This window comes from Trichosurus vulpecula, chromosome 4 (assembly GCF_011100635.1).
Source record: "Trichosurus vulpecula isolate mTriVul1 chromosome 4, mTriVul1.pri, whole genome shotgun sequence".
Classification (NCBI taxonomy): domain Eukaryota; kingdom Metazoa; phylum Chordata; class Mammalia; order Diprotodontia; family Phalangeridae; genus Trichosurus; species Trichosurus vulpecula.
The window spans coordinates 87083957-87346355 of record NC_050576.1 but is presented as its reverse complement, the minus strand read 5'-3'; the positions used below and the strand labels follow the sequence as shown (position 1 = coordinate 87346355).

The following is a 262399-nucleotide window of genomic DNA, read 5'->3' as shown; positions in this document are numbered from 1 at the left end:
TTAGGGATACAAAGGTAAAAATGAAACAATCTCTGCACTCAAGGAGTTTACATTTTTGGGGGGATAGGTGACATATTCATGGAAAATTAAATACCAAATATATATGTAAAGTAATAAAAGTCATCTTCTAAAAATTGCCAACATCTGGCATTAGACATTTTAGGCACAGTGATATATTCAGTTATATTTTATTCTTTGACGTGAAGAAGGAAAATGGGAATTTAATTTTGACAAGATTCCTTAAGTTATGTACTTTTGTTTTGATTAGAAATTATAATAAGTCCATGTGATTATTTGTGAAGAAATTTCTGTTAACTATTTGATAATTATATCATTACATGCCTTTCATATGTTAATATTATAACTAAGCATTAGCTGGGAGTCAACATGATTTGTTTTTCCACTAATGGGGATGTATTACCCTGATCTGTCATATTCTTGCCTAATTACCTTAATTTCCTTGTTTTCTGGGCAGCTGCTGAGGGTCTGAGGCACAGTCTATAACTAAAGAATAGAGTGAAGATAACTCGCCCAAGGCCTTGGCCTCATTAATGCTGAGTTTTAAACAGGTCTAGCAACTAAATCTCCCCACATTTTACCGTACTTTTTTCACTGCCCTTTATTTTCCCCTTTCTTTTTCTTATGTTCCTTTTTTTTATAAACATCATGCATTTAGCAACTATGGTTCTCCCAAAAAAAAACATTCCTTTCCCTACAGCCTTATCCCCCAGCCCCCAGTACCATGTACAATTCATACTGAGGAGCTTGTCTTGAAAAGAAGAATATTGCTAGCGTAGCTCTGGCAACTTCTTCCAAGTGTCAGAAATGATACTGTTTTTACTCTTTTCACTTCTTATCAACCTGCAAGGCAGCTTTAACTGCCTTAGCTCTAGGACAGTCATAAAGCAGTATCCTGCCTCCATTTTTTTTTTGGCCTAGAGTGCATATCTCCAGTGCCAGAAGTATATCCTACTGCCAATGTGTTTGGCTCCTCTTAAAAACTGATTATTTTTGTACTTCAACTTGTAAAATTTTATATATTTCTTTCAGAAAGGATAAGTATTTATCAAGAGCTTTCTTATGCATTTGAACTACAAACCTGCCAGTGGGATTTTTCTCTACAATTTCTAAGATATAATTCTGGCTTTTCCTCGAACTGGAAATTATGCAGCTGCTTCATGATTCTGGCCTGCTTGTCACGTTTGTCTTGCTTTCTCATGTAATCGCAGTGACAAGAGTTACATTATTCCAGCACATTGAACAGTTAAATAAGAATTCTTAGTGCAAATGAGCAAAAGGCTTATCCTTTTGTAAACCCTTCACGTCCTGTTAAACGTATTTCAGTAGCATATATACTTTCATTTTCTTTTAAAATACTGCTTTATTTCTTATTGTTGACTTTATTGGAGAAATGCTCACGAGATGGAGATGTCACCAGAATTTTGTTGTTGTTGTTTTTTCTTATTTTTCCAAAAGATGGTGACCTGTCACAAGGAGCAATTGTCCTTTTTCAACTGTAATGGAGTTTAATAAAAAAAACAAACAAACTTTAGTTACCTTATTTGAACACTAAGTTCACTTTTTAAAAACTATGGTTTCAAGTTTAAAGTACATTTAACTATATTTTTACCATATTTTCAAGTTTAAACTAAAATGCTTTGAAACGTTGGTTACTTGGATTTCATAAACATAATGCTCTATATTCAGAAACCAAGGAGATTAGAGAGAGAGAAATTTCCATTGTTTGAAATATGTGTTGTGATGAGAAGCTGCTTTTCTCTTCTCTTTTACCATGTGTCTCCTTAGCGCCCACTCTTACTTACTCCTCTGTATTCAGATGAATAGGCCATAGATGGGAAATGGAATATGTCTGTTCTAGTTGAAACCAACACTAGAGTGTAATTAGATAGTGATTAGTAGCTAGACTAATGGTCTAATAATCTAGAAATAAATTGAATTTTGAAAAAGATATTATTCATGTAGTCACAAAATTATTGGGCTAGAAGCCCTCGGACTTCTTGTCTCTCAGTCTTTCTCTCCTAACCCCAACAGAATTTTAGGAGAAACAATTAGGAAAATGCTTTCTAGTAAGCAGCTTGAAACAAGCAAATGAATAAGTCAGTGTTTGGACGAACATCCTGTTTTACTGTAGGAAAAAAGTGATGATTAAGTAGCTTTAATTTAATTGAATCATTTTAATAGGGAAAATGGGAGAAGTCTGAATTTTGTGTGGTGTCTGGAGCTAATCAAAAGTTAAAAGCTTGCCTCTTTATGAAATAATGTTGAACTCATCGCGTATTGTTTGGAGTTTTCATACTTTGAAAGGTAGAGCTGCTCAGTGTAATCTTAGCAATAGGAAAACAGTTAAGGGCAGTAAAGTTGAAAGTACTAGAATTGTCATATGTTTGTAGATAATTTAAATGATTTTTATGAGTATAATCAGGAAAATAATTTAAATAAAAAGATATGAAATTAAGTAGAAAGCCAATTTACTAGTTTAATATATAATTCTCTTACATATCTATTGGGACATCAGTGTCATAGATTAAAATCTTAAAAATAATATGTGTCATCATTGTTGCAAATAAACATTTGTTGGTATGTATCACACACTGTGTATACAGCTCTTTACATAAATTTTAAAATGTGAGGATGTTGTCCACCATCTACTCAAGATGAATTCATATTTCAGGTTTTTTTAACGTTCTTTTTTAATATGTCACAAGTATTTCTAAGTGTACATCCACCATTGCCTTTTGAACCCACTCTTGTAAGCAATTAAGCAAAAAGCAACTAATGTAGTATTAATATTCTATATTGTATGCCACATTCTACGCCTGTGGTGCCCCAACTTTTGACCGAAAGAGAGGAAATACTTCCTTGCACCTTTTCTCTGGAACCAAAAGTTTTCACTAAAATTTCTCCCTTTCAAGTTCTTGTTGCGATCATTCCTTAAAAAAAAAATAATTGATTTTTTAAAATCACCTACATTTTACGGAAGACAAAAATTCAGCTCAAAACTCTTTTCATTTGCCTTTCTTTATTAATGTATTAAAGTTTCTACTTAGTTCTCTTGGCATGACATGCTAGTTGAAACTAGTTTGGATAATTTTTGCTTTGTACTTGAGTTCAAAGTCTGAAAATACCATTCCCCTATTTGCAGTTCATTTTGAGTTGTCCTCCCCGGGGCTGGACTTAACTACTGGCATCACTTTAACCACCACTTCCTCTGAAACCCCCAGGAAGGTAGTTTAAGATCCTGGACCTACGGGACTTAGAACTAGTGGTGGTCCCCTCAAAACATTTTCCTTACTTCCTGACAACCTTTCTGTATCTGGTTGGAGACTTACCTGGCACATACTGCCTCTTATCTGTCTCTGAGTGTTTTACTACTTTATGGAGGCTAGCTTGCCTGTCCCATAGGTGGCACACTTAGAATACTCTGTCTTACTCTCCTCTGACTCTTGAAATCCCTAACTCCCTTCACATTCAAGCGTCTATGCCATCTCTTACACAAAAGCCTTTCCTTGTCCTCCAAAATTACTTTGTATGTGTGCTGAATTGACTTATCTGTGTGTACATTTTCTCTCTCCCAGGGCAGCGTAAGTCCTTTGAGAGTGGCAAATATTTGATTTTTGTGTTGGTGTCCCTGTTACATGATGTTAGTCGGCTAAATGGTAATTGCTTACTGCTGATGAATTGAACTGAATTGAATGGACATCTGTCTGGCTCAAGAATGAATTGGTTTTACATTTCAGAGCAGAAAATGAATTAGACTTCTCAATATACGTGCTATACTTTAAAACTGGAAAAGAACTTATAAGGTAGCCAGTAGAACGAAGACCACAGGTGTTGGAGAGCTTTTGACTCAAGCCAGCCATCATCTGGGAAGGTGGGTGGGAGAAGGAAGAATGTCCTCCTGTGTCACAGTTTCCCTAGCTTTGCCCCCACAACCTCCTGTACTAGAGTTTGCTTTTCTCCTCTGACTTCATATAGTGACATTACAGTTCCGCTCTTTCTCTTTTATCACCATACTGGAATTGGAGTAGAGACTTTGTTGCTAGATCCACCCAAGAATTAAAGTTTCGTATACCTCACCTCCTACCTCCATGTAGAACCTTAGGTCTAGGACTCGAATTCCAAACTCTTTAAAATTAAAATCTTAGGCATGAAATCTCTTATCTCTAGCATCAGATCCTCCTTAACCAGACCCACACTTTAAGAAATGAGCCTAGGACCAAATATTGAGATACTAAACCTCTTACTTTCAGAATCTTATCTAGAGGAAATGTCATTAAGACTAGGCCTGACTCCATTCTTCACTAGTGTTTGAAAGAAAACTACCCTTGACCTCTTCTTTTTACAGAATTCACAAGGAGCTAGAAAACCCAGTCCTATGTACAGTCCTATGGCTAACAGATTGCTCCTGTCCTTTCTTCTTCTAAGCCTGGAGGTGCAGAATTCCTGGCTAAATGAAAATCACCCCTTACTCTGCTCTCATTTTCCATACCCACCTCACTTTTATCCCTCTCAAGTCTGAATCTGTCTCTTCCCATCCCTTCCATTGTAGCTGCTAAAACCCCTGTTATATCCTTAACTAACTAATTCATCTTAGACTTTTCTCCTTTGTGGTCCTTCCAGACATCAGTAGCATGATCCTGGGCAAGTCATTTTACACTCAAGGACATAGTTTCCGTATGTATAAGTAAAGGAAATTGGATTGAGTGACTTTAGGTGGCTCCCAGCTACAAGTCTGTGATTCCATGAAACATAATTGTATAGAGGAAACATTTGATGAAAAGGAAACATATAAAAACATAGCTTGACTAAATTAATAAGATATAGATTCATTTAATTTTCTAATAATTTGTGTATATTTTTGACAGTTAAAAGACTTAAGGGAACAATAGGACTATAGCAAAGATAATCTTAAATATTGCATTATGTTAGACATTCCCTCATTCAGGAACTCAATTAAGGTCAAGTACATTGGCTTTCCATGTAGCCTGGCAAAGTAAGTTAGGAAATTATTCATCTATCACTATTATCTTTCATCTGTCTATAGTTATCATTTCCTTGGAAATATCACAAAGTTAAATTAGTTTTATTATTACCACTCCTCTCTAGCTTCAAAAACAACTTTTCTCCACCCAAGAATTTTTTAAATTATAATTATCTTTCTTTCTTCCTTTCTTTCTTTCTCTCTCTCTTTCTCTCTTCCTTCCTTCCTTCCTTCCTTCCTTCCTTCCTTCCTTCCTTCCTTTCTTTCTTTCTTTCTTCCTTTCTTTCTTCCTTTCTTCCTACCTTCCTTCCTTCCTTCCTTTCTTGCGGGGGGGGGGGGGCAGGGCAATTGGGGTTAAGTGATTTGCCCAAGGTCACACAGCTAGTACATGTGTCAAGTGTCCAAGGCTGAATTTGAACTCAGGTCCTCCTGACTCCAGGGCCAGTGTTCTAGTCACTGTGCCACCTAGCTGCCCCTACCCAAGATTTTTACAATAATCATTTTAATAAAATACAATGATCATAACATGAACAGATATGAAAAAAATGCAGAAAAAAGAAAGATCATATGCAATCAAATAAGCCCACCCTTTTATTTATTTTTTTCATTCTAACTCCTGAGGATAGTATGCACAATCAGTTGCATTCTTCAGAGGAAATATGATACGAAGGAACTGAAGTAGACTTTGTGAGTTTTAGAGAAATCCCAGAGCATTGTTTTTTATTTAGTTAATCTCAAATTCTCTTTTGGAGGCAGAAATCACAGTCTGGTTAGAAATAATAAGAATCAAGTTTGAAAAAGTCATTCTGCTATCCTGGTCTTTTACTACAATTGCCATTGATGTAACATGAATCTTTTCTCACCTTTTAAAAGTAAGTACACCAAGTTCAGTAGCACAATTATCAAATTGCTTAAAAAAATTCAGAGAAGTCAGGTGGGAAATGTTTAGTATTTATATCCTCTGTTTTAGGTTCATTGATCACTGTATACTGTGTATAAAAGCTTTTTACTTTAATATTGAACTCAATAAAAAGTGTGAAAGTGATAAGAAAATATGGAAGACACTAAACGTATGGTGGCCAGTGTCTCAACCTACCTCCTATATATTATATTCAAATAATTTAATGGCTGAGTTTATCAGATCACCTAATAACTGAAGATTTTAAGGGAGAGAGAGACCTTAGAGATATTTAGTAAACTCATACATATTCATTAGCCATCCACCTATATTGGTTGTGATCTCTAGCCCTGGAAGAAAAAGCTATGTTAATGATGAAAATTGCAAAGTTTCAGTAAGTTCTTATTTGGGAGCTTATTGGGATTAAAAATAATTTTTCCTAAGGTAAAGAAAAAGACATCTGATCTATCCCAGCTCAGATGATGTAGTTACAGAATGTAACCACAAATGATGAGATGTTGATGTATTAACAAAGGCATTAACACCCTGTTACTCCTAATGAAGTATGGACATGTCCTCTCTGAACCTGAACTCTGCGGAACTTGGATGTGCAATGACTAGCCAGACTTCCAGGTGACTTTAAAAGACACACAGACAATTTGAGTGAGTCTAGACTTGGACTGATTGAGGATTGTTATTTTGGCTGAATGAGGAGTTTTTTCTCCCCACCCACATTAGAAAGTCAGCTAATTGAGAACATGGATTGTCTTGCTTTTCTGTTTATATTTCCACCACTTAGCATAGTGTTTTGCACTTAATAAGTGCTTAACTAATGATCATTCATTATTCATTCATTCATTCATGAGGGAAAATCTGTGTAAAGATATGGAAGGGAAGATAGAATAGCATGGATTGTCAGCCCCAAGTAGGTTGGAATAATTGACTGGAATGTAGAATGAATGATAAGGAAATGAAAAGTCATTTTGGGAAGACAGGATTATATAATCATAGATCTAAAGCTGGAAGGGACCCTAGAAATCCAGATCTTTCTTTTTACAGATGAGGAAAGTGCAGTGCTGAGATTTTAAGTGACTCGTCCCCAGATCACACATACAAGTTTGAAGTGTCATGGGCTACACTTGAAATGTAGTCTTGGGACTCCAGAGGCAGTACTTTGTCCACTATTCCACATTGCTTCCTATGGATAGTTGGAGCCAAGTTGTGAAGGGGCTTTAAATCCTAAAGGCAAACATTGTATTTTATTGTAAAAGCAAGAGGGAGCCATTGAAGGCATTTAATGAAATAATATATCAAGAAACTAAGTAAAAGAGTTTCTTCATAAACCTGAGTTATACTCCTACAAATATACATTGCACCATCAAGAGGAGTAGGAATACATAGATAACCACATGTGCATAGATAAACACATAGGCAAGAGCTATGCCATACTGCACATGTGGAGAAGTACACATGGAGAGAGCATATGTGGCCATGACATGCTTGAAGAAGGGAAATCGTAAAGGGAACATCTATGGTCAGATAGCATGAAGGGAAGGCCCTTGCCTGTGATATAGCAGGATCATTGATGACAACTGCTGAGCCTGGGACATCTGCTGGACAATGTTCCCTGACATTTTCATGTGGCCACTGCTCAGCATTTTTAGGTTGGTTCTGTGTCTCTTCTCATCACACCAGGTTCTGAGATGGCGTGCCCTGGGGTTTTGGAGCTTCTCTTTGCTTCCAAGTCCTGCCTTCAGCAGGGACACTGTTATTATTATTATAATTATTATTATTATTATTCCTGCGTTTCTTTTATGTCCTTTAAGACAGGGTTGTCCAAAATGCGACCCACCGGCTGCATGCAGCCTGCCTACAAGCATATAAATTTACATAAATGCATTAGTAAATGTAGCCAAGCTACCGCAGAGCTCTCACTGACATGGCAAATCAAACTATTGTCTATTGTTTCAATAAAAACCTAAGGTTGGACAGTCCTGCTTTAAGACATATACATTTGTTTGTATGTATATTCCTAAAGTTCTGGACTGATGATTTTTGCCATGTTGCTATATGCATTTTTGCATCATGTTTTTTTTACAATACATTTTAATAATGTTTATTTTTTAATATAGGAAATTCTCAGTGTTAGAACTCCCTCCACTGATGCAGATCAGCACACTTCTTAGACCATATAGTATTATTGAATCACCCAAGATATGAGGATAAAATGACTTTCCCATGATCACATGGCCAATTTGGTTGTCAGAGATAGCAGTCAAAGGAATGTCTTCCTGACTCCTGGACTGACCTTTTATCCATTTCTCCCCAATGCCTGCTTTGCAGCAGTTGTTAGAATTGTGAATGAAGGTCCTTGTCCTATGCCAAATGGAGCAAATTCTAGGGTTTGCCTAATTTAGTTGAGGGTGAGTGAGTAAATTACCAAAGGGAATTAGTTTCATGACATTTTCACTCTTTTAGTGGGTTCCTCAGAATTAACCCTAGAAATTGTAATTCCCCTATGTCTCCTAAGAAGGGACAGAGAAGCCTATAAAATATTAGCACACAGTCATTTTCTAGTTTATCTATATATAATCTTGAGTCCTCTGAAAAGCATTCTTCATTCAGCTGTCATATACTAAAAGGGTACTATAATACTAGGTGAAAGGAAAAGATAATTAACACATGGTCTTTATACCAGTGAAGATTATAATCTATATAATGTAGATATAAAACTACCATGCAGAATAGAATGTAATGAATAGAATGTACAATATAGTATGTGAAGTTAGAAGGATCATCATATCTAACTTGAGAAATTAAGGAATGTTTCATTGCAGAGGTTATATTTGAATTAGATCTTGAAGGATGGGTAGGATTTCAGCAGGTAATTATGGGGTGGAGGGAAAGGACATTAGAAAGAGTGGAAACAGACCTTTTGGCTAGAAGGAAGAAGGAAAAAGTTACATTGAGTACTTGTATAAAGAAGGAAGTATTGTATAACCTTGAAGGTGTTACAGAGGATTAGAAGTTTGTAGCAAGGGAAGAAAGGAAATTAACACAAGCTTTGATAACTTCATGTTATGCTTTGTGTTACCCCTGGTTCCTGACATGTTTATGAAAAATAGGGTGCTTTTGATTTTACTGATCTTTCCAGAGAAGTTCAGCATGTATAAGTTAAAGAACAGGTGATTATTTTTATCCATTCTCAAAATCTGTTAAAATTGAAAACATCAGAAAAAAAAATATACCTCTTGGTTCCATTATGATGGTCATCTTCCAATTGCCATGATGGAAATTAATGTTATTTCTTAAAATACCCTTTTTGTTACACGCTGCAGTATTTTCTATAAACACTAATAAGATTTCTCAAAATTCTCCCTAGATAACAAAAAGGTCAGGTCTTCATTTATGAGGAAAGTAGGTCTCTCACATATGATGAGCTAGAAATGTTTTATTTCTCATATACAGGTCTGCTTCTCATTTTCTATTCCCTATTCCCAGTAGGGCTCAGGTTTTTACTGCTATTAAGCACTAGGACTTACTTCGTTTTAAATGGGCATATAGTTCATCCACTGAAAGAATTAATTGGCATATCTCATAAGAGTATTACTTTTTCTTTTTAGTGAGTGGCATATCCTTACTTATTGACTCATGTCTAGCTTTATTTTTATAATCTACCCTTATTTTTATAATATAACCTTTCCAGACATAATTTTATTTGTTTTGCTTTTGTTTAATAGGTGTTCCAAATAAAAGAAGACATTATGAAAAGAATATTATAAAATTAACTCACACATTAATGTTACAGCTAGGATATAAGACAATAGCCACTTAGGAGCAACAGATTGCAGAAAACCTGAAAAGTTAAAAAATGCATTTCACTTTAAACTTGTTTTTTTTATTCTTTGAAGGACTCAGTTCTTTATCCTGTTGTGTAATGTTGTATCTAGTGGTTCAATCTGGAGCAAACAGGATGTGAAACTTGTAAAAGTATTTATATTAGTTCCTACACTAATCATTTGTAGCTTCCTTGCAAAATAATTTTTGTTATAACTTTAGTAGTAAGATCAGCATTGCTTGAGAATTAAGTGTCTTGATCATAAATTTACTGATTCCTTCAGCACAAACTCTTCTTGAAAATGTCACTGTTAAGCAGCTTTTTCAAGATTTGTAGCTATCTTTTTTGTCTCTTTGCCAACATATAAGTCTAGAGATGCAAAAAAAAATTGGGGAAAGGGCATGATGAAAGTCATTTCTTAAATGCTGCAGTTCTCAGTGATAAAAGGTGCTTAATATTGTGAGAGGGGGAAAAATTCTGTACTCATATTGACACTTGCAATTTTGGCCATTAAACATAGCTATTAAAATTGGGACATTGAAATATCATGCATTTGTAATTCTTAAAATTTTAAAAAGACAGTGTTGTTTTTATGAATTATATGCATAAAGGTTACTCCTCATATATAAAATTATTAAATAGCCTGTTTAGTTCGGCAAAGTTTATTTATTCTGAACCCATTCCACCATATTTAACTGAAATAGGCATTTAATAAATGTTTATTGATTGGATGGATGATCAGGTATGCCTGTGTAGGCATATTTTTGTAAGTAATAGAATACTTCAGATAATAATCTTTGCCAGACTGCAGAGGAATATGAACTTTCTGTTAGTTGGGTGAAGATCATGGGCCCATACTGTAAAATAGTTTTTGAGTGTGACCTTGATTCAGCAGCAAGCACACCCTCCCCCTAAAACACAGAATTACTCTTATGTTGCATGTAATGAGCATGCATTCATTCCTCTCTTTCATCTTTACTATTCAGGTTGGAATTTTATTAACTTTCTGAAGTGAAATAGGCTGATCTCGTTTTTCTTTGATTTGTTAATTTTGTAAGATGATGATTCAGGTCCAAGAAGTGAAGAATAGAACTATCAGCTGGAAGTGATCTGTCCTGGACTATATTTAAGTAGCATTACTGAATAAAATACGCTTGGTTTATTTTGTATATATGTATGTATGGATTTCAGCAGCTAATGACTGATTTCTGAAGAGCTATTGGTTTCTAAGATATCTGAAAGCATCAAGTACAACATGATGTAATTACATGTCTTGTAGTTATTTAGAAAAAAAAAGTTTTCTTACTTTGTAAAGTTAGATTTTTAAAGTTAGGATAAATGTTAGATCTTAGAATTCATGTTATCCAATTTACAACCTCGCCCCCCTCCTGCCACACCCCCTTTGTAGATGAGAAAAACTGAATTGCCAGGAAGTTGTGACTTGTATGTATAAGATCAGATGACTAGTGAGTGACAAAATATGGCCTATTTTAATTTTATGGGAATAATAATGAGTGAGTTTTTATGTAGAATTTTAAAGTTTGCAAAGCGTATTACAAATACTATTTCATTTGACCCCTACAACAACCTTCACTTGGGGGAAGGCAGTTTGCTATTATTTTTCCTACTTTACAGGTGATGAAACTGAAGCAGGCAGAAATTAAGGGACTTGAACAGGGACCTATGGCTAGTAAGTATCTGAGGACTATTTTGAACCTCAGGTCTTCCTGACTCCAGGTCTACTGCTCCATCCATGGAGCCAGTTAGGTGTCATGAATAGATTATGAGGTTATGCTGATATGTAATAAAGAGATATTTGCTTCAGTTTTATCCACTGTGCCATCTTTTATCCCTTTGTCTACTGTGTCACCTTTTAGCCAGCTACTAGTACTAGTTACTATTGATTAAACATGCACTGCATTTTGCATAAATTAATGAACAAGTACTTATTTTTAATATATCTTCATTTCATTAAATATTTCTCAATTATATATAAAATTCTTTTTAATAAACTTTTGTTTTGAATTTTGAGTTTCAAATTATCTCTCTTCCACACTGACCTGTTCTTGAGTAGGGGAGAAATTTAATATTGATTATGCATGTGAAGTTATGCAAAACATATTGCCATATTAGCCATGTTTCAGAAGAAAACAGACAAAAAATAAAACAAGAAAAAGAAAGTTAACAAAAAGCATGCTTCAGTCTGCATTCAGAGTTCATCAGTTCTCTCTCTGGAGTTCACATGTCCTTTGGAATTATCTTGGATCATTGTTTTGATCAGAATATCTAAGTCTTTCATAGCTGATGATCTTTACAATATTGCTCTTACTCTGTACAATGTTTTCTTGGTTCTGGTCACTTCACTTTGCATGTATTCATGTAAATCTTCCTAGGTTTTTCTGAAACCATCATGTTTATTACTTCTTTTTTTTTTATAAATTTCTTTATTTATTTTTAGTTGACCACACACGGTTCTACATAGTTTTGAGTTCCAGTTTTTCTTCCCTCCCTCCCCCCTCCCTCCCCAAGACGGCATGAAGTCTCATATAACTGTCATGTATAACTTCGCATTGAATTAATTTATGCACTAGTGAAGTCATGGAGAAGAATTTTGACCAATGGAATGAATCATGAGAAAGAAGAAACATAACCAAAAAAAAAAAAACCCAAAAACAAAAACAAAAGAGAAGCAGAAAAGGCGAGCATGTAGTGTGCCTCAGTCTGTATTCAAACTTCGCAGTTCTTTGTCTCGATGAAGATAGCATTCTCCATCGTGAGTCCCCTGGAGTTGTCCTTGCCCCTTAGGTTGCTGAGAAAAGCGCAGTATGTCAGGGTTGGTCCTCACGGAATCCATATATCTGTGGCTGTGCACAACGTTCTCCTGGCTCTGCTCCGCTCACTCAGCATTATGTCGTGTAGGTTTTTCCAGGTTGTTATGAAGTCTGCATCATCCCCATTTCTTATGGCACAATAGTATTCCATCACCTTCATATACCACAGCTTGTTCAGCCATTCCCCCATTGATGGGCATCCCTTTGATTTCCAATTCTTGGCTACCACAAAGAGAGCTGCTATAAATATTCTTGTACATATGGGTCCTTTTCCCGCTTGCGTGATTTCTTTGGGATACAACCCTAGAAGTGGTATTGCTGGGTCAAAGGGTATGAACATTTCTATAGCCCTTTGGGCATAGTTCCAAACCGCCCTCCAAAATGGCTGGATCAGCTCACAACTCCACCAGCAATGTAACAATGTTCCAATTTCCCCACATCCTTTCCAGCATTTATCATTCTCCTGATTTGTTATTTTAGCCAATCTGACAGGAGAGATGTGGTATCTAAGAGTTGTTTTGATTTGCATTTCTCTAATCAGCAGCGATCCAGAGCATTTTTCCATATGCCTGTAGATAGCTTTAATTTCTTCCTCTGAAAACTGCCTGTTCATATCCTTTGACCATTTCTCAATTGGGGAATGGCTTGTATTCCTATATATTTGGCTCACCTCCCTGTATATTTTAGAGATGAGGCCTTTATCAGAGATACTAGTTGCAAAGATTTTCTCCCAATTTTCTGCTTCCCTCCTAATTCTTGTTGCATTGGCTTTTTTTGTACAAAAACATTTCAATTTGACATAATCAAAATTATCCATTTTGCATTTTGTAATGCTCTCTATCTCTTGTTGGGTCATGAATTCTTTACTTTTCCACAAATCTGATAAGTAAACTATTCCTTGCTTTCCCAAATTACTTAGAGTATCAACTTTTACTCCTAAATCATGAACCCATTTTGACTTTATTGTGGTATATGGTGTGAGATATTGGTCTATGCCCAGTTTTTGCCCTACCATTTTCCAATTTTCCCAACAGTTTTTGTGAAATAGTGAATTATTAGCCCAGAAACTGGCTTCTTTCGGTTTATCAAAGAGTAGATTGCTAAACTTGTTGATTTCACCTACTTGTGTACCTATCCTATTCCACTGATCCACACCCCTGTTTCTTAACCAGTACCAGGCAGTTTTGATGACTGCTGCTGTGTAATACAGTTTAATATCTGGTGTGGCTAAGCCACCATCTCTAGCATGTCTTTTTGTTAATATCCTAGATACTCTAGACCTCTTGTTTTTCCAAATGAATTTTGTTATTATTTTGTCCAGTTAAGTAAAAAAAAAAATTTGGTAGTTCGATTGGTATGGCACTGAATAGATAGATTAATTTAGGTAGAATTGTCATTTTTATTATATTAGCTCGGCCTAACCATGAGCAACTGATATTTCTCCATTTATTTAAATCTGATTTTATTCGCGTGAAAAGTGTTTCATAGTTATGTTCATATAGGCCCTGGGTTTGTCTTGGCAAATAGACTCCCAAATATTTTATAGTGCCTTCAGCAACTTTGAATGGAATTTCTCTTTCTATCTCTTGCTCTTGGGCTTTGTCAGTAATGTATAGGAATGCTGAGGATTTATGTGGGTTTATTTTATATCCTGCAACTTTGCTAAAGTTGTTTATTATTTCAAGTAGTTTTTTACTTGATTCTCTAGGATTCTCTAGATAAATCATCATATCATCTGCAAAAAGTGATAATTTAGTTTCTTCTTTTCCTGTTCTAATTCCTTCAATTTCTTTTTCTTCTCTTATTGCTACAGCTAATGTTTCTAGTACCAAATTGAATAATAGTGGTGATAATGGACATCCTTGTTTCACCCCTGATCTTATTGGGAATGCATCTAGTTTATCCCCATTACAAATAATGCTTGTTGATGGTTTTAGGTAGATGCTATTTATAATTTTGAGGAAGGTTCCACTTATTCCTATGCTTTCTAGTGTTTTTAATAGGAATGGGTGTTGTATTTTGTCAAAGGCTTTTTCTGCCTCTATTGAGATGATCATCTGGTTTCTGCTACTTTTGTTGTTGATATGGTCAATTATGCTAATAGTTTTCCTAATATTGAACCAGCCTTGCATTCCTGGAATAAATCCTACCTGGTCATAGTGTATTATTCTCGTAATGAGTTGCTGCAATCTTTTTGCTAATATTTTATTTAAAATTTTTGCATCAATATTCATTAGAAAAATTGGTCTATAATTTTCTTTCTCTGTTTTAACTCTACCTGGTTTGGGTATTAGTACCATATTTGTGTCATAGAAAGAATTTGGTAGGACTCCTTCTTCACCTATTTTCCCAAATAGTCTACAAAGTATTGGAATTAGTTGTTCTTTAAATGTTTGATAGAATTCACATGTAAAACCATCTGGCCCTGGAGATTTTTTCCTAGGGAGTTCGTTAATGGCCTGCTCAATTTCTTTTTCTGATATGGGGTTATTAAGAAATTTCACTTCCTTCTCTGTAGATATTCATCCATATCTCCAAGGTTGTCAAATTTATGGGCATACAGTTGGGCAAAATAATTCCTAATTATTGTTTTGATTTCTTCTTCATTAGAGGTGACCTCACCCTTTTCATTTTTTATACTGGTAATTTGATTTTCTTCTTTCTTTTTTTTAATCAAATTGCCAAAGGTTTGTCAATTTTATTGGTTTTTTCATGAAACCAGCTCTTTGTTTTATTTATTAATTCAATAGTTTTCTTGGTTTCAATTTTATTAATCTCTCCTTTGATTTTCAGTGTTTCTAATTTGGTATTTAATTGGGGGTTTTCAATTTGTTCTTTTTCTAGCTTTTTCAGCTGTATGCCCAGATCATTGATCTCCTCTTTCCCTATTTTATTCATGTAGGCATTTAGAGATATAAAACTTCCCCTAAGAACTGCTTTTGCTGCATCCCATAAGTTTTGGTATGTTGTTTCATTATTGTCATTCTCTTGAATGAAATTATTAATTGTTTCTCTGATTTGTTCTTTGGCCCACTCACTCTTTAGAATTAAATTATTTAGTTTCCAATTAGTTTTTAGCTTATTTTTCCATGGTACTTTATTAAAAATGATTCTTATTGCATCATGATCTGAAAAGGATGCATTGACTACTTCTGCTTTTCTGCACTGGATTATGAGGTTTTTATGCCCTAGTACATGGTCAATTTTTGAGTATGTGCCATGTACTTTTGAGAAGAAAGTATATTCCCTTTTATCCCCATTTAGTTTTCTCCAGAGGTCTATCATATGTACCTTTTCTAAAATTCTGTTTACCTCCTTAACTTTTTTCTTATTTATTTTGAGGTTAGATTTATCAAGTTCAGAAAGGGGGAGGTTGAGGTCTCACAATATTATAGTTTTGCTGTCTATTTCTTTGTGTAACTCCCTTAACCTCTCCTCTAAGAATTTGTATGCCTTACCACTTGGTGCATATATGTTAAGCAATGATATTGCTTCATTGTTTATGGTGCCTTTTAGCAGGGTATAATGTCCTTCCTTATCTCTTTTAATTAGATCTATCTTTACTTTTGCTTTGTCTGAGATTAGGATTGCTACACCTGCTTTTTTTTACTTTAGCTGAGGCACAATATATTTTACTCCAGCCTTTTACCTTAACCTTATGTGTATCCCCCTATTTCAGATGCGTTTCTTGTAAACAGCATATTGTAGGATTATGGTTTTTAATCCATTCTGCTATCTGCTTCTGTTTTGTGAGAATGTTCATCCCCTGCACGTTCAGGGTTATGATTTCTATCTGTGTCTTTTTCTCCATCCTAATTCCCCCTGTTTATGCTTTTATTTCTCCCTTTCCCCTTCTCCTCCTCAACAAAGTTTTGCTTTTGACCGCTGCTTTCCTCAGTTAACCCTCCCTCTTTATTCCCCTCCCTTATCTTACCGTTACCCACTTGCTACTTCTCCTCTTCCTTCTGCCCTCCCCCCTCCCTTTTTCCCCCCTTTCCCTCCCACTTCCCGTAGGACAAGTTAGATTTCTAAACTTATCAGAGTATGTTATTCCCTTCTTGAACTAGATCAGATGACAGTAAAGCTCAAATACTGCTCTTCTCCCTCCCTTCTTTCCCTCTACTATAATATGTTTTTTTGCCTCTTCCTTTGGTGTAATTTACCCTTTTCTACTACCTCCTTACCACTTCCCCCATAGCCCTCCCTTTATATCTCTTATTTATATTTTATATCTTTACATCAGTTAATTTATACAGGCATTCACAACCTATGTATATCCCTTTCATTTGTCATAATAGTTGTACCATTCACAAGAATGACTTATATATGTATATGTGTATATATACATATATATATATATATATATATATACATAAAAAACATACATAAGATGATATAATCCCACATAAAGATGTAAACAACCTAAGCTTATTGGTTAATGAGGTTTGTGGGGTTTTTCCCCCTGGTTACCTTTTTATGTCTCTCTTGAGTTTTGTATTTGGAGATCAAATTTTCCATTGAGTTCTGGCCTTTTCATCACGAAGGTCTGGAATTCCCTTATTTCATTGAATGTCCATTGCCTTGCCTGGAAAATTATGCTTAGTTTTGCTGGGTAGTTGATCCTTGGTTGTAGTCCCAGCTCCTTTGCCCTTCGGAATATCATATTCCAATTTCTCCTGTCTTTTAATGTAGAAGCTGAGAGATCCTGCGTGATCCTGACTGTAGTTCCACGATATTTGAATTGCTTCTTTTTGGCTGCTTGCAGTATTTTCTCCTTAAGTTTATATCTCTGAAATTTGGCTATAATATTTCTTGGTGTTTTCAGTTTGGGATCTCTTTCAGGGGGTGATCGGTGAATTCTTTCAATGACTATTTTGCCCTCTGGTTCTAGGACCTCTGGGCAGTTGTCTTTGATAATTTCTTCGAAGATACTGTCAAGGCTCTTTTTTTCATCGTGGATTTCTGGTAGACCAATAACTCTCAAATTGTCTCTCCTGGATCTATTTTCCAGGTCAGTTGTTTTGCCAATCAGATATTTCACATTTTTTTTCTATTTTTTCATTCTTTACGTTTTGTTTTATTACTTCTTGGTGCCTCATAGATTCATTAGCTTCCACTTGCTCAAGTCTAATTTTTAATGAGGTAGTGTTTACATTTTGTTTTTGAGTCTCCTTTTCCAATTGGTTAATTTTGCCTCTCAGGGTGTCATTTTCTCTCTCTAGATTCTGAGTCTCCGTAGCCATTTCGCCAATCTTATTCTTTAGGGACTTGATTTCATCAGTGGAATTTTTCTCCCTTTTTTCCATTTTTTCCATATTTTCTTTTAGCTCCCTAATTTGGTTTTAAAATCCTCCTTTAGCTGTTCCAGCAGTGCTTTTTGGGCTTGAGACCAGTTCATATTAGCTTTTGAGGTATCTGATGTATCTACCGTGTCATTGCTGTCTACCTCCATATCAATATTTTGATCCTGCCTGTCTCCATAAAAAGAATCTATTGTCCTCGGTTTTTTTGTATTCTTCTTCATATTTGTTGTTTTCCCTTTTGCTGGCTTTACAACGAATTTCTATCTTTGGGCTCTCTGTCCCAGCTTTCTTATTCTGGGGGTTGTGAGTCTAGAATTATAACCTTCAGTTTCCTGAGGTGTGGGGGAGGGGTCTGGCTCCCTGGAGTCTCACTCCCTGTGGGTGCTCTCCAGCACTTGCTTTTCAGCAATGGTCTCAGCTGTTTGTTGTTTGAGCTGATGTCTGGCACTTCCCCTGGGGGAGTAAGGTTACGCCCCTGCCGACTCTGCCCCTCTGGGGCTAATGAGCTTCTAGTATTTGCCCTGTGAAGCCCCTCTACTTTTCCCACTGTTTCAGTTCTCTTTTTTTTTTTCCCGAGGAATTATCTGGGTGAAGGGGGGAGGGATTAGAGCCTTTTACCTGGCCATTGAGTCTTCCGGAAGTTCAAGAAGCCGAGTTCCTGGGTTTGCAAGCGTCAGGAGTGGGTGTTTTCACGGCCGGTGGCATTGCGCTGCCTCTCGTGGCTCCCACAGACTGCCGTCCTGTGTTGGGAGTCCTGGGGATCTCCGCCGGTTTTGGGCGCCCAGCTTTCTCCCAGTCCGTCTCCCACGTGGATTTCCCGGCCAGCCGCTTCCCCCTTGGTCTGGAGCAGCTCCCCACCGAGCACTCTCCGAGCCTGCAGGTTCATTCCTCCGGCCTTTCAGACTCTCCCGGCTTGGAAATTTGCCCCACGCAGACTGCTCGCGGTTTCTGACTCTCTCAAATCTGCCCAAATTCGCTTTTTTATGGGAATCTGACAGACCTTGTGAGAGAGCTCCGGTAAGACGCTGCCTTCATGCGGCCATCTTTCCCACTGTATCATGTTTATTACCTCTAATAGCACTATAGTATTCTATCACAATTATATGCCACAACTTGTTCAGCCATTCCCTAATTGTTGTGCATCCCTTCCATTTCCAAAACTTTGCCACCACAAAAAGAGCTGACAAGTACATTTTCCATGGTCCCCTAATTTACTTATGATATCTCCCCTTGTGTCTAAGTCATTTATCTACTTTGACCTTATCTTGGTATATGGTGTGATTAACTGGTCTAGGCCTAGTTTCTGCTAAACTTCTTTCCAATTTTCTTAGCAATTTTTGTCAAATATTGAATTCTTTTTTTTAGTGTTGTATTATATTTTTATTTACTTTGTTAATCATTTCCTAATTACATCTTTTTTTAACAATTTTTTATTTTTTATTTATTTAATACATTTAGTTTTCAGCATTGATTTTCACAAGAGTTTCAATTATGAATTTTCTCCCCATTTCTCCCCCGACTCCAAGATGGCATATATTCTGGTTACCCCATTCCCTAGTCAGGCCTCCCTTCTGTCACCCCTCTCCCCTCCCATTCCCTTTTCCCTTCCTTTCAAGATAAATTTCTATGTCCCATTGTCTGTGTATCTTATTTCCTAGGTTGCATGCAAAATTTTTTTTTTTGTTTTTGAACATCTGTTTTTAAAAACTTTGAGTTCCAAATTCTCTCCCCTCTTCCCTTTCCACCCACACTCCCTAAGAAGTCAAGCAATTCAACATAGGCCACGTGCGTATCATTATGTAAAACCCTTCCACAATACTCGTGTTGTGAAAGACCAACTATATTTTGTTCCTTCCATACCTATCCCCCTTTATTGAATTTACTCCCTTGACCCTGTCCCTTTTTGAAAGTGTTTGTTTTTGATTACCTCCTCCCCCATCTGCCCTCCCTTCTATCATCCCCCCTTTTTTATCTTCTTCCTCCTTCTTTCCCGTGGGGTAAGATACCCATTGAGTGATTGAGTGTGTATGGTATTCCCTCCTCAGGTCAAATCTGATGAAAGCAAGATTCACTCATTCCCCCTCACCTGCCTCCTCTTCCCTTCCTACAGAACTGCTTTTACTTGCCACTTTTATGCGAGATAATTTACCCCATTTTTTATTTTTTTTAGATATCATCCCTTCATATTCAGCTCACCCTGTGCCCACCCTCCCTCTCTCTCTCTCTCTCTCTCTCTCTCTCTCTCTCTCTCTCTCTTTCTCTCTCTCTCTCTCTCTCTCTCTATATATATATATATATATATACACATATAGATATATACATATATATGCATACACACACACACACACACACACACACACACACACATATATATATATATATATATATATATATATATATGTATATATATGTATATATATGTATATATGCATATTCCCTTCAGCTACCCTAATACTGAGGTCTCCTGAATCATACATATCATTTTTCCATTTAGGAATGTAAACAAAACAGTTCAACTTTGGTAAGTCTCTTGCCACTTCTTTTTGTTGTTCTTTTTCTTGATTACCTTTTCATGCTTCTCTTGAATCGTGTGTTTGAAAGTGAAATTTTCTATTCAGCTCTGGTCTTTTCACTGAGAAAGTTTGAAAGTCCTGTATTTTATTGAAAGTCCATATTTTGCCTTGGAGCATGATACTCAGTTTTGCTGGTAGGTGATTCTTGGTTTTAATCCTAGCTCCACTGACCTCTGGAATATCGTATTCTAAGCCCTTCTATCTCTTAATGGAGAAGCTGCTACTCTTGTGTTATTCTGATTGTGTTTCCACACTACTCAAATTTTTTCTTTCAGGCTGCTTGCAGTATTTTCTCCTTCATCTGGGAGCTCTAGAATTTGGTGACAATATTCCTAGGAGTTTTCCTTTTGGGATCTATTTGAGGAGGCGATCAGTGGATTCTTTCAATTTCTATTTTACCCTCTGGCTCTAGAATGTCATGGTATTTCTCCTTGATGATTTCTTGAAAGATGATACCTAGGCTCTTTTTTTGATCATGGCTTTCAGGTAGTCCGATAATTTTTAAATTATCTCTCCTGGATCTATTTTCCAAGTCAATAGTTTTTCCAATAAGATATTTCACATTGTCTTCCACATTTTCATTCCTTTGGTTCTGTTTTATGATATCTTGCTTTCTTATAAAGTCACTAGCTTCCACTTGCTCCAATCTACCTTTTAAGGTGGTATTTTCTTCAGTGGTCTTTTGGACCTCCTTTTCCATTTGGCTAATTCTGCCTTTCAAGGTATTCTTCTCCTCATTGGCTTTTTGGAGCTCTTTTGCCATTTGAGTTAGTCTATTTTTTAAGGTGCTGTTTTCTTCAGTATATATTTCAGTATTTTTTTGGGTCTCCTTTAGCAAGTCATTGACTTGTTTTTCATGGTTTTCTCGCATCCTTCTCATTTCTCTTCCCAGTTTTTTTCTCTACTTCTCTAACTTGCTCTTCCACATCCTTTTTGAGCTCTTCCCTGGCCTGAGACCAGTTCATGTTTTTCTTGGAGGCTTTTGATGTAGGTTCTTTGACTTTGTTGACTTCTTTAGGCTGTATGTTTTGGTCTTCTTCATCCCCAAAGAAAGATTCCAAAGTCTGAGACTGAATCTGAGTCCATTTTCGCTGCCTGGCCAACTTACTTGACCCTTGAGTTTTTCACTGGGGTATGACTGCTTGTAGAGTAAAGAGTACTTTGTCCCAAGCTTGAGGGGATGTGCTGTTGTTTTCAGAGCTATTACAGCCAGCTCTGCCACACCAGCACTCCTCCTTCCCCAAGAACCCCCAACCAGGACTGGACTCAGATCTTCAGCAGGCTCTGCATTCCTGCTCTGGTCAGCCACTTCATTCCTCCCACCAGGTGGGCCTGGGGCCAGAAAAAAACTGCAGCTGTAGTTCTGTAGCTGCCCCACCTTGGCTTCCCCCGGGGCAGTGGCTGAACAGGAACTCTTTTCACTCTGTCCACAGCAGCTTTTCCCACTAACCTTCTCTGTTGTCTTTGTTGTTTCTGGGTTGAGACGTCTGGTAACTGCCACAGCTCACTGATTCAGGACGCTAGGGCCTGCTCCGCCCTGTTCCGGGTCTGGTTGGTCCACACAGCCCATGCTAGGCTCTGCTCCCCTCCTGCTCCCAGCTCCATGTGCGATAGACCTCACCCAGCGACCGTCCAGACTGTCCTGGGCTGGAGCCCTGCTTCCTTCTGCTATTTTGGGGTTTCTGCAGTTCTAGAATTAGTTCATAGCCATTTTTTATAGGTTTTTGGAGGGACTTGGCAGGGAGCTCATGCAAGTCCCTGCTTTCTAGCTACCATCTTGGCTCTGCCCTCCCAAGTATTGAATTCTTAACCCCAAAGTTTGTCCCTTTGGATTTATTAAACACTACATTACTATGGTCACTTATTACAGTGTGTTGTGTACCTAATATATTTCACTGATCCACCATTCTCTTTCTTAGCCAGTCCCTGATTGTTTTAATGATTAGTGCTTTGTAATATAGTTTGAAATTTGGAACTGCTAGACTGCCTTCCTTAACATTTTTTTTCTTTGGTTCCCCTTGATATTCTTAACCTTTTGTTTTTCCAGATAAGTTTTATTATTTTTTGTAGTTCTATAAAATAATTTTTGGTAGTTTGATTAGTATAGCACTGAATAAATAAATAAACTTAGAATTGTCATTTTTACTGTATTAGCTTGGCCTACCTATGAGCAATTAATATTTCTCCAGTTGTTTAAATCTGTCTAAATTTTCGTGAAAAGTGTTTTTTAATTGTGTTCATGTAGTTCTTGGATTTGTCTTGCCAAATAACAAGTACTTTTTTAAGCAATGACTTCATGCCAGGGACTGTGGTAATGCTAAGTGTACAAATACATTGAATGAAATAATACCTCCTCCCAAGCTTACATTTTAACAGGGGAGATAATAAAGACATATGAGAATATACATATGAAATATAAACAGATTAAATATAAATAAATATAAAATTGTTGCATATAAGGTATTTTGAATGAAAAAAAGCCAGAACTAGAGAGAACACGCATAAGTAAAAAATAAGAAAGGCTTCAAGTAGAAGTTGGTGTTTGAGTATATTTGAAATGTTCAGTAGGAAATTGGTGTTATGTGACTGCAGCTCAAGGGGGAGGCTAGAGCTAGATGTGTAGATTGGGAGTCATCAAAATGAAGATGATAATTAACCTTATGAAAGCCGATGAAGTCACCGACAGAGATAAAGCAAGAAAAATAGTCTAGAAGAAAGCTGTGGGAAATACCTATAGTTAGGAGGCATTATTTGGATAGTGAACCGAGAGGGAAAAGTCAAAGAGGTCAGTTGGAAGAAAGCAGTGTCATGAAAGCCCAAGCAAAGTCATTGGTACACAGTGTCAAATGTAGGGAGCAAGTAAGATAAGGACTGAAAGGATCAGAAGGATAAGGACTGAAAAGACCATCAGATTTGATAGTTACATGATCATCGATAATTTTAGGGAGAACTGTTTCATTTGAGTAACAAATCTGAAGCCATATCATAAAGGGTTAAATAGTGAGTGAAAGGAGCCAATTTGGAAGCAGCAAGTATATTCAGACTTATTTAGGAATTTGGCTAAGGGAAAAAAAAAGGTAGGATAATACCTTGAGGAGATGGTAGAGTATTTTGAAGGTTTTTAATGATTGTGGGGACTTGGAAATATTTGAAGGCAGTAGGGAAGGAACCAGTTGTTAAGGAAAGGTTGAAAATTGTAGAGATAATGGGTATGATTGAGTTGGCAATCTATTTGAGATTGAGGACATATGTTGAAGGGTTGGCCTTGGTAAATATAAGGACTACCTCTATCAGAAAGGAGGCACTTTATACATTTGCTTAGCCAAGAATGACTTAATTCTTTCCATTTCTGTCAAAGATATAGTTTAAATCATCATTCCTCCTTAGTAACATCCTTGAAATGCTTTCTTTGTAATCCTGTTAAACTTAGTTTACACTTCCGTTACACTTATATGACAGTTGTATCTGACACTATTATAGTCTTTTATTTTAATTAATGTTTCTAATCTCCCTTTCTAGATTGTTAGGTCATTGAGGGCAAGAATTCCTCCAGACTACATAATTTTATATGTGTCACATTGTTTAACACAATATATCAAATTATTTTTTAAGGGATAGGCAAGTACCATTTTCCACTTTCGTATTTGTATCCCCAATGTCTAACATAGTGCTTTATGTAGAGTAGAGACATAATAAATGCTTGTTGAATTCAACATTTACCTATCCTTTGATAAACAATTTCTTGTTGATATCAATAGAACAATCTTGATAATGTTAGGAATCTGTGAACTAAAAAGTGGCTTAGAGCCCCATAACTGTAATAATAATAATAGATGACACATTGCTATCTAATGTTTACAAAGTATTTTACATAAATTATTATATTTGAACCTCATTACATATTCTCCCTGTGGCCTACATACCATTTCTGCAGATATACATTATTAATTCAGTTGGCAGTATGCATCAGTAAGAAGCAAAGTCAGTGCTACTCCTCACTTGTCTGGCTTTTCTACCTGCTTACCAGATATTTTTCTGCCATAAATCTTATTCTCTGTATCTGCTCTTCTTTTCCACCTCACTTTTATTTCTTGTCTTCTCCCATAAGAATACAAGCTCCTTGATGGTTGAGATTCTCTCTCGTTCTCTCTCTCTCTCTCTGTCTCTGTGTGTGTGTGTCTCTCTCTCTCTCTCTCTCTCTCTCTCTCTCTCTCTCTCTCTCTTTTTTGCTGGTATTTATATCTCCATTGCTCAGCATTGGGCCTGACACATAGTAAGCTCTTAAATGCTTGCTCTATCTACATATCAGTGTACCTGTCTACTTATCTACAAAGAAGAAATCACTCATAAAAGTCCATGTTATTTAGGCAGTCAGGCAACAGGTTTTTTAAAGCTCTTACTATCTGCCAAGCATTGTTCCATGCACTAAGGGTACCTATAAAGGCAAATACATTGTCCCTAACCTTAAGAAACTTGTAGTCTGATGGAGAAAACACCATGGTAATAAATATTTACCTACATAGATATATGTGGTGCATGTGGAAGGTAATCTCAGAGAGAAGGCACTTCTGGGGACTGGGAAAGACCTCCTGCAAAAAGGTTGGGTTTGAGTTGAATCTTGAAGGAAGTCAGGGAAGCCAAAAACCAGAGGTGAAGAAGGAAAGAATTACAGGCATGGTAGAGTGTGGGGGACAGTCATAGAAGATGCATGGAGGCAGATGTAAAGCCAATCATTAAGTAAAAGATCTTGAATGGGTTTTCAGGTGGGGCTTCAAGTGGGGCCAACAAAGGGAGGTCTGATTAGAGATAGGCCTACACCCTTTCACTAATTAGGTGTGAGGTCCCAGGCTAGTTAGGAAACCAGTTTGCTAGTTTGAGAGAGGTGTGAAGCCCTCAAGGGCCCTAAGGGGGGATGCTAAGACCTGAGCCGATGGTATGTGCCTGAGTTTTAGTCAATCAGATGACAGCTAAAGACTGTATAAAAAGAGAGAGCAGAACTTGGAAACAGCAGAAAAACTGAGGCCTGAGGACTAGGAGAGGAGAAACTGAGGACTGAGAGTGGAACTGGACACAGTAGAGCCAGAAGCAATGGAGTGGAGAGCAGCAGCATTCAGAAGCTGAGGGCCAGCTTCCAGAGAGTGCAGAGAGGAGAGTGAAACACACAAGAGGGAGTTGAGGAACTTGGAGTCAGTGGAGCTGCAGGAGAGAGTGCTGAGCAGGGAGTTAGGATTCCTGAGTGATCTTCTTATAGGAGGGCCTAGCATTGAGGAGAAGTGCAAGTATGGTTTGGTTTCCTGCTATAATATTTTATCACAATCTCCTTGTTACTATAGTGAGGGGGAGCTTATTGGTTTTGGAATGTTATTGCCACAATATTGAATTGGGGCATTGGTCCTTGAATCTGATCCTTTGGAATCTATATACATGTTATGCTTCCTCTGCCTTCTACCTAGAGAATTCATTATACTTTGCGATTCTGAACCATTCAGGCATACCCTTGGTCCTCTCAGAGGTCATGAATTGGCCCTACTGACATAGCAGAAGACGGCTTTGAGCATGAGGAAAAGTAAGAGGGCCAGTGTCACTGGATTTTAGAGTGTATACAGGGGCATAAAGTGTAAGAAGATTGAAAAGGAGGAATATGATAGGTTGCAAAAAGCTTCAAATGCCATATGGAGGATGGATATTCTATTTGATTTTTGAAATAATTGGTAGCAACTGGAATTTATTGCATTAGGGAGTGACATGCTCACAGCTTCATTTTAGGGAATTTACTTTGGGGGTCGAGTAGAAGATAGACCGGAGTAAGAAAATGCTTGAGATAGGGAGAACAATCATAATGTTACTAGAAATAGGAAGAGATGATTAGGTGCTTGCTTTGTGAGTGGAGTGGGTAGAAATGACAAGAATTGGCAAAAGATTTGATATAGGAAAAGTGAGGGAGACTGAGGAGGAGTTTAGGGTGTCAGTGAGGTTTTGAGTCTGGAGGTCCTGGAGGGGAGAGAGAGAGAGAGAGAGAGAGAGAGAGAGAGAGAGAGAGAGAGAGAGAGAGAGAGAAGCAAAATTTAAGAGCAAATAAATTCTTAGTTCAAGTTACCATCTTTTACCTCTAGCTACATTCCTCCTAGAAAACTTCTTGAAAAATGTTGCCTAAGATCATTGTTTCTATTTTCTTCCTTCGCAATTTTCAACTTCTAATAATTTGTTTTTTTTAATAAACTGAATCTGCTTTCTCTAAGTTAACCAGTGATCTCTTAAACTGCCAAATCCAATGGCTTTTTCTCAGTCACTCTCCTTTATGACTTCCCTTATAGCATTTTTTAATGTTGAACATCCACTTGTCTTAGACAACCTTCCTGGATTTCTATAATACTACACTCCCTTGTGCAGTAGGCTGAGTTGTCCTGCCTCATTTGTCTTTGTGGGATGATCATCTTTATCTTCTCTTTTCTGCCCCCTCCCACCTTGCATAAGACTCTTTTCTCTTTTACTTTTCCTCTTGATAATTTCCTCAACTCCAGTGGATTCAACTATCATCTCTATTTACATACCTTCTCTACCTGGATGTTCATAGGCACCTCAAAGCAAATATATTTCCAAAACCAATCTCATTATTTTTTTCTTAAATCCATACTTCTTCATAGCTTCTTTACTTTTCTCAAGGCCACTGTTATTCATAATTCAGGTTTATAACTTAGGAGTCATCCTCATCTCTTCACTTTTATACTCCTCCCTGCACAAATCAGAATCAGTTGGCAAGTCTAGTCAGTTCCTCCTGGATAATATCCCCTTTTTTCCAGTGACATGACCATCAACTTATTTGAGGGCCTTATTACTTCTGATCTGGACTCTTGCAGTAGCTAGCCTCCTAACTGTTCTCCCTATTTCCAGTCTCTTCTGTATCCTGCCTATTAATTTGCCAAATCCAAAGGCCTTTTCTCAACATCCATCCTTTTTAATGTCCCTCCAACATTTGTTAATGTCCACGGGTCTTAGACAAGCTCTCTTCCCTGAATTTCTGTTACACTGTATTCCTTTACTTGTCTCTTTCCCCTGTCTGGCCACTCCTCAGTTGCCTTTGTAGAATCACTAACCATATTCATCTTTAACATAAGTATGAAACTGTTAGTCCTAAAACACATTTGTAATTATACTATTCCTCTGCTCAGGAACCTTCAGTGACTCCTTTTGGACGAAATAGAGGCTCTTTCTTTGGATTTTCAAACCCTTCACAAGCAAGTTCTGTCCTACCTTTCTGAACTTATTTTAAATTATTTTTCCACTCTGTAATGACTTCTTCCAGAAGCTTTTCCTGATTCCTCAATTAGGACCTTTTCCTCGCCCACAAAAATCACTTTATGTATTTCGTATATTCAATGTGTTTATTAGTGAACATGTTATATTCCCCCACCCTCAGTAGAATATAAGCTTCTTGAGGAAATCAGGGACCATTTTTCTTTTGCATTTATATCCCTAGTAGGTCTAGAACAAGAGCTTCTTGAATGCTTGTTCAGTGAGTGATATTTGCATAAATGGTTGTATGTTTCATTTTCACATTATGTGTGAAATGAGTATTAGATTATTTTCATTAATCAAAATGGAATGGAAGCCAAATAATCTAGAACTTTATTTTCCCAGGCTAGATTGATACTTAGCTGTTAGGCATTCCTTAGATAGATATACTTTTTATTCTTTTAAAAAATCATTTGACCAAGTTTCATAATATTCTCATGGATAACACAGAGATGTGTATTAGTAACATAGGTACATTTAGAACTGGTTTAATTTCTGGATCCAAAGAATAATTCTCAATAGATATATGGAAACTTCACTGGAGATATCTAGAGGAGTGCTCCAAGAACTTGTCCTTTTTAACTTGGTCTTATTTAATATTTAATTCAATGACTTAGATGAAGTGTAGAGAAGACACATTTGTCAAATCTGCAGATGACATGAAGCTAGGAAAAATATGTAACATGTTGGATAATAGAGTTAGGATGAAACTGATTTTGACAGGCTGGAATGATGGGCTGACTCTAAAAACGTAAAATTTACAAAGGACAAATGTAAAGTTATACACTTAGGTTGAAAAAATAAACTCTATGATAATATATAATTTATATAGTTATCTATTTATATGTGTATCATTCTCTCCCCCACCAAGAACCCTTCTTAAAGCAGAACTTAGAGCAGCAACTTTTCTTTTTCATTTTGCCCTTCTATCCCCACTATCTAGTAGAGTTATTTGCATATAGGAGGTTCTAAATAATTTTGGGTTTTTTTATTATATTGCTTTATATACTTCATGTTAATCAATTGTAGAAGACAGTAGCCAAAAAAATTTAAAAAGAATGCTGACATAGTGTGCCCTAAAAATGGCATAGTGTCTAGAATGAAGTTATTTTGTTTTATTCGCTCCATTCAGATCACTTCTGGAACACTGTGTCCAGTTGTGGGATCTACATTAAGGTAGGACAAAGAAAAAAAATTGTATTCCGAAGAGAGTGATCGAGATGATAAAAGAACTGACGTCTATGGCATTTGAGGTTTGGTTGAAAGGGTTGTTTAACAGCTAGAAGAAAAGACTTAGACAGAGGAAGTCATTGTGTTCAGACATGAATAAGGCTATCATATGAAAGAAGGTTTAGATGTACTGTGTATGCTGGAACCTAGAGATCAGAACTTAATAATCATCATGGCATTGTCGGGGAGAGAAAAGGACTACAATTGAAATTGTAAGTCCTGGGCTTGAATACCACCTCAGGTACTTACTGGCTTTGTGATCATGAAAAAGTCAGTTAATTTGTTGCAGTCCAAGTTTCCTTATTTGCAAAATGTGGAAAATATACTGATCATACTGAACTCACAGGATTATTGTGAGGAAAGGCCTTCGTAAACCTTAAAGTCCTATATTAGTGGGGGATGTTGACTCCTCTTAGATGCCCTCTCCTCCTCAGTTTTTGGTGACACTGTTCTCTTGTAGTTCTCCTTTCTGCTGTTGTAAGAGATAATAGGTAGCACTTTCAATAATATAAATATGCAAATGATGTCATTGAAATCTTACTAAGAATTAGAGCTACCCCCAAAGTGAGATGTATATGCCCAGGAAAATAATGGGCTTGGCCTTATTGGATGTCTTTAGGTAGATATTGGATGAGCACTTGTCAAGTATGTTGGAGTGGGAACTTTTGAGTAGGCTCAGGTTGTATTGTGTCTCCTGTGACATGCTTTCCGAGACTGAAACTCTGTGAGTCTGATGTGTTGAATCTGAAACATGGCACCAACCAATTTCATAATTTTATTGAATATAGATAATAAATATGGAAATAATATACCATGGTTGAGTAATATGATTTTAATGGTTTGATGTAGTTTATATTACCTGTATTAAAATCAGTTTAGATTGTTTTTATTCAACCCCTTTGAAATTGCTTTTGCTCTATCAATAAATTGACCAACAAGCATTTATTTAGTGGTAGGCACTGTGCTGTGCTGGGGATGCAGAGGAAACAGATAGCCTTTGTTTTCATACAGCTTTCATTGCATTGAGGAAAACAAGATATACTTTTTCAAGAATATAGAAAGTGAATACAATATAATTTCATGGGAGAGATGCTAGAGGCCGAGGAGGAGATAATTGAAAAGCTTTAAAAAGTATATAATGCCTCTGGATGTAGCAAGTAGAAGGCTGACCTTGTCATCCCTGTGACTCATACTAGCTGTGTGATCACAGCCATCTCCCTTAACTTTAGCACCCTAGGGAATGCTCTATAATTACAAATTATAGATGAGTTGTTTATTTGCATCAGTTAAAGGAATTTCCATACTGGGAGTCCTCCATGCTGATGAAACCATTGATCTGGGTGGCTGTGCTCTCCAATTTCCCTCCCTCCCCTTATTGGTTCAATATTAGTTAAATATTCTTAACAAATGAAGTTGAGGTAATTAGGTATCACACTGGATAGACTGCTAGATCTGGAGTCAGGAAAATGTGAGTTCCAATTCAGCCTCAGATACTTACTAGAACTCTGTGACCCTGGGCACATCAGTACCACTGCCTGCCTCAGTTTCCACAACTGTAAAATGGAGATGATAAAAGCTTGTACTCCCCGGGGTTGTTGTGAGAATAAAATGAGTTGTTAATTGTAAAGTGCTTAGTACAGTGTCTGCCAGAGGGGTGGGAAATCTGTGGCCTCAAGGCCACATGTGGTCCTCTAGGGCCTCAAGTGAGGCCCTTTGACTGAATCTAAACTTCACAGAACAAATCTCCTTAATTAAAGGATTTGTTCTGTAAAATTTGGACTCAGCCAAAAGGCCAGACCCAAGGACCTAGAAGACCACATGTGGCCTTGAGGTGACAGGTTCCCCACCCCTGGTCACTCTGGCACATAGTAGGTGCTTAACAAATGCTTGCTTCCTTCTATCTGTGAGCAGAAAAAGGTGACTTCCAAGTTAATGAAAAATCTAATTTGTAAACCCTTCTTTAATTATATTGTAGTTTTTTAGCTATAAGCAGACACATTTAACCTCATGAATATTGATGAATGTGATCCATAATCATTAAAGGTTACAATGTATGGCATGGACAGATCACCAGTAAGATGAAAATTAAAAATTCCACCATAATTTTTGGTTGTTAGTAAGTCTGGTTGTGGAATCCATTCCTTTATAAACATTTTAGAAATTGGAGTAAGTTCCTGCATCTTAGTGTGCAATTAGAAGAAATGAGTCATCTCCCATTGAAGGGGCACATTACCGGCAATTTTCCAATTTGCCAGATATTCACATATATCACATGAATAATTGAATAATGAGATTGAGCCAAAACTGGTGTAGTTAATTTTAGTTGGGTGAATTGAGTACCATCTGGACTGCTGGCTTTGCTAACTTTTAATTGACCCAGTTCTTTCACAAGAGTTCTAATACCTAATTTATAAAATAGTTATTCAAGCTTAAAGTAGAAAGACTAGGGCCACTTGTTAGAATGCTTAATTGGAATTTCATTGAATACCAATCCCGTTTAAATGGATTAAATGACTGATCTTTGGTTTTCAAAGTTCATTGCTTTTTGATATCAATTTTATAATTGCAGGAAATACAATTGGACTTCCTACTTCATTTTAAACTTGAATTTTAAATTTGTCCTAGTACATTTTTACTGAAATTTATCAGTAAAAAATAATCAATGCTTTCTATTTGGAATAGATTAGTTGTATGGAATTCACATTAAACTTTGCTTTGTCCCTCTCATCTACCCAATTATTTGCTGTTAAATATTGCAGTGAAAATGCAATCAAAGGAACTTAGGTGAGTTTTAACCTAAGTGAGTCTTTATATTTTATAGAATTTATAAAAGGGTTTAATTTTAATTACTCTTCTAGGGGCTTTTTTGCATGATCTTTCTAATAAAATGCAAAATGCTATGTCCAATTGTATGAATCCCATCTGTTTCTTTGTGCTCAGATCTGGAAAATTAAATGATATACTTTAGTTATTAAATTCACTCCAATATTTAAATTAATGCATCCAAATTTTCTTTTTATTTGAGAAGAAAGTTGACCAATCTCTTAAGTCCTTCTCTAGTGTTTCATTGTCATATGAAAGTGACCGTGACCTCTTGAAGGTTATGCCAGCAGTGCTCAGCCTCTGACAGTTTCTTTGAAACCGAAGAGGCCTCACATGCAAGCATGCTAATGGTCTACATGGCTTTTGTCTGAGCATCAACTTCAGTAAGTTGGAGGAAAAGGTTAGTGACAAGAAAAACAGTAAAGTTGTCAAGCCAGTGCAGACTTTTCTTGTAGAGCTTAAATTGTTGAAATCACAGATTCATTAAATATTGGAAAAAAATAAGTCTTCCTGGTTTTAGAGAATACTGGTTAGCACAAATTGGGAGAGGGAAAAGAACAGAACCAGGAGAGCAATTCATACAAGGACAACAACTTTGCAAACAAAAATTGCTTTTAAGAACTCTGTGAATTAAATGACCAAATATATCTCCAGAGGACCTATAATGAAGCATGTTAGTTACCTCCTAAGAGAAATGTGATAAACATAAGGTGCAGACAAAGATGATAGAAACATGGTGCTGATGCATGCATTTTTGGACATGTCTATTGTGTGGATTTGTTTTGCTTATCTACACTTACATTTTGTAAATTTTTTTCTCTTTATCTCAATTCATAAGTGGATAAGGATCACGGAGAAGTATTAGCACTAGTAATGAAAAAAGGACCATTTTAACATTTTTAATGTACATAATGGGAGGAAATTGAGAAAAAATCACAGGCAAGCAGGAAAGTTTTGGAAATAATGTGTAGAATTTATAGTTTAAAATAATCACTAAGGAGTAGAAACTCAAGGTTTCATAGAAAATTCTAAAATAGAATAACTTTGGCACCCCAAAAATCAAATACATGTATAAAGAAGGAAGTCTACCCCATTACCTTCAGAATAATAAATGGAAATTGTAGAACCTAGAAAAAAATCACATTTATCTGGGAATGTGGCTAAGTGTGTGTGTGCAGGAAGGTTCTCAGGGCAAGGGGAATATACCAAGGATTCTAAGCTATGATCAACCCTTCTCAATATTAATCTAGGCTAGAGAAAGTGACAACAAAAGTAAGGGGAGGTTGGGGAACTGGGCAGCTGAAATGTTAAAAGGGAACACAGGTTGTGGTGAGGACCATGATTAATGTTTTGGCCTCTTTGAGAAGGAAGGAGAGTAACCTGAAGGTCCAAAGATGACAACAGCAATCATCTTGACAATTTAAATTAAACTTTAAAGGAGAAGAGATCATTATCAGCAATAGCACTGGCAGAAAGGTCTGAGAGCAGTACGCAAGTATACTAACTCTTCTTCATAGCCCTGTGTAGAGGTGTGTGAAAGAGAAGAAATAATTTTTTTTTTGATGATTGTGCAAAGAGATGCAGTATCTTCAGGAGAAATGAAAGTTTCATCAATTATAAGTTAATAAAAAGCAATGTGAGAAGAAGATCTCAAGGATCAAGAAGACTTTAAAAATAAAGGAGGGTTCAAGGGGACACAGTGAAAAGGGAGGACAGAAGCACAGAGGGATGAGACTAGACATAGGGACCATGGTGACCCTGGTCATGGATGGAAAAAAGAAGAGTCTCGCAGGGTGGGGGAAAGAGGCATATCTTCTTGGATTTTTGCACCTGGGCAAAGTCCTAAATACCGTGTTTTGTCTTTACTGATGTTAAATACTGAGCTGCTCTCTTTGATCTGTTCCTGGGTAGGGCTGAGATTGGAGCTGGGGATGGGCATAGAATGTGTCTTGATGATATCCAGGCAGGGGAACTCTTTCTTCTCTTGGAATGAGAACTGAGAGGTGAAGGCCAAATTTCAGAACAGATGGGGGTTGTACATGGAACCCTGTGATCCAGCCAATTATCTGAGAGTGCCATCGATATTAAGGAGAGAAGCAAGGTCAAAACCAGAGATCACTACCATTACCACCACCATTAAACACCAAGAACAGTAGCTGACATTTTTATAGAGTTTTAAAATTTGCTAATCAAATTGAATATACTATTTCATTTGATCATGATAAGGTTCAAATTAAATGAGGTCTAGATTTTTAACCTTCAAAATTCAGTGGCAAGAGATAAATTTAAGATTCAGCTAAATGAGGTATATAAAAGTAATTCATTATACTCAACTACCATATTTGTGAATGTATGCTTATGAACAGGGAAAGGACAAAAAAATTGGCATGATGGAAAGGGCAGCTGTGCAAGAGAAGCCTTAAAGAAAAGGAGATGAAGTTAGCATGAGTATTCTATTTAAGTATTTGTAAATATCACCTGATATATCTTGCACAGCTATTGTAGATAGAAAATGAGCTACGTTTAAATTGAGTAGTAGGAGAAAAGCAGAGTGGATATCATTTGAGAAACTATGTTCTGCCAAAGCCCAGCTTTTTGGCATCCATATTCCCTCTGTTATGCTCTGTGGCTGTAAGTCATACCTCCAAAGAATAAATATTGGTAACCAATAGGGCAATGAAAAGACATATAGTAGATATAAGTAAACTTAAACATATTATAGATTACTCTTGCATGAAATAAGTGATATAAAATATATAATTATGGTCATGTGTGATTGAAAAAGGGGGATTGAGGGTGGAGCCAAGATGGCAGCTAGAAAGCAGGGACTTGCTTAAGCTCTCCCGCAAATCCCTCCAAACATCTGTAAAAAAATGGCTCTGAACAAATTCTAGAGCTGCAGAACCCACAAAATAGCAGAGGGTAGCAGGTCTCCAGCCCAGGATAGCCTGGATGGTTACTGAGAAGGGTCTTACGTGTGATGCTGGGAGTGGAGCGCAGGCCAGCATGGGCTGTGCCAGGACAGACCAGACTGGGAGTCCATAGGAGCAGGCCTGAGGGCCATGAATCATTGAGCTGTGGCAGTTACCAGGCTTCTCAACCTACAAACACCAAAGACCATGGAGCAGGTTAGTGGGTAAACTGCTAAGATTGGGTTAGAGAGCAGTCTGGCCACCAGCCCTGGGGGGAGATGGTGCCCAGTGGAGGCAACAGCAGCATGAAGCTCCTGTATCTGCTTCCAGAGCTCCAGTGTTAGCTGCTTCCGGAGTCCCTGGTCCACACAGTGGGAGGAATCAAGCGGCAGACCAGAGTGGGAGTGCAGGGTTTGCTTTGCCTTGCTTGCATCTTGGTTGCTATCCTGTTTGGTGGTTCTTGGGGGAGGAGGAGCACTGCTGTGGCAAAGTTGGCAGTGCCAGTGGACTAGACGTAGCTCTGAAAACAGCAGTGCAGCCCCTAAATCTTGGGACAAAGCAATCTCTACTCTACAAGCAGTCATACCCTGAGAAAAAGCTCAAAGGTCAGATAGATGGCTGGGAACATGGCCAGGCAGTGAAAAAGGACACAGACTCAGACTCAGACTCTAAAATATTTTTTTGGTAACAAAGAAGATCAAAACATACAGCCAGAAGAAATCAACAAGGTCAAAGAGCCTACATCAAAAGCCTCCAAGAAAAACATGAACTGGTCTCAAGCCATGGAACAGCTCAAAAAGGATTTGGAAAAGCAAGCTTGAGAAGTAGAGGAAAAATTGGGAAGAGACATGAGAATGATGGAAGAAAACCATGAAAAACAAGTCAACGATTTGCTAAAGGAGGCCCCCCCCCAAAAAAAAAAACTGAAGAAAATAACACCTTAAAAATAGAGTAACCCAAATGGCAAAAGAGCTCCAAAAAGCCAATGAGGAGAAGAATGCCTTGAAAAGCAGAATTAGCCAAATGGAAAAGGACATCCTAAAGACCACTGAAGAAAATACTACCTTAAAAATTAGATTGGAGCAAGGGGAAGCTAGTGACTTTATGAGAAATCAAGATATTACACAACAGAAGCAAAGGAATGAACAAATGGGAGACAATGTGGAATATCTCATTGGAAAAACCACTGACCTGGAAAACAGATCCAGGAGAGAGAATTTAAAAATTATTGGACTACCTGAAAGCCATGATCTAAAAAAGAGCCTAGATATCATCTTTCAAGAAATTATCAAGGAGAACTGCCATGATATTCTAGAGGCAGAGGGTAAAATAGAAATTGAAAGAATCCACCAATTGCCTCTTGAAAAAGATCCCCAAAATAAAACCCCTAGGAATATTGTTGCCAAATTCCAGAGTTCCCAGGTCAAGGAGAATATACTGCAAGCAGCCAGAAAGAAACAATTTGAGTGTTGTGGAAATACAATCAGAATAACAGAAGATCTAGCAGCTTCTACATTAAGGAATCAAAGGGCTTGGAATATGATATTCCGGAGGCCAATGGAGCTAGGATTAAAACCAAGAATCACCTACCCAGCAAAACTGAGTATCATGCTCCAAGGCAAAATATGAATTTTGAATAAAATAGAGGACTTTCAAGCTTTCTCAGTGAAAAGACCAGAGCAGAATAGAAAATTCAATTTTCAAACACAAAAATGAAGAGAAGCATAAAAAGGTAAACAAGAAAGAGAAATCATAAGGGACTGACTAAAGTTGAACTGTTTTGTTTACATTCCTAAATGTAAAGATCATGTGTGTAATTCATGAGACCTTTCTCAGTATTTGGGTAGATGAAGGGAATATACATATGTGTGTGTGTATATATATATATAGACAAAGGGCACAGGGTGAGTTGAATATGAAGGGATGATATTTAAAAAAAAATTAAATTAAATTAAGGGATGAGAGAGGAATATATTGAGAGAGAGAGAGAAAGGGAGAGATAGAATGGGGTAAATTATCTCGCATAAAAGTGCCAAGAAAAAGCAGTTCTGTAGGAAGGGAAGAGGGGACAGGTGAGAGGGAGTGAGTGAATCTTGCTCTCATCAGATTTGACCTGAGGAGGGAATAACATACACATTCAATCAGGTATCTTACCCCACAGGAAAGTAGGGGGAAGGAGATTAACAAAGTGGGGGGGGAGATGATAGAAGGGAGGGCAGATAGGGGGAGGAGGTAATCAAAGGCAAACAATTTTGAAAAGGGACAGGGTCAAGGGAGAAAACTGAATAAATGGGGATAGGATAGGATGGAGGTAAATATAGTTAGTCTTTCACAACATGAGTTTTGTGGAAGGGTTTTACATAATGATACATGTGTGCCTATGCTGAATTGCTTGCCTTCTTAGGGAGGGTGGGTGGGAAGGCAATAGGGGAGAGAGTTTGTAACTCAAAGTTTTAAAGGCAGATGCTCAAAAAAGGTTGTTTTTGCATTCAACTGAGAAATAATTATATAGGGAATGAGGCATAGAAATCTATCCTGCCTTACAAGAAAGTAAGGCGAAAGGGGATGTGGGGGAATGGAGTGACAGAAGGGAGGACTGACTGGGGAATGGAACAATCAGAATATATGCCATCTTGGAGTGGGGGGAGAGTACAAATGGGGAGAAAATTTGTAACTCAAAATCTTGTGGAAATCAGTGTTGAAAACTAAAATATTAAATAATAAAGTAATTGTTAAGAGGAAAAAAATGAAAAAAAGAAAAAGGGAGATTGATCATGAGATGAGAGGTAGAAGCAGCAGATGGAAAGATTGAAAGTTGCCTTGATAGCTACCATATATTAAAAAGAAACAGTGAAACCTATAGCTTATTGGATAGAACTTCTAGGTGAAATTGTTGAAAGGATATCACTCTGTGCTGCCCAAGATCAGAAATCATGGATGTGTTGTAATACAAAGTAAATTAAGCAGAACTAGAAAAACAATATACAATATGATTAAAACAATGTAAATGGAGAGAATGGCAAAACACTTGACACTGAAAATACCCATACACTGGTCAAGGTGGTGGTGATGGTCTGATTTGCCTGGTACTGTCTTATGTCGTACTCTGATGAAAATATTCTAAGACCCTGAACCCAAGAACCTTGGGAATGGACATGCTTTACCCAGGGATCCAAAGACATCATCAGGGAAGCAGCACCTATGGAGATACAGCCTCATAACTTCCCAGGAAGTTGGTACAGTCACAGCTACTGGAGACTGAGAAAGGAAAGTTCTCTCAATTAAAAAATTTGGGCATTGTTAAATGATTTAATATTATTTTACCAGTGAAAAGACATTAAAGAAGAATTATTTGTATCTGTTTTGCCTCTGTATTCTAAGGGCCATGGGACCTTTCCATTTGATTTACAGATGAAAATTTCCATCTATTTTGTCCTCCCTGGTTATAAGGTGATCTCCTCGAGAGCAACCATTTGTATCCCCAAATGATTAGCACTGTGTTTTGTACATAGTGAGTATTTAATACATGGATTTCTAATTCATAGATTCCTTAGATGTCATAGATATCATGGTCTGCCTTCTAGATCTCCAGCTGGCATGATAGGTACACCAAAACTCATCCACTGAAATATTATTGGTTGTGTATGAAGCAACATATTTGTAGCAGTTCTTTTTTGTTATAAAGGAGAAAAGCCCTGGAAAATAGATGACTATTGATTGGGGAAAGAGGAAGCTATGGAACGTGTGTAATGGGATATTATAAGATATGAGATTATTAATATGGTGAATATATATAAAAATGGAAAGATTTATATGAATCAACATAAAGTAAGAAGAACCAGACCAAAAAATATGCAAAATGCCTAAAACCAATGTAAATGGAAAGAACAACAAAACAATTGTGACTGAAAACTATAGAATTATAATGACCAAGCTTGGCTTTGAAGAAGAGCTTTAAAAATTTGATTCTCCCTTTATTTTTTTGGCTGTGATGGGAGACTGTCAATGTGGAATACTCCATATGCTGTAAGAATTGGCTGATTTGTTAGTTTTGTTGAAACCTCTCCCCCCGCCTCTTTTTTATTGTTGATTATGAGGCAGGCTCTCTGGGAAGGGGAAGAGGTGCATTTGGAAGTTGAGGACAATGTGAAGCCCAAAATATCCTTATTTTTAAAAGTATTATTGTCTTAAATATGGTAAAAATCTCTCTTTTTCCCAAACCACATTTGCAAATATCAGTATCATGGTTTAGTTGCTTCTAAGCTACCTAATGGAAAAAGGTCTCTCCCACTGTATTCTAAGGATCATAGATTTTGGATTAGAATTCTAATCCTTGGTATTTAAATTATCCAAAGAAATATTAGAGAATAAAACCTTCTCCTGTATGTGATATACTAACAGGATTAATATTCCTTTAAAGTTTAGTAGATGTTTGTGTCCATTGCAGACTGTCTCATGGGTCTTGTATCATTTCAGGTGGTGAAAAGGATAATTCCAAAGAAAGGATAAATTCCACCTGCTAATTCCAAGGCTGCTTTAATTACCAGCAATTTCCTTTTACTTTGTTGTATGCTTACTTTCCTGTGATTTTAGCTAGTAGTAGCTTTAGGCTATAAGACACAATGGCTGGTCAGTTGCACAGTTCCTGAGTTTAAGTCCTCTACAATTCCTTGTGTAAATATTGTCCAAAACAGTACCTCTGATACAGAAACAAACATATATTTGTTTTTATATTTATATTTTTATATTTGTTTTTATAATAAGAAAACCATCACAAATTACTTTTTCAAGGCATCAGAACCAGCAATAAGGAAGCAATGGAATAATCATTTATGAAATATTTACTATGTGTCAGATGCTATACTAAATGCTATAAGTAATAATAATAATAATAGTTGATATTTATATATCACTTGTTAGGTACTGTGCTAAGAACTTTAAAAATATTTTCTCTTTGATTTTCACAACAACCTTGTGAGAGAGGTACTGTTATTATTTCCATCTTACAGATGAAGAAACAGAGGGAGGCAGACGTTTTGTGACTTGCCAAGGGATCAGATACTAGTATCTGAGGCCAAATTTGAACTCAGGTCTTACTGACTCCAGGTCCAGTGCTCTATCCACAGGACCATCTGGCAGACTCATAAGACTTGAATTTGTGCCCTACTTCTGACACAAATGTTATGGCAATCAGACTTTTCCCAGTTCTTCCCTTCTGGGATGCTAAGACTATCAAGTATCCCCTTTGTTTGAATTGGTGGGAAACCTTTTGCTGTCATTATCTTGAGATATTTCTCAGATATTTCTCAGCATTGAGACAATTAGGAGTCATTGACTTGTGTATGATGTGATACTGGGGATGGGGAACTTTCACATTCCCAGCCTGGGTAAGCCAGAGCCCTCAGGGCTCTGAACGGTATATAATTGAGGGGAGCTTGGCATTTGACTTTTGGGGCACACTCATGGAAGGAATGTTGAGACTCTGGGCAAGCTGTAATTGCCCCCCACCTTTGTAACCCAGGTATTGGTGCTTCTCCGGTACCCATGAATTGTGATTTGAATCAGACAAGGTCTGTCTGTTGATGTTTGTTATTTCTGTTTGTATTTGCCTTGAAGTTCAGAGGGCTGATCTTTTCCCCCTGAACTAAGTGATTGATATATGTATGTTTGATTAAACTGACATTGTACACCCCTTAAAGTTGCTTTCCTTAGGATAGCAGATCAAAGAACCTGTGTTGACAGCTTTCTGTGTGCTGGTTGTTGGTGGGTCTTACACCTCTACAGCAGCTGCTAGTAGATTGTTGCTACAACATACTGGCTGTATGAACCTGGACAAGTCAGCGAACCTCTAAATACTCTGTGCAAATCTCTCAGACTATCAACTATAGAGAAGATACTGATTTGCATTTGTAGAGGAAATTTCTTCATCTCAAAATTTCCTTTTCTAATCAAATCATAGCTGACTTCCCTATGATATCAAATCATATTGAAATCATAGGTTATTTTCCTCTCCCTGTGAAATGGGCCAATTTGATTAATATCTTCTTCACATTGGTGATATGGTTCTGCTTATAGTGTACAAATATAATAATGTCATCCTGTTATGTGATAACAAACTGGTACAAAAAGCCAGTGAGATCATCACTGAATGTTGGCATGTTACCCGGGGCCTTGGCTATGTCAAAAGGCATTCATAACCTGGTATTCTCAATGACAAATCTAGTGTGAAAAACTGTCTTCTATTTATCTTCAGTTATAGTTTTCATGAGGGTATGATCCCTTTGAAAACCCAGTTTAATATAAATGCACACCTCCTGTATCCTTTCTAGGATATTTGAAAGAAGGGATAACAAAGACTGTAGACAGTTATGTCCTTGATCTTCTTATAGTTAGTAATGGGTCTTGCCCTTCAACCCTCCTCCTTTCCTAAGGACAAAGAACAAGGGGTCCCCTGCTGGCGATCATTTATTTCTTAAACAATCATGTATGAAGAACATACTTTATGCCCAGCTCTAGGGATAAAAACAGAGAAGTAAAGCAGACTCTGCTTTCAAAGGAGTTTATATCCTATTGAGGAGGAAACAATACAGAGAAAGAAGAATGTATGCTTCATACTCACCCGAACTCATCCCCCAAATATTTGCCTGTTTTGCTCATTTAAGGGCCTTGTCTGTGCATGGAGTAGATTTGTTCTATGCTATTTGTCAAGAACTCCTAAGATATTATCAATTGGGCCACGACAGTTCAGGTGAGAATATACCTGAATCACTCCCTGTTAACTAAGCAACTTTGCAACTGTATCTGTACTTCACTGACCTAATGACTAGAGTGTTAGCAGGAAGTTCTGAATTTCAATCTTGTCTTTGAAACTGAAAATCTGTGTGACCCTGGACAAGTTATTTAACTACTGTTAGATTCAGTTTCCTATCTGTAGAGTGGGGATAATAAAAGCACCCACTTCACAGAGTATCTGTGAAGTTCAAATGAGATCACACACACACACACACACACACACACACACTCACACACATATACACACAGATAGAGCTTTGTAAATCTTCAAGTGTTTTTAAATGTTAGTTGCTACTGTTGTTATCACTACTCTGGAATTAGATCTTGGGGTAACTCCATTACACTTGAGGTGGTTTCTGCTTGAAGAAACTACATAAAAAATATGTCTGATTCAACGTAGAGACTGTTGTCATCATCTTATCATTATCTAGTGAGATGAATAACTTCATGCTATTCTAGACACTGCCCCTCCCCCCAATTTCAGGCTATTTTCCGTGGTTACCAAGTGCTTATATACCTTCTTTAGGCAGAGGCACCCCTTATATTCTTACCAAGCTCTAGGTGATATAACTTCTCAATACCATAAAGTCTCTTAGTGCTTTATTTTGCCTGGTCATCCACTCCCCTTGGTGAAAAGGAAGTCATATGTGGCAGTTCCTCTGGGCTTCCAAGCCTTAGTTAGAATTTCCTATCTCATTCTGGCATGTGGTCATTTCCTTTTCCCTGTACTGGTTCCTTTTGCCTATGTGGCATTTTCTGATAGTGCCAAGATAGCGGATTAGCTTTACCATATCAGAAAGTAAATCTGGGGTACTCCCAAGGGACTAATTCACCTAGTGCCTGAGCCTGACTGGCTCCCAATGGTATTTTTACTAGCTGTCTGCTATTTCTAACAAAATTCTGACCATTTCTCTCTACCTCCATTCTATTTTTCAGCTAGACATTGGCTCTCTTAAATCCTGGGGTCTAATTAGCTGATACATATTAATACACTCTTCATAATCTCAACCAATAGTGCAACTTTCCAGTTTCAGAGAGCTCCCAGCCACTGAAATTTGTTAATATATTCAATTAATTATATAGGCCTGGGTACTGTGCTTTAACCCTAACATTAACTTTGTGGTGTCTTTCTTTCTCTACATGGATTAAAAAAGTCATTTAGGGTATAGCCTTGAAATGTGGCTGGTTTCTCTTCAAAGGATTTTCCCCCTCTATTAACAATGTCTCCCAATCAACAGGGTCCACTCCCCCTTTTTCCCTATATCAAAGTCAGTCAGGATTTAAAGGCTATTTCAATCTGAGAAAGCAAAATTAGTGCTTTCTGTCTTTCAAAAATATATAGGGGCAAAACATAGGGAACTTTGAGGGTACCTATTGATAATGGGAACAGAAGAAGCTACCCTCATTTGCTAAGACCACTCCTGAGCCAATGCTTTGCTTCTTACTTTCTCCAATTTCTGCCTTTACTTCCTCAACTTATTCAGCAGCTCTGCTATTCCTTTAAAGATAACAAGGCAGAAGAGAGTTCTGTTGAGATTGGTTTATTTCCATCATCATGACACCCACTACTGGATTTTTCTTTCAGGAAAGAGGGCACTGAGCTCTCATGGAGAATAAGGATCTACAGAACACATCATCATTAACATACCCTACTGAATGTTCTGTGCTCGAAGCAACAAACCCCACATGTCTCCACCTTGGGCAATCAGACACCACATGAGCTTCTGACTGCCTCTCCTGGATGATTAATAGCCAGGCTTATAGATAGAAGGGTTGCAGGGAGCAAGAAAGAAAATCAGACCACCCACCAGTACCAAACCACTGCCAGCTCTCCAGAGCATAACTACAGCTGTTTACTCCTAGATTCCTTAATATCACAGGCTTTGCTGTGAATCTTTCCAGGACTGCCATATACCAATACTCATTAGGGAAAAGACCTTTCTTGAATACAGGCAGAGAAATATTTGAGCCAGGAATGGGTCAAAATGAGGAGATGAGGCAGAGGCTAGTAGAAGCAAGGGATCACTAAGAAAGATTTATTCACTGAGCTGGACTTTTTATATACTCTATTTGCATATAATTGCCAACTGTATATGACTTCTGCCCTGACAGATCCTTACACTGATAATAAAGTGGTTTATTAAGATTACAGGTCACAGTTGCCCTGAGAGCATAGTACTCTTCATCCTGTAACGACAGGAAAATAATTGAGGAAGGTTCTCCCTAGAGAGGAGGAGCCTCTGGTTCCTGGGAAAGGGGCAAGGGTGAATATTATTAGAAGACAGAGAGAGGGCAGGAAACCTGGTATCCTCTGACACAAATAATAACAACAACAATAAAATCCTAGAACAAATAGTCAGTTGTTTGTATTTTTAAATAAACAAAACACACTAAAGTAAAACAAAATAAAACCTCCAAATCCTGGTTAACTGAATTTCCCTTTTATTTTTATAGCTAATAACAAGTAACACTTATAAAAGACTTTAATGTGAGCAAAGTACTTTATATAGTCTACATTATTACTGTTATTATTATAATAATCATTATTTCTTATTCTTATCCCAAAGTGTAACAGTGAAACTCTTTTAGTGGGTAAATGGAGCAATTAAGAATTGGTTATTTAAAACTAGAGAAGAGAAAACTTTTCCTTTTTTTTTCTTGAGCACTGCCTTTGTAAACTAGTGTAAGGGTTATGTGTGCTGTGTTTTGCTCATGTGAGTTATGTGTGTCCATATGAGTTTATCTAGATTTGGTGCATAGGACTGTAAAAATAGATATTGCTAGAATAAGGGGGACTTTTATTCCAGGAAGGAGTGAAAGTAGGAGGTTGGAGCCAGTCTGCTTTCCTTAAGAGAGGGAGTACCAGGTGAGATTTTTATCTGTCCACCCTATTAAATATTATTAGTCTAAGAGAAATAATTATTTATTTTCAAGCTGAGTTTCTGATCTCTATTTCTTAATGGGAAAAGGATATCTGATCTATATATTTGAGGCTTGAACCCCCTGCCTGTGTGACCCTAGATGCCAATTCCAAATGCCAATTCCACAATGAACATTTGTGCAATCCAGTCAACCTATGTATCCAAACTGATAGCAAACAGAAATCAAAGTATGCCTATAAGAATATATACCAGACTGGGACAGCTGAGTAGAGCACTGGCCCTGGGGTCAAGAGGACCTGAGTTCAAATCCAGCCTCAGACACTTGGCACATTTACTAGCTGTGTGACCTTGAGCAAGTCACTTAACCCCAATTGCCCTGCCTTCCCCCCTCCAAAAAAAAAAACCAATATATACCAGACAATACACAAAGTATATTACACTCTTAGTACTGAGAAATCTTAACTCAGCCATGAGAGTCCCAGTTCTTACCTATAGGGAAATTCCCTGAAGTCTCTTCTTGTGATATGATCAAGGTGCAGGCTCCTCCACATGTTGCCTCCTTCCTAGAGTCTTTCTCACCCTTCAAGACCTGAAGAGATTCTGGAACCAAGTATCTTCTCTCTCTCTTTTTTCCTTTACATTATTTATTTATCTATTTATTTATTTAATATTTTTAGTTTTGGGCATTAATTTTCACAAGACTTTAAATTACAAATTTTCTCCCCATTTCTATGCTCCTCCCCACTTCAAGATGGCAAATATTCTGTTTCCTCCATTCCCCAGTCAACCCTCTCTTCTGCACCCCACTCCACCCCATCCCCTTTTCCCTTACTTTCTTGTAGGGCATTTAGATTTTTATGCCCCATTGCCTATATATCTTATTTCCTAGTTGTATGCAAAAACTTGTTTTTGAACATCTGTTTTTAAAACTTTGAGTTCCAAATTCTCTCCCCTCTACCCTCCCCACACACCCTCCCTAAGAATGCAAGCAATTCAACATAGGCCACATGTGTATCATTATGCAAAACGCTTCCACAATACTCATGTTGTGAAAGACTAACTATATTTTGTTCCTTCCTATCCTATCCCCCTTTATCCAGTTTTCTCCCTTGACCCTGTCTCTTTTCAAAATTGTTTGCTTTTGATTACCTCCTCCCCTTATTTGCCCTCCCTTCTATTGCCCCCCCCTTTTTATCTCCTTCCTCCTTCTTTCCTGTGGGGGTAAGATACCCAATTGAGTGTGTATGTTATTCCCTCCTCAGTTCAAATCGAATGAGAGCAAGATTCACTCATTCCCCTCACCTGTCCCCTCTTCTTCCCAGCAGAACTGCATTTTCTTGCCACTTTTATGTGAGATAATTTGTCCCATTCTATCTCTCCCTTTCTCCCTCTATCAATATATTCCTCTCTCATCCCTTAATTTTATTTTTTTTTAGATATCATCCCTTCCCCTTCATATTCAACTCACCCTGTGTGTCCTCTGTCTATACATACACACACACACACACTTACACACACACACACACACACAAGTGTGTGTGTGTGTGTAAGTGTGTGTGTTCCCTTCAGCTACCCCAATACTGAGGTCTCACAAATTATACACATCATCTTTCCATGTAGGAATGTGAACAAAACAGTTCAACTTTAGTAAGTCCCTTATGATTTCTCTTTCTTGTTTACCTTTTCATGCTTCTCTTGATTCTTGTATTTGAAAGTCAAATTTTCTATTCAGCTCTGGTCTTTTCACTGTGAAAGCTTGAAAGTCCTCTATTTTATTAAAAATCCATATATTGTCTTGGAGCATGATACTCATTTTTGCTGGATAGGTGATTCTTGGTTTTAATCCTAGCTCCATTGACCTCTGGAATATTGTATTCCAAGCCCATCGATTCCTTAATGTTGAAACTGCTAGATTTTGTATTATTCTGATTGTGTTTCCACAATACTCAAATTGTTTCTTTCTGGCTGCTTGCAATATTTTCTCCTTGATCTGGGAGCTCTGGAATTTGGCAACAATATTCCTAGGAGTTTTCTTTTTGGGATCTTTTTGAGGAGGCGATCTGTGGATTCTTTCAATTTCTATTTTACCCTGTGGCTCTAGAATATCAGTGCAGTTCTCCTTGATAATTTCTTGAAAGATGATATCTAGGCTCTTTTTTGATCATGGCTTTCAGGTAGTCCAATAATTTTTAAATTCTCTCTCCTGGATCTATTTTCTAGGTCAGTGGTTTTTCCAATGAGATATTTGACATTGTCTTCCATTTTTCCATTCCTTTGATTCTGTTTTATAATATCCTGATTTCTCATAAAGTCACTAGCTTCCACTTGCTCCAATCTAGTTTTTAAGGTAGTGTTTTCTTCAGTGGTCTTTTGGATGTCCTTTTCCATTTGGCTAATTCTGCTTTTCAAGGCATTCTTCTCCTCATTGGCTTTTTGGAGCTCTTTTGCCATTTGAGTTAGTCTATTTTTTAAGGTGTCATTTTCTTCAGTATTTTTTGGGTCTCCTTTAGCAAGTCATTGACTTGTTTTTCATGGTTTTCTCGCATCCTTCTCATTTCTCTTTCCAATTTTTCCTCTACTTCTCAAGCTTGCTTTTCCAAATCCTTTTTGAGCTCTTCCATGGCCTGAGACCAATTCATATTTTTCTTGTAGGCTTTTGATGTAGCTCTTTGACTTTGTTGACTTCTTCTGGCTTTATGTTTTGGTCTTCTTTGTCACCAAAGAAAGATTCCAAAGTCTGGGTCTGTGTCCTTTTTCCCTGCCTGGCCATGCTCCCAGCCAACTACTTGAACCTTGAATTGTTCATCAGGGTATGACTGTTGGTAGAGTAGAGAGTACTTTGTCCCAAGCTTGAGGAGTTGCACTGTTGTTCTCAGAACTATTTCTACGCAGTAAGTTCTACCACACTAGTGCTAGTTCTCCCCCAAGAACCGCCAACCTGGATGGCAACTCAGATCTTAAGCAGGCTCTGCACTCCAGCTCTGATCTTCCACTTAATTCCTCCCACCAGGTGGACCTGGGGCCAGAAGCAACTGCAGCTGTAGTTTTGTCCCCAGAGCTGTACCACCTCTGCGGCCCCCAGGGCAGTGGCTGAACTGCGAACTCCTTTCACTCTTTCCCCCCCAGATTTTCCTACTAACCTCTGTTGTCTTTGTTGTTTCTGGGTTGAGACGTCTGGTAACTGCCACAGGTTACTGATTCAGGGTGCTAGGGCCTGTTCTGCTCAGCACCAGGTTTGGTTGGTCTGGGTGTGGCCCTCGGTGGGCTCTGCTCTGCTCCCACCTCTGTGTGAAACACCTTACCCAGTGACCACCCAGGCTGTCCTGGGCTGGAGCCCTGCTTCCCTCTGCTATTTCATGGGTTCTGCAGCTCTAGAATTTGTTCAGAGCCATTTTTAATAGGTTTTTTGGAGGGACCTGGGGGGGAGCTCATGTAAGTCCCTGTTTTCCAGCTGCCATCTTGGCTCTGCCCCCCTGGTGGATCAAGTATCTTCTCTCTTGAAGCTGGAACACTCAAAGGGGAGGATCTCTCTCCTCTTAAGGCCTCACCAACTTTTCCCCTCACATAACTGTGAAGCATTGAGTAATCAATTTCCACCAATAAAGAAATGCCATGCAAATAAGCTTTGGGTCATGGTTATACAGTTTTATGTAAAAGTGTGATAGAATTTATAATTTTACATTAAGAAAGTTATGATAAAATAAAATAACTACAAATACAGGCACCATGGTATAATAGATGAAGAACTGGCCTCAAAAGAAGACCTAGGTTTGTTTGCTTTTTCTGATACTCACTGTCTATATGAACCTGAATATATCACTCAACATATTGTAACACCTGCATTTGTAGAGGAAGTGCCCTCATCTAGAATTTTGTATATCAGCAAAATCACAGCTGCCTTTTCTGTTCCTATAATATAACATGATATACTCTCATCAATACAATGTAATATGATAGAACATAACAGAATAATAGAACACTGCTAAGAGGGAGAATGGCATAGTGGATAAGGTTGCTCAGATAAGAAACACCTGGGGTCATGCCTCTCCTCTTACACATGTGGGTTGCATGAACTTATAGGAAGGTGGTTAAATTTTGAAGAGTCTGAAGAAATTCTTTAACACTATATGCTTTGTAATAGTGGCAGATAATAATTGATAGAGCAAGTTCCCTTATCAAAAGCTTTTTGAACCAATTAAAACATGGATCTGGATCAAATAAATTAGATAGAATGGTGTATATGCATATATATTTAATAATGATAATAATATTATTAAGTCTTTTAAAAATCCTATTTAAGGTATCATGGTTGCTGTTGCTCCAAATTTAGCACTTTTACACACCCATTGCAAGCCCCTGGCACTCCAAATAGCTCTCTGGTAAAACTCATTTTTCACATAAAAAAGATCATGGATTTCTACACAAATATACACACATATATCCCCTTTATGCTATAGTGGGAATATATTTTTTCTTTTTCCTCAAGTGTTATATTCCTTTTTCAAAATGTTCTACATTAATACCTTATTGTAAATGTTCCTTTCTAGATGTAAAAATACTGTAATTTGGAACAGGCACTTGCTTTGATCATAAAACCTTTTATTGAAATTTTTCAAAGAAGATACTTGTATTTTTTTAATGTTATTGAGAAATAGTGTGATATAGGGAAAAGAGCACCAAACCTGGACATCAAATACATGAGTTCACATAAAATCCCCAACACTGACTAATTGTGTCACCTTGAGGAAATTCCTAAAACCTCTTTTGTCTCAGTTTCCTCATTTGTGAAATTTGTAAACCTTTAAGTGAACATAAATGTGAATTGGTTTATAATGAAGCTTTTAATAATTTTTTAAAATGGAAATTATTGTTTTAATATACTTTATATGATAGTAGAAAGTAGATATCATGGTGAAAAGAGGCCAAACACAGTTAGAAAACATGTGTTCAATCTTGATACCAATGCTGTAACTGTAGACAAATCACTGAGCCTAGATTTACATGCCTGAAATATGAGAATGATGATATTTCTATTTTGTATCTCGTAGAGTTATGGTAAGAAAAATACCATGTAATATGATGTGTTATTATTTTTGCTATTATATAAGTATATCCCCAGTACTTAGAAATCTATTTTAATCATAATCGTGAAAAATAAATGACATTTGACCTCTTATAAGAAGAAAACCAAAGAAGTTACTTGACATACCTTTACAAAATCCTACTTACTCCTGCTGTGAAGGTGACATTTGGTTCTTGATTTTGCATAATGACAGGTTTCACCAAGCTGGAGGGACTTCCATGGAAGTCCTGGCAAGAGATTATTCCTGCCATTTGAGGACCAGCTTAATTAAATACAGAGAGGCTTATCACCCAGAGGCTGGCCACTTGATGATAAAGTCTTTGGCTATGGAAAACTATGAATAAAAGAACAATAGCAATTAGCCTTGTCTACAGTATATACCCATTTCCCTTTCTGCTTCTTTAGTGGTACAGCAGAATAATATAGATCAGGGTGAAGGGTAATAAATGTCACCCTACTTTTTGATTATATACAGTCTTTAGTTAAGCTGTTGATGTTTTAAATGTAAGATTCTTGACCAATGAATAAGTAGGCATATAACCAAAGGATAAGAATCATATCGATCTTGACATTTCTGTGAATTGAACAGGAAGAAAAAAGGAAATTACGATTACATGGAAGCATAGCTCACAGCAGAGGCGTTAAATTCCATCTAGGTGAACCAGATTAAAATGTAATTGGGAAATGTTTAACAAAGTACATAAAAATACAGTACAAGTTGGATAATGTTAATTTGTCAATATATGACCAGCAAAGTTCTGTTTTTATGAGTTTGACTCAAATAATACTGGCTCACAGAATTCTCATAGGAGAGGCAGATAAAGGAGTTTGGTAGAATTTGTTGGCTGAAATAATGGACTGTTACTTCCCATCTATGCCTTTACCCTTCCTCTCTCCCATTCCTGGAATGTACTCCCTCTTCACCTCTGGTTTCTACAATTTCCTGTTTTTTATTAGGGGCAGCTTAAATGTTACTTCTGTATAGTCTTTCCTAATTTCCTTTAGTTATGAAGTTTAGTGGTGCCGTTTCTCCCTAAACTAATTTAGATTCATTGATCACAAAACTACAACTGGAAAGGAGTTAAAAGCTCGTGTGGTTCAACCTCTTCATTTTGCAGAGGAAGAAGCTGATGTTCAGAGAGTTTAAATGATATTTCACAGCTGAGATGTAGTATTTGTCAGGGGTTAGGTTTGAACATAGGTCCTGTGACACCAGAACAAGTACTTTACTCCTGAACCAGTGTACAGAATATGTTGTGTAAATACTTAAGTATGTACATGCTTTCTCTTCCATGAAGATGTAAGCTTCTTGAGGGTGGGAACTGTTTCACATTTTTCCGTGTTTCCAGCATTTAGCATGATGCCTTGCACATAATAAGTGTTTAGTCACTTATAAATTCATTTGTTGGAGAAAGGTCATTTTATGGGACAGTTGATCAGCTCTGTATTCATTGCCCATAGTAAGAATTCATTAAGATCACCATGAAAATAATTAAACAATTATTGTAGAGGAGGATGAGAAATTCTACAGAGAACTTAATAAGGCACTCAAAATTAAATCAACATATTTGTTGATGACTGTGATTTCAGTACAAAGGTAGGCATTAGTTGTAAGGCAGTGAAAAATGTAGCAAATGGGGTGGTACATTGGATAAAGCAAGAAGCCTGAAATCAAGACTTATTTTCAAACCTGATCTCAGACACAAGCTGAGTGTGTCAGTTTCCTAAATGTAAAATGAGGATAATAATAGCAAATACCTCTGGGTTGTCATGAGAATCAAATGATATATTTATAAAGCACTTAACACAGTGCTTGGCACATACAAATGTCTGTATAAAAGTTAAGTATATAAAAATACTAGATAAATATTAGCTATTGTTATTTTAAAAAATATGCATACACTCATATGTCCCTTTGATCTCATCTATTTTGGAATTCCCTTCAAATCATGAGGATCAGATCACTACCCATCCATGCTTATGTATCCAAGGGGAGTATTGTCCACATCCCTGTAAAAGTTTACTTCAGAGGTTGGAGGAAGGTAATTTGAAAGAGGAGGTGTTAGTATCCAGGTGGACTGAGAAAGGCCTTCTTGAGAAAACTTGGCCTTTGAGATGAGTCCTCAAGTAAGACAAGTAAATTAAAAGGTGGAGGTGAGGGGACAGAGAATTCTGAATATAGGGGACAGCCAGTGAAGAGACAGGGAGATGAAGTGTCATGTTTGCAGAACTATAAAAGGCCAGTTTAGCTAAACTATAGAAGCCTGGAGGAGAGAAAAGTGTAAGAAGACTGGGAAGATAGGAAGAGGTCAGGATATGAAGTGCTTGAAATACTAAACAGAAGAGTTTATTATTGGAGGTTATAGAGAGCCACTGAAGCTCACTGAAGGGTGGGGTATGGGGGCTAGTGACACACTCAGACAGAACATTTTGGCTGTTAAATAGAGGGTGGATTTAGTGGGGAGAGACTTGAAGTAGGGAGAAGAATATGAAGAGTCATAGAATAGTCCAAGCAAGAAGTAATGAAGGTCTGAACTAGAGATGTGGTTGTATTGGTGGAGAAAAGGCATCATATACAAGATGTAAAGGAAGAAACATAAAGGATTTGCAAAGGATGAAAATGTGGGATAAGTGAGAGTGAGGAGTCAAGGATCAAAACAAATAAAATGTTTATATTGAAGAGATGGACTTTTGCTAATATAGGAATCTTGGGATCAGTTATTCAATTTCCAGTGAAAAACATACTTGAAAATTTGGTTCAGATGCATACACACACACACACACACACACACACACACACACACACACACACAAGAGGGGAAGGAGAGAGAGGGAGAGGTGTTTGTATGTATATCTATATGGTATATATGCCAAAGGCTTGTATACAACTCTAAAACCTAATGTTAATTTCAAGAAAAGAGTAGTTTATATCAAATAACAGTACCAAAAAAGAAGTTGATTTTATTTTTAGGGATGGTAATAGAGGCTAGACATGTGTTAGATTATTATGGAGAACTCCCAGATAACAACTCCCTTCCTACCACCCTCCAATGCTGACTAGTATCTTATTTCATGGTCCAAGTTATTTCCACTGCCTGGGCCATCTTAGTAGATGCCTTACTGTAGCCTAGCAGCCCTCTTAGTATGTCATTCTTTATGCTGCTATTGGAAAAATCTTCTTTATGTGTAGTACCCATTGGAGCCACTTGAATATACCTTAAGCCCAAATCACTCTGGCTGTCACTGTTTGACCAATAATAGGTCCCAAACCAAGCCTCACTTGGTCATTGTTTGGGTTTTGTTAACTTAAAGTGAGTGTAACTAACAATTGTTTATGTTCTGGCCAGAAACCCTGAGGGTCTTCCTCCCAGATTGACATTTTTTTTTGAGTAGGTAAAAGAGGCCATCTTTTACCTCCTTTCTTGCCTACCTTTAATCGCTGAATGGATGTTGCCTCAGACAAACAGATGTGGGAATGACCCTGGCTTAAAAATGCCAAGGTCTCCCACTGCATCCAGGGCCATCTCCAGTTGTCCTAATCTCTGTCTTGCCACTGGACCAAGATGGCTCTGGAGGAGAGAGTGAGGCTGATGACTTTGCACAGCCCTGCCTCACTTAAATCCAATTCCCTTGTCATTGGTCCTTTTTGAAAATGAAGGACAAACAAGCATCTTATTTGAAACTTGTTCTTTTAAAATATTGCCTAGAAGTTAAACCTTGAATTGTTTTAATTTAATTTTTTTTCTGTTAGTGGTTTGGAGCATATTTTCATGTGGTCATTTATAGTTTTTAAATCTGCTTTCAAAAACTTTTTCCCGTGCCCTTTGACCATTTATCTATTTTGAGAAATGACTTTTGGTGTTAGATATTTCTGTTGAAAGGCTTCATGGTATAGTAGATAGAGAGCTGACTTTGAAGTCAGAATGACCTGGTTTCAAATCCTACCTCTGGCACATACTGCTTGAGTAAAACTAGACAAATTGCTTAAGCTTGCAGTGCTGTTAGTGATGCTCTGAAAGGGGTGAGGGGCTGAATTTTTTTTAATTTTTGCCATAGACCTTTGGCAGTCACATGAAGCCCACGAACTGCTTTTCAGAATAATGCTTTTAAACACATAAAATAAAATAATAGTATTACAAAGGAATCTAGTTATATTGAAATACAGTTATCAACATTTGTTTTAAAAGTTCATGAACCCAAGTTAAAAACCCTTGCTCTATGTATATAAATTGCCAAGAAAATACAGACCTATATTGGTAGAAGTTTCTCACCAGGAACTCCTTACATCAGTGAAACTGCAAGTCCTATCCTCATCCAACTACACACACACACACACATATATATATATATATATATATATATATATATATATATATATATATATATATATATATATATATATATATATATATATATAAAATATATATAATATATATGTATATATATGTATGTATGTATGTATGTATAAACATTTGTTTTGTTTTTAATTTATGGAATAAAGTAAACTGCCTATATTTTTATCAGTACTGTGCTTACTTCAGTTGTAAGCCTTTATCAGCATCACATGCATTTTCAGTAAATTCTTTTCAAATTACAATGCATGATGGTAGGCATATAACTCCTAGCCTTACATAAAATCCCCTGATTTTTTTTCCTGTTTACCAATCTTAGTTTCCCTAGATACCATTATATAAAAAAAAGAAAGAGAAAGAAATTTGAAGATTATGTAAAATAAAATCTGTCTTTGGTGTTACATCATATATAATAGTGCCGTTTGCTATTCCTCCCTCCTTCCCTCCCTTCCTTCCTTCCTTTCTTCCTTCCTTCCCCTCTCCTTCCCTCTTTCATTCCAACTTTCATTCTCCTTCTCTTTCTTCTTTCTTTTATCAGAACTTTCAATGTGACACAAAGCACTTGGGTACATGTGCAGTCTTACCTTTCTAACCCATTTCCCCATGTGATCTGTTATCTGGGAATTTCATTATAAGAAACTACTTCGTACTTTGTTACTTCTTCCCCTTGTAAGCACATTGTTCATAGCGCTTAAAGAAGAAAGGTTAATTTATAGGTCAAAGGAAACAATTAGTATTTACAGAAGAGGTCATGGTAAATTTAGGAGACCTGCCCATTAGCAGCCCCAGCAAGGGGAGCCCCTGTTTTCCCTCATTATCAATACCATCCTCAGTGCCTCTAGTCATCCATATAATGTAGCTATTTTTCTCTGCCTGTAGCTCTCTTCAGCTCCCATCATATAGATAGATACCACAGAGGAGAGTCTTATGATTCTTCAAAAGAAACCTTCCCTGAAAGGCCTGTCCTACTATTTTAGGGGATACATCTCTTGTTTTGGTTTATGATACTCCATCTCCGTACATTTAGCTCTGATACCCTATGAGGAAAAGGATAAATTTCTTGCTTTCTTGCTTATACTACCATTCCTGCTGGCATGTGGTTTTGGACTAGTCAGTAATCAGCAACATGCTGTGGCTTGAATCTTTCACTTGAGTCTTTGAACCAAATGCCAGCCTGGGTGAGAATGAATTTCATAGTCCAAGGTTTTCTCTGCCCTGGGCCTTGGGAAATGTTCGCGTTCATACCACTACAGGTTTTAGAGAGCTTCCAATTCCTGTCTTTCTGACAGTTACACTATGAGTCCCAGTGTCTTTCTGGAGTTAACTTTATGGAGTTATTCAAGATATTCAAGGCTGCTTCTATCTGTAGGCTGATAAGCAGTCTGGAATAACAGTGGGGTTGGGTGGGGAAGCCTGCATCCAGGATTGCTATGTGCCAGGGAGGATACAGTTTTACTTCCCTGTTGTATATTTTTCTGAGACTGTTTATATGATCAAAAAAAAAAAAACCTAACCAAAAATTTAACAGTTCCCTATCCCTCCTTCCCCATTGAGTCTGTATGTGCCTATATGTTTCTATTGCATGTTACATTTAAAGCAACATGAGGAAAATCAAGCTACATGAATAAGGATATATAATGTAAATCAATGTGTTGGTTCTATCCACTAAGAGTATGCAAATGATAAACTGATATTACAAAAATATTAGTCATACCAAGAACAAAATATATCTGCTACTTTATGGTTAAATTCATTATTGAGGTTTAAATTGGCTTCATTATAAAATAACCTATTGCTGTTAAATTTGAACATATTGATTGGAAAAGAGGAGACTTTCATAAATCTCTAAATTTAAGTACCATCTCCATAATTGATAAATATCTGTAAGAAATCTGTATTAATTTTATTAGGAGATTGGTTAGTAATAGTGACTTTTTATTAGAGTAAATGTGTAAGTAGAAAGATTAGATATTCCAATTTTACAGATGAAGAAACTGAGGCTCAGGTAAGGTAACTGGCATTTCCTATGTTTCACATCTAGTAGCAGCCAAAACTGAGTCTAGAACCTATTTAATATCAAATCAAAAAGTAATTTATTAAGTACCTTCTGTGAAATGTGTACTGTTCTGGAAATACAAAGACAAAAATCAAAATGGTCCCTTCTGGCAAGGAGCTTTCATTCTCTCATGGGAAGGGAAGGAGAAGGAAACAAGTATTTATTAAATGCATACTATTAGTCAAGAACTGTATTAAGTGCTTTAGAAATATTATCTTATTCTATCCTCACAACAAGCCTGTGAAGTGGGTGCTATCATTACCCCCATTCTACAAGTGAGAAAACTGAGGCAGACATAATTTAACTTCTCTAGAGTTACACGGCTAGTATCTGTGAATGGATTTGAAGTCAGGTCTTTCTCACTTTAGGTCTAATATTCTATCAACTGAGCCACCTAGATGTCTAGGGGAAGCAATGTGTGCAAATACGAGTGGACAGAAAGTTAAATACAGTTAATACTGCATACACACAGATTTCCAGGAAAAACCCTAGTAGCTAGATGGATCAAGAAACATCTAATATGTAAAATGGAATTTATGCTGAACACTGAAGGAAACCAGGGACTCTAAAAGGTAGAATAGAATAGGAATGCATTCCAGGTAGAAGTGAAAGCCTATTCAAAGCTATGGAAATGGGAGATGGAATTTCATACATAGGACTAATAAGAAGGCTTATTCATCTGGGAAATAGAGTGCATGAGGGGAAGTAAAATTTAATAATCCTGGAAAGGTAGGCTGCTGCAATATTGGAAAAGTTTAAATGCCAAACATCAGAGTTTACATTTTATTCTTCAGATGAAAAGGAATGACTGAATTTTATTAAGTAGGTGATTGAAATAGTCCAATCCCCACTTTAGGAATTTCATTTTGGCCTTGTGTAGGATTTAGTGGGGTGGGGAAAACCTTGAGGTAGGTCAACTTAATAGTACAGTTGAGGAATAGGTGATAGGTACCAGAATTAGAGTGGTCATTGTGTAAGTCAAGAAAAAGGGATAGATGAGATATTATAGAATGAAATAGAAAGGACAAGATTTCTCACATAAATTGCACATAGATTTAAAAGAGTTTTAGAATTTAAAAAATGCCCCACACATTTCTATCAGTTTAATTTGGGCCTACTCTTTTTTTTGTTAACCCAAAAAAGAAGCAGAGTTGAACTGTGGATCAGCAAGGCAGCAGCCAAGGTCAGCAACCCTGAGGCGTGTACCTGTTTCTGCCTCTGGCCACCACATACAAAGAGTGAGAAAGAGAAGTAGAGTTTTTTTTTGCTACTATTTCAGCCCCGCTTCAAGAAAGTTCTGAAGCAGAAATTGTTAGTTTTAGAGGGGAGAAAGTACAGATAGACAGAATTTCATCAAAGCCGAGCAGTTTGGCTAAAGGGTTTGGGTATTCCTGAGTGTATGTCGTGCATAGGTTCCCCTTGCGCTTTTATGTTCTTTTGTGCTAGGTCATGCTCAGAATTGCCTGACTTCTGGGCCATGAACAAAACTAAAAGATTTAGATGGGGTTGAATTTGTGTCACAGAAACAGCAATTATTATAACTTTCATTGTACCCAGCATTCCCTCCCCATTGGACGTGCCAATGTCAGAGGTCAGTGGCCTTGACAATTTTACTGTATTATAAATTATTCTTGTTCCAGTTTAAAACCATACTTCTATATAATATCCAATCCAATCTATATCTCTGTCTCTCTATATGTCTTTATCTGTCTATCTAGGCAGAGAAAGACAGGCAAAGGGAGTAGGAGATGGAAAGAGATGCATATATGTCTACATAGATATCCAGTTGACCAGATGCTAATTAAATTTCTATTATGTATAAGATATTGTGCTTAAAACTAAGGATACTTAGAAGTAAAACAATTTCTTCCTGCAGGATGGAGCTTAGGTTCCACTAGGGACATGCAATCTCTAAAAGATGAGGGGACAGGGAAAGGAATATGATTCATATGGAACTTACTATGTGCCAGGAACTTTGGTAGGTGCTTTGTACAAATAGCATCTCATTTGATAAAAGAGATAGGGACTGAATTTGTGATTTTATTAGTATAGGAAACTTCTCAAATGCTGGTTAGAAATTTCCTTGCAATTTACAGTCTTAGAGAGTTATCTAGAGCACCAAGAGGATAAGTGTCTTACAAGGTCTAGTATGTGTCAGAGTTTGGACATGAACTCTGTTCTTCCTGGTTTCAAGGCCAGTTCTCTTTACCCTCCACCATATTGCTTCATTGAACAACCTGTGCAATGATAAAGTAAAATTAGAATGACTTCAGGAAGGATTGGGAAGACGGTTGTTGTTGCTGTTCAGTTGTTTTTAAGCTGTGTTCAACTCTTTCTGAGCCCATTTTGGTTTTTCTTGGCAAAGATACTAAAGTGTTTTGCCATTCCCTGCTCCAGATAATTTTACAGATAAGGAAACTGAGGTAAACAAGGTTAAGTGACTTGCTGAGGGTCACATAACTAGTAAGCATCTGAAGCTGGATTTGAACACGGGAAGAGTCTTCCTGACTCGAGGTTTCCCATTCTGTCCACCTAATTACCCCCAAAGACAGTTAGTAAATGGAGATTAAAAATTAGAGGGAAGGAGACAGAGGAGAAGACAAATAAAAGGTAGGGAGAGAGATAAAGCTGGAGAAAGTGGGAGAGGAGACAGACAAAGATTTTGAACAGTAAGGCAAGCTTCCAGTGGGGATAGTAAAGCTATGGGGAAGGTCATGAATATAAGGGTTAGTCTCCATAAGAAGTAGGGAAATCTCATTCTCTGAGGCTAAATATAGCAAAGGAAGAAGAGTTTAGATGCAGAGGAGTGGTAGCAATATTATTTGTGAACTAAGAGGTAAAGGTCATCCTGAGACAGTAGTATATAGTAAAATGTAGGCAAAAGAGACCTGGGTTTGATTCATATAGACCTCAGGCACTTGCCAGTTGGTAAGGTTGAGCAAATTGCTAAATCTTACTGAAGCAGAGTTTGAATTGTGCCTCAGACACTTACTAGCTGTGTGGTCCTAGCTAAGGCACTTTAACCTCTCTCAATCTCAAATTGTAACATAGGGATAACATTATCACATACCTCACAGGGTTGTTGTGAGGATCAAATGAAATGATATGTAAAATGCTTTGCAAATCTTAAATTGTTATGTACACATGTTGGTTGTTAAGTAAAATGGTGCATATAATGCATTTTGCAAATGCTGATGTGACAAAATATCAGTATTATTTTTGGAGAATAGAAAGTGACTCGAGGAAAGATGAGAAGCTTTTTTTTTTTTTGCTTAGCTGCTGTGGGGAATGTGACAAGGGGTCATTCAGAGATAAAACCCTTTTGTATGGGAGTAAGTGTCCAGCTGAAGTTAGATAGCATGAAATTATCATGGACCTAATCAGCATGGTTTGAGGATTTCACATAGTACTATCCAGTGGCTTAGAAGTAAGAGCAGAGAAGAAAGATGGTGGCAGTGACCCAAGACTGGGTGGTGGTAAGGAGTTACTGATAAAGGAGAGTTCCTTGTTTTAGCCTTCTATTGGCTCTGCAGGGTGTTGTGAGGGCCAAGAATAGGTTCATCAGAGAGGGGAATTTCAGAGTTCAGGGTCTAGTAGGTGGAACAGTTAATGGTAAAGATGAAGTCTAAGCTGAAGTAGATTATAGACAGATTTCCTAGGGTTCAAGAAGGTTGATGATATGGGGAAACCAGGGTGCTATATGGCTTATCAACTTGAATAGTTATATTATTAAGGATTGGTAAATTAATAGAGGTGGAGTAGAAATCAAGGAAGTGTGGTGCTGAAAACAAAAGGAAACAAGAGCAACCTAGCAGGTACCTGAGATATGTATGCTAAGGACAGTTCATATTTAAGAGAACTAATCCAATAGGCATGTAATAGATGTAGAGTTAAAAGGGGCTTCAGAAGTCTTCTGTTCCAATACCTTCATTTTACACATGATGAAACTGAGGCATAGGAAAATGAATCATCCAATATCCCATAGACAATAAATAGCAGAACAAGAATTTGAAACTGTATTACCGAATGCTTTATCCAGATCAGTCATTCCTAACCTTCTTGAAAATTGTCAGAATATTTAAAAGATAGCCACATTAGAGCAGTTACACTATTATTATCCACTTACTGAGAAAACAATAACATTCATTTTACTCCACTCATTAGTAATAATGTAATATAATGGGCACCTTGGCAAGCATTGTAAATGCAAGATTTTTGGTGAAAGACAGAGGAAAAATCCCAAACCTACAAATACAAAGCAACACCTAACCTCAAGGGATTTCCATTCTTGAATATAACGACTAGGCTCACGTTCTATTTACCTGTCTGCCTCACTTTCCTCATCTGTAAAATGGGGATAATAATAGCACCTACCTCCCAGAATTGTTGTAAGGATCAAATGAGATATTAATTGTAAAGCCCTTAGCATAGTACATGGCACATAGTAAGCATTGTATAAAAGTTATTATTATTATTAATTACATTAACAATACTATAGCTGTAAGCCTTTTTTCAGCTTTTTATATTATCACTCTCCATATTTTTTTATCCTCTATATTTTGTTGTAGATAAATATGTAGCAAAATGATAACGTTAATGGGACATGTGGATAATGTAGATCCCTTTCAATAACTCTGCATCATGACCTTAACCCAGAGGGCCCCTCGCTCCAAGGTTGGGAAATACTCATTTAAATTCTTCATGTTTTAGGTTATGTCAAAAAAGGAAAAAATACAGCCATATCATCCAAGTTGTCTGAAGAAATATTTTCATTTAATTATCTTTTAATATGCTCTCTGTCATTATAGAGAAAAGATACAAAAATCCTCCATACTCAACATTTCTGTTAAAAAAAAAAACATAGGTGAACATATTGACCACCGTATTACCTAGTGTTCCCTGTACAAGGACAGACTTGATAAATACTGTTTGAGTTTACTTCCAGAAAACAAAGCAAAACAAATGATCTCTGTAAACGATTTTTGTAGGCTTCACCTTATCAGGAGATGAAAGCTCTATAACAGAACACATTTCCCCTTAGCTACCAGGAAAACTAGAGACAAGTTCAGGGTGAAATGTTATTAGTAGGCTCATTGGAGATACCTGATGGCATTTATTCTTCTGTTTCTTGCACAATGGTATGTTTTCTAACGTTCTCATTTTGAATTTGCTTGTTTTATAAACCACCTCAAATTCTTTTAGAAGTAGGTGGCATATAACTCCTAGATAGACTGATAATTGCTTAGACAGATAGGTAAATAGGCAGGGCCCAAAGCTAGCTCACCTTAACCAGGCCTCACTAACTCGATCACAGTAACATAGTCATTCAAATAGCCGTCCTATTTATACTAACATATTAATAAAAACACATTTAAATAATGATTAATGAATTTGTTCAGAGGTAAGGAGCTATATAGTTCACCAATTAGACCATCTTGTAAAGTACAGGTAAAGTTGATTAATTGAGCTACTGTTTCTAACCATATTTTTAGTAGTTATTAAGGGCTTTAATTTTAAAAATTAATGACATCATCTTCTACTTATAAATAATGAATATATACCATCTCCTGATTGAGCCAACCTGATTTAAAATGTTCTTTTTTCTTAGGTCTTAGCATGTTATTAATTTGTACTTATTAATTAATATATCACTTCAGTGAATGCTATCCCTTAGTGCTCTTGGCTAACAAGACCACAGAAATGTCTCCCTCTCTATCCATGATTGAATAAGTGAGCAAGACCATTAAAGATGATTAATCTACCTTTATTCCTATAAAATTATACAAATTTTCTCATGAAGATCAAAGAAATGAAGCATCCATGTCTGTCCCCCATTTTCCTCCTAGTCTTTTTGTTAATGTTGCAGAGATCTATACCCTCCGTAGACTTCTCTCTCCATTGCCTTCCCTAGGGCCCCATGATTCCTTAGTGGCATTCTTTCTTCAGTATTCTAGGGAAATTAGTTCAGGATTCATCTAATAGTGCATAATAAAACTTTGGTTCGACTCCTTTCTCAGATTCCCGGACAGTGTTAGTACAAACTCTCCAATTAAGAGGGTGAGAAATGAGGTTAACTCTTCCTTTTGCTAGTCTTGAGAGTGTCTAGGGCTTTGGAGGTGCCTAGAGAAAATGAGAATAAGGAAACATGGAAGAATTTGGCATTGATCAGTTGAATGTTCTTTTCCATTGTTAGAACTTTATCTCTGTCACACCTACTACCTAGCTATCTCTTAAGACTCTGTCCTTGAACCTCTCATCTTTTTTCTCTATACCATCTTAACTTGACAAGATGATAAGTAATAGGTCATAGGTAATCTTATTAGCTCCCAGGGGTTCAGTTATCATTTCTTGGTAGATGGTTCCAAGATCCACACATCCAAATCTAGACTCTGCTGAGATCTAATCTTGCATTAACCTGTCTCTTTCTCTGTCTATTTGTTTCTATTGCACCTTTCAGACTGAATGTCCTGTAAAAGCATATCAAACTTAACATGTTCAAAACAGAATTATTATCTTCACCTTCCAGACCTTTCCTCTTCTATATGTATCTATTCCTGTTAATGACACTGATATCCTCCTTGTCACTTAGGTTTGCATCCTCAATGTCATTCTTGACATCTTCCATGCTTGTTGGCAGTCTATAACATGCCTTCTCCTCTCCAACTATTATCTTCACCTCTCTCTTTCTGGAAACGAACTCTGCTTTGGACTCCCTCAACTCTGATCAGAGAGCTTTGGCCGTGACCTAGGCCTCCTGTGTCATTTCTATGCCATGTTACCATGTGTGTACTCCTTGCCTCATTTTTCATCACTCCTTCATGTTGTATACCCTCATTAAAATATACTCTCTTTCAGGGCAGGGGCAATTTCTCTGATTTCTGTTTGTATCTAGCTCTGATTCTGACTCAAAAGAATTTTATACCTCTACCACAACTGCCTTCTCAAGCTGGTAACACCATCTCTCCTGTGTTGTTTGTATTTTATACCATGTTCCTGCACCATCTCTGTTAGAATGTTGACTATTTAAGGGTAGGAGATGGTTTTCTTTTTGTTTACATTTGTACTTCCAGAATTTAGTACAGTGTCTGACAATATACAGGGTGTCCCCAAAGTCTGGACACATAGGCAAAAATGCATATTTGAAATATTTGGAATATTAACAGACCTTAGCCCCCTTAACTTCTTTTTCTGGAGTATGCTAAAGGAGAAGGTGTATGCAATGAAAATCACAGATGTAACATACTTGATTGAATGCATAAAGAGTGAATGTGCTAAAACTGATGGCAATGTGGAGTTATTTCATCGAGTTCATGTGAATCTCCCAAAGCACATCAACCTTTTCATCACAAATAATGGAAATCATATTGAAGATGCTATTTGTTAATATTCCAATTAAATAAAATGTTGTTGAAAATTTCATTCATTTCTTGAAAATATGCATTTTTGCCTATGTGTCCAAACTTTAGGAACACCATGTAGTAAGTGCTTAATAAATTCTCTATCTACAAGGTTTTTTTTTCCCTTTATTTCCCTTATGCTAATCCCTTCCTTCCATCTCCAAAGTTTCACATATGTACATGTATATACATGCACATACATATACATATGTACACATTTGTGTCATCTTTGTAAACAGTTTTGTGTTCTCTCCCATTATACTGAATTCCTTGAAAGCCAGAACTGTTTTTTGCCTTTCCTGGTATCACCAAAGCTTTGCATTGTGCTTGACACATAGTAGCCACTTAATAAATACATATTGATTATCTCCATCTATTTATATCTATATATCATCTGTCTGTCTTCCTACCTACCTATTTATCTCCTGATCACACTTCTGGATACGCCTCAACTTGTTATTGCCCTTAAACATGATGACAGAATCGAACACAGTATTTTATGCATGTACTGACCAGGATCAACAGGACTCTGGTGCTCACCTTGGACGTTATTTTTACATTAGCGTAACCGAAGATCACATTTAATTTTATGATAGACCTTACTACATCTTGTTCTTGATTCGTATTGAACTAGTAGTCCACTAGAACCTGAGGGTAGTTTTTTTCCAAAAAAAAATCTTATAGACCTGTACTTCCACTCTTTACATTTACCCTTACTAAATTGAATCTCTAACTTTTCAAGACCTTTTGGGTGTCCAGGTTTAGCATCTTAGCTATTCAACCTAGCTTGAAATTTCCTTTAAAAATTACTTAGCTGATATTGACAAGTTTTAGTTTCCTTATTGCAGAAGTACACTTCATTTTTAGAAAAGTTAATATAGAATTTATTAAAATTTCACTTCATTTTATCACTTTCATTCTTTGAGCAAATGCTTTGCCCTCACAGAAATTGATATTTCAGGTATCTTAAGATTTCCTGTATTCAGACTTTTAATTTGCCCCCTTTTAACGAGCATGTAAAGTACACCAGTGCATTGAAAATAATTCACTTATGTAATCTAGAAGTATCTCTGCAACATTTTGCTTCTTCCTTTATAATATATTTTCCCTGGAAAGTCTGAGATTCTCTACCTCAAAATATGCAATAGCAATTTGTGTGACAGGGTAAGCCAAGAACAAAATTCTTTTAGCACATTGCTCCAGGTTATCTCCCTAGTGGAATTTTGATGAGTTTGAGTTATTTTTGCTAATTGTTTTTCAATCACTATCACACAGGGTAATTGGCTAGTGGCTATTTTTTTAACATTAATTCAGATAGAAAATGTCAGTCTCTACATAAAATATTTTGATGCAATTATAGAATGTTTTTTCTCTTTATACACAAATAATACAAAAATGGCTTCCTCATTACAACCTTGTAAATTTTTATTTCTTTAAGAATATTTGATACAAATTTAACACTGCCATTATGAAAAAAAAAATTTGTCCTTGGAATACCTTGAAGGCATCACACACACACACACACACACACACACACACACACGACATAAACATTTCTTAGCTATTACCTTGATGAAATATTGACCTCCTAAAGAATTACAGGAAAAAAAGATACATTCCTATGGTATGAATTATGTTTTTAAAAATATTGTATGAAATAATCTCACAAAATTAAATGGAAAATTCTAAGTTCATGGATTGCTTCACTATCAACTCATTTTTGAAATTTTATATTGATTTGTTACCACAGAGATTTTTGTTGCTACTTAGAAAAAATGGTCAGTTTCTGTTTCTTTGTCATCTATAAAATAATTTCTAACTAAATTTGTATTTTAAAGACTATAAGTTTGTTCACCTTATATAAAAAGCTGCTTCAATGATTTGCTTACTTGATGAATAAAAAAAAATATTTAGTGGTTTGATTAGGAGTATATCAGTTTCTTCATTTTTATGATTCATTAATAGCATATTTTACATGGGGCTTATGAATGACCTTTCTCTTATAGATATTCTGAATTTGTAATAGATCCATTGGTAGAAAGTATTACTTTCTGTTTCTGTACAAATAGATTGGATAATGTTTCAGAAGAAATAGTTATGATGAGAGGTCTTTTAAAATTAGGAGTATACCAACTTATTCTGAAAATAAAAAAAAATTACCCATTTTATGTATAGCTTGGATTGTTTCTTTTATGCATAAATAAAAGTGATTCTAATCCATTGTGTCTATCTCTCTGCTGCACTGTAAAGAATACTCACCTTGGAGTTCCAGGGTCTGAGGTTAAATTCTAGCTCTCTCATTTTCTAACTATGTGACCTTCAACAAATCACTTAATTTCTCTGAGCATCCTTTCCTCTGTTGTTAAATAAGTGACTGAATACATGTCTTCTAAGAACCTTTCATCTCTAAATGTGTGGTTCTGGACTCTTGTCATCTTCTCAGACAATATTAACACTTCAATATGGTAATTTCAGTTGTTATTCATTCATTTCGCTCCTACTCTTTGTGAACCCATTTGAGATTATCTTGGCAAAGATACTGGAATAGTTTGCCATTTCCTTCTATAGCTTATTTTACAGATGGGAAAACTGAGGCAAATGGGGTTAAATGACTTGACCAGGGTCATACAGCTAGTAAGCATCTGGAGCCAGATTTAAACTCAGGTTTTCCTGACTCCAAGGCTAGTGTTCTAACCACCTAACTTCAATACCATAATCCAAAATGTTGGCTAATCCCAATGGGAATTTCCAGCCCTATGGCATGCTTTTGTAAGAACCATTTTGAGGCCTTTTGGTATGGTGCACTTTGAATTACATTTGAAAGGGGTGTCTGACTATTCTACTTATGCATATTACCTTCCCTAATAAAGAATTTTCAGAAAGAAACCAGTAAAGGAATATATCTTGGAGCCCTACTTCACAAGGTGAATCAAGAAAACCTAGTCAGGACGGTTGGTGGCATTCTCAGTATGAACAATGGATCTCCTGCCTCGTAAATCTCAGTTGTTCTTTGAAACCTGGACAGTTTGCCAGTGCCATGCCAGGAAACTGAATCACTTCCATTGGAATTGTCTTAGGAAAATTCTGAAGGTCATCTGGCAGGATAAGATACTGAACACTGAGGTCTTTCTTGAACTAAACTGCCAAGCATTCAAACTGTGCTTCAGAGAGTGCAACTCTGATGAGCTGGCCACATTGTTCAAATGCAAAACATACAATTGCCAAAAAGACAGTTTTATGGCGAACTCACTGTAGCAACAGTTTGCTAGCAGCTACTGTAGGGGTATAAGACCCACCAACAACCAGCACACAAAGCTGCCGACACAGGTTCTTTGATCTGCTTTTCTAAGGAAAATAACGTTAAGGGGTTAACAGTCTCAGTTTAATCAAACATACACATATCATTCACAGTTCAGGGGGAAAGATCAGCCCCCTAAACTTCAAGGCAAATACAAACAGAAGTTAAAAATACCAACAAACAGACCTTGTCTTATTCAAATCACAATTCATAGCTACCAGAGAAGAACCAACGTTTGGGTTGTAAAGCTGGGGGGCAGTTGTAGCTTGCCCAGAGTCTCAACACTCCTTCCATGAGTGAGCACCAGAAGTCAGACTCCAAGCTTTCCTCAATTATATCCTGTTCAGAGCCCTGAGGGCTCTGACCTCACCCAGGCTGGGTGTGTGAAAGTTGCCCATTCCCAGCATCACATCATATACAAATCAATGACTCCCAGTAGTCTCAGTGCAGAGAAATACTCCAAGACTAAAAGATTCCACTTGATCTGCCCCATTCAAACAAAGGCCAGAATCATTAAAGGCAGTTAAGAGAAGAACAGCAAAAAGTCCCGCCTTGATTACTATTACCCTCACACAGGGCAAGCACTCACATGGTGGTCAGAAAAAGCAATACAAGGAAACTCTCAAGGTCTCTGTTAAGAACTTTGGAATGGATTGTGTGACACGGGAGACACGGCACAGGACTGTTCAGCATGGTGTACCCACATCAGAGAAGATGCTATGCTCTGTGAGCTAAGCAGAATTGAAACGGGCATTCACAAATTTATAGAATCCACTCCAAATGTTCACATGGACTATTTGTGCCCGACCTGTCATAGCGCATTCTAAGATTGTATTGATCTGATCAGCCATAGCTGAACACACTGAAACTTGACTCTAGCATGGTGATGTCATTTGGTCCTCTTCAAGAGCAGAGGATAACACCAACCAACTTAATTCAACATACATTCATTAAGTGCAGGCTATGTACTATGTTTTAGAAATAAAATGATAAATAAAGTACAGGCCCTATTTTCAAGAAGCTTGGAATATAAAAAGGGAAAACATATATTCACAAATAATTGATGTATATGTAAGTGAAATAAATATGAGTAGAGATTCTGGCAAAATGCTATGAGAAAGTAAAGAGAAAGCTATTTCTTTCACTTGAGGGGATTATGGTCAGAGAAAGTTTCAGAAAAGCGGTGAGACCTGACATGGGTCTTTAGGGAAGGGAGAAACTTCTACAGAGAGATACTGATTGAAGGGGTTATATTCAATACAGGGGGGAAGGCATGACCAAAGACACAAAGATGGGATAAGGCAAGAATAAAACAAAAAAAAAATGAATACTATAGTTTGATGAAAATAGAGTATGTGAAAGGGAGCAACATAAGAAACTGCAACCAGATTGTTTAATATGACCAGGAAAATAAACTTCAGGTTTAGGAGAAGAGTGACATGGTTTGTGTGGTACACTTGAACATTTCCTCAGGCAGGGAATTAGAGTAGAGAATCATGCTCTTGTTAGTAGAGCTTAGGGCTACCCAGGTAGATTCGGGAGTCATTCACCTAGACTTTACATTGGAAACCATGAGAGTGAATGAGAGAACCAAGAGAAAAAAAGACAAGAGGGCCAAGGGCAGACAGAATCTTGGGATTCTAACAATCACAGAAGAAACAGCCAAATCAGCATTTTTTTTTATTTTAGGGTATAATATAAATGTGGGAAGAAATCAAAACAGGACTGAGTTTCAGTGTAAATCTTGCTTTATAAAAAGATGTGTAGGAATTCTTGTGGTGTCTTATAAAGTTGTTGTGATATATACAATTCAACTCAACCAACATTAAAATGACTACTGGAGGAAGACACTGAAGATGAAACAAGTAAACATATATATTAGTTGTGTGCTGTTTACTTGGGGAATGGGTGTCGTTGTTCATCTCAACACACTGATTTTGCCAGGGTGTAAACTCCCCACAGTAATATAGATCAACAGTTTCTCTATAACTTATGGAGATTTTCCTAGGGACCTGAGAGGTTAAATGAGTAGCCCATGGTGAAGCAACTAGTATTGATCACAGGCAAGACTTGACCTCAGGTCTTCCTTACTCCAAGGCCAGACTTCCATGTACTATGCCATGCTTCTCTCAAATAAAAATCTAGAAGGGAACTGTAGGAGGGAGCAAATAAAGTCTCTGGATCAGATCAGTGAAAGCTTTATGAGCTTATCTTTGAAACAAGAAAATAATTCAGAGAGGTAGAGATGAGAAGGAAGCACATTACTGGAATGTATGAATGCAGAGAAGCAGGAGTGTCAAGTTCAGAGAAAAGTTAACTAAGACAATTTGTCTGGAATGTAGAGCTCTAAAGTTTCTATGGTGGAATATTAATGAAATTATGTTGGAAAGGTATGCTGGGGCCTTATTGTGGAAGGCCTTGAATACAAGGCCAATGAATATATATTTTATCCCAGCCTTAGATAGAAAACTGCTAAGAATTATAGATAAGGGAATGACTTAAGACTTCCTTGAGGGGGAAGCATTTAAGCTGTGCTTTCAGGGTTGGGCAGGAGTTCAATATGTAAAGGTTGGGGACGGGGAGGGGCAGGGATGAGCAGAGGTATATGGAACCTTAGAAACAAAAGCATAGAGACAAGAAAGGGAATGGCATGTTTGGAGGATAAACTAGTCCAATTTGAGTTCATGGAACCAAATAATACAAAATAAGACTGGAAAGGGAAGATGGTACCAGATTATGCACTTGAATTCCATTTATTTTGTGTCAGTGTTTAGTGATCCTAATCTTTATTATGACCTCACTTTTCCTAGGAAAGAGACATAATTCACTAGTGTAATTCCCTAGGTCCCCCAGAGAATTTCTTTAAAATGAAATCAATCAATTAATTAATGAACAAGAATTTATTAAGTTCCTTTTATTTGCCAGACACAATATTAGGCTCTGAGGAAACAAAGACTTCTAAAAACAAAACAGTCCCTGTCCTCAAGAATCTTACCTTCTTTTTCATTTATATTCTCCGGACAGAGTGGTGATTTTTTTTGGGACCAACTGGTTGTTTAAATTTTAACCAGCAGTTCCCCAATTTCATCCTGGAGATTGTATAAAACACTATTTGAATAGAAGTTTTCCAAAGGTGTACCCCTTTCTCACCATCTTTGTACCATATTCCGTGAAGCTATCATTCTCTTAGACTTTTTTACTGGAGCTGGGATTGTTCCTTGACAAACCTTAAAGCCAAATGATATATGAAGACTCAGTCCACCATTCCTACAGAGGATGTATTTGTTCCTCTGGGGCCAGGAAAATAACTGTTTAGGGGCAGGTGCTTTTATGTAATACATAGACTACAATAAACTGTATAGTCAGATCCTCACTGCTTGGCTTCTAACTGAATAAATTTTAATTTTAAATCTCTGAAAACTCCCCCGAAAGTGGTCATGAAAAGCTGCCTCTTTTGTGACTCCACGCAGCATGTTCCCTGGGAAGATTGTTTATAAGTCCACTGAGCCTCCTCATTCTTTCCTTTATATTCACATGAGTTTTTCTTTTGTTTGTTTTTAAAGCTTGGTTTTTGTTTACGTATGGACCAAGAATATGATCATCCTCATTTTGTTTCTTGTACTTCATAAGGGCGCCATTGTAATTCTGGCTATTGTAAACCTCTAATTCCGAGACAAATTCTTATTTTGGAAAATTGGGCCTTTGGATATAATTGCTTTAACATCAACTAAAGTGTTGTCTTGAAATTTCATATGAAATCAAAATGTATTTGCCATTGACAAGAGACTCAAAAGTCCTTTAGATTATATTTAGCATTGAATTACCTCCCCCTTCAAACATTTGAAAACATAGATACATTTCATTAAACATGAATGTATTTTTGGGGAGGAGGGGAATAAAAATAAATTTAACTAGAAAATTAATTTCTACTCCCTACAAGTTGAAAATTAGGTTTGCAAAATCACTGGGACCCAGTTTCCTACAGATTTACAGACTGATGAGAAGATGAGGAAACCCCCTCCCAGCATCTTTACCCCCATTTCAAGAATTTCAAGTTCTAATTCTTAAATCCACTAAGCTACTTGAATTCAGGCTGCTTAAACATCGTATCCATTCCCACATTTTCCTGCAAATGGAATGAAATGTCACTGTATCAGTCTTTCAAAAACTTATCAATTATGTCGTAGTCAATAGTATCAGTAAGCTTTTACCTCCATGTTAGCATTTTTCTGCTCATGCCAGGAAATGAGTTTCAGTCAAAAATCATGGTGGGATGCAAAATACCTTGCCTCCCTCTATGACTCTGTCGTGGGCACTGTTGGAAACAACAACTTCAAAATCTTGACATTGTTTTAATAATCATATTTACTGATTTAAAAGTTAAACTTTTATTCAGTTTTAGAATCAGAAACTTCATGCTAAATGTTTTTTATGACATTACAATTTTATTTTAAATAAATACTAACCATTTCCTGCTTATAATTCCCCACATCATATTCTACTTTTTATAAGGTTTCTACATAATTCATACTAATGGAAGTTTGGCTCTTAAAGATAACTTCCAATAATTTATGTATGTTTGTTGTTAAGGCAGTTGGAAAAGGGCCCTGCTCCATGTTCCTTATGATGCTCTTCAAACATGACTTGCCTTGACATTACAAGATGATGGAGTGTTTCAGTTTCAGCTTTGTCCCCTATTAGTTGTGCCACCTTGGCCCAGGCATTTAACCTCTAAGAATCTTGATTTCCTGGTCTGTAAAATAGTAATAAATACTTTTTCCTACCTACCTCACGGGGTTGTTCTCAACAGACAATACAATGCACTTTGTAAATCTCCTTAAAGTCCTATATAATTGTAAACTGTATTTCCCAGTGGTGATCCAAGTTTCGACACAGATGTTTGTAAAAGTTGATTTGCAAAAGACAAACAGCCTCCTCATAATTTGGCTTTGTCTTGGGGGACTGATTATAACAATACATTCTTATCTGTTCCATTTTCCCTAAAAAAAAATAGAAAAATGAGAGCCACGTTATTCTCTCTTAAAGTTGTTTTGACTGAATTAGGTGGGATCCAATGAGGTAATATGTATGAAATGCTTTATATATCATGAAGTATTATATGAATGTCAACTATTATTATTGTTCTTAATATTATTTTTAGTGGTGTTGGTGTTGGTAGCAGTAGTAACAGCCCAGCAATAGCAGTTTTATTAGTGGTAATCAGTGAAAATTTTAAAAAGAGCACTCTTCTTCAAATGAGTCAAATTAATTGTGTGGTGGTGAATATTAATCTAATATATGTAATATCTTTGTGGTACTATGTTCTCAAGCTATACTTGATACCAAATAGCTTTTGGGATATGCCACTAGACTTGTGATTTTAGTGGAATTTGTAGGTGAGGAAACTTCCCATAACAATACGGGTCACCACCTTCTTTGCAACTTATAATCTTAGAGAGCTGATTAGAGCCCTGGGAAGTTAGGTGACTTACCCAGGGACACATAGCCAGTATATTTCAGAAGTAGAACTTGAACTCAGGCCCTCCTGGCTTCAAGTCCAGCTCTCTATCCACTGCAACATGCTTACTCTTAATAATGAATATGAATACATACTATAGGGGCATTTATTTGATTTTATGTGAATATTTTGACTTGAGCGTCAATTCATTAGTTGTTTCTATTTTTATGTAATAGTAATCTTGAACCATTCTTTTAACAATCTTTAAGATAATTAAAATTACTGGAGAAAAGCCAAAATGGTAACTTTATGTATAACTGAATGTGTCAGTAAACAGTAGTCACTGATGTATCTGAGCAGAAATGTTAATGAAATTTCTAAGTGCTAATATTGTTGGAGTTATGCTTAATAAGGAACTTACCAGTATCTTATCTAGTCATACTTATATTCTATAGTATCAGAATGACTCCCAAAATGTTCTAACTACAATTTTAGCCAAAGCAATTAGAGTGAGCCATTTTCCATGGCAGTGGCATCAGCAAATTCTCTCAGATATTGATCATTTAAATTGTCATACAAGTTGATAGGCTACACTGACTGGTTTAAACCTTCTGACACTCTGTAAGCAACCGAAGCTTCAGCTTCAGCCAGCTGTACCAAGCCATAGGACTGATGTGTAAAGTAATTAGTTGATGTGAAATCATTGATTTTAGCCTCCCTAGTCAAGTTTTTTTTAAAAAAGTTGCAAAATTTCAACTTCTAATTCTCTACCCTCAAATGGGCATTTATTTCAACAAACATTTGTTAAACTCCAATTTTGTGTAATGCACAGGGCATGCTTCAGAGCTCCAGTGGATGCATTACTTTGTCAGTCCATACAGTAGTACTGATCACACACCATCCACAGTCTCTTATCCCATGTGACTTTTACATAGTTATGTTCATAAACTCTTTGTAATGGGTACATGTCTCACTGATACTTGGTGACTTTTTGGTCAGTTATGTAATTGTAAAAGTATGCTTTATGGCAGAATATTATTCTCAAAAGAATGCCATTGCTATGAATAAATTTTTCATAAGTAAGTATTTTGTAGACTTGAAAAGTGTGTGTGTTATTAATGTCTCCTCAATTGCCTTTTTTATAGCAATAATGTCTGTGATTTTCCCTCAATCATAAAGATCTTCCATTCTTTCAAATACCTTGAGAATTGGTCATTTATTTTCCATGTCAAGTAGGTAAAATTATTTTAGCTGCTTCATGATTTTCTTTGTGTATATTTGCTCTGTTCAGCTGTCTTTCCCCTTTTAGTTTTCTTTGTTACCATATTTACTTCCTTATTAGAATACAAATGTAGTATATCTACTTTCACCTGTGGAGAAAATTGTTTTAGAAATTGTGTTGGGTCTTTTCTATGCTTTTGTCTCTTGCTTTTCTTCCAGTTTTATCCTGAAATTCTCTTTGGAGGATATGGTTTAAATGAGAAGAGTTTTCACAACAGTGTTTCTGCAAACTTTCTTTTCACTAAGTATCTTCTTGGTGGTTTCAGAAGTGGTATTATAGGGGCAGCTAGGTGGCGCAGTGAGTAGAGCACAGAGCACCAGCCCTGGAGTTAGGAGTACCTGAGTTCAAATCTGGCCTCAGACACTTGACATATTTACTAGCTGTGTGACTTTGGGCAAGTCACTTAACCCCAATTGCCCTGCCTTCCCCCCCTGCAAAAAAAAGATATTATTCATTAACTTCTGCCATCCTCCTTTTTATAATTTTGTAAATGAATTTATATTCTAAATGGCATTGGCCTTGACTGCTATATTTCTCTGTTTGACAAGGAAATTTAGTGTGGTAGGGATACAATGAAAAAAACATTACAAAATAATGTTTTCCTTTGAGAACATATGACATAAAAATGAGTATAAGGCATATGTGTAGACATATCTGCAATACAAGTTAAAGTTCTAACTTCAATGTCAAATATTTGATTTTTTCTATATTTTAGAAAAGAAATCTACTGCATCAGGTTTATATTAAAATAATAATATTTCTATTGTTAATTCTTCATGACAATTTCAGTTTAAAATGCTTTCTGCCATTTCCTACAAATATTACTTTTACGAAAGTACCTACACCTGCCTCTTTAATTGGATATCTTACTTAAACTGAGATACCACATCACTGCCACAGTTAAGGATGGATAGATTACTGATCAATTCAAAAGTGGCTAAAAGTGTACCAGGAGGAAGAAAAAAGCATGGACTCTGTAATTTTAACAATTTAGCATTCAGAACATTCTGGGTACTATACTGAGCATACCAACACCTTGCAGTTGAGTTAAAAAATAAAATATGTATGAAATGACACAGTAGCATGAAAAATAAATTTGTAGAATAATGATAATGGAACAGGATTGGAAGGCTTCAGTGCAATAGAATTCCTTTATTTTTGTATGGGACACTTCATGCAGTTGAAGTTATGATGCTCATAAATTAATCTTAAGCAGGAAAGAATGGAATTTACTTCTAAAATGGGCTATAAAAAGCATTTTCATGTATGCTTAGAAAGAAAGAATGCTCATAGTAGAAATAGGAGATTGAAACAATGAGAAAAAAATTCGACATGACTAGAGTATTGCCTGAAATTATTGCTTCTTTCTTAATGTAGAAGGAGATTCTTTTCTCCTTTCCTGTTTTAAGTGCTGTGATATCGATGAGACAACTTGATGAAAATGAAATAGCCTGTGTTTACTGGTACCTTTGAAGTCTGTAGTGTATGTTATTTTCTGAAGTCATTTAACATAAATAGTAAGCCTGAGGGATAAGAGGTCTAAGTGCTTGAAAGGTAACACTGTCCAATTTGTAAGCTGTAGAATCCGACAGTAACGTCCAGAACAAAAATGGCATTCCCAATTTTCACTTTGCAGGCATTTTATTCTTAAAAACTACTGCTGACATCTCATGTCTTTGATTCAAGGTGACATGTTACAATTACCAGATGAGTACTGGTATGTATCCTGGAAAATTAGATCATAAATCTTTCTGAAATTTTTTGTTCCCCTAAACATGTTCTCTTATATGACCATTCTTTCCATTTTTGAATGAAGAGTAAACACATGAGAAAATTATCAAATTAGAGGCATGTCAAAACAAGTTATACTTAATTTTTAAACTTTGACCCATGGCTACTGCAGCTCATTTTTATTTGCATATCCTATGGGGGAAAAGTCAGAACATTTTAGTAGTAAAATAAACAGAGCTTGCCTTTCAGCCACTTCAATGTCAAATATTTGATTTTTTTTCCTGTATTTTAGAAAAGAAATCAGGTTTATATTAGAATCATAATATTTCTGTTGTTAATTCTTCATGACAATTTCAATTTAAAATGCTTTCTATTTCCTACAAATGTTACTTTTATAAAAGTACCTATGCCTGACTCTTTAATTGCATATCTTACTTAAAATGAGATACCACATCACTGCCACAGTTAAGTCCTGTTAATTTCATGTTGCACTTTTCTGTCAAGGTTATACTTTACTGTTTAACTCAGATCATTTAATTTTAATCATCCTTTGATTATTATTGGAAGATATACTTATCAGGCACTATTCAGTGTAGAGAGGATATGCTCATATCATGAAGGAATCTTGGATAAAGGTAGTGAACATTTTTAAGGACTTGCTGTATAAAACAAAGGGGAAACACCCCCTTATCACATATTTTCCTATTTAGCCATATAATATAATGAATGAATACAAGGTTGGCATGAGAGGGAGGAAGGCCTATTTTTGAGTTCTTCTTCTGACACATGTTAATCATAGCAAGTCACTTAACTTCTCAATGTCCCAGGCATCCTTCTAAGGCAATACATTATAGGTCAGTTTCAGATCAGCATCAGTAAAAAGAATCACTACACCAGACCTCCATATTCCCTCATTTACCTATCATTTTGCTTTTATGCATAAGTAATTAACTTCTGTTCATCACTGTCCTTATCAGGTAGGAAAAGTTCTTAAATTTAATATCTCTACTTTTGTTTATGTTCCTGTTATGAAGGTTAATTACTGAGAATTTTTGAGCCAAGTGGCATGAACAGACCTTGCGGGAAGTTTATTCTGGTAGCAGTATGAAGGATGGATTGGAAACAAGAGAAATGAAGGTAGGAAGAACTGTTATGAAGCTATTGCATTAGTTCAGGTAGATGTTAATGAGGGCATGGACTAGGCTAAAGAGAGTGAAAAGAAAGGAAAGAATTGTTTTGAGAGATGTTGCAAAAGTAGAATTAACAGGATTTCACAAATGATTTTTTAAAAAAAGTTCAAGGAGTTGGAAGAATCAAAGATGATAACAAAGGGCCAAACTTTTGAGACTAAGGGAATGGCAATGTCATTGGCAGAAATATCAACATAAAAGGTAGAATAGACTTAGGAGGGAAGATAGTATTTCAGCTTTTGGATACTTTGACTTTTGACATAGCAATGGGATATCCAGTTGGAATTTTTTTCTAGTCAGTCAGAAGTACTGATCTGGACCATACACTCACACATACATACATACATAGATATATTTATATGTATGTATGTATGTATGTATGTATGTATGTATAAGGGCAGCTAGGTGGAGCAGTGGATAGAGCACTGGGCTTGGAATCAGGAAGACTCATCTTCAGTAGATCAACTCTGGCCTCAGACAATTACTAGCTCTGTGACACTGGGCAAGTCACTTCACCCTGTTTGCGTCAGTTTCCTTATCTGTAAAATGAGCTCCAAAAGGAAACGGCAAACCACTCCAGTATATTTGCCATGAAAACCCCAAATGGGGTCACAAAAAGTCAGACATTACTGAAAAGTCATTCAACAACAACAATAAATATATGTATACATGTATATTGACCTATATTAGACCAGCATCGTAGTACAAGTCATGGGAATGAATGAGGTTCCCAGGGGGCAAAGTATATAGATAGTAGGGAAAGCCAAGTATAGAACCATGGGGGTATGCCTACCTTGTTATAAGGAAGGGAGTGATCAAGCCAGTGAATGAAACTCAGAAGGAACAGTTAAATGAGAGGAGCACCTGGAAAGTCTATGAAACCACAAGAGAAGAGTGAAGGAAAGAATTGGTCGACACTGTCAAATGCTGCAAAGAATATTTGATTGTTTTCCACCATAAGGATCCTTGGCAGCATACAAAAAAAGGTATGGTTTGAATGAAGTATACATGAATAGTTACTAAATTGTTACCATTAGCCTTCCTATTGCAATTATACTAATATAGTATTAGCAAATCAAAAAACAGTTATTTTCTTAAGTATCTAATATATGCCAGCTATCTATTATGGTAGGTGTTTTGGATACAAAGACAACAGTGGTACGGTCTCTACCCTCAAGAAACATATTGCATTGGAATGAGATAGACATTTACATTGATAATTATAAAAAGATAAATGATATGTAGTTGGGAGGGGGCACTAATAAACTGTGTGGATCAGGAAAGACTTCACTTAGAGGATGATGCCTGATCTGAATTTTGAAGTAAATAAGTCATTCTAAGAGGGGGAGGATAGGCAGGATATGAAATAGCCAATGCAAAGGCATCAGTCAGTCAGGAAATAAGTATTTATTAAGCATTGTGCTAGTATCTGGACATACAAAAAGAAACAAAAGACAGGCTCTGTCCTCAAGGGGCTTAAGGATAAAAATTATATATTTTAAAGCACTTTGTTTTCTACAGTATTATAGTACTGTATAAATTCTTCTTCTTTTTGTTTTTATTACAGTTATGGGAGATGGAATGTACTATATGAGAAACAACAAGAAAGCATGGGAAGGGAAGTAAAGGGGCTAGGAAATTAGGTTGATGCCCGGTTGTGAAATGTTTTGAAGGTCAAACCAAGGATTTTGTATTTGATCCTAAAGGCAATAGGGAATCATTGAAATTTATTGAGTAGAGAAATTATATAGTTATACATGCAGGTTAGAAAAATCCCTTTGGCTGTTGTGTATAGATTGGATAAGATGGGAGAGGGATTTGAGGCAAGTAGAAATCTAATACAAAATCCAAGTGAAAGAGGATGTGAAGGCACTGTGCATAGAGAGAAAGGGGTTGCTATTAGAGATATTCTGGAGATAAATTTGTCAACTGTTGCAGTATAGGAGATGGGGGAGTATGAGAAATTAAGGGTATTAGTGAGGTTGTGAATCTGTATGACTATAGGGGTGGTGGTGCACTTGGAAGAAATAGGAAAATGAGAAGGGAAGTGACTTTTAAGAAGAAAGATAATAAGCTTTGTTTTGAGCATTTTTTTCAGTTGACACTTGTGATACGCTCAGTTTGAAATGTCCAGTACATTAAGTAAATAAAGTAGGACTTAGAAACATAGATATGGAAGTCATCTGCATGGAGATGATCATTTAACTCATGGTAGTTGATGAAGTCACTAAGGGAGAGAATGAAGAAAGACGATAGACGAATTGCTAGAACAGAATGTTGGGGTACACCAATAGTTAGTCAGTGGCATATGAAGAATGAAAGCTAAGTAGAAGGTAATAGGAGGTGAAATCAAAGAGTAGAATCATAGAAAACAGAGAGAAGAGACTATCTAGGAGGAGTCCATAGTGTCAAGTGCTTCAGAAATGTCAGAAAGGAAGGGGATTGAAAAAATGGTCCCAGATCTGGCCATTAAGAGATCATTGGTAGTTGTGGAGAGCAATGGAGTGATGAGATCAGAAACCTTCTTACAAAGCTTTGAGAAGTGAGTAAGAAATAAAGGAAGTAGAGGCAAAGTGTATAGTCAGCTACTTCTAGGACTTTGTGAAAGGGAGGACAGATGTGGCAAGAATAGTTTGAAGAAATGGTAGTGTCTAATGAGGGAATTGTTATTATTTCATGATGAGGGAGCCTTGGATATATTTGTTGTAAGCAGAGAGGAGGAATTCAAGATTAGAAAGTGGGGATGACAGAGGAAGCAGTCAAGATGGGAGAGGCTAGGATCAAAGATATGTGTGAAGGAATTGGTCTCAAATTTTAATGATTTTTTTTTCATTCTGGAGCCCTGAACCATTAAGAAATCCCATTGCTTTTAAAGAAAAGATGGTGTTGGAATATTAAGTTGAGGAAGGAGAAAAATAACATATGTTTTATCTTTGAACAACTTTATCAACTACTTAGCCTATAGTTGCCTACAAAAATGCTTGCTTCAGAGCCCAATGGTCATTTCTGTCCTTTACTTATGTCTCCTTACTTGCTAAATGTAGAACAGTGGTATTTATGTGACATGTGAAGTAGAAGAAAAAAGTAAAGCTCTAATACAGTATTTACAATATGCATTATAAAACATGTATACCCAATGTAGTACTAACCTCTTGTTGGATGATGATGGTGAGTGTGTTGTTGAAATTCAGTGGAATTTCATAGTGGATAAACACCTTGATTTGTAAACTGGAAAACATTTTTAATGATGTTAAATTAAGTTAGGTAATATTTAACTTGAAATTTCAAAATACAATCCAAATTTAATGGAATTTTAAACTACTAAAAATTTAGCCATCACACACAAAAGAGAACTTTTATTCAAAAATTCCAAGCAATTCCATCTTCAATTTATTGTCTCTAGTAATATGATCATGAATACAATGAGTCCAAATTTCTTTGCAGGCCTTCACCAACTTAGCATAGAATTATCAGTTGTCTAGTAAGATTTTTTCAGCTTGGCTAGTTAACAAAATGGAGTCCTTTACTGGTGAATCATGCTCATATAAACATTAAATAGATGATACTAATTGCTTCACTCATACTTTAGTTATTATATTTCGTACGTTAAGAAACCTCACTGTTTTAAAGGAAAGAGAGTATGGGATTGTCAGTGTTGAAGGGGAAAATAATGTATGCCCTACAGCCTCCCTACTTTACTAACTTAACATGTAGTTGCCAGAAAAACACTGGCTTCAGAGCCCAGCAGTTAGAACTTTCCATTAGTAATGTAACTCTTTTTAGTAGCCAAATATGAAACAGTGTCATTTCTGTGACATTGAAATAATAGAAAAAAACTTAAAAATAAGCTATAATTTGTTATACGTAGTATACATTGTATCTATATATCTATATCTATATATCTATATCTATATATATATAAAACGTGTACATGATTGCAACCATAGATAGATAGATAAATTGCTTGATTATAATGCAGCTGACCAACTTGATGAGATTATAGTCATGATCTGTTGTTTTAGAGACATCTGAGGGGTACCCCTTCCCCTTGGAGGGATTAGCTTATGCAAAGGCATGTAGGTGGAAAATGGAATGTTGTGTGTGACAAAGAACTATAAGGCCAGTATGATTTTCATGTGATCTGTCATTATTTGAAGATATCCCCAGATCTCAAATAGCCTTGACCACTTTTGCACGATCAGTTTATTTTATTTTCCTTAAGAGAAACATATCACATTGAATTATGCTGTCTTCATTTTCCCACCTATGAAATTGAAAGTTAATTTTAATTCTAATTTTAAGACACAGTCAAGATGGCATAGGTTTAATACTCTCCCAAGCCATGTGAGTCTAAACTCCTTATCCTTGTAACTTCACTCTTCACCTACATTTCAGAGAAATTTGCCTAAAGATTATGCTTTTGTTTTGTAATTACCTCTACTCTTAACTCAAGTAGCATTTAATCCGTTGAGCCCCAATTCTTTTTTTGTGTGTGTCCACCCTGGTATTGTCCATGTTTGTAACCTGATCTGCCACCAATAACTCAAATTCAAGTTGATTCAATCATATCTACAGACCAATCCTATCACCTGAGGAGTACTCTCATCTGCCAAAGAGGAAGTAATGGGGAGAAGCTGAAGTGACTCTTAACCCTCAACCTCATTAAAATGTCTACTTGTTCAGATTGCCTTACTATTGCAAGGGGAGTTTTAAATGATGTGCTGTCAGGCCAATCAGGAGGAAGACACATTTCTGTTTAAAAGACCCTGTCAGCCCTCACTCAGGGTCTTTGGTCTTTGGAAGAGCCCAGGAATCAATTTGTTGGTTTGTTGTTGTTGGGTCCTTTCAGTCTTGTCTGACTATTACCCCATTTGGGGTTTTCCCGGAAAAGATACTGGGGTGGTTTACCATTTCCTTTTACAATTCATTTTACAGATGAGGGAATTTAGGCAAACAGGGTTGAGTGACTTGCCCAGGGTCACACAAGTATTAAGTGTCTGAGGTTGAATTTGAATTCAGGTCTCCCTGACTCCAGGTCTGATGCTCTATCCACTGTACCACCTAGCTGCCCCAATTTTATTGGTTACTACTAGCCAAACTAATAAATTAATTGTGCTTGTACCACTGTCTTTCAGTTTATCTTAATTTTCAAATATAACATATCCAAGGGTCTGTCTAATGTAGAGATCATAAAGACCCAAATGGAGGATGCTAGCAAGTCATCTAGAATAGAAAGGATGTTTGTTGGAAGATATGGAAAGCCCAAGACAATTTTGTAAAACTTAATGGGAAATGCAGTGCATCATAGGCATCCATTAAAAATGAACTGATAAAATTAAGGAATAGGACATTTTCCTCAACAAGCTGGACCTGAACCAATGAAATCTGCATATATCTTAATTATATCCATTTTAAGGAAAAATCCAATTGGCCAAGAGTAAGTGGTATGGCCAAGGGGAAAGAGCATGGCTTTGGAATCAGAATACTTAGGTTCAAATCCTCACTTTGCTAATTAAAAGTCACTTCAGCTAACAGTCTGGTTTCCTCAATATAAAATGATGGGCACTAGATGTTCTCTGATGTCCCTTCTATCTTTGACTATGTTTATGACAGCACCACTGCCCCTTGTAATCACAAGGGAAAAATAGTTGACTAGTAGGAAAAAAAGGCAGATGAGAGAGTGGATTCCTCACCATAAGACACTGTCTCAGCGCAGAAAGTAGACCTATTGAACAATGAATATTCTGAACCTCACATTTTGTAGTTACAGATAATTTCTCCAGAAATGGAAAAAATGTAATATTTTCTGCATGATTTATAAGATAAAGATTATGAATAGATTTTCCTTGTTGTGATACCTATGGGCACTGTTGAGTTATTTTCAGAAAAATCAAATAACCTGACCTATTTAGTGTGTGGAAAAATAGATGTCAGTATCAGGTACTCAAGCTTATTGACTTGAAAATGATAGCCTAGGGTGACAGTGTTCTGTGTTTCCTTGATATTTCATGCAATTGCTATTGCTAAAACAGAAAGAACAACGCAATAAAAATAATCGAGGGTGAGCAGAAACAACAAAGAAAATAAAGCAGTTTTAAACTGCTCTCACTCTGCTTTTAACATGTTTTGTTTATAAATGCACATTCTATGTTATATCGATGACATGTATTAGATTTGACAAGTAGGCATATGACTATATAAGCACAGCCGTATTAACTCACAGGCGCCATAACCATAACTACCCAACAGAAATTGGATTTCACAACTTGATTTTTCCAGTCTATTATTCAAAAAGTGTCTGTCTTTACAGTGAACAATTTTCTATAAGTGTTTGCATCTATGCTACACTAGGCTCACAAATCTAGTCCACCAAATCTTTAATCCTTCTTAAAGCAGCCTCCAGCCATGAGGCAGTGAGGAAAGGAGTTTATAACTCTGCCTCCCTTCCCAGCTCCTCCTTTTTCCAAAAGGCTTCACATTTAAAAGAATCTATTCTGACTCAAGATTGAGTTTATAGCTAGGAAAAGAAGAAAGTCTATGACAATGAATTGACAAAAGATTAATTGACAAAGAAGGGGAAAGGAGGGAGCTAAATATGATAAAATAGTTAACTGGAAACTTGACTTGAGGGAAATGGCATAAATGTTCTAGATCTAGCCATGTGCAAAGCCAAAGAGGTAGGATATTACAGAATGACATTATACTACTCGAAAGGCAATAGATGTGCTAGAAGACAAATTCCCTTTAATATCAGGCTGAATAAGTAATCTGTGAATGAGTTGCCAAAAAACATACAAAGAAACCAAAAACCAAAACCTGGTAACAGAAGGGTAACTAGATGGTGCAGTGGATAGAGTGCCAGTACCGAAGTAACAAACCAAAACAAAACAAAACGCTCATCTTCCTGAGTTCAAATCTGGCCTCATACCCTTCCTAGCTCTGTGGCCATGGGCAAGTCACATAACTTACAATTTGCCTCAGTTTCCTCCTCTGTAAAATGAGCTGGAGAAGAAGGCCAACCACTCCAGTATCTTTGCCAAGAAAACCCCAAATGGGGTCATGAAGAGTCAAACATGTCTGAAATAACTGAAGAACAATAGAGAATTACATAAAGGTACTTTTTACCCTAGGTTGAAAGGTGGTAATGACTTTTTAAAAATATATTTTATAATTTAAATCTGAGGAAGACTAGAATCAAATTAAGTTATGATTTATTAGTTTTTTTATTAGTGAGATAGTAAATTTTCTGTGAATTTTTTAGTGTTTGTTCTGTAATACTTATTGACTTGTTAAAGCTTATTCACTCCTCTATTCCCATTTCATAAATATTGATGTTTCCAATGCTGTGTCCCTCATCTCTTCTTTCCTTGTTTTGCTCACTTTACTTTATCTCAGTCCATAATGTTTTCCCAGGATTCCTTGAAAATGTAGTTTCATTGTTTATTATAGCAAAATAATATGCATATGTGTTTATTTTCCTCCAGCCTTTTCAACTTTTGTCATTTTTTCCCTCTTTTTTGGGCCTTCTTTATCAATCTGATGAGAAGGCAGTAGAACCTTAAAAATGCTTTATTTGGATTTTTATATGGTTTTATATACCTGATTTCTTTCTTACCTTGAGAGCTACCTGTTCTTATAGTTAGACATTTATCTATTGGAGAATTCTCCTTATTTTTATGAATTTGAATCACTTCTATTTATCTATCTATCTACACACACCATATGTATAACATATGTATATATATGTATATACATATATAAGTATATACAAACATATGTATCACACATATATCTATAGATATCTTTCTGTCTATATATAGATAGATATAGATATATAATTCTGTCTCTCTGCCTGCCTTTCTGTCATCTATCTAATTTGAAAATGAAAGCTTTATCAAAGAATTTTGTTGCAAAAATATTTTCCCTTTATTTTCTAGTCTTGTCTTCAATGGATTTGGATGTGCATAAACTTAAAATTTTATGCAATGGGAATTACGTATTTCATTTTTTGTGATCCTCTTTATCTTTATTTGGCCTTGCATTCTTCTGGTAGCCATAGTTAAAAAATTGATTTCTCACTTGGCCCTCTTATTTAGGTCCGATTTAATCATTTGGAGATTATTTTAGTGTTCATATGAGGTGTTGTTCTAAGCTTAATTTCTGCCAGACTTCTGTAGAGTTTTTCCAAATACTTCTGTGAAATAATGAGTCCTCTTTATCACAGTAAATGATGTCTTTGAGTTTATCTAACATGAACTAGTCCAGTGGTGTCAAAGGCAAATATAAATTTGATCCCTGCTGCTTGTCATATTAATTTATCAAGCCACAAATTAAAATTATCTATGCTATATTATGTTTACATTTATTTTGGTAAGCATTTCTCAATTATATTTTAATCAGTTTTGGGCCATAGTCTTTCTGGGCTGCTTCTAGGCCATGAATTTGGTTGGTAATATATAAAATTACAGATGACCTATGTAGATTCATTATATATCCTGTCATACTGCTAAAATTTTTAATTGTTTAATTAATTTTAGTTTACTCTTTAGGACTAAGAAAACAGTCATAGGATTTGACAAAAGTCCTTTTTTTTCTTTGTTTAAGATTATTTCCTCAAGTTCTTTTTCTTGTCTTAATGCTATAGCTAACAATTTAGCACCATTGTAAATAATGGTGGCAAGAACTGATCATCTTTACTTTATCCCTGATCTTGTTGGGAAGAATTTTAATTTCTCTCCATTACAGATGATTCAGGCACTTGGGTTTTAGATATAAACTACTTGCCATGTTAAGGAAAGTTCTGTTTATTTCCGTGTTTACTAGGTTTTATTTTAAAATAGTTTGTTTTCTTAAATTTTTTTTCATGTTTACTGATATTATCATATAAGATTTTGTTCTGGCTATTAACATAGTCTGTTGCATTGATATTTTTCCTAATAGTAAACCAACCCTGGATTTCAGGTATAATCTTTGTGTTATATTCCTGTAATCTCTTTGATAACCTTTTATTTGATATTGTTTGCTTCAGTGTTCATGAGGAATATTGGTCTATAGTTTTTTTTTTTCTCTATTTTGACTCTCTTTGGTTTGTGAATCAAGATTGTTTTTATATCCTAGAAGAAATATAATAATATCAGTCTTTTTTTTCAAACTGTAACATATTGAAATTACTTTTTAAATGTTACAATTCATCTGTAATTTTGTGTGGTCATGTTTTATATAATATCCCTAGGAGTCTTCATTTTGAGATCTCTTTCAGGAAGTGATTGATAGGTTCTTTCAATTTCTATTTTACCCTCTAGTTCTATGATGTGAAAGCTGTTTTCTTTGATAATTTTTTTTAAGTAAATGCCTTGTCTTTTTTAAAATCATGGCTTGCAGGTAGTCCAGTAATTCTTAAATTATCTTTTCTTTATCTGTTTCCCAGATCAGTTGTTTTTCCTATGTTATATTTCATATTTTATTCTGTTTTTCATCTTTTTTATTGTATCTTGATTTCTCATGGAGTAATTAGTTCCCATTTACCCAATTCTAATATTTTAAGGAGTTATTTTCTTTAGTGAGCTTTTGTACCTCTTTCTCCACTTGGCCAATTCTACTTTTTAAGGAGCTATTTTCTTCAGTGAATTTTTATACCTCTTTTTCCTTTTGTCCAATTCTGCTTTTTGATGAATTCTTTTCTTTAGTAAATTTTTGTACATTTTTTTTCCATTTAGCCAGATCTTCTATTTAAGAGTTCTTTTCTTCAAGGAATTTGTGGGTCTCTTTTACTATTCAGTATCTTCTGTTTTTTAAGGTGTTATTTTTTCCATTATTTTGTGTGTGCACATGTATGTGTGTGTGCCTCCTTCATCAAGACTTTAATTCTGTTTTCATGATTTTCCTGTATCATTCTCATTTGTTTTCCCCATTTCCCTCTCTACTTTTCTTCTTTGATTTTTAAAATCTATTTTTAGCCTTTTCTGGAATTCTTTTTTGGACCTGAGACCAATATACATTAATCTTTGTGACTGTGGATGTAGATGTTTTGAGTTTGTTGTCTTCTTCTGAGTTTTTGTTTTGATCTTCCTGTCATCATAGTAACTTTCTATGGTCAGGTTCTTAGTTGTTGTTTATTGATTTTTCCAGCCTGTTTCTTGACTTTGAACTTTATGTTAAAGTTGGGCTCTGCTCCCAGGGTGCAAGGGACATTGTCCAAAGCTTCATGTTTTCCGTGCTTCTGTTTTCAGAGCTATTGGGGTCTGTATGTTTTCATTCCTTCCAAAGTGGTGTGATCTAAGGAGACATATGGTAACTGCTCTCTTGGCCTGTGCTCTGGTATGTGAGTAACCACAAGCACTTTTTTTGTGTCCTTGTATTGAGACTGGAGTTCCCTGGGGCCACATATTCTTATGTACTATTGCTCTTCCACTCCCAGGGATGGCAATCTGTATGGGCAGTGCAATCAAGTCCTGTACCCAGTGCCTAGAAAGTCTTCTCTGTAAATTTTTTTCTGACCAGTTTTTGGGCCCCCTTACAGTCTATGGGTTGAGCGCTCTAGAAGCCACCACTATCAATTATTCTCCCCCAAGGCATTGTGCTGGTTTGCTGTGTTAAGGTCTGCACTAGACTGAGTTCCACTCCTACCCCCATGAAATAAACATTTTTTGCTCACCTTCTAAATTGCCTTGGATGGGAAAATTGTTTAACCCCATCCATTTGTTGTTTTTGCTTCTCAGAATTCCTTTTGGTACATTATTTTAAAGTTGTTTGGAGGAGAATTTAAGAGACCTTGGATGAATCTTTGCCTTTATTCCACCATCTTGGCCTGCTGTCCTCTTGTTCTAATATATCTGGGCAATATTTTTGAACATTTAAAAAATTATATTTAGGTTTTTGGCAGGGATTGCTTCACCTTGGTTCATTTTTTAGATAATTAGTTTTAGTATGAGATACCTTGCAGTTTCTTCAACCTTTTTCAGTGTTTTGACTTTTAATATTTCTTTTTGTTTTCATGGAGTGATTACGTTCTTTTTCGCCAGTGCTGATTTTCAGATAATGTTTAACTTGTATAAGGTTTTGTACCTCTTACGCTTTTAATTTTCATGTCTTTCTTCCACAACTTTTATTTCTTTTTCAGTTATTTCCTTTGGAATTCTCATTTTTTCCCCATAACATAACTTTTCAATTCATTTTTTAGAAATTCTTTCAGCTACATGACTCTGTAGATAGAGTGCCAGGTCTGGAGTCAGGAAGACCTGAATTCAAATTCAGCCTCAGATACTTCTTAGCTGTGTCACTATTGTCAAGTCACATGACCTTTGTTTGACTCAGTTTTCTCATCTGTAAAACTAATATAATAATAGCCATTTCCCTTTAAGTATTGTTGTGAGGATCTGAGGAGATAATAATTTTAAAGTGCTTAAGGTATATACTGCAAAATACAATTATATATATATATATATTACATATATTGCTTTACGTGTTATTAGTATTATTATTATTTAATACTTTAGAAATTCTAATTAACCCAGTATGCATTTTTCTGTGTGTATGACCTTGATTGTAAGTATTTTGCAGTTATTCTTCTTTTTGGGGTTTGTTTCTTGAATATACCTGGTCTCACAATACCTTTTTAGGTTTTAGTTGAAATAAAAATGAATTCTCACAGCCTCATTTTTCAGATTGGGGCTTTGAGTTAGGGCTAAATTTGTACACAATTACTAGGACTTTACTGGTCCTGTAAGATTGCGGACTATCTTATCAGGTGTTCTTCTGCCAGAGTCTTACTCCAAATGCAGTTCCAGCAAAAACAGCAGCAGCAGCAGCAGCAGAGCAACATTGCCATGGGCCACTTGTGCTCTCATGTTGTAACTCCAAAATCCTCATTCCTAATTCAGAGCAACAACATGACTCCCCTTTTCTGCAGTCAAAATCTGGGTCAGTGATGCAGGCTCATCCTATTCCATCCTTTCTCTACTTATCACTTTGACTTGGGTGTCCACTTTGTGATATTTGATGGAATAGGTGACACATTAGAGTTTCTCCTTATGTTTTAGGCAGTACTTAATCTGGTGCTAGTCTGAGATCTTCGTTGCGATAATTATCTGGGGAGCAAAATTGTAATGCTTTCTTCTTTTCCATATCATTTTTTCTCTCAAAATTCTTCCTTTCTTACAACGCCTAGCTCAGATGTCAACTCCTCCATGAAGCCTGCTTTGTTTCCTACCAACTCAAACTGTCCTTTGCACCTAAATATTTCTTATAACATTTTTGATTGTCACTTTGACCTTACTCTGCTCTACCTTGCACCATAGGCTTTTATGTACGTGCTCTATACATACCTATTAAATATCAAGATGTTATAAAGACCTGAGTTCAAACCTAGTCTCATATCCTTAATAGCTGTGTGACTCCAAGCAAGTCACTTAAATTCTATTTACCTTAGTTTTTTTTTTTACCTTTGACTGAAAAATGAGATAACAATAGCACCTACCTCCCGGGGTTGTTGTGGGGATCAAATGACACAATATTTTTAAAGCACTTAGCACAGTACAGACTATATACAGCTACCATTAATTATTATTATTATCATCATCATTATCATCATTAGATTGCGAGCACATTGAGCACAAGAACTGTTCTTTTTAATACTGACTTATATGTAGTAGGTACTAATGTTGAATGTCATTGAAATTAGATTTATTTTCCATGACAAAGGGCAAAATTTAGACAGAGTTGATAGTTATAGATTTTTTTGACTCTGTATAAAAAAGTTTCTATAGATCAAAATTACCTTAGTAAGTAGTAAGTTCCCTATGTCTAGATATCTTTGAGTAGTGGTTGTAAGATTATTTACTTTTTGAGAGAATTTATAGGCTATTTCTGCTTTAGGAAGTAGGTTGAATTTTATAATATCGAAGCTTCTTTGTAACTCTTGATTTCTATAATCTATAACAAGACATTTTTGGTCTTCAGTTCTCCTTTGAATTCAACCTGTCGTGTAATTTCTTAGTTATATGTCATATATTTTCATTCATGTAAGTTCCTTAAAGACAGAATCTGTATTATTTTATTTCTGTATTACCAGTGCCTAGTATAGTGCTTTGCATGTATTAGTAAACCTTTGATACATTTTGAAATTGAATTCTTCATTCCCTGTACATGTGAGAAAAATTCTAAAGAACAACATAATTCTTATAAAAAAGGAAGGATACAACATGATGGAATGATAAATGCTAATTTGTCTTGGCATGTGTAGAGAAGTTTGTGATTATGCCTTGAGGCAAGTTGTTGGGCTGTGATGGTGACAGTGTTTGTATGTGATAGTTGTGTATCTCCATCTGGATGTGTGCCTTAAATTGACATGCCCAACTGTCTAAGTACTAAAGACATGTCATGTCATGACTTAATTACAGAATTCGGAATGGCCTTTAGAAGTTTTATTTATTTGTCTATAATATTATAATATTCTGAAAGTCTGTAAAGTGAATATTTGGTGTTGAATCATCTTTATAGCATCCAAATGTAAATTATATGCTCATTTATATAATCCACAGAAGAGAAGGGATAAACAGTAGTCAGTACATTTATTCAGTGAGAGAAGTACAAAATATTCTTGTTCTGAAGCAACTAGCATAATTACATATCTAGTTAGCAAAAGCAACAGGCCACTGTGTTTACAGAAAAGACAGAATCTTTGACTCAATTTCAAAGAACATGTACCCCATGTTCATGTCCCATATTGCATCCTGTGGATTTATTAAGCGAAGAAAAGATCTCCTGCCTTTTCTCAAAGATTCTTATCAGAGTCTGAGCTTCTCTTAAGTTCCAGAAAGATAGTTATTGGGTATTTTTTAATTTTTGTTTTTTTTAACATGTAGCTAGTTGATTTTTTCTATAGTATTTTGAGACAAGAGGTGGAAAATGAAGTACGTTTAACAGATAAGGAGGTGGGATAATTTCTTTAGCTTCTCAAAGAATGACTGCCTATTTCCTGATTATTCCTTAAGTTTTTATTGGTGTGTAAACTTCCTCCATCAATGAAAATTAGCAAGGGATATGTAAGTTATGGTTTTAGAGAATTGCCAGGGGGCACTGAGAGCAATTAATAGCTTGCCCATGGTTGCATAGCCATTACAAGTGAGAAGCAAAACTGGAACTCATGACTTCCTGACTTTGAGGCCACCATATTGTCCATGACATACATCACAGCTGCTTTCCCTCTTCTTATAAAAGCAAATCAGTGGAAACTATAGCACTTCTCTTCATATTTTCGTATTGGAATATTCACTCTAGTTATATTCGTTATAAATGCCACTTCTCCTCAATAGAGCCTGTGACAGATGACTACAAAAAAGAATTGTTGTAATACAGTGACCCCAGGCTAACTATCAAGTGAATTTGGCAAATGAAAACATATGGATAGAATATGTGTTTATGAATAAAAGTAAATTTGCTTTTCAGAGAGTTTGGCCGCTGGAAAGTAAATAACCTTGCTGTGGAGAGAAGAAATTTCCTTGGCTCCCCACTTCCTCTTGCCCCTGAATTCTTCCGCAATATAAGGTTATTGGGACGTCGACCCACCCTTCAGCAAATCACGGAAAATCTCATCAAGAAATATGGGACCCACTTCTTGCTATCAGCTACCCTGGGAGGTATGACTCTACAAAAATATGTTTTATTAATATCACATGTTGCAAGGGAAAATTAGTCCAGACAAATAATATCAAATGAAAAGCTATACTTTTGTATTAGTTTCTCCTTTCTTGCTATTCAATTAAATCTGAAAAAAAACCTTTTTTAATAATAATGGCTTATAAGCAGAGGTTTTACAAATATCTCATTTGATCTTCACAACAACACTGGGAGGTAAGTACTATTATTATCCCCATTTTACACATGAGGAAACTAAGGTAGATGAGTAAATTGACTGTGCCTGTGGTCATATATATATAGTTAGTTAAGTTTCTGAGGCTGTAAGTGAAATCAGGTATTCCTGACTCCAGGTCAGTTTCTCTATCCACTGTGCCATTTACATAGCTACTGCCTACTTCTCTACCTCTTACTTCTTAATAATAATGCTAATAATAATATAAATTAAGATATTATTTATTAAATGCTTCCCACAGTATTTGGCACAGAGGAGGCATTTAACAAATGCTTATTCCCTCTCCTCTCTTTAACAAAAACAATAATCATTATGATCATAATTATTATTTTCAGTACATTTTCTTATTCCTGAATATATCTTATAACAATGATGGCTTCTTTTTCTCTATCATGTGATGTTAAACCCTGGCATGTGGGACAATGAAAGTTCATTCCTCTAACATTTATTTATTGAATAGTTCTTATGTCTGAGGTATACGGATATGTTGGAAGTTTGAGTGGTGAATTGCAAATATACTCTAGTCTTTGGCATCAAGAAGTTTATAATCCACAAAATGAGCTTAAATATAAAATAAAGAAGTTGTGGTCAATTTTTTAAAAAAGAGCCTTTTAAATTCAAAATGTCCTGATCCTAGGAGAAGTTTACAAATACTAGAGTAAAAGTCAGTATGTGTTGAGTCCTAAGTTTAGGATAAATATGCTATAAGGTTCAAAGGAGAAGGAAATCACTTCTTGTGGGTAGATTAGTGAACGCTTCATAAGGAGGTACATAAGCAAACTTAAGACATAGAGTTTGTGTATTACTTTTTGTTTTCTGCTTTAGTCTTGACTTCAAATCACCAAACATTTGGAGTCACTTAATCTGGGCAAGGCACTACTGAGTAGTAGAACTATAAAGCCTCCCTCTTGTCCTCCTACAAAAAAAAAAGAAATTATCTCTGACCTCAAGTAATTTTTCTTCTACGTTACAAATGCATTATGCACAAAATAAATAAATAATGTATATGTATACAAACACAGATATGCACTTATATATTCAATTTCAATTCAATTCAATAAATATTTATTAACAGTCCAGTGTACCAGACAATGTGCTTAGCAGTGGGCACACGATAGTCCATGCTTTTGAGGAGTTTACAGTCTAATGGGGGAAAACAACACAGAAAGAGAGCTTGATAGGGTGGGGATCACTGGGGGATACCTGGCCTTGGCACATCTTTTTCAATTAAGTTGAAACCTATACTGAATACATTTATACACACATATGTATATATGTGTGTGTATACATACATACATACATACATGTATATATATATATATACACATTTACATATGTGTATATAACGTATGGAAAGTGATTGCAAGAAGGAGATAACACTAATGGCACTAATGGAGTCCTGGTCGTCAAAAAAGCATTTTGCAGGTAATAGCATCTAATCTGTTTTTAAAAAGCTTGGTATTTTAAGAGGGAAAAGTGAGGAAGAAAATACATTTCAGAAAGGAGGAAGAATCTTTTCAAAGGCAATGAATCAAGAAATGGAATGCTGTGTGATGAATGATTAGCAAGAAAATTGAGCACAATAGAGGGTTTGTGATGGAGAGAAATAAGAAATATGATTACAGTCCTCCAGGTTTTGGAGGACTTTAGATGCCAAGTTGAGGTTTTTGGCACATTATGTTAGAGGCAATAGGGAGTGCCTGAAGATTTTTGAAGAGGGGAGAGTCATGGTTTTATCTGTGTTTTAGGAATATCAATTTGGCAGTTATATGAAGAATGGATTGAAGAGAAGAGAGAGATAAATCAGGGAGATGGTTTAGAAGGCTTCTGAATAGTCCAAGTAAGATGTTATGAGAATCTGAGATAGGGTGGTTAGTGAGGGCAGATGGAAAGGTTGTGATGGTAGAATTTATAATAATTTGCAAGTGATTCGATATTGGGGTGGGAGAGGGGAAGAAGAGGGAAGCTTGACTGCAAGATTGTGAACTTAGATAACTGGAAGGATGTTGGTACCAACAAAAAAAAGTTTGGAATGAGGATAGATTTTGTGGAATATAGAATATATTATATTTTGGACATTATGAATTCTAGATGCCTACTGGATATTCAGGTAGAGCTTCCCAGGAAGCAGTTGGTAATATAGGGCTACAAGTCAGGACAGAGACTGAGGACAGATGTATAGTTTGGGGAGTCATTTGCATAGAGATGATAAATGAACCCTTGGAAGCTGATAAGATTATTAAAAGAAGGGTTATATGGAGAAAAGAGGTCCTAGGACAGGGCTTTGGGTTTTATCAGCACTTACAGATCAGGAATGGTTGGAGAGGTCAGAAAACAACCAAGAAAGAACAATATTGCAGAAGGCCAGGAAGGAGAGAGTATACAGTAAATGTAGCTTATTTATCAACAAAGTAAAAAATTGTTGAAAGGTTAAGGAGAATGAAGACTGAGAGAAGACCACTATACTTAGCAGTTAAGAGATTGTCAGTGACCTTGGTGAGAACACTTAAGTCAAGAGGTGGGCTCAGGAGACCGACTGCAAGGGGTTGAGAATTGAAGGTGATGAAATGTGATATCTTAAAATATAGTGACTCATTCTAGAAGTTTAACTACAAAAGAATCATGTTGTATGCTAAAAATTATCTGACATTTTTTTTTTATTCCGTGGTGCTTAATACAATTGTGAAGCTCACTAATATCAAATGTGATGTATTTTTGAGTGAATCCCTGGATGATGCCAGATTTATTGACATAGTTTACCATCAGATTACATTATAGAGATAGTATCATTAAAATGAATAATTTGTTAAGCCTATATAAGGAATCTGTATGACCAATGCAAATATCTTTAATATGCTGATCTCCTTTTGTCCCTTAGTTGTATATATAAAAAGAATGATTTCAAATTAAATGCCCTCTCTGAAATCATAATCAAGTATAACGTTTGTTGAGTTATTTGGAAAAATTGACAGAATTCCTTGCATAGGAATCAAATAGAAACATAAATAGTAATAGTAATAACTTGAAACAGAAATATTATGGTAGATGGGATGATTCTTTGACTGTTAATTGGGAGATTTTTCATAGATAATCAAATCATAAACATTTATGGAAGGTGAAGAAATCATCATCTAGACTTTGATATATTTCTGTTCCCATTGATAAAACTTTTGTCAGATCAGGTAAAAGTAAAGGGATTGTTGTTGAGTTTGGTCAAACTAGCTTTTAAAATGTAGCTTCACCTTTGCTTGAATTTCACAACTTTTGAAAACTAACTTGTTTTGGTAGAAATACAATACAGCATCGATGAAAAGGAGTCAGACACAAATATTATTGATGTTGACACTTTAGGGTTTATAATTTTATCAGTGTGCTTACTCTCTCCACTGGCATAGTTTGTAGCCCCTCTGTATTTTGAGTTGCTGTAGCTAAAACATTTATCACCTGGTGGCCAGTCTCCAGGTTACAGGCCTTTTGAATTTCCTCTGATGCAAGGAATATCCTTTGGTAAGTCCATATTCTTAAGAGTTTCCAGCTTGATTGGACCTGCCACAGGTTCTTTTTGCTTACATAGCTATCACCACATAAAGTACTATATTAGGATTTTTTTTGAATTATTAATGATGACATTTTAAAATGGAGCAGATCAGATATTAATTAGCTGTTCTATGATAGTTAAATCTAATGGTTGCATTACCTTCATGTACATGTAAATAACTTTAAAAAACTCTCTGTAAAGGAAAAAAATTGCATTACTATAGTTCACCAAATATCTGAACTGTTTATCAAGAGAGTTATTTGTCTTGTTTGTCTTTTGGAAAAGACATCAAAACTGTATGACTGATTATATATTTAAAATAAACATTTCAATTTAAAGAGTCAATCTAGACATAGATTGCACATGTAGGAGGTATTGATTTTGGCAATGGAATATATTTCATGATTATTTTTGTAATGTGTTTCATGATAATACAATATTGGGCAAATACTGAAATCAAATACTATATGCCTCAACTGAATATAGAAGTAGAGAAAATAATTGAATAGGGAAAAGGAGGATCTTTAGTTGTTTAAAGTGTCTGAATGAAAAAAGATATGTTAGAACACAGTAGACATATAAAAATTAATCAATATTGCAATATAAAATAAAAGTTTCATTGTTAAAATATAGAAAATGAATCTAGTTTGATTACTTGGCTTGGATCTAATTTAGAAAAAGTCATTAATTATGTTTAAAATTTCAATTACAACATTTATTAGAAATGTTTTTCAGTTTCTTATTTTTAATAAAAATGTACTGGGAGTATGACCCTGAGTTCTAAAAATCTGTGCCAGTGAAGCCCAAGCTCAAGATGGTTGGAAGTGTGGAAAATCTGGCAAGTTCCCTCTTGGAAAGACTTTGAATGTAGACCTGGTCATAGTTTTTAATGTCTTGTCTTAGGACCAAGTCTAATAAAGCATAGAGAATCTCATCACCAGCTGTGCCCAGGCCCAGGAGACTCATTAGAAGAAAAAGATATTTTGGCTGCAGCTATTCATTACTAAGCCAGAGAGGGGTGACATCTCTGTTGAGAGTTTCCTTACTGGCAAAATAAAAGATCCTTGAGGTACTGATATAGGTTGGTTATAATATAAATTATTGAATTGTAGGCTATTTTGTGAATCTCCCTTTGGGCCATCACATTCAGTTTTTAAACTTATGTTTACTGAAAAATGAATGGAATACAATTTAAGCAACTTCCCAAATACTTCTAATTAGTCTACCTAAGCAATAAAATAGAAAACTATTTCACTATTCAATAAAATAATAATTTCTAGAAGGATAATTTAATAAATGGTACCAGAGAACCTCACTGGCTGTATTTAACTACATCCTTGAAATAGTTTTTGTTTGACCATGAGAAAATGCCATGCTATTTCTTTGCTTCTCTTGCAAAAAAAAAAATAATAAAATTGCTGTTGGGTTGGAATAATATGTGTGTAAAGTAGAGAAATTTAGGTATTACTTGAAATTCTGACATTTCTTGAATATATTGACCTATTGTTAGATAATAATTTTTCCATGATTTGAGTAACAATGAACTTTCAAGTATCTAAATACAAGTTATTTTCTTTTTGAATTATGTTTTCCTAGCCAATTCTAATACGAGGCTTAGTTCTTTATACCTTCCCTGTATATTGAATGTGTCACTAACTCATTATGCGTAGTATAGTCTTAAAAAAAGAAACTTAATTTTACTGTTAGGCTAAGTAAAACAATTTTATTTAGAAAGATAAATATTGCTGAACAAAATATATAATGCATATTAAATCTATCTATGGATGTTTTTTTTTGCAATCCTTATGGTATGGTCATATTATTCTCCTTACAAAAGATAAATGTTTTAAGATATAATTCAATCCTTTAATGAATTCATGTTTTCATTAATGTTGACATTCTCTCTATTTGGGCAGGTTACAAACTATCCATGCCTTCTAATTGTGTTATTCTTGTTGATATCTTCAATAGAAGTCCTACATAATACAATGGAATTTTTCCCCAATGAAAACAATGAGAAAGGAAAAGGCATAATTATTCCAATTTCCTAGAACAGAACAATCTTACAAAGTTACACAACTGACTGAAAGTTGTAGGGGATCTAATTCCTCCTGTCTTTATTTGCTTAAATAACAAGAAACATTTAATTCAGCAAAGTAAAACACATTCTTAATGGCTTTTCTCCAAAAAGAAAGCTTCCATGTGTAATGTTAACAGCATATGAAAAATTTCTTGATAAATAGACATAACAGTACAGATGACTTGGTCAGTGATTCTCTGGCTGTCTACATAGCTATATCTTTTTTTTCCAAAACATTTTACCCACTTCATTATTAGAGGAAGGAGAGGGAGGGAGGGAAGAGGGGGAAAGAGAGAAGGGGTTGGAGGGAGGGAGGAAGAAAAGAAGGAAGGAAAAAATAAGGAAGGAAAGAAGGAAGAAAGAAAAGGAATGAAGGAAGGAAGGAAGAAAAACAAAGAAAGACTGAGATACAACAGAATCTTTGGAACAATTATACATACTCAAATGAAGCAAATTCTGACATTGGCCATGTCCAATACTTCACTTTGCATCTTGTATCCATCACCTTTCTGTATGGAGGAGGGTAGCATGCTTCATTGTTTGGAATTGTGGTTAGTCATTGTATTGGTCAGAGTTCTTAAGCCCATTAAAATAATTTGTCTTTTAAATATTGTTATTTTAGAAACGGTTCTCCTTGTAATGTTAACTTTACCCTGCATGACTTCATAATTTTTCTGAGATTTCTTTGAAATTATCACTACTGTCATTTCTTACACGTCAGTAGTATTGTACTGCATTTATGTAATCACTAGAATTCCATGACTAAAGAGGTAAGGGAAGAGATAACTAATCAAAACTATTATTTGCTATTCAAGCACCATGATTCTAGTCTCAAAAGTTTCCCAGCAAGTAGAAGGATTAGAGGAGTCCAAGGGAAGTAGTAAAGGGTAGTTTTAGTATTGTGGGTACATTTCAGTTCAAGCTACTCAGCTTTCAGCCATTCGTCAATAGATGGGCATCTACTTAGTTTCTAGGTATTTGTCACAACACAAACAATTGACACACACACACACACACACACACACACACACACACACGCACACGCACACACACACCCGAGTCCTTTTCTGTTGCTGACTGCTTTGAAATCGAGGCCTTGTAGTGGCATTACTGGATCTGACTTTTGGAGCATAATTCCAAATTGTACATTTCATAGCTTCACCAAGAACTATTGTTCTTGTTTGAATGCAGTCCCCACAGGATTTGTCATGATACCTTTTTGTCATCCTTGTCTTACTTATCAGTACCAAGCTAGACAGTTAATGAGAAGATAGAGTCTTAATAAAAATGTACCATTGTACATGGTACATTGTACATGGGAAAAAAACCTTGCCATTGTATCCAAGTTGAAGAGAGATTCCTTCATAAATGCTAAAGTTCTCCAGATGTTTCTCTATTTGTAGATGACTTCACACTTGAATATTTTAAGAAAAAATAGTCATTACAAGATGAGGAATTTGTTATAGCAACTAATGAAGACCATCTACATGGAGGGATCACAATCTGTGTTGCTTGAGGCAGAAAGAAGGGAATGATGGATCATGAAATAAAATAAAATAAAAACATTCAAAAATAAAAAATCAGGAGAGGAAATCTAGCTGGAAAGCAAGCTCTATGCAACCAAAGCTCTTCTGCTAGAAGCTTTCCTGTTATGGATAACTGGAATTTTTTCCAACATAGTTAATCCTAATAATTCACATAATAGGATTTATGTCTGTGCCATTGCTAAATGGAGAGCACCATTAGGAAGAAGGGAAGAGCTCTAGGAAATGATAAATTTGACTTTGTCCTATATTTTTCTCTAGATATATACTGCCCAGACAATGATCATATGCCTGTTAATGGCAGAGAACATGTTTTATATACTCCTTGTTACCCTGTATATCTCCACTTGGTGCCCTTCAAAAAATTCTGACTTAATGAATGATTGAATGTGCAAAATTATCCAGTGGTGTGAAAGTTGTCCAAAAAGAAGTATGATACTGTTTCCCTATTTGAGCTTTGTTACAAAAGTACGGAGGACCTGAAAGCACAATTATTTGAAAAAAATAAATAAATCTAGCAAAGTGGGCTTTTATGGCTAGTATTAGAACAAGTATTTTTCTTCAGGTATGTGTTTTTTTCTTATTTCATATTTTTAATTTTAAGTACTATTTCTAAAAGTGAATTTATCCATTTCAAGTACTCCCTCAATGAATACTTTTTTAAAAAGAAAAAGAAACACCACCAGCTATGCCCTACTGTACCCTTTTCCCCTCTGATGTTTATCTTCCTTTTCTGTCTCTTCTCCAGTCCAGTAAGTGTGAGAACCTCAAAGTTGTTTCAATTTACATTTCTTTAATTATTATTGATTTAGAGCATTTTTCATACATTTCATAGTTTTCTTGATAGTTTAGATTTTTTTTCCTTTGAAAACTGTTTTTCATGTTTTTGAACACTTATCAATTAGGGAATAGTTCTCAGCCTTATAAATTGGAATCAGTTCCTCCTATGTTTTATAAATGAGATTATTATTACAAAAAACTTATGAAAAATACCCCTCTCTTATTACCTGTTTCCATTCTAAATTTTGCTATATTGGATTTGTTTTTACAGAAACTTAAGATTTCATATGATAAAATTGCCCATTTTATCTTGTATCAGTAAAAATATGTATTAAGCACCAGCTATATGTTCCAGAGACTGTGCTAAGCAGTACAGGATCCTCTTTATCCTGTTTAGTAATGAGTTTAGTAATGAACTTTTCCCCTGTCTATATCATCCAATATTTCAATGTGTCAAAAACAGTGCTGATGATTGGAGAAAAGTTGAAAGCCATTATAAGCAAAGCTGGGATATCACATTTGGTTTTACAACTTATTTGTTCATTCATTTATTCATTCATTCAACACAAATTCATTAGAGCTTGCTTTGTTCCAAGAACTTTTCATCAATTTATCTTAGAAGCAAGTTAGTTAGTGGTAAGAATTGACCAACAAAAATGTCATAGAATGTGGTCAGCCCACCTTCATGAAAATCTTTTTCTCAATTTGATATCATGGGAAAAGGCATATGGTAGCAGGGGACTTAAGCAGCTATTCTATGAGATGAGCCAAAGTGGGACAGTCATGAACAAGGTGGACAGCCGAAGTGCTGAAAAGCTGCAGCAGGCCTTTAGTCAACGCAGTGAAGAAATCAAATACTGTCAAACAGCAGTAGGTGGAGTGATTGTGACATAGTTTGCAAGATCAAAGACAGAACAACTCATTTTGAATGATGAAATTGAGAAATTAAGATGTAGAGCTATATTGATGAAACTTGTGACAAGCCCCAGTTTCTGCACACATGAGACATTTTACAATCTATTCATCTAATCTCATATGATTGCAAATTTTCAAACATCATGTTGTTATGCTACAGATAATTTTTTCAGTATCTCATTCACATTTCAAATACAAATGATACTCTATTAAACACAGACTATATACCTCTCATCGATATCTATTTCTAAGCTATCTTTATCTGTAGCTATATCTATAACAATTAACTATATCTGTAACTATATAACTATTTAAGTTGATATTTTATGTATCCCAAATGTAGATGAAAACTTTGAGAACATTATATTATTATCGCAGTTGTGGAATCAAATTTTAGACAATTAATTTTTCTATCAAATGACAAACATTTTAACTTAATATGCATCTTTACTTTTCCTGTAATAAGAAATATTATATAATAAGAAATGTCTTTTGAAATAAAAAAATAGCTCAACTTTCCTTATAGAGAGAAAGGTCTTGACCTAAATGGAACCTTTTTTCAATTTGCTGCCTGAAGAGCATATAAAAGCCAGGTTAAGTTGTAGCCAAGCTGTGATAATGCATTACCAAAGGTGACACAGAAGAGTATTTGAAACAAAGAATTTGAAGGGGGTGTGTGTGAAGCTAGTATTTCTTTATTTTAGCATTGGTTATTAATGTTAATTGGTTATATAATTGGTAATTAAAGTTTCTGTCATAATTCATTGCTACATCACAAATTCAGATAATATTGACCTATTTATGAATTAAAATTTATTTTTTTTTATTAATTAATTAATTTTTAGGTTTCACCATTCACTTCCATAAGATTTTGAGTTCCAAATTTTCTCCCCATCCATCTTCTCCCCCCACCCTAAGATGGTGTACAATCTGATACAGGTTATACATATACATTCATATTAAACATACTTTCATATCAATCAAGTGGGAGAGACAGAGAGAGACAGAGACAGAGACACAGAGAGAGCATGCACAAATAGCATGCTTCCATCTGCATGTAGACTCCACAGTTCTTTTTCTGGAGGTCGATAGCATTTTCCATCATAAGTCTTTTGGAGTTGTCATAGATCCTTGCACTGCTAAGCAGAGATAAGTCTATTAAAATTAGTCATTGCACAATATTGCTGTTACTGTGTAAAATATTCTCCTGGTTCTGCTCGCTTCATTGAGCATCAGTTCATGTATGTCTTTCCAGGTTTTTCTGAAGTCTGCCTGCTCATCATTTCTTATGGGACAGTAGTATTACATTCCATTTTATTCATATACCATAACTTTTTCAGCCATTCCCCAGTTGATGGGCATCCCCTCAATTTCTAATTCTTGTCCACCACAAAAAGAGCTCCTATAAATATTTTTGTACATGTGTATTCTTTTCCCAGTTTTATGATCTTTTGGGGATACAGACCTAGAAGTGGTATTCCTGGGTCAAATGGTATGCACCATTTTATAGCCCTTTGTGTAGTTCCAAATTGCTCTCCAGAATGGTTGGATCAGTTCACAACTCTACCAACAATGCATTAGTGTTCCAATTTTCCTACATCTTCTCCAACATTTAAAATCATTTTCCTGTTTTGTCATGTTAGTCAATCGAATAGGTGCGATGTGGTAACTCAGAGTTGTTTTGATTTGCATTTCTTTAATCAATATTGATTTAGAGCACTTTTTTGTATGACTATAGATAGCTTTAATTTCTTCTTCTGAAAACTGCCTGTTCATATTCTTTGACCATTTATCAACTGGGGAATAGCTTGTATTCCTATAAATTTGACTCAGTTCTCTGCATATTTTAGAACTGAGGCATTTATCAGAGACACTGGTTTTAAAAATTGTTTCCCAGCTTTCTGCCTCCCTTCTACTCTTGGTTGCATTGGCTTTTTTTGTACAAAAACTTTTCAGTTTACTGTAATCAAAATTATCCATTTCTCATTTCACAATGTTCTCTATGCCTTCTTTGGTCATAAATTCTTCCTTTCTCCATAAATGTTACAGGCAAATTATTCCTTGCTGTCCTAGTTTGTTTATAATATCAGCCTTTATATCTAAATCATGTACCTATTTTGACTTTATTTGGGTACAGGGTTAAAATTTATTTATAAAATAGTTCTAGAATAAAGGATAATTAATTACTGTCTTATGTATGATCTTATATTTTGATGTCTAGCTTGGTGTAAAGGAAATTTTAACTGATTTTGTATCAGAATATGTGGAGTTGGGCCTTGATTTCTGTATTTATAATCTGTGCAAGGTAATATCTTTCATCCTCAGTTTCATCATCTGTAAATTAAGATAGTAATATTTGCTCTGCCTATGTCATAGGGTTGCTGTGATATTCAAATGGAATTATTTGCATGAAGTGCTTTGCAAGTGTCAGTAGGAGAAAATAATTGGCCTTTTTCTCTGCCCTCAAAATAAACCTCTTTAAAAGCCTAACTTCTGGAAATTGAAAACTTTATTATTCATTGGTTGGTACTAACAATTGAAGTGAAGGCAGAATATCAATTCAACAAAACAGATAATTTGAATTGACAGTAGGAGTATATGTCTAAAAGATACCCTTAAGGTAGAACTAGAATGAATCAACCTGATACATCACTTTGCTAGAATATTATCTTTGGTGAACAGTGGCAATAAAAATGCAATGGTGAGTGTAGAATGAAAACTTTGTTACTTTACATTTTCAAAAATCCAATATCTAATTGGTTAAATTATACAATTTTGCTGTCACATTCCAAGATATTCAACATAAACCCTTTCTTAATCCCTCTCCCTCCCCCAACTCTTTTTAGTGCTGATTTTATTTCTTATCTTGATCATTAAACTAGAATGTTAAATGGTATTGGTCATTGTACAGAAAATAAGTGACAGAAAAATATACTGATAGCAACAAGTATTACTAAGTAAGTGTACCCTAAATTTGTGGTCCCTAAAAGCGATTCTCATTTCTAATACCTTAGATTTTCTTCATGTGTTTCAAGCAATATTAAAGTTTTTAATTCTTCCCCTTTATTAAAACAATATTAATTTATTTAAATTCAAATGCATATGCACATGATGGTTTTAAGTTAGGAGAAAAGTGAGTTAGTGAAGTTAAGCAACAGCTTGTCACAACTCTAAAGACACTACAAATCATCCAGAATCCAAATGAAAGATCTCTATTTTTGGTACATTTATAAATGCTGAACTGCTCATTCCTGTAATCTATTCCAACTATTACAGGAATATTTTCTTAGAAATTCTTTTCAAGCAAGTACATCAAGATTACTGCTTTTGTCAGTTATTTCTTGAGTGACTTTGGGCAAGTCTCTTCCCTTCTCTGACCTTATTGCTTCATCTGTTATGTGATGCAGTTGGACCACATGTCCTCTTAGTTCTCTTCTGTGTTTAAATTTGCCATCCTCTGATGCTACAACTATGTAGATGCCAACTAATAACTTTCAATATATTTTTAGGGTTCATGTGTTTTTTCTTTCCGTTGATTTAGCTTGATCAGTCTAGTCACTCACAAATATATGAGCAGGTCTACTTAATGAACAGCCTGAAATGCAAATCCATAATTCTGCCTCTTCTATTATGGAATTATTCCAATAATCAATTTTTAATATTTTCTGATATATTGCCAAATACTCAGCATTAAAGATCTCCTTTGTTAATACTGATTTTTCCATGAGTTATTTTCCTTGACTGTATTCAGAAGGAAATAATAGTTTTTCTGTAGGAAAATAATTAGAAATAATGAAATAATGATAGCAATAGTTATGATACAATAAGAGCAATAATAAATGCTATAAAAAGTGAAACTGCTTATATTAGAATTATATACACATTTTTAAAAGTTCCCTTTTATCTTTTATGAAGGCTATGACATGTTTTCAAGGCAAAGTAAGTTTATTTGAAAAATATAAAAGAGAAAATCTTACAAAATGGATCAAAATGCAGTCTTTTCATATTATTACTCACTTTTCTGTACCTTTTAATGACTCATGTATTTGGTAACTTTTGTTGCAAGAATTCTCAGCTAATGAAATATGTTTTAGCAGTTGTACCTAAAATGCCCTAATTTAAGGCCCAGAAATTGGCTTATTGCCTTGGAATGGGGAATTTTTCTATTTGGGTCATGTAAAGAAATTGAAGGGTGCGTGTGTGGGGGGGAAGTGTGTGTATTGAATCAATGAGTATCTATTAAGATCATACTCTATGTCAACTACTGTAATAAGCACTGGAGGTGCAGAGACAAAAATGACCTAGTCCCTACACTTAAGAACCTTTCATGCTACTGGGGAGACGATATGTACACGTAGGTTTATACAAAATACATAGGAGGTAATTAAGGGTGTAGAGAGTACTAGCAAATAATATTTCTATAGCACTTACTATATGCTAGCCACTGTGCTAGGCACTTTGAATTGTTATCTCATCTGATCCTCACAGCAATCCTGATCGTAAGCAGCCATTGAACTATATTATGAAGGTAAATGATATATTAGAACCTGTCCTTCTGAAAGATCACTCTTAATAGGGGAAACACCACATATATAAGTGCAGTGAATATACCAAGTAATGGGGTAGAGAAAGTCATTTATTATTGGGGCTATATTCCCATTTCTACAGTATATTAGCTCTTCTGATCCTTAACAAGACTTCGAACATTCCCAACATACAGTTGCCTTAACTGTAAAATGATGACATTTGGAGATCCAGTGATAAGACCTCATTTGTCTTTGTTACATAAAACATTGCTGAGATTCAAAAATGATCCATTGCCAATGATAAATTTCTTTAAAAAAAGAGAAAAGGAGGGTGTTGTTCTATGCCCTCATCCTTTGGGGAATAATAACAAAATTTGAGTGGAATGGATATGGCCATAAGGCCTTTGTGCTTCTAGTGTGTTGTAAAGATGAAATAAGATAATTGTACATATTTTTAAAGATTTTTTTAAAATCTGGAACTATAATTTGTTTGGTGTGGGGAACTTCTTGTAAAGAAACTTCCTGGACCAATGCAGATTTAATCTAAGTCTTAGAGAGTTTTCTGGAGACAAGAGTTTAAGTGATTTGCTCAGTCTATTATTCTACTGAAATGTAAATGAAAGTAAAGATGATGTACACCTATTAGATATAAAGCAGTCACTATCAATAAGATGAATTTAAATATTGATTTCAAGGCATAAACTCAAATTCCATTTCAATCTATAATATAAATAATTCTCTATAACAAAATGGGGGGTATATATGGGAAAAATTTTTATTCCATTTAAAAAATTCATTTTCCAAATTGAAATATTTCCCTTTGGTCTGTAGGAAAGGGATTAAATGGGGGAACACTAGGACTCTATACAGGCCTATATTTGGGTGGAGTACAGATAGAATAATGAGTGTCGTGAAGACACTGAATAGGAAAGAGTAAATTCTTTCGGTTTTTCCTGTGGCATTGAATAAAAAAGATAATAGAGTTTTTCTTTTTGTAGAATAGAATATCATAGCTTTCAGGGTTTGAGAGGAAATTGATGGAAACATTTTACAATATTTGACATGTATTTGCATGCACAAAATAAAATTATTTGTCCACTTAAAAAAAGTGATTTGCTTATCCTCGTGGAGCTAATATGGCAGAAACAAGACTTTAATACAGCTGCTCCTTGCTTCAAGGTTCAAACCATTCCTCCATGCTATCTTTTTCTAAATACTATTTGTTATCAAAGTACAAGGAATTATATTAAGGAATTTCAGAAGGGTGCTGTTAGATGAGTGCTACTTAATATGGAAGTATGACATGGCAGTGACACTTGGTTCTCATAAACTGTGTCAGCAGACTATAGATTCTGGCTCCTCTTACCAAATTAGAAAGTTTGAGTATTAGCCACATAGTGAATATAGTTCTTATAGGTTTGAAAGTTGTTTGTTTGTATAGTGTTAATGTTATTATACAAAGTGTTATACTAGCTTTTCTTCCTTTCATTCTTCATCTGTTAATATCTTTATTTTTATAATATTTATGTTATTATAGAAATTATTTTTCTGGTTTTGCTTACTTCACTTACTATCTCTTCATATATGTCTTTCCATATATTTTTTGAAATAATTTATTCTCTCATTTTGTATAGCCCAATGATATTCCAACATATTCATATGCTACAACTTATTTAGACATTCTTAAACAGATGAACATCCCCTTAGTTTCCAGTTTTTTTGCAATCAGAAAAAGAGCTGCTAGAATATTTTGTATGTATAGGACCTTTGTTTCTCTTTTTTTTTTAATTGCTTTGGCATGTAGGCATAGTAACAGTGTAGCTAGGTCTAAGGGAATTCACTGTTTAGTAATTTTGTGTGTATAGTTCCAAATTGCATTCCAGAATGACCCCTACCCATTCACAGGTCCACCAATAATAGATAGTAGTGCATCAATGTACCTGTTTTCCTATAGCTTCTCCAATATTTATCAGTGTCTGTTTTTTTTTTTTTGCTATTGTTGTCACTATGATTGTTGGGAGATCTCATACTGGTAAAATCATAGGTCCTTGTACTACTGAATTGTTGTCTCACATATTAGCAAAATTCATATATCATATTGGCCAGAGTATGGACTATCCTCAAGTATGAACTTTACCATTAAAATAAGAACACTTTTAAGGGAAAACTGATACTCTGTGATGTGATATGGATTACTCAAAGTTATAGAAAACAGATATTCCAACAACGAATTCAATAGTCAGTACTATTGTCACTACTGAGAAGTAATTGCATCCCAGTTCTAACTCTTTTGGAAGCATACAATACTGGGATTCAGAACATCAACAATAGGTCAATATTACTTGAATGCCACTATCTTCTTCATTTCTATTTATTCACTAGGGTAGCATCTTGCCTAGTTGACAAACATAGGGATCCTATTACACCACAGGGTCCATTACTCACTCTCCCTTCCCTGAGTAACTTGTGCTTTGTGACTGAGTTCCAAGCAGTATCCGCCCTGGGGGTCTGTAAATTGGAAGCTGAGCTCCAAAATTAGAAAGATGTAGTATGTAAACTCTTTGGGGTAAGAGATTCTTGAGGATAACTTCACAACACTGGAGGAAGAAGAGTTGATAAGCTTTAGAATGAAATTTTCTACTTTAAGAGACTTTGCAAGAGGAATGAAAATTTTCACTAAGAGTATGTAAACAACTGCTTCAAGATAAGACAGGAATTTGCTTCTAGTCCTACACCAGTTCTTCCAGCATGAATATGGCCTAGGGGTCATGGGGCAGCTGCTGCTACTTCATTTGATGCTCAAGAGGATATCTATAAATTTCAAATGGTGTCTGTGGTCATAAATGTACAATTTTAAGCCACATTTAGGTTTTTATGCAAGTGAGATTTTGAGGGAAACTTCAGCAAGTATTTGGATCAATGTTTCAATTTTCTTTCTAGAAACACAAATTGGAAATGCAATTTTCAGATAATGGTATTTGTTGTTCCTTTATAAATATCAAAAATATTATCTTTAATAGGATAAGCATGTGTTCTTAATTTGGATTAATTTTCAACCAAAACTATGTTTTTTGAGAAGAATTTTATTTTATTTTTTCCTGGGATCGTGGGGAGGAAATTGAGGAGATATCCCCCTAGGGTATGTTGTTTGGCACATATGCTTTTTTGAAACTGGCATAAAACCTTATGAGTGGGCACATTGCCATTATAACAGATGGGGATACGAGAGAACTGGAGCAAGCATCAAGTTTGACTGTTGTGGACCACATTCCCATGCAAGAATGTAGAAATGGTCTGTAGTGCTCGCATGTGGGATTTTGGTATTTCATCTCAGGATTAGGAAAAAAAAAGGTGAGAATTGTGACTTAGTTGTAGTAGGCTATTAAATAATTTTACGATAGATAATGTAGAGATAAATTTTTAAAAATTTCCATGATATCGATGATTTCATATACAATGTTTTTAAAATCAAATACACAGATGAACTCAGAAGACTGGATGAATTCTAGGACTGTCTAAATTGTTGTTTATGGGTATAAAATGGTAGCAAATTAGTTCATCAATATATGTTAAAAGATATTCCATTGTAAACTTTCTCTATAATCTTATATTTTTCCAAATTTCTATATGCTCTCTAATTATAGCCCCAATTATTGTTAGTCTTCAAATCCACAAAAAATTATCAACACTTGTAAAATTAAGTCAACTAGAAAAACAATTTTGTAATACTTACTATATTCTGGTACTGAGGACATATATATGTGTGTATCTATATATACACACATACATACATATACATGTGTATGCATATATGTATACGTGTATATAGATTGATAGATAGATTCATAGTTGTTGTCCTTCATTCTCAAAGAGGACCAAAATAGTATCACAATGTTGGGGTCAAGATACAATGTGTCTGACTGTGGCTGATCAGACCAATTCGAGCTTGAAAGGCTCTACCATGGATCAGGTACAAATTGTCCATATGAACATTTATAATGGAGATATATCTAAATTTGCACATCTCACATTTCTTTTGAGCTACTGCAATTCTGCTTTACTCATAGAGCACAGCACTTTATTTGATGCAGACATGCCATGCTGGGTGGTCCTGTGTTGGCATCTTCCATGTTTCTCAATTGATTCCAGAGATCTTCAGAGAGACCTTGAGAGTGTCCTTGTAATGCTGCTTCTGACTTCTATGTGAGAATTTGCCCCATGTGAGTTCTTTTAGCCAATCATATTTTTGGCATTACAACAACATGACCAGCTCATCAGAGTTGCACTCTATGCAGTAAAGTTTGAATGTTTAGCAATTCAGTTTGAGAAAGGACCTCAGTACCTGTTGCCTTATCTTACCTGGTGATCTTAATTCTGTGATTCTGAAGGTCACCTGGCAAGAAGAAAGTACATACACACACAGAGGATCATAAGGTTCATCTATCTGTATGTAACATCTATCTTCAAGGTCCTTACTATGTAGTAAGACAGACAAAATAAGTGTACAAAGAACTCTGTGTAGAATTACATAGGTCATCTAAGATACGGTCAGGAAAAGTACAACAGTAAGCTGAGAATCATGAGAAAAAAGACTTTCTGGTTCTTCAGATAAAGGACAGTTTTATAGAGTAGATGAATTTAGAATTGAGCCTTTAGGAATGAATGTAATTTTACAAAGTGGTTATGAGAAGATATTCTGTGTAGAGCAATGTTGTGGGCAAAAGCAAGAAGGGAAGCGAAAAAACTCATGGCCCATTGAGCGATTTACATTCCATTGTCTGGAATATAGGAAAGGGGAAGGAGAATATAAGAGTGGAGAAGGACAGAGCAAGAGTGTACAGAAATAATTAAATAATAGATCAGGAGGCAATTTGAGAGGCTATGTAATCAAAGCCCTTCCTTTTACAGATGTAGTAACTGAAACTCAGAGATGTTAAATAACTTGTGGTGTTAAAGGGAGAACTTACACCCCTTAGGTCTTAGGAATACAGAGTGTCCTCTTCGATGGGCTAAAACATTTTGACTTTTTTCTGTAGGCAATTGAAAGACCAAAGAGTTTTCTGAACAATATAGTGACATAATCACTACTATATTTTAAAGAAATTTACCTAATGTTGAAAAGGGAACCTATTATTACAGCCAAAGCAAGAGATTTCAGAGCCTGAAAAGGGGTAGGTTGAGTAAGAGTGGAAAATACGCAAGGAATATTTCATGATATAATCAATGAGAGTTGATGACTGACTGAATATGTTCTTGATGCAGGAGAGGAGTCACTCACAATTTTTGTGGATAAGCGGAAGTTGAGCAAGAGATCAGAAGGAAGTGATTCTACAACCAATAGTTCCTCAGTCACTCTTGAGACTCTTCATCAACTTGCTGCTTCCTATTTCATTGATAGGGACAGCACACTACGGAGACTTCACCACATTCAAATTGCATCCACTGCCATAAAGGTATGAGTTTGTTCTACAATTGTGCAGTTCTCTATTTTCCTTCCTCTGAAAAACTGAAATATGCATTAGCTACCATTAAAATTAGCTGAGTACTATTTTTCCCACTCTTTTACAGTATGCATTTGTAATTGTGAGATAGTTTTGACACTAATTTTACCTGGAAGCTGAGTCCTGCACCTCAAGCTTTTTAATTAGGCAGTTTAAAATTAGAACTATCCTAATTAACTCACAGAAGACTGATTCTTTTATATTGAATAGGGTCAAGAACATAAAGTTGTGTGAATGTGGATTTACCATTAACTTGAAGCAAGTGAGTGAATTTCATTTGTTTTTTTTTTTTTTCTAAAATCTTTGCTCTTTTCTCATTGGAAGTAATTGAAGAGTCCATCAGTTTCTTGGCTAGCCCTGTAATCTCCAAAGTATTTTGATTGTGTACCCTTACCAATAGAAAGTTTGGAGCATGTATTATCCAATATGTGTACGTTTGTTTGCTTATAAATTGCCTATATACTTATATATATATATATTTATGTACATATATAATTAATATACAAACTCTAAGAATATACTAATTGGATAATTTTTAAAGGATGATATAAAAATGAATAAAATAATTTAAAATGTATATATATATACATATATACACACACACATGTGTGTGTGTATGTGCAGAATTGCTGATTTAGAAATAGAAAGAATCTCAAAAGTCATCTAGTTTAACTTCTTCATTTTATAGATGAGGAAACTGAGGCTGAGGAAGATTATTTTATTAAAATACAGAAAATAAGAATTTTAGTCTCAACATATCAATAATATTTTCAGTGAGAACAGTATAAGTAAGTATGTTTCATTGTTATTTTGGTGTAATATTGTATCATATGGCAATATATAAGTACATTTCTAAGTTCAGTATATTCTGATACTTAGTTGTATGAAAAATACAATTCACAAAATTATATACAGTAAATACTTGGTTATATGAAAAATACAATTCCCAAAATTATATATAGTAAATCTAAATGACTAAAGTGCATTGTTGTTACCTGGGCAAGCTAAATAATGGTATTCATTTTACAATCCTACCCACTAATTTTAGAAAGCTTTTGTTTGAAATTCAGCTACCAATTTTCAGTCTTCCCTGATATCAGTTAGCTGTTCTTGCAAAATAATTAGGGTTGTATTTTTGTGTGTTCAACAAATTGATTTAAAACCCACTGAAGCTCTTTGGAAGATTTTTAAGCATATAGGAAAATTATATTTCCAAGTTTTTAAGGTGTACAAATAGAATTTTCATAGGTGATATTTACATTTTTTAAGTAACAAAACTTAGCTTTAAAATATCGTTCTATTTGTGATGGCTTCATACTATCATTAATATCTCAAAAAACAAAAACATGAGACAAGGTTAATTATTAATAGTAATAAATGAAATCCATATTCAAAGTAATCTTGTCCATTTTTATTTTTAACCAAATTCTTTGTCAGGTTTGAGTAGATTGTAATTGGTTTTAACTCACAAAGTGAGTGAACAAGTAGAACTAGGAATATAAAAAGTCAGCTATGCCATTTTGTTTTTATTTGCTTGTGCTCAAAATGTTAGTGTTATCTTCAATTCTTGATTTCTTTACAAGAATCTATTTAAGCTACTGCATCCATTACATGAAGCTTTATTAGTTTAATTAAATTTAGATAATATAACCTGTAAATCCACAGAGGTAGCTCCATGTGAAGTTCTTTTTGTCACAATATGCTGAAAATGAATAGACAAATGAAGATGTCATGGACAACCACTTCCTTTTTTCCCTTAAGATATTTTTATGCAATATATGATACATGACCCTATGATTTATGAACTGAACGAGAGTCCCTGTATCCTTAATCCTCATGTTAACATTAGCAAAGCTCAATTTCTTTCTTCATATACACATAAAAAATAAATAGAATTGCTAATGTTCACTTCCTGTATCCCAGTGCATCCCATTTAGAAACCAATGTACTAGAGATCCCTTGGGTCTCTTTGAATTTCGTGTTCTCTTGGTGTTTTAGCATGACCATGCTAGAAGAAATGGGGAAGCTTTTCACAGTCTTCTATGATTTCCTTGTGAGTAAAAATGGCAAAATGTGAGCTAGATGATAATAGTGCTGGTGGAGTGACAGGACTTAATATATTGTGGCTAACAGGTCAGTGTCAAGTTATCAGGAAGTCTGAATAAAAGTAACAGAAATTTTTTTTCCTCCATTGGACTTGTGCTATTTAGCATTTCTTTTGTGATTTGGATAAAGGCATGGATACTATACTTAAAAATTGTGCAAATGACACAGCTAAAAAAAAAGAAAGGTAATTATACTTTGGATTATAGTTAGGATCAGAAATTATCTGAATAGGATCAAATATTAAGCTGAATTAAGTAAAATGATATTTAATCAGGATAAATGTAATTTATATCTTCTATTTGAAGGAAACAACTTCACAGATATAAGATGGGGATGCATAAGTAGAGAGCAATTCATCTGAAAAAGATCTGGAGGTTTTAGTGGAATGAAAATTCAAAAATGAGTGAACATTGTGAGTGGACAAAAAAATGCCTTTTTGGAGGTTTCCATTGAGAAAGACATTGTTTAAAAAGGTGGTCCTGAGAATCTGAGGATCATAAGAACATTGATATAGACTTGGAAAGGTCCTCACTGTCTTGTGTGACCCCTAATTTCACAAATGAGGAAACTACAGCACTTTTAAGTGACTTACCCAATGTTCCTTGGGCAGTAAACAATAGGTCAGGATTTGAACCAAGGGCCTCTGATTCTAGAGCCAGTGTCAGAACACAGTGTTCCATTCTGGTCAGTGAATTTTAGAAAGGATATTCATAATCTTGGAGCCACTTACAGAAAAGTGGCCAGAATTGAAAAGAGCCTCAAGATCATGGCATGGTCTCGGGTTGAAGGAACTGGAAATGTTTAGTCTAGAGAAAAGGAAGACTTGGAGAGTACTTTTTGTCAGATCTGTTCTGTGATAAAGGAATTAGGAATTAAAGGCTCTGCTTGCCAGAACTAGGAACAATTAGCAGAAATTGTAGAGAGGCTGATTTATGCAGGATGTAATTACAAACACTCCCTAAGAATTTCAGCTATCCCAAAGTGAAATGGGCTGCTTTGAGAGGTAGTGAATTATCTCAATTAGAAGGCTTCAATCATATGCTTGGTGAGCTTTGGTCAGGATGTTGAAAGGGGACTGCTTGATATAATCTAAAGTCTGTCCCAATCCATAGATTAAGTTATTGTACTATTATAAATGATTCAATCACATGAATAATAAGCATTTATTAAGTACTTGCTATGTGCCTGATGCTATGCTAGGTGCTGGGGGTAAAAAGACAAAACCAAATAGTCTTTGCACTCTAAGACCTAATTGTCTGGGAGACTTTCTCTTTCTTTAGGTATAGATGTAGATATATATCTGTATATCTATATAGATAGATCTATCTATACATACACACGTGTATCTATACAGTGTATGTATGTGTACATGTATGGTATATACATATACACACATAGACATATATACTAATATAAGTAATGTTTATTCAGAAGAGAAGGGGAGTGATACAATCTGATTTATGCATAGGAAAATCAATTTGGCATCAGTGCAAAGGATGACTTGGGGATGTAAGATACTTTTGGTGGGCAACAAAATTAGGAGCCTATTGGAGAGATGATAAGGGCCTAAGCCAGGGCCTTGGTTGTATCAATGGAGAGAAGGTGACGTTAGGGAAGTTGTACAGATTGAAACAAGATTTGGAGTCAATATGTAGGGTAGGTGAAAGTGAGATGTTAAGGATGACATTAAGTTTAATGTCTAATAGATCCATGGTGGTGTCTTCAACAAAAACAACAGGTGAGAGTAGCAGGAAGATAACAAGAATAAGGGGAGGGAATGGAGTGCACATCACTTCACAGTTATGATTAATGTATATATAGTTGAATAGTATGGAACAAGAATGATATTTTAAACCTTAAAAAAAATAAAAGCTCGCTTGAATTTGTGTAGAAAGTTTATTTTCAAAATACTCACATACAGAATAATTCTAGAGATATTTGCTTTGAGATAACTTAGGTGAAATGTCCTGGCAGAAGGTTTTTTAAAACATATATGCAGTAATTTGAAAAATATACATATTTTCTTATAGAAGATGCCTTTACAGTAACGCTATCTCATATCAAATTATTGATTTCTTGCATTCAGCATCAGTACTTACTATTTACAATGGAGTTCCCCCCCATTTAGAAGTGAGAGATTTACATGTGTAATTTCTATTAACTCTTAAGGGCTATAGAACTATTATTCTATTTTTATTTATTTAGGATTGTCCCCAGTTACATTTAAAAACAATGTTTAACATTCATTTTTAAAACTTTGAGTTCCAAATTCTCTACCTTCCTACCTCCCCACCACACTCATTGAGAAGGCAAGCAATTTGATATAGGTTATAGATGTATAGTCATGCAAAACATTTCTATGTTAGTCATGTTGTGAATAATAAAATAGACCAAAAAAACCCAAACAAACCAAAACTCAAGAAGACTGAAGAAAGTAAAAAAAGAGTATGCTTCATTGTGTATTCAGACATCATCAGTTCTTTGTCTGGGGATGGATATCTTTTTTCATGAGTCCTTCAGAGTCATCTTGGATCATTATATTGCTGAGAATAACTAAGTCATTCGCAACCTATCATTTTACAATATTTCTGTTACTTTGTACAAAGTACATTTCACTTTGCATCAGCTGATATAAGTCTTTCTAGGTTTTTCTGAGTGCATCTTGCTCATCATTTCTTATGGCACGATAGTTTCCGTCACAATTACATAGTACAATTTGTTCAGTCATTCCCCAATTGATGAGCATCCTCTCAATTTCCAACTTCCTGCCACCAGAAAATAGCTGTTATAAATATTTCAGTACTTATAAGTCCTTTTGCCTTTTGTATTTTAATCTCTTTTTTGGATAAGGACCTAGTAGTGCCACTTCTAGGTCAAAGGATACACATGGTTTTATAGCCCTTTGGGCATAATTCCAAATTGTTCTACAGAATGGTTGAATTAGTTCACAACCCCACCAATAATGAATTAACATCTCATTTTTCCCACATCCTTTCCTCTCCTTTTCTCTCTTATTAGCCAATCTAATAGGTAGGAGGTAGTTTCTCACAATTGATTCAATTTGCATTCCTCCAATCAGGAATTAAGAACACCTTCTCATATGGCTATAGATGGCTTTGATTACTTCATCTGAAAATTGTTACTGTCTCTTGATCATTTATCAGTTGGGGAATGGCTCCTATTTTTATAAATTTGACTCAGTTCTCTGAACATTTGAGAAATGAGGCCTTTATCAGAGAAACTTGCTTCAATTTTTTTTTCACGGATATGGTTGCTAAATGTATTTCCCTACATCCTATATCCTCTCCCCCTGATTGTTCTGTTTTCTCTCTCCTTTCATCCTGTTCCTCCTAAAAAGTGTTTTGCTTCTGACTGTCACCTCTTTCAATCTTCCCTCCTATCACCCCCTTCTCTCGTTCCCTTTCCCTCCTTATTTACTATAGGGTAAGATAAATTTCTATACTGATTTGAGTGTGTATGCTATTCCCTCTTTGAGCCAATGCTGAGGAGAGTAATTTTCACTTATTTCCCCAACCTCTCCCATCTTCCTCTCCACTGTACAAGCTTTTTGCCTCTCATGTGAGATAATTTACCCCATTCTACCTATTCTTTTCTTTTTCTCCTAATTTATTCCTCTTTCTCACCACTTTATTTTATTTTTTAAGATATCATCCCTTCATATGCAACCACATCTGTGCCATCTGTCTATCTATACTCCTCACTGCCCTAATATTGAAAGAGTTTTTATGAGTTACAAATATCATCTTCCCATGTAGAATGGAAACAGTTTAACCTTATTAAGTCCTTTATGATTTCCCTTTCCTATTTACCTTTTTATGCTTCTTTTGAGTCTTATATTTGAAAGTCAGCTTTTCCATTCAGCTCTGGTCTGAATCAAGAATGCTTGAATGTCCTCTATTTCTTTGAATATCGATTTTTATCCCTGAATGATTATACTCAGTTTTGCTTGGTAGGTGATTCTTGGTTGTAAACCTAGCTCCCTTTCCTCTAGGATGTCATGTTCCAAGCCCTGATCCTTTAGTGTAGAAGCGGCTAAATCTTTTGTTATCTTGACTGTGGCTCCACCATACTTGAATGGTTTCTTTCTGAATATTTGAAATATTTTCTCCTTGACCTCAGAGCTTTGGAATTTGGCTATACTATTCCTGGAAGTTTTAATTTTGGAATCTCTTATTGCAGGTGATTGGTGGAGTCTTTCAATGTCTATTTTAACCTCTGGTTCTAGAATACTAGGGCAATTTTCCTTGATGATTTCCTGAAAGGTGATGTCTAGGCTCTTTTTGTTTTATAATGGCTTCCTATAGTCCAATAATTTTTAAATTATCTCTCCTGGAAAATAATTCAAGATCAGTTGTTTTTCCAATGAGATATTTCACAGTCTTCTATTTTTCATTCTTTTGTTTTTGTTTTATTGTTTCTTGACATCTCATAAAGTCATTACCTTTTGTTTACTCAATTCTAATTTTTAAGGAATTGTTTTCTTCAGTGAACTTTTGTACTTTCTTTTTCATTTTACTTTTTTAATTTATTTTTTTTATGATTTTTTAATTTAGTTTTCAGCATTGATTTTCACAAGAGTTTGAATTACCAATTTTCTCCCCAATTCTACCCTCCCCCCCACTCCAAGATGGCATATATTCTGGTTGCCCGGTTTCCCAGTCAGCCCTCCCTACTGTCATCCCACTCGCCTCCCATTCCCTTTTCCCTTCCTTTCTTGGAGGGCAAGATAAATTTCTACGCCCCATTGCATGTATATCTTATTACCTAGTTGCATGCAAAAACTTTTTTTTTGTTTTTAAACATCTATTTTTAAAACTTTGAGTTCCAAATTCTCTCCCCTCTTCCCTTCCCACCCACACTCCCTAAGAAGTCAAGCAATTCAACATAGGCCACATGCGTATCATTATGTATAACCCTTCTACAATACTCATGTTGTGAAAGACTAACTATATTTTGCTCCTTCCTAACCTAACCCCCTTTATTGAATTTTCTACCTTGACCGTATCCCCCTTCAAAAGTGTTTGTTTTTGATTACCTCCACCCCAATCTGCCCTCCCTTCTAAAATCCCCCCCTTTTTATCTTCTTCCTTCTTCTTTCCTGTGGGGTAAGATATCCAATTGAGTATGTATGGTATTCCCTCCTCAGGTCAGCTCTGATGAGAGCAAGATTCACTCATTCCCCCCTCACCTGTGTTCTCTTCTCTTCCCACAGAACTGCTTTTTCTTGCCATTTTTATGTGAGATAATTCACCCCATTCTATCTCTCCCTATCTCCCTCTCTCAATATATTCCTCTCTCATCACTTAATTTGATTTTATTTCTTTTAGATATCTTCCTTTCATCTTCAACTCACCCTGTGCCTGCTTGCTCTCTCTCTCTCTCCATATATGTGTGTGTGTGTGTGTGTGTGTGTGTGTGTGTGTGTCTGTATGTATATATATGTGTATATATGTGTATATATATGTATATATATGTGTATATATACATATACACACATACATATGAACATACATACACACTCACACTCCATATATATGTATACGTATACATACATACATACATACATACATATATATATATATATATATATATATATATATATATATATATATATATGCATATTCCCTTCAGCCACCCTAATACTGAGGTCTCATGAATCATAGCCATCATCTTTCCATGTAGGAATGTAAACAAAACAGTTCAACTTTAGTGAGTCCCCTGCAATTTCTTTCTCTTGTTCTTTTTCTTGATTACCTTTTCATGCTTCTCTTGATTCTTGTGTTTGAAAGTCAAATTTTCTATTCAGCTATGGTCTTTTCACTGAGAAAGCTTGAAAGTCCTCTATTTTATTAAAAATCCATATTTTGCCTTGGAGCATGATACTCAGTTTTTCTGGTAGGTGATTCTTGGTTTTAATCCTAGTTCCATTGACCTCCAGAATATCATATTCCAAGCCCTTTGATCTCTGAATGTAGAAGCTGCTGGATCTTGGATTATTCTGATTGTGTTTCCACAATACTCAAATTATTTCTCTCTGGCTGCTTTCAGTATTTTCTCCTTGATCTGGGAGCTCTGGAATTTGGTGACAATATTCCTAGGAAATTTCTTTTTGGGATTTATTTGAGGAGGCGATCAATGGATTCTTTCAATTTCTATTTTGCCCTATGGCTCTAGAATATCAGGGCAGTTCTCCTTGATAATTCCTTGAAAGATGATATCTAGGCTCTTTTTTTGATCATGGCTTTCAGGTAGTCCAGTAATTTTAAATGATCTCTCCTGGACCTATTTTCCAGGTCAGTGGTTTTTCCAATGAGATATTTCACATTGTCTTCCATTTTTTCATTCCTTTGGTTTTGTTTTATAATATCTTGATTTCTCATAAAGTCACTAGCTTCCACTTGCTCCATTCTAATTTTTTAAGGTAGTATTTTCTTCAGTGGTCTTTTGGACTTCCTTTTCCATTTGGCTAATTCTGCCTTTCAGGGCATTCTTCTCCTCATTGGCTTTTTGGAGCTCTTTTGCCATTTGAGTTAGTCTATTTTTTAAGGTGTTGTTTTCTTCAGTGCATTTTTAAGTATTTTTTGGGTCTCCTTTAGCAAGTCATTAACTTGTTTTTCATGGTTTTCTCTCATCACTGTCATTTCTCTTCCCGATTTTTCCTCTACCTCTCTAACTTGCTTTTCCAAATCCTTTTTGAGCTCTTCCATGGCCTGAAACCAATTCATATGTTTCTTGGAGGCTTTTGATGTAGGCTCTTTGACTTTGTTGACTTCTTCTGGCTTTATGTTTTGGTCTTTTTGTCACCAAAGAAAGATTCTAAAGTCTGAGTCTGAATCTGTGTCCATTTTCGCTGCCTGGCCATGCTTCCACCCAACTTCTTGACCCTTGAACTTTTCGTCGGGGTATGACCGCTTGAAGAGTAGAGAGTACTTTGTCCCAAGCTTGAGGGACTGCACTGTTGTTTTCAAAGCTATTTCTACACAGCAAGCTCTGGCACACCAGCGTTACTCCTCCTCCAAGAACTGCCAACTCAGGCTGCCACTCAGATTCAAGCAGGCTCTGCACTCCAAGTCTGATCTGCCACTTAATTCCTCCCACCAGGTGGGCCTGGGGATGGAAGCAACTGCAGCTGTAGCTCTGGAAGCAGCCTCAGAGCTGCACCACCTCCACCATCCCTGGGGTGGTGGCCCACTGCCAACTCCTTCCACTCTGTCCCCGCAGTTTTTTCTCCACTAACCTTCTCTGTCATCTTCGATGTTTGTGACTTGAGAAGTCTGGTATCTGCTACAGGTCAGTGATTCAGGGCGCTATGGCCTGTTCCGCCTGGCTGCTCGTATGGTTGGTCCAGGCACGGCCCACACTGGGCTCTGCTCCACCCCGCTCCCGGCATGGTGCAATAGACCTTACCCAATGACCATCCAGGCTGTCCTGGGCTGGTGCCCTGCTTCCCTCTGCTATTTCGTGGGTTCTGTAGCTCTAGAATTTGTTCAGAGCCATTTTTATAGGTGTTTGGAGGGTCCTGGAGGAGAGTATTAGGCAAGTCCCTGCTTTCCAGCCGCCAACTTGGCCAAATATCATGTCTTTAAAGAAGCATTTTCTGTGCTTTAAAATGAACCCTTGTTATTCTTTTTTAAAAAATAAAACATTAGTACAGTTTAAATATATATTTACTATATTTTGGACTTATATCTTATATTAGTGAAATAACTATTAGGCAAATTTTTATAAATGCCTATTATGTAGATCTTTACCCAACTGATATATATATATATATATATATATATATATATATATATATATATATATATATATATATATACACATATTTAAATTGCTAGAAAGAAAATATAAGAAATAAGTTAAAGGTCAGTGTTCTTGCTGAAACTATAGGCTTAATACTTTTTTTTTTATTTTGGCCTATTCTATGCAGATTTCATTATAATATTGAAAGAGAAAATTGTGACGATACTCCCAAACTTTTGCTCAAATTTTTGAATGGAGAAAGGTGACTTTAAAGTTTTAAATGTGATATTGACATTAGTCTTGATAATAACATTCACAGGGCAGTATTTCATAGAGAAGTGGTTTGCTTACTGAAGGTAAAATCAATGAATTAATTTTATATTTTACTTTTGTAATTGTACAAAACGTCATCTTACTTTAAGAAAATACTACATTTCTAGTCCCAGTTTTCCTAGACTAGTTTGGTGTTGGTAGCTACAGGATTGCTCTCACTTCTTTTCCTTCCAGAATTAGACTCTTACTTTTGGTAAAAGGTGTTTTGTGACTTCAAACCTACTACTTTTCTACTCAGTGCCTCACTCTTATTTGAAATGGTATCATTGCATTAGTGCAATTATAAGCCCAAGTTCAACCCAACAAATTAAACCAATAAGCATTTATTAAGTAGCAACTGTGTGCCAGGCACTACACTAATAAATAATCTTGTCTTTAGCTGTCCAATAAGTATAGTGCTTATTTTACATGTTATAATTATAAAGCGTTATATAAGCGAGCTAGCATTTATTGCTCATTTATATTCCTAAAATTTACTCACTTATGTATACTGTGTGCCTGTTTCAGTTCATTTAGTATCCCTGTTTTATCTGGATATGCTTTTTATCATATTAAGAGTTACTCTAAAGTGGAAACTTGCTTTTAAACTGTTCTTGCAAAAAATAGTGAGAGGGACTCTTTTCCATTAAACCCATTTAACTCATATAGAAATTGGCCTAGACTTCAAAAATATTTTAATCTTTAATGTACATACACTGCCTTCTATTCCTAGAAATTAATTCTTCTTTTATTTGTTCATCTATCTGTCTTTTTATTTTAAATTCAATTATATTTTTTTCAGGTCCTCATTATCTGGCTTCTGTTCTCCCATCCTAATGAGAGCACAAGGAACATAAAACCCATTTCAAATATTTATAATTCACTAAAACAAATCCTCATATTGGTCTTGTCTTAGTATGTGTATATATGTATTTGTAACATGTAATATATAACATGTAATACCAATCAATCACAAATGTTAACTGCCTATTATGTGCTAGGTACTGTGCTAATTGCTGGGGATACAAAAAGAGAAAAGACATTTCCTGTGTTAAAGAAGCTCATGATATAATGGGGGTGACAATATGCAAACAAATACATCCAAAAAAGCTAAATAAATAAACTTTATACATAAATCCATATATATGTGCACATATGTAGAAAATAGATATGTTGAAAATATATGACACATCATTACATATCTATGTTGACATCTATCAGTGTATCTAAATGTATGTCTATGTATATATATATATATATCTGAATATACATAAATACATATACATATCCATCTAACTATTTAACTATGTGTGTATGTAGGCATCTGTCTATCTATCTATCTATCTATCTATCTGTCTATTTGTCTATGTGTTTATCTATCTCTCCACAACCACAATATTGTGAAGACAAAAAGCTTTGGAAGACTTAGTAATTGTGATCAAGTCAAAGATCAAGCACAATTACAGAAGCTCATGCTGAAACATTCTACACACCTCTAGAGGTGATGAAATCAGCTTACAAATAAAGATAGCTAGATGAAATATGTTTCTCTTTCTTTTTTGTCATTTATTCTTTATTTAATATTTTTAGTTTTCAACATTGATTTCCACGAGATTTTGCATTACAAATTTTCTACCCATTTCTACCCTCCCCCACCCCAAGATGGCATATATTCTGGTTGCCTCTTTGCCCAGTCTGTCCTCCCTTCTGTCACCCGACTCCCTGCCCCCATCCCCTTTCTCTTTACTTTCTTGTAGGGCATGATAGATTTCTATACCCCAATTTCTTGTATATCTTATTTTCAAGTTGCATGTAAAAATAAATTTTTTGAGTGTTTGGTTTTAGAACTTTGAGTTCCAAATTCTCTCCCTTCATCCCTCCTGACCCTTCCTTCCCCATCTCCCTGAGAAGGCAAGCAATTCAACAGAGGCCACACATGTATCCTTTTGTAAAACACTTCCATGACAGACATGTTGTGAAAGACTAACTATATTTCCCTCCATCCTATTCCTGTCCCCCTTTATTCAATTTTCTCCCTTGATCCTGTCCCTTGATCCTGTGTTTGCTGTTGATTACCTCCTCCCCTGATCTGCCCTCCCTTCTATCATCTTCTCTCTCTTATCTTCTTCCCCCCTACTTTCCTGTAGGGTAAGATACCCAACTGAGTGTATATTTTATTCCCTCCTTAAGTCTAATGCAATGAGAGCAAGATTCACTCATTCCCTTTCACCTGCCCTATCTTTCCTTCCAATAGACCTGCTTTTTCTTGCCATTTTTATGTGAGATAATTTACCCCATTCTGTCTCTCCATTTCTCTTTCTCCCAAAATATTCCTCTCTCACCCCTTAATTTAATTTATTTTTTTTAGTTATCATCACATTCAGCTCACCCTGTGCCCCTTCTGTCCATACATCTATCTATCTATCTATCTATCTATCTATCTATCTATCTATCTATCTATCTATCTATCTGTATATTAACTTCAGCTACCCTAATACTGAGAAAGGTTTCATGAGTTACACATCTCATCTTTCCATGTAGGTATGTAAATAAAGCAGTTCAACTTTAGTAAGTCTCGTATGATTTCTCTTTCCTGTTTCCTTTTCATACTTGATTCTTGTATTTGAAAGTCAGATTTTCTATTCAGCTCTGGTCTTTTCACTGAGAAAGCTTGAAAGTCCTCTATTTTATTGAAAATCCATATTTTGCCCTGAAGGATTATACTCAATTTTGCTGGGTAGGTCATTCTTGGTTTTAATCCTAGCTCCATTGACCTCCGGAATATCATATTCCAAGCCATTTGATCCCTTAATGTAGAAGCTGTTAGATCTTGTGTTATCCTGGTTGGTTTCTACAATACTCAAATTGTTTCATTCTGAATGCTTGAGATATGTTCTCCTTGATGTGGAAATTGTGGAATTTGGCAACAATATTCCTAGGAGTTTTTTTGGGGGGATCTTTTTCTGGAGGCAGTCGGTTGATTCTTTCAATATCTATTTTACCCTCTGGTTCTAGAATATCAGAGCAGTTTTCCTTGATAATTTCTTGAAAGATGATGTCTATGCTTTTTCTGATCATGGATTTCAGGTAGTTAAATAATTTTTAGATTCTCTCTCCTGGAGCTATTCTCCAGGTCAGTGGTTTTTCCAATGAGATATTTCATATTGTCTTCCATTTCTTTCATTCTTTTGGTTCTGTTTTATAATTCCTTGATTTCTCATAAAGTCACTAGCTTCCACTTGCTCCATTGTAATTTTTAAGGTAGTATTTTCTTCAGTGGTCTTTTGGACCTCCTTTTCCATTTGGCTAATTTTGCCTTTTAAGGCATCCTTCTCCTCATTGGCTTTTTGGAGCTCTTTTGCCATTTAGGTTACTCTATTTTTAAGGTGTTATTTTCTTCAGTATTTTTTGGGTCTCCTTTAGCAAGTCATTGACGTGTTTTTCATGATTTTCTTGCATCACACTCATTTCTCTTCCCAATTTTTCCTCTACTTCTCTTATTTGATTTTCCAAATCCTTATTGAGCTCTTCCATGGCCTGAGACCAATTCATATTTTTCTTGGAGGCTTTTGAAGTAGGCTCTTTGACTTTGTTGACTTCTTCTGGCTGTATGTTTTGGTCTTCTTTGTCACCAAAAAAAGATTTTATAATCTGAGTCTGAGTCTGATTCTGAGTCCTTTTCTGCTGCCTGCTGCTCATGTTTCCAGCTAATTACTGGGCCCTTGAGCTTTTGGTCAGGTTGTGACTGTTTTGAAAGTGTAGAGTCCTTTGTCCCAAGCTTCATGGGCTTTGCACTGCTGTTTTCAGAGCCACTTGTAAACCACCACTAGCTCTGCCCCACCAGTGCTCCTCCTCTTCCAAGAATTGCCAACCAGGACCATGACCCATATCCAAGCAGGGCAAAGCAAGAGAACCCTGCCTCTGGGCCAACAAAGTTCTCCCTGCAAAGTTCTCTCTGATCCTCAGCTTGATTCCTCCCACTGGGTGGGCCTGGGGCTGGAAGCAGCCACAGGACCTTCCTGCTGCTGCTGCCTCTGAGCCACCTCTGCCACCCCTTGGGGCTGGGGCTGGACTGTACTTCTCTCACCCACATCCAGAAGTTTTCCACTGACCTATTCCATGGTCTTTGACTTTTGTGGGTTGAGAAGTCTGGTAACTGCTACAGCTCAGTGATTCCTGGCCCTGAGGGCCTGCTCTCCAGATCTCCTCCACCCTGATCTGTCCTGGGGTGGCCCATGCTGGTTTCCACTCCCAGCATGGTGTGATAGACCTTTCCCAGTGACCATCCAGGCTGTCCTGGGTTGGAGATCTGCTTCCCTCTATTATTTTGTGGGCTCTATAGCTCTAGAATTTGTTCAGATCCATTTTTATAGGAGTTTGGAGGGTTTGAGGGAGAGCTGTTTTCCAGCTGCCATCTTGGCTCCACCCCTGTCTCTCTTAATTTCCAATCTGAGTCCATCACTTCTAGAGGTGGGTAAAATGTTTCAGCATGAACTTCTGTAACTGTGCTTTATTATTGGTTTGGTCACAGCTCCTAAGTCTTCCAAATCCTTTACAATATTGTTGTATAAATTGTTCTGCTGGTTCTTCTTATTCATATTCTATCTGTTTATACAAGTCTTCTTGTTTTTTTGGAACCATCTTCTTCATAATATTTATAGCAAAATAATATTCCATTACATTCATTTATGGCAACTTGTGTAACCATTCTCTAATTCACAGGAACCCCCTAAATTTCCAATTCTTTTACACCACATAAAAGCAGCTATAAATACTTTTACATGGGTCATTTCCTCATTCTTTAGTCTTTTTTTGGAGAGGTATAGATCTAATAGTGTTATCACGCTGGGTTAAAAGATATACATAGTTTAATCTATATTTGAACATTGTTACAAATTGATTTTCAAGATGGCTGGAACAGTTTACAGTTGCACTAACAGTACATTAATGTGCCTGTTTTCCTACTGCACTTGCAACATTTTCTGTATTCCTTTTTTGTCAACCTTGCTGATCTGATAGATCTAAGGTGACACCTGTGAATTATTTTAATTGGCATTTCTCCAATTATTATTGATTTAGAATATTATTTTATATGGCTGTTTGTAGCTTGGATTTCTTCCTCTGAAAACAGTATATTAATCTTTCCTCATGTTTCATGACCCCAAGAACACAAGTTAAAGTATAGTGACCAAAAAAGTATGTGACATTGTTGGCCATTCAACAGTGATGCTGTTTCAAAATAAAATATAAAAAAACCAAATAATCCTCATGTATTTAGAAACATCTAAATATTATTTTAAAAATGTTTATAAAACAGAATAGTTATTGATTGTGCTATAATTCTTTCAAATATAATACAGTACATCCAGAATTAATACAAATTTCATGCAGAAAAAATAGCATCATGTAGTGTATTTCAAATGGCTCTCCAAAATACTTTGTACGAGTTTAAGGTATCACAACGTTCATGATGTAAGCAGCCTGGAATAATATATTTATAGGTGCAATCGGAAGCCTGCATAAATATTTAAATTTATTGATAATAAATTTCCACATTAATTCAATGCATGCACTTTGCTTCCTCTCAAAAGTTGGATAGGTTAATGATGTGACCTTTGTAGTAGACTTCATCAAGTTTGCATGTGATTTTTGTTCACACACACATTTATTATTAGGATGCTGTGGAACTGCCGATGATAAAGTAAATGAGGATGGGTAAACTTTAAGAATAAGCTCAGGGCCATTTTGACCTGAATGTTCTGTGGGAGAAAGGAAATATAAAAAGAAGACATGGAAATCTTTACATTAGTTACTAAACTTAGTAGCTGAATGGAGAATAGGTCAAAGAGGCTCTGGTAACCCCCAACAATACAGATGTAATCAACAGAATAGTATTATACCCATAGGTTATCAAGAGCACATATTAATTAGCAAATTCCTATGATCACCAGCATATAAGTACTTAGAAGGAAAAGTGAAAACATGATTACATATGCATTTCATATCGAATCATACTTTATATTACTGATAGTTATAGAGGAAGTCTAAAGGCTTAAAGGATAAAGCAGAGTAATGTCAGTCAAAAGCATTTATTAAGCACCTACTATGAACCACCTACTGCACCAGAGATGCAAAAAGAGGCAAAAGACAGTTCTTACACTCAATGAGATCCCTGTCTAATGGGAACGACAATAAGCCAATATATACTAACAAGCTATTTGTGGTGGGAGGGATAGGAAATACAAGAGGAAGGCAGTAAAATCAAAAGGGGCTGGGAAAGGCTTTATATAGAAAATGGGAGTTTATTTGGGACTTGAAACCAGTAGGTGGAGATGGGGAGGAAGAGCATCCCAGGCACAGGTGACAGCCAAAGAAAATGCTTGGAGCTAAGAGATGGAATGTTTTGTTTGAGAAATAGCAAGGGGCAATATTATTGGATTGAAGAGTACATATTGGGGAGTGACACAAAAGAAGACTGAAAACTTAAAAAGACTGAAAGCTCTTAGAACACCAAACAGTATTTTGTATTTGATTCTGAAGGTAAAAGACTAGAATTAAGGGGAGTGAAATAATGAGGCACTCTCTTTAGGAAAACCAGTTTGGTGGTTAAATGGAGGATTGTTTGGTATAGGGAGAGACTTGAGGCAGATAGACCCATCAGCAGTCAGGTTTGGTAAGGGAAGGCAGGAAGAAAGGATGATCACAGTGCCTGGCAATAGTAGCCACTTACTAAGTGTTAATTGATTAACTGAAAAGCAATAGACTATTGTTAAATAAGAGGAATTAGAAAGTCTGCAATGTGGAGGGGGTGCTTTTTTGGGTAATGGCCATCAAGGACATGACTGTCTTCATGTGTTGCTAATACAAGGTGGAAAAGTAGGTCATGGGAGGAGTGAGTAGGTTGAGGAATTAAGTGTTTAAAGTGCTTGACGTGGACATCTCCACTTGATTGCTTTGAATTCTAGTTTTTTTTTTCTTTCCTTTACACAGTGAAGGTTTGGAATTAAATAATTTCTAATGTTCTTTTTAACTCAGTATATAATGAGTCTATTTTATATGTCAACATTTTAAATAAGAAAAATATATATAAACACACATATATAAAGAGAGCAAAGTTTAACAATTTAGAGACCCCTCCAACAGAGTGAAGGTAGCTAGGTGGCTAGGTCAGCTAGGTGGCACAGTGCTAGGCCTAGAGTCAGGACCATTCATATTTCTGAGTTCAAATCTGACCTCAGACTCTTACTAACTGGGTGACCTCAGGCAAGTCACTTAACCCTGTTTGCCTTAGTTTCCTTACCTGTAAAATAAACTGTAGAAGAAATTTTAAACCATTCTATTATTTTTGCAACAAACAAACAAACAAAAACCAAACAAACCCAAATGTGACTGCAAATGGGGTCACAGAGTCAGACGTGACTGAGAATGGCTGAACAACAAGAATAAAGTAAAAGGATCAATTCAAAATTAAGAAAAGAGTCAGTAGATACAGAGTAAAAAGTGTAAAGAATGTAAAATTCATAAAGCAATATCTAAGAGTTTCACAGGGAAAGCAGAATCACATTTCATTTATTTATAAAAATGGATAGCCCCTGGAGGGTTGAGGTCCAAAGGTATAAGACCAAAAAAGAAAGCAATAAATGAATCACATTAAAGTAGAAGGTAATATATAAAATCAGAACTAAATACATTTTGTATTAGCATAGTGCTTTTACTTATTGAAAGAATTGTATGTATTATCATTATTCATTTATAAATGAGTAAGGTAAAGCAAGAAGGGAGTTTGTGTAAATCTTTCCTGAATTAAGATAAATCCCATTGTTAAATAGGTTCTAGAATGGATAAGAATTATCTTAACTGATGTAAAACATTCTACTTGTCAGATATTTTTTGCTTTATCAAATATTTCAATATATTTTGCATGTTTATAAATGATATGCCCTTCATCCTTTTAAGCATCTTCAAGGATTGATAACCAAAGTAATTTTACCTTTGCTACTCTGAAGGCTATACACAGAGTCCCTGTTATTTTAAGTTGTAGTCTGCCTAGTATAAATCTTCCTTGCCAGAGTACCATTTTCCATTCCCTCACATTTATTTGGGTCAGTCCCATAGGGCTCAAGTATCCTTATCTCACTCTTTCTACCCTTCCATAGTGCCTTCTGCAATTGTTGTTCTCTTGTAAATTAACACTGTACTTAATATTAAATCTATGACCTTTCCCCACAAATTGCTTTGTATATACTGTGTATTTCTTTCCAGTAGAATAGGAAATCCTTGAAAGCAGGCACTCTTTTCTTTTTGTTTTTGTATTCCCAATGTGTAACATAGTACTTATCACAAAGTTATCACTTAGTAAATCATTGTTGAATTAAATTCTCCACAGCTGCTTTTTCTAAGTCCCCTCTTTCCTCCTCAAGCCTCCTACACCAAACTTACTTCATTTTCGGCAGGGGAACCTCACCTTTCACTTTATTCAACCAATAGAAGCTATCTGTTCTGTATTTCATCTTCTCCCCTCTTCTACATCTCAAAATCCCTGAACATCATTTCACATTCTCTCATCCACTGGTCCGAGTTTTCACAAAAAAAGATGACCCTTATTGCAAAAACAAATTCTTCTACTCATGTCTTGACCCAATTCATTCTTTCCTTCCTTAAAATTAACTCTCCCATCATTTCTTCTGTGTCTTTATTATATTCAGTTTCTCTTATGAATTGAATCCTTCCTTACTGCCCAAACCTGCTCAAGTCTCCTGATCTTGAAAAAAAAAAAAAGGAAAGAAAAAGAAACACCTTCATTTGATCCTATATCTCCTTCAAGGTATAGTCATATATTTCTCTTCTGTTAGATACCAAACTGCCATTTAAAAAAAAGTCATTTATACTTGCCCTTACTTTCATTTTTACCTTTCAAATCCTTTCTGATTCGGCTTCTGTCTTCAAGAAACAATTGAAGCTGTTCTTTTGAAAGTGATCAGCTACCTTTTAATTACTAAATCTAGGTCCTTCTCCTTGACCTCTTGCCTTTGATATTAATGATCAGCTCTTACCATCTCCTGGATTTGGGGGACCTTTTCTTCTCTTGGTTCTTTTTCTACCTGTTGACCATACTTCCTCATTCTCGTTTTACAGGTCATTATGCATTCTCTCCTCCCTATGGGTGTCCCTCGAAGGCCTGTCCTGAGCACTCTTTTGGTTCTACTCCCTCTCTTGGTGATTTCATCATCTTTCTGAGGTTCATAGGTTCAAAAATTTAGAATAATATAAGACAGCAGAGGCCATGGAGTCCAATTCCCTCCCTATATAAATAAGGAAACTGAGTCACATAGGAATTAACTGACTAGCCACAGTCACAGATATAGTAAGTGTCTGTGGCAGGACTTACTGAGGTCTTCCTGGTCTAAATTGAGTATTGTAGCCTATTATTCCACATTGACTTAATGAGAAGTTCAGTTATATCATCACTATGACATTGCATTTGACTCCTAGATATGCATATATGGACACCTATACACACAGAGAGATGCATACAGCTCTAACACCTCCTGAGTTTAAGGTATGCATGTATCTCAAAGTCTGAGTGGTCAAAGTGAACCATACTACCTTCTCCTCCCAACTTTATCTTTTCCTCTAAATGTCTCTATTTCTGTTGTGGATGCTACTGTCTTTCTGTTTACACTGCATTGCATCTTGAAACTCCTCTTCTTTTTATTCTTTCTTAACTTCAGCTTGTTGCCAAGTTTTGTCTATTTTGCATTCACGTTATATCTTGTATACATCCCTTCCTCTCCATTCACAAGGCCACCACCTACTTTCAGGCCTTTATCACCTATAGTTTAGACTAGTGCTTTCAAATTCAAATAGAAATGAAGGAGGTGCAAGACTAAGTCATACATAAAACCCTTGTCTGTTGCATATTGACTTAGTTTTTAAATGTTATCTATGTTTTATTGTATTTTTGTGTATTTTGTTAAATATTGTCTAATTACATTAATATCTGGTTTGGAGGTGTCTCAGTCCAGTATAGGCTTGAAATAGCCCCCCTTCTCCCAGTTTGATTCCCTGCTTCCTGGGTGTCTCCTCCATCCAGTCTCATTCACGTAGCTGCCCAATTAATTGTCTTGTAGCCCAAAGCTGACCACATCACTTTTCTCCTTAAGAACATGTAGTGGCTTCCTGTTGATTCTAGGATAAAATATAAACTATCCATTTTAGAATTTAAATGCCTTCATAATTTGACTCCACTCTGACCCTGCAAGGCTTGTTGCATGTCATTCTCTTTCAAACAGTTAACATTTTATTCCTCGGTCTACTTTTTTTACCCTGAACTCAGTATCCAATCAATTGCCTCTGTGCTTTTGCACAAGCTGCTCTTATGCGTACAATTCACTTCTTCCTTACCACCTCTTAGAATCTCTAGTTCCTTCAGGACTCAGCTAAAAAGCCAGGTCTTAAGAAATCTTCATTGAACTCTTAAACAGTGGATTCTCCAGTCTTCCTCAAGGTATCTGGGATTTGTTTTGCTGTATATATGTTGTCTTCTACTAATAGAAAGTAGGTGCTTTAACTGAAGACACTACTGTTGATTTTGACTTTGTATTTGTCATGGCTTGCACAGTATACATAGTATGTGTTAATAAATGTCTTGCCCCTTTTCTTCTCAGAGCTTTTGTAATGCCTTTTTCTACCTGCGTTTGCTTCAGGCAGTTACTTCTCGATGGTCACACTGTCTTGCTGCCATCTTACTACCAAAGTGCTTGGCATTTGAAAATGGTTTAATATCAGAAACAGATGTTGTTTTAACAATGGAAATAGCATTAAAGAAGCTGCATTACCATTGGCTTTGCAGCCACACCCTAAAAGGTCAGTGGACCTTTCTATCTAACTCACATAGAAAAATTCCTGTACTTATCCTCTCCTCTTATTAGAATACGAGAGTCTTGAGAATAGGGAATGTCCTGCCTTTCTATTCTCTGGCCTGGAAGTTAAGAAAGTGCCTTGTAAATTGTAAGCCTTAATACGTGTTTTTGAATTCAGTCAACAACTTTTACCTTTTTTACTAACATTTCTGTTGCATCCAATGCCCCTAATATTCAAAGAAACACACTGTGGGTTGTAACATAGTTAAAAATATTCAACTCACAATTATTTTAGTATACAATCAACTTCTGCTTCTTGCTGGATGCTGTCTCCCAAGGACATATAATTGGTTCCTTCAGAGAAGTTATATCTTTCTGTACAACCTATTTATTAGGTTTTATTGTGTATATAGATTCCTTAAGTCACATCAATATTCAGTTGTGCATTGTGTAGTTATTAGAATTTAGAACCTCTTTTATTATTTTATGTGAGGTTGATCTGAATCACATTATATTTTAATGTTTCATCTTTCTCAAGTGCTACAAAATAGATTAAACAATTTTGAAGTTCTTTTATTGTTTACTTTTGTATTATCCTCTTAATTTTCTTTTAAAAAATCAGTTCATACACCAGCACCTGTTATAGAAATTTGGAATTTAAGTTCTATTGCTTTTTGACGGTGAAAGTTTAGACTGCTTTGGGTTAAAAGCTAGGATATCTTCTTGGAGGGATGCCTCCTAGGAGCAATGGGCAGCGAGTGGAGGTTTCTGACAAGGGAAATTCAAGAAATAGCACAATAGAGTACAAGGTAGGATCTAAGACATGACGGCATTGGCAGCAATCATGTACCAGGATGTTAGACTTTTCTGTGACTTTTTGCTTACTTAATATCTGTATTCAAGATGCTAATATATAGGTGTACCCTCATACCTGTTGGTATTTCTTGGAAATGTAGTTGAGTTATAGTGTATTTTTAAAGACCTCGCATGGTTCTTCATGGCCCTGACTAACACAAAACAAAGCACCACAAAAAATCTCCAAAAACCTAATGGTATGAAACTGGTGTTATGAAGTCTAGTACCTAGTAGGCGAGCTTCACCCTATTTTAGTAACTATGACCTTAAATCTGTTGTCATTCCCCTGGATGGAGATGAGGATATTGATAGATTGCCATTAGTATGTTTATCTCATTACTTCTTTTGTGCAGGGAATATTAATGATAGTTTTCTAATATATATTTTCCATATTGGGTTAGTAACTCTTCTTTGTGTACAAACACATTATGAATATATAGTAAATATTTAACTTTTAACAAATCCCAATAGTTCTCAAAGAACATTTTCAAGTCTATACTTGTGGAATAGGCCAACCAGCAACTCACAGTGAGTAGAGTAGGTAGTAGCCTAAATCAAACTGCATGGGGGGGGCATGAAAAAATATTGTTTATTTTTTACAAATTTTCATATGTTTAATGTTATAAAATCCTACCTATGTCACTTATGTATTTGTTTTTAAGTGAGTAGAATGTGTTGCAATGCAACTGCTAGTTAACAGTAACACATGTAGGTCAAGATTTTTGAATCTTGCCTAGGGCACGTGCACACACACACACACACACACACACACACACACACACTTTTTCCCATGACTAAGTATAGATCAGTTCACAGGCAAGAGTGAGAAAAATAGGATTCTTTAATCCTTTAATAGAAAATTTGAGATAACAAAAGAAAATTTTACAGACTCACTATATTGGTATGAAGAGTGTCAAGTAATAATGCCTGGTTTCACTTAGAATATGCTAGTAAAACAATACCAGATAGAAAACAAAGAAACAGAAAAATGAAAAATGTCTTAATCATCCTCAAAAAACCCTGCAATTTGTTTATGTTGTCATTTTCGTCACTAAACCATTACAATTAAACATTATAGTATTTTTCAGCAACAGAACAAAGGAAAGTAATACAGTAGCATATTCTTAGATTGCAAATTTATTTAAATGTTGACTATTTCATTGCACCATTAGACCATGCAAGTTATGTTCAAAGACCACCTCCTCTCTACCTTTGATGCACCAGTGGATGTTTAAATAGTAAGTGTGGAGGAATGAACATGTAAGACCTAGAAGCTGTGAGGAAATAACATCTTCACAAAAGTCACTAGGTAATTCCAAGAATAGCCACATATTGCCTTGTGCTATTACCCAGAACTGTTAAAGTTACCATAACTCCTTTCTATTAAACTGAGTTAGTGGAAAGTCCAATGTAAAATATACCTGCTGAGTCCCTCAGTAAGCCTTGGAGGTGAGAACTTTGATAACATTCTTTAATTTAATACCTTGGGTCCTCAGAATCCACACAAAGAAGCATCCTACACAGGGAGGGCCTATGGAAAACAAGAAAGAATTATTGATAATGAGTAGTCTAGAGAAGCCATTATCTTTAGAATGTCAGATTTTTGCAATGAGCTTAAAGTCTTTACTGTTGCCAAGGCTTTTAAACACACAGTGAGAGAGAGGATATTCACTTTTCTTCAGCTTAAGGAAACTCTGGAAACCCTTTAGTTGACTTCAGTGCATTAGCATTGAAATATAAACTAAAAATAGAAAAAAGAGACGCAAAGTCTTTTTGAAAAGGGAAAAATAGGTTAAAACAATGCCATGTGCTTTATTGAGAGAGACAGTAACTTTGATCAGTCATGTGTCTCATATGGATCTTTTATTTCCTATAGCATGTGATTTTATATAGAATTGAAAATTTAATGATAAACTTGTTTTATTCTTAACAATAGATAAATGACAAAAATGTTTCAGCAGTTATTAAAGCACATTTATTGTTGTTTGCATCTCTCATGCCCTTCTTGAAGTAATTATCACTGTAAAGTCTAATGGGTAGGAATGGTAGATATAGAGCCAGTACAGGGACTAGAAAAAGAAGAGAGTAACAAAAATAGTGTGGCTGGTGAATGTCATGCCACCTTTAGACAACCCTGTGGAGCCTCGAAGCTCAATTCTCAGTATTATTTCTTATCCTACCTTATTATTTCTTATACTACCTAAGGGCATATAGTTCAGAATTATGGGACATTTATGGTCAGCACACCTATCTGGACCTTGTCTGCCCAAGGGAGCTTGCGGAATCCTTTCTGGTAGGGAGATTTCCATTCTCCATTTTCTCTCCAGTGCCAACTTTTCATTAGATTTAGTGAGTCCCAAGACTATAGAAATAAACTTAGTAAGTAGGATGTCTCTAACGGAAATCCCAAGGGAGCAGCAAAACTCACCCACCAGTTTAGAGACCATCTGAACCAAGAGAAAAAAAGCTTTTTAAGACACAGAGCATATCCAATGGAATGAGAGTTCAGCTCTCAGAATTATTAGAGCTGCTTCAAGATTCATGTGTGAAAATGAAGTACTGGTGTCCGTGTAGGATCTATAAGAGGAAACAAATAACAGCTCCATGGTTTATCACTAAGGCTCCAGTAGCAGAGAAAACACGGACTTTTGAGGGATGAACATTTGTCAAGTTGACAGTGATTCTATACAAATAAGATATCCATCCATATATATATATATGTATATATATATATGTATAATATATGTATACATAAATATATGCAAAGGAAACTGGTATGAAAAGCTTAAAATAGTTGATATTCTTATTTCTTTAAATGTTCTAAGTATCTACTTAGAATGTAGCATATTAATATATTATTTATTGGGAAAATATGAATTTTTATTCAGTTCAAATTATATTTGATTGATATCATAATTGACTGTATATCGAGGACTCGGAGATTTGTACTGTGACCTACAACATGTTCTCTGTTTGTGTTTCTTCTAATATCTCTTAACGCGTGTATAGGTACATGTGTATGTATGTGTGTAAATATGTGTGTGTACATATACGTATACATACACACTCACATGAAGCTCAATGTAGTCTATGTGCTAGGGGAGAAAGTGAAAGAGTTAGAGGAATACATTTCTACTCTCCAGGTTATCAGGGATAATTATATGCCCCTTGAATGAATAGATTTACTTCAATGAAGAAACAAAGGAAAAATTGATCTAAGAATAATAGAAAGCACTTTCTGGTCCTTATGGTGACTCTAGGTGGGAGGTACCAATATTATTCCCATTTTACAGATGAGGCAACTGAGGCAGAAAGAGGTTAAGTGGAACTTGTCCAGGTTCAGATCAAATTTTAACTCCAGTCTTCCCAACCCTTAAGTCTATGAAGCTATCTACAATGCCACCAAGCTGCCTCATGTAAGTAGGCAGAGGGCAAGGCTTACCCTTATCAGAGAACAGAAGAGTGATTAGCTTTTAAAGCCTTACATATCTTGGCCCCAATATATCTTTCCAGGCTCATTAGACACCCACTTTTGCATTTGTAACCTAGCCAAGCTGACCTTTTCTTTGTTCTTCTATCTCCTATCTCTGTAAATTTTCCTTGACTATACCCTTTGTCTAGAATATACTCCCTCCTCACCTTTGCCTCATAGAAACCCTCTCTTCCCTCAAGTACCATCTTCTGCATGAAGCCTTTCCTAATTCACCTAAATGTTAGTTTTCTTCTCTAAATTGTATTTATCTATTTTGTATAAATTTGTATTTATTAACTTAATATTTATATTGTATATATTTCATATGCACTTGTCTCCCCCTCCTGCCATGTTAAAATGTAAGCTTCTTATGAGCAGAGATTATTTCATTCTTTGTACTTGTATCCCCAGTGCGTAGCACAGCACCCGCCACATAATAAATAGTTGCTGATTGATGGGTATTGATCTTTTCTGAGCCTGAGCCTCTTGGAGAGATGAAGGAAAAGTTACTAGAGTGTATCAAACTCCTGAACTTCAGCTTCCTAGAGACAGGTGAGGCAATTGTCTAGGCAACAAAAATTTGGAATCTCTAGCCTTCCTGTGACAAAATGGAAGTGTTCTGATCAGCACTGGCCTTGGGAATTGCTATGCTGTACAAATTAAAATTTTCAGGATCCTACTAATGCTATCACTTCTTCCCCTCTCATTTAAAATCCTTCTGATATCAGCCCCACCTGCATTTTCTCTTCTCTATCCTCTGAAGAAGGAGCCTATCTCCTAGTAAATCATAGCACTGTGTATATTATATCCTGTCCTCCCCATGTCTTCTCCTGCAAACTTCCCCTCTAATTATCCTCCTTCTCTTTAGTCTTCAATCTCTTCCATTTACGGTTTCCTTCCCCACTACCTTTAAACACTCCTAAGACTCCTACATTCTTAAAAACCTCTCCTTAAATCCCATCATCCTTGCTAGCTGCTGTCTAATATCTCTTCTCCCATTCTTGGCTAAACTCCTTGAAAAAGCCTTCTGTGCTCATTGCTTTCCCTTGCTTTCCTCTTTTTCTTTTCTAAGTTCAATTTAATCCGGCTTCCAGTCTCATCAATCAAGGAAAGTGCCCTCTTCAAGGTTACCAATTACATCTCAATTGCCAAATTTGATACACTCTTCTCAGTCCTTATTTTCTTGGCCTCCCTACAACAGTAAACACTGTTGACCATAGTCTTCTCCAGGATGCTTTCTTCTAGCTAGGTTTTTTTGGCACAGATCTTCCCAGGGTCCTCCTATCACTCTAATAGGATTCAGTCTTTTTGTTGAATCATATTCTGTTATATTCACCTGTACACCAAACCTTTTTCATGGACTGGCTTCTTCTGTTCTCTGAACATGCTCTCATTTGGTAGTCTATTCTGCTCCCATGGACTCATATATTCATATGACTCTTGTGACATATGGGATAAAATATACGACTTCAAGCCAAAAAGAGTTGAGATCAAATCCCAATTTAGAAAATTACCAGATCATATGAATCTAGACAAGTGACTTTAAATTGTTGTTTCTCAGATTTTTCATCTATAAAATGAAGGAGTTACATTTGATAACTAATAACTTTTCTTCTGCCTACAAATATATAATCCTGTGATCTCAGTCTTCTTCCTCAGTCCACATCTGCACTGCCAACATCCCAGTGGACAGTTCAGACTGGATGTCTTAGTAGATGTCTTTAACCAAAAAGAACTCATTCTCTTTTCCCCAAAACCTATCCCTCCTTTAAATTTGTCATTCTTACAGTATCCCAGGATTGTTACCTCATTGTCACCTTTGACACTTCATTCATTCACTCACATATCAGTTAACAAATGTTTTAATTTCTACCTCCATAACTTCTCTCTCTCTCTCTCACTCTCTGTCGCTCTCTCTCACTCTCTGTCGCTCTCTCTCACTCCCTCTCACTCTCTCTCACTCCCTCTCGCTCTCTCTCACTCGCTCGCTCTCTGTCTCACTCTCTCTCTCTCTCTCTCTCTCTCTCTCTCTCTCTCTCTCACTCTCTCTCTCTCTCTCACTCTCTGTCGCTCTCTCTCGCTCTCTGTCGCTCTCTGTCGCTCTCTCTCACTCTCTCTCACTCTCTCTCACTCTCTGTCGCTCTCCCTCACTCCCTGTCGCTCTCTCTCACTCCCTCTCTCTCTCTCTCTCACTCTCTCTCGCTCTCTCTCACTCTCTGTCGCTCTCTCTCACTTGCTCGCTCTCTGTCTCACTCTCTTTCTCGCTCTCTCTCTTTCTCACTCTCTCTCTCTCACATTCTACTACATCTTTCATTCTTTTTCTATTCATAGAACCATACCATAGCTTGGTCCCTTATCATTGAAACTATGTGTAGCATCGATGGAAGTGGTTGAAAAATTGTCCTTGTTGGTCTTTAATGATTCTTTTTTGCTCTGTGAATAGAGGAAAGAAGGAGATGGTGATTGAGTTAGGTAATTTACAGTATCTGCCCTATACTGAATAATTAGAATTTTAAAGTAGAATACAAAATATATTTCAGGAAGACAGGAAAATATTTATCATTAGTAAACTATCAACAACAACAAAAAAATCTGTTGATTTTAGTGGACTGACTATCTCATGACTTGAAAATGGACTGTGAACAGATATAAGTATGTAGCAAAGTGTCATGAAATTTTTTCTATACCAACTCAAAGACATAAGTTTTAAAATCATTGAAAAGAGTACAACATAATTTGATTATATGTAAAACCATACTACTAAGCCTACACTGCTACATAGCACAGTGGTTAGAGTTTGGACCTGGAGTAAGGAAGATCTGCTTTTAAATCTGATCTCATCAACTTATTAGCTGTGTGACTCTGGGCAAGTCTCTCTTAACCTTTGCTGATTCAGTTTCCTCATTTATAAAATCTAGATAATAATAACATCCAACTCCCAGGTTTACTGTGAAGATAAAATAAGATATTTGCACAGCACTTTGTAAAACTTAAAGCACTATATAAATGCTAGCTATTATTACTTTCATAATTGGTGTTGGATTTGTGGAGATTTGCCCACGCCTTTTCTCAAGTTGTCTTGGAACAAAGACAAATTTTCAAGACCACTGACAGGCCTATGAGTGCCTTCTATGGTCTCTGAGTACAGTGAAGGTAATGAGATCATTTAGAGACAAAAGCCTTAGACGTGGCCTTCTCCTTAGCACAGCTCTTTAACACTGTCTGTGTCAGTATCAGTACTGTATCATCATGTAAGGTAGGTTGAAGCATATCATCAACAATTTCATCTTCTTTTCCTCCCAAATTGTTGCTGTACCACTGACTAAGCAATTTTCTACTATTTGGAAATAACTCTTCAGAGAAAAAAAATAATTATAGCTAATACTTCTAGAGTGCTTTATGGTTTGCTAAATGCTTTATATACTTCATTATTTGAGCCTTACTATAACCCTAGGGTACAGGGGATAGAACATTGAGCTTGGAGTCAGGAAGACTAGAGTTCAAATTCAGCCTCAAAACTTCCTAGCTATGTGACCTTAGGCAAGTGACTTAGCCTCTGTTTTCCACTAGAGAAAGAAATGGCAAGCTACTCCAATATCTTTGCCAAGAAAACCTAATGCACAGAGGCACACGGGGTCATGAAGAGTTAGACATGACTGAATAATAACAATAGCAGCCACAAAGTAACCCTATGAGTTAAATTCTATTATTCGTCTTTTCATCATACCCATTAGGGAACCGAAATACAGAAAGGCTAACTAATTTGCATAGAATTATGTAAGAAGTAAATTTCTTAGATCAGATTTGAACCTAGTCTTCTGACGAGGTAGAATACGTTATGCTGTAATCTTTTTCAGGCATTTTTAAATTTCAATGGTTATCAGACGTTGTGGTCTTTGGGAATTATTGCTAGGTATCCAGAATTCTTTATAAACATTTCTGGAAGCCTAGTAATTCTGGACCAGTACATAAAGCTAAAATGAGAGTTTAAAATTTTTTTCTAATATTAGTAGCCCCCAACATTGATTAATCCCAAAGAAAATTTTGACACATGTATGACTGTGTTGTCAGATAGTCCCCCTTTTATATCTTTTTTGTCTCTTTCCTGAATGTAGATTTTATCAGGTGTTTTCAGAGAAACTTCTTTTCCTTTTAGGATTGTTTCACTGAAGTCCAGTTTCTTCTCCAACTTTTTCAGTCTTACTGATTCATTTCACACAAAGGCTGTTGAGCCTTCTCTCTATATATCCTGTGTGAAGACGTTAAGACATGGATTAAGATGTTTGCTTTCATGTTTTGCTGAAAAATAGAAAATCTAGCCCTTTAAATCCTCCTGGATTATCTTGTATATTTTTATTGATGAATTCTTGAGATCTTTTATATTATCTTCTCAGCCATCAAAATGGGCCTAATTGATCAAAGATAGAATCTATTTTATGTTCCTATGTAGAAAACAGTGCTATTTTACTTGTTAAAACAGCTATTCTTTTATATCACGTAGTCTTAATGGAACTTAGAAAGAAAGGGGATCCTGATTCCCCCTAATTTCTACAAGTTATTGAGTCTGCTGTTGGGGATACTGGGACTCCTATAATGTTTTGGCCTTGGTCTTGGCACAACTATGAAGTTGAAAAACTAAATAATTGCAGTTTTCTCCAGAGAAAGAGTTTTAGTTTTTGTTTCATAGTAGAGTTCGTCTGAGTATAGACTAAGGGGAATTCTTTAGCTTAGTGTACACTGAACTAACAAAAAATATGGACCATTAGAATAGTCATTAGCTTAACAACACTAAAATCTTTCAACAATGACATGTATACAATAAAAATAGAATTCTTACAATAATCTTAGAACTCTAAGGCACACATTTATTCCTATATAGAAGTAAAGTCTTCTAGGCCTACTGGGTACATATTGACTTACAGAGAAAAAGAGAAGGGATTGGGTACTTTCTCTGGTCAAATTAGGTCACATGCTACATGGCTTTAAAAATCTACCCTTAAGACTGAGGTAAAACTTCTCTCCATTGAGAGCTCTGCAAGCAGAAGTATTCATTTTGAAAGGAGGGAAATATGATCAGCCTTAAGGAAATAGAGATTTATCTCCTTTCAGGCTTATGATATTGATTTAGTAGAGTGTGACCCTATGGCCACGATAGAAAGTTTCACCCTGGATCTCTGAACCATTGGCTGACACAAGCTAGATGACTGGAAGCAATAAGTAACCTACCCTAAAGCTTTCTCCACATTCAAATGGCTAAAAGATACTGACTGTTACCAGGACATTATTAAGAAAGGAAGTAGCCAAGCTGACAGCTATGTATCAGTTATATATTATAGCATGATGTGTAGTGGCAGAAATTGAGTTAAACATTGCTGAAGAGGTTTAACTCATTCAAAACAAAATGAAATAGGTTTAGCCAGTTGACTAATTCAAGCTTGGCTTATGTTAAAATGAGTATATCTTAGACAGAGAAGAACAAATTCGGTATGGGGTAGTAGAAGGAATATTATTGCTAAAGGCATTCACAGCTAGTTGGGGAACAAGGATGGTGTTCTGTGCCATTCCTAGATCAGGGAAATCCAGTGATTCAGTCTCAGGGCTGGAATGCAATGAAAGACTCATGGACCATATAAAATTTGATAAAATTAGTAATAGCAATATTGTTTTAAGAATGACTGAGCAATTAAGGTATTTTGACTATTATAAGTATCCAAATTAAAACTATAAAGGATATAAAATGAAGAAAGATGCCATATGTATCCAGAAAAAGAAGTGATAGAAACATGTATAGAATAATTTTACACACACACATACACACACATACACATATATACCTATTTGTGTCTAAGGGTAGCCATCTCTAGGGTGGGGTGGACATGGAAGAAAAAAAGAAATTCACATAATAATTTTGTTGTATATTTGAAAAGAGCAAGTTGCGCATCATAGATTTGTAGTTTCATGTGAAATTGTATTTTTCTTGTACTATGTTATAGAAATGCTTGTTTTATTCCATAAATTAAAAATAATATGTGTGTATGTGGGTTGTATACTTCGCAATGAAAGTAGGTATTTCTTCAGGAAGACACAGCTTACCTCTGTGTTTAGCATGCAAACATGTGTTTAGAAAGATATATTAACTTGCTCAGATGTAGAGATTCGATCAAGCCTGAGGAGCTCAGACTCCTATATATATTGGGATTCTTCTGTGTCTCATGGCCAGCAAGACATGTAAGTTTGAGCTCTAAATTCCTTGAACCAAAATCAAATCCCAAGAATTAGTTCTTGCCCTCCTTAAAGAAAACCCTTCCAGCTTTGTAAAACAGCTTTTATCACAGTGGGGCAAGACATAAACTCATGATTTGAAGGAAATACTCCGGGGTTGAATCGCTTTTACATAGATCATAGAGCCATTGGGCCTTGAGTAGATTTTTTTTCAGAATTTTTTTTGTTATGGCTTGAAGAGAAAAAGATCAAAGTTAGGGAATGTCAAGGAAACACTTTATCATTGGCTTTGCTGAAATTATCAAAACACAGAGCTAAAAGGGACCTTGATGGTCTTCTAATTCATCTTGCTACCCAAAAGTAGGGGTTCTCATATTCTTCAATGATTTCCTAATAACAACTGAGTTATGCTCAAACCCCTTACTCTGAAGGTACTCCACAATCTGCCGTTGGTATTTTTCCAATATTGTCTCCTACTGCAATTTTCCACATACTCAAGCCTCTAGCCAAACTGGATGATTTTTCATTCCCTGTATATTACCCACGTCTTTTTGCTTTTCTGCCATTCCCAAGTCTTAGAAATCTAGACCTACCTTTGATTCTTTATTTTGTGGCATCTACTACTTTTGTGGCATCATATACTCATTCATTAAAGATCAGTTCAAATGCTATATCATGTATAATGTCTTCCCTAGAACTCTGAATATATAATGTCATATGGCTCCTCCCTCCCTTTGCCCCTATCCTCAAATGGCATTTTATTCCTGGTATATATTTGTTGTTGTTCAGTCGTTTCAGTCATGTCTGACTCTTTGAGACCCCATCTGGTGTATTCTTGACAAAGATACTAGAGTGATTTGCCATTTCCTTCTCTGGCTCATTTTACAGATGAGGAAACTGAGGCATATGGGGTTAAATGACTTGCCCAGGGTCTGAGGCCGAATTCGAATTCACATCTTCTTGACTCCAGGCCCAGCACCCTATCTACCACACCATCTATACATATATATAATCTTTTATTTTATATTTCAATTCTGTCTATCTGTGCCCATATCTCCTCTACTAGATTAAAAGCTCCAAGACAGCAAAATTATGTTACCCAATGTCTCTCACACTGTTCTCTTTGTTGTATTTAATAAATATATGTTGAATGAATGAGTAAATGAGTTAATATCCCAATAATATAGTTAGCTACATTCTTCCTAACAAAGAACTCTCTATTTTGCGAGTCAATCTGCTGAATTGTCAGACAACTCTAATGAGTAATAACTTCCTCCTTATAATGAACAAAATGAAGAAGCTTTTCAGTAGAGACATGGGAAATCAGGAACATAGATTTAAAACCCCAAGAGGAATTTAATAACTTAAAACCATTGGTCACAAAAATTGCTAGTGATTACAGGTGCTATACAAATCAGGATTTCTTAGTAGATGGGCTTTTGAGGTGCTATGACTATTGGCCATTCAGAGCTGTAACTATCATGGGACAGTCATAGCTCTTTCTAAGTGCTGACATCAAGGTAGATATACCTGAATGTTGGAATGTTTCTCCTGAGCCACTCACATTCTCCCCTTGCACACACACACACACACACACACACACACACTTTTTTAATTGCTTTTTTGTTGCTGTTTTCTTTCTACCCTCTTTACCATAGTCTAACTTAATCCTAATCTTCCCAAGTCCTTAGTCTCCTCTGTCCTCCTTTATACTGTGTGTGCCCTCTGGAACCTTCCTCTGTTATTAACAAACTCATCTTCATCCTAGATCTTTTCCTGTAACATTTCTTATATCTTTTGATGTTTACTGAAACTTAGATTTCTACTGAAGTCACCATGATTCTTGAAAGCCAACCTGTTTAATTGCTTGCTTCTCCTATCTTGATAGAAAGGACCAAGAGAATTTGGAATACTCTTTGATCCTTATGCCTTTCATATGTTCCATCTGCCACTGCCACTTAATGAACACCCCTTTAATGCTTGGTCCATTCAATCCATATCCTTGTTGCTGTATATATGAACCTCTGTCCTTTCCTCCTCCCAAAAAATTAGTTATCATAGTCTGCTTCTCCATCTCAACCCTTATTCCAATTCAAACATCTTGGCTTCCTTTCCACTTCTTCAACCTTCACGGCACCCATGATCTCAGTCCCCAGTCAGTCTTTGACATGCTCAGATTCTCTAAGTACTTCCTCAAATAAATTTGTCATGGTGGCAGAATCCCTATATGATTTTACAGCCACCCTTCTTGTGTTAAGCCTATAAAAACAAACTTAGGCTAATGCTCTGACAATAGAGCTGTAGACCATCCTTGGGCCTCTACTCAGAGCATTTCCAGGTTGAAATGATCTGTCAGAGCTTGCACACCATTAACATAGATTTGAGAACCCAGGGTTGCCTCCACATTGTATCATCTTCTAGTATTACTGTAGTAAGAGAATAATGGTATTACTATGCAAAAAGTCATATGACAAATGTTTGCTTTTTTAAAAAATAGGATGTTTTATGTATTGTCATCTCTATTCTGATAATTCCTAGTCCTAAACTCTCTTTAACTCTAGTATTATATCTCCAGTTTCCCATTGAACGTGTATACTGATAACTCTCACATCACTCCCAATATGTCTAAAATCCAACTTATCTCCCTTCTATCTCATCCCCCAAAATATATTTCCTCAGTGTTAGCAGTAGGCCTCAAAGCATTTCCCTCTTAGTATTTCAGGTTTGATTTGGGGACAGAATTGAGTACTTGTAAATCATTGAACAGTTAGTAAAAAGGAGATTTACTTTGTCCTTGGATGGCAAAGACATGCACTTATTGACATATAGTGACATTTAGGATAAGCTTTGGTAACAATGATCTCCTCTTCTTTATGAAAACAGAAATGATGAAGGCAGGGTAGAGTTTCTCAGATAGTCTTTAAGCACTGAATGACTTGAGAGGCTCTGATTTCACTTGAGGTGGGATTTTGTTTCTGCCTTTAGTATACTGGGAAATGTATAAAGATAAACAGGAGCCAACCAGGCCCTAGGGACTGTTTGGTTTCCTTCCAGGAAAAACTAATTTCTGTCACAGGAGGTAATGTGGCCTATGGAAGAGGCATGGACCTATGCCATGTTTGGGGTTGCTCCATTGTTCCTATCTTGAGGGAAATGATGACTCTTCCATTTTAATTATTCCCCCACAAGAATCAATTAAATCCACATTATCTAGTTATTTCCTTAGATTCATGTGCTACCAAAATTGTACTTTTTAATATTATGTGATAGTTCCTGGAGAGTACTACCTAATCTTTGATGTTACTCTGTAGAATATTTAATAATAAGGTAAATAAATTGTTGTCCTGAAGGAAATAACATAGTGAACATAAAAAATTAAATGAATTTATCATCTTTATAAATGTCAGATGGCTAAAAATTGTTTGATAGAATTTTAGAGCCTTTCTAGAGAACAAATTTTTTCATTGTTTATGATCTTAGATGTAAATTTTTTGAAAATATTTAATTTTTTTCCAATTCCCTGTAAAAATAATTTTAACATTTTTTATACATTTAGAGTTCCAAATTCTCTCCTTCCTCCCCACCTCTTTCCCAACACTGACAAGGCAAACAATTTGATATAAGTTTACATCGAAGTCATGCAAAATATATTTCCATATTAGTCAGGTTGTATAAGAAAATACATCCCCCCCCAAACACACCTAAAATGATCCAAGAAAAACAAAGTTTAAAAAAATATGGTCCAGTTTAGATTCATCCTTCACCAGTTCTTTCTCTGGAGGTGGATAACATTTTTCATAAGTCCTTCTGAATTAACTTGAGTCATTGTATTGCTTAGAACAGCCAAGTCATTCACACTTAATATTGTATAATATTGTTGTTACCTTGTATAATGATCCCATGATTATGCTCCATTCATTTTATATCAGTTCATGTAAGTCTTTCTAGGTTTTTCTAAAAGCATCCTGCACATCATTCCTTATAGCACAATACAATACAATAGTTTTCCATCATAATCATATACCATAATTTTTTCAGCCATTCCTCAGTGAATCAATGAATGGGGTCCCTTTTTGCCACAACAAAAGAGGTTTTCCTTCCTTCTTTCCTTCCTTCCTTTCTTCCTCTTCCTCTTTCTATATTCCTATCTTTCTACAGATCTATCTATATATGTATATAAATGTGTATGTATGTATGTGTTTTCATATATATGTATACACACATATGGACACATTTAAGTCCTTTTCCTTTGAGATACAGACCTAGTATTGGTATTGCTGGGTGAAAGGGTATGCATGGTTTTATAGCCCTTTGGATGTAGTTCCAAATTGCTCTCCAGAATGACTAGGTAAGTTCCCAATTCTACCAACAGTGCATTAGTGCCTCAGTTTTTCCACACACCCTCCACCGTTTATTATTTTCTGTCATAATAACCGATCTGAAAGATATGAGATGGCACCTGAGAGTTGTTTTAATTTGCATTTCTCTAATCAATACTGATTTAGAGTACTTTATCATATGACTATTGCTAGCTTGGATTTTTTTCATCTGAAAACTGTTTATATCCTTTGACTATCAATTGGGGAATGACTTAATTCTTATAAATTTGACTAATTTCTCAATATATTCAAGAAATAAGGTCTTTGTCAGAGAAACTTGCTGTAATTTTCCCCCCACTGCTATGATTACATGTGTTTCCCTCCATCCTGTTTCCCCCAGACACACACACACACACACACACACACACACACACACACACACACTTCACCTTGTCCTTCCTCAAAATTGTTTTGCTTCTGACCACTGTCTCCCCCGATCCACTCTCCCCTCTATCAACCCCTCTTTCTTTTATCCCCTTTCTCTCTGAATTTCCTCTCAGGTAAGATAGATTTTTTTTTACACCCAACTGAGCATGTGTAATTTCCTCATGGAGGCAATTCCAATGATATTCAAGCATTTTATGTGACCCCCCCAATCTTCCCCTACAGTATAAAAACTCTTTCACACCTCTTTTATGTAAGATAATTTACCCCATTCTACCTCTCCCTTCCACCTTCTCTCAGAGCATACATCTTTCTCATTCCTTATTTTCTTTAGATGTCATCCCACCAGAGTGATCCCTTTTCCTCATCCCATAATTTTGTTTTTTTAGATATCCCATCATAGTCAACTCACACCCATGCCCTCTGTCTATGTATACTTCTTCTAACTGCTCTAATGATAATAAAGTTCTTAGTATTTCTAGGTATCATCTTCCCATATAGGAATGTAAACAGTTAACCTGTTCATTCTTCTAATTCAATCTTTTGTTATTTATCTATCATGTTTACCTTTTTATACTTTTCTTGAGTCCTTTATATGCTAGTCATATTTTCTATTCAGCTCTGCTCCTTTCATCAGGTATGATTAAAAGTCCACTATTTCATTAAATATCCATTTTTCCCTTGAAGGATTGTACTCAGAGTTTTCTGGGGTAGGTGATTCTTGGGTGTAATGCTAGCTCCTTGGACTTCTGGAATATCATCTTCTAGGGCTTCTGAGCCCTACAGTCTTCTCATGTAGAAGCTGCTAAATCTTGTGTTATCCTGAATGAGGCTCCATGATATTTTCTTCTTGACCTTGGAGCTCTGTAAAATTTGGGTATAATATTCCTGAGAGTTTTCATTTTGAGATCTCTTTCATGGGGTGATTGGTTGATTCTTTCCATTTCTATTTTACCTTCTGGTTATAGAATATCAGGACAGTTTTCCTGTGTAATTTCTTGAAAGATTTTTTGATCATGACATTCAAGTAGTACAATAAGTCTTAAATTCTCTCTCCTCAATCTGTTTTCCATGTCAGTTATTTTTCCAATGAGGTATTTCATTTTTTTCATTCTTTTGACTTGATTTCATTGTTTCTTGATTCCTGCTTAACAAATTCTAATTTTTAAGGAATTATTTTCTTCAGTGACCTTTTTAACCATTTCCATTTGGCCAATTCTACTTTTTAAGGAGTTGCCTTCATTTGATTTTTGTGACTCTTTTACCATTTGATGTAGTGTTTTTTAAAATATTATTTTCTTCAGTATTTTTGTTCCTCTTTAATGAAGCTGTTGACTTTTTGTTCATGATTTTCTTGTATCATTTGCATTTGTTTTCCCAAGTTTTCCCCTACCTCTCATGTTGGATTTTTAAAATCTGTTTTTATCTTTTTCAGCAGTGCTTTTGGGGTTTGAAACCAGTTCACATTTTTTCTTTGAGGCTATGGATGTAGATGTTTTCAATTTGTTGTCTTCTGGGTTTGTGATTTGATCTTCCCTGTCACCATAGTGTCTTTCTATGATCAGGTTCTTTTTTTGTTGTTTATTCATTTTCCCAGCCAATTTCTTGAGTTTTATCTTTATGTTAAAGTCAGGCTCTGCTCCAGGGCTGGAAGGGGCATTATCCCAAGCTTCAGGTTTTTTTTTTTTTTTTTTATAGTGCTGTTCTCGGAGCTAGTTCTGGAGATTTGTAAGTTTTCAGTTCTTCCAAGGTGTTATGATCTTAGGACAGGTGTGGTCACTGCTCTGCTGGCCTATGCTTTGGTCTGTGAGTGAGCAGAAATCTTCTTTTCTTCCCTGAAATTGTGATCAGGGTCCCTGTTCCCCTATGGCCACATGCTAGTGAGCAAGTACTCCTCCTTAGCCTGAGACTGAAACCTGGATCCTCCCATAGGCAATCCAACAGGGTCCTGCACCCAATGGCAGCAAAGGGTCCCCTTCCTTCTGATGAGTTGGTTGACCTCTTATCATCTGTGGCCTGAGAGCACTGAAAGCCTTCACCCCCAAGGCCTGCTGCTAAGGTTTACTGGGGTATGACCTGTGCTGGATTGCTCTCTACTCACTTCTGTAAGAGAGACCTTACTTGCTGACCTTCTAAGTTCTTTTGGGCTTGAAAAATTTCCCCCTGACTCTTTGTTGGTTCTATATCTCCTGAATTCATTTTGAGGTGTTATTTTAATGTTGTTTGGAGGGGAATTTTGAGAGCCCAGGTGAGTCCCTGCCTCTACTTCACTATCTTGGCTCTGCCTCTCTGTGAATTATTATTAGGGTCTTTTACATGCCAAGATTTATAATGATAATATATTCATTATCAGAAGCAAATCCTAAACATGCAATCTTTGATCGATTCTTGACATTTTGGCCCCTTCAAATGCTCATTTGTCCTTTTTGGTCACATGCAAAATAATCAAGTCTTTCTAAAATAATTGATTGGTAACAGAAATATAAAGCTTAATGACAGTACTGAATTACTTCATTTTATAAAAAGCATTTACTCCACCGTTCTATGTAAGCAGGGCTCAGAAATGAATTGATTTAAAGATATAAGGGAGTTAAGCTGTGCTGGGAATAGATCTTAGATTTCACCTACCAGCCAGGTCTCAAAATTTAAGGTTAATTTCCATCTTAAAGTGCTTTTACACACTGGGCAGATATCCGACAGTGCTACAGTGATTTGATACTTGTCCAAAATTCTTGTCTACTTAAATTAGGTGACTATGTCTGAGATGAGCTTAAATGAAGTTTTCCTAAAACAACAGTCATCTACTGGAAATTTTCTGACTCATAAATTGATACCTTTTTCATTTTAAATATGATTAGACTTTTAAAAAATTTTTGGACTTTCATTTATAAATAGTATTGTCTTGCCAACTTTTAAGTTTATAGCCTTAGCCATTTTTGACTTAGAGTAGTACAAATGTTAAAGCCCTTTGTATAATTTAGGTCTCTATGAAATGTACTCTCACTTTCACATAACTGAAAGGAGTTACAGCAATTTAGTTCAAACTTTGAAACAAGTTCACCTTTGATCTGATATGAAGTTTGAAAATCTCAGTGGAAATGCTATTGTGCCTGGAGGAAATTGTGAATTGAAAAGGGAGAGAGTATGATGAAATGATGCTTCACAACTTTAACAATTATGACCTAATCGTGGTTTTTTTAAATCACTATCCTGGAACATTTCACTTTCTTGTAATGACATAAAAGGATCTACTTTAAAACAAAACAAACAATTCTTTGACTGAAGGTTGGCTGCTCATTTTTTTTGATGATTATTGACAGGCCTTTTATTAGCTTTAATTTTTATTCTTGAAAAAATCTACATAGACACTGCTTACTGTGAAGCAAACATGTATAGCAGCATTAGAGAATCTTAGAGATGGAATACCTCAAAGGTCACCTCATCTGCATAAATATCTCTTCTACAATATACCTAATAAGTAATAAAAACCTCATGTGAGAGAGAACCCATTCTTTCCAGATGCAGCACATTCCACTTTTGGATAGTTCAAGTTGCTGAGATTTTTTTCTTATACCAAGGCTATATCATATGTGCCTCTGCCCATTGCTCCTAGTTTCTTCTGGGGACAACTAGAAGTCATATCCACCTCCTATGTGACAACTCATACAATATGTAGAAGAAGCTTTCTAGTCCCACCTCTGTATTCTTTCTGGCTGAATATCCCTGTTTCCTTCAGTCTTGAGAAGGAATGATCTTGAGACTTTACACCATCTTACATAAGGTCCTCTGGAAATTATTCAGCTTATTAAAATCCTTCCTAAAATGAAGTACCCCAAACTGAACATTATACTTTATATGTGGTCTGAGCAGCAAGAGTACAGTAGGCCAATCACCTACTTAGTCCCAAACATTGCGCATACCACTCTTAATGCAAACTAAGATTTAATTAGTTCTCTTAGCTAGTTATTCTTGTGTAAAATACCAAAAAATACCAAATACAAAGACCTAAAAATGCATGTGTATACACCTCAAACATTTAATAGCTGTATCAGCTTCCTCTTGTTTGAAATGGTGATAATACTCCTAGAAGTACTTACTTCACAGGGTTTTTGAGTCAAGATCTTTGAAAACCTTAAAGGGCTATATAAATGTGAGTAGGGATTACCTGAATAGCTCTTTAAAATACCTGAATAGCTCTTTCAAAATTATAAAACAATGTAAATGAGTTATTTTTATTATCATCCTTATTATAAGTAGTCATATTATTTTTAAAAATTTATTTAATATATTTCGTTTTCAGCATTGATTTTCACAAAAGTTTGAATTATAAATTTTTTCCCCATTTCTACCCTCCTCCCACTCCAAGATGGCGTGTATTCTGGTTGCCCCATTCCCCAGTCAGCCCTCCCATCTGTCACCCCACTCCCCTCCCATCCCCCTTTCCCTTCTTCTCTTGTAGGGCAAGATAAATTTCTATGCCCCATTGCTTGTGTATCTTATTTCCTAGTTGCATGAAAAAAACTTTTTTTTGTTGTTGTTTTTGAACATCTATTTTTAAAACTTTGAGTTCCAAATTCTCTCCCCTCTTCCCTCCCCACCCACCCTCACTAAGAAGGCAAGAAATTCAACATAGGCCACATGTGTATCATTCTGTAAAACCCTTCCACAATATTCATGTTGTGAAAGATTAACTATATTTTGCTCCTTCCTAACCTATCCCCCTTTATTGAATTTTCTCCCTTGACCCTGTCCCTTTTTGAAAATGTTTGTTTTTTATTACCTCCTCCCCCATCTGCCCTCGCTTCTATAGTCCCACCTTTTTATCTTCTTCCTCCTTCTTTCCGGTGGGGTAAGATACCCAATTGAGTATGTATGGTATTCCCTCCTCAGGTCAGATCCGATGAGAGCAAGATTTACCCTTTCCCCCTCACCTGCTCACTGTTCCCTTCCTACAGAACCACTTTTTCTTGCCACTTTTATGCGAGGTCATTTACCCCATTCTATCTCTCCCTTTCTCCCTCTCTCAATATATTCCTCTCTTATCCCTTAAATTGATTTTATTTTTTTAGATATCATTCCTTCATATTCAACTCACCCTGTGCCCTTTGTGTGTGTGTGTGTATACATATATATATGTGTGTGTGTGTGTGTGTATACAAATATATTTGTATATATACCTACATATATATACACACATAGACACACACATATGTGTATATATATATATATATATATATATGTTTTCACACACACACACACACACACACACACATATATATATATATATGTATATATATATATATATATATATATATATATATATATATATATATATATATATATGCATATTCCTTTCAGCTACTATGATATTGAGGTCTCATGAATCATACACATCATCTTTCTATGTAGGAATGTAAACAAAACAGTTCAACTTTAGTAAGTCCCTTATGATTTCTCTTTCTTGTTTACCTTTTCATGCTTCTCTTTATTCTTGTGTTTGAAAGTCAAATTTTCTATTCATCTCTGGTCTTTTCACTGAGAAAGCTTGAAAGTCCTCTCTTTTATTGAAAATCCATATTTTGCCTTGGAGCTGCATAGGTGATTCTTGGCTTTAATCCTAGCTCCATTGGCTTCCAGAATATCATATTCCAAGCCCTTCCATCCCTTAATGTGGAAGCTGCTAGATCCTGTGTTATCCTGATTGATTTTCCACAATATTCAAATTGTTTCTTTCTGGCTGCTTGCAGTATTTTCTCCTTGACCTGGGAGCTCTGGAATTTGGCGGCAATGTTCCTAGGAATTTTCTTTTTGGGATCTATTTGAGGAGGTGATCTGTGGATTCTTTCAGTTTCTATTTTGCCCTGTGGCTCTAGAATATCAGGGCAGTTCTCCTTGATAATTTCTTGAAAGATGATATCTAGGCTCTTTTTTTGATCATGGCTTTCAGGTAGTCCAATAATTTTTAAATTATCTCTCCTGGATCTATTTTCCAGGTCAGTGGTTTTTCCAATCAGATATTTGACATTGTCTTCCATTTTTTCATTCCTTTGGTTCTGTTTTATAATATCTTGATTTCTCATAAAGTCACTAGCTTCTACTTGCTCCAATCTAATTTTTAAAGTAGTATTTTCTTCAGTGGTCTTTTGGACTTCCTTTTCCATTTGGCTAATTCTGCCTTTCAAGGCATTCTTCTCCTCATTGGCTTTTTGGAGCTCTTTTGACATTTGAGTTAGTCTATTTTTTAAAGTGTTGTTTTCTTCAATATTTTTTTCAGTATTTTTTTGGGTCTCCTTTAGCAAGTCATTGACTTGTTTTTCATGGTTTTCTTGCATCATTCTCATTTCTCATCCCAATTTTTCCTCTACTTCTCTAACTTGCTTTTCCAAATCCTTTTTGAGCTCTTCCATGGCCTGAGACAGTTCATGTTTTTCTTGGAGACTTTTGGTGTAGGCTCTTGCACTTTGTTGACTTCTTTAGGCTGTATGTTTTCGTCTTCTTTTTCACCAAAGAAGGATTCCAAAGTCTGAGACTGAATCTGGGTGTGTTTTCACTGCCTGGCCATGTTCCCAGCCAACTTACTTGACCCTTGAGTTTTTCGTCAGGGTATGACTGCTTGTTGAGTAAAGAGTACTTTGTTCCAAGCTTGAGGAGATGTGCTGTTGTTTTCAGAGCTATTACAGCCAGCTCTGCCACACCAGCACTCCTCCTTCCTCAAGAACAACCAACCCGACAAAAATCTTCAGCAGGGTCTGCACTCCTGCTCCGATCAGCCACTTAATTCCTCCCACCACGTGGGACTGGGGCCAGAAGTAACTGCAGCTGTAGTTCTGTAGCTGCACCTCCCCCAATGCCCCTGGGGCAGTGGCCGAACTTCGAACTCTGTCCCCCACAGCTTTTCCCACCAACCTTCCCTGTTGTCTTTGGTGTTTGTGGGTTGAGAGGTCTGGTAACTGCCACAGCTCACTGATTCAGGGTGCTAGGGCCTGTCTTCCCCAGCTCCTGATCTGGTTGGTCCTGCTGCCTCCCCTCCGCTCCGTGTGTGATAGACCTAATCCATCAACCATCCAGGCTGTCCTGGGCTGGAGCCCTGCTTCCCTCTGTTATTTTGTGGGTTCTGCAGTTCTAGAATTTGTTCCGAGCCATTTTTATAGGTTTTTGGAGGGACGTGGTGGGGAGCTCACACAAGTCCCTGCTTTCCAGCCGCCATCTTGGCTCCACCCCCAGAAGTCTCATAAGTAGTCATATTAGGCCTATAGTTATATCCCAGTGCCAGTTGTCATTACTGCCAAGTCAAAGTATTCTAGTCTGTCATGTATATGGCTTTGCTACTACCACTTTTTTTCATTACATCCATACTTAGATGGTTATATGTTCACATCAATGGGGATATTCCATATAATTGTGTAGATTAAAACCCAATTATGATGTCTTGATTCATGTGGTACTTCCTTGTCATTTCATAAATACTTATATTCAAAGTTCTGGAGTCTTTCCTTTACATCATTTACCATCATGCACATAACAACGTACTCATGTGGTCCATATGTTATCCTGAGCTCTTGCTACATGACTAGCCCATATCCTTTTTCCAATTTAATTTCCAAGCAATTTTATGCTACTTATTATGTGTAAGTCTTCACTGTTAATATACTAAAGCCTACTTATGCCTAGTAGATAATTTTCCATTGCCTTTTGTGTAACTTAGAATTTTTATTCTTTAGAGATCATGCTGTTCTGAGTCACACCCATATAGCAATATTGGGAAATTAGTGGTATTAAAAAAGAGGATTTTTTGTCCAGGGGAGCAGCTTGGGATAATTGAAAACATTGCACGGTTTCCCAAATGCAGTCTATCCCAATCTCTTTCTCCTATTCAGTTCTGGCACCAGTTCCACATAATGAAGATTTTTTTTTTTCTGTCTCCAGTGTACCATTGCTTTCATTTATAACTTCCCTAGGGACATTTATTTTTGAAATAATTAGTTTTGTTGCTACTTTTGAGCTTGGAAAAATCATATTTCAACAGATTTATGATAAGTGCTCTCATGCATCAAATCCAGCTCTCAGCAAGGCTAACATACTCTAACTGGCATCTGAAATTTGCAGTGATGATGATGCTAATAAGAATAATGGTTGCTGACATTTACCCTTTAAGGATTATAAAGTGATTTACATATAGTCAGATTTGAGCTTTACAACAATCTTTTCAGGTGGTAGTATATGCATTATTATGCCAATTTTACAGACTGTGTCTCAAAGAAGTCAAGTGATTTTTCTTTGCTAGTAACTCACAGAATTGGTCTAGTAACTACTGCACTTTATAAAAATTTTATATTTTGTTTTTATATCACTTACATCCTCCATACATCCTTTCTTTTGTGAGTCCTAGATACAATTGCCTTTTAATAAAAAATACAAAAAGATAAATATATAATAAACACATGTGCATATACATTTTTGTATATACATATTAACAAAAACAGTATAGCAATGAAGTTTTACATTATATGCTACTGTCCACTCATAAATTCCCCAACCTATTCAAAGAAGGTAGCGGAGTACATTGTCATATCTCTTTTTTGGATTCAAGCTTGGTCATTATAATTTCATAGTATTTAGTTGTGGTTTTTTTGTTATTCTTTCTATTTACTTTGTTTTAGGAATTAATACAATATTTTTCTTCATTTTCTATCAGTACATGTAAGTCTTCCCATGCTGACCATTTCTTATAGTGTACCAAAATTTGTTTATTAATTTGTTTTACGAGGCAGCTGGTGGTATAATAGAGCTGTGGACCTAGAGTCAGGAAGAGATGAGTTCAAACCTGACCTCAGATGCTTATTAGATGTGTGACTCTGGGCAAGTCATTGTTTTCTCAGTTTCCTCAACTATAAAATGGGTGCGATAACCACACCTTTCCAGCAAGATTGTTATGAGGATAGAATGAGATAATATATGTAAAAGTGCTTAGCATAGTACTTGGCACTTAGTAGATGATATCTAATTGCTAGCTACTATTTTTATCTTGTAAATGCTTATTCTTTTCCCTTTATTCAATCACAATTAATGAGCTCCTGTTTTTTTTTCTTTTAAGGAAGTTTTTTTACAATTGTATCTATATTGAATTTGAGTGTGACTTGACAGATTGATTACCAGATCATCAATGATTTTTTTCTATTTGCTTTTAATAGAACATATGCATTATTTGTTTCTGCCAACTTGTTTTAGTGTATGTGTGTGTTTGTGTGTACATGCACAAATATAGTTAACTGTTGCCAGTTAATTTTTATATATAACAATCTTAATAAGGCTATTAATTGTATCAACTGGTTTTGTTGCTGATGTTTTAGAATTTTCTCATGAAACTATGATTTCATCAGTAAATAAGGAATAGGTATTTCTTTGGGCAGCATTTTTAATAATCCCAAAGAATTTCGTAATACAATAAAGCAAAGATCATGAGCAAAGCAATTATCTTGCTAAATACCAAACATGTCTAGTTGGAAAAAAAGTCGCTACTGATCACAGAGTCTATGAAATTGCAAAGTTAGCATACGGTACTAGTTTAGTGGATTTTTATTCATTTTTATTGCTATTCCCTCTGTATCAATCTCTTCCCAGATGGTCATTCTTTATAACAAAAGTTTAACAATAGTTTGCCCAGGATACTCAGGAAGAAGTGAAAAAAAAATAAAATTGGTGAACAGGCTTAAAAAACACATGCACATACACTATGCAGTGTTTGACATCTGTGGAATTCCCATCTCTGCAAAATTGTATATTTGGCTGTGTGTGTGTGTGTGTGTGTGTGTGTGTGTGCGTGTGTGTGTGTGCATGTGTGTGTGTGTGTGTGTGTGTGTGTGTAGGGGGTTTCTTCCTGTAGCTTTTTTAGGGGAGCCAAGCTTGTTCTTTATAATTTTTTAACATTAATTTTCAATTGTTTTGTGTTTTTTTTTAATTTACCTCTACATTTTTGTAGTCATTGTCTATGTTGTTTCCCTGGGTCTCTTTGCTTCTCTCTGCCTCATTTCTTGCAAGTATTTCCATGCTTCTCTGTATTCCTCATGTTTGTCATTTCTTACAGCAGAGTAATATTATATCAGATTGTGATTACATCAGAATTTCATAGAATTATGATAGTTTGCTTAGCCATTTCCCAGTTGATAGCCATTTGTTTCCAGATATTTCTTATCACAAATAAGTAATTATATAAATATTTTGCTATATGTGGAGCCTTTCTTTTTGTCAGTGACCCTCTTGGGTAATCCCCATATCATTTATAGAATTTGTTGTTTGTCATTGCAATTTTGCTATTGTGAAGGTTACCCACTATGTCGTGGTGTTCTGAAGCATGTTGTGAGAGTTAGTAGAAACTAAAGAAAATGTGTTCACATCAAAGTAGGATAAAGAAAAGTAGAAAATTTACAAAAAATTCTAAAATCATTGCCTGCTGAGCTTCTTTTAGTATACTGGCAATCAGAGTAATAACCATAATAATAGCCAGCATCTGTTACAAGTTTTAAGGTTTGCAAAGCACTTTCCACATAGTTGATTTCATTTTCACAATTAGTGCTATTATTATCTTTTCTCTTACAGCTGAGGGAATAGGCAGTTACGTGATTTGCCTAGGACCACACATTCAGTAAGTATCTGAGGCCAAATTTGGACTCAGGTCTAACCTACTCTAGGTCCAATATTCTATCCACTATGCCACCTGGCTTACACTTAAATATGCTTAAGTTCATTACTATCCTCTGTTATGGAGCATTATAGAAAACTTAAAAAAATATTATATTGAATCATTAAGGAAAGCAAGTACAGGTACAAAAAAGTACAGTAAAGAAATCAATACAATTTTTTATTCTTTTGGTTTTGTTTTATAATTTCTTGATTTCTCATAAAGTCATTAGCCTCCATTTGCTCCATTCTAATTTTTAACAAATTATTTTCTTTAGTGAACTTCTGGACCTCCTTTTCCATATGGCCAATTATGTTTTTTAAGGCATTCTTCTCCTTATTGGCTTTTTGGACTTCTTTTGCCATTTGGGCTTTAAGGTGTTATTTTCTTCAGCATTTTTTGGGTCTCCTTTAGCAAGCTGTTGGTACATTTTTCATGACTTTCTTGCATCAGTCTTTTTTCTCTTCCCAGTTTTTCCTCTACTTACTTTATTTTCAAAATCCTTTTGAGCTCTTCCATAGCCTACAACCAGTTCATATTTTTCTTGGAGGTAGGAGCTTTGACTTTATTGTCTTCTTCTGGTTGTATGTTTCGATCTTCCTTGTCACCAAAGTAAGATTCTATGATCCAGTTTTTTCCTTCTGTTTGCTCATTTCCCCAGCCAATTACTTGACTTTTTAGCTCTTTGTTAAGGTAGGACTCTGCTTCCAAGGTGGAGGACAAACTTTCCCAAACTTACCCCAAGCTTCAGGGGTTTTGTGCAGCTGTTTTCATTGATACTTCTGGGGCCTATAAATGTTCAGCTCTTTCAAGGTGGTGTGATCAAAGAAGAGGTGTTTACTCCTCTCCTGGCCTTTGCTCTGCTCTGTGAATCGCCCCAAGCACTCTTTTCTGCCTTGGAACTGTGAGGAGGATTACCTCTCCACAGCTGCCACAAACTCCACCATGCCAGTGCTTCCCCTTGCCCCAGAACTACCACCCAGGACTGCAGCCAAGATCTAAGCATGGGTAAAGCAAGAGAATCCTGCCTCAGAACCTGCAAGGAGATCCCTGAAGTCCTCTTCTGATTAGCTGCTTTATTCCCCCCAGTGTCCGTAGGCCGCAAGCTCTAGAAGCCCCTGCCACTGCTGCTGACAGGGGCTGCACTGTGCTCCTCTCACTCAGGTACAACAGACCTTTCCTACTAACCTTCTGAGTTGTCTTTGGCATTTGTGGGTTGAGAAGTGTGGAAACCACCACAACTGCTGGTGATTCAGTCCTGTGAGGCATGCTCAGGATTGTCTGTACCATAGCAGCCCACAGTGGACTGTGTTCTTCCCTCAGACTAGTGCAACAAGGAGACCTTTCCTGTGGACCCTCCAGTTTATCTTGGGCTGGAAATTTGTTTATCTCTGTCATTTTTGTGGGTTCTGCTGCTCTAGAATTTGTTTAGAGCCATATTTACAGGTATTTGGAGGGGTCTGGGGGAGAATTCAACAAGTCCCTGCTTTTACTCCACCATCTTGGCTCCACCCCACCAGAAATTAGTATATTTTTAAGGTATCAAAGCTTAAACCAGCATTAAGAATTTTGGGACACTTTATATCCATTACTATATTTTAAAAGGAAGTGAACTGTATTATATATTTCAAAAAGATTTATATGCACAATTATTAAGATTAGAGAGTTTTTATTCTGAAAATGGTAAGCATAAACTATCTATTGAAGCCTTTTTGCAGCAAAGCTGGTAAATGAAGTTTTACTGAAAACAATAAAAAAAAATTCTTTGCCAAAAAGTATGGAAAGTACAACTGAAGTCATAGATTAGTGGAAAAATCTATTTAATTTTATTTATTTTTCTTATATGTCAATCAAATAATATTTGTTACTTCATTTATCTATAGACAGAGGAATAAGAAGGTGAGAAGATTATGCAGAGTAGGGAAAGATGTGGGACCAAATGTTAATCAGAACAAATATATCTATTATGTAAGTAACAGCTATGAAGATCTCATATTATCTGTCCTGAAATGAATTTTCCTTTAACATGGTAGATACAACAAAAATGCATTTCTTCTTCTGTTTGGTATGTTACCAATCAATTTTGTGAGACTTTGTTGATTAAAGATTTTTTAACATTATCGTTTTTCTGACCACATTATAAATCAGGCAGAAGCAGCTGCAATTAAGACTATAGCTAAAACATGCTACGTTTTGATTTGGCCAATGATGACACACTCCTTTTATACTCAGAAAATTTAAAAATACCTATACCATTCAAATGAAATATACGATTTTGATATTCATTGTTGTAGTAATTCATGGTGTGGGTGTATTAGTCATAGAGACTGTTTTCTTAACAACTCTGTACTGGTAAAGATGTTGAAATTCTGTGACACTTTCTTGACAACAGTGTCTGGATTTAATTTTGAGAAGATGATAAGACAACAATGCCGTTTCTGTAATTTTGAGTACAAAGAACATCTATCTCTACTTCTGCCTTTCTAATTACATCTGGGTCCATTCACTTGTAGTGTGCCAGGCTTATCAGCTCTCTCTGGCCCTTACTTAATTAGATAACAAACGGAACTCTGTGACAACTGCAAACTTGAGAATTTCCTCTAGTGAGTTACATAATATTTTAATTTTTTTTTGTTTAAGAATATATATATCTACAATCAGGAACTATCGATGCAGTCAAAAGGTTTTTTTTTAGTTATTACTACAAAGCCTTAAGAAAGGCATTTCATTTTTAAGTATCAAATCAAATGTCTGAAGACATGCTTTTAAAAGGATATATGGGTGATAATGGGATGGAAAATAGAAAGAGATTGCAAAGAATGTTTGCTGGCCCTTGGTGCAGCTGGTGCTGATTGGCAACTCTATTGTCTATAAGCAGTTATGGGTCATGGTTCCAGGGTAGACAGGAGTGCTTTTGATTGGTCACAAGGGAGCAAAGGCTCTTGTCACAACTCCAGGGCCAAGAAAGCATTAGTACCTGTGGCTGCAGGAAAGCAGGGGCCCTTCCTATTTAAGACGTGAGTTATGACCAAGAAAGCTGTGACCACACCTCTCCCAGAATAACACCATATTGGAAGCAGTGAAAACTTGCAGACCCAAAGAACTAGGTCTGAAAACAGCAGCACAAAAAAAGCTTGAAGCTTGACACAGTGTTTCACTACCCAAAAGTACACAGAGCTCAACTTTAACATGAAGTTGAAAGTAAAGAAGAACATTGTACACAGTAACAGAAACGTGTGATGATTAACTTTGATAGACTTACCTCTTCTTAGTAATTCAAGGATCTAAGACAACTCCAAAAGACTCATTATGTAAAATTCTGTCCACATCCAGAAAAAGAACTATGGAGCCTGAATGTAGCTCAAAACATATTATTTGCTCTCTCTTTTTTGTTTCTTCTTTCTCGTGGTTTCTCTCATTTGTTCTAATTCTTCTTTACATATTACATGGCATCTTGGAGTGGAGGGAGGGGAGGGATGGGGAGAAAACTTGGAACGCATAATCTTATAGAAGTAAATGTTGAAAACTAAAAATAAATAATTAAATAAACCCAGAAAAATAAATGACAAAAAAAAATTAAAAAGAAGGTAAAGAAATAGGACAGGGAAATGTGCAAACAGTAACTAAACTTGACCACAAATAAGCTACTATTGTGGAAGGAAAGACCAAAATGTCAACTTAGAAGAAGACAGCAATATAACAACAGCTACAAGCAAAGCCTCAAAGAAAAATGCTTAATGACCCAATGTCAGCAAGAATTCCTGGATGTGTCAAAGAAAGAGAAAAGGAAGAAAAACTGGGAAAAGAAATGAGAGTGTTACAAGAAAATTATGAAAACAGAATTAGCAGCTTGGCAAAAGAGACCCAAAAAATACTGAAGAAAATATTCCCATTTTAAAAATTGACCTATTAGTAAAATAAAGGCACAAAAGTTCACTAGACAAAAAAGACTCCTTAAAAAACAGAATAGGCCCAATAGAAAAGGAAGTTCAAAAATACACTTAAGAAAATATTTTCTTAAAAATTAAAATTTGGTGGGGCAGTAGGTGGCACAGTGAGTAGAGCACTGGCCCTGGAATCAGAAGGACCTGAGCTCAAATCTGGCTTTAGACACTTGACACACTTACTAGCTGTGTGACCTAGGGCAAATCACTTAACCCCAATTGCCCTGCCTTCTCCCCTCCAAAAAATAGAATTAAGTAACTAGAAGCTAATGACTCCATAAGACTTCAAGAAACAGTAAAACAAAAATAAAAGAAGGAAAAAATAGAAGGAGTGTGAAATATCTCATTAGAAAAGCAACTGACCTGGAAAATAGATCAAGGAGAGATAACTTAAGAATTATTGGACTACTTGAAATCTATAATAAAAAAGAACCTACACATCATTTGTCAAGAAATAATAAGTGAAAACTCCTCTGATATATATAAAAGGTAAAATAGAAATGGAAACATTCACTGATCACCTCCTAAAGGGAACCCAAAATGAAAACTCCTAGGAATATTATAGTCAAATTCCAGAGTCCCAGATCAAGGAGAAAATCCTGTTAGCAGTCAGAAAGAACCATTCAGATACTGTGGAGGCAGAATCAGGATCACAATAGATTCACCAGCTTTCATGTTAAAGGAACATAGAGCTTAATAATATTCTGAAAGGCAAATAAGCTAGGTTAACATAACCTACCCAGATAAACAAAGTATAATTCTTCATGAGAAAAAAAGGGATAGTTAATGAAATAGAGGATTTCTAAGTATTCTTGATGAAAACACCAGAGTGACTAGAAAAGTTAGCATACAAACAGAAAACTCAAGAAAAATAAAAAAAAATAAGCATGAAAGAACAATTATAAGGGAGTCAATAAATTTGAACTTTACATTCCTATGTGGGAGGATGTAACTCTTTAGAATTTTATCCTTATTAGGGCAGTTAGAAGGAGTCTACATAGATAGAAAACATAGGTAAAAAACATAGGAAAAGATAGGTAACTTGATTATGTTATGATGATTAAAAAAATAAATTTTTGTGATGAGAAAGAGGCATGCATAGAGAGAAAAGAGAATGGATAAGAAGAATGGGGAAATTTTTCTCATATAAAAAGGCACACAAAGAAGGGCTTTTATACTGAAGGGGGAAATGGTGGGTGATGGTGGGGGATGTTTGAATGCTTACTCTCATTGGAATTCCTTGTTCAACAAACAGGGAAGAATACATACACACCCCCCCCCACACACACACACACAGAGTTGGGTATATAAATCTATCTAACCCAACAGGGGAAGAGGACCAGATATGCGTGGGGGGGGGGGGGTTGATAAAAAAGGTGGATTAAGGGAAGAAATGGTAAAAAACAAAATATACTTTTGAGGAAGGACAAGTTAAAAATGAGAAAGAAGGATAAACAGAAGAAAATAGTATGGAAGGAAATAGTAATTATATGTGTGAATAAGAAGAATTAATTCACAAAATGGAAGTAGATAGCACAATTAATTAGAAACCTGAATCCAACAATATGTTGTGCACTAAAGACATATTTGAAACAGAAAGGCACACACAGGGTTAAAATAAAGGGCTGGAGCAGAATCTATTATGCTTTATCTAAAGTTTAAGAAAAGGCAAAATCAATAATCATGATCTCAGATAAAGTAAAAGCAAAAAGAGACTTCATTAAATGAGATAATTAGGGAGACAACATTTTGCTAAAAGTTACCATAGAAATGAAGCAATATCAAATTTTTTATAGTAAGTTTCTCTGATAAAGGCCTCATTTCTCATGAGAGAAATGGAACTTAAAACAATTCTGAGGTTCCACCTCACACCTATGAGAAATGACAAATGCTGGAGGGGCTGAGGGAAAATAAGTACGTTAATGAATTGTTGGTGGAATAGTGGACTGTTCCAAATACTCCGCAAAACAATCTGGAATGATGCCTAAAGGGCTATGAAACTTTGCATATCCTTTGAGCAAATAATATCACTATGAGGTCTGTAATCTTAAGAGATCAAAGGAAAAAGGGCGAGGGTTTTATTATATGTATAAAATATTTGTAGTACTCTTTTTATGATGGCAAAGAATTAGAAATTGAGGTGATAGTCATCATTTGGGGAATGACTGAACAAGATGTGGCATATGATTGTGATGGAGTGCTATTGTGATATAAGAAATGACAAAGAAGGTTGTTTTTGGGGAAAAAAAGTGACAAGACTCATATGAACTAATGCAACATAAAGTGAGAAGAACTGAGAGATCATTGGTAACAGCAATGTTGTAATGCCACTCAACTGTTCAACAGAGTTGGTTACTCTGATCATTACAATGATTTGTCAGTTCCGAAGAACACATCATAATGAAATGCTACCTACCTCTAGAGAGAGAGAGAGAACTAACGAACTCAGTGCAAATTGCAGTACAATTTTCTCACTTCTTTGCTTTTTTATATTATGGATAATATGGAAATATATTGTGCATGATTTCATATATACAGTGGATACAATATTTGCCTTCTCAGTGGATAGGGAGGAATGGGAGTGAAGGAGAGAATCTCAAATCAAAATAAAAAAAAAGAATATTCAGAATAAAATACTAATTAAAAATGGCTTTTGAGTGCTTAAAAAAAGGTTATATGGGATGCTTTTATACTTCAAAGTTCCCTTGGGGGTACTTGCTTCCTCCATAAATACAATTCACACTTTCACTATGACTTAATAGATGGTCTTCCAGAGTTGTGGCTTAGGAAAAAAAATACTCTTCAGCTTACCTGGGTGTTATTTAGAATAGCGTTAAAAATAATGAACACTAACAGTTTGTTTAGTGAATCTAATATTTTGGAGCACTTAAAAAAATATTATAACCATGGTACCTAAGTATTCAAATCAAGGAACTAAAGAAAGCTAGAAATAAATGAATTCTTTTTATATATGTGTCTGACGTTCTATCTACACTTAATAAAATATTGTATTTTGTATGAGCTACAGTTGGTACTTTCATATTGACAGAAGTCTCCATTATGCAAAATATGGAAATTCCTTTCCAAGAAGGCTGTATGAATAGAAGGTGGTCCAACAAGCTCCAGCCCACCTGCTCTATAGCCAGATGAACTGAATAAGGATCAAGAAATTCAATGAGAAACTATAATAAGCAACATCTTTATCCAAGAACTGCATAAAAAGACTTTTTGAAGTCCATTGACCCTTTCTTCAAAGTAAACTCCAGCATAACCAGAGATTGGATAATTCCAGCCTGCAATCTGCCAATAATCAGCTTGAAAGATTCTGGGTTCTGAGGCAGCAAGAAAAGAGGGCTATCCTGAGAAGACCTAGGGTTAACAGAAAACCCTGGGAAGTAGCAATAATCAAGCAGTGACATATCACACAGTTTAATGCCAGCTAACTTAAACTCGGACAGTTGATTTCCAAGGTATCTGAATTCCCTAAAACACTGTCCTCAGTTGCCAGAGGAGGTTTTCAAGCTCCAGTGATCTGAACTTCAAACATCTGGTGGGAATGGAGGACCCCTAGGAGGTGAAATTTATTTCAAGATTCTAAGGGACCCAGGTAAAACCAAGAGGGGTTAACCACTCAATCCAAAAGTGCAGCAGGAGGCAGCTCCTGGCCCTAGCACAGAGTTCCAATTAAAAACAAAACAAAACTGAAGCTGTGGAAATAAAAGAAAATACTGGCCAATATTAAAAAAAAAATTCTAATCTAACTCCATAACAACTTCAGGCAGAATCTCAAAGGAAAATGATTTTTCTCATATGAATCTCACAAGAAAATGGAACAACTGATTATAAAATTGAAATGAAATCTCTTGAAAGAAAAATTGGTGGTAGAATAAGCATCATAGGAGATAAAGTGGTAAGCCTTTCTAAAAAAAAGAATCCACAGAAACTAGGATAAACCAAATATAAATGATTCCATGAGATAGCAAGAAATAGTAGAACAAATGATTTTAAATCAAAAAGTATGTAAGATGTATTAATAAACAACTAATATAGAAAGAATTAAAAGATATATGATTTAATAATATTCATATTTCTGAAAGCCATAATTTTAAAAAGTCATGACATTACATTTCAAGAAATTATAAATGAAAACTACCTACATTTATTAGAACCAGAGGCCAAAGTAAAGTTAAAAAGATTATATCAGTCATCTTCAGAAAACAACCCTAAAAAGAAATGCTATAGCCTGGAGTGTTATATCTAAAATTCATAGATTCCATGTCAAAGAAAAAAATATTATAGCATCCAGAAAGATGTACTTAATGTATCAGGGAATTAGAATCTGAATGACACAAGACCTGGCAACTTATACATAAACAAGAGAAGATCCTGGGGTACAAAATGGTGAAAAGCCATAAAAAAAGAAAAAAAAAAGGTAGGCTTACAATAAAGAAAAACAACTTAGCAAGGCTCAATATGATTCTGCATAGGAAAAATAATTATTTAATGAAATAAAATACTCTGCCAGAGATAATGACCTTGACACTGGGCATTTAAAAAATAAAAGGCGGGGGGGGGGGGGGGGCGAGCCAAGATGTAATCTGGAAAGCAGGGACTAGTGTGAGCTCCCTGCCAAGTCCCTCCAAAAGCCTATAAAAAATGGCTCTGAACCAATTCTAGAACTGCAGAACCCACAAAATAGCAGAGGGAAGCAGGGCTCCAGCCCAGGACAGCTTGGATGGTTGCTTGGTGAGGTCTATACTGCATGGAGCTGGGAGCAGAATGGAGTGGAGCAGAGCCCAGCATGGGCCACACAGAGCAACCAGACCAGGAGCCGGGTGGAGCGGGCCTTAGCGCCCTGAATCAGGGAGCTGTGGCAGTTGCCAGACTTCTCAACCCACAAACACCAAAGACAACAGAGAACGGCAGAACCCACAAAATAGTGGAGGGAAGCAGGGCTCTAGCCCAGGATAGCCTGGATGGTCTCTGGGTAAGGTCTATCGCACACAGAGCTGGGAGGGGAGCAGAGCAGACCCCAGCGTGGACTGCGAGGACCAACCAGAGCAGGAGCTGGACGGAGCAGGCCCTAGTGCCCTAATTCAGTGAGCTGCAGCAGTTACCAGACTTCTCAAACCACAAACACCAAAGACAACAGAGAAGGTTAGCAGGAAATCCTGCTTGGGACAGGGTGATAGAGTTCATGGTTCAGCCACCACACCAGGGGCAGTGGAGGTGGGACAGCTACAGAACTACAGCTGCAGCTGCTTCTGGCCCCAGGCCCACCTGGTGGGAGGAATTAAGTGGTGGATTAGAGCAGGAATGCAGAGCCTGCTGAAGATCTGAGTCCAGTCTGGGTTGGGGGTTCTTGGGGAAGGAGGAGTGCTGGTGTGGCAGACCTGGGGCATCCCCTCAAGCTTGGAACAAAGTACTCTTTACAAGCTGTCATACCCAGCTGAAAAACTCAAGAGTCAAGTAAGTTGGCAGGGAACATGGCCAGGCAGCAAAACACACCCAGATTAAGTCTCAAACTTTGCATTCTTTCTTTGCTGACAAAGAAGACCAAAACATACAGCCAGAAGTCAACAAAGTCAAAGAACCTACAACAAAAGCCTCCAAGAAAAACATGAACTGGTCCCAGGCCATGGAAGAGCTCAAAAAGGATTTGGAAAAGCAAGTTAGAGAAGTAGAGGAAAAGTTGGGAAGAGAAATGAGAAGGATGCAAGAAAACCATGAAAAACAAGTCAATGACTTGCTAAAGGAGACCCAAAAAAATACTGAAAAATTTACTGAAGAAAATAACACCGTAAAAAATAGACTAACTCAAATGGCAAAAGAGCTCCAAAAAGCCAATGAGGAGAAGAATGTCTTGAAAGGCAGAATTAGCCAAATGGAAAAGGAGGTCCAAAAGACCACTGAAGAAAATACTACCTTAAAAATTAGATTGGAGCAAGTGGAAGCTAGTGACTTTATGAGAAATCAGGATATTATAAAACAGAACCAAAGGAATGAAAAAATGGAAGACAATGTGAAATATCACATTAGAAAAACCACTGACCTGGAAAAAAATCCAGGAGAGATAATTTAAAAATTATTGGACTACCTGAAAGCCATGATCAAAAAAAGAGCCTAGATATCATCTTTCAAGAAATTAACAGGGAGAACTGTCCTGGTATTCTAGAGCCACCGGGCAAAATAGAAATTAAAAGAATCCACAGATTGCCTCCTCAAATAGATCCCAAAAAGAAATCTGCTAGGAATATTGTTGCCAAATTCCAAGGCTCCCAGATCAAGGAGAGAATACTGCAAGCAGACAGAAGGAAATAATTTGAGTATTGTGGCAACATAATCAGAATAATCCAAGATCTAGCAGCTTCTACTTTAAGAGACCGAAGGGCTTGGAATTCGATATTCCGGAGGTCAGTGAAGCTAGGATTAAAACCAAGAATCACCTACCCAGCAAAACTGAGTATCATGCTCCAAGACAAAATATAGGCTTTCAATAAAATAGAGGACTTTTAAGCTTTCTCAGTGAAAAGACCAGAGCTGAATAGAAAATTTGAGTTTCAAACACAAAAATCAAGAGAAGCATGAAAATGTAATCAAGAAAAAGAACAAGAAAAAGAAATCACAAGGGACTTACTGAAGTTGAACTGTTTGGTTACATTCCTACATGGAAAGGTGATGTGTATGATTTATGAGACCTCAGTATTAGGGTAGCTGAAGGGAATATGCATATATGTGTGTGTGTGTGTGTGTGTGCATATATATATATATATATATGTGTGTGTGTGTATGTATGTGTATATATACATATATGTATGTATGTATATATACATATATGTATGTATATATGTGTGTGTGTGTATATATATATATATATACACAGAGAGAGAGAGAGAGAGAGAGAGAGAGAGAGAGAGAGAGAGAGGGCACAGGGTCAGTTGAATATGAAGGGATGATATCTAAAAGAAACAAAATCAAATTAAGGGATGAGAGAGGAATATATTGAGAGAGGGAGAAAGGGAGAGATAGAATGGGGTAAATTATCTTGCATAAAAGTGGCAAGAAAAAGCAGTTCTGTAGGAAGAGAAAGAAGGCAGGTGAGGGGGAATGAGTGAATCTTGCTCTCATCAGATTTGACCTGAGGAGGGAATACCATACACACTCAATTGGGTATCTTACCCCACAGGAAAGAAGGAGGAAGAAGATAAAAAAGGGGAGATGATAGAAGAGAGGGCAGATGGGGGAGGAGGTAATCAAAAACAAATACTTTTGAAAAGGGACAGGGTCAAGGGAGAAAATTCAATAAAGGGGGATAGGTTAAGAAGGAGGAAAATGTAGTTAGTTTTTCACAACATGAGTATTGTGGAAGGGTTTTATATAATGATACACATGTGGGCTATGTTGAATTGCTTGACTTCTTGGGGAGGGTGGGTGGGAAGGGAAGAGGGGAGAGAATTTGAAACTCAAAGTTTTAAAAACAGATGTTCAAAAACAAAAAAGAAGTTTTTGCATGCAACTAGAAAATAAGATACACAGGCAATGGGGCACAGAAATTTATCTTGCCGTACAAGAAAGGAAGGGAAAAGGGGATGGGAGGGGAGTGGGGTGACAGAAGTGAGGGCTGACTGGGGAACTGGGCAACCAGAATACTCCATCTTGGAGTGTGGGGAAGGTAGAAATGGGGTGAAAATTTGGAATTCAAATTCTTGTGAAAATCAATGTTGAAAACCAAAATATATTAAATAAATAAAATAAAACAAAAAAATAAAAAAAATAAAAGTAATTGATATCCAGTAAAAATAAGGAAATGGCTAGAGAACCCCTGGTTATCCTTCATGAATTCAGATTTTGTAAAAATATGGAAGCCACAATAGCTTCATCAGAAACAGGTCATGTCATCTAATTTCTGTTAGATTATTTTTATTAAACTGATATAACATGATTTTCTTTGACTTACTGTTACTCCAAAATGATTTTGTTATTTTTTGACTAGTTCTATAAAGTGTGCCCTTTTCTAATTCCATATTACCTGCTATATCCTTTATAATCTTCAACATGCCACTGGCAAAAGTTCAACAATTCACTTTTAGTACCTGATATTTGGTATGGTACCAAATGTGTAAATTTAGGTGGTATTGTAATTTTTGTTCTACTGGCATAACTCAAATATGATCATTATATGGCTCCCCAATTATTGGGAAATATTTTATTTTTGTGAAAAACGTGTGGTGTTTGGGAGTAATCTATAGATGCATTCATATAACTAAAATGGTAGATCAGAGGAATGCTATTGATATAGTTTACGTAGATTTTAGCAAAAAAAAATGAGAAAGAACCTCATTCTATTTTTGAAGAAAAGACAAAGAGATGGAGAATAGATGATAGCACAATTCAGTGTCTTCAGAATTGATCTAATAACCAGACACAAAAAGTAGCTGTCAATTGTTCGATGATAGCTTGCTAGAAGATCTTCAGTAGAATGCCCAAGGATCTGGGTTTTCTTACGATGCAATTTATTAGAAGAAGATGTAGAGGAACATAGCTGTCTTCCCATAGGTAAAGTTGTCATTGGAGGAGGGATTAGAGTTGTTCTGTTTAAGAATTAGTACAAATATAAAAAAATGAGCTAAGGTAACAGAGCAAGTGTTATTCTTTATCTGCAGGTTGTCATTCTAACCCACAAAAGCTGTATAACTCTTAAACTGCCACTTTGAAATCATGTTTAAAATCAGTGATTATATGCAAATATATTTAGTAGTTTGGGTTGAGTGAAATAGTTGGTTCAGTCAAATACCCAGTTCAGACAGTGAAATTGTTTACTAGCCAAATCAATCACACACTTCTCTTTCATAATCCACTCTAGATTGTTCCCAGAAACTGAAATAAAACTCACTGGACTATAGTTTTCATACTCTATTCTCTTCCATTGTTGAAAATCAGAAATTTGCCCTTATAAAGCAGTAATAGAAGCAATGGTTGAAATTTGCTAAGAAGCAAATTGCTAAGAAGCAAATTTAGGCCTGATGTAAGAAAAACAAACAAAGAAACAAAAACAAACCGCAAACTTTTTTCCAGTTTTTGTTCATTTGTTCAGTCATGTCCAACTCTATGTGACCCTATGGCCTTTTGTCCATGGGTTTTCTTTGGAAAAAATATATTGGTGTGGTCTTCCATTTCCCTCTGCAGTGTGTCAGAACTGAGGCAAAAAAGGTTAAGTGACTTGCCTAGCTAGTAAATATCCGAGGTCTGATTCGAACTAAGGTCTTCTTAACTCTGAACCCAGTACTCATTCTACTGCACCACCTAGATGACCCCTCTCCCTATTAGTGCTGTGCAAAAAATGGGATAGTCTACATCAGAAAGTAAGTGGATTCTCTTTATATTGGATGTCTATAAATGGAGGTTGGGTAACTACTTCTTAGGTATGTTTATAGAGGTTATTTTTTTTGGAGCGGGGAAGGCAGGGCAATTGGGATTAAGTGACTAACCCAGGGTCACAAAGCTAGTAGGTATGCTAAGTATCTGAGGCTGGCTTTGAACTCAGGTCCTCCTGACTTGAGGGCCGGTGCTCTAATCACTGTACCACCTAGCTGCCCCCTATAGAGGTTATTTTTTAATGGGAAACAAATTGAAGTACATAGAATCTGAAGTCTCTTCCAACTCAAAATTTGGATTATGCCCATCCACCCAAGCATTTTCTACTCTAGATTGAACATGTTTTCATCTTATTATCATATTATATGACATGAATTTGAAGTCCTTCCTACATGGTTTCACTCCACACAATGTTCTAAGTATTAATTCCCTTTGTAAAATGTAGTTCCTTGATATGTGCTGTGACTAGGACTCCTTTGTACAGCAGAACCATCACCTCCCTAAGTCAACATGTGTGGGATATGTATGTACGTATGCGTGTGTGTGCGTGTGTGTGTGTGTATAAATGTACAATTTTAGAAATTTTTAAAGATGCACTTAATTTTCTTACAAGTACCCCACCTGCTTGTCCTCCTGTCCTCCCTTCCTCCCAACAAAACCTTTTAATTTTTCTTTCCTGCTATAATATTAGTATCTCTCTTTTCAATATTTTAATCATCACCATTGTTCTGATTCTTAACTAATTGAGCACTCTAGGTGGTTGTCTCATTAGTGCTAAATCATGCTATTTATTTATGAAGCTGAAAACAGTGATATCCAAAGAACACTGGCAGTTGTGTATTATTAGAAAAATCAGAACTTTGGAAATAGCTTCTTTGCCTTTTATAAACTTATATCAATAGCTTTGTGCTATTATTCACCATTTATTGCTACCTGGAGGCTTTTAGGTATTAAGAAATAACATATTTCTATTTTTCCACATGATATTCTCTGTATTATAGGTCCTTACAAAGTCACAGCTATATAAAGACAAAGACCCTGTAAGTTGGCTTCTAGCAAAAGATTGAGCTGTCATTTAAATTTCTTAAAGCATATGGTATTTCTTAAATGACTTTAGAGATGAATATGCTTATTATGCAATATTTTGAAATTATTAAATATGATTTTATTTATTTTTAAAAGAAGATATTTCATCTGAATCAAATAAATGAATACCATTTACTATTTTTTATGTGCACTTAGAAGCCTCTGTCTCTTTCTCTCCTTTGGCTAGGTGAAGGATTCAGAAAATTATTACTGGCTTCCTTAGGCATTTAGGAATTCCCCATAGGAATTTAGTGATCAAGACTTACATCCATGAAATGATAAATTCATTTGGATGTGTAACTTTATAATTGCCTTTTTTGTGAGTGATAACTTTAAAATACCTATGTATCAAATGCATAATGCATGACTTTAATAGGATAATATTTAAAATATGCAACATATTTAATATTTGCTAGCAAGATTGGGATCAGTACCTATAGGGCACAGTAGAATATACATTCACTTGAAATCAAAGTTTCACTTGAATTCCAGTTCTGACGCTCTCTGTGATTTGAACCTGTTTCCTCATTTGTAAAATAGTAGATTTAAAAAAAAATATTCAAGTATTTCTTCACAGGACTTTTGTGGGGAAAGTGTTTTGCAAATAGCCAGGCATTATGAAAAAGTCAACTTTTACTGGCAGTACCTTGTTTGAGGGAAAATAAAATCTTAATAGGAGAAAAAGCCACGTTTTATAACAATAAAGATACTGTTTGATAGTTTTTTTTTTGTTGGTAGTCAATTCAGTCAAATGAAATGGAGAAGATTCTATAGTGTAAATATCAGCCTAGTGCAGTGGTAATAACTTTCTCACTAAAATTGCCTTGACGCTCCTTATAGGACATAGGACATACCTTATCTCAGTTTTTCCCTGTGACTCTTGAGCATAATATTTCCAAATGTTGATGTTTCTCTTACTTTTCTTTTCCATAAGCACTTGTATGCATAATCAATTTCTCACTTCCTCCTACTTGTTTATATATAGCTTCATAAATTGACTCTAATCATTTAATCTGTTTGTATTTTCTCTGCATGATGAGGTTGTTAGCCATTGGAGAATAGGGATTGTTAACTACAGGAAAAATAAGTGTCTTTTCAACTTTGTACATCTTGTAGGTGCTAGAAGTCCAAATATGGGAAGTTCATCTGTTGTGACTGATTTAGTTAGTAATCAATTTCACTGTCTGGCCTGGGTGTTTGACTGAGCTGACTACTTCATTCACCCCACACTACTAAATCTATTTGCATATTTTTATTGATTTTAAAGATAATCTTAAGGAAGTGGTCTAAGAATTAATGCAATTTTAAAAACATGAACAGAGGTAACAGAGCAAGTATTATTGTTTATCTATAGGTTGTCATTTTTCTAACCCACAAAGCTACATATGTTTATTTTTCTGGGTTAAAAATGAATTTGGTTTCTGACATTTAAAATCTGCCTTGAAAAATTAGTTTCCTAATGCCTTTCTCCAGCTATAAAAAAAGAATATATATAAATGATTTTTCAATAAGGCATCAAGACTACATAAATTGTTAATAATGAAAAATATATGGATTGTGCTCAGGAAGCCGAAATATCTTAGTCTATAAACAGTATTGTATTATCATTATGTTGTGATGAAGTGGTGAATTTTTATGCAAGAATTCAGGTTTGTGTGCCTAAGTACCATTTTCAACTTTACATTGGGTTTGTAGGACTAAGGGCATTTTTTATAGCTGAATTCAAAAGAAAATTCATTTATCTTCTATGAAAATATTACCTGTTTCCTTTTTTATCTAAATAAAATGTGTTCTGAAATACTTGTTTATGCTTTTTGTACTGCCTCTTTTGCTGTAGAAGGTGGCTTCTTTGCTTTCATTTTTGTAAAACCCTCTAACTATGAAAACATAGAGGTAATTTGAGTTAAACAGGCTGGGGAAAATCTCAAGGAAAATCTTCATGTACTTGTTGCTATATTTTTTTACACTTTGCGTTTTTTGTCTCCATACTTAACATGAGGTTTAATAAGATCCATCAAGTATTACAAATACACGGGAATAAAATCACATAATTAGGGGGGGCTGCCCTTGGAAGAATCTTGGGAGCAGATAAATTTGGTCTTCAATTTATGTTGATTCTTTTGCACGTCCCCTTTCTAATAATACATCCTTCTTGCAAGTTTTTAGCTAATGGTGCCCTGAGCTCCTCATTTAGGGACCTTCCTGGGGCCTGGATCTCTATTCTTCTTTTCTTCCTTTGTAATCAACACTTAGCCTTTCCTGCTTCTTCTTCTTTTGCAGTCTTCACAATGGGAAGAAAACAGTTAATAATCAGAGTAAATTCATCTGTTTGAGAAAGGTAGAATTTTTTTAAGATTATTGTTAAAACACCTTTACAAAAATCCTGTGACAGTGCCTCATCTCACTATAGAGACAAACCTGGGTTCTTAATAGGAATTCAAGTGGAACAGAAGTAGAAGTTTATGCCAAGGTGGAAATAATTCAGTTAGCATTCTGTGAACAGCTTATGCCTGCTCTACGAGGACCAGGCAATCCTAAATGCAGAGGGGGTCATTGGTAGTGGTATTAGTAACCAGAGTACTAGACTTGCAGTGAAGATGACTTGGATTTAAGTCATATCCTTATATTTGCTGACTTTGTGTCCAAGTGAAAATGATTTGACCTCTCTGAAACCTAGATTTCTTGTCTATCAAATGAGGATGATAATATCATTAACACTTTTCTTCCCAGATTGTTGTGGGAATCAAATTAGATTTTGTTAAGTAAAGTCAACATACATTTAACTATGTGCCAGGCACTGTGCTTCGTGCTGGAAATTAAAGAAGGTCAAAATCCAGTCTCTGCTCTCAAGGAGCTCAAGGTCTAATGAGGGAGACTCCCAGTCATGGTGGGGCAGCCAGTAATATTGCATGGAGTTGGGAGGAGGGTCTTGTGCAACGCTACATGGAGAGGAAGTTAGGTAAAGAATGCCAGAAAGGTAGGAGGAGGCCAGGGTATAAAGGTTTTTCAAGGCCAATCAAAGGATTTTATGTTAGATGCTGAGTGTAATAGGAAGCTACTGGTGCTTATTGAATAGGCAGTAGCATGGACTGATCTGTACCTTAGAGTGTTACTTTTGATTTTTCAGTGAAGGACTAGAATAGAGAGAGACTTGAGAGAGAAAAAAACAATTGGAAAACTATCTAAATAGTCGAGGGATTGAGGGGATGATAGTCTTCATCAGAATGAAGATAGAATTAATAGGACGTGGCAACAGATTAGATATGGAATCATTACTATTTCAAAAGAACTTGGGTTTATCATCCTGGCCTATTTTCCTAAGGATTTTTGGGAAGATGGTGGTCAAAGTAGTAGGGCAGGTGGTTTGACTTGCCTGGCACATGCTGCCTCCTGACTTTCCCTTGGGGAGCTCTGCTCCTTCAACTAGGCGTACTTTTCTGTCCTGTATGTGACAGCTGGTTGACAGCTGGTGGGAGTGATAGGCCCCCTCTCCATAGGAATTGCTTCCCCAGACATTGGCAATGAGAGCTGGCTTGAAAGTAGAACTGATAATCAGGGGGGTTCTGCCACTTCCATGTTTCCTTTGCCCATCTGTCTGTTGGTGGCAGTAGGTCAGCAGTTGTTGCTGGTAGTGATGAGAAAGATGGGCTCTTTCTCCACAGTGATTTCCCTCCTCAATGATAGCTGCGTGTGCTGGGTCACAGAAGCAGGTCTGGTGGTTTGGAGGACATTCCTGTTTCCTAAGTCCTTGGGCTCAGAGTCCCTGGCTGTTTCCATCATGATCTGAGGGAAGACAACGGGCAAGGTAGTAGTGTTGGTTTAATCCATCTGGTACATGCAAACTCTCATCTCACCTTCAGGGTGCCTTGCAGTTTATTCTAGCCTGGCCTACCTTCCCTGTAAGGGAATCTAATAAGATACTGTGTATGATTACAATAACTTCAACTTTACTGATGTAAATAGGCTACTGTCCCTGAAAAGATGTGAACTGCATAAATGTTTACTGACTCTGCTTGTCATCATTTCTTTGAGAAATGCAACTGACATAAAATAGTCATCACATCAGGAAGGTCAAGAATATACCTCACAAATACGTGATCTTGCTATGAAGCAAAAAAGGACAAGGGCAACCGTGGTTTGGAGGACAAGCTCACTTAGAGGATATTGCCAAGTGTAGCAGATTACACATAGAATCACCTCCAACAATGATAAAATAGGAGACAATGAACCAGCAGGGGAATTTGGTTTAATATCCCCCCTAAGCCAGTTCATTTGAAAATCTGAAGATGAAATTGGAAGGAAGACAACAAATAGAGGGCATGGGATAGAATCACAAAGAATGAGGTGTATAGATAGATCGTAATCAGCATTAATGAAGCATATCATTTTCAGTAAGATCACGGATGCACCAAAGTGATAAAGATCCTAAATAATACTCTATGGGAGCATTTTGCCCTGACTTAAAGCCAGACCTATTAAGTAGGCTTCTTTTTAAAAATGTAGTAGTTGATGGAGAGGGTAAGTATTGAAACTTAAATACAAAATCTAGATTTTAAAAAGGGAATTTGAGAACAACCTTGATCCAAAGGTCAAAAAATATATTAATTTTTAACATTTTTTTATGTTTTTCTCATTAATATGAATTGTTGGAAACCCATCATAACCTGCTTCCTTCCCATTTTTCCAATCTTCTTACACCTTACAGTAGCCTCACAATTCTGTACCCCAATGACACTGGCCTCCTTGCAGTTCCTTCACAAGATTCTCTATCTCCCAACTATATGAATTTCGACTGGCTGTCCTCCATGCCTGGGATTCTCTCCTTTTTTTCTCTGCCTCCTGGCTTCTTTCAAGTCCCAATTAAAATCCCACCTTCTATAGGAAGACTTTTCCAATCCCTCTTAATTCTAGTGCCTTCTTTTTGTTGTTTCCCATTTATCCTATGCATAGGTCACTTGTTTATTGTCATTTACCCCAGTAAACTATATCCTCCATTAAACTGTGAGTTCCTTAAGAGCAGGGTATATTTTTTCCTTTCTTTGCATCCCCAGAACATAATAGACATTTAACATTTATTGACTGGTTAGGCACTGGAAATAAAAATCTGGATGGGATGGCCAATTCTATACTTGCAAGGAACTTATACTGTCTCAGAGTGTTGGGGCATCTGTGCACCAACTATAAGTTATACAAATGAACTTTACCCAGGCACATAGGAGGGATCAAAGATTTTATTTTTTTAATTTGTTTATTATTAGTTTTCAAAGTTCATTTTTTAAGATTTTGAGCTCTAAATTTCCCCTCTCCCATACCCCCCTCCTCAAGACAGCATGCAATCTGATATAAACTATACATGTAGAGTCATATCAAAAATATTTCCACATTAGTCATGTTGTGAAAGAAGAATCAGAACAAAAGCGAAAAACCACAAGAAAGAAAAAAAAAGCAAACAAACAAAAAAAGAAAATAGTATGCCTCAGGGATCAAAGATTTAGAAAGAGATTAGAAAAGAGATTTTACATGGTGCCTGAGGCAAAGGGAAAAGTGAGAGATATCAGGGAGGCTGAAGTCAGTGAAGGCAGCCAAAACAGAAGTTGTGGCCTTTCAGGCCTGAGATGATGAGAGACTGGACTAAAGTGGCAGCTGTGAGAATGGACTAGAAGAGTGAGGATATGATAGAGGGTAGGAAATGAAAAACAAGAATGAGCCAAAGATTACTATGTTAGCAGATGTAACATTTTCAAAGATGAGAAAGTTGGGAGTAGAAATTAGTTTGGAGATAGATTGGTAATGATGGAATGTTATATAACTTGTTGGTTTACTGAGGATAAAAAGTTTTGCATATTATACATTTCATTAAAATGTAGAGACTACCTCAGTGTGTGACTCGAATTGAAATGTCATTAACAAATACTTCCCAGGTTATTATTTTTTGTCATATTAATGATTTTAGGTTTGAGGACTACCAACAATTGTTGCTTTAAGGAAAATATTTCTCATGTAAGAATATAAGTTTTATTTTATATGTTCATGGGGCATGTCCTTATATCAGACTGTGAAACTGAAAATTGGTATACCACTCTATTCTGTCATTTGTTATTTGCCTGTTGAGAATTGTATCTAACAATTGGAATCAGTACTTAGGAATTTGTGTGATTTAAAAGACAATTTGACTTCCTAGCATTAAAGTCTATAAGGAAATTTGATTTCTTTATAAGAGTTTAACTTTCTCATTCTTCTGGGCTACAGCCTGGAGTCCACTATCTTAATCTGGAATGGAAGAAGGTGGATAAGTCTGTGTGTTCATAAGATGTTCTGCCTAGTTACAAGCATAAAATGGGACCACTCTGATGTAGGGAATTGCCAAAATAAGACTTTCCAGATGATGGTGACTAACTCTGTTTTCCCCATTGCCTTGGACTTTAGAAACCCCTTTTTGCAATTCAGCATGATTATGCCAAATGTAACCCCACCCTACACATTTACCTGACCTCTTCTATAGACCAATCACAATCCTAGTTTAGCATCATTGAACCTTACATAACCAACTGCAGAAAAGACTGCTTTGTCTGTGTTAAAGCAACCTTGGCCACTGAGGGTTTAGGAATCTCAGTTTATTGAAACTGCTAGCCTTGCTAATAAAATGATCACACTTGGGACTTTGTGTCTCAGTTGCTTTTCTTTGTGGATTTTTTTTTCATGATGAGGGGCATATCTGATGATAACATGTGAATGATATTTCTGATCATAGAGAAGCTTTCAATATGTTCTTAAAAGATTTCTGTGGGGTCACAAGGAAGGAAATAGAATTGGAGGCAAAAGAAGTCATCTTTCTCCTCCATGGTTGGATATATTCCTGATGCCCTCCCAGCTCCTAGGCTTTTCAGTAATATTTGCAGTTAAAAATCAGATATTTGTATGTGATAGCTAAACTGAATTGAAATGAACATTTTAAATTCCTGATTTGTATAATAAGTTAATGTTTTGTTCCTCAGGTAACAGAAACACGAACTGGTCCTCTTGGCTGCAGTAACTATGACAACCTAGATTCAGTCAGTTCTGTTCTGGTTCAAAGTCCTGAGAATAAGATTCAGTTACAAGGTATGTAGGTACACTTTAATCAATTTTATAAGAAACAAGATAGCATTTATTAAGTGATATTTCATTTTTAAGGTGATGTGTAACATATTGGACTTTTAAAACTCTATGTTAAAAGGTGAATTTCTGAATTTTTTCTGATAAATTCTTGGGGATTTAAAAAAAAAAAACATCAGGCATTCACTTCCATAATAGGTTAAACGCATGTACACACACACACACACACACACACACACACACACACACACCCTCTAGCAATGTGAAATGAGTTATCCTGTCAAAATTTAAGTGCAAAAACCATTATTTTCACCAATTATTGTATATTTCTATTTTTATGAAACTTTTCTCCTTTCATAGTTTTAAACATATACATGGATACTATAGCAACATAATTTGTTTATATTGTAAATTTAATACCATTGCTCATGGTCACATTTACCTTCTGGTAAAGTGATCCTATATTTCTTGAAATAACATCAATTGATAATGTAAATTCAGAATATCTCTTTCCTTTTTTATTATGTTAATGGCAGTGACATGAGATGTTTCTAGGGTATACCCTTTTCATTGTATTAGGTGAGTCAATGGAATAAACTGTCCTATCAAACTGATGCCAGTCAAAAAAGTTATTAACATGTGTTAGCATGTATATATATGTTTATATATATGTATATATATATATATGTATATATATAATTACTTAAATGTAGTCAAAGGCAGGAACATAACCCTTCATAATTATTCAGTACATTAACAATGGACCATTAGTGCCATAAAATATCTGGCTATATTGGATGCACTGATTAGGGGATTATCTTGAGGGAGGGGTTGAGGAAAAAAAGAGAAAGAAACAGAAAGAAAAGATTTCCTTGTTTTGGTCCATTATTTCAGCTGTATGGGGCTAAATTAACTGTTTATTTGCATTTTATGCAAAGGTACCTAGGATAATAATTCAGGATGGCCTACTAAACTTTGTCTCATTTTCAACTCAAGGAATTTGGTAACATATCAGTTTATATAAATGATACCTAAATCACAAATTAAAATATTCAAGTAAATAAAAATAACCAAGTGGGTGTTTAAAAAACATTTTAACACTTGAAGAAGTGACCATTAGAAATATATTTTGTTATCTATTTTGTCATTATCATTTTTTGATGTAAAGTTTTTAAAATTTTCCCGTGAATTTTAATTATATATAGTATATGCAATTGTAATTTTATGTATATATAATATACATTACATTACATAATATGCATTACACTATTACAGTACATTACATAAAATGTAATTATTTATATGTATATAGATAGGTATAACAACATGCTGACTATACCATGTATGAGCTTGCCATCTTTTTTGTCCCTTTCAAAGAACATTTATTTTTTTTTTCAGAAAATGATAAAGCATGGTAAAGGATAATCAATATTCAAACCTTAATCTTTGTTTACATGAATGCAGTGATTGAAATGTATTAATAAAATATCCAGTCAGCTATTTATTGGTGTTAGAGAGTTTGGAGAAAGAGACACAGAGAGACAGAGACAGAGTCTGAGAGATAGAGAAAGAGCAGAGACACAGAGAGAGAGAGAGGAGAGAGAAAGAATTGAGAATGTCTGTTTTTTAATGACATAGTATATAATCCTGATAGAAAATAAATACCACATTTATATAACATTAAAACAAAAAGTATTCTCTTAATAAAATCTGAATGTTTTTGTAATGATAACATATCAAACAGACACTGTCAATTGAGGTCGATCCTCAGTATTATACTTATCATGAAAAGCACAAAGATGTTTTTCTAAAGCATGATTTTTGGCTTTTTTTTTTCAATCAACAGCACAGATAATACTGCCAATATAAGCATAGTAGTTGTTTCTTTGTGACTAAAGAACTTATCAAATGATACATTTTAGAAGTGAAATGCAATAGATAATTGGGCATATTTTCTCTTATTTTTTGTTTCCTCTTTTCCTTCTAGTTGTGATATTGTGTATTTGGATCTCTATTTTATAGTTTCAAATATTGACGCAAAATGAGAATAGCCAAATTGCAGTTTTCCCCTGTTCTTTCTGATAGCACAGCTCTAAGAAATCTTAACATTTATTGGATTTTTCCTAACAATGGAAGCTTTATAGCCCTTTTGTCATTCTTTGACAGTCTACCTAAAAGAAATTCACTTTATTAAACTTTTCATCTAAGGAACTCACAAGGAAAATGACCATGGTTGTTCCTATATATGACAAGGAAATGAACTGTAACATGGCTAAATCAGTCTATATGGTTCCCTGTGGCCAGGTTTAATGATCAATAAAGTTGGCCTATAGGATTTTCAGTTATGTAGTCATATTTCTAGCAAATAGAAATTAGAAGTGATATGTTTTTTACAGTGCTAATTTCAATTCCTTATCATACATATTAAATACATATATATGTAAATATGCTTTTTAAAAAAAAAAGATGAAAATGTTCAATTTGCGATCAAGCATAAGTTTAACTTTAACATCAATCATAACTTTACAACATATACTCTCCTTGCTCCCAAACAGATCTTAGTATATCTCTCAAACATTCTCTTTTTGAATTTCCCTATTACTGTTGAGGATGATACCATCATAATGTCAGTCAGCTAGATTCACAACCTTGTTATAATTTTCAGTTCCTGATTTCTGTTTACCTTACATATCCCATCAGTTGCCAAAGTTTGTTCTTTGTTCTGTGATATTGCTTGCATATATCTTCTTCTTTCCACTTATATAGCCAACACTTTTGTTCAGACCCATCACTTCATGCCTGAACTATTGCAAATAGCCTGGTTGATCTCCTTGCCTCAAGTCTCTCTTCACTCCATTCTGTTGTCCACACAGCTGCCAAAGTGACTTTCCAAACTTGTAGATCTGACCATATCACCCCTGGACTCAACTCATGTTAACCCTTTTACCAACATGATCAAATATAAAATCCTTTGTCACCTAAAACTCTTCACAACTACAATCCTTCATAACTTTCCAGTTTTCTTCTTTTTTTTGTTTTTTATACCTTACAGCATTCTTTGCCCTCTGTGTTCTAGCCATGTTGACCTAGAACAAAACACTCCAACTTTCATGCTTCTGTAATAGCTGTTACCATACTTGGAATGTTATCCCTTCCAACCCTACTTCTTAGAATCAATGACTTCCTTTAAGATTCCATTCAGATGTACCACTTCCAGGGAGCCTTACCTTCCCTATCACTCTCCTCCACTGCCACAAGGTTATCCTCCATCTATTCTGTATTTATCTTGTATGATCTGATATATAGAGATATATACCTATATACATATATATGTAGGTTTATATCTCTACACATATATGTGCAAAACTGTAAATCTATATCTAAAACTTCCCATTAGAATTCAATTTATCATTAGAATTAAGTTCCTTAAGGATAGGGGTTACTTTTTATTTTTATTTTATCACCAATGCTTAGCACAGCACCTAACACATAGTAATAAATGCTTTTTGATTGAGAGTTGTCATGTTCTAATCTCAGGTCAGTTTTATAAAATCCCTAAATTGGTTCATGTGATAAAGCAATAATTGCATAATTACTCCATTACTCTTAGAAATGATAACTGTTTATTATCAAAATAATAATCATATCAAAAAGCCTTCTGAGGGCCCTGATAATCTCTAGAATAAAATAAACAGACCTCAGTTTGACATTGAAGACCTTCTAAAATCTAAACTACCAACCTTTCTAGATTTATTTCTCATTAATACTTAAGACTATATTCTAACTAGACTGGACTTATGAGTCATTCACTGTACCTAAGATTCCATTTCTCACCTTGAAGCCTTTGCATAGGCTGTCCTCCATGCCTAGAATGTACTAAGTCCTCAGACTCCCTTCTTATGCCTAGTTTCCTTCAAGGATGACCTCAGATACCAACTCCTATAGGAAGCCTTTCCTGTTCTCCTTGAAGCATTTTGTTTGTATTCCCAGTGCCCAGCAAATAATAAGTCTTAATAAATATTTTAAATTTAATTTAATGGAATGATTCATAAGTTTTAAAAATTAGTGTTTTTTTTTCTTTGCTTTTTCAAATAAAGGGCTTCAAGTCATCCTTCCAGACTACCTACAGGAGCGTTTTGTGCAGGCAGCTCTGAGCTATATTGCCTGTAATTCAGAGGGAGAGTTTATTTGTAAAGACAATGATTGCTGGTGTCAATGTGGCCTCAGATTCCCAGAATGCAACTGTCCTTATATGGATATTCAAGCCATGGAGGAAAATCTTCTTCGAATAAGTGAGACCTGGAATGCCTACAACAATGATTTTGAGGAATCAGGTAGGACATGTCCTTTGTTTTAATGGAGCTGTAGCCTATTAGGATGTTTTTGTATGGGAAAGATTTTCTTTATTAATAAACAGGAAAGAATTACAGCGTTGTATAGATGGAAATGATCGTCACAGCTTGAATCTTTGTTATGTGGTTCTCTCTAGTCCAATTCTTCCTCAACCTGGACCTCCTTTCATGCAAAAAAATCAAGAAGGAATAATTCCAACGTGTTATTCTAATTATTCTAATTCTATCAGTTATAACTCTGATCTTTTAGTACATTAAGAATGATGCATACCATTGCCATTTTGTATAAGTCTTTTTTTCCAGTTCTGAAACTGATGCTTGGGTATTTACCTAGAGCCATTCAATGGTTCTTAATTTTCATTGTGATATCCAGAATGGTGAGTATTTACATGATTATAGGATTTAAAGCTGAAAGGGACTTTAGAGATGCTCATGTTTAAAATTTCACTTAATAAATGTAGAAACTGAGACCCAGAGATGGAACCAGAGTTGTGCAAGGTCACACAGGAAATATGCAACACATTCAAGATTTGAACCTGGCTTCTCTGACTCCAAATAAGTGCTCCTTTCACAATATCTTCTATCTCTTATTAAATAATGGAAACATATTAAATCAGACAAATAAGTTCCAATTAATGGTACCTGTTATTGCCATAAAGTATCCAGCTGTATTGAATACACTATTGGTGGATTTTCTTGAGGGGGAAATTGAGTAGTTTGTGTGTGATTTTCTAATACATCTGGATTTTCTGATTCAGGATTCACATATTTTCATTTGCAACCCACTTTTCAGGTCCAAATTGTTGGGTACATATTAACCAGGTTCGATCTAAGATGGAAGACTTCTCTCTATGCCTTCACTATTGGTTTCCTATGAGAATATCAGAATTTGGCTACTTTTATAACCCACTTATAGTGTCCCCTGGGGACATTAGAATTCAGTCCATGTCTAGGGATATAGAAAAGAGGTAAAAAAATCCCTCAGCTTCTGTACAAATACTTAAGCTAATAATGTAGTGATAGAGGACAACCCTTATTTTATAATAAGCAAATAAAATAAATGCAAAACACAAAGGAATCATCCCCCAAAGGCAATAAACAGTTATTCTTGAGAATCCCACGATCTCATCTATCTCAGGGAGATTTTATATATTTGACAAAGGCAAACGTTAAACAGGATTTGGTAACTTATGACTACTGTGATTATTGGCTGCAAGGCTAAATCATAGAAAACTCATGAAAACATGGAATAGTGTACAACACTGATTTGATTAGGCATATTATATTCCACTTCAGCATTGTACTATGTAACCATTCCTGATACTTGTCTGCTGGTCAAATAGGCCCAGCTTAGGACAAAACTCTTATCAGTGGCCATTCTGTTCAATGCCATCAGCCATCACCAAGTGGGGAATGGGTTGGGGAGGGAGAATACTACCATACTCAATGTTCCCCAGACCTTTCAGAGTCACAGGGTCACCTCCAATCCTGCACATGTATAACCACTATATTTGTTTGCCTAAGAAAAATTAAGAACAAAGACTAAAGGGGGCAAAGTCTGTCAGAGGCAAACATTTGCTTAGTCAGCAGACGTTCTCAAAGCACTATAGAGGCTAGTTGGGAGCTAGTGCAATCATGTCCTCCTTCATTGGACTGTCTGGAAACTGCTAGAATCAACAGTTATACACTTTAGAAGCAGACTGAAACAGAGACAAGGAGGAGCAAGCCAATTCCTTTAAACATCAACAAAATTATCGGCTCTTCCTCCTTAGTAGCCAATTAGGGAGGAGCTCCTCATTATATCATGGTGCAAGCCCATCACTGATCAGTGATATTTGATCAGAAATTGACCCCCAAGCTTTAAAAGGGGCCATCAAGAATCAGGAACAACAGTTCTGAGCATACTCTGGCATATGCCCTTTCTCCCCTAAGGATAGGGGCAACTAGATGGCACAATGGACAGAACGCCTGGCCTGGGGTCAGGAAGACTTCAAATTTCAAATCCGGCCTCATATATTTACTTGCTGCATGATGCTGGGCAAGTTACTTAACTCTGTTTGTCTTATTTTCCTCATCTGTAAAATGAGCTGGAGAAGGAGATGGCAAATCACACCATTATCTTTGGTTAGAAAATTCCAAATTGTATTACGAAGTTGGACATGACTGAAACAATTGAACACCACTACCACCTTGGGAATAAGTATAGTTTCTTTATATCTCCCCATCTTCTCTCTGCCTTTCAGTTTTTCTTTCTATTCCTTATTCCATGTAATTATCTTCATTCATTCCGTGTTTACTCTCCTTCAAAAATACAACTTCACGGGTGCGGTTCAGGCATGCATTAGCCCTTTATTTAATCAATAATGTCGAAATGTCATGATTGAGTTAATCATACCCAGGGTTATTTTTGTTATATTTGTTAACACTCCATCAATGAGAACAAAGCCTCACATTGGAATTTTTATACTTTGTAAGGAGCTATATTTCAGTGCCAGCACAAAAGCCTTATCCATTACCTTGCTAACATTTCCTGGGCTCTTCCCCAATCGCATTCTCTACACAATGTTGTTATGTTCCCTGACAGGTGAACTACCTCCTCCTTCTAAGTTACTACCAACCCTATCTTACCTTTCCATATACTAATGTCTGCCTCTAATCCCTACTCCTAACTCATAGATTTTTATATAGCTCCTATACTCTGGCAAGAATAGCGTGATTACTACCTAACACCTTCTTCATTTTGCATTGAACTCATATAAATATGGTGTTGTATTTTCTCTATACTAACAAATTTCCTTTAGTACAGATCCTAGTCAATGTAATGGTCAGGAATGGTATTACCATTTTTTTTTACTGGAACTGATTTCATTGGTATAACATGTTGTGGGTGAGGAACTCCCTCTACTAGTATAGAATGGCATCTACTCTACAAGTTATAATCTTAGAAAATTTTCTGAGACACTGAGAACATAAATGTCTGGGTCTCTGTCTGTCAGTCTCCATGTATGTTTGTCTGGCTGTGTCTGTGTGTCTGTATATATATATATATATATATATATATATATATATATATATATATATATATATATATATATTTGTCTGTCTGTCTCTCTCTTTTTTCTCTCAGCTAGTTACCTGTGATTTAGGGAAAATAGAAGCAAGTATATCAGAAAATTGAGAACATCTAGACTTGAGGAAGGAAGGACTTTTTTGAGCATCAATAAAATATTTTAGTGCACAAAACAAAATTTAAAAATTTAAAAGAGTATATTATATATGTATATGTATATATACTTTGTACATATATACATATATGTGTGTATGTATATATATTTAAGACATGCATAACAGAATTTCACAGTTGAATGAAAGGTTTATTAAACACTATATGCTAGGAGCTATGCTAAGCACAGAGAAAGGCAGTGGATAGCTCAGGGAGTTTATTAAATCGGGGCTGATATGATCAGATCTATCCTTTAGAAAGATTAATTTGTCACCTGAATTGATGATAGCCAGTAGCATGGGAAAATTAGGGTTGGCAAGACCAGCCTGGAGACTACTGCATTAGTTCAGGTCTAAGAGGATAATCTATTGTAGGAAACAACATGCAAACAACTATGTACAAACAAGATATACACAGGATAAAATGGAAGCTATTCAATAAGGGGAAGATACTTGCATTAATGGGAATCAGGAAAGGCTTTTGTAGTTAAAAGTATTTTAGTTGGGACTTAAAGGAAGACAGGAGGAGGAGATGTGGAGAGAGAGTAGTCTAGGCATGGGAAACAGCCAGTGAAAATGCCAAATCTGGAGATGGGGTATTTTGTTAGAGCAACAGCCAACAGGTCAGTTTTACTGGATCTCAGAGTAGGTGGGAGTGGGGTGTGAGAAGAGTGAAAAGGTAAAAGGATTTTGGTTTGTGAAGAGCTTTGAATGCCAAAAAGAGGATTGTATATTTGATCCTGGAGGTGATAGGGAGCCACTGCTGGTTTTTTTTTAATAGGGCCTCATATGATCAGATATATGCTTTAGGAAGATTAATTTGACAGCTGAGTCAAGTATGAATTGTAGTGGAGAAAGATTTGAGGCAGCAAGACTATCCAGGAGACTATTGCATTATTCCAGGTATGAAAGGATAAAAGGTCTATATCAGGGAAATGGCAGCATCAAGAAGAGAGCAGGGGGATGTATCTGAAACATGTTGCAAAAAGGAAAATCAAGAGGATGCGACCAGAGAGAGCAGTTGAGGATACCTAGTTTATGATCGTGAAAGACCGGTGGGATCACCATTGTTCAGGGTCACGTCCTTAGCTTTTTGGTTCAAAAACTTAATTTAATCAGTTCTCATTCATTTTGTTTTCTTTATTTGTTACCAAAACCTTGTTTCCCTGCAACTTCATTCTGTGACATGTTGAATGTTCCAAGTTATAGTTTATCTGACATTAATTGCATTTTACTGAGATGCTTTCTGATGACAAGCATCCTAATCTCCTAAGTGATGTACAGACAACAACAATCTTTAATGAGTTAGAACAACTAATACTAGTAACTTAAAATATATTTATTAGTTTCAGAGTGATGGTTATTAACCTGGTCCTTAGATGTTAGATTGACTGTTCAGGCCTCCATCTACTGACTCCACCAATTATACAATTCTTTAATATCAGATACAGTTATTTACAATCAAATAGATAGCCAGACAGACAGACGGACTGTTTCATTTAAATTCTTAGTGGCCCAAGAAATTTTCTAGACTATAGTTTGTACTGTCAGAAGGACTTTCTCACCAGCAGTACCCTACACCAATGAAATCACATTAAAAATTGTTTATTAAATTTAAAATTATCCATTTTATGTAATAATTCAATTAAGTAAAAATTATTAATATCATTCCCGGTTATTACCCTAATTGGAATCTGTACTAAAGCAAATCTGCCAGTACAAAAAAGAAATTTGAATTAATACTGTCCTCAGCATCAGTGCTATCGGATTATTTTACAGGTGCAAGGCCAAATGCTCTAATAAATTGCTTCTCTAACTGGATCACTCTCAGACTTCCATTAATAAGCTTGGCTAGACCAAGTCCCCTCTAAACCACATAAGTATTTTATAAGGAATTTGAGGGTATGCTAGTTCATATTATAGTAAAAGTCTGGAATACTTATCTGTTTTATATTTACTTTTAATCTAGTCATTAATTTTTTATTCATTAATTCATTCATTTTCTCATTGAACAAGAATGTATTAAGTGCCAGGCACTGTACCATAAATGAGTATTATATCCTAGTTATGAATATCTGAAGAAAATTTTCCCATCTTAGTGTTAATATAATATTTCCCAGTAAAATGATAATCATTGTAGTAGTGCTATTTTAGTTATGGAATGTCCTTTATATATTAGCTTCTATTTCAACACAATGGAATTTAAAAGGAACCTCTGATAGCTTTGAGGACAGATCTTATCTTTTATATTCCACAACGATAAATAGGATAAAAGAATTCTTACTGTAGTTACTTGGGGCAATGACAAGAGGGGTAAAGGGCTCATGGTACCTAGGGGCTGCTTTGGCTGCTGGTGAGAACTCTAAATGGGTTGTATGGAAGGAAATTGACCTGCTTTTTTCATTTCTGCTGCTGATGGCAATGCAGTGGCATTTGTAAATTTTACTCCTCGGATCCCAATGTAGGGATCACAGGGTACAATTGATGCAATGGTTTGTGTGTGATTTTTGCATACCTAAAGCTCAACTCCATTTATACTCAGAACAGTCCATACTACAGGAGTTTAATGATTTTTATTCACTGAGTTTTGTAGAGCTTTTCATTGTTTTCATATTTTGTAATGGGATATGAATATTAATTTGTGTAACATTAATACATACACCAAAGAATTGGTTACTTTTAAAAATATTCCTGTTTTTGAAATTGTGGCAAGTGTTCATAACTTGCAAAAGTAGGAAACTGGAAATACATTATTTATGTGAAGGTGGAAGTAAAATATTGAACCAGAGTATTCCCTGGATAAAATCAAAGACCTTTTGTATCTATAGTATGTATTATTGACTGTTAATAGAGCTATCATCTCTCTTATTAAACACAAAGACAATAATTGATGATGAATTTTGAATTTAGATCATACCAAATCATGTGCTGATTTATTTATTAGTTCTCAGTGTCTTATTGTAGTGTTGAGGCAACTTTTGGCTTTCAAAGGAATTATCTTTCTCCTAAAACTCATCCTTCTATAGAAATTTGCAATTTCTGTCATAGGCGCCACCATCAGTCAATCAATAAACACTTATTAAATTCATACTATATGCCAGGCACATAAGTGCTGGGGATACAAAAAGATGCAAAGTGCAAGAACAATCCCTGCTCTTAAGAAGTTTACAATCAAATAGATGAGACAACATGCCATGAATTCACTCTTTGTTATGATACAGCAATATTCCATCCTCCTAGTCTCCACATTTTACAACCTTGACTTTGTCCACAGCTCCTCACTCTCCCCCACCCCACTTCTAATCACTTGCCAAATCTTCCACTTTCTTCCTCCGCTACAATTCTCACATCTTTACCCTTCTCGCTGTTCCCATGGCCACCACCTCAAGTTTTAATGACTTCTTGTCTGGACTATTATGATGACCTCCTAAGCATTCACATTGCCTCAAGTCTTTCCTATTCCAGTCCATAGTCCACAGAGTGACCAAATTTCCATAAGTACAGGTCTGGCCTTATTTCTCCCTAATCAAGTACTCCTTTCCATATAAATCCTCTAACATAATTTGAAAGACAGCAGGGACTTACAGATTAGATTTAATATTTTTTCTTCAAGTTTTAATTCTCTGAGGAATCAAGTGCTTTGTGTAAAGTCATAGTTTAAGGTATTCTTTTCAGAGTTAGATTCCTCGTTTTAAACTTTAAGTAACTTGCTAACTAGATAGCTGGGGAGAGGAGTGCTAAAAATGAAAATTTTGGTGGAAAAAAACCTCAATCAACTGTAAATGGGCTGATATCAGGAAAGAGAATTTAGGAAAAGATATGCCTGAAACAAAACAAGTGTGATTCAAAAGAGATTGGTAGAAAAAAGAGAGCTACAGAATATATGGAAAACTTGAATACTTCAGAAACTTACTGGGTTGACACAGTTTACTAAATCAAATAAAAAGCAGAAACTTTGGTTAAAATTAGCTATCCAGACCAATATTTCTATGTGTCTATATCAGAACACATTCTCCTATCCTGAAGGCAAAATCAACGACAACAACAAATATGTGTACGGTTCAGTTTATATTGAAAAGACAAATAGAGTTATGTTAAAGCTTATTTAAATGAGATGGTCAGAGAACACATATTTCTATGCATTTTTGTAAGTTACCTAAAATTCTTATCTGAAGAAATAGGAGGTTTTGCTCAGCTCCCTTGATCATGAAATAGAGTGGAGAAATTGTGATATTTTTCTTGCATTTAGCAAAAATTCTCCAAAGGTTTCATGAAGATTTTTAAAAGGTCTTTTAAAATACTATTTAATAATCAGTCTACTGCAAAAACTTTATATGTTGAAAAAAATCATGTTTATACTTAGTATGTAGTAAATTAAAACTCTGTTGGAGTTTATGATAGCTTATAATTTTATTTATACATATGAAGTCCCATTTAAGTGGAAGATTAAATTATTTGGTCACTCAAGAATGCAGCTGAAGGCACATTCTCATGGAAATTGCTCGGATGCTACTGTTAGAAAATTCTTTCCTTTCTGACACATTATCTGAAAAACACTGGACTTTTTAATGTTATGATTATAAAAGATCATTAATGCTATTCTGTTGCATGTCTTGAGGATTAGGTTTTGTTGTTTTAATTTGCACTCTTTTTTTCACAGCAGCTATTTTTCTTCTTTTGTGGTTTACCTTCAATACTCTTATGTAGGTTCTTTTTTTTCCTTCTAATTATGAATTCATGACAAAGCCTAAACCCCTCACTGAAGTGAACCTGATCATGTATGTAATATTGAAAGGAGTTCTTCAAAGATGAAGGATAATCCCCTCCTCCTTGTTTGAATTGTAACAAACAGATATTTTTATTTTTAGTATGTGGTGACATTAACAAATCATCTCAGAATTACTAGAAACCCAGAGGTCCTTGCTGTAAAAAAAATTATGTTCTTCTATATGCATTAAAAACAATAGAAAAATATATGTTGTTTGGTGAATTCTATAGATGGATGTAAACATCTTATCCAAGCAGAGGAGTAAGGCACAATTCCAATCTAAGGATCTGAAACATAGATAAATGTAGTGGAAAGGCTTCTCTGGATATTAGTCCCCAACTAGGTCTGTGACTTCAAGATAGTAACTTAAATTCCTTGAGTTTCAATTTCTCGATCTGTAAGATGAAAAGATTAGATTATTTGATCTATAAACTTCAGTTCAATTCGTAAAATTCCAGGGTTTTAAATGAGCTTGCAAATACAAGCACCATTTTTCTGTGATGCAGAATGCCATGGTTACCTCTAGGTACTTCTTTGTATATACCTGTATGCATAACAAAGTTCTTACAAAGGTAGGTATCTAATAAAATATTGAATGTAATTTAAGACATTGGGATTACACACACACACACACACGCACACACATTAACAAAGACATCCACTTATCAAACTTCACAGCAGAACAGAAATCAGAGAAAGAATACACATGAGAATATGTAACAGATAATACAGAGAGAAGGAACTCTCCCATTGGGAGTGAGATAACTTAGCTCAACAGAGGGAGGGAAAAGGGGGGAGAGACAGACAGACAGAGAGAGAGACAGACAGAACGAGAGAGAGAGAGAGACAGACAGAACGAGAGAGAGAGACAGAACGAGAGAGAGAGACAGAACGAGAGAGAGAGACAGAACGAGAGAGAGAGACAGAACGAGAGAGAGAGACAGAACGAGAGAGAGAGACAGAACGAGAGAGAGAGACAGAACGAGAGAGAGAGACAGAACGAGAGAGAGAGAGAGAGAGAGAGAGAGAACAGTAGCAGTAGATACTGCTAGCTGCTCTCATGTCAGCTTCTGCATTCTCCCTTCAGTAACCTGAAGTGTGGCCCGAAGATCTAAGTAATTTTTCCACTCCTATTTGTGAAAATGTGGTCATGTGGTGATACTTAACAAAATAGTAAGTAGCAAAAGTAAGAAGGAAAATAATTTATGTAGATACTTTTATGTAAATGCGCTTTATATCCTTTGAATACTAAATGATCTACTGACAAATCACTGATAGCTGGCTTTGGTCCACTTCTGTTCCAGTTTTACGTTTTGTTAGAATCACATGGATAAAGTCTTTAAGTGAAGGCAATATAAAGAAAGGGAATTAGAATCTAGAGAATGTTGCTTCTTACATAGAAATAACAAAGAACTATGATATTACAGTATTGGGCTTGAAATTAGAAGCTGTGGTTTGGGTCTTAGATCAACCACTATATGACTTTGAGAACATCACTTGATCTCCCTGAACCTCAATGTTCTTGTTTAAAAAATAATCACTTGCCTTTCCGTAGGAGAATATTTAAACTTGGATACTTAAATGGCTCTCTAATGTCATCAATGTAGAGATTCTCTCCAGCGATGGAAATCATAAGCTATCAATACCTTATTATCTTGTGCAGATCAGGTCCATGTTTTCCAGTAAATCCTCCATGGGCATTTATCCAATGAGCTGCAACATTTCTCTAGATCTTTCGACATTCAATGAATACTAATTGAGGACAAAGGCTGACCATTGGTGTTCTCTGTCTCTCTCTCTGTCTCTGTCTCTGTGTGTGTGTCTCTCCCCCCTTCTCTATTGCAGCCTTTTCAGGTCATTCATTTATGATCATTCACATTTTTTACCTCATTTTGGAGCTTCATGGGTAATATGTTGTAGACTACTCACATCCACCATAAGATTCTGCATTGCCCATTTGTATTAGGAGGGCAGAGTTTATAATCTCAAAGAGGATCATAAACATGTCTGAAAGGTTCGGAACCGCCGGATATAAGAAACTCTCAAAGTAGAAGGCAGAAGAATCAAAACATATATTTAGGCTCCACAGTAACCAACCCATGAACCAGCAACCCCATTTTGATATATTGATCAAAAGCTTCCAGGCCCAATAAGTACGCCTTGAAAGAGTAACCAGGAGGCTACAGAGAAGCATGATTGCGTAAAGCAAAATCATGCTTCCCCCTCTATGGTAAAAAGATTACCCACTGGCCTGAAGTCTTTGTTCAGCTTCCTCCCGTAGGTCAGCTCTGCTACTGGCAGCTCCTGCTGTAGCTGTAGCTGTGGCTGTGGCTGTGGCTATAGCTGTAGCAGCCTCTGGCTCCAACGGGAGCTGCTTTTAACCATCCGGCTTCTGCGGGGGTGTAAGGTACGCCAGGGAAAGCACAGGTTCTTTCAATCTGCTTAAGCAAGGTGAAGGGGTTGACCGGGAAAGCACAGGTTCTTTCCATCAGCTTAAGCAAGGTGAAGGGGTTGACTGGGAAAGCACAGGTTCTTTCCATCAGCTTAAGCAAGGGAAGCAAGGTGAAGGGGCCTACAAGCTTACTCCAGTCCAACATACAAACAGTATTCAGTTCAGGGGAAAAAGCCAAACTAGTCAAGGGCACTTGTTGACTAAGTGCTAAGGAGCCCATTTTTGGTTGCCAACACACCATTAAGTCACTGGAAACTTTAATTTTTTGAGGTTTGGAATTTTATGACTCACAGATTATATAACCAACAAAATTGATAAACATTTTAAAAATGGACTATTTTTTAGGGAGAACATTGAAGTAATTAAAGGAATTGTAAATTTTTGAAAGGCAAGCCTGCCTGCTTTCCCCTAATGCAGTAGTTTCCTCCAACTTCTCATCCATTTGCAGTGTCAAACTACAATTTATGAACTGTTAAAAACAACTTTATTGGTTATCCACAAAACTATGTTTATCTATAATGCACTGTATAAATATGAGCTAACATGAGTAGAGTCACAGTAGACATGATAACTTCCTATGACTGTCTCCATTAGTTACTAGCTTAATAATTTTGAATGAAATAGCTGGCCATCTCATAGGATCAATTCATATTTATTCAATTCATAAAATGGATATTAAGTACCTGCTATATATTAGGCATCTTGCTAGCTCTCTGAAGATAGAAAAGAGACAAGGATCTTGGATTTTTAAAAGGTCTTTTTCAGTTAAAAGAGATTTTCATGGTCATGCAATATTGTCTTTTACCAAATATGTGAATCTCTTTTATGAGGTTCCTGGTAGAGTGTCATCTAGCCTCAGCTTGTAGATTTTCACTACTAGGGATACTGCCATAGACTGTTTCATTTTTAATGTTCTATTTGTTAGAAAGTTCTTGATGAAATTAACAAATGGCTAGCTTTTTCTATCACTTTGTTTTCATTATATTGAGCAACTGTCTGAACAACCTGCTGAGTAATTAGACCAAAATGACTGAACTAGCTATAATTTTCTGATTTTATGAGAATGACCCAGCAGGGGGGGAAATACTGAAATGTGCTTTTAGGCTGTATGAAGAGGCAGCATCCAGAATATAGAGCCTCTGATAAAATATTATTTAAACGCTTCATCAAATGTAGAAGACATACTGTCGTGTCCTACCAAGCTGAAAACTTTTCAAGTATGAGTTAGTTGAATGCCAAACTCTTTTTCCAGCTCAGCTATATTTAAAGGGATAGACTAGTAGGTCAGCCATAAGATGTTACATATTTTTGGCCACAGAAACTGCAAAAAGACCATCTACTGAAGATAATACATAGAGGAAATAACCCCAATCAAATTACAGCTCTCTGAGGTATTGAAGTGTCCAGAAAGAAGGAGGCAGCAGTTGTACCCTGCTTTGCCCTCATCAGACCATGTCTAGAATATTGTGGTTAGTTCTTGACACCAGATTTTAGGAAGAATAACTGCAAGCTTGATCACATCATTAAGAGGAATAATATGATGTCAAGTGACCTGGAGACCGTACCACATGAGAACTGATTAAAAGAACATTAGAGAAGAGGGGACTTGGGGTAAGGGGGCATACATTCACTATTTTCAAACATTTGAAGGGTTGAATTTGTTTTGTTTTGCCATTTACCAGCTATGTGACCTTGGAAATTTCAGTCCTCAGTTATCAGGTCTGTGAAATGAGAAAATTGGATTAGATCATTTTTCAGCTCTCTTACTCAAATGGTATAACATTTGAAGGCACTTAGCACATAGTAGGAGTTTAACAAACGCTTGTTCCCTTCCCCTTCTCTTCTTCCCACTCTAATATTCAGTGATCCCATGGACCTTACTTACTGAGACAGATTTGGCTCAATTCAAGGATGTTTCTGTAACTCTGTAGAGATTCCAGTAAGTGTGATAGGCTGCTTCAGACAGAGGGGAGTTCCATATCTCTAAATAAATGTCTTCAAGCAGATGGTAAATGATCGTTGCTATAGATATTGTAGAGAATCTTCCTGCTTTAGGTATTGGTTGGACTAGATGGGCCTCTAAGGTCTTGCCCACCTCTGAAAGTTTATAATTATTTGTGTATATCACATTGTGTAGAAGGAATCAGAATTAGGACACAGCAGGAGAAATCCTGTTGCTGCATGAAACATAGCTTTTTCCTGATCATCTAATGTAATTTCTTATATGAATGAGAAATTTCATGTCATTTTAAATGTCATTTAAAAGTTATAACAAGTGGAATGCATTCTTAGCTAATACTTCCATCCACACATGCACATACCAAGATGTTTGTTGAATTTAGTAACATTTTGAAATTTTTATTAAGAAATATGTGGGAAATTTAATAAAATGCAAGATTTCTGGAAAAAAAATATAATTTGCTAAAAAAAACAAGAAAATGATGATGAAAGTTATATTTCCAGCACTTGAAAAGACTTGAGTTTTGAACAGTATTGTTTTAGCTACTTTTATAAAGCAATATTCCACATTGCCTTTCAAAATGAAGGGGTAGTTAACATTCTATAAAACATTCTTTAAAACAAGAATATACTCCATCTCTTATGGTTTGATAGAAAACCCCACAAATTGTATAATGATAAATATTATCTAATATCTCATGCATGCTAATGATTTGTGGATGATATGACAAGAAAAACTCACAAATATTATTTAATTGTAAGATTGGACTATATAGAATATTTCAGGCTTCCATAGAATCATAGACATTTGGACATATCATGGACCTTAGAGGTCTTCTCCTTTTATGCAAACATCTCCTTTTACAACTGAGTCCCAGAAAAGTTGAGTGACTTGCCCAAGGCCATTGAGGTAGTACTGTATTTTCCCATGTATAAGACACATCTTAATTTTGGGGCCTAAAATTGGAAAAAAAAATGTATTACATAAAGTTGTTGAACTCAAGTTTTATTCATCATAAAATTCATACAATAATATGATGGAATTCAAGGACCTTCTGCTCATAACTGTCAGGCATCTTTTGGGCAAGTCTGGTGCATGTACGCATGCTTAGTCCATTCTGTTTCATGAACCTGAACCATGAGTTGTATCCTCCTTGGAAATCAGTAACTTCTTTTTCATCAGCAATTCTTCTTGCCTCGTGCTGAACCATCTTTGTGGACACAGGAATTCAAATTTCCCTATCCTCTTCAATTCCCTCACTAAATCGGGCCATTTTACTGACTTGCCTCTCATGGCCTGCTTCTTCCATGGCATTTTCAGTAGGGTTTCATCTTCCCGTAGCCAGTCTCGGACTGTTTTCTCAGTTGGAGGGGACCAAACTTACATTCAGCAGCACCATTTCCATTCACTTTTGCAAACTGGATCACTTTTAACTTGAATTCTGCATTGTACAAAAATCTTTTCTGAGCCATTTCTGGGCAGAACGTGGCAAAACATAACCTAATATACCAGTAACGAATGCGAAACAATGAGCGCAAAGACAACAAGTATGAAAAAGTGGGAAATGCAAGTAAAAATATCTACAATAATGAGTACAAAAACAAGGGCAAAAAAGTGGGAAATCAAGTAAAAATAATCTACAACCATTGTATAAGATGCACCCAGTTTTTAGACCCCAAATTTTTCCAAAAAGGGTGCATCTTATACATGGGGAAGTATGGTAAATTGAATGTGTGCAGGCCTTCTTACTCAGCATTCTTTCCATATTGCTGTACTTATCTGCTTTGATTTGATCATCAGAATGCTTCACTGCCCAGTCCCCAACAAAACAATAATAAAAACCATAAGTTCTTCCACAACATTTCCTGGGTAACAAAGAGACACTTTGACATTGCTAAATTGTTTGTTGCAGGAATTCCCATTTAACTTTTGTGGTCTTGTACAATTATTCTTAGATGTAGTCTTGAAAAAGAAACAACTGTTCAGTTGGCAAAAATTAATGCTGCTACTGGGTCAGCTGAAAAGTATGTTCTGAAGAACTTTGGATTTATGATCAGAAATGAAATAAATGTATGGAGAACAGTACTGTCATGTGTTACATATGGAGCTATGGTATGTAAGCTTTTTTTGCCAGCATGTTAGGAAGATTGACCGATTATGTAGCTCTAGCTTTGCAAGATAATACGTATGCAAAGGCAAACACATAAGTTAATTGAAATGGTCCTCCAAGGTCAGCTAGTCCACTTCCTTACATATTTCACAGAACTGTTCTATAATATCTCTGACAAGTGAGACAATTTCAAGTATGTCTAGATGATATAAACTAGAATAAAATCGTGAGGGGACTTGAAAACCCTGCTCTGGGAATCCAACTTTCTCTTTGAACACTTTCAGTGACAGGAAGCTCACTATCAAAAAAAAAGCAATACATTCTGTTCTGAAGAATTCTAATTCTTTTTACAAGTCTACTTTATAGTCTGGTAAAATATTGCCCTAACTTTTTTATGCCCAGTATCCTAATAATATCTCATTAAATGAAACAAATATTCTGTATCATTGAATATAAGGAATGCGACATGTAAATAACTGATTACCTTTTTAAACTTTCAGACATATTTGTATATTTAAAAAAGAATGCTTGATAACCCAAATTATCTGTAATTAGTGGAAACTGGGCAGTACAATAATTAAAAAAAGTTTCAATCACTGTGCGATTAAGTATTTCAACTCCTAATAATAAAGCGCCCTTTTTCTAATGGTACTTGTAACCCTATCTAGCCACATGCATTATGCTAGACTTCTAATAACCTAAAGCATATTGGTTCAAGTACATTTATCATTATAGGTTAATAAGATGAAAGTTTCCTTGTTATAGTTGTTGATCTGTTATTAAAATACTATCATTGCATTCAGGACGAAAATCAGTGGATTCTTTTCAACTTGTGTTTTTTTTAAATGAATTCAACTTTTTAATAAAAAGTCAATTTGTACATGTAAACAAAGCTTGTGCAGTCATTTTATGTAAGTAGCAAGTTCAGCCAAAAATTGGCTTATTCCATCAAGATAGTCAAGCCAATTTAAATAATAAATTAATCCATTGTAATAAAATACCAATATTCATTACTCTGTCCTGACTTTGTGTGGGATTCTCGTGCTCTGACATGAATTCACCCCAAATTGCTTGGGAAAGACATGGCTTTTTTTGGGAGGGCAATGAGACTGATGTCATGCTAACTCCTCTTTGTGACCTTAGCTAAAGGTATCAATTTTGAACATAGAGTGATATATACATCTAGAACTAGAAGAAATCTGAAGGGTCATCTAATCCAACCCCTCATTTTACAGAATTCCTGGAAACTCAGGTTCAGAAATGTTGTGACTTTAACAAGGTCACATATGGAAAAAGATGAAGAGCTCAGATTGTAAATCAGATCTCATAACTCTGGGTTTAGTGCTTTTTCTATTGAGCCATATAGAAAGACATAGATATTAAAATATTAAAAAAGACACAAAATTTCCTTCTGTTCTATTTTTCTCTTAGCTAGATATGAATATGTATATTTTGTGGTTATATATAACACATATGTAATATATACACACATATATATGTATGATCGATATTTGTGTCCTGCAACAATTGCAACTAGTCACATTTACTATTAAATAACTTCTGTAGAGCTGAGAAATCATTTAAATAATCAGTATTCCTCTATGTTTGCAGACTCCCTACCATTACATGACAATTTTAGGCTTCAATTTCTATGCATCTACCTGAGCAAAGGAAAGGGCAAGTGTATATGCGTGGCATATGTCCTAGGTAAAAACCTAAAAAGTGAATAAAAGGTGATGTAGTGGATAGAACATTAGACCTAAAGTCAGGAAGACACAGGTTCAAATCTTACCTTGGACACTTGGTAGCTATATGACGCTAGGCAAATCACTTAACCTCTTTCTGCCTCTGTTTCCTTATTTGTGAAAGGATAATAATAGTACCGACACATTCCCTCACCTTCTTTTAATGATTGTAAAGCTCTTTGCAAACCTTAACATGTTATATAAACACTAGCTATTGTAAGCATTTTTGTATTTCCAGACAAATGAAATATAAATACATACAGATATGCATGGATGCACATGCGCTCACATGCACACGCGCACACACACACACACACACACACACACACACACACACACGTACACACACACTTTAATATTTCCCTTCAGAATACAAGATATTTTCTATTGGCCTGCCTCCTAGGAGAAAAGCATATCAGTTCAACAACCTTTAAAAACAATCCTTGAACTTCTCTAGTAACTTTTAAAATTTCAAGGCAGCTCTGATTATAACTTTATAGGACATTAAACTATGTCTCTCAGGAATGATAGCGTTGGCAGAGGTGGGCAAAGTAAGAATCTAGTTAGTTTGGAAAGCAACCAGTAAAATTGATTTTTCAAAAGAATAAAGGTTGTAGGGTTAATTCTTTTAGCCTTCAAATCCCAAGATTGCCTTCTTTATTTTCCTCACGCTCACTGAAAGAACACAATAATGAGGTGACTTTTTCTAAAAGTAGGAAATATTATAGAAAGAATCTTTTGAAAAATGAATTATTTGCTCCAATACTATAGTATGGTTAAAAAAAAAAAAAAACAATGAATTGGGAGTCAGAAGGGCCTCAGTTTTAATCCTTGTTCTGCTAATTACTTTCCTAATTTCTGACATTGGACAATTCATTTTAACTTTCTTATTCTTAGTTTTATCATCTACAAAGTGAGAGGGTTAGATTAGGAGACCTGAAATCCTTTTGAGTTCTAAACTTCTTCTACGTACTTTTAAAGTGCTATATTCTTTGGAACACATAATTATTGCCATAATGCCTTTATTATAATAATAATATCATATCATATATAGAATGTTATGTAGAGTTTTAATGATTTGATTCCAACTCAGGTAAAGAAACTGCTAAATTATGAGTGAATGTCAATCAGCATATTAGAACAGTTTTCAAAAATCTAGCAAGCTCACAAAATATTGTCCTGCAACAATTACATTTACTCTGCTCACATTTGCTATTGTAATAACTTAGAGTTGAAGAATCACCTATATGATCATTAACCCTCTCAGTATAGTATTATAAACCTCTAGAAACCCTTCCCATTACTTAACATGCATCTTTCTATGCCAGTTCTTATGCTCTTGGGTCCAAATCATAGCTCAAGAGAGTAGGACATACATAGAAATATTCTAAATTCTAAATGAAAGCCTAGTAAACATCCCTGGAGCACAGAGCTAGTTAAAGAGCTCCCACTTTTTTTCTTCTTTTTAAAAAATATTATTTAATATTTTATTTTCCCCAGTTACATGTAAAAACAGTTTTTTTAAATTAATAATGTATTTAATAAATACCCACACACAACTGTGACAACAAATTGTAGATAAAAGAAATAACTAGTGAATAGTTCCACACAGCTATGTTATGACAATTTTTTCTTTTTTTTTTTAGTGTACAATATTCAGTTCCACAAGTTTTTGAGTTCCAAATTTTCTCCTCCTTGCTCTCTTCCCCCTTTCCCCCTAAGACAGCATGTAACCTGATATAGGTTCTACATATACCTTTGCATTAAACTTATTTACACAATAGTCAAGTTCTAAAGAATTATAACCAATGGAATGAATCATGAGAAAGAAGAAGCAAAACCAAAAAAGAAGGAAAAAAAAGAGAGCAAATAGTGTGCCTCAATCTTCATTCAGACTCTGTAATTCTCTCTCTGGATGTGGACATCTTTTTCCATCTTGAGTCTTTTGGAGCTGTCTTTGAACCTTGCACCAATGAGAGGAGCCAAGTCTATCAAAGTTAGTGTGATGACAAATTTTAGAAAAATAAATAGATTATTTTCAAAGAGAAAAAGTACCATAAATTACGCCATTTTGGAGTGGGAGGGAGGGTAGAAATGGGGAGAAAATCTGTAATTCAAACTATTGTGAAAATCAATGCTGAAAACTGAATATGTCAAATAAATAAATTTAAATTAAAAAAAATAATTCACATATGAATACCTTTGATAGACATATCCTTTCAGCATAATTAATTTTTTTCTCTAGGTTGGTCTGTTAAAATAAGTTATTTCCTGCTCTGTGAAAACAATTTTTAACATTCATTTTTAAATGTTTGAGTTTCAAATTCTCTCCTGTCCTCTGTCCCCACCATCCCACTGCCCCTTGAGAAGGCAAGCAATTTGATATAGGTTATACATGTGTAGTCATGCAAAACACTTCCATAATAATCATGTTGTAAAAGAAAACATAGACAAAAAAAACCTCACAAAAAAAGAAAGTAAAAAATAAGTATGCTTCAATCTGCATTCAGACACCATCAGCTCTTTGTCAGAGGATGGATAGCATTTTTCACCACTGTTATGGCAATTAAGGTGGGACTTTTTACTGTTTTTTTTCTTTTGGAATACTGAGGTAATCAAATACCTTTGATGAGGCTTGCCTTTCAAATGTAATGGCAAGCAAAGTGAACGTTTTGTTGTCTTTCTTTTGGAGTGCTTCTCAGCAGAAGGAATCTTTGATTGAATCGAGAGTCTTTGATGACCTGCTTACATGAAGGGAAGGCCTAGTTCACATGAGTTTGAGTCACATGATTGTGGCGCCCTTTTACCCTGAGACTTGTATATTAGATCAGAGGTTAGCATTTTGCCTTTGGGGGCACGCTCATTGGAAGAGTGTTGGTGATTTGGCCAGATGAGACTCTGGGTAGCTGTTGGAGTACCCCACCACCCTCACCTCAGCTTTGAAAACCCAGATGTTGGTGCCTTTCTCTCTGGTAACTACATATTTCCCTGGTCAGATAGAGGCCTGCCTGTTGATTTCTGTGTGTGTTTGCTCTGTTTATATAACGTATGCTTGTAATTTCTGTTTGTATTTTCTCTGAAGTTCAGGGTGCTTGCTTTTCCTCCTGAACTAAGTGAAAGGTATATGTATGTTTAATTAAAGTGAGATTCTTAACACCTTAAAGTTACTTTCCTTAGAAAAGCAGATCAAAGAACCTGTGCGCTGAGATCACATTTGAACTCAGGTCCTCTTGATTCTAGGCTTGGCCTGCTATCTAATAGGGCACCTAGCTGCCTCATTTAGATATAACCATTGTCATTAAGCGCTACTTTGGCCACACCCTCTCCCTTTTGAAAAAACCAAACAAAGCAAAACAAAACTGATGTGTTGTCTCGTTGAAATTATTGTTGATAATTACTCCTATGTTTTTATATGACTTTTTTAAGGATTATTATTTACTCTCTAGTTGATTTTTAATCCTTTGTTCAATAGTCCTTAAATGAATATAATTTTTATTGCGTTGTGGTGCACAACTGTGTTTAATATTTCTGCTTTTCTACATTTATTTGATTGTTATACCCTAATACACACTCAAATTTAATAAAGGTGATATACACAGCCGAAAAAAAAGAACCTGTGCAAGCAGCCCTCCTGTGTGCTGGTGTTATTGGCCTTACACAGCCACAGTAGCAGCAAGTAGCATTGTTGTTAAAACCATAAGTCCTTCAGAGCTGTCTTGGATTGTTGTATTGCTGAGAATAGCTAAGTCATTTGCAGCTGATCATCATACAATATTGCTGTTACTTTGTGCACAGTACATTTCACTTTGCATCAGCTCATATGTATCTTTCAAGGTTTCTCTGAGAGCATCTTGCTCATCATTTCATATAGTGTAATAGTATTCCATCAAAATCACATACCACGATTTTTCAGCCATTCCCCAAATGATGGGCATCCCCTCAGTTTCTAATTGTTTGTCGCCCCCAAAAGAGCTACTTTAAATATTTTTGTACATATAGGCACTTTTCCTTTTAAAAAAAAATCTCTTTTGGGATACAGTCTACTTTTTTTTTAAAATTATGCTGAGCAGGAACATAAATCTGAAGATCCTGGGTATAAGTCCCATGTGTCAACTTTTGATTGGGCTCCTGAGTTATTTCTAAATATCCAATTACATTAATTCGATTAAATCATTCCTGCAGAACTATAATCAAAATGGGCAAATGAGACTTTGAGGCCACATTTAGAGGACACTAATTTGACACAGTCATGAAAGCAAGCCTATGGTCCATACATGGGGGGATGACAGAGTAGCACTGACATCAATGTGGGCTCTGTGCTATAGTAGGAGAACAATATTTAGAGTCAGGAGGCTGGGGATTAAATCTCTGTTATTACAAATACAAACTTAGCCAAGTCCCTTAATCTCTCTGAGTCCTATTTTCCTTATCTATAAACTAAGATGATTGGGCTACATAGCTCTAAAGCTATGACTGTATGATAGCACAGTAAAGGAGTTTGACTACTGCTACTCCTGGGTCCAGAGAATTCAGAGACAAATGTTGGATCAGATAATTTATGTTCCCCATGGCTTTGGCAGCTCCAAAATTCAGGTTGTCTTTCCAAGAGCTCCAACAATACTAATAATATTACTGAATTAGACCTGTGATATTTTCCCTGCTTGGTAATAGGACTGGTAAAAGAGCCTGAGGTAGGACAGAAACTAAGTATCTTGAGCATTAAATCTCAGATGAGTGGAGGGAGAGAGAACAAAGCTCATGATTACAGTGACTAGGTAACTTACTTTACTCTTGATTATTTATATATAATATATATACACATATTTATACGTATATAGTATGTATATAGTATTATATAGCACATATTTGTATATATACACATGTATGTATGTACACATACATACATGTATGTATATATGTGTGTTACACACACACACACACACAAACACACTTTAAATACTTTGGGTCAGCAGATTTCAAGAAGAGTAAGGAATTAATATTTACTTCTTTTGGCATCCTGGATATAATTATTCAGACAGGCTGTTCATCCCTTCCAGCAGTTTATTGAACATCTAATGATAATGAACACCATTTGATTTAGCCTCTGGTATCACATGAAAATCTAAGTTGGATATTCCAAGGTTGCAATTATATATCTAATGCTATCAAAAGATGTATTTGGGGCAATGTCAAGTTTAGAAACTAAAACGTAATTAAATATACTATTAAAAAATGAGACACATGAACAGTGAGTTATATTTTCAAAATTCAGTGTGAATGACTGAAGCATAAAAAGAAACTGGAAGTTATCTTGGATGGTTAAAATTTCAAGTATTGCTGTAAATATAGTTCATCATGTTCTCTGCAACCAAAGAAATGACTGGAGAACTATTCTGAATTATTTATTCTCACCATCTGTTCATTGCTTAGCGTATCTTCTGTGTGCAGATCTATCTTATGGCCTCTTAGACTTTAGCTTCGACCATTTCAAGATAAGCAGCTGTTTTCTTATCAAAAATCTATACTGAAGTTGTTCATCCTAAATTGGTGCATTTCATTAGTATCTCAAGGGCCCTGGCTGAATTAATGTATTTAAACAATATACTCCTTGAAAACAGGATTTTAAGTGGCTTCTCCCTAATCTATAATTTTAACAACAATACTTAGGAAAAAACCAATGACATGATCTTGACTAAAACATATTCAATTAGTATTACTTTGTGATACAGCACAAGTTGGATAATGGTGAGCATGTGGTCCAAACATGAAACTGTTCTCATCAAAAGGATATTTCCATCTTGGAATTTTCTAAGTGGGGTTTGTACTTTTTTGAAGAAAGCAAGAATCTTAGTTTAGGTAATAATATTTTATAAATAAATATTTATGTCAAATTTATCAAGTATCATAGAATGAGAATGTATAATGTTGTATGTAATAAAGACAAGATTGTTCCTATTCTCATAGGCAGCTGGGTGGTGCGATGTATAGAACATTGGGTCTGTGGTCAGGAAAACTTGAGTTCAAATCCAGCCAAATATTTATTGGCTGTGTAACCTTGGATAAGCCTCCAACCTTTGTATTCCTTGATTTCTTATCTGTAAGATGGGGATAAGAATAATAATATCTACCTTCTAGGGTTGTAAGGATAAAATTAGTTAATATTTGGAAAGTATTTTGAAACCTGAAAGTATAAATGGCAATTATTATTAATTATGGGTATCACCTCCAAGAAATATCAATGCTATCTAAACATTCCTAAAACCTTTAATAATTAATTTAATAATTAATGGCACCTTTGTTTTCATAGCTGAGACCAACCATTTTATTGTTTGAATTTTTCCACTTTTTAAATAAGTATTTGTAAGTGTTGACAGTACTAGTCAAAGGAGAAGCAAAAATCATCATTATTTATAAATAATACAATGAATATAAATTTTTATAATATTCAAAAAACATTGAGAAGTATTAAATAAATTAGGAGTTTTGATGGACTAATTTAACTATTTGAAATTAAGGAAAAAAATTTTCCATTATTGCCAAACATAAGTAATCTCTGCTTTTAATAAAAAAACTTTTATAAAGTAACATACAAAGGATTATATTATACATTTTAATTCATTTATAAAATGGTTCTAAATAATTAAATTTTTATACAAAACATATTTACACATTCACCAAAAATCTCTTATGTAAGTAGTATGTACAATGCTCTGTGCTATAGGTTGTTTAAAAAAAATTATAATAATGATATTGGCCCACTCATCTAGGAGTTTAACAATTTGTAATATATTTTAATATAGTTTTCACAATAGCAGAACATATTTTAGACATGTTTCTAATTATATTGTCTAAATAACTTAACTGATTCATTAAATCTGTTTTGTCAAATAGTCAATCACATTGAATTGTTAGTTTTAGGCAAAATATTCTCATCGTCATCACATATGGAATAAGGAAAGAAAATCAAGACTCAATTTATAGTTGTATATTTTATATACAGTTTTAATTATCTTGAAGACTAACATTCCTGTGCACAATATAGTAGATGGAATGACATTTTAAAATACCAATTATCATTTAAGAATCAAATATGTTTCTACATTTGGAATTCTATCTTTGCTCTATGGAATTTAATTTATACTTGTGAAGAAAAGGTTTACTTTTATAAATTAAAAACAATTCACCAAAAGATATGAGAAATAGTAATAAAGTATGATTACTTGTACTAAGTCTGAGTACTTTAGTTTCTTACGGCTTAATATGTGGTTGGTTTGAAGCCACCCTACCTCATTTTGACCTAATAGTTACTCTAAGTGAGAACATGCTCAATGAAGAGATCCACCAAGAGGGATTCTTAATCTTTTTTTGTGTGTCACGGATTCCATTGGCACCTGGTGAAGTCACTTCTTAGAAAATAATGCTTTTAAACACATAAAATACATGGATTAGAAAAGAAACCAATTACATTGCAACAGTAATACACGGACACATGCATACATAGACATATCTATATATGTTCAGAATCCAAGGTTAACAATCCCTACTTAGACTAAATGAGAAAAAGTCTTTTAAAGACTGAAGAAAGGAAATTATGGCAGACAAAGTTTCTGTTCCTACCTACTATCAAATTTGGTTATTCTCCATGGGTGCTATATGATAGTTTTGAGTTTCCTGGAAAGGGGGGCTTTTCCAGAATTTGAGGCAAGTATGGCATTCCATAATACTGCTGAGGAGCAACTACATAGGAGGAGAGGGAAAGAAGAGGCCTTGGATTCTCTCAGGTCTCTTTTGATTCCCACCCCTACTTTGATCATATGAGGACCTTCTAGATATGAAGGATCCAGAATATCTTGGACTTCCCATATTCTTATCAGCATCCTAAATAATGTCCCCAAGGGAGCTGGAATCAATCTGCATCATCAGAAATGGCTGACGAAGATCGATGCACATTCATCATGCTTTAAGGAATCTTTCTGAACACTCAAAAATAAGATAAAAGGACTTCTGTTATCCAAGAGCTGTGTTACCCTTTTGCCACAGGTGCTTTATCAGCTTGAGCCTACCTTCTCATGGATTCTGAAGGTACTTGTGGGAAAATGTGCCATAGACTTTTAGGGAATGTTTTGTGCCAGTTGTTCTTATGGCACCACCTTGGTAAATATCCCTCTCTAAAAGCTATGTATGGGTCACTGACTAAATATTTCTCAACTGACTATCTTGGAGGGAGGCACAATAGTGGAGGGTTGAGCTGAAGACATTATAAATTTGCCCCTGACCCCTTGGGCTACTCCTTGAGCTCTGAGAGGAAGAAGTGGTTAGCCAAGAGCAAGGGATTCAACTCCTCAGTAGGAATGGGAGTTAAGGTAGCATCCTGAGAGCTTACTTGGACTACATTAGAATAAGAGTCAATTCTATTCCTTCAAAGATAAGTGAATTTCTGTGCAAAAACCCCCCACATTATGATGACAGTTGATTAGTTTATTTTGGTATGATCATATGGTTTACTTTTGAATATTCGTTTAATCCATCAATTCTAATGATCACAATAAACAAATGATATTTTTGTTGTTCAGATATCTGTGAACTGCCAGTTGTATTAAAGTTACATTTATATAATATATTTAGCTGTCTATGTTGCTTATATACTACCTACATTCCTTGGAAGATAAAATTTGCAAAACAAATTTTATAAATTGAGTCAATTTTCTCTCTCATGACTTCAAAAATGATTTTAAAGATTTCTACTTTATTGCTCTTCCTTCCTCTTATAGATTAGATGTTAAACATATTGTATGTCCATGTACATGTGTATAAATACACACACTTTAAGCTTTAAAGCATAAAATGACACTAAGAATTTTGGGACACTATGTGTGTGTGTGTGTATGCATGCATGTGCACAGACATGTGTGCATATATGTCTTAACTTCTTTCATCAATGGCCCATCTTCATGCTTGTGCAAAATATATAAATGTTTGTCATTGTTTAGAAACAAGGTTTTCTACCTGAGTGTTATATTAGAGTTTTGAGCTACTTTCATAGAATCCTAGAATTGGAAGAGACCTGAATTTTCACATAGAACTCAACTACTACTTAATAAAACATTTTATTTATTTTTTGGACTGTTTTAACCATTACCAAGTGGCATAGTATAATCTGCAAGCAAGAACAATAACCTACACATGGTGAAGTTATCCAGATGTTACATGTGGATAATTTTGTGCTGATTGCTTTGAGCCTCAGATGGGCAATCTCTTGATTTAGTTTACCAGTACATATATTGAGGATGAACACTGTAAGCATATAGTAGTTTGAGCCTAGAATGGAATGAGGATGAAAGTGAGCTGGATTGTATCTGTAAAATTGTATAGGACTTTCAAAAGTCCCAAGTGGCTCTCAGACAAAACAAAAACAAAACAAAAAATATCCTTTTGACACAAATGGTCTCCTGGTAGGATTATATGGTTTCAAATCTTGAAAAACCTCAATTGGCAATAAAGAACCAAGTGTCAAAGTTATAGGTGATGTGGAGTGACACAGACTCATTTTACATGTATTTAGGCTGCATCCTATTTGTAACAAGCATCTGCTTGCAAGAGAATTGCTGTAGGCGATATATCATTAAGATGTTTAATTTCACAAAAGTAACTGCTCTTATAATGTAATGAAAAGGAGGAGTTGCAGATGGACAATCTAAATTTTGCACTGGGATTCATGAAATGTAAAAAAAAAAAACAGTCCAAAATAAAGAAGGCCTTCATAATATTGAGTAAATCCTCTTTGGAAGACTAGGGGAAAACACAGACAAAAACTGCCAAGGATGATAAAGTACTGAAGGGTACTATTCTATGTGGATAGTAGGAATATCTACGTTTGACAGACCAAAGATTTGTTGAAGTCTTGAAGCATTAAAAAAGATTAAAGGTCACTACCTTGATCTCAAAAGGTAACAAAAATGTTAGAGCTTAGATAAGCTTTATTATAATTGAACTGGAAGATATATCTAATTTCTTCAAAGAATGAATATATAGCAAGAAATTACTTATTTGATGAGATTGCTTAAGTATTTGAGTGACCTCTCCTGTTTTTTCCATATCCATTATATCAGAAAAAGTGATTCAATTTCTATGCAAAACAATTCTTATAATGAACTTTAATCAACATATTCCTTTAAAAATGTCCAATTAGATTGATCCAAATTCAAGCTACATTTTAATCATTGGAAGTTTTGAGAAAATGTCCTGTGAGGGGAAAGAAACAAAACTAACAATGACTTTTGAAAGAAGTTTAGGAATCTCAAAGCTAAATTTTAAAAAAATCTTTGGGAATTCCCATTGTAATTATTATTTTCTCAATTATTTTGTAAGGCTAATAATTATTTAATAGTCTTATTGTGGCTGACAAAAATATAATCAATTTAAAGAAATAATTTGTCAACCCTTCACTGCTTCCATGACCAATATCCATTTTTCACCCCTGCGGAGGTGTTTCTGTTTTAATAAAATGAACAGGTGCAATATTCAGTGTTCCTCCAGAAAGCCAGTAGCTAAGTCAGTTTATCTCATAGTCCAAAAATTAAGATGTAGCCAATCAGAACATCGAAATATAATTGCCTCATTTTCAATCTTAAGTGCATTATGTGCCTCCTGCTAGTGTCACACCTGGCAAATCTACTTATTAAAATTATGAGAGGGAGAGTTTGCTGAGGTATTTTGAACATTATCCTGACATTGTAATAAAGAAAGGAAACTGGCAGGCATGATCTAATTCAGGTTATGTCTACTCAGTTTAGTTTGTGCTGTTATTCCTGCAAAGCTGATAAATAAATTTCACCCTCAGAAATATTCTAAATCATTCTGAGTCTTGGAATCTATATAATTTTAAAATGCCAATATGTTTTTGCTCTTTCTTTTTTTACATCCAGATACTGTTTTTCATTTTTTCATATTACTGACCATATTTGTTATTTTTCTTTTTCTTTATGCAAGCCATCTTCCTTTAATTTGTAAAGTGTTCTGTCTAACCATTTATAAAACATTAAGATTAGGGAATTAGCTAACAAATATCCACTTCCATCACATATTTTACAGATAAAAAACCTTAGAGGCATTGAGCCAGTCAAAGAGCACCTTAAGGGGAAGAAGAGCAATTTGTTTACCAACCAATATTCCTAATTTATTTCTTAGGTATATTGCATTGGCATTGTTCCTCCATGCCTCCTACTTGATGCTAAGAAAATTAATTAGAAAGTACTATAAGCTCTTTTGTGGAAGGAAAAGTGTGAACACAAGTTATTGAAATGATTGACTAATAAAAAAGCTAGGTCATTTAAAAAATACTATGCCATACAAGTATATATTTTAAAAAATCCTAAAGGTAAAATTTGAAAAAATGAAGTTGATTTTTAAATAATGGGAGAGGTGATTATATGATCATATCAATAGATGCAGAAAAAGCTTTTGATGAAGTACAATACTCATTTACATTAAAATGTTTGTGAGTAGAGGTATAAATAGATGTTTCCTTAAACTGATAAAAAGCATTTATCTAAAACCATCAGCAAGCATTATTTATAACAGCAAACTATTTTTAATTAGAAAAAATAATAGCAAAGTTCATTTGGAAGAACAAAAAGTCAAGAATATCAAAGGAACTAATGAAAAATATAAAGGAAGGAGGTTTAGCAGTATCAGATATTATAAGGCAGTAATTATTAAAATCATCCAGTATTGGCTAAGAAATACAAAGTTAGATCAGTGGAACAGAGGAGACATACAATTTACAGCAGCAAATATAGTCACCTTTTATTTGACAAATGTAAAGGAAAAATTTTGGGATAAGAATTAACTATTTTGTAAACATTGTTGGGAAAAGTGGAAAGCAGTATGGCAGAAATTGGACATAGACCAATACCTTACAGAATTTACCAAGTTAAGGTCAAAATGAATACATGACCTAGATAGAGAGATATTACAAGAAAATTTGAAGAATTATAGAGAATTAACTATGGATAGCTAATCAATTTATGAATAATCAAGAGATAGAAAGGAGAGCGAGGTGTAAAATGGGTAATTTTGATTACATTAAATTAAAAAGATTTTATACAAATAAATGCACCCAAGATCAGAAGGAAAGCAGAAAATTGAGGAAATAATTTTTATAGACAACTTCTTGATAAAGATCTCATATCTCAAATATATAAAGGAATTTGACAAATCTACAAGAATATGAGTCTTTCCCCAACTGACAATTGGTGAAAGGACCAGAATAGGCAGTTTATTGAAGAAGAAATCAAAACAACTGTCATATGAAAAAATGCTCTAAATTTTTATTGATTAGAGAAATGCAAATTCAAACAAATGATTACTAAATTACTAAAATGATTGAAGGGCAATATGACCAATATTGGAGGGAATATGGAAAAATTTGGACACTGATTCATTGTTGATGGAATTATGAACTAATCCAATCATTTTGGAAAGCAATCTGGAATTGTGGCCAAAGAGTTATTAAATTGCTTATACATTTTGACCCCAGTACTACTACTACTCAGTCTATTTCCAAAGATGATTAGGGAAAAAGGAAAAGAACATATATGTTCTAAAATGTTTATAGTGGTGGCAAAGAACTGGAAATTGCAGGTGTGTCCATCAATTGGGGATTGGCTGAAAATGTGGTGATGTATGATTGTGATGGAATACTACTGTGCTATAAGAAATAATGAGTTTGATGATCTTATAAAAACATGGATAGACTTGCATGAAATAATGAGCAGAATCTAGAGAACATTGTATACAGTAATGTCAATATCGGTGTTCTCTTATCAGTATTTACTGTCAAAAAGAAAAACTTTGAGTAAATAAATCATGTTGACTATTAAAAATACCCAAATTACATACAAAGGATATATGAAGGAAGACACTATCGGCATCCAGAGAAAGAACTGGCAAATAAAAGTATGTATGGAATGATTTTACATACATATACATATATACACACATACATACACATATTTATGTCTAATGGTAGCCATCTTTAGAATGAGGAGGGAGGAAAAAAGGAAAACAAATTTATATAATACCTTTATTATATATTTAAAAGGAATAGCAAGTTGTACATCTTAAATTTGCAGTTTCATGTGCAATCATCTTTTTATTATATTCTTATGGAAATGCTTGTTTTATTACATAAATAAAAAATAAAACAAAAATTAACATAGTAAAAAGAGAAAAAAATTATCACCAGTGTTGAATATGTCTCTATGAACACATAATTAACACACTGTTTTTGATATGAAATTTTTTACAGAGAGGAATTCAACAAAAACTTTATGTAATTTTGATATTATTTATCATTGAAACTTTCATAGAAAACAGTGCTTTGAGAATTTTTATGGTTTAAAACTTAAGGTAATCAAGAATGTTCTATTTGTTTTTTCTCTGTTTTTTCTACTTTATTTTAAAAATCTATTCATTAAAGTTTTATTGATGGAATTTGTTTTTATATCACAGGTTTTTCCTGTTAATATCCTCCAGTCCTACACTGTAAGTTTCCCCTGGTAATCGAAGAGAAACACTTAAGCAAACTCAAATAATACATTGATCCTCTCTGACAACATAATACTCACTATTCTGCCAAATTATCTTCCACTTCTCCAAAGGAAAAAAAAATGTGGTGCTTTACCTCATTTTTTTCCAGATTAAACATTACAATAGTATAGCCTTTGACTTCATGACAATGTGCTTTTCATTTACATAATTATATGTCATTATATTTTTATTATATTTATTATATATCATACTTGTTCTGTACATTGCTTTCCTCCTTATGTCAGTGAATGAACATTAATTAGGAGCTTTCCATTTGTCAGGCATTGTGTTAAGTGTTAGGGATACAAAGATGGGCAAATAGTCTCTGCTCTCAAAGGATCTAATGGTTAGGTGACTACTTCAATTTATCTAAGTATTTCAATGTTTTTCAGAATTCTTTGTTCTGTAATTTTTAATGGTATAGTAGTATTTCATTTGTTCACTCACTCTCCCAAAAGAGGTGTCCATTTTTTTCTATTGAGTTTCTTTTTCAATAATATTTAAGTCTGCTTCCTAATATGAATTGAAATATCTAAATTCTATTTAGACTGTCATAAGAATCTTATGTAGAAAAATAACTATTCAAGTCATACCATTATACACATTATACAGAAGAATAAAATCTAGGCTGAAGTATATTTTTTGCCACCATTTTTACCATGGGGATCTATTTTTCAAAGTGTTTGTAAGATGTTTCACATTGAGTAAATAACCCAGAAAAACATTATTTAACTCTCTGGTCTTATTATTCAAGAACAGCAAGCAAAATTGTTTGCAATCCCTTGTTTTTCCATTGCACATACTTTTTAATAGTGGATACCTGATAAGAGAATTCCGATATATGGGCAATATACAAAGAATGATTTCTAAACCTTTCTGCAAAGTTTAGATTTACTACTTTTTCTATCAAGAAAAAAGAAGCATTTCAAATTAAGAGCTGTTTTTCCATAGGTTCCAATAAAAAGAAATATGCATTGAAACTAGTTTTTTTTTGGGGGGGGAGGCTGATGGGAATGGATGAATTTAGTACTATATCATGAGTATCTGAAAAAAAATCACTGGAACATAAAAATAAATATATTTTCATTTTACTACTTTGTTTGAAGCATGGCATACTATTTTAAACCATATATCTTTTGTAAATCACCTTACTAATATGTGAACAGTAGTGAAGAAACCTTCTATTGAATGTGTATTTGGGAACTGAAAATATGGGTCTTATTGAAGATCAATCACTCAGATAACAATTTTATTAGCTTTTGCCATTTGTGATTTCAATTTAATATAGCCAGTGGTGTTCAACCTGCTACCACTCTTATTGCTAAGATTACATTGGAAAATAATGTTGTGAGGAGGAAAGGTGATATTGCTATGATTTTATTATAAGACGGTTTTTTAGACAATGTCAGCACTATAAAAAGGAATTAAGTTTTTGAAATCTGTGATGTCATTTATGCTTTCTATAACTGGCTCTCAAATTGCCATGTCCAGATTCCATCATGTTGCTTTTAGGAATGTGTCACCCCAAATGTTATGATTTTGCTGCTCCACTATTAGGTTGTTGTTTTTTTTTTCTATGAGGTTAGACATTTGTAAGTGATCATTGGAAAATTCTTAACTTGCCTCATGAAGCACATAAAGCACATCTTTATCAGAAATGAGAGGACATTTGATAGATTTTTGGGCCTGCATCTTCACGTTACTTTCACTTCCTTGACCTTGAAGTTCTTTGGTATGACCATTTCATATATTTACTGCACAAACCTCAAAAACTTAAATATTGGATTTCTCTAAGATTCCAAATGCTAAACTGATTATCCAAAGTTAAGCCATTTTACCTGGGATAGTGAAGTTTTAAAAGGAACAATATTCACCTTTTTTGTAATCATTGAACATAGTCGTGACATCATTTCTTTATATCTATCTAATGGCTGCTTTTTATTTAATTTTCTTCAATATTCTTTACACACTTAATGCCCATTTGTTCTATCTCCTAGGCATCACTGTTCTACTATTCCTTTAGTGTCCAGAGTGGGACATTCAGTATTGTGTAAGGGAATATATCTTTTTAAATTGAGGTAGAGGGTTCCATGGTGTCTCGATGGATAGAGGTAGAGTATTGTTTAAATACCTTCCACGTGTATGGAGTTGATTCTGTAAGTGTAGATATTTCAATATTATTTTCCTATATGCAGAAGCATCTGCCCTTCTCTTTGACCCAAGTTCCTCTCAATGTGGTCTAGAGTTTAAATTCACATTTATTATTTCATAAATTGGCTCATTATTCCCTCCTTTCAGAATTCTGGGAAAATCTCCAAATAGAGCTCACCTCTTACTTCCCATTAAGGATTCTTAGCTCCTTCCCAGTTTCGAATGATCTGAAAGGAAACAAAACTCACATTATAATTTAGAGCACAGTTACTGTAGGACATAGAAAGAGAATAAAACAGTATTGAACCTCCCAAGTGTCTAGGAGTGACTGGCTCACTGCCACATTAATGAGGTCTGAACTCACAAATCAGTTCACACCTTTACTTTTGCCAAGGAAACTGCTGTACCCAGGAGTGTCCCAAATTGCTGAGGAGACTTCAAAGTATCTGGCCCAGATATCATCAGCTCTAATTGGGCAAGCCTCAAAGTTGTTTTTGGTTACTTTTTTTTTTCTGTATTGCTTGTTTGTTTGAATGGTTCCCTGGTCCTTGTAATTAGTTTCAGTAGATAGTGAAGGAAATATCTCAACAGCATTCACTTCAGTTTCCAAGTCCTGACACCTCTCAAATGAATTTTCTTCTCCAGGTAGCAATGATGCCAACATTTCTAAGTGTTACTTGGATGCCAGTTCTTAGCCAAAGATGTCCATGTAAATGGCAGAAGGAAAGCATAGGACAGGGGTGGGGAACCTGTGGCCTGGAGGCCACATGTGGCCTTCTAGGTTCTTGAGTGTGGCCTTTTGACTGAGTCTAAGTTTTACAGAACAAATATTGTAGTAAAGGGCTGCACTTGAAGACCTAAAGGGCCACATGTGTCTACGAGGCCTCAGGCTTCCCCCACCCATCACCCTTTATTGTTCATATGGGTTCTCTCTAGTCCAGCTGGCTGATGTACTGCTTAGGCATGTATCATTCTGGTGTGGTGCCCGGAGCTAGTCTCAGTAGAAACCAGGAACTTGCAAAGAAGGACACTATCCTACATAAGCAACCAATAAAATAGAATATAACATATAGAAACCCTGAGATGGGTACCTCTTTTAGAGATCTTAAATCAAAAGCTAGAAACATTACTGGACCATAGCTAGAAAACTGGAAGGGAAGTTAAAGTCTATCAAGTCCACTCTCCTCATTTTATAGGTGAAGAACTGAGCCTTGTAAAGGTTAATTAACTTTGTTCAAGTCATATAGATAATAAATAGCAGAAGGATTCTACTAAAGGCCCTGTGATTCCAAATTCAGCAGTCTTTCACTGAAGGGTGACTGACACTGCTTCCCAATAAGGGCTAACTACAGTGAAATTGACTTTACCTGATTACATATTACATGTATATTATATGTTTGTTTAGCAATTACATATTACATGTGTGTATCTACACACATGTTAAATAATGATATAATAACACCTACCTCCCAGGTAGGCGAGTTGTTGTGAATAAAAAAGGACATAATATTTATAAAGTGTTTTGAGACCTTAAACCATTATACAGATGCTAGCTGTTATTGTTATGATGTGCATATTAATAAGTGCATTAGAGTGTAAGTTCCTTTTTAATGGTGAAAAATGCTATCCACCTCCCTAGGGGGGGAAAAAAGACTGGGATCTGAGTTCAAATCAAAGTATGCTTTTTTTTTAACTTTAAAAAATTTTTTGAACTGTTTTCTTCACAACATGACTAATATGGAAATATATTTTGCATGATCGCACATATATAACCTTTGTCAAATTGTTTGCTGTCTCAGGGAGGAGGGAGGAAAGAAAGAGGAATTTGGAATTCAAATTTATTTTATAAAAATGAATGATGAAAATGTTTTTACATGCAATTGGGAAAAATTAAAATATAGAAAAAAAAAGAATGTGAGTTCTTGAGGGCAGGAGCACTTTTAACTTTCTCTGTACCCAGCACTTTGACATAGTACCTAGCACTTAGTAGGCAGTTAACAAATATTTCTTGAATTATATAATATTTAACTATTGGCTCTAGTTAGTTAAAACTAAGCTTAAATAGAAAGGCAATAACAAAGAAGGTAAAGCAGTGATATTTTCAGGGCTGTGAATACAAGTAACAAAATCAATAAGATACAATCTCATTAAAATTACTTTTAAATTTTATCAATCTATTACTAATGGTTTAGGAGTAAAGTATAGGTAATATTTCTTCCCCTAAAAATGTTACAAGTAGTATAGGTGGTAACTACTTGAAGTCAAAGAAATAACAATAACCCTTCTGATTTTCAGTTCCACTTGGATGGCATTCTTGACATAGTGACTTTTGATAATTTAACTAAAATTTGGCAGCCCCAGGAGAGCACCAACTGCTTCAAAGTATCCCTCGTGTTCTAAATTCAGCAGTCCTTGGCTTCTTCCCTGGCTTACTGCTATTACCGTTAACAGCAGGCTATCATGAAATCAGTCAATTACCTAACCAGCTGAAGGTGGTCAAAGGATATGAAAAGACTTTTCTGAAGAATTGAAAGCTTCTAATAAGTATATCAGACTACTCCAAATAATTAATATTAAAAATGCTAATAAAAAACAATTCTAATGTTTCACCTCACACCCAACAAATTTGCAAAGATGGCAAGAGATGGAAATATTCAGTGTTGAAAAAACTGCCACAAAACAGTTATACTAATTCAGTTTTGTGGAGATATGCATTTGACCTACTAAAATGGGGAAAAAAGTATAATCGTAGTAGGAAAGTGACTCATTCATGACTTTGGACCCAGAGTTACATTGTTAGCCATATACCTCAAAGATAAAAAATTTAAAAACACACAAGCAGATTATTTGTGTTTTTTTAAAATACCAGTATATGCACACCAGAACTTTTTGTGGTAGCAAAAGCTCAATTAAGGAATAGATGAATAGGTTATGATACATAAATCCATGGAATACCTATGTTCCACAAAAAATAATGAATACAAGCAATTCAGAGAATCATGGGAATTCATGAATGAACTAATGCAAAGTGACATAAGCAGAAACAAAGAAACATATATACATTAATAACTATAATATAAAGAACAATGAAACAGTACAGAATGTTGGGTAGTTTTAATGACTAATGTTAGTTCCACAAAAGAGATGAGAAGATGTATTTTGAGGGGTGGGTGGGCAGAGAAGTATGGAATTTTTACCAGTCAGGTACAGACATTTGCGTTGGTGGGTTTTACTTAACTGATTTTCAGGAGAAGTTTACTAGAGGTTAGTGCTTCAGGGGGAAGTTGGGGGTATATCTTTAAATTACTATGACATAAAAGCAAAAAGCATAAAAATATGTACCTTTTAAAAATGTGTGAAAATGCTTGAATTCTGTAAAGTATTATGTAAAGGTAAGGCACAATTATTACTGATGTCAAGTTGTCATTTTTATCCTGGTTAAGGAATCACTTACCAACTGCCCAGTTATTAGTTGATTGCTAACCAGTTATTTAAAAATAACTGGTTCATTAAATGAAATAATTTATTGGATAAAATAGATCTTTCTTTTATATAATTTAATCCATTTATTTTATAGATGAAGAAATTGAGTCATAGAGATTAGGGGATATTTTCAAAATCATAAACCCATTTTAGTGGCAGAGCAATGACTTGAGCTCTGATTTTCTGGTCATAATTTGAATTTTTGTCCATAACACCACATATTTACTGAATTCAGCTGTTAAAATTCCTCTCCCCAAACTTGACTTTATAAATATAGTGTGTTTCCAAAGTTGCTGCATACCTGACTGATAGTATGATAGTTATATATTAGAAGGTCTGCTAAGAGTCTTTCTAATAATTTTTATTATTTTGAGGTATTATAAAAAAAACCAATTCTGAATGTATGTGCTGATAAGGCACAATCTTATTCTCTTAAAATAGAGTGAACCTCTGTTAAGAACATTTAGATCCGAACTTAATTGTAGCTTTCTGGAGTGGGCGGGAGTAAGAAGGATAAAAGAACATTTTGAAAACTGCACAGTAAAGAATTAAGGAAACTTACAAAGAAGCAAAGAAAAGATGGATAACTCTCAACACAACATGAAATATTTTTACATATGCTTTCTTAAAATGGACATTATTGCTATATTTTAAATCTTCTCTTACATTCTATGGTATGCAGAATTTTTTTTCATTTTTTATTTCGTATTTAAGTTTTCAGATTTAAGTTTATAATGTGCTTCTTTTTCTTATCTTATTGTGTATTTAAATTTTGGAAAAATAAAATAAAATAGAATACTTAGGAATACCATAGTCATTTATTTCTGTTGAAGAAATCATACAATAATATACATTAAATCTTAGAAAGAAATCTCAAGTATTTTCTAAGCTTGTTATTCTTATAGTCTTATTTATTTTTTAAATTGTAGCATCTCTTTCTATTCCTATAGATCGTTTATTATATAGTCTGCCATTTGCCCAGCGGCCAATTAGATGATAATATTTGACAAAACTTAGAAGATGAAAAGTCTTCCTAAAATTTGTTTTTTAATATATCACTATATAAATCATTTTTGCTTTAAATTATGTTATGTCTTGGAACTTTTGGATGTGATTGCTTAAAAAGAATAATCAGATTTCTTACTGGATAACCTTTCTCTTTTTATTTCAAAAACATTAAAGATAAAATATTGTTGAAATGACTGTGTTTCCTGCACTAATTTGAAAAAAAAATATTTCACAGGGATTTTCTGACTATGAAAGCATTTTAAAAGGATTATTCATGTCACTGTGGAATATGGAAGACAGATTAATGGTCTTTGCATGTAGAAGAGAGTTTATTCAAATACATTCAGATCATGAAAATAGAGGACACAAAAATGAAGTCATACTAAATTCCTTTTGGCACAAGTGTTTTCTTTTTCATACACTATTTGACATCTCTTCTGCTTTCATAGATCCATTCTGAGGTATACATGAAGAACTATGGAGTTACATTTGGTGTTACTATGTTTATATTCCTATTATTCTAGGTAATCCATATTCAACAGTGAAATCAAATGATTGTTTTCTATTCACATCTAAGAAGATTGTTTACTAGAAAAAATGATTTCATCATTAAAGTGTTTATTTTTTAACCATTTTTCTAGATGAATTCAAATTCTTTATGAAAAGGCTTCCCATGAATTATTTCCTCAACACATCTACCATAATGCATTTGTGGACAATGGATTCTAATTTTCAGCGTCGTTATGAACAACTAGAGAACAGCATGAAACAACTTTTCCTAAAGGCACAGAAAATTGTACACAAGCTTTTTAGCCTTAGTAAGAGGTGTCATAAACAACCACTCATCAGCCTGCCAAGACAAAGGTAAGAAATGTTTTGACAATCTGGGAAACTGGGAGCATTGTTTTGACATTGAAATCTACTTCAGATTTCAGGTATGGTAATTAGCTTCGTGCACACTGGCTTTTATATACTTAATGACGAATTGACAGCAATGTGTCCTTTAGTGCATTAGAATATTATTCTCAGATATTCCCCACAGCAGTGGTACGACAGCAAAACATAGACTCTCAACTCATTTGTCTTTATGTGTGCTATCAGAATCAATAAATCATGTGTAGGTAATCACCAGATAATTCTTGAGAAAAGCAAATAAAAACAGATCACCCCACCAGCAAACAATGAACACAATACTATTCTTACTTTTCCTGAAATGGAAATGTTTATTATTATGCATTTTGAAAAATAAAACTATGAAATGTTTATTATACTTACCAGTCGATATTGCAAAGATCTTTTTGTGTACTTTCATAAAATTCCCAAAACTGTCATGCAAGGATGGAAAGTTTTTATGAGGGGGGTGACAGATTTTATATTGTTTGGCCCCATTGTTCACAAGAAAAGTAGGATGTATTTTTTTTGAGATTTAGTAATCTTTTAGTGTAATCAAAAATGGTTTTATTTATCTGAGTTCAACAAAGCAAATAAACAAAAAATATTTCCAAAGACAACTTTTGCCTGGCAGTTATGAAGCTATAAAGCTCTATGTGTAGCATAAGGCATCATTGTACTCATATCAGGTTAAATATGAGAACTTCAACTTGATGCCCAAATGAATAAGAATAGGAAGATTAGTAAGGAATCACTGCAGTCTTATTTTTCTGGGAAAAAATAAACAAAAAGGAGATTAAAACATTTTTTTGAAGTTTCACTGAAAATGGGTCACAAGGATACTTAAAATGGAAACCATAGTCTATAATCCACTCACTTTGGCAGCTTCACCTAAAGAGCATTGATTAATTTTGTGCTATTTATTTGGGTCCTTGGCATATGCAGGCATTTTTTTTTTCTTGGTCGTCTTTCTTGTCCAAGTTTTTCAACTTGTTTTCTTCACAGTCCACTAGGTTAATTCATTTACCACCTAATATTAATGAACTCTTTGCCCTAGTTGGACTTTCCAAAAATGATTTGGTCTATTTAATATATCATTTTATTAGGAGAAACTAAAATTGAGGGGCAGCGGGAATCCCTAACAACAGTTTTTGTTGATATTGTTTTTTTTAATTGCTAAATCTTTTCTTTTCTAACTCTATAATTAGTCTCCAGTACATGTCCTTTTCTTCACTAACACATTCATAAACTCTAGTTCAGACCCTTCTTACCTAATGCCTACACTATCACAATTACTTTTCTAAATGGTCTTCCTGCCTCAAATTTCTCTTCTTTCTAATCTATCTACTTGGTTGCCAAAGTGATTTTTCATAAACCATTGATCTGACCGCATCACTTCCTTACTCAGTAAACTTCAATGGATCCTCATTAACTTATGGGATCAAATATAAATTCTTCTGTTAGGTATTCAAAACTCTTCATTCCCACACTTTCAATTTTCTTATAAATTACTCTCTTTCATGCAGTCTATCTACCATGTTAGACTATTTGTTCCTTACAAATGAGAGTCGCTACATCTAAAGGACTTTGCACTGGCTGTCCCATACCTCCTTCCTCCCTTCACTTTGTAGAATCTCTGGCTTCCTTCAAGGCTTAGCTGAAGTTACACCTTCCGCAGGAATCCTTTCCTGGTTCTCTCAGCTGTTAGTATCTTCTTTTCTAAGATTGCATCTATTCTGTATGTATCTTATACTATATTTATAAACATAATATATTATATATATATATATATACATTCTATATAATATACATTATTTGCATAAAAATTATAACTAGAATTTATATAGTTCCAAGTTCCACAAAATACATTTTTGTGTGATAGCTTATTTAATCCTTCAACAATCCTGTGAAATGGGTGCTCTTATTAGCTTCATTTTACAGAGGAGGAAGCTGACACTGAAAGAGGTTAAATGATTTACTTAGGGTCATACAGCTAGTAAAAGACTGAGTCAAGATTTGAATTTGAGACTTTCTGGCTCCAAGTCCAGCACTGTATTTATTCACAACTCACCTAGCTTTTCTCACTCATTAGAAAGCTATCTTCTTAAGGACAAGGATTGTTATTGCTTTATTCTTTGTACTCTGCATGGTGCGTGGCGCATAATATGGAATAGAATCTACCCCGTGATTTCACTATTATAGGGAAACTTTCTCTACCATTTGTATTTGGCACTTTTGCTACAGCTTGTGGTCTTCGAGTTTTACCTAAGAAACTAAGAGGTAAAATAACTTACTCACCCAGAGTGACACAACAAGTATATATGCCAGGGGCATTTTTCCTGGCTAACTCTCTTTTCATTGCACTAGACACTTATAAATACTTGCTGGTTGATTGATAGAGAAGTATAATACAAAATAATTCAACACATAAATTCTTCTATTAGGTAAAATACTTTAAAAATTCTTTTAATTCTTGTTGTCCATTTCTTGATACATGACAGTGTGAAATGCTCAAATGGGCAAGTGCTTCTGTGACCTCATCAACTTGCCCTCCAAGGAATCTGATGGCAGCTTATCTATGCATACTCATCCTCTGTCATTTTTGTTCCTATCTTCTTATGTTTCTATCTGAATGTCCTCCCATTATGTTGGGTATGATTTTTGCTTTTCTCTTTATATTCTGAGGTTATCAGTGGAGAATATGAGTTTCCCATTAGTTAAGGTAGTTAGTGCTCAAAACATTATCAGTACATTTTCTTTCAATCATATTTTTTGTTCTTTCTTTGTTTCTTTCCTTCCTTCCTTCTTTCTCTTTCTTTCTTTCTTTCATTCTTACTTCCTTTCTTTCTTCTTCTTGTTATTCTTCCTCCTCCTTTTTTGTCCTTCCTTACTTTATACTGTTCCTCTCTTTCTTTCTTTACTCCCTCCCTCCTCCCTTCTCCCTCCCTCTCTTCCTCCTTCCATCCTTCCCTTCCTTCTTCCTCCCTTCCTCACTTCCTCCCCTCCCCCTCTCCTCTCCCTCCCTCCCTCCCTTCCTCTCTTCCTTCCTTCCTTCCTTCCTTGCCTGTTGGGGGCTTTCTTTCTGAGAGAAATTTGGAGTCATCAAACTTGAGGCAGGGAAGAAAAACTATGTTAATGAGGAATATCACTTATACTTAGGATTTTCAGGTTAGAATCACAATTGTATTCAAACAACTGATTGGTGGTTCATGTGCTTTCTGTCATTTTGAGAGAGGATAAAGGAGATGGGGGGTAAAGGGTTAGGAACCACAGCGGTTTCCTTCCTTTATAGGATTTTTCTCCTAGCCTGCATTGCAGTGGTTATACAGCCCTGATGGGCTTTCTGTCAAACCTAAATATCCTAAAGTGGTTTGAGCATAAATAGGAAAATATGACCTAGATTCTTTAAACTTTTCAGTGAAATTATTTGGGTACCATTTTAGGGGTAGTGGGGGACTAGATATTATAGAGTAATGGAGGAGGGCAAAGTGGTCTTTTAATATTTTTAAGGCACAGTATTCAACATTTCTCATCAAGTCTCTATTATCAATGAAATTTCCTTAGTTAGTTTATGGAAAGACTCCTACTGAATCTTCACTGTATGTTTCTTGAGCAAGCTCTTCAGCATGTGATAATCAGACCACCACTAGGTGGCTTACTGCTGTTGGGATTCAGTCTCTTTTCAAATAAACTGAAGCAAGCTCTCCAGTTTACTTATGGCCAGCTAGTAAACCAAGAATGTTCTATGGTCCCAGGGAGAAATGAAAACAAACAAACAAAAAACAACTAGCATAGCATTTTGTATTATTGTTCTTCATTCAAAGAGTGGACTTTCTACAGATTACATACTCTAGGGATACCCAACCTGGAGTGTGAGAAACATCAATAGGATTTGAGTAATATTTGGTAAATAATTATTCTGCTTATTATTATTATTATTAGTTGTTAAAATTAATAATAATATATTATTAAAATAAATGTAATAATAAAAATAAAAGAATTTCTGTTAAAATAAGTGTCTTCATTTCTTACGTGTGTTCCTTTGATGTCAAAAAGTGTTATGAGATTTGTTTCATTCTATCACTGTTCTAATGTAGGCAATTTGTTTTCTACATTGTGATGGTGTCATTCTTAGTTTTGTTTCTGTTTTTAAATGCTAGATACACAATGAATATTTGCTGAATTGAAATAGCTCAATTTTATTTAATATTTTTACTATTTCATATGCAATTGATCATATACATTGTTAGAAAAATTAACATACAAACCAAGGCCAAATGTTGTTATTTCTAAATTTAATTTACTCCAACCCACTGTATTTGAACATGATACTTATTACTACAAGCATACATTGAACGACATTTTCAAAATAGGTTATAATAAATTTAGACCTGTTTCTATTATGCAGTGTCTAATAAGGTAATGTTTTATGAAGAACACACAATGCATTTAAGAGCACTTGTTTAATTTTTAAAAATAAGATTCAATCAAAAATATGTCCATAAAATAGTCACTTCGGATGGATTTTAACGTTTTCTGTGATTAGGCAGTCAACTTTTTAAAAGTCAACTTGATCTCCCTTATCATTCTGCCTAGCAGTCTGAGTTAAAGAATAGCTGAATAGATTTTCTAGAGACCCAGGGCACTGCAGCAGTCAGCCTGGTTATGTTTGGTGCAGGATGGCAATAAGAAATCCAGAGGTCATCTAAAATGCTTTTAGAGAATGTCCTCAGCAGATTAGCTGACCTAGGTGGTCTAAAAATGTTCTAGAAAACTCCATAGCTGCAAGACAGAATGACTGAGGATTGAATTGATTATGGACATAAGATGATTATAGATGCCTCTTAGATGTATCTGCAACATTGTTAAGCAAAACCTTCCTCCCAAAGGGCAATCTTAAACTTAGACAGAATATGTTGCATTACATACTTTTAAGTTAAACATCCAATGTTAACATTTTTCTGTCACCTTCTTAAGTCTAGAAAATCAACAAAACAACAAATCAAGGCCTGATTTTTAACATTTGCCCATTTCTGAGATATGAATCTTCACACTGAAAAGTTAATAATCAGCTCTCATGAGCTGGTTCCAGCTAGCTCCAGCATACCTCTTGATAAAGGCATATTATGTGCCAATAATTTATATGATTCTTAATTGAACAACATTAATGAAAACTATTAATTGGACTCCCCCTGCCCTGCCTCCATGCATGTACACACACATATACACACAAATCCCCTACAAATAAAAAAATATTTCATTCAACAAACATGTTCAGGTGTGGTATGCAACAAATTTTCATTTTCATCTTGTTAAGTAACATGAAGTGAATGGAATCTTATTAAATAGATGACTGTTAGTAGATACTCTGGTGTTTTAAAATGTAGGTCTAATCATGTCAACCCCCATCCCCACACATACTCAGTAAACCCCAGTGGCTCCCTATTGCCTTCAGGGTCAGATAAAAAATGCTCTGTTTAGGATCCTAAGCCTTTCATAATCTACTCCCTTCCTACCTTCCAGTCTTTGTATATATCATGCCCCAACACATCATCTTCAATCCAGTAATACTGTCTTCCTAGCCATTCCATAAGCAAGACACTCTTATCTCTCCACTTTGGGAATTCTTTCTGCCTGTCTTCTTTGCCTGGTATGCTCCTTCTCCTCTGCAGTACTATGGTATCATTATCCCAGTTTTATAGATGGGGAAATTGAGGCTCAAAGAAATGAACTGACTTAACCACATGGGAACACATGCCAAAAGCAGTATTAGAATCCAGATTTCTCCTGACATCAAGTTCTCCACACTTTCCACTATATCAAAAAACCCTAGAGGCCCAGGTGTAATAGGTATCTACATTTAACAAATGAATAAACTGAACCTAAGGGGGGAAAAATGACTTCTTTTTTATTATAACTAGTGTCAGAAGCAGGATTACAACCCTGTTCTCTCTTGACTGTAATTCCTTATTTCTACCATGCTGTTCAGATAAAACCACTTATGATTCATCATTATATTGAAACTCGAGGTAATATCTGCATTGAGACCTAGAATTGTAAAAGAAACATAATTGACCTGCAATTGACCCCTTTTATTGTCTTAATGTCCACAATTCTATCATGTGTCTGCCATATATGGCCTAGTGTTCTTCTTGCTTGTTAGTTCTTTTTGAAGCTTCGTATTCCCTCGATCCCCTCTCCCACCCATGACAAGCAGGACCTAATATCAGCTGAATAAAATTAGTCCTAATTGACTAGTTAATTTGTTCCCTTCTATAACCACCCTCTAGCTTCTTAGAAAACAGATCTCTCTACTATTAAATTCCCACTTCTTTCTGACTCAACAGGGACAAGATGACTTCCCTTAGCCTTCATTTCCTATGTGCATATTGAAAGAACATACCATAGAAGTAAAATGATTTTCTCCTTCGCTTTTTTCTTCTGTCTTCTCTTTCTTTCCAATGAGGGCTGGTTTTTTATGCTGTTTGTTTTTATTTTTCCCTCCTAATTTTTACTGTGATTGGCTATTAATAAAACTTTCTTCTTCCTAGGCACTTTTGCACTTGTTTAAATGATTAAATATTTATAAACATGGCATCATATTACAGATTTTCACTTTACAAAGATTCCAGATAACCAAGTTTGTTCAATTTAGAAATTTAATTTTACATTCCATTCTAATTCAATGAATTCTGACATCAGGGCAGACCCTTTACTCTGTGGAGTAAAATACAATACAAAAATAGTCTGTTGGAACATTTGTGAGGGAGTTATCTCTAAATCTGTGCATCTTACATTTCTTTTGAGCTCAAACACACAGTACAGTGACCCCAATATTGTGGTATTGTTTTGGTCCTCTTTGGGTGCAAAGGACAACAACAATACAACACATTATATCAGCTGTTTCATTTGCTGTGCAAATTCCTTTACTTTTTGCATCTTGTGGGGTTTGTCTTGATATTTTAGATCCTTGAGGTTGTCAGAAAAAAATGACATAAAAATAGTATTGTTTTCATTTTGCAAATGGAGAAGCAAAGGTCATTAAGGAAGTGAACATCTGTGATGAATGCAATAGCTAGAAATGTTGACACTTCTCTCACCCCAAAAGTAAAGTTCAATATACCTTATCCTTTTTTAAAAAATAAAATGAATAAATCTCTAATCACATGGAGTTATAAATGTTATAATGATAGTTTGTGTGAAAGGATATAGTTGGTAGGAGCTTCATATGACCTTTAACTCTAGTTTATTCTTTAAATTTTGCATTTTACTCACAAAAATCTTATTAACCTGACTGATTTTAAATGATTGGAAAGCTTTTACACAGTCATTTTGACTACAGAAGGTAGTGTGTGTGTGTATGTGTCTGTGTGTGTGCCTGCACATGTGCGTGTGTATGCAAACTGATTTTTGGATTACTAATATATATTTTACATATATATATATATATATATATATATATATATATATATATATATATATATATATATATATATATATATATATATATAGACACACACACACATACACACACACACACACACACACACACATATATATATATAAAATACTTTTTGGAATTAATACAATATTTAGGTATATAAGGGCCTTCTCATTGTTGTATGGTTCTCTTGTCACCACTTCAGACTCTGTACTCTCAAGCTTTTGTTAAACCTTGTATGTGGAAACAGCACCCTTCTGAGAGTTTATGGTAAAATTGGGAAAATACTAGAGAATAGTATAAGGAAACATATGATAGGTATTATGATAATGTTGTCATGGGCGAGAAATGTTAAACTAACAATGGACAACAGGATGGTGAAACCCAGGGTAGATGAAGAGATGATGAAAGAGTATGTAGGTGTCCTTGGCATGATAAGCTGCCAGGTTTGAGTGGAAAAAAAAAATATATATATATATATATATATATATATATATATATATATATATATATATGTCCTACAATACTGAAAGAATGTACAAATGAGATTCCTGACCCACTGTTGGTTTATGATCTTTGAAAGATTGAGGAAAACAAGAGGAATGACAGAATCAGAAAAAAGGAAATATTATTTTCAAAACTGAAAGGTCAGAGTCTGTAAACAGTAGATTGATGAACTTGATTTTGATTACTGGCAAAATTCTAGAGTGCTTTGTTGAAGGAATGATGTGTAAGGATTTAGAATGGAAAATTATATATATATTTTAAAAATTAGCATGGCTTTAGTAAGAATATTTGCTTTAGTTTTTTTTTGAACAGGGTTACTAGACTGGTAAATCAAGGGAATCCTAGATTTCACCAAAATATTTTACAAAATAACCTTTTATCTCATCCTTGTGAATAATATGGAGAGATGAGCATAGGTAAAAGTTAATTTACTATTATTTAGGTAATACCAGTGAGCTATTATTAAAGAGTTAATGGAAATGTAGAGAAAGAGATTTCTAGTGGAATTCTTCAAGGATAAATCCTTTGGTCTTGTGCTATTCAATATATTTTCAACAATTTAGAAAAAGGTTTCATTAAATTATATATAAGGATCCTTGTGGGTCACATATTGAATTAGAAAACCAAAATTTAATAGTGCCTAAATTTTCTTGTATTCATTTTTTTAAATATTTCCCAATTGAATTTTAATCTGATTTCAAAGTTTTCAATAGACAAAAATTTTAAGTTTAATTAAAAAAGTATTATATTTTACATACGTAAAATGTCCTACTCTCAGATTCTTTTTTAAATCAACTTCATAAATTTAGAAAGTGAGAAAGGAGAATGGCTAGAATAGAGTTAATATGTTTTAATGGATTACTGCCTCAAAATTAACCAATAGTATAATGTTTGAGCGGTCCCATCCCCCAAAAAAACCAAATACCATATTATATTTAGAAAGCTATTGCATGTGGAATGTGGTGATAGTACTTCTCTAGCCAGCCTACATTTTCAGTATCATACTAGCTAGTAATTATATTGTTCTCCCATTTGCTCTTAACAAATAACCTTCTGATGTTGGTGCTATGGTTATCCCCATTGTACAGATGAGGAAACTGAGATAGATAAAGGTTAAGTGATTTGCTTAGGTCACATAGTTAATGAGGGGCCAAGGCAGGACATGCATTCAGGGCTTCCTGACTCCATGTCTGTTGCTCTATCTGCTATGTCAACTAGCTGCCTAGTGTTATTTTTAATTTGGGGAATTTCATTGACACACTAGAATATATCCAGAGGAAGGCAATCTACATGCTAGAAGATTAGAGATCATTTCACCTGAAATATTTAGGGTGATGGACCTGGAGAGAGAATAAGCAAGGTGGAGGGAAGCTGTGATAACTATAATAATTTATTTGAAGAGATGTCATTTGGAAGCGGGATTATATTGTTGCTTGATCCCCAAAGGCAATAATGTTAGAATCAATGGGTTTGCGGTACAGAGAAGCATATTTAGTCTTGATATCAAGGGGAAAACAAAACAAAACAACTTTCCAGCCCTTTGAGCTATCCAGAATTTGAACAATAAAATTCCCCATACTGGAAATTTTCAATAGGTAATTGGATGACCGATGACTTATGAACAATAGAAGACTTCTTTTTAGAAAGATATTTAGTGAGGTCTGAGTTGAAAGTGAAGACTTTTGAAGTCTTTTCCAGTTTAGATTCTGAGATTATGGAGGGAAGATCATCAGCAAGATAACATATGTGCTTGCCTAAGGTATTCCTGAAGATGTATATGACTCCATTCCTAGTTAAGTCCTATTCTGTATAGTTCTGTCAAAAAGAAATTTAAATACTAAATAAAATTAAATAATAAAATATAAACTATTTTAATAGTAGTGTAAAAGTTGGGATGTATTAAGTAGTTTAAAAGTATAAAAGGATGTAAAAAAGTGATGTAAAAAAAGGGATGAAAAAACATAGAAATCACCAGCTTCTTTCTTAAAGTGTAAAGTAGGTAGAGACAATTTCTCAATCAATTTGAGTAAAATGATTTCATCATTGGATGATGACAAATAGTGCCACATATGAAATATCTTGTGATGAGCTGAAAGAGTATAAAATACCTCTGGACCTGTGTAGAATATGGTGAGCCAGTTTGGAACATCACATTCCGGCAAGAATGAGCTAAGTGGTGGTCCGATCTGGTGCGAAAAGACACCTGAAAGGAAATTTCCTTCAAGTCCAAAGGATTGAGGTTCTTTCCTCTCTCTTCCCACCCCTTGTTACATAAGACAACTTTGTGAACTTTGAAAGGGAGAAGGATCTGGAGTACCTGTGGATATTGGTAGCAGTATGGTGCAGAACAGCTCTTGATGACAGTATATGAATCTAGATCTGAGGGCCACCTCCAGGACAAAATACCCACATCCTGAAAAGGTGCGTTTTAGGCTCTGGAGAAGTACTCTGTGTGTTTTGAAGCCCAGCAGCTAGGTAAACCTATGGAGAATTTCATGAAGTTCTGCAAAAGGAGAAAAGGACTCCCCTGGTTTGGGATGATGATTCTGTAACACCTGTCCTCACTATATCTGCTTAGTGAATATTCTTTCTAAAAGCTAATTGAATTGAAGTCTGGCTGACTAATGTTAATGGGAAACAAACTGGTATCTCATGAGCAATAGTTAGAAATCCCAGGAATCTTTAGAGTTGACTTTAGAATTCTGAGGAGAGAAGCCACCAGCCTCCCTCAGGGAATTAAACCTGCCAGCTGCAGAAGGAATTGTCAAGAAAGCACTCAAGAAGGAGTATTATAATAGTTTTTCTAATAAACTTAATGGAGGTATTCTTTCCAAAAATTATGACACAGACATATTGCCTTCTTAATAATCCCTACTACCATGAAGTATTTGTGACTAATTTCTTCTATGCTAAGTACCTAATTCAGAGAAGTTTTTTTTCCCTATATTAAGGTAGCAACAATTCTGTTTTTTTTAAAAACCCAAAGCTTCTTATTGAAATAAATCTGCTTTTATCATAATTGGTTTTGTTTTCTGTCACTAAGATTTTTTTTTACATTTACTAATGTTTGGTTATAAAAAAGAAATAGGAATATATGTGTGTATATTTTTACAAGAATGTTATATATATATATATATATATATATGTGTGTGTGTGCGTGTGTGTGTTGTGTATTTGTGTGTGTATACACACACACACATATATATTCATATTGTATATATGTGTATATGCCTGTGTGTATGTGTGCGTATGTGTGTGTATGTGTGTGTGAAAAGTATTGTATGAACCTGGGAGTTCTTGAGAAAGTTCAGATCCCAAATGGTTATTTTCTACTAAAGCCTGGACATGGGAGGTATGTTTCATTTCTTTCTATTAAATGTTTTCAATAAAGTTTGCCCGTTGGCTTTTCATAGGTAGAAAATGCCCTCATAGACAGCAGGCATAATTTGACTGTATGTGTTTATTAGAATATATTTATTATCTGATGAATTTGAATTATATGCAGCTTAAATCATTCTGAAATGAAAACATAGACCATGTTGTCAAATCTAAGTAGCATATTTTGAGAATTCATAAGGAAAAGTAAATATAGAACATTAAAAAGAACAACATGAAGTAGATACAACAATAAAACATTGGAACAAATCACATTTTGCTGGGCACATTAGCAAAATATAAATTGATAGCAACAAATTACAGTTTTTGAACTACAAATAATGGAAATGGCATGAATTTTAATGTACCTACCAGGACTTTTTTATAAACATTTTTCATATATAAAATCCATGTGAACAAAAGTTCATCTTACATGAGTATTATATATGTTTGCATATACTAAAAAAATATTTTATCTACATAATTCCCATGTGAAAATCCCATAAAATATACATATAGACATGAGCATAATGCTACATAGTGCTTTACATTTTAAAAGTCACCTTTCTACACATTGTTTATTTGATATGCCCATATGCTCATAGACAACTCTGGGAACTCAGCACAAAGGATGAAATTAACTCTTTTGTAGATGAGAAACCTATGCTCAGAGATGGCATGTAATTTGTCTTCGGTCTTCCATAAAGTAAGTGGTAGTGCCAAATTAGGAATTTCACTAATGCAAGCATACTACTATATCCACAACTAATATTATGCTTGGAAAGCTCAAAGGTACTTAAAATGAGAATTTATTGCTAGACAAAGCATTGACTTACAGGCCTGGAATATTCACATTCTCCGTCTTTGTTTGTAAATATACATTTCGATACAATTGTCTGGCTGCTAATAATTAAACCTTATATTCTATAGGAATAGCTGATCACTAGGGGATATATCTATATGTACAAACCTGTTTGACCTAACTCATTTAAAAGCATCCTCTCTATTTTTCTTAATCTAAATGATGTTAATCTTCAAGAACCTATGATTTCATCCATGTGAGGACTCTCCATTAATATAGATCACAACCAGTCTAGATCTCATATTTTGACAGAGTCCCCTGAAATTCAGAGAGATTAAGAGACTTGTCCATGTCCACAAAGCTAGCAAATATCTGAGGCATAATTTGAGCTCAGTTCTTCCTTACCTGGACTCTAGCCCTATCCACTATGCCATGATGTATCTGAGTATCTCCTTTTAAAAATGACATAACCTATTTTAATTTTTCATTTCTCAGTTTCTTTTGACATCATATAGACATAATCTCAATAAAATAAGTTAAACTGATCCATTTATGCATGGCCTTATCCAGGAATCAAAACATTAAGGTTAATATGAAGCATATGTGTGCATGAGTGTGTGTATCTTCTCAAATATGCTTTAAAAACAGACAAACCCACTAAATAAATTCCATGCAATAAAAATTTATTAAATAACACTCTGTGTCAGACAGTTAAGCATTGGAGATAAAAACAAACAAACAAAAAAGAAATAGTCCCTGCCCTCAAAGTGCTTATGTTCTATTTGAGGATAAAATAAAATAAGATCATATTTATGTGTCGTAAACCTTAATACACTATATAAATGGTAATTATTATTAGGAGTAAGAGTATGAGTAGAAGTAGGGGTATCATAGAATTGGAGATATCTTCAAAAAAACAAGTATAAAATGTAGACTAAAATAATTATTTAACTAGGTAGAGAGTGCTAATAACTAGGGACATTGGATGTTAGGTGATGATTCTTGTGCTGTATTTTCAAGGAAGTTGGTGATTCTGTGGGGGACAAAGTGAAAAATGAGTTATTTCCACACCGGGGGACCACATCTGCAAAGCAGATAGGAGATAACATGCTATGTACATGGAAAGGCTGGTAGGCTTATTTAACTAGGAAAAAATATACACGCACATATATATGTATATGTATACACACAATGCATATTTGTATATGTATGTATATATATGTATATATGTGTGTGAGTACATGTGTATGTGTATATAGGTATATATGTATGTATATATATGCATGTTTATATATGTGTGTATGTGTATATATGTGTGTGTGTATGTGTGTGTGTGTGTGTGTGTGAGAAATGAAATGAAATGAGCCATAAGGCCACCAAGGAGAAAACTTATATACATTAGGGTCCTTTATGCTAGCTACTATCCCACCTCATACCTCCTTTTTTTCCCCCTCACTGACTCTCTTTAGTCTTTAAGGGAAAAAATACCTTCAGCTCTTTTTTCAGGGCTCGTAGTTTGACCTATCATACATTCCAATTCAGTTCTATTCAGCCAATACCATGCACCTACTATGCATATGTGCACAAGATATGGTGCTAGTTATAGGAATATGATACCAAAATTGATTCTATCTACAAGGGCATTATATTCTACTGGGAGGGAACAAAATGTAAACACATTTAGTTAATAGAAAATATTTTGAAAATAAATTCATAGTAATTTGAGGGGGCTCTTACAATTTGGAAAAGCAGAAAAGGTCTCTTGTAGTACATAGTAATGTAGGTGACTTCAGCTAACTTTTGTTATTGTTGTGCATATATATTATATGTCTATAATATAGTTGTACATATAAAGTATACTATATATATTTGTACATCAATAAAATATATATGAAGTTGTGCTATGTGTGTATAGATGTATATAATTGCAATCCCCTAATGACTTCACTGAGATCAGAGATTGTGCCATTTTTTTCTTCTTTGTGTCTTTAGAACCAAGAAAATCTCTTTACCAGCTTACGAGTCCTTACTAGATGTTAAATTATAAAATTTAACTTTTGCATTATCCCTGTACCCTGCCCAGAATCACACACATTGCCTCTGAGTGACTTGGAGTTACTTGTTTTATAGAATGAACAGTTTCCCTCTTCTATTATCTCAGGGCCCTGTCTAGAACATTCCTAGCTCCAACTTTTATGCCTACTAAAATAAATTCTATACCTGAAGGCTTCATATCCCTGGAATGATCAGTGCAGGGTCAATAAAATATTGCTGTTTCCTTACCAAATGCTTTAATATTACAGAATGCATGATACAATTAATATATGATTTTAGTTTGGAATATGTGCTGCATTTTCTGAATGCAACTTTATATAAAACTGTAGGAAAAGGCAGGATATTAATTTCCTTTCCATTTCTTTATTGCAGAATTTCCCCCCTCATTTTAGATTAAAACATCCTAGATGGCTCTTCTGATATCAGCTAGGAAATTTTAAAGTGGTAAAAGAAAATGACTACACTTCTGTATAATCTTTTCAGAATGGTTTTTCTTGTTATAATTATGAGGCAGATTTGAAAGTTGTTTGAATAATGTTTCAAAGAATAAAATATGAAAATATTAGAAATATTTATAAGCTAAATTTCTGAGATTAATCTGTTCTTCCAGAAAGCTGCCAGGATTCTATTGAAGAGTTTAATATTACAGTTATTATTAATGTTGAAAATAAACAAACGAAAATCTTTTTTTCCAGTCAATTCAACCAGAAATTATTAATCAACAGCCCAATTTTTCTGATCTGTGAGGTTTGTTACCCAAGTGTTTCTTCAATCTTCATTCTTCCTCAGCTCATAGATTTAATCAATTGTCTGCTCTTGCTATTTCTCCATTCATAACTTCTTCCTCTCACTTCTGACCCCTTCTCCCTACTCATACACCAATAACTTTGATTCTTGACCTTTTCACCCCTCACCTAACCAATTGTAATGGCCACCTAAGTTGTCTTCCTATCTCAAGTCATCTCTCACTTCATTCCATCCTCTTCAGAGCATCCAAAATCATTTCCCTTGAGCGTAACTTTGACCATTCCAATCCTCTGCTCAATTAACACCAATGGTTCTCTATTGCCTCTAGGATAAAATTTCAACTCTTCTTTCTGGCTTTTAATCTTTCTCTCCAAAGGTAGTGAGGTGGCTTGGTGGAAAGAACATTGGGTCTAGAGACACAATCTGTATGATAGTATCTGGGAAAGTCACTTAACCCTGTTGCCTCAGTTTCCTTATCTTCAAATAGAGCTAGAGAAGGAAAGGAAATGACAACCACTCCAGTATCTTTGCCAAGAAAATCTCAAATGGGGTCACAAAGAGTTCAACACAACTGAAATGACTGAACAACAACAACAAAACTTTTCTCTCACTTCAGTATTTTTCATTGCCCTTTCCATACCCCTTGACCCAGGCATACTCACCATTTCTCTATTCCTTACATATAAGATTGCATTTCTAACCTCTGTACCTTTGCCTTGGCCATCCCATATGCCTGGAATGCATCTGAATTCCACTTCATGGAATCTTTCTCATCCTTCAAGGTACATCTCAAGCACTGCATTCTATAAGAAAACTTCCCAGATTTTCTCTTAACTCTTAGAGCCCTCCTTCCCTGTTCAGTTTTAGTTATATTTCACTAATTTTATCTTTTGTGGTTATTTTCTATATTCTATACATATATATATATATGTATGTATGTATGTATGTATGTATGTATGTATTATACAAATGTACCTGTTGTCTCCCCTGATAAATGTAAGCTCTATCCGATTAGGGAGTTTCATTTTTGTATTGGTATACATAGTAGACATTAAGTAAATGCTGATGGACTGACAGGTCCTGTGCCAGAGATAAAAAGACAAATTTGGATTGTTTGAGTCTCAAGGAGTTTCTGTTTTCCTGGAGATTACTAGAAAATATATCATGAATAATTCAACATAAAATATCAGAAATGTTTTGAGGGATAAGCACAAATAAGTAGGAGCATCAAGAAAGGCCTATCGTAGGAGGTAGCAAGTGAGCTGAGCCTCAAAGATAGCTTTGTGTTTGAGGAGGCCCAGTTTGGTAGGGAGACTGTACCAGGCATGGAAGACAAACTGAGGAAAGGCTTTAAGACATGAGATAGGATGTCATGTGTGAGGAAGAACAAATAGGGCAGTTAGGCCTTAATAACTAAATAGCATACCAATTATCTAATTCCTTCAAAACAACCAAATTATTGAAAAATGTCAGACAAATGTGGCCAGATGACTGGTGTAGTAGCACAGGGCATTCACAGCCTCTACAATCATTTATTTTCAAGATACAGTCACTATCAGATAAAGTACCAACAGTATTTTAAACTTTTTTCAGCATACTATAGTAATACATATATAAATTCATGACATATATGTGTGCATATAAATACAGACACGCATAGTGATACATTATACCTATATATTTAATGTATATCTAATGTATAGATATGTTGTATCTATATTTAGACATGGAATATAGAATGATTCATATAGATTTTAAATAGCATCTAGCTTAACCTCTTTATTTTATAGATAAGAAAACACAGACCAAGAGACAGACAAATAAATGGATAGATAGATTATAGATGGTAGGTAGATTAAAGATGAATGGATGGATCTTTAAACAGATGTGTATATATATATATATACATATATGTACTTTAGAAAATTATTTTCTCTTATTAAGTATTAATATACACCATCTAAAAACAAACTGATTTATTGACCAACAATGGAAAACCAAACATTCACAGTCAGGTTACTTTAAACTCCTAGGAATAGCAAGGTCTTTGACCCCTGGCATTTGAGTAGAGCCAGTAGAAGTTGAAAGTGAATGAACAAATTTCCAGAATCAAGCCAATAGAAGTCAAAATTCTCTATCTCACAATTCAGGTGCACTTCAGCCAGCAGCAAATAGAACAGTACAAAAGAACATTGATGTGACAAAAGAACATGAGAGAAAATGAAGGTCAGTTTGTTGTGGTTGTTCTATTAAACTCAGCAGGCAGTCTTCATGTAGGTTTCTCAAAGCAAACAAAAGGACCAAGTCTCAAGTGATACCTTTTATTGAATTGCAATAGACTTAATCTAGACTAGGATGAAAGTAAGGTATAAAGTAAAAATTAAGCAATAAGAAAATGACAAAATTGAATTTTAGCTAGTGAAGGGAAGTATATCCTATCAATACTATTACCCAATTATATTAGAAATTGAAAGGAAAAATAGTAAAGCTCTTACATGTATACAAAGAATGCTTGTATATAAAAAACCATCTACTTCATTCTGTATTCTTTATGTGGATCAATTGATTTCCGAAGTAGCTAAATGTTTAACAAAGAATTGCTGTATCGTTGGATAATAACACAATATCATTTGGAACTATCTATTAGAATATAAGTGGTTTTGTCATTGTGACTAAAAGTATATTCATAGAAATAGTGAAATGTATTTTAATTATTTTAATGATTTTATTGACTTATTCATATTGACTCCTTATTTAATTCATCATTGGTGAACATCAAACTTTTGCCCTCCCTCGGTATAATGTTTCAGTTTGTAAACTTTGTGAAGAAACTAAATTTTTGCTTGTTAAACAACTGTATTTGCTATGTTCAAGTATTTTTATGTTGCTTACCAAAAAAAGGTGATTCATTTTTATGAACCAGCAGGTCTAGCCATGCAACAGTTAAGGGAGGAAGAAGCTACAACTTGCTGATTGATTTAAATCAGAACCTGAAATAGGGATAGAGGTACCCAATGCTAATTGAGCATTCCTTAGAAGAAGAGATGCCAGGAATCATATTAATGCTACTAAAAACAGGAGGCAGGTATTTGATGGATCTTTTTTTTTAGTGGAACATTATCAAAGACTCTGGCATGGGGTTTTTGTCAGCTACATGATAATTGTGTTAGTTACTAATAGCAATCAATTCAGAGCCACCACACACACAAAAGTTAGATTAGCATTTTTCTGGGAGCTACTAGGGAGAATATCTGGAAACTGTGTATGGATGAGAAGGTAAGGATAGTAGTTAGAATTATGGAAAGTTGGGGGCGGAGCCAAGATGGCGGCTGGTAAGCACGGACTAGAGTGAGCTCCGTACCCGAGTCCCTCCAAAAACCTATAAAAATGGCTCTGAACCAATTCTAGAATGGCAGAACCCACAGAACAGCAGAGGGAAGCAGGGCTCCAGCCCAGGACATCCCGGATAGTCTCTGGGTGAGCTCTATTCCACACGGAGCTGGGAGCTGGGAGCTGGGAATGGAGTGGAGCAGAGCCCAGCCTGAGTGGCGTGGACGATCCAGTCCAGAAGCCGGGCAGAGGGGGCCCTAGCGCACTGAATACGTGAGCAGTTACCAGACCCCTCGACCCACAAACACCAAAGACTGCGGAGAAGGTTAGTGGGAAAAGCTGCGGGAGTGGAAGGAGTTCGCGGTTCGGCTTCCAGCCCCGGGGGCAGCGGAGGTGGGGCAGCTACAGCTGTTGTTACTTCCGGCTCCAGGCCCACCTGGTGGGGGGAATTAAGTGGCGGATCACAGCAGGGGTGCACAGCCTGCCGAAGATCTGAGCCCAGTCTGGACTGGGGGTCCTTGGGGAAGGAGGAGTGCGGCTCTGACAGAGTTGGCACCTCCCCCCCAAACGTAGAACATAGAACTCTGTAATCTACAAGCAGTCATACCCCACTGAAAAACTCAAAGGTCAAGTTAGTTGGTTGGGAATATGGCCAGGACGCGAAAATGCGCCCAGATTCAGTCTCAGACTTTGGATTCTTTCTTTGGTGACAAAGAAGACCAAAACATACAGCCTAAAGAAGACAGCAAAGTCATAGAGCCTACAACCAAAGCCTCCAAGAAAAACATGAACTGGCCCCAGACCATAGAAGAACTCAAAAAGGAATTGGAAAAGCAAGTTAGAGAAGTAGAGGAAAAATTGGGAAGAGAAATAAGAAGGATGCGAGAAAACCATGAAAAACAAGTCAATGACTTGCTAAAGGAGACCCAAAAAAATACTGAAAAATACACTGAAGAAAACAACACCTTACAAAATAGACTAACTCAAATGGCAAAAGAGCTCCAAAAAGCCAATGAGGAGAAGAATTCCTTGAAAGGCAGAATTAGCCAAATGGAAAAGGAGGTCCAAAAGACCACTGAAGAAAATACTACTTTAAAAATTAGATTGGAGCAAGTGGAAGCTAGTGACTTTATGAGAAATCAGGATATTATAAAACAGAACCAGAGGAATGAAAAAATGGAAGACAATGTGAAATATCTCCTTGGAAAAACCACTGACCTGGAAAATAGATCCAGGAGAGATAATTTAAAAATTATTGGACTACCTGAAAGCCATGATCAAAAAAAGAGCCTAGATACCATCTTTCAGGAAATTATCAAGGAGAACTGCCCTGATATTCTAGAGCCACAGGGCAAAATAGAAATTGAAAGAATCCATCGATCGCCTCCGCAAATAGATCCCAAAAAGAAATCTCCTAGGAATATTGTTGCCAAATTCCAGAGCTCCCAAATCAAGGAGAAAATACTGCAAGCAGCCAGAAAGAAACAATTTGAATATTGTGGAAACCCAATCAGAATAACCCAAGATCTGGCAGCTTCTACATTTAGAGATCGAAGGGCTTGGAATGCGATATTCCGGAGGTCAATGGAGCTAGGATTAAAACCTAGAATCACCTACCCAGCAAAACTAAGTATCATGTTCCAAGGCAAAATATGGACTTTCAATAAAATGGAGGACTTTCAAGCTTTCTCAGTGAAAAGACCAGAACTGAATAGAAAATTTGACTTCCAAACACAAGAATCAAGAGAAGCATGAAAAGGTAATCAAGAAACGGAAATTGCAAGGGACTTACTAAAGTTGAACTGTTTTGTTTACATTCCTACATGGAAAGATGATGAGTATGATTCATGAGACCTCAGTATTAGGGTAGTTGAAGGGAATATGCATATATATATATGCATATATATGTTTATGTATATATATAAGTGAATGTGTATATATGCATGTATCTATGTGTATATGTATGTATGTGTATGTATGTGTATATATATATATATATATATATATATATATATATATGTAAAAGAGAGAGAGCAGACACAGGGTGAGTTGAGGATGAAGGGAAGATAGCTAAAAGAAATAAAATGAAATTAAGGGATGAGAGAGTAACTTACTGAGAGAGGGAGATAGGGAGAGATAGAATGGGGTGGATTATCTCCCATAAAGGTGGCAAGAGGAAGCAGTTCTAGGAGAGGAGGGGAGTGGGCAGGTGAGGGGGGAATGAGTGAACCTTGCTCTCATCAGATTTGGCCTGAGGGGGAATACCATACATACTCAGTTGGGTATCTTACCCCACAGGAAAGAAGAGGGAGGAAGATAAAAAAAAAAAAAATAAAAGGCAGGGGGATGATGGAGTGGAGGGCAGACGGGGGTGGAGGTAATCAAAACAAACACTTTGGAAAGGGGACAGGGTCAAGGAAGAAAATTCAATAAAGCGGGATGGGTTGGGAAGGAGCAAAATGTAGTTAGCCTTTCACAACATGAATATTGTGGAAGGGTTATACATAATAATACATATGTGGCCTAGGTTGAATTGCTCAACTTCTTAGGGAGGGTGGGTGGGAAGGGAAGAGGGAAGGGAATTTGGAACTCAAAGTTTTAAAATCAGATGTTCAAAAACAAAAAAACTTTTTGTATGCAACTAAAAAATAAGATACACAGGCAATGGGGCGTAGAAATTTATCTTGCCCTACAAGAAAGGAAGGGAAAAGGGGATGAGAAGGGAGGGGGGTGATAGAGGGGAGGGCTGACTGGGGAACAGGGCAACCAGAATATACGCCATCTTGGAGTGGGGGGGGAGGGCAGAAATGGGGAGAAAATTTGTAATCCAAACTGTTGTGAAAATCAATGCTGAAAACCAAATATGTTAAATAAATAAATTGCATTAAAAAAAAAAACAAGACAATAATTTACACTATGACAAAATATTGTAAATACAAACAGCTCTGACAGTTTTAGAATTCTGATCAATATAATAATCTTTGAGAGGATTAATGTCACATGTGTGCTTGTATACATTCATGTACATATACATAGATACTATATATATATTTTTTTCTTTTGCACTTGGACATTGAAGTCTTGTTTTGCTTGCCTCTTCATGTGTGTAAAAGGAATTTTGTTTTTCTTTCATCCTCAGCTATTGGTAAATAGAAGGAAGAGAAGCCAAATTTTTGTTTGTTGAAAAAAAATAATTTGCAAAATTATTTCACTTTTGTAACTGTTTTTCCATCAACAAATCACTTCAAATAATGGTTTTGCTTATATAGAGTACTAACAAAAGTAATGATTAAAGAACTCTCATTTCTTTGGAAAAAAAAAAGAATTATGGAAAGTTCAAATTCCAATTTTATGTTATGTTCTATATAAGTTAAATTGAGTCAGCAACCAGTGGAAAGAAATGACAAAGACTTTCACAGGATTGTGAATAGATTCTAAGTCTCAGTGTGTGAAGAGAAAAGATAAATCCTCTCATAAGTGATTAACAGTAAGGATTTAAATAGAAATTGTAGACACCTCCAAGGGCCTACAAAGTTATTCTTCTTTAAATTTTCCCATATATTATTCATGATCTAATGCTGGTCAATATAAATTTTGGTATTTAATAATGATTACCGATTTTTATTAAGAGATTGTATTTCTGATACACTTTCATGGCTAAGTTTAAAAGAATTCCCAGGATGGGGGGGGGGGAGCAGAGCCAAGATGGGAGAGTAAAAGCAAGTACTTGCTTGTTCTCCACCAAATCCCTTGAAACATCAGTAAAAATGACTCTAAACAAATTCTAGAGCTATAGAACCCCATTTGGGGTTTTCTTAGCAAAGATTCTAGAGGGATTTGCCATTTCCTTCTCCAGCTCATTTTACACATGAGGAAACTGAGGCAAACAGGGCTATGTGACTTGACAAGGGACACATAGTAAAAGTCTGAGGTCACATTTGAATTCAAGTCGGCCTGACTCCAGCCTGGTATTCTATCCACTGCCACCTAACTACCCTAAATCACTTCGTTGTTGTTTTCAGGGTTGTTGTTTTTGTAGTTGTGTCCAACTCTTAATGACCCCATTTAGGGTTTTCTTGGGAAAGACACTGGAATGGTGTACCGTTCACTTCTCCAGCTCATTTTATAGATGAAGGAACTGAGACAAACAGATTTAAGTGACTTACCCAGGGTAACACAGCTAGTAAGTGTCAGAGGCCAGATGTGAACTCAGGAAGAAGAGTCCCATTGACTCTAGGCCTGGCATTGTGTCTGAACAATATTGAATAAAGGTGAGCCTTGCAGTAACTTTGGATCTTACCAGGAAGGCTTCACATTTATTCCTATTACAGATACCCTTGCTGTTGGTTTTAGGTAGATAATACTTATAGTTCTTAAAAAGGCTACATCGTTTCCAATTCTTTGTAGTGTTTCTAATGGGTATGGGTGTTATATTTTTTGAAAGGCTTTTTTGACATCTATCAGTAAAAATCATATGACAGAAAAGGAAAATGATAAATGTTAGAGGAGATGGGGAAAAATTGGGACATTAATGCACTGTTGGTGGAGTTGTGAATTGATCCAGCTGTTTTGGAGGCGATTTAGAATTTTGCCCAAAGGGTAATAAAGCTGTGCATACCCTCTAACACAGCAATACCACTACTAGGTCTGTATCCCAAAGATAGCAAAGAAAAAGGAAAGGGTCCTATGTGGACAAAGATATTTATAGCAGCACTTTTTGTAGTGGTAAAGAATTAGAAATCAAGGGGATGACCATCATTTAGGGAATGGCTAAGCATGTTATAGTGTATGATTCCAAAGGAATAGTATTATACTATAAGAAATGATGAAGGGAATAGTTTCAAAAAGCCCTGGGAATATTTACATGAACTGATGCAATGTGAAGAAAGCAGAACCAGAACATGGTACATAGCAATATTGTATGATGCTCACCTCTGAATAAATTAGTTGTTCTTAGCAATACCATGATCCAAGGGACCTATGATGAAGAAATACTATCCACCTCTAGAGAAAGAACTGATGGAATCTCAGTGCAGATGAAAGCAATTTTTTTCTTTTTCTTGGAGGGGAGTACATTTTCTTTTGCAACATGACTAAAATTGCAAACATGTTTTACATGACTGCACATGTATATGTGAAATTGCTTACCTTCTCAAGGATTGGGGAGGAACTCAAAATGTGTTAAAAAAGAATGTTATTTTTTAAACATGTAAATGAGAATAAAATAAAATAAGAGGGAAGTAAAAAAGTAACGCTGGAAGGGTTCATAAACAAATGACAGGCTGAATTAGATGATTTCTTAGATCCCTTCCAATTCTGGGATTCTGTCAGTTTATGTTTCTTTTAAGTTTTTGCAGAATAACATGTGTAAAGTGTAATAAAGCAAAAAAAAATTCCTTCAAGTACTTATATCTTTATACTGTACATTTTCCACAGCTAATCTCTTTTTTCCCAAGGAGCATTAGCTGTTATATGTTGGTAAAATTGATACTTATTCAGAAATGCTGTGTAAATATCCCCATTATGGTTGCAGAAATAACCTTGAAATGTATCAGAGGCCCTATATATTTTCTCATAAATACTTAGCACCTTTAAAAACACCGTACTACCCCAGAATTTCAGACACTGATTCATTTATAAGATACTATTAAATGCTGTGTGCTCCCTGGTCTCATGCTCAATTTCAGATAGGTTGATGAGGTAGCAATGCTTTTAGAAACCACTATTGTTTGCTGGGATAAGAAGAACTCACAACAACTTTGGTGCTTAGTATGTAATTATCCGTTCTCGGGATGTCAGTGATCATTGTTGTTGAAATGCAACAGGCAATATAGATTTAATTTATGAATTTCCATTTCTTCATTTTAATAATCATCACTATTTCAGTCACTTCCCCAAGTGTAAATGTGGATTTAAAAATTGAAGTATAGTTACATAATTTGTTTATGAATAAATAAAACAGATATGGTCTTATTATTGGAAATAGGAATAAGCAAGATGTATACCCACTGATTTGCTTCTGTACATTAAGGATCATTGGCCCTTTCCATTAGAACTGCTGCTGAAACCACTTATTAGAACATGAGCTCCTTGAGAACAGGAACTATCTTTTCTATGTGTATTCTATATGTATAATAGCACATTTTTTTACTCATCATGCGGGTGCTCATATAATGATGGGTACAGAACATACTCAATTTACAGTAGTCAGGAGACCCAGAATCCAATAATGCCTCTTTCACACTTGTTGCAGTAGAAAGTAAACACTGTAAAGTAACATTTGGAGTAAGAGAACCTGCATTCAAATACAGGCAATGCTGTTTGCTAGAGATAAGTGACTCTGATCTAGTCTTCCCATCTCTGGGAATTTTTTCATCAGTAAAACAAGGTGTGAAAAGTTGGAATATTTGACCTGGAAGGTTCTTTCAAAATCTGTGAAGCTATATTATATTTGATAATATATGGCCTATGTTTACCTCTCTGGGCCTCAATTTATCAGTGAAATTGGGATAATAATAGTTGTTCTACTTCACAGGGTTTTTGTGAGGATTAAAAGGAGTATGTATATGGAAGTGTTTTGAAATGTAGAATATATTACATAAACTAATAGTAGCATAATTTTTTATAGTCTAAATCAATTTTCAAACCCTGCTTCCAGAAAGTTTTATACTAAAACTGTTTTACACACACATACATCACATCACATAAAATTAACATTAAAATCCACCTTAAAGAAAAGCACAAAGAACTCTAAACTAAAATTAAAAATAAAATACATTAGCTATAGCCATTTGATGGGAAGATTACCCTGGCAGCTTGCCAAAATCATTGTGGCCTTTTTCCTGTTCTCTGTGAATGTGGGAAGTGAAAGGGCAATGAAGTGAAATTCCAATCAATCCATTTTATTACTTGTTAGTGGATCAGGAGAAGATTTATTTGGGCAGGAGGTTAAAAGTAACAGCCTAAATAGATTTGACTGAATTATCTGTGGGTTTAACTTACCTATTCTATCTTCCTTATTCAAAACCACAGAGAGATTACATTTAAACAGAGAAACCTACTCAATGTTAAAAAAGCTAGTCGAATATACTCCTATACTATAATATACTATATGTAATATACTATATAATAATAATATACTGTACTATCCCTGAGGGCTAGAACTCTTTTTTTTGGCTTGTATTTTTGTCTGTAGTGACTAGGTTAGTCTCTTGCACATAGAAACCATTTAACAAAGGTTTGTTGGATTAAATTGGAAGCGCTCTGCATTAGCTAACATGACTACTATTGTGTTAAAACACATGCACTCCATTGATATCCATGTAATATGAACAGACCTAGAGGAAAGCACATTGGGTGGTCACCTTGAGAAGTCATAAGAAGACATTCTATTTGTACCAATTTAAATAATCAGAACAGATTATACTCGAAATAATCATTTATACAAAGTTAAAAGACACAAATGTTATCATTGAAATGTTTCTGATTATGCAGTTTTGTGTGGGGGGTTTAAATCCCAAATGATTTTTGGATAGTGTTTTATTAAGATGAATTACAAGAATCCCATAATAGACTAATAGCATAATTTTAATATCAGGAATGCTTATAGATCACAAAATGAACAGCATTAATTGGAGGCATATGAAATTAAAAATCTAGTAGAATTGTACTTATTGGAAGATTCTAATAAATTGAAAAATGAAATAGTAACTTTGTTTCTCAACTGTAATATATCTTATTTTCCAGGGAAGCTATCTGACTTAAGGGATGGAGAGTTAGATCTGGAGTTAAGAAGAATTGAATTATAATTCCTCTTTCAGACACTTAGTAGCTATGTGACCTTGGGCAAGTTACTTAACTTTAGTTTCTGTTTCTGTAAAATGAAGATGATAGTACCTACCTCACATGGTTGTGAGGACACAAATATAGTATCTACAAAACACTGAAACCTTAAAGCAACATATAAATACTAATTATACTAATTATTAATATTATTATTTGCAAGAAATTATGAACACAGGAAGATTGGACTTATTCCTGATTTCCAGTACATGCCATCATTTTAATAATCTTCTTCTTGAAAGAATATTATTAGTGAACATTTTTTCCTCCTAGTTATTTGGAGAAAATTTTAATGGCATAAATGACTTTAGGATTCCTTAGGATAATATAGTTCTCTAAAATATGGAAATAGATTTTAATTTCTACTAGGAGAAATTGTCATCATATTTGTCCTTCTCAGATTATTCTTTTGCAAATAAATTTCAATAAGGATTTCTTTAAATTATAATCTCCCAAGTAACATTAATTTTTCTGAATAAGTTTTTATTGATATAATATCAATATAAAGCATAACGCAGTTTGGCTGGACTATATCCTTTGAAACTGCAAATAGAATCTTGTTAAAAACACAAGTGGAAAAAATAGCTTTAAAAATGCCTTTTGGGACATGTGGTAAGTGAACAGAGTACCATCTTCTATTTTTTGATATTACAAATGAAGGGTCATAGGTATTAAATGGGGGGATGAGATGTCTTTTATAGACATTAATTCAGACTTTTCTGCATGCCTGGGGCTGAATCTATCAAGTAAAAAATGTAATAGCAGTGGTCATGGCAATATGATAAGGGTTGAGGATGAATATAATATCATCAGTCATTTGCCACACATGGAAAACATGCTCCGTGTTTGTACTAAAATATGGCTTCATAAACTACTAGAAATGATCAAGAACTTTAGTGATGTGTACAAATGCTGTAAACAAATGCCATTTACAAAAAGGGTTGAAAGGACAACTAACTGTGACAGATGACGTAATTTACTCTTGAAAATAAAATCATTAAAGATGTAATCCCAGGAGAAACATTAATATACTATATTGCCTTACATTTATATTCCTTTCTATTTTTTACTGGCCATTAGTCTTGCCACTGAGAAGGACTATAATTTACCATGAATGATAGAAATAATGAAAGGAAAAAAAAACTTCATTTAATGGGTAGAGATTATCTTTAATATTTTGTAGAAACAATCTTGGGAGAGACCTCAAAGGTTACTTAGTCCAACCTGTACCGGAGCAATGGTCCCTTCTATAGTGGTCCCAGCAATTTTTCATATGGACTCATTCTGAACATTTTGAGGTACAGGGAGCTCAGAACCTGAAGACACAGATCTTCCTACTCTAATTTTGACCTTCTTTTCCTTTGTTCCTCCCTCACTCCTTTTTTTCCTTTCTTTCTTCCTTCCTCCCTCCTTCTCTTCCTTCCTTTCATTCCTTCTTTCCCTTCCTTCTTTCATTTCTTCCTCTCTTCCTTCCTTATTTCTCTCCTTTTTCCTTCCTTCTTTCCTTCTTTTGTTCCTTCCTTCTTTCATTTCTTCCTTCCTTCCTTCTTTTCTTTCCTCTATCTTTGGGGAAAAAGGAGAAGGTGGGCATTTATCAGTGATATAATAATTTCATCAGCATAAGGAACTCTTAATAAGGAAACTTTCTCCACTCATTTATTTCAATAACACATCTTTATCTTAGAAAATCTTACAAGGTTCCCTGAGAGAACTGAGAGTTTAAGTAACTTGCCAACATCACAGGGAAAGAATATTTTGAATCAAGGTCCTGCTTATTCCAGTGGACATTGTTCTATCCACTCTACTCCACTACCTCTCTGACAAAATTATTTTGTGGAATCAAAACCCAAGGTGATGTTATGCAAAATTATTTAAGGTCTAGTTAATTTCATTCTGTTCCAAGGTCAGAAACAAAATGTACCTAGCTATTCCACAAGAGTTAAAAGGCCAAGTGACTGTGGAGCGCTCTGTAAAATCTTTCACCCCAGTTGAACAGACAATTGATATGCAGATGTTTTACTGTTACTGGATGAGAAGAGCGATATTTCTTTCCTTTTTTTAACTTATTAGTATCTTATTTTTTTTTCCAATTACATGTAAAGGTAGTTTTCAACATTCATTTTTGTAAGATTGGAGTTCCAAATTTTTCTCCCTCCCTCTCTCCCTCTTGATGTGGATATCATTTTCCATCAAGTCTTTTGGAATTGTTTTGGATCACTTTATTGCTGAGAAGAACTAAGTTAATCATAGTTGATATCACATAACGTTGTTGTTAGTGCATACAGTGTTCTGGTTCTGCTCACTTCACTCAGCATTAGTTCATGTAAGCCTTTCCAGGTTTTTTTCTGAAATCTGCCTGCTCATCATTTCTTATAGCACAATAGTATTCCATTACATTCATATACCACACTTGTTCAACTATTCCCCAATTGATGGGCATCCCCTCAATTTCCCATTCTGTAGACATTCCCTCAATTTCTAATTCTTTGCCAACACAAAAAGAGCTGCTATAAATATTTCTGTACATTGGGGTCCTTATTCCTTTTTTATGATCTCTTTGGTATACAGACCCAGTAGTGGTATTGCTGTATCAAGGGTATGCAGTTTTATAGCCATTTGGGCATAGTTCCAAATTGAAGAGCTATCTCTCTGTGTAATTTTCTCCCTTAAAGTAAATAATCTTTTAAAATAAGAAATCAATCTATACAATTTATTGATGAAATTTTCATGAGCAACACTATAACTGATGTTCCTTTCTACTCAACAGATTAAAAAATAGACACCCCAATTTAACAGTTATGTAAATTTAAAATAGACCTGTAAAGAAGGGGCCTCATTTAAAGCTTCATGGCATTTAAATAGAAGAGGCCACGATTCTATTCAAAAATATTTAAAAGATAGTCACTGTATCACTCTGCACCTGTGCTTAAGAGGAGGTACAAGTGCTAAAGCTCTAAATTGGATTGGCTTCAAAGATTTTAAAAAATAGTCTCTCTGTCTGGGAGATTTTTATCTCTTATGAATAGAGATTCATGTTTTGAAAGGGAGGAGTGAAGAACTATAGGGACATTCTCTGCAGGAGGCACCTGTGAAACTTGGCAAAAATAATCTCCTTAGGCTGCTTGTATTGCTTTCTGAATAGCTTATACTATGTGAGTAAAGAGGCAACGACCAATGCTTTCTCTTGAATGGATTCAGAGACTGCTAAATTTGTCATCAGTGAATTATGTGTCTAGTTCAGTGTCTGTGAAGTGTTGTTTTGAAGCTTGTTTTTGCTTTACTATACCAAGTTGGCAAATATTTTCTTAATACAATTTTCATTTATTTTATTTCCCTAGGTATTGGGGAGCTGATGTTTAGATATAATCAAACAGTAATTTTCCCTCTTTCTAAAAATCTAGTTTTGTAGTCAAAGCAAAGGTCAACTTCATAAGCTTGCCATTAATTGTGTATTTGTTAATTTTTTTCTTTTTTTAACTGAGGATAAATATATACCTGATGAGTACACAGATTGATTGAATAAATAATAGATACCAGTTAGATGTTCTATGTTGGCAAATGACTCAAATATTATTATAACTATAAGGTATTCACGTTATCTTTGCCTTAATAAATGTAGCCATGATTTCTCATGTTGCTTTTTGAAGTATCCCTGTCAGCTAAAGCAATAATCACTGCCTCTTTTTAGATGAGAATTAATGTAGATTTGGACACTGACAAAAATGTTAACATAGGGTCACAAATACAAATATAGGGATTGCAGAGAGAGGAGAAAGCTTTTTCTCACTGAAAAGTTACTAAAAATAAAAGAGCACAAGATCTCATGCAACAGAATTTAAAAGGATTAGTTTATACTAATTAGTACAACTTAGTTGTTTGTAATACAATGAACAGAAGGAGTATTATAGCAGTTCTGACTATAGCTTTTGGTGAGATCGATTAATCTCATTGAATACACAGAGGTGCATTTAATTGCCCCACTTTTTTTTAACCATTTGTTCCCAGAGGTATAATAAGCAAATGACATAGCTGGATTCATTTTGTAATTCCCAAAATGAAGCTTGTAAATAATCTTTGCCACATAGGACTTTACTGCTCACTAATATACTAGTACTCATAGTATTTCTGTCTTGAGGGAATAAGAATTGAAGGAAGAGTTTAAGAGAGAAAGATCATTTGAGAAGGGGGAAAAAGAAGTCCTAACTTAATTATATGGTGATAACAACACTTGTTGGTCCTCCCATGAACTCTCCAAAAGTTGATAATAAATTTTGCCATAATATGAGTAGCAAGTATATTATACATTATTGTAAAAAAAAATTTTCACCAAAATATTTTTATAAATTCAGTATTCCTAAATATGTTTAAATATTTGTAAAGTTGAGCTCTATTTTCCTTTTTGTGGTTTTAAAATGTTTCTACACTATTTTTAAGTTTCTTCCATCAGGGACTTAGAATAGGAAACTATCTTTGAAAATTAAAATAAAAGAATAGATAGCTTATGTTTGTAATGGTAAGTAGTTGTCATTCATCCATTGATTTAATGTGGTTTTATTGAGCATCTGTTATGTATACGGAACTACACAAGGCACAATGGAGAATATGAGAGAGAGACAGAGACAGTGAGAGATTCAGAAAGACCCTTTCTTTTGCCCAATAATTCTGTTCATATGTAATGATTTTCCCATTATCTTTCTGTGGAAATTGTGCCATCCTTGGTGATTCTGCCCAATATAACCATTATCACAAATATTTTTTCCTTAATTTTCCCAAATGGACCTGATGTCTCCATCCTGAAGAATCCCATAGAAATCCTTACCTTTCTTATAACCCCTTCAACATTCAATTAATTAGTCAATCAGTAAAAAAATATATTAAGCCCCTACTTTGTGCCAGTCACTACTAATTGAAGGAGATACAAAGAAAAAATGAAAACATTGCCTAGCCTCAAGAAACTTACATTCTAATAGAGGAGGCATATGAGTATATAAAAGTTACAGTATAGATAAGCATGAACTTTCATAAGAAGAGTATACTAACAACTTCTGTGGACCTGAGAAAACCTCTCATAGAAGGTATCACTTGATCTGAGTCTTGAAGGAATCCAGAGAGGGAGATGTATAGGGATAGAGTTCCATTTATGAGGATATCAAGTTCTCCGTGTGTTAGGAATAGCAAGTTGGACAATATGGATGGGCTGTACAATTTGTGGAGGGGAGTAATATATAAGAAGGCTAGAAACATGGAAGGGACAAGGTGACAAAAAGTTTTAAATGCCAAAGAGAAGAGTTTATATTCGATCCTAGAGGTAATAGTGAAACCCTGAAATTTATTGAGAAGTGGAGGTGACATGTATTTTAAAATTTATTTTATTTTTAATTTATGAAATAAAACATACATTTCCATATCATAGTAAAGTAGCATTATAAATACCCAGATGCCTGAAACTATCCCGAGGTATTGAGGAAGAGAACATGGTTAACAGTCTCAAATATTCCCTCTTCATGTATACTCTTTAAGGGCAGAAAATATGATTTATCTTTCTATTATTTCTCTCACCCTATTACCTGCAATGCTTTCCACAGATTAAATGCTGATTACACATTTGACAAAATATAATCACATCTTGACCCTTAAAGAGCTCACAAATGATAGGAGATATAAGGTGTGCAAAAATAACTAGAATTAACAGTAATTTGGTCTCCTCTGTGAAGTATACCCTGTCAGGTACTGTAGATACAAAAGCAAAAAATAAAATTACAAAATCCCCGCTCCTCAGTAGATACATTTTAATAGGGGATGGGGACTAGACGTGTGATTCCATTCACCCTGGAACTTCTTGATGAGGACACTCACTCTGCCAATTACCATCAACACCTTCTTGGCAATTTATAGTCTGAGGGAGATTCAAAGGCACTAATAGGTTAAGTGTATTACTAAGGGTGAAACAGACCATGTGTGTCAGATGCAGAACTTAAACCCAGGTGTTCCTGACTCAGAGGCCAGGTTTCTGTCCTTTTCACCATGCTGCTTCTCCAGAAATGAGGAATGTGTTTAAATATAATCTGTACTTCACAACACCCTGCCCAACCTACCTTTATTTGCCAGATCCTATGGACCTGACCCAAAGAAGTTTATTTTCTCTCTTTGGCTCATAGTTCTTAACCCAGAGCTTTACAGCAGAGAAATCCCCAAAATAAAACATAAGTTTTGCTCTTTTTTTTGCTTGCCCAAAAGTAACAGGTACCCAACTATTGCGTAGCCACCCTCCACTCTAGACAATTTCCCCATACCCTGCCATGTGCTTCTATAGGAACACTATCAACGTCTTCACTGCACCTATATCTTGATTACAGAAATTCAATTTCTGGAATTCTGATCTATGCTCAGAAAAGGAAACACAAAGGTAGAAGGTGACCAGGAACTCAAGGTCCATGAGCTCACTTCTCAAGACAGGTGGACATGCATAGGCAGCTCACCTGATAATGTTTTTGCCTTTCACTATTAATTGCACCTTGGGTGAGGCAGGGAAAAATCCCTCTGAACTCCCTTTTCTATATCACATGGGAGAGATGTGGTTCTTCTAGTGAATGTCTATTTATAAGGAGGTCAATCCAATCATTAAAACACAATTAATAAGGCAGTAATGTGTTTTTATGATCAATCGATCTTAGTGTACACAGGACCATACAAAGTTAACTATATTATATGTTAAGAAATTAAACAAAGTATCCTAATAGATTAATAAATTTTTGTCAGAGATATGAATAAAGGATTTACTAGTGTTAGTTTGATGGTCATGCTAAATGACCAAAAAGCACATTAGAAGACATTAGCAAACTGATATGTCTACTTTCATGTTTTAAATATAATGTTTATGAGAGTGGTCTATATACATGTGGACAGTTAATGTGATGAAAACATGAGGGATTTCATAAATGATTATTATATGACAGTACATGTGGACAGTTAATATGATGAAAACATGAGGGATTTCATAAATGATTATTATATGACATTTAGAGTTATAAAACTGAGTTAAGAGGTCTAGAGATATAAGACCCTGTTGTTTCTACTTTTGATAATTTTTAAAAGTATTTAAAGTTTTAAGTTTCTCCTCATAGTTATTCTTATGGATAGGTCAAAACAATATACTATTCTATGGCAGATGGAACACCAGAATAACTGCGTTATTCTAAACAATCTAGAGAAAAGGTCAAATGAATTATATCATAGAGAGATAAAAATTTACTTAATGATATTTAACTGCTTTGACAAATGTTCTGCATATGAGAGTGTTTCTATTCATAGACAGAATCATAGTAAATAAACTGAGTATTGGAATATTGTCACTTTTTGATATTCATAGGCACCCAAAAGTACTCCTTCTAGGTATCCAGAAGCTAGATAAGAATAATTACCATTTATGAATGAGAAGCCCACTTAGTCACTTGATTATCTATATTTATCGATATCTATCTATCTATCTATCCTATTCTAGTTTAAGTCTCCTTTCTAGATTATTATGATAGTTCCCTAATAAATCTGCTTGACCCAAGTCTACTCTGTCTCCTTTGATCTATTCTTTCCAAGTCTGCCAAACTAATCTTGTTACTTCACCGGTCTGAATGTAAATATATGTAAATATATCCATCCATTCATATACATATATGCACAAATAAGTGTGAATGTATGTATACATAGGCACCTAGATGGTACAGAGGATTGAGTGCCAGTTCTGGAATCAGGAAGTCCTCAGTTAAATTTCAGCCTCAGATACCTAATAGCTGTATGACCCTGTCTGCCTTGGTTTCCTAATGATAATAATAACACCTACCTCACCAAATTATTGTAAGATGAGGATCAAAAAGATAATTAAGTGCTTAGCACAGTGCCTGGAAAATAGTGCTGTGTAAATGTTAGCTATTATATAGAATATGTATGTATTTATAAACACAAGCATTACAAGTCAACAATAAGCTAGACCTAGAATTTAATAGTAATAGGATGAACCAGCTAAAATGCATAATATTATTTGGAGGAACAAACCCAAGAATCCAAAATAGTTTTAGAAAGAAATTTATTTAGTCATTCGGTTGAGGAGAAGGCTATAAGGAGGCTCCCTGTTAAGTCTCTGTGAGGTTTGTATTATATTGTATTCAGACAAGAGTAGCTGAATTCCAAGTTCTAGCAGTTAAGCAAGATTGCAGAGAAAGCAGGTCCTAGGCAAGTTCCATTGAGATGTTTATCAGTAAGCATAAATATTCAAATTAAGGTTAATTGTTATATGAGCATAAGCATTCAAATATGGGGAACCTAAAATCAAAGCATTGGGTGAAACCTAGATTGCGTAGCTGGAGAAGGAAATGGCAAATGGCAAGCCACTTTGATATCTTTGCAAGGAAATTCCAAAATGTGTTCACAAAGAGTGAAATATGACTGAAAAATGACTGGATAAGAACAAAAGGATAGAGAAGAATCAAAGATAGCTGTATAATTTTCACCTTATATAACTGTAAAAATTTCCATTCTAGAAAGAGGAAAGTTATGAGGAGAGGCAGGGTTTGACAAGATTACATTTTTTTTTATTGTATTGAGTTTGAGGTGTCAACAAGAAAACCACCTGGAGATAAGTTGTTCAGCTTGTACACAAAAGCAATGATTCAAACCTAAATCTGATTCAGAGTCCAACAATTGTATTCACTTTCTGCTAATACCCTCTTATGGACTTTGGATTTGAAAACTTGAACTGACTTAAATGAGATGAAATAAGTATACTCTTCCCATCATACTTGTCATAATCCCCTTAAGCATATGCATTCTAGCTTTTCCATTATGAAGGTAATCTCTGACAGAGAAGGCGGGAGCCAAAATATTAGCTGAGCAATTCTTTTTTCTCTCTGTCATCTATTTTTTTTATAATATTTTATTTTTCCCAATTACATGTAGATAGTTTTCAACATTCACTTTCATAAGATTTTGAGTTCTGAATTTTTTCCCACCCCCCTCCCCAAGATGGCATTCAATCTGATATAGGCTACGCATGTACCATCCTATTAGACATATTTCCACATTAGTCATGTTGTGAAGGATGAGTGAAAACAAAAGGGAAAATCATGAGAACTGTATTTCTCTCCATCCTATTCCCCCCTCTGTTTATTCTATATTCTCCCTCTCTTTTAACCCTGTCCCTCCTTGAAAGTATTTTGCTTCTGACTACCCATCCCTCAGTCTACCCTCCCTTCTACCCCCTCCTCTTTCTCTTATCTCCTTCCCTTTCTACTTTCCAATAGGAAAAGATTAATTTCTATATCCAATTGTGAATGTATGTCATTCCCTCTTTGGGCCAATTCTGATGAAAATAAGTTTCACTCACTCCTCTCATCTCCCCCCTCCCCTCCATTGTAAAAGCATTTTCTTGACTCTTTTGTGTGAAATAATTTACTCCATTTTGCCTCTCCTTTGCTCTTTCTCCCAGTACATTCAATTTTCAGCCCTTAATTTTATTTTTTAGATTATCATCCCTTCATATTCAATGCACACCTGTGCCTTTTATATATATATATATATATATATATATATATATATATATATATATATATATATATATATATATATATATTCCTTCTAAGTACCCTAATACTACTCTGGTCTTTCCATCAAGAATGCTTGAAAGTCCTCTATCTCATTGAATATCCATTTTTTTAAATTTTATTTTATCTTAGACTCAAGGGCCAGAACACAAATACAGAATAGAGAAAAGGAACAAAACATGTTATAAATTTAAATATTGAAACTTACATACAAAGAAAGAGAAAAAGCATGCCGTGTGCATAGCTGAACATAAGAGAAGATTCAAAATACATAACAATAGATTTTCATTTCAAGAAAGCCTATATGATAAATAAAATGAGTTGAGAATTGTCCATCTTTTCTTTGCTTCCTTGTGAGTTTTCTTTTGTTCTCCGCTGTGCACTTTTTTACTTTGTTCTTTTTTTCCCTCCCCCCACCCTACCCAAGGCTAGAATAAAGGTTAGGTATGTTTCTCTATAGCTATAGATATATACATACACATATACATATATACATACATATATAAACAAATACTTTCTCAAACATACTCTACTCCTGATGTTTGTTTTTATATCTGTGCATATCTCATTTCTTATCCCACCTGATTCTTCTGCTTTACTTCTACCCACTACCTTGCCCTCCTTTTATTTGCCTACCCCTTTCCAAGAATCCCTCCCCATTCCCATAAATCTAAAAAACTGTCTATAACCCCCTCTTACCTATTCCCTCATCCTCCCCTCTAAAGATCCCTCCCTTGTCCTCTCCCACTCTCTATACCCCTACCATTTTATTTCTTCTAAATTTAGAAGACTTTTATACTCTTCTAAATATATATATGTATTATCCCCTCTTAAACCGATTCCTGATGAAAGTAAGTTACCAGAACTACCAGCCCTCCTCCTCCATCTAATTCCTCTGTATCCTTTCTTCCTCTTGAACCTCATTTGTATAAAATAATTACTCTTTTTAGCTATTTCTAAATGGTTTTACTTTTTAAATTCATATCATAATAAGGTTTAACCCCCTCTTTCCTATGAGCTTGACAACTATTAATAAGAATGTCCGACATACATTTTACATTTTATGTTGTATAAAAGATAAACAGTGTGTCCTTATGAGTCCCTTACAGTTAGTCTTTGGTATGTATCTTAAGTTTCTCTTGGTTCTTATATGTCAAATCTTCTATTAAGTTCAGGATTTTTTTTAAGAAAGTCTTGAAAGTCTGAGGGTTTATCAAATGTCCATTTTTTCTTCATTCAAAATAATACTTAAATTTGCAGGGTATGATTTTTCAGCTGGAGCCCCAGGTCTTTTGCTCTTCAATATATTGTGTTCCAAGACCTACAGTCTTTTCACGTCTCTGCTGCTAGGTAGTGTGTAATTCTAACTGTGGCACCATCACACTTAAATTGTTTTAATCTTGATGTTTTTAATATTTTATCCTTGTGGTTTAGAATTTGACTACAATATTCCTATGAGTTTTCCTCACAGGATATCTTTTAAGTGATGTTTGATGTATTTTTTTCGATTTCTACTTCCACGCCTTCTTCTAATACTTCAGGACAATTTTATTTAATTATTTCTTATATTATTGTATCAAGGTTCTATTTTGATGACAATTTTCAATTAGTCCAATTATTTTTATATTTCTATTCTTGATCTATTCTCCAAATCTGTTTTTTCTTATGAGATGTTTCACTTTCTCTTCTATTTTTTCATTATTCATGTTTTGTTTTTTTGGGTCTCCTTTAGCCAGTCATTGACTTGTTTTTCATGGTTTTCTTGCATCACTCTCATTTCTCTTCCCAATTTTTCCTCTACTTCTCTAACTTGCTTTTCCAGATCTTTTTTGAGCTCTTCCATGGCCTGAGACCAGTTCATGTTTTTCTTGGAGGCTTTTGATGTAGGCTCTTTCACTTTGTTGACTTCTTCTGTCTGTATGTTTTGGTCTTCTTTGTCACCAAAGAAAGATTCCAGAGTCTGAGACTGAATCTCGGTGCGTTTTCACTGCCTGGCCATATTCCCAGCCAACTAATTTGACGCTTGAGTTTTTCACTGGGGTATGACTGCTTGTAGAGTATAGAGTACTTTTTCCCAAGCTTGAGGGGCTGCACTGTTGTTTTCGGAGCTATTTCTACACAGCCAGCTCTGCCACACCAGCGCTACTCCTCCCCCAAGAACCACCAACCCAGACTGGACTCAGATCTAAGGTGGCTGTGCACTTCTGCTCAGATCTGCCACTTAATTCCTCCCACCAGGTAGACCTGGGGACAGAAGCATCTGCAGCTGCAGCTCTGTAATCAACCTCAGAGCTATGCCACCTCCACCACCCCCAGGGCAGTGGCTGAACCACGAACTCCATTCACTCTGTCCCAGCAGCTTTTCCCACTAACCTTCTCTGTTGTCTTTGGTGTTTGTGGGTTGAGAAGTCTGGTAACTGCCACAGCTCACTGATTCAGGGCACTAGGGCCTGTTCTGCCTGGCTCCCAGTCTGCTTGGTCCAGGCACAGCTCATGCTGGGCTCTGCTCTGCTCCACTCCCAGTTCCTTGTGATAGACCTTACCCAGTGACCATCCAGGCTGTCCTGGGCTGGAGCCCTGCTTACCTCTGATATTTTGTGGGTTCTGCAATTCTAGAATTTGTTCAGAGCCATTTTTATAGGTGTTTGGAGGGACCTGGGCAGGGAGCTCACCCAAGTCCCTGCTTTCCAGCTGCAATCTTGGCTCCGCCCCCTGTCATTTGATTTTTAGTCTTTTTTTAAGATCTTCTATCAATTCTGTGTGGGCAGGTGACCATTTGACGTTACTCTTTGGGAGTTTCTTTACATCAACATCCTCCTCTGAAGATTTCTGTGGTAGGATTCTTCCTCCTTGCCTGTGCCTTTTTTTGTGGTAATAGTTTGATTTTTGTAATTACCTCTAGTCTGGGGCATGGGAAATGGTGCCTTTTGCCCCAGATCTTCAGTTCTCCCCTCTATCCTGAAACAAAAGTCAAACCTCCAACCTCCTGTAAGTGCCTACAGCCAGGGGCTTTCTGCTCCACTGCTTCTGCACTCTCTGGGTGTGTACTGGCTCCTTCTCGCCCCCACTGCTCTTTGCAGCAGAGGTTCTCCCAATCTTCCTGGCCTCAAACACCCAACTTCCCTCACCATCCTGAGGTGAAAAGTTCCTGGGCCTGAGGCAGCCTCCCAAATCAACTAACACCAGGGCTTGCCACTAGTTGTTTAAGTGGCTTGTGTCTTGTTAAAAGGGAAACTGGCCTGGTGGTGTTTACTCCTCACAGGGACCATACCTGGCCCTGGTATCTTTCTTTGGATGTTCTCAAATTTTCCCAGAATGATCCTGGTTGTGCCCCTATTCTTCTTGGTCTCCACCCATACTTTGTTTGCCCTAAGGTGCTATTTTAACTCTTTTGTGGGAGAAAATCTTGAGAGCTTGGAATTTTCTGACCTACTCCACCATCTTCCCAGAATCTTCTCTGAATGTCTGTTTTTCCCCGTGAAGGATTATACTCAGTTTTCCTGGGTAAGTGATTCTTGGTTGTAATCCTAGCTGCTTGGCCCTCCAGAATACCTATTCCAAGCCATCCGATCCTTTAATATAGAAGTTGCTAAATCCTGACTGTGGCTCAACCATGTTTGAACTGTTTCTTTCTGGCTGCCTGCAATATTTTCTCCTTGACCTGGGAACTCTGGAATTTGGCTATAATATTGGCAGTTTTCATTTTGGGACTTCTTTTAGGAGGTGATTGGTGGATTCTTTCAATTTCGATTTTACTCTCTGCTTCTAGAATATCAGGGAAGTTTGCCTTGATAATTTCTGGAAAGATGATGTCTAGGCTCTTTTTTTGATCATGGCTTTCAGGTAGTCCAATAATTTTTAAATTCTCTCTCCTGGATCTATTGTCCAGGCAAGTTTTTTTTTCCAATGAAATATTTCATATTGTCTTTTATTTTTCGATTCTTTTGCTTTTGTTTTAGTGCTTTCTTGATTTCCCACAAAATCATTAGCTTCCATTTGCTCCATTCTAATTTTTAAGGAATTATTTTCTTCAATAGCTTTTAGAGCCCCTTTTCCATTTGGTCAATTTGCCTTTTTAAGGCATTCTTCTCCTCATTGACTTTTTGGACCCCTTTCCCCACTTGGGTTACTCTGATATTTAAGGTATTATTTTCTTCAGTATTTATTTGTGTCTCTGTTGCCAAACTGTTGACTCATATTTTTATGATTTTCTTGCATCCCTCTCATTTCTCTTGCCAATTTTTCCTCTACTTCTCTTAAATGATTTTCAAAATCCTTTTTGAGTTTTGCCATTGCCTGAGACCAATTCATATTTTTCTTATTTTTTCTTTTTCTTTTTTTCTGACAAAATTCTCAATGAATGATGGCATTAACCTGAGGAGTGTTCATACAGTAGTGGGTGGCTGGGGAGAAGCAGCTCTTGAACATCCATCTTCTGGGCACACTGCCCTTCAAAGAGCTGGCATTAAAGCAGGGTGAGGGCACCCCAACTCCCCCTCTCACCTTCATTTACTAAAGAAGGACTAAAACTCAGTCCAGGGAGCTGCATACAAAATAAATTCAGAGACTCTAAGGCCCCTGGGCTCAGGGTGTCCCTTGGTGTACAGATGTCCAGACTAGATGAAGACAAGAGATTTGAGAGATTAAGTCCAGTCAAGGAATATAGGTGAGGGAGAGTCAAGGGAGTAAGGGCATCCTGTCTTTTTGTGTGATTGAGCTCCCCAAGGGGAAGCAGCTTACTCATATACCTCTTAAAATACATATTTCTTTGTTGCCCTCCAGCCACCTTTCAGGTATGCTTCTATCCTGGGAAGGAACAGAGGATGAAAGGAGAGGGAACATTCCTAATGATAGGAAAAGCTGCACATGCTGGACAAACAATTGGAAAGAATTTATGGATACTGTATGGCTTCTTTATCCACATAGCAGGGTACAGGGAAAGCTGTCAGGTGGTACTGAGGAGCTTGGTGGATGAGAAGATGGGGAGGAAGGGTCTGGCAGGGGGATGGGTCACACCTTCCTATGCTAAGCTGAAGAAACCCTTCTCTGTGGGATGGATGTTCCAGTGGCTCAGGCCCCTGAAATCATTTGGTTTGGTGTCTCCAGGATGAAAAAACAGGTTTTGTCTAGAAATGCTCCCCTTCCTCCCCTCCCACCCCATCCTCTCCTTTAAAAGTCTCACCAAGAAAGGTAGGCATGTCTGAGGCCGGTCTGTTTCTGTTTGTAGGGAGGTAGAAGTCAAGCCAGGGACCTGGGTGAGACGTAAGGATTCCTGTTCTAATCTTATAATCACCATGCATTCTAACCCCCTCCCTACCTTAAATCCTCTGAGCCTCAATTTCCTCATCTACAGAGTAGGAATAATAAAACCAGCAGCACTCACCTCCAAGGGGAAAGCAAACCACCAGAGGATTGTGTCTTAAATATTCTAGACATAGGATTTCATTGACCTGACAAGATTCCCTCCACTGATAGAGATGGCCAATTTGCTAATATTTTGTAGTCTTGGGATTGTCTGTGGCATCCACTCATTCTCTCCTTTATTAAGGCACCTACTTACTGTGCAAAGTGCTACCAAGTTCTACTGCGCTTAGTGCTTCACAAATATTATTTCATTTGATCCTTTCAACAACCCTGTGAGGTAGATGGTATTATTATTATCATTTTACAGAAAACTTCATTGAAGAAATTTAATAAGGCAGAGGTTGTGACTTGTCTAGGGTCACACAGCTAGTCAGTGTCTAAAGCTTAGGTTGAACTCAGGTTTTCTTGGGTCTAGGACGAACATTCTATCTTCTGTGTCACTTACATATTGTTCATGGAGATTTAATTTGAGATTGGGTGGAGAAGATACAATTAATAGGTATCAAATCAAATTTATTTTTAAAAAAGATAATGTGAAAGAATATGCAGTCTGAAGGATTTTAGTACATCAGCTTGAGGAGATATCAAAGGGTCTCAGATTTGTGTTAGTATTTTTAGCAGATGCAATATGGAATAATTGGATTGCTGATAAATGTTTCTTTAGTCAGAATACATTCTGGTTCAGTAAGTGTCATATGTATGGAAGAAGCTACATAATATGACTGATTGACAGAGAATAGAAGAAGGGGAATGTAATATTGCAGTACTCTTTTAATTGCAAACCTCTCATTATTTCTAGGCTTATACATTTATATAACATAATCATAAAATTAAAGTAATTTTAATAATATTCTAATCTTATCACAAAATCTAATGACAGAACTACTCACCTTATCAGCCATAAGATGCACCCTCACAAAAAATAAACATCTAAAACCTCAGATACCAATCTAAATTCAAAAAGTAGAGGGCTACTGTCATTAGTAACTTATAAATCTCCCAGAAAATGTTCCTGGTTGCCATGGCATCTATGTGAAAATTGAAATATGCAGAATCATGAATCTATCTAGATTTCACCCTTTCCCTTTCACTTTGACAAA

General features: G+C 35.4%; 1 protein-coding gene across 1 annotated transcript; it reads left to right on the top strand.

Moving 5' to 3' along the window:
- The first annotated feature begins 78674 nt into the window (after positions 1 to 78674).
- BRINP3 (BMP/retinoic acid inducible neural specific 3) lies at positions 78675 to 221824 on the top strand. Its single transcript, XM_036755516.1, has 7 exons — positions 78675 to 78766; positions 90670 to 90860; positions 109739 to 109929; positions 178412 to 178517; positions 182609 to 182845; positions 219994 to 220216; positions 221770 to 221824. The coding sequence occupies exons 1-7, from the start codon at positions 78675 to 78677 to the stop codon at positions 221822 to 221824; spliced, it is 1095 nt and encodes a 364-aa protein (XP_036611411.1).
- Positions 221825 to 262399: the final 40575 nt, after the last annotated feature.

Coding starts and splice junctions, on each gene's coding strand:
- BRINP3 (XM_036755516.1), top strand. CDS start 78,675: ATGGTCCCAGATCTGGCCATTAAGAGATCATTGGTAGTTGTGGAGAGC. Junction 109,930..178,411: donor TTGCATCCACTGCCATAAAG/GTATGAGTTTGT, acceptor TTTGTTCCTCAG/GTAACAGAAACACGAACTGG. Junction 182,846..219,993: donor CAATGATTTTGAGGAATCAG/GTAGGACATGTC, acceptor CCATTTTTCTAG/ATGAATTCAAATTCTTTATG.